The 284493-nt window shown below is 53.7% G+C and overlaps 4 protein-coding genes and 1 long non-coding RNA gene across 13 annotated transcripts; 2 read left to right on the forward strand and 3 right to left on the reverse strand.

Annotated features, from left to right (window-relative positions):
* The first annotated feature begins 12246 nt into the window (after positions 1–12246).
* Positions 12247–18596, forward strand: SELENOM (selenoprotein M). The gene is made up of 5 exons (XM_030582545.1): positions 12247–12398; positions 14446–14481; positions 14790–14824; positions 15552–15630; positions 17942–18596. The coding sequence occupies exons 1-5, from the start codon at positions 12297–12299 to the stop codon at positions 18179–18181; spliced, it is 492 nt and encodes a 163-aa protein (XP_030438405.1). The 5' UTR covers positions 12247–12296; the 3' UTR covers positions 18182–18596.
* Positions 18597–19909: 1313 nt separating this feature from the next.
* Positions 19910–72274, reverse strand: SMTN (smoothelin). 4 transcript variants are annotated; one of them, XM_030582540.1, is made up of 21 exons: positions 72188–72274; positions 70546–70803; positions 55102–55262; positions 54563–54656; positions 53104–53182; positions 52910–53007; positions 51769–51862; positions 50926–51263; positions 49364–49430; positions 45934–46590; positions 45035–45123; positions 37580–37738; positions 35291–35366; positions 34577–34741; positions 33126–33188; positions 32805–32865; positions 31989–32159; positions 31771–31894; positions 29592–29743; positions 27743–27912; positions 20961–21051 (listed from the first exon to the last, which is right to left on the reverse strand). In XM_030582540.1, the coding sequence occupies exons 2-20, from the start codon at positions 70594–70596 to the stop codon at positions 27768–27770; spliced, it is 2844 nt and encodes a 947-aa protein (XP_030438400.1). In that variant the 5' UTR covers positions 70597–70803; positions 72188–72274; the 3' UTR covers positions 20961–21051; positions 27743–27767. The 4 variants fall into 4 exon arrangements, with proteins under 4 accessions (XP_030438397.1, XP_030438399.1, XP_030438401.1 ...); XM_030582537.1 differs by lacking the exon at positions 27743–27912 and having other exon boundaries at positions 19910–21051; XM_030582539.1 differs by lacking the exon at positions 27743–27912 and having other exon boundaries at positions 19910–21051; positions 70546–70768; positions 72188–72273.
* Positions 72275–102165: 29891 nt separating this feature from the next.
* On the reverse strand, positions 102166–120231 carry LOC115661030. Its single transcript, XR_004003006.1, has 3 exons — positions 120117–120231; positions 108928–108966; positions 102166–107251 (listed from the first exon to the last, which is right to left on the reverse strand). It is a non-coding gene; the product is annotated as an uncharacterized LOC115661030 (long non-coding RNA).
* A 413-nt stretch (positions 120232–120644) lies between these two features.
* MORC2 (MORC family CW-type zinc finger 2) lies at positions 120645–224431 on the forward strand. Of its 6 annotated transcripts, none has more exons than XM_030583543.1 (26): positions 120647–120979; positions 129927–129980; positions 131077–131111; positions 133662–133730; positions 145404–145494; positions 152930–153038; positions 153432–153591; positions 153696–153807; positions 155906–156031; positions 175152–175231; positions 180007–180089; positions 181131–181216; positions 193689–193829; positions 194806–194960; positions 195114–195242; positions 197510–197615; positions 208003–208135; positions 209006–209080; positions 209185–209574; positions 210141–210287; positions 210385–210439; positions 212502–212643; positions 213153–213344; positions 213446–213539; positions 214454–214642; positions 224099–224431. In XM_030583543.1, the coding sequence occupies exons 1-26, from the start codon at positions 120912–120914 to the stop codon at positions 224165–224167; spliced, it is 3090 nt and encodes a 1029-aa protein (XP_030439403.1). In that variant the 5' UTR covers positions 120647–120911; the 3' UTR covers positions 224168–224431. The 6 variants fall into 6 exon arrangements, with proteins under 6 accessions (XP_030439409.1, XP_030439403.1, XP_030439405.1 ...); XM_030583545.1 differs by having other exon boundaries at positions 210144–210287; XM_030583549.1 differs by lacking the exons at positions 213446–213539; positions 214454–214642; positions 224099–224431 and having other exon boundaries at positions 120645–120979; positions 213203–213290.
* Positions 224432–238113: 13682 nt separating this feature from the next.
* Positions 238114–240024, reverse strand: LOC115660928 (apelin receptor-like). Its single transcript, XM_030582865.1, has one exon. It carries the CDS (start codon positions 240013–240015, stop codon positions 238930–238932), a length of 1086 nt encoding a protein of 361 aa, XP_030438725.1. The 5' UTR covers positions 240016–240024; the 3' UTR covers positions 238114–238929.
* Positions 240025–284493: the final 44469 nt, after the last annotated feature.

Raw genomic sequence — 284493 nt, forward strand, 5'->3', positions numbered from 1 at the left:
GCAGCCAGACACCGAGACTCCTGCAGGCTCCCGCCAGGGAGCAGCCTGGACCCTGGGCTTGTGGGCAATGGTGGTGGTGCTGGAACAATGTGTGCAGTGAGGAGGCTGAGAGCCATTGAACCAAACTGTAAACCCTGCATATGCTGGAAACCATTTCAAGCCAGGGGGAGCTGCAGCCCCCCCAATACCCCGAGTGCCAGCAGCTATGGTCATGGGGCCAGGGCTGTCAGCTCTGGGGCATGGGATGCTGCAGGCTCCTCTGTGCCTTTGGGGCTGCCACTGTGCAGCGACCTTGGCCTGTTCCCCAGGGTGCTGGGGGCTGTTAGTGGGGTGGCTGCTGGCTACCGAGGGCCTGATTGAGCCTTTCCTCCTTTAGCCTCCGGATCATGGAGCTGGGAAATGTACCAGTCTCCTCCCTTTGCCCACGACTGCCCACTGGCTCCCTCACACCCTTGGCCTCAGCTTTCCCTCGCTGCCACGGTCCCTCCCCACATCCTGCCATCTGAGTCTGCGCCCGTCCGAGCCAGCACCCCATCCTAATCCCTCCCCTGAGATGGGTGGAACGGTTCTCGGGGGCACCGTGAGATTCCCAGGCAGGAGCCCCAGGTTCTGTTAACAAGCTGCATTAAGAGCAGAAACGACACTCAGAGGACAAGGAGGGGCCCACAGTGCCCAGCCAGGCGGGCACACTGAGCGATCTGGCCAGGCAGGCGCGCTGTGGGGCGGTGAAAGGAATCCCCCTTTCTGCCATGTGCCGAGAGCACATTTCTCGTCTCCCCTCCTATGACCCACTTAGCCTCCCAATCCCAGCTGTGTGCCGACAGCTGCGCAGCCTCTGAGCGCCTCTCCGCTCCTTCCGCTCAGGTTCCTTTGCTGTGCCTGGCTCGGCTCAGCACAGACAGCCGCATCTCCCCCAGACTCATGCAGGAGGCAGGGCAGGTTCCACAGGGCTGGATCCTCTGCAGGTGGAAATCAGCAACACTCCTCTGAAACCTTTGCAGCAGTCATGGGTCTGGCCCCCAATCTCGTTAACTTCCTGTCAAATGTCACTGCTCCCGAGCCTGGACCCATGTGCGGTCCGGCTGTTCCAGAGAGTTCTCACGAGAATCCCTCCTCAGCAGCATTTCTCCTCGCTACGAAATACTAACCACCGAAAGCTGAACAAGCAACCACTCCCCCAACCTTTCAGCAGCTCTGCCCAGGGCCTAACGCTCCGCCAAGCCGCAGCCTGGTGGGGGTTAACGTTCACCTAAATCAGCACTTCTCAGACTGGGGGTCCCGACCCAAAAGGGGTCACAAGGCAATTGCATGGGGGTCATGAGATCACAAGAAATATTGCCAGGGTGATGGGGCACTTGAGGGGGAGAGAGGGTACAGCAGCTGCTCCCCGGCCACTCAGCTGTAAGGCAGCGCCGCCACCAGCCGCAGCACAGAAGTGAGGGTGGCAATACCATGGGTATGCTCCTAGGGGTATGTTCAGTAACTTGCTGTTTCTTCTGTGTGGGGCAGGGGCAGGACCCCACAGCCTTAAAGAGTTTCCAAAAAACTCGGGGGGAAAAAACATTCTGAGCCCCCCTGACCTAAACCATCATGTCCCTAACACAGGGATTGTTCTCAAACTACTAAAGTCTCCCCTGGAGTCACCCCTCCCCCAGCCCAGCACCTCTCACACCACACGGGGCACTGCAGTTAATAGTGGCCTGGGAGGAACCGCGCCCCGCACTGGGCCACTTCCTGCTGCCATCAGCACAGGGCTCCCTGGGACCGTCCGACGGCACTGGGCTCAGCATTGACTCAGAGAGGAGAGTGCCCCCTGCTGAGCCACTCACACCACTCCCTGCAGCACTCCCCTTAGTGCGGGCCTGGGTCACGGCAGTCAGCGCTAACACAGAGGGGAGAGTGCCCCCCCCCCGAGGACATGGGAATTTTTCATATTTTGGATGAACAGTGCGGGTGCCTCAGTTTCCCCAGGTGGTGCATGGTTAACTAGGCTGGGGGAAGGTTGCTTGCTCTTTGCAGAGACCCAGAGATACAGACACACCAGAGGCCTAGTCGCCTGGGGGCCCACACCCATGAAGAGAATGGCCACTCCAACAGCCCAGAGATTTGGCACCTAGCAACGAACGACAGCGCATGGCCCACTCTCCTTAGGAAGCCAGTGGGATGTGACTGGCTGGAGAACAAAGGGCTGGGGATGGGTTGCTAAGGCCTTGGCTACACTGGTGCTTTACAGCGCTGGAACTTTCTCGCTCAGGGGTGTGAAAAAACACACCCCTGAGCACAGCAAGTTACAGCGCTGCAAAGCGCCAGTGTAAACGGGGAGGTGGAGTACCTGCAGCTGGCACTGCGACCACACTCGCACTTCAAAGCGTAGTGTAGCCATACCCAATGTGTGGGCTGCTGGAAGCAGGAGAGAACTGAAGCTTCTGGACTGGGACTAAAGAGAGGGTCAGAGGGCTCTGGACGGACCCTGATGGCCCAGTCTGTAACTGTCTGTTCTCCATGTTAACTAAGGACTTTCCACGCCGTGTTCCAGACATCTACTAACCCCTCCTGCTGCTACACCGCTGGCTGAGAGGCCCTCCCCAGTCAGGAAGTTGGGGGCGGTATCCAAGTTGGGGGCAGGATCCCTCAGGTATCCAAGGCCAGTGGATTCGCTGAAGGGAGCTCACAGTGTGACACGGGGGTGCTGAGGGCTCTGAAGTTTGGTCCCAGGAGGTGGTGAAGCCAAGCGGCTTCCCATAGTGACCCTATGGGTGTGACCCTAAGGGGCTGACACACTGTTCTAGAGCCCATCCAGGGACGGTTTGAGAGCTGGTCAAGAGCACCGGACCTATGGCTCCATGACACCCCTGCTGAGCCACCCACGCAGGAGAGTCAAGAACAGCATTAGAACAGCCAGACTGGGTCAGACCAATGGTCCATCCAGCCCAGTCTCCTGTCTTCCAACAGTGGCCAATGCCAGGTGCCCCAGGGGGAATGAACTGAACAGGCAATCGAGTATTGTCCACTCCCAGGTTGTGACAAACAGAGGCCAAGGACACTCAGAGCATGGTTCTGCATCCCTGCCCATCCTGGCTAATAGCCATTGATGGACCTAACCTCCGTGAATGTATCATTCTTTTTTGAACCCTGTTATAGTCTTGGCTTCACAACATCCTCTGGCAAGGAGTTCCACAGGTTGACTGTGAAGAAATACTTCCTTTTGTGTGTTTTAAACCTACTGCCTATTAATTTCATTGGGTGACCCCTGGTTCTTGTGAAGGAATAAATAAAAGACGGTTACTCACCTTTGTAACTGTTGTTCTTCGAGATGTGTTGCTCACATCCATTCCAGTTAGGTGTGCGCGCCGCGCGTGCACGTTCGTCGGAAACTTTTTACCCTAGCAACTCCAGTGGGCCGGCAGGTCGCCCCCTGGAGTGGCGCCGCCATGGCGCCCAATATATATCCCTGCCGGCCCGCCCGCTCCTCAGTTCCTTCTTGCCGGCGACTCCGACAGTGGGGAAGGAGGGCGGGTGTGGAATGGATGTGAGCAACACATCTCGAAGAACAACAGTTACAAAGGTGAGTAACCGTCTTTTCTTCTTCGAGTGATTGCTCACATCCATTCCAGTTAGGTGACTCCCAAGCCATACCTAGGCGGTGGGGTCGGAGTGAGAAGTCGCGGCATGGAGCACTGCAGTTCCGAAGGCCGCATCCTCTCTCGACTGCTGGACCAGGGCGTAGTGGGAAGCAAAGGTGTGGACCGATGACCAGGTCGCTGCCCGACAGATTTCCTGGATGGGCACATTTTGGGGGCCGGAGCCTCCTGGCCGTGACGCTCCCTATCGTTCACCGATTGCACTACCAGTGAACCGGGAGTCGGGTGAACATGTAAATATTCGTACCCCTTAGAAGGGGCCATGTACTTCCTCTCGACTCCTTTCGCTGTCGGAGGGATGGAGGCCGGGGACTGCCAGATAGTATTGGCATTGGCCTGAATGGTCCGTATAAACGGCAGGGCGACCCTGGTGGGAGCATCGGAAGAGAGGATGGTGACAATTGGGTCCTCTATCTCCGAGACCTCCTCTGCCTGCAGACTCAGGTTTTGAGCCAATCGCCTGAGGAGGTCCTGGTGCGCCCTGAGATCCAGCGGGGGGGGACTGTTGGAGGAGGTACCCGCCACCGCCTCATCCGGGGAGGAGGATGATGAGACCCCAGGCACAATAGTGTCCAACTGAGGGTCTTCCTCAGCCCTCGCCTCTGTCTCCGGAGCCGCAGCGGAGTCCTGCTGTTTGGACCCTTCGTCCCCTTCCGGGGAGGGAGGGGGGCGAGACAAAGAGGCTTCAGGGGCCCTACGCTCCGCAGTCGCCGGCCTAGCAGGCAGCTGCTGGGGGCCCTGGGCCTGATGGTACGCCCAGGGTGTCCAGAATCCCCACTGTGGGGGGCCTTGGTCCTGCAGCGGCGGATCAGCAAACAGCGCCGCCTGCCGGTCGGTGCCCAGCGCATAGCCGCTGTCCGTCTGGGAGGACACGGACGGCTGCCTGGAGGGCCACGGCGGGGCCGACCCTGGATGGTACGGGTCTGCGCGGGCCGGCACGGAGGATCGTCTCGGTGCCGGGGACCGGTGCCGGGAGTCATAACGGTGCCGGGATCGGGACCGGGATCTGTCACGGTGCCGGGCGCTGCTTCGGGACCGGGATCTGTCACGGTGCCGGGCGCTGCTTCGGGACCGGGATCTGTCACGGTGCCGGGCGCCGCTTCGGTGCCGGGACCTACTACCAGCTCGGTGCCGGGAGATCGACCGGGACCGGGACCTGCCACCAGCTCAGTGCCGGGAGGTCGAGCGAGATCGGGACCGGGACCTGCCACCAGCTCGGTGCCGGGAGGTCGACCGGTGCGGCGAGTAGCGTCGGGACCTGCTCCTGGAGTCGCGGTGCCGGTGTCGACTGGAGCCTGACCGCGACCGTCTCGATGCCGACCGGTGCCGCGAGTGCGACCGGTACCGCTGAGGGGAGCGGTGCCGGGACTGCGAGCGGCGTCGGGATCTGGAGCGCCCAAGACGTCGGGGCCTGGATGGCGAACGACTGTCCGTGGGCGGTGCCGACATCATGGGCTTGCCTCTGGACGTGACCCGCACCGGAGGAACCGGGGGTGGCAGCCGAGTAGGCTCCGTCAGGGCAATAAGGTCCCGAGCCGAGGCGAAGGTCTCCGGTGTGGATGGGACCATTATCTCAACCCCAGATCTCATGGGGGAGCTCGGCGGCACCGGACTCAACAGACCCGCCGGGCCCGGAGTCAACGGTGCTGACGGTGCCGGCGGCGCCGCGGCCAATGTCGAGGCCGGGCGTTCAAGCCGGGTCTGCCTGGCCGGAGTATTAGACTTCGACGGCCTAGGCTCTGATTCCGGTGCCGGAGAAGGTCGGTGCCGAGGAGTCTTCTCGGTGCCGGAGCGATCCGGTGCCGGTGCCGAAACCACGGTCTGCGAAGTCGACGGGTCAAGTGCCGCCTCCATTAGGAGAGTTCGGAGCCTCTGATCCCTCTCCTTTTTTGTCCTCGGCTTAAAAGCCTTACAGATGCGGCACTTGTCAGATCTGTGCGATTCCCCGAGGCACTTCAGGCACGCTTCGTGGGGATCGCTGGTAGGCATGGGCTTCTTGCAGGCCGCACACTGCTTGAAGCCTGGCGAAACAGGCATGAGCCTGGCGCCCGGTGCCGGGAAGGGCTAAGCCCCCCGGCCAGGAACTACTTAACAGCTATTTACTAAACTATCTACTTAACAATACTAATTAACAACTATCTATAGAACTAGAGATAAGCGATAAACAAGCGATAGAAACTAGGAGAGCTAGGGACGTGGAGGACAGCTATGCCGCGCTCCACAGTTCCAACGACCGACACGGCGGTAAGAAGGAACTGAGGAGCGGGCGGGCCGGCAGGGATATATATTGGGCGCCATGGCGGCGCCACTCCAGGGGGCGACCTGCCGGCCCACTGGAGTTGCTAGGGTAAAAAGTTTCCGACGAACGTGCACGCGCGGCGCGCACACCTAACTGGAATGGATGTGAGCAATCACTCGAAGAAGAACATTTCTTTATTCACTTTCGCCACGCCAGTCAAGATTTTATCCCACTGTAGTCGTCTCTTTTCCAGGCTGAAAAGTCTCAGTCTTTTTAATCTCTCCTCATATGGAAACTGTTCCATCCCCCTAATCATTTTAGTTGCCCTTCTGTGCACCTTTTCCAATTCTAATGTATCTTTTTTGAGCTGGAGCGACCGGATCTCCACGCAGTATTCAAGCTGTGGGCGTACCATGGATTTATATAGCAGCATTATAATATTTGCGGTCTTATTCTCTATCCTTTTCTTAATGATGCCCAACATTCTGTTCGCTTTTTTGATGCCGCTGCGCACCGAGTGGATGTTTTCAGAGAACTAACCACGATGACGCCGAGATCTCTCTGTGAGTGGTAACAGCTAATCAGCACTGAGCAGTTTGCAAACCTTCCCTCCCCACTGAGTCACAAATCCCTGGTTTTACCCACGTTGGCCGTGACTCATCCATTCTTTGCAGCATTGCTCACGACAAGCATAAGTGTTATATTAGTAGCAGTGCTGTTACCAGGGGGCTGTCTCCAGCTCACCTGCAACCAAGCACACTGCTTCCTGCTGCCACACTCGCTTGGCTCGCTTACTCAGGCGGCTCCCACTGGATTCCCAACCCTGCAGCCAGGGAGCAGAGACTAGCCACCGTCCCTGCCCAGGGGCACAGACACTCTCAGATGCCATCACTGGGGCTTGGCATGAGCTCCAGTTTTTTCACTGACTCCAGCCCACCTGTGCAGGCGGTGGGGCCACAGGGGCAATACAGGGGGAGGGATGTGCCTGGGTGCCAGTAGCTCTGGGCAGCAGGTGTGTATTCTGCAGCCATTGGGCTGAATTTGCCAGCAGGGTCCCAGGATTCCTCCCATTTCAGAACCCAGCTTGGGCATCTGCAGCCGCTTCCTTTACATCCATTTGCGGCTGTTGGCAATGGATTCAGCATGCACCCAAGTGACCCATTCCTCCTGGCACCACTTCTGTTTCCTCTGCTATTAAATGCCATTGATTTTATGCAGTGCCCACATGCTCCATGGCATCAGTGCCAAAGAGGTTGCTTTGCCAGAGCAAAATCCTATTGCAGAAACCCTTGGGGGAGGCCGGAGGTGGGGGTCGGGGTGGCTCGACTTTTGTGACAGCCAGGCCTTTCCACACCAGGGGTGAATGCCTCACCTGGCTTTGCCCGCTGAAATGATCAGCAGTGAAGAAGTTAATGCTGGTGCCAATGAAATGGTCTCTGTGTGGGCACTGGAGCTGACCCCACCCCTGCAGAGCTGCAGGAGGCCACTCTCCCCCTCGGAGCTATGGTTGCAGGCTCTCTGCTGACTCAGGCCAGGGTCGCATGCTCATGACGGGTTTGTTTTTCTCTCCCAGCCAGAAGGGCCCAACATGTGTTGCCAACCCCAAGCGCTCAAAAATCATGAGCTAGGCTCACAAAAAATAATGATATTGACTTTAAAATCATGAAATCAATACTAGATTTGGGGTTCTTTTTATTTGCCTTCTGCTTTGTGAGCCTTTAGGGTGAATTGGGTCACAGTTTTGAAGCTTTCTCCACAGCCATGAGGGCTAGAAACTTACTTTTTCTTTAAGAATGAAGGCTGAAATCATCACATCTCCACATGACTCCAGGAGCTGGGGCTTTAAGGAAAACAATAATTATCCTGAGACTCATGACAGAACATAAGAACAGCCAGACTGGGTCAGACCAAATGTCCATCTAGCCCAGTGTCCTGTCTGCTGACAGTGGCCAATGCCAGGTGCCCCAGAGGGAATGAACAGAACAGGGAATCATTAAGTGATCCGTCCCCTGTCACCCATTCCCAGCTTCTGGCAAACAGAGGCTAGGGACACCATCCCTGCCCATCCTGGCTAACAGCCATTGCTGGACCTATCCTCCATGAACTTATCTAGTTCTTTTTTGAAGCCTGTTATATCTTGGCCTTCACAACATCCTTAGGCAAAGAGGTCCACATGCTGACTGTGCGTTGTGGGGAAAAATACTTGCTTTTGTTTGTTTTAAATCTGCTGCCTATTAATTTAATTGAGTTACCCCTAGTTCTTATGTAATGAGGAGGAGTAAATAACATGTCCTTATTTATTTTCTCCACACCAGTCATGGTTTTATAGACCACAATCATATCCCCCCTTAGTCACCTCTTTTCCAAGCTGAAAAGTCCAAGTCTTATTAATCTCTCCTCACACGGAAGCTGTTCCATACCCCTAATCATTTTTGTTGCCCTTTTCTGAACCTTTTCCAATTCCAGTATATCTTTTTTGAGATGGGACGACCACATCTGCATGCAGTATTCAAGCTGTGGGCGTACCATGGATTTATATAGAGGCAATATGACATTTTCTGTCTTCTTATCTATCCCTTTCTTAATGATGCCCAACATTCTGTTCGCTTTTTTTTACTGCCGCTGCACATCGAGTGGATGTTTTCCACAATGACTCCAAGATCTTTCTTGAGTGGTAACAGCTAATTTAGACCCCATTATTTTATATTTATAATTGGGATTGTGACATTGCACTCCCCAGTCTTTATGAAAATATGCTTATTATATGAATATGATATAACTGAGATGTTAGATGGGTCTTGTGAGATATCATTGGAAAGGTTATGATTTACTGAATGTGATTATCCAGTTTGTGTGCCTGTATCATTTCTGTATCTGAATTTAGGAATATTGACTACGTATCTGTATATCAACTGTGCTACTTTGGGTGACACCCACTGCTCACACTTCAGGTACAACAATGGAAAAGCCAGACTGGGCGGATGGCCCATCAGGGAGGACAATGGACTGTGAAAAGCTTGGCCTTTCTGTGGACACTCCATACTGCCATGACTCATGGATGCTGTGACATTACAGAGTCAGGTGACCTGGGCACCTGATATAAATTTTTTTTATTAAAGCTAACGTTAAAAAAAGGTATGTAACACGTAGGTTGGGAAAAGAGTGTCTGTACATCTGGGCATAGTGCTTAGATTAGCCACAAATACAAAGTTAGTTTTTAAAAGTCACGTGATACATAGTGTACATAATCAGCAATAACCCAAATGTAGGTGAATAGATTTAACAATACAGTCTAGATATTAGAATCCGAATTTCGGGTACATCACTCATGAAAAGCTGGACTGCTGAACTTTTCCACTGAGAGTTGGGGGAATCAAACAAAGGATTCCTGCCATATGGAAATCCTATATAAGGTGGGGGAGGAAAACAATCAAGGTCTTCAGTTCATTTCTCCTTCACCTCTCTGGCCAAAGAGATACGTGAAAACAAAAGGTCTGGAACTGAGCGGCACGGGGAAGAACTGTGTGACCCAGGCTGGACAGATATCTGGTCTGTGAAGGAATCTACCTAAGACAATATCTAGGGTGAGGAATTACTACTTGTAACCAATTTCCATAGTGACTCAAGCTTAGTTTACACGCTTTGTTTTATTTGCTTGGGAATCTGCTTTGTTCTGTTTGCTACCTCTTAAAATTCACCTTTTGTAAGTAACAAACTTATTTCTTGTTGATAATATAACCCAGTTTGTGTCATCTCTAACTGGGGGGACAAGAAGTTGTGTACATCTTCCTCCACACCAAGGAAGGGGGCAAATTTCATAAAACCTGTGGGCCTGTCCCCCTTAAAGGGAATGTGCACCACAGTGCTGGGGGAGCCCCGAACGCTGAATCTTTCCAGAGCCAATCTCTGTCTCTCTGTGCAGCTGGGCATGGCCCTGCCTGCGTGCTTAGCTGGAAGAAGCTTGTGAGCATAACTCAGCAAGACCAGGTAAAGGGGACCCAGGCTGGCAGAATAGCCTGACTCAGTGGCACCCCAGCACATCTGGTGGCATTCAGAGGGGCAAATGGTCACAGGGATTATGTTTTCCAGTTGCATCACTTTGCATTTATCAACACTGAATTTCATCTGCCATTTTGTTGCCCAGTCACCCAGTTTTGAGAGATCCTTTTGTAGCTCTTTGCAGTCTGCCTGGGTCTTAACTATCTTAAGTAGTTTTGTATCATCTGCAAATGTTGCCACCTCACTGTTTACCCATTTTCCCAGATCGTTTATGAATATGTTGAATACAACTGGGCCCAGTACGGACCCCTGGGGGACACCACTACTTACCTCTCTCCATTCTGAAAACTGACCATTTATTCCTACCCTTTGTTTCCTGTCTTTTAATCAGTTACTGATCCATGGCAGGACCGTCCCTCTTATTCCATGATAACTTACTTTTCTTAAAAGCCTTTGGTGCGGGACCTTGTCAAAGGCTTTCTGAAAATCTAAGTACACTATATTCATTGGATCCCCCTTGTCCACACGTTTGTTGACCCCTCAAAGAATTCTAATAATGTGGTGAGGCATGATTTCCCTTTACAAAAAACATGTTGACTCTTCCCCAACAAATTATGTTCATCTATGTGTCTGACAATTCCATTCTTTACTATTGGGGATTGGTCCTGCTTTGAGCAGGGGGTTGGACTAGATACCTCCTGAGGTCTCTTCTAATCCTGAGATTCTATGATATAGTTTCAATCAGTTTGCTCGGTATTGAAGTCAGGCTTATCGCCCTGTAATTGCCAGGATCACCTCTGGAGCCTTTTTAAAAATTGGCATCACATTAGCTATCCTCCAGTCATTTGGTACAGAAGCTGATTTAAATGCTAGGTTACCGACTACAGTTAGTAGTTCTGCAATTTCACAGTTGAGGTCCTTCAGAACTATTGGGTGACACCGTCTGGTCCTGGTGACTTATTACTGTTTATCAATTTGTTCCAAAACCTCCTCTAACGACACCTCAATCTGGACAGTTCCTCAAATTGTCACCTAAAAAGAATGGCTCAGGTTTGGGAATCTCCCTAACATCCTCAGCTGTGAAGACTAATGCAAAAAATTCGTTTAGTTTCTCTACAATGGCCTTGTCGTCCTTGAGTGCTCCTCTAGCATGTTGATCGCCCAGTGCCCCCTCTGGTTGTTTAGCAGAATTCCTGCTTCTGATGTACTTAAAAAAATGTTTGCTATTGCCTTGTGAGCCTTTGGCAGGGCCAGCTCCAGGCACCAGCGCAGGAAGCAGGTGCTTGGGGCGGCCAATTTAAAGGGGCGGCATGTCTGGGTCTTCGGCGGCAATTCAGTGGCAGGTCCCTCATCCCCTCTCTTCCTCTTGGAGCTGCCGCCGAATTGCTGCCGAAGAGGAGGAGAGGGCGGACCCGCCACCACAGTGCCACTGAAGAAGCGTCGTGATTTAGCTGCCGCTTAACTGCCGCTGCTCATCATCTTCTTTTTTTTTTCTTCTCTGCTTGGAACAGCAGAAAAGTTGGAGCCGGCCCTGGTCCCTGGCCAGCTGTTCTTCAAATTCTTTTTTGACCTTCCTAATTGCAGTTTTACACTTCGTTTGCCCAAGTTTATGCTCCTTTCGATGTGCTTCACTAGCATTTAACTTCCACTGTTTAACCACTGCTTTTTTGCCTCTCACTGTTTCTTTTACATTGTTTAGCCACGGTGGCACTTTTTTGGCTCTCTTGCTATGTTTTTTTAACTTGGGGGATACATTTAAATTGAGCCTCTATTATGGTGTCTTTAAAAAGTTTCCATGCAGCTCGTTGTGGGTCCAGAAAGGAAGCAGCAGGTATCCCCTAGGGGCCTTGTCTACACACAACTGGTGCTGGCTTCATTAACTCCTGCGGGGACACGCTTACTTTGATGTAAAAGCAGCTCAGTTTGGTTTAGCTTAAACACAAACCTAAATGAAACAAGCCTGTTTACACTGAACTCGGAGCGTCCACATGGCCTTTCGCCCCAATTTAAGGTTTAAACTCAGGGTTTCTCTCCACGTACCAGTACAATTACCGCGCTGCAGCTGTCCTGGTGCAGGGCCCGTGTGCACGCTCTCACTCCGGAATGACCGTGGCGCCCCTAGGTTTCCCTTTGGAGCCAAGTCCCGAATTAACCAGTGCGGCTGGTGAAGCGAACCGCTGCGTCCCCCCAGCTCCAGCCGGGGGCTGTCAGTGGCTCGGGCCCGCTGGGCCCCCCAAGCCCTGGGACCGGAGCCTTCCGGGCGGCACCATGTGGGAGGGGCCGGACCCCCTCGCGGCCGGACAGGCGGGGGCGCAGCTCCCGGCTTGCACCGCCTCCCTCCCCTCCCACCGACGTGGCAGCGGCCCCAGCAGTAGCTCCGCTCCGAGGCCCCTGCACGCCCGGCCCGGTCCTGCCCCATGCGCCGCCTGCTCCTGCTGCTGGCCGGGCTGCTGGCGCCCCTGCGCGCCTACGAGCCGGACTGGGGGAAGCTGCAGGGGCTGGCCCGGGGCAAGGTGGAGGTAACAGCGAGGGGCGCGGGGAACCACCCGCTGCTTTGGGCTGGAGAGGTGGACGGGCACGGGGCGTGGGGGGATCGGGCCGGGCCGAGTGCTGGGGAACGAGGGGGCGGCCACGGGGCATGGGGGGATCGGGCCGAGCGGTGGGGAACGAGGCGCGGGACACGGGGCGTGGGGAGATCGGGCCGGGCCGAGCGAGGGGGCGGACACGGGGGGATCGGGCCGAGCGCTGGCGAGCGAGGGGGCGGACACAGGGCGTGGGGGGATCGGGCCGGGCCGAGTGCTGGGGAACGAGGGGGCGGCCACGGGGCATGGGGGGATCGGGCCGAGCGGTGGGGAACGAGGCGCGGGACACGGGGCGTGGGGAGATCGGGCCGGGCCGAGCGAGGGGGCGGACACGGGGGGATCGGGCCGAGCGCTGGCGAGCGAGGGGGCGGACACAGGGCGTGGGGGGATCGGGCCGGGACGAGCGCTGGGGAGCGAGGGGGCGGACATAAGGCGTGGGGGGATCGGGCCGGGACGAGCGCTGGGGAGCGAGGGGGCGGATCGGGGACTGGGGGCCAGGCCGAGCCCTGAGGATAAGGAGCGCTACGAGTGGGTCATGCGGGGACTTGGGGTGTCCAAGCAAGATGGGGGAAGGGGGGACGTCCTGCCTCCCCGGCCTGTGTCTTAGCGCGTCCCTCTTCCCCGAGCTCTCCCCGCCTCCGAGTGAGGGGAGCCCCGTGAGCAGGCTGCTGTGCCAGCGCTTGGAACCCAAGTAGCCAAACTGGGGGGAGGCTGATCCCGGGGGGCTGGAGCAGGACCGCCCGCAGCCGGTCGCTGGCTGCTGCCTGGGGAGAGGAGCCTCACCCGTTCCGTTCAGTCCCGGGAGCTAGAGCCTTCTCCTGTGCTGCGCCTTGGGGTACCCCTGCCACCTTGCGCCTCCAGAGCCCAGCTGGACCCAGTGCCTGCCCCTCCCCGTGTCGCGGGGGTCTGCCGAACCCCCTGGGCAGGGTACCCCAAATCCTTCTGGGGAGACCTGGGCTGGAACTAGAACTGAGATCTGAGTGCCCCAGACTACCTGGGAGACGAGCTACCAGCTGGGTCCTACGTCCACTCAGTGATTAACCAGGGGCAAGTGGCCATCTGCATCCACCCACCCCCCATCCCAGGGAGGGGTACTGGGGTCGCAGGGAATCTGGGGAGGGGCCAGGGTGCTGGGATGGGGGGTGGATGACCTGGGGGCAGGGGTCCCCTTTACCCCTGAGCACCAGTTAGTGCTATGGGGCAGCTGGATGGTAACCACACACCAGTGGAAGGTGGGGACAGGCACAGCCCTAGTGGGGATGAACCCCCAAACTCTGGTTGGGGAAGGGGGTGGAGCCTCCCGATGAGTTCCCCTGGAAACCATTAACATGACCTGTTACTAGGACAACCTGATGCGTGCTTCATTACCATGGCAACCAGGCATTCTGCTTCTCCTGGTAACCTGGCCCTGGAGACATGGAGGAGCCCAGTGTGGGGCCAGGGCAGGGGCAGGCAGGGAGGGGCTAGGTCCAGCTAGGAGCAGCCCACCCTGCCCAGGGGACGAGAGGAAGGGTGGCCCCGTGGCTGGGGCCTTGCTCTGCCACAGGCTCCTCGTGGGAGCCTGGCGACTCACTGCCTTTTTGGCCCTGCACAGCCCCAACCCATTACAGACTGGGAGGAACTCAGACACTCTGCTGATGGGGGCCATAGAAGGACCAGCTGGGTCTGGGTGGGGTCAGTGGGATGGAGCAGAGGGCAGGCTGGGGCCCTGGGATCTGGGGAGGTGCCCTACAGATGGGTGGGCGGGTGTCAGAGGGGTGGAGATGGAGGGGGTGCAAAGCCAGATTGAGGTGGTTATAAGTCGGATTGCAGGGGGCAAGAGGCGTGTGAGGCTGTGGAAGTGGGTTACAGGTGAGGCTGCAGGGCGATGGAGCGGGTTGTTGGTGGAATTGCAGGGGGGATAGTGGGGAGATTGCAGTGGGGTTGTGGGGGCTGTGGGGGGCTGTGGGCAGCTCTCACTCCCCGTGCACTCTCTTTCCCGCAGACCTGCGGAGGATGATGGCTGAACCGCCTGAAGGAGGTGAGTGCTGCTGCTCCCTGGGCTGGGGACACAGGGATCAAGCCCCACCCCCTCCACTGGGCTGCCATACAGGGGACAGAGGCACCCCCTTGGCCTCCTCCTTGGGTCCTTCCTCCCCCAGGCGCTGCTTGTGCCGGGGTCAGGCTCTCACAGTGCTTTGCCAAACCCCTCTGCCAGGGCAGCTCTGGCAGGATGGGCAGGTGCACAGGTCTCATGCAGCCTCCTGCTTTCCCTGGAGGTTCTGCAGTGTGAGGGAGTCCTCCTGGCCCTTTGTCTCGGGGGCAGCACTGATCTCTGCTCCCTTCCAGGTGAAGGCCTTTGTCACCGAGGACATCCCTCTGTAGTATCCTTTCCTGCTCTGGGGTGGGCCGGGCGGTGGATGGGGAGGGGGCTGGCAAACCTGGGATTTGGCTCCAAGATCCAAGCTCATATTTCTAGCCTGCAAGGCTGTGAACCCCCGTGCGTGTTAGTGGGTCTGTGTCGCCTGCCTGAGTCTGCAGACAGCCTGGGCCAAGAGCTCCCATTCATCCCAATTGGGTGTTGACTCTGGAGCCTGACGACCATTTACCACTAACTTGCCCAGCATGCCCAGAGCTGTGGGATGTGGTGGTGGCTCCTGGGGACAGCTGGCTGGTGTCCAGGGCTGCGGGGGATGGGGGCTATGAGATCAAGCGCCCTTTACCCTCAGAAATAGCATCAAGTCCCTGTGCCTTTGGGGAGGTGAAGCAGAGATGCTGCACCCCAGAGGCAGATGCTCAGCCACTTGCTGGAGGCTAAACCCCACACTGCCTCCCACCACATCTGGGGTCAGAGCCGCAGCCCTCTACTTCCCTAGACAGTGTGCTAGGGCCGGGGTCATCCCAGGAGTTAGCCCGGGGGTTGCTGGGATGCTCAGTGAATTGCACGTCAGCAAGGGGCCCATGCCCTGCTTTCCCAGACCAGGGGACACAGAGGACCCTGCAACTTCCAGGCCTGGAGCCCTGAGTCACCCAGGCCATGGTCAGTGGGATGCTGATGCCAGGCCAGGGCCCTGCCCCATCACTGCCAGGATCCTTAAGGGCACCTTCCAGCCACAACCTGGTGATGAAGCATCTCCCTGGAGCTGACCCTGAGCTTGTGCTGCTCAGCTTCAGATACGAGGAGCTGGAGGTAAGGGCTGGCTGGGTGGGGGGAGAGAGGGGTGCTCCTGGGTACTCTTAGAATCATAGAATCTCAGGGTTGGAAGGGACCTCAGGAGGTATCTAGTCCAACCCCCTGCTCAAAGCAGGACCAACGCCAATTAAATCATCCCAGCCAGGGCTTTGTCAAGCCTGACCTTAAAAACCTCTAAGGAAGGAGATTCCACCACCTCTCTAGGGAACCCATTCCAGTACTTCACCACCCTCCTAGTGAAATAGTGTTTCCTAATATCCAACCTAAACCTCCCCCACTGCAACTTGAGACTGTTACTCCTTGTTCTGTCATCTGCTACCACTGAGAACAGTCTGGATCCATCCTCTTTGGAACCCCCTTTCACGTAGTTGAAAGCAGCTATCAAATCCCGCCTCATTCTTCTCTTCTGCAAACTAAACAATCCCAGTTCCCTCAGCCTCTCCTCATAAGTCATGTGCTCCAGCCCCCTAATCATTTTCATTGCCCTTCGCTGGACTCTTTCCAATTTTTCCATATCCTTCTTGTAGTGCGGGGCCCAAAACTGGACACAGTACTCCAGATGAGGCCTCACCAATGTCAAATAGAGGGGAATGATCTGCTGGCAGTGCCCCTACTTATACAGCCCAAATGCTGATAGCCTTCTTGGCAACAAGGGCACACTGTTGATTCATATCCAACTTCTCATCCACTGTAACCCCTAGGTCCTTTTCTGCAGAACTGCTGCCTAGCCACTCGGTCCCTAGCCTGTAGCAGTGCATGGGATTCTTCTGTCCTAAATGCAGGACTCTGCACTTGTCCTTGTTGAACCTCATCAGGTTTCTTTTGGCCCAATCTTCTAATTTGTCTAGGTCCCTCTGTATCCTATCCCTCCCCTCCAGCGTATCTACCACTCCTCCCAGTTTAGTGTCACCTGCAAACTTGCTGAGGATGCAGTTGACACCATCCTCCAGATCATTGATGAAGATATTGAACAAAACCGACCCCAGGACTGACCCTTGGGGCACTCCGCTTGATACTGGCTGCCAACTAGACATGGAGCTGTTGATCACTACCCATTGAGCCCGACGATCTAGCCAGCTTTCTATCCACCTTAGAGTCCAATCATCCAGCCCATACTTCTTTAACTTGCCGGCAAGAATACTGTGGGAGACCGTATCAAAAGCTTTGCTAAAGTCAAGGAATAACACATCCACTACTTTCCCCTCATCCACAGACCCAGTTATCTCCTCATAGAAGGCAATTAGGTTAGTCAGGCATGACTTGCCCTTGGTGAATCCATGCTGACTGTTCCTGATCACTTTCCTCTCCTCTAAGTGCATCAGAATTGATTCCTTGAGGACCTGCTCCATGATTTTTCCAGGGACTGAGGTGAGACTGACTGGCCTGTAGTTCCCCGGATCCTCCTCCTTCCCTTTTTAAAGATGGGCACTACATTAGCCTTTTCCCAGTCATCCGGGACCTCCCCTGATCGCCATGAGTTTTCAAAGATAATGGCCAATGGCTCTGCCATCACATCCACCAACTCCTTTAGCACCCTTGGATGCAGTGCATCCGGCCCCACAGACTTGTGCTCGTCCAGTTTTTCTAAATAGTCCCGAACCACTTCTTTCTCCACAGAGGGCTGGTCACCTCCTCCCCATGCTGTGCTGCCCGGTGCAGAAGTCTGGGAGCTGACCTTGTTTGTGAAGACAGAGGCAAAAAAATCATTGAGTACATTAGCTTTTTCCACATCCTCTGTCACTAGGTTGACTCTCTCATTCAGTAAGGGGCCCACACTTTCCTTGACTTTCTTCTTGTTGCAAACATACCTGAAGAAACCCTTCTTGTTACTCTTAACATCTCTTGCTAGCTGCAACTCCAAGTGTGATTTGGCCTTCCTGATTTCACTCCTGCATGCCTGAGCAATATTTTTATACTCCTCCCTGGTCATTTGTCCAAGCTTCCACTTCTTGTATGCTTCTTTTTTGTGTTTAAGATCAGCAAGGATTTCACTGTAAGCCAAACTGGTTGTCTGCCATATTTACTATTGTTTATACACATCGGGATGTGGGGAGTAGGCTTGGGGCTCTTGGGGCTCTGGCTGTGGGGTCGCTCCCAGCTGCTTGTCCCAGCAGGGGATGTGTTCTGCAGTCATCCTGTGAAAGCCAGTGGGAGGCTGTCGGCAATGGTGCTGGACTGAGAGGAGCCCTGGTCCTAGCTGTGGGAGGGGGCTGAGCCTGCAGGGGACTGAGTTGCTGGCCCAGCTGTGACTAGGGCTGGGGCTGCTGGATGTCCGGCACTGCAATCCCTGTTTGTTTGTTTTTTGCAGAGAATTCCCCTGAGTGACATGAGCCGGGAAGAGATTAACCAGCTGGTGCAGGAGCTGGGATTTTACCGCAAGGAGGCACCTGATGCCCTGGTGCCTGAGAAGTTCCAGCTCGCCCCAGCCAGGCCTCTGCCCATCCTGCAAGCGAAGGAGCAGGGCGCTGGACCACCCTTCCCCCCAGCTCCTGCAGCCAAGGGCGAGCACCCCAGGATGCCTGGCAACCAGGAACATCCGGATCTATAGAAAGCAGCCAAACGTGTGCATGGGGAGGGGTGTGTGTGTACACACGGGGTGTATAGATTGGAGCTGTGCATCCACCCCACTGGTAGGTGTGACACAGCTTCTGCCCCCCAGGGGGCATTGTTTAGGGCACAAAATGTTCTATACCAGCCCTGGGTCAGCTGCCCTCCCCTGCCTGCTGCCCAGCCCCATGGCTGTTAACAGGCAGTCCCGTGGCACCCAGACCAGGCTGCTAGTGCTTCTGTGCTGTGCCAGTGCCCCCTGCCTGCAGGGACAGAATGAAGCCCTCAGCTGAAAGCTCTGGGTGCTGAGGGTGGATGAGCTGAGTCCCAGAGGGCACAGGGTTGCTGCCCCCTGCCATCTGCACTGTGGTCCACGGGCTTGTGTCCACAGCTGGAATAAAGGCCCCTTCACCCCACCTGTTGCAGTGTGTCATCTTCTTGCTGGGGGGGGTGGGTTGGGGAGCCCCCCCCAGCTGATTACAGCAAACACCACCCCGACTCCCCATCAGCACAAACAGGGGCCCTGGGTGGGGGATGCGGGGAACCAGCACTGTAGTCAGGCTGCAGCTGGTGGCTCCAGCGGGGGGCTCAGACCAGACCTGGGGCTTTTAGGGGCTAGTCCTGGCTGCTCTTTGTTGCTGGCTCCCCAGCTGCCGGGGAGGGAAGCCCCCTTGCTGGTCCTGGCTGATTGACAGAGCAAGAGCGGGCCCTGCAGAAGAGCCAGGGGCCGAGTCGGGGTCTGCCCTGTGTCCAGGAAATGGGTTGGTGGAGCCATGCAGGGGGCTCCTCACTGGGAACTGGACAGTGGCCTCGCTAACCACATGGCTCCACTCCCTCCCTGCTCCTGTGGTGGGAGCCGGAGCAGCACCCCCGTTCTCAACACCCGGTCTGGGCTTACGCCAGCCCAGCCGGTGCTGTATTAGCTAGCGGGGAGGGTAGGACGAGTGTCTGATCCTGGGAGCCTGAGCAGAGGGGATGTGGGTAGGGGGAGCAGATGTCCCAAGCTTTTAGGGACAGTCCTGATATATGGGGCTTTTTCTTATATAAGCTCCTGTTACCCCCCACCCCCTGCCCCGATTTTTCACACTTGCTGTCTGGTCATCCTAGATGTGGGTGCGGCTCAGCCAGGAATACACCTAGCATGGATGCCCCAGAAACAGTGCAGCCTCTTCAGGTGCAGCGTGGCTTCAGAAGTCCCCCATGCCCCACACTTGGCCCCTGCAGGAGCCTGGCACAGGGACACCAATAGGGCAGGGAGACAGACACATCTGCCTCCTGCCCTTAGGCTACAGCCCTGCTGGTGGTTCCAGGAGGCTCTCAGCCCACAGGGATCCACTTTGCAGCCATAACCACGGGGTAGGGGGTGGAAAATAGGGGGTAGGGCCTAGCTCTGCTCCATGAACCCACTGGCCTGGGGGCTGCAGCCATCACAGGTGAACTGGTGGTGGAGAGGGGAGCAGAGCAGAGGGACTGGAGCCACCCACAGTGCCTGCTGACAGGGAAAGGAGCTGGCCAGGCCAGAACTGGGCAGAGCAGCAGGTGAGAGAATGCAGGGCCCTTCCCCTAAAGGAGAGGGAGGCACTGTGTGCATGCCCCATGCCTCCCCCCCAACCCCAGGCAATGGGAGGGTAGCAGTGCTAACCAGGGCAGCCTGCAGAGCCAGGACAGTGGGAGCATTGCCACAGCCAGCCCTCTGCCCACCCAAAGGTGGCAAGGAGCAGAGGCCGGACCCTGTATAACAGAACTTTATTGTCAGGCTGGTGATACAAGTGTCTACGCAGGTGTAGAAATGGTTATACGGCTAGTGACACTGAGTGAAAGGGCCCAGGGCCAGGTCAGAGGGCTGGGAATTGACTGGGAGGTACCAAGCCAAGCCCTGGGGGGCTGTCCTACTGGGAAGGGCCTGTGCCCCAGGAGCCCACCCCCTCACCAGGTTCCAGTCCAGCTCCCCAGGGCAAGGGGGATGTGGGTCCCAGCACTGGCAGTGGCTCCTGGGGGTGGGTGTTAGCAGCAGCGTGCCAATGTGGGAGCTGCCCCCAGGCTTGGGCACTGCTGAACGTGGAAGTTCCCAAGGGAGAGGGCTGCAAGCAGGAGCGTGAGCAGCACCCTTCTGGGGTGCACCTCCCCCCAAGGGCCAAGAACTCCACCACGCACACGTGTGCTGCACCCAGACCCCAGCTACCCAGGCCACAAGCCCTGGGATGCTCCCTCACCTGCCCCCCTAATTCCAGCAACAACCCCCTGGGCCAGGTGTCTACAGTACCATGCCAGCCCATTGCCACCATGCGGCGCCCAGGGCCACAGCCAGACAGGGCAGGGCCTTGGCCCCACAGCCAGCCTGAGACGTACACAGGGCTCTCCCAGCCCAGCGGGGAGGGGGAGGTGTATTGCACAGCATAAAAACAATTCCTTTAACATGAATAACTTAAAACACTATAGAAAGCACAGGGCAGGGGGTGAGAGCCAAGCTGGCAGGGGGACCAGGCCAGGGACCATGGGGCAGAGCAGCAGCTGGAGGGAGCTTGTAGCATGGACAGAGGGGGCAGAGCACAGACAGTGCAGGACTAATCTCAGCCTCACTCAGGGCAGCCTGGTGGCTGGACAGGTCTGCTGGGGGCAGGTAGGCGCCCCCCCTGCACACCTGTGTCCATACGGGGGGCAGCGGGGGTCTATTCACACTGCAGCCGTGCCCAGGGCAGCGGGGGCAGGACGGGGGGGCTCTAGAACTCTTTCTGCCGCAAGCGTAACTCATGGCGCCGCAGGTGGTTGTAGAGGGATTGCACGTAGGTGAAGACACACTTGGAGTCTGGCCTCTTCCCCATGATCATCATGTCTTCCACCTCCACCAGGGGCATGCAGTCAACCAGCATCCTGCGGGGAGAGGGCAATGAGCCGTGGGCACGACTGTCTCCTGCAGGCCAGCCCCTGCCCTGCCGAGAGCCCCCACTGCTCAGCTCCCACCGCACACCTGCCGAAACCCCACACAGCCCCTCCCCGGTCCCAGCCCACAAGCACCAGGCCTTGCTCACATCCTGCATAGCCTCCCCACCCAGCAGCACTAGCCGCCACCCAGGGCTCCCTCCACAAACAGCAGCCCTCTGGGCCCAGCTGGCACAGCTAACCCTGGTGCATCAGCCTCTCCCTTCACTTAAACATCTCGGACAAACACACCCAGGCAGGTGGGGTGCCCATCAGCGCAGCTGCTCCCTAGTTCCTGCCCACACGACCCACTGCCCAGAGCCTTGGCTTTCACCAGCCAGCCAGTGATTTGGCCCCATGACCCCCAAAGCTGGCACCCACCACGTATCCCACTTTCTCCTCCCAGCCCCACCCCCACATCCCTGCCCCTGCTCCTCTCCCCGTGAGCTCTGAGGTGGCCCCAGGCCTGCTCACCTCAGCTGCCTGGCTCCAGGGCTAGTGCCCGTTGCCTTTAAATCTTGGTCCTGACTTGAGTGCAGCTTCCCTCAGAGCCCCAGGCCAACACATACACCCTGGCCTCTGCTCACCTCCAGCACCCGCAGGGGGCCATGCCCTCAGCCCATGTGTTAACCTGTTCCTGGGATGTGCCCATAGAAAGGACCACCCTCCAGCACCGCCCGGCTGGGGAGCTGAAGTGCCACCCTCCCCTGTCCTGTCTCCCTCCTAAGCCTCCCGCCCCTTGGGTCCCATGGCAGCCGCCTCCCTTGCCTGGCCCCTCTGACAGGAACAGGGCAGCCTACAGCTTTAGCTCCAGTGCCAACCATGGGGCAGCAGGTACCCAGAATAAGGGCAGATGTTTGCACGAGTCCCTGACCACACACCACAGGACTCACCCCTTCTCCCCACAAGAGCCTCCTCCGCAGTTTCTCTCTGTGCTCCTCCAATCCCCCATCCTCTCCCCCCCTGCAGCCAAGGGCATGCTGTGCCCAGCTGAGAACACAGCAGCAGGGCCCTGCCACCATGTCCCCTTCGCCCCAGGATGGGGGAGTTCCTTTCTGCACAGGCCCAGAAATCACAGTGCCCTCCCCCCAAATGTGCACAATCATCCCACTGGCACCATAACAGGTGCCCCAGGCAAAGGGCCTGATCCTGAACTCCCATCCTCATATCGGCAGCCTGAGGGCGTGGGCAGATTGCAGGGCCAGGCCCAGGGTGGCCCAAGGCCTCAAAGGCGGCAGGCACTGCTCACCCGCCCCAACACTTCCCAGCTCTGGCAGTCGACTGGCAGCGTCAGAGCAACCCAGGCAGGCCCCCGCTGGCTGAGGAGGCTGCCAGTCTGCTCCCTAACACTCCTGATTGCAAATTGCCCCATCAGGAACCAATGTGGGTGGCTGCCCCCAGAGCTGTGCACCAGGCAATCCGCAGCCTGGGCCTGAGGTGAATGGGTACGCTCCAGCCTTGGCAGATTCACCCTCCCCGCCCAGGCCCGAGAAACCAGTGTCTTTACAGGTCCCCAGGCAGAGGCTGCGACTCCATCAGCCCCGGGCTGAGGCTCTCCCCTGGCATCACAGCAGGATTTGAAGCCCGGCTGGGATACAAGCTAGGGGAGCGAGTGGGCACAGACAGGCAGTCTAGGTACTGCATGGGCAGAGGCACATCCCACACCTCCCCCAGCCAGGGCCCTCCAGGGCTGCTCACCCCCCCAAGCCCATTGTCCTTGGCCCCGGTGCCACGAGCCCCCTCGCCCCCCAAGCAGCTCAGCTGTGACCTGCTCTGGCTCATCTCCCACCAGGGGAAATACCCTTCCCTGCTCATCGAGCCAGCCCCAGGGCAGACACAGAGTGGAAGGAAGCAGGAGCCTGGTTTTGCAGCTTCTCCCAGGGACGACAGTGCCAACATGGCCTGGCACACAGCAGCTCCTGACACAGGCTGCTGCTGTAAATGTTCTGGTGCTGCAGGTTGCACCCCAGGCCTGCCCGGGCTCCACATGCCAACAGCTCCTGTGCCGTCCTTCCCAGAGCAGGAGGTACGGCCCTGCCAGCACACCCATGCCAACGGGGCAAGGGTGAGATATGCTACAGCAAACTGCCCAGGGCCCAGAGGGGCAGCCAATCAAGGCCCCAGCCTGCAGCTCAGCACCCTCTCAGCACCGGGGGTGGGCGGGGGCAATGCATGCTGGGAGCTGTAGTTCCTGTGCCACACCCCACCAAAGCAGAGGGGTCTTGCTGTATTAACTCCCTGCGAGCAGCCGGGGCAGAAACCACGCCTGGAGCAAAGAGAAGTGGGGCTGCAAGGGGAGTGGTAGCATAGCTACGCTGCAAAGAGCAGATGAACCAACCCGGCAGGCCCAGCCAAGCTGCACCTCACCTCCTTCCCCTGGACGGCTGCTCTGCAGGGGAGCTGGTGAAAGGCTCAGGGCTGAGCCTGTGAGGTGCCTGCCAGACCCACCCTTAGCAGTGTCATGGAAGCCCTGGGTGCAGCCCTGGGGGAGGAAGTGTTGCAGGTCTGGGCCACAGCTCAAGCAGGATTACTAGTTTAGTACCAGCCCCTCGCCTGCCCCAGGGGCACATAGTGCCCCCCCGCCACCTCCCCAGGAGAGGATGCAGGGGGAAGCTGCAGCAGAGGCAAAGGTTATTGGAGCGGGGGTGTGTGTGTGTGCATGGGTGGGCAGGCCAGGCTGGGCATGGCCCAGACTCTGCACCCAGAGCTCCAGCACAGGCTCCCAGAGGCAGATTCCACTGGGAGCCATAGTCACTAGCCCCAGGAACATAGCAGCGGTTGCAAAAACAATGCAGGAAAGGAGAGGTGGAGGCTCCCCCAAGGCCCCCGCTGGCTTGCCAGGCTCTGCCAGCAGCTCTGCTACCTGGGACTGGAATGAGGGGGAGTGGATTTTAATGGGGCACATGACTAAATCGTGGGGAAGCACTGGGGCTCTGCAGAGATGCCAAGCCCCACAGCAGAGAGCAGCAGCCCTGCCTGGAGCACAGAAGGGGCAGAGGGGTGAGCCTGAAGGAATGGAGTTGGTAACCCACTGCCAGGCCTTGCCCAGCTCGCGCCCAGGAAAGAGCCACGCATTCAGGCCCATCTGACATCCCAACTGCAGAGGGAGCAAGGGCTGGTGGGGCGAGCACAAGCCTAGAGCCAGTGTCCCCCTCCCCAGGGCTGGCACAGACCCCTGAGCAGCCGGCCCAGCGGGGGCCGGGCTGAGACTGGGGGCCCAGGGCTGAGATGGCTCGTGCCTGTAAAGCACTGAGAGATCACTGTGTGGAAGTGCTCGAGGGGGATGAAGGATCCCTCTGCCCCCAGACATCAGCCCCTTCTGTTGAACAGGCCCTGGCACCGGGTGCCCCAAGCACACGGTGCAGCAGGAAGGAACAGCCCCCAGCAGTGGCAGCTATGGGTACAGCAGCAGGCTGCTTTGTAGCCAGCACCCAGGACCCCTCAACTCACTGTGAAACAGCCCCATAATGCAGAAGACCCCTCCCCAGCCCCCATCTGTCCGGGCACTGGAGCCCCTTGGCACCGAGGCAGGGGCTCAGACAAAGCCCAGCTGCTCACAGCCCTGGTGCCTGACACAGGCTTCCTACCATCAAGTGGCTGATTTCCTAGGAGCCAGGGGCCAGGCGTTCCCTGCGCTGCTCAGGCCTGGGGCAGAGCCCAGAGCAGGAAATCCCCCCCAGCGAGGCCTGCGGGGGGGGCCTGTCCCCAGGGCATCAGAGAGCCCATGCCTGACTCCCCTCACAGAGGCGGAGGAGTTCCTCCTGCCAGCAGCAGAGTACCTCTCACCTGCAGCATTAAAACAACAGCACTAAGCCAGAGTAGGCACCCCCCCCCCCCCCCGCTGCCTTAGAGGAAGGAGTCTGTCCCCCACCCACTCCACTCTTTGCCTGCCTTGTGCAAGGCTGAGATCACTCAGCAACCTTCCAGCGAGGGCGCGCCATGTGCTGCCTCGCCACTCATTAGCCCCTTCAGCAGACTCCCACCACTGCAGGTGGGGAAACCGAGGCACCACTTGCCCAAGGATACACAGCGAGGCGTGGCAGAGCTCCATCCACCAGTCGTGTGCTGCTGCCAGGTCTGAGCGCGCACCCCTTGCAGTGTGTTATTCTCCCAGCTCAGGCCGCCTGGGCAGGGCGGGGCAGTAAGGCAGTTGTGGGCAGTTGAGATGGAAGTGAAGGGATGCTGGCTTGCGACAGAACAGCTGGGAGCTGCTGCTCACTACTGCACCCAGCTGCAGCAGCCCGGCTCCCCCTGAGCCAGGGTAACAGCAGAACCCAGCAGTCAGCTGGGGACCCACACGAGAACCTGTGCTGAGTGGGCTGCCCCATGGCCCTGCAGACGGAGCTTCCCACCCTGCCTCCCGCTCTCGCCAACACCTGCTGATCTGCACCAAGGGAGGGCACAGCCCTGCCCACCTGGACCAGCTGCTGTATGCCCTGAAGGGGGGGGTGGGGGGCTCAGTGCACACGCAGTACCCAGCCCTCCGCACACCCGGCTCAGCACTCCCTGCCTGGACCGCTGGCGCTGGGAGTGAAAGGGGCTCGCTGGCCCAGCGGCTTCCAGGCATTTGCCAAAAGTGCCAGTGTGATGAAGTGCGGCTGTTCTTAACGTTTCCTTTGAATACTGTGTGGGTGCCTCAGTTTCTGGCCAACACTCTGTCTCTTGGCACCTAACGGCCTGGGCCCATCCCCCCTGCAAGGGGATGCTAAAGGTGTGGGAGAACAAAGAGATCAGGTGACCTCCTGACCTGGGAAGAGACAAAGACCAGAAAGGAGGGGCTGGAGGGGGTTTCAGTTTGGAGCTGGCTGAGGACAGGAAGTGAGGGCAGATGGGGTTGTCTGGCTCGTTCGGCACCAGAATGGACCCAGCTGAGAGGTCCCCTTTTCTGTAGCTACAAGCTGTGTTTTAGACCATGTTCCTGTCATCAAATAAACCTCTGTTTTACTGGCTGGCTGAGAGTCACATCTGACTGCAAAGTGGGGGGTGCAGGACCCTGTGGCTTCCCCAGCACCTTGCCTGGGCAGACTTGCTGTGGGAAGCGCGTGGAGGCCCAGAGGATGCTGAAGGCTCCAAGGAGAGACCCAGGAGGTGAAGCCGGGTGAGTTTCTTGCCCTGAAGACAGTCTGCTCCGAGGGAGAGGAGGCTCCCCAGAGTCCTGACTTGCTTTGTGGGGAGCAGTTTCAGAGCATTGCCCATGGACTCCATGACAGCCAGGACAGGGCAGGCACCGCCCTGTGTCCCTCCCCCAACAGTGCCTCCTTGCTTCCACCAGCGTGGGCCTGGAGAGGGGCAGCACCAGCACTGTTCAGGCCATATAGCACTGGGGGGAAAGAGCTTCTGCCCCGCCCAGCCCTGCCCACTTAACTACCCGGAGGCCCTCTGCCCTGCAGCTCCCCTCCCATACAGATGGGCCGATGCCGACCCATCCTGCTCCAGTCCTAGGCCCCGAATGGTTCTTTCAATGTATTGAGTCTTGCACTGCAGCAGAGAGGGGGTGATCATTGCAGTGACATCTGCAGCCTGGGAGCCTTACTGGCCCTGGGGGGCTTGGAGCCCAGGTGCCCCTGGCTCGCAGCTGCAGCTCCCCTTGGTTCCAGCACCTCTGGAAATGTAGCCCCAGGCAGCTGGCCCTCTCCCCCTCCCACCCCCAGCACCGACCCAGCTGGGTTTGTGATGGAAAATCTTGAGGCAGCTTAAGGAGAATCCCTGCCCTTATAAAGGCATAGTTGAGTCTGCAGTGTGCGGAGCGCAGCGTGGGCCCCACGGGCTGGGGGAGGCTCCAGCGGAAGCAGAGATGCCCCCAGACAGGCCCAAACACAAACAAGGAGCAGCGTGATGGACGTGCCTGAGTCACACTTTCCAGGCTCCCTGCTCCCGTCGCCTGCCCATATATGACTAGGAGGCACCTTGGAGTGGGAGGGCTCACTCCCCTCGCCTGAACCCCGGCTCAGCCTCCCTGGCCTGTGGCAGAGGGCTGGGAGTGGGCACCGGGGACAAGAACGCTGCTCTTGCAGGACACAGATTGAGGAAGCACCAGGCCCAGTTCACTAGCCCCCTGGCCCTGCCGGAGGGGAGCCCACACAGCATGAGCAATGGGGCGGGGAGGGCTGCAGGAGTCACGCTGCCAGCCCTCCATCCAGCAGCAGGCTGCTCCAGCACAGGGGGAGGTGTAATTAAAGCAGCAGTTTGGAACAGCCACCCGTGCCCCACATCCTGGGCTCACAGAGCTGGGGAGGGAAATCTCGTCAAGGCACTCCTCCGTCTGGCGGGGTCCCAGCCCGAGTGCTGCGCTGGGGTGCAATGTCCTGTTCCTCTCCCCGGCCCTCATTCTAGACGCTGACACTCAGGCAGTGTTTCTGGACAACCCTGGCTGAGCTCAGAGTCAGTCTGGCTAACAGGGCTCACCCTTTGGTGCCCTGACATCTGGCCTGCTCTCTGGGAAGAGGAGTGTGTCCCCAAGACCCCCACCCCAAGGATGGCAGGACTCACCCCCCCTCCCCTGACCTACTGCACAGCTGCACCTGGACATTGCCCTGCCCACTAGCCCCCAACTCAGCACAGCGCAACCAGGCCCCTCGCTGCCCCCTCCTGCTGAGCACGGCCAAGCCGGGGCTGGGCGGTAGATTGAGAGGAAGATTCTCACCATCGCTCCCAGGGGTGTAAATAGGCTACGACTTTTTGGTTTTTACCAGCCCCTTCTGGACCAGGCAGCGATAGAACTCCTGAATGTATGTGTACACACACTTCCAATCCGGCTCGCGCATCCGGACCATGTCCTCCACGTCGAGCAACTGCGGACAGTCTGCGTGCTTCCTGGGGGCAGGGGGAAAGGGGGAGCGAGTGATCACAGCCCAGTCGGGGAGGGGGGTGGGGGAGAAGAGAGAGAGAGAAAGAGAAACGTATCAATCCAATTCACATTCCCCTGGGGCCATAACAACGCTCCAGTTCACACATGCTCTGGGGAGGGTGCGCATTCCCGGGTACCGCTGCACTACTGCCACGGTGAGACTACCAGGAATCGGGGCTACACGAGCACAGCCAGGGGGAGTCAGAGGTGCGGGAGTGTGAGGTCCAGCGTGAGGAGATCCAGAGCGGAAGAACAGAGCGAGACAGAGGAGGAGGAGGAGGAGAGGAAGGGAGTGAAGTGCTCTGGCGCCAACCAGTGGTTGAGGAGCGGATTCCAGAGCGGAGCGGCTCTCTATATAGCTGCGTATATAGATGGGGTGGCAGAGGGGAAGGCCCGGTTCCCTCCTTGCCTGGCTCCGCTTGGAATCGGTGCAAGAAAGCTCACCGAGGGCTGGAGGGGGAGGAAGGGGAAGGGCCACCTGGCTTCCAGGCCGGAGGGATCGATTGCTCTCATGGTCCACGCACCAGTCCCCGTTAAGGCAAAAGGCATAATTAATAGGAAGGCGGAAGTCCCAGGCACACGCACCCCGCACACCACCGCTCACTGTACCCTGTGCGGACTAGACAAAAGAGCGCGCGGGCCTGGAGAGCTGACACTCACGCACCATCTGGGGCCTCCTGGCCCCAAAACATCAACCCCGGCAAGGCAGCCTGCATGGGCCAAGGGAACTCAGAGATACCCTCCAACACACACACCCCAGCCTGTGGAGACACTGGAGGAACTAGCCTGCCTCTGGCTCTGCGAGGGTGCAGCCAGCCGCTGAAGGGAAGGAGGGATAGGTGGATGGATGGATGGAGAGACAGAAGGAAGGACAGGGGCTGACACTCAGCCTCCAGCTGGACCCGCTCCCCTTTTCTCAGCACCCCAGGATACCAGAAGCGAAAAGGGGGAGCTCAGGAAGCTGCATTAGCCCCCGAGACAGGACTCCGCCCCAAGCCCCCTGGGCTGCAGCACTGCACTGCACCAGGCCCCGCCAGCCCTGCCATCCCCTCCCCACTCGACGCCAGTCAAGCCCCAGGCAGCTTGAGAGGTCTTCACCTGCACAGGTTTTGCTCCAGCATTCAAGCGGTTAGAAGAGGAGGACAGTGGCAGGGGAAGGGGCTCCGTGCACCCAGGGTTAGCCAGGGAAGGCCAGCCACTGTCGGTGCTCAGTGGCATGGTGGGGTAGCAGCTGCTGGTTATGGGCAAAGAGCTCTCTGGGGAATCATTCAGTCCCTTGTGAAGGCTGCTCTGGGGCCGTCTCAGCGATGCTCAGGGCTATAGGGCGAGAGGGGTTTGACCCGACATCTCTGCACTGAGCATTGGGCTGCGCTGGCTTCCCATGCACCTGCACGGACGTCGCTTTGCCCAGGGTCAGGCCAGAGCAGCCACGCACGGCATGCTGGGAAGCAGCAGAGCCGGCCCGAGAGCCCCAAGCACATGGCAGGGCAGCAGGGAGCTGGCTCAGCCCGGAGGAGTGGCAGCCCTGGGGGCACTTGCTGCTTCCCTGAGCCAGCCTTAGCAGGGCAGCGCCATGCTCCTGAGCCAGTGGAGCGGGAAGGGCCCCTGCCTTGGCCTGCACGGTGCAACAGGGAGGGGTACGTACTCTGCCGAGGAGAAGGCCACCTCAAAGTTACGGCGGCGGTTCTGGGGCGTCAGCTGCGTGTAGTCAAAGGCCTGGGGAAAGAAGTTGTGGACGAGGGCGCAGAAGGCCATGCCGTCGCTCCAGCTGGAGGAGAAGTTCTGGATGTCCACGTGCTGCGGGGCAGAGGCAGGGTCAGGAGAGGGAGCAGGCCCAGAGGTGGGCAGGAGCCGGTTTGCTCCGGTTCACAAGAACCCGTTGTTAAATTTAGAAACCGGTGTAGAACCAGTTGCTAAAGGGGTGGGTGGGTGGACACACTCCGGCCCGCGGGACCGTCCAGTCCAGCCCACCTGAGCTCCCAGCTGGGGAGGCTCTCCCGGCCCCTTCCCCACTCCCTCCCCCCACAGAGCCACCGGCACCAGCGCTCTGAGCAGCTCTGCAGCTCCTGCCGCTTTGAGCAGCATGGTAAGGGGGCCAGGCCAGGACTGGGAGGAGGGGTTGGCAGGGCCGCCCAGAATGCGGGGGCAAGAGGGGCCCCCATGAGAATCTCTGAGACTCCCCCTGACCCTGCACCCCGCCTTCCTCCTCAACCTCCCCCACCATTCCCTGTCCCCAACCACCACCCCCACACACACTCCCTATCCCGGGGACTCCCTGCCCCTTTTCCAACCCCCCCAGCCCCTTACCACGCCACTTATCCCCGCCTCCCCCCTCTCCTGGATCCTCAGCGTGCTGGGTCCAGGAGTGGCCCTGGACAGCGCTGCAGCAGCGTGGCTCCAGGGGCAGCTCAGGTCCACATGGTAAGGGGGCAGGGCTGCGAGCTAGAGCAGGCCGAGCGGCACGAGCTCCTGGATGCGGCGCACTGAGGCTCCGGGAGAGGGGGATGGCGGGGGGTAAGCGGCACGGTAAGGGGCTGAGGGGGTTGGATAAGGGGCAGGGAGCAGGGAGGTGTTGGGTGGGGCAGAGGTTCAATGGGGGCAGTCAGAGGATGGAGAATAGGGGGGTTGGGTAGGCATGGGAATTCTGGGGGTCTGTCAGGGTGGTGGTGAATGGGGTCAGGGCAGTCAGGGGACAGGGAGCAGGGCGAGTTGGGTAGGGGGTGATCAGGGGACAAGGAGCAAGGGGGGTTGATGGGGGCAGTTGGAGGCAGGATGTGGGTTGGGGTTGAATGAGTTGGAGGGAGGGAGAGACAGGCACGTGGAGCTTGTACTCACCGCACTGTTCCCTACCGGGTCTTCGGTGGCACTTTGGTGGCGGGTCCTTCACTGGCTCCGGGTAACGGACCCACCGCTGAAAACCCGGAGCAAGTGAAGACCCCGTCGCTGCTGCCGAAGTGCTGCCAAGGACCCGCTAGGGAATCGGTTCTTAGGATTTTGGGAGCTCATCCCTGAGCAGCCCCTGGCCAAGAGGCCGAAGGGGATGGGGGAGCAGGGTAGGGACTAGGGGTGAAGGGGAGGGGAAAGGAGAGCCCAGCCTGGCCAGGAGCTGTAGCAGAAGGAGGGTGGGGCGAGCAGGACCTGCTGCTCGGAGCCCCCCTATGGGTGCTAACTTTCTAATTGCAGAAAACTGGATACCCTTGGCCCCACCCCCTTCCCCAAGGCTCTACCCCCCACTCACTCCATCCACCCTCTCTCCTGTCACTCGCTCTCACCCACTCTTGCTCACCTGCTCATTTTCACCGGGCAAGAGGTTGAGCTGTGGGAAGTGGTGCAGGCTCCAGCTGGGGGTGCGGCCAAGAATAAGGGGGCTTGGGGTGCAGGAGGGGACTCTGGGCTGGGGAAGGGGATCGCAGTGTGGGAGGTGGTGTGGGGTCCAGGAGGGGATTCCGGGTGTGGGCTCTGGGCAGCGGCCGGCACATCCCTCCTGCTCCTAGGCAGAGGGGCCAGGTGGCTCTGTGCCTCTGCAGCTCCCATTGGCCATGGTTCCCAGCCAAATGGGAGCTGCAGAGTGGGCATCTGCAGGTGGGGGCAGCGCACAGAGCGCCTCTGGCTGCCCCTCCGCCCAGGAGCAGGCAGGACATGCTGTCCACTTCCGGGAGCCAGGCAGGGAGCCTGCCAGCTCCACTGCAACGGCACCACTGCCAACCAGATTTTTAACAGCCTGGTCAGTGGTGTTCCAGATCTGGCAACCCTAGCCCCAAAGGATGGGGGGCAGGAAGTGGACCCAGCCTGGCCAGGAGCTGCACAGGAAGAGGGGCACTGACCTCGTAGCCCCGGGTCTTCGCTCTGCACCAGTCCAGCAACATCTGCTTGATGCTGTTGGCGTTGGGAACACCGAAGCTGGAGGAGCGCTGCACGGCCACCCGCGACATGGCCGGGCTCGAGGGGCTGCAGGGAACACATGCACAGCATGTTGGTCAACTGCCCACAGTACCGGCCCACCCCAGCCCAACCCTGCCCTGGCCGCACCCGGCGCCCTCACCTCCCGCTCTCCTTCTCCAGCTTCTCGATCATGGCCTTCCGCGCCTGTGTGGCCGACGTCTTGGGCAGGCTCTGAGCCTTCAGCAGCTCCTTCTTCTTCTCGGCCTGGCGCCGCTCCAGAGTGGCCAGACTGCCCTGGCGCGAGCTGCTCTCGTCCTCACGGTCAAAGATGCTGGGGGAGGGAGAGTGACAGACTCAGCATGGTAGGGGGTCTCTGTTCAGCCAGGTCCCAACAGCGCCCTGGGGAGGGAGCGCAGGGATCTTTTCAACTCCACCCGAGGGGGCCCCAAGGAGCAGCTGCAGCTCCCCAGACTCAGCTGCAGGCCCAAAGGTCTCAATGGGGCCCCCAAACCAGGGGAGAATCTGCCTTCGTGTAGCAAGGATGACACCACTCAGGGTCGTGGGAGCCTTAAATCATTGGGGTCTGCACAGTGCTCAGAGATCCCCGAGTGACAGGCCCCGGGTTCTCCAGGCCCTCCCACAGTGCACTGGGCACTCAGCCACGTGGGACATCACAAGACTCCCAAAAGGCTAACACCCTGTGGGGGCTGCTGGAAGGACACGTAGCAGGCAGCAGGCTGGGCGACAGCAGCTGCCCTGGGGCGGTGGAGGGTAGCCAAGGTCGCTGACTCTTGGGGACACCCAAATACGGTGAGTAGAGGCCTGTGCCACCCATGGACCCCAGCAGGTGGGGGCAAGCAGCCCAAGGAGCTCGGCAGCACACACTGAGCTGCCATGCCTTTCTCCACCTTCCCCTGGGCACGGGTGTGGGTGCTCTCTCCAGAGGGCACTGCCCATTCAGCAGGGTGTCACTCACCTGCCCACCTTCTTGGACGAGGAGCTGTAGGAGGATTTGGTCTGGACAAATGTGCTGCCATCTGCAGAGGCAAGGAGAAGAACCTCAGGTCACTGGTGAAGGAGGAAGTGGGAGCTGTCTTTTCTCTGTGCCTGGCGCTGCCCAGAGGCGCCACAGCCTGCTTCCGCCAGGACCCAGCGCCAACGGGCAAGTGGCTGCCCCTCCCCCCCCAGCCCAGGGCTGAATGCCCAGTGCCAATGGGCAAGCAGGTGCCCCCAGAGGAAGGGGGAATTGCCACCAGGTGGCAGGAGAGCGGGCCAGGAGGGGGCGAAGGGCCCTTACTCTCCGATCTCTTTGTGTAGCTCGACTCCACTGTCCTCATACGGGAGGTTTTGGTGCCATCATCTGCAAAGGGAGGAAAAGACAAAGAAGGATCAGCCAGGGTGGGGCAAGACCAACACCTACAGCACCCCCTGCCTCCAGAGAGGGCAGGGCCAGCGAGCCGCCATGGCTGCAGAGAGGCAGCTGAGTGGGGCCAGCGCGTCCCGCAAAGGCCAGGCCAATGGGTGTGTGTGCAGCAGGCTCCAAAGACAACAGAGAGTCCGGGGCAGGAGGAGGCAGGGAGGCTCGGCCTGAGGGCAGGAGATGCAGAGAAGGCTCTACCCCAGCCTGGAGACAGGAGAGAAGAGGCCAGTGGCAGCGAACGAAAGGGGCAGAGGCAGTATGAAGCCAAGGCAGGCTTGTCTGAGGAGAGAGCCACTCAGCTGGAGCTGGGCCAGGCCAAGTGCCAGAGCAGCTGGTGGAAGTGCCCACATGGCCAAGCTTCCTTGTATGCCGGAGAAGGCAGGTAGCAACAGGAAGGAACCGTAAGAGCCAGGACTCCTGGAGCCACAGGCGTAGGAAGCAGGGTGCAGCTGAGGGCAGGGCACACAGGCTGATGGGGTAGAGAAGAGTCCCTGCCCTGGGGGTGCTGTGCTGGACGGGAGCCCTCCCCTGCTGGCTGCTGGCAGAGCCCCCTAGGCAGGGCTTGCTGGAAGGCCTGGCTGCCTGAGCTCATGCCAATCTGGGCAGCAAAGGAAGGGACAGGCGAGGCCAGGAATGGCTCCTGCCAGCCAGTGGGAGGCCCAGCTTTAACAAGGGGCTTCAGGGGCCCTGTTACAGACCCTTGGCCACCCCAAAGGCTCCATGCCTGCCATGTCGGGGGCCGGGCTCACTGGGGGCTCCCCATGCAGGTCCCAAGGTGCGTGTAATCCTGTGCCCCAGGCCCAGCTCTCCCTGAGCCTGCCACAGCGTTGCTGGCATGTCCCTGGAGCCCCTTGGGAGCAGGGGATTCTTGGCACAGAGGCTGCACCTCCAGAGCCCAGCAGACTCTCGGCAAGGCAGAGCACATCAGCGCTGGTGCTCTCAGCGGCGTGGAGCCAGGCCCCATGGCTGCCAGCTGTCCTGGAGTGGATGGGCCCAGAGGCCCTTTTTCAGAGTGAAGCCCAGGCAGCCAAGCACTGTCTGCACAGGGGCGGTGAAGGACAGAGAGAAACAGAGAGAGACTCCAAGAGCAGGGGCTGCGCCTTGGGAGATGATAGAGAAAAGGTAAGCAGAGACTGGCAGGCACCCAGAGACAGCCCGTGCTAGGGTGGCAGAGATCAGCAGAGACGGCCCTGTGCCAGGGTGGCAGAGAAGAGATCAGCAGAGATGGCCCTGTGCCAGGGTGGCACAGAGCGGGCTGTGCTGGGCGTGAGCAGGACCACGCCGTGAGACCAAGCGGTAGCGCCCAGTGGCCTTGCAGGGCCCCTTACTGGACTGGACGAGGTGCTCGGTTTTGGTGAGCGTGTGGCGGGCCGAGCCATCAGCCGACTGGGCGCTCTGCCGAGTGGTGTTCTCGGTAGCACGGCCTGTCTTCCCCGCCGCGGCCTGGCTCTTCACCTCCTGCAGACGCTGGCCCCGCTCCTTGTCTCGCTGCTCTGCAAATGCACGCGGGGGATGGCGTTAACACGGAGATGAGGGCACCGGGGCGATGGATGCTGCCCGGCATGGAGCCACCACAACCTCTCTGGGGTGCTCAGCAGCCCTGCCCCGTCCATCCTCCGCGACACGTCCAGGAGTCAGGGCACTACGGGGAACTCCTTGGCCTGACAGAGCTGGAGACGCAGCAGGAGGGACAGGGCCATTTTCCAGCCAGGCCCCTGCTGCCCCTCGCCCATGATGCTGCCATGCCAGACGGCTCCAGGGCTATGGCACTGTGGAGACTAGCACACAAGGATCCGCAAAGGCTACAGAGCCTGCCTGCCTGCATCGCCGAGCCCCTCCCTGGGGGAGGGCCCAGACATCCCCAGGCCAGTTCAGGTTTCAGTAGCACGGCTCCTGGCTCCCTGACCCACCTCTGCTGCTTCCGTTCCACGGCCCTGCCAGCCCGCTGCCAGGGTCAAGGTGCCACCCCCAGGCCCACCCGGGCCCTTGGGTAAGCCCACAGCTCCTCCCCCACCAACCCCTGGGGAACCACGAGCAGCTACCTCTCTTCCTCTGGCGCAGCTCCCGCATGGCGGAGCGGATCAGCCGTCGCTCCTCAAAGTCCAACGTCTGGTCCAGCTGCCAAGGCAAGCGTGACACTAGCAACCTCAGCAACTGTGGCCTCACCCCCATCCTGCCCCATAGCTGCCCCCAAACTCCACCGCGGCCTCACCCTCCCACCATGCCCCACCACCGCCTCACCCCCATCCTGCCCCACAGCCGCCCCCAAACTCCACCGTGGCGTCACCCCCATTCTGCCTCACAGCCACCCCCAAACTCCACCGCGGCCTCACCCCCCCACCATGTCCCACCACAGCCTCACCCCCATCCTGCCCCACAGCCACCCCCAAACTCCACCGCGGCCTCACCTTCCCACCATGCCCCACCACCGCCTCACCCCCATCCTGCCCCACAGCTGCCCCCAAACTCCACCGTGGCCTCACCCTCCCACCATGCCCCACCACCGCCTCACTCCCATCCTGCCCGACAGCTGCCCCCAAACTCCACCGCGGCCTCACCTTCCCACCATGCCCCACCACCGCCTCACCCCCATCCTGCCCCACAGCTGCCCCCAAACTCCACCGCGGCCTCACCTTCCCACCATGCCCCACCACCGCCTCACCCCCATCCTGCCCCACAGCCACCACCAAACTCCACCGCGGCCTCACCTTCCCACCATGCCCCACCACCGCCTCACCCCCATCCTGCCCCACAGCCGCCCCCAAACTCCACTGTGGCCTCACCCTCCCACCATGCCCCACCACCGCCTCACCCCCATTCTGCCTCACAGCCACCCCCAAACTTCACCGCGGCCTCACCTTCCCACCATGCCCCACCACCGCCTCACCCCCATCCTGCCCCACAGCCGCCCCCAAACTCCACCATGGCGTCACCCCCATTCTGCCTCACAGCCACCCCCAAACTCCACCGCGGCCTCACCCTCCCACCATGTCCCACCACGGCCTCACCCCCATCCTGCCCCACAGCCACCCCCAAACTCCACCGTGGCCTCAGTTTTTCACCACGGCCTCACCCCCATCCTGCCCCACAGCCGCCCCCAAACTCCACCGCGGCCTCACCTTCCCACCATGCCCCACCACCGCCTCACCCCCATCCTGCCCCACAGCCGCCCCCAAACTCCACCGTGGCGTCACCCCCATTCTGCCTCACAGCCACCCCCAAACTCCACCGCGGCCTCACCCTCCCACCATGTCCCACCACAGCCTCACCCCCATCCTGCCCCACAACCACCCCCAAACTCCACCGTGGCCTCAGTTTCCCACCACGGCCTCACCCCCATCCTGCCCCACAGCCGCCCCCAAACTCCACTGCGGCCTCACCCTCCCACCATGCCCCACCATGTCCTCACCCCCATCCTGCCCCACAGCCGCCCCCAAACTCCACTGTGACCTCACCCTCCCATCACGGCCTCACTCCCATCCTGCCCCACCACGGCCTCACCCCCATCCTGCCCCACAGCCACCCCCAAACTCCACCACGGCCTCACCCCCATCCTGCCCCACAGCCGCCCCCAAACTCCACCGCGGCCTCAGTTTCCCACCACGGCCTCACCCCCATCCTGCCCCACAGCCGCCCCCAAACTCCACTGCGGCCTCACCCTCCCACCATGCCCTCACCCCCATCCTGCCCCACAGCCGCCCCTAAACTCCACTGTGACCTCACCCTCCCACCACGGCCTCACTCCCATCCTGCCCCACCACGGCCTCACCCCATCCTGCCCCACAGCCACCCCCAAACTCCACTGTGGCCTCACCCCCATTCTGCCCCACAGCCGCCCCCAAACTCCACCGCGGCCTCAGTTTCCCACCATGCCCCACCACGGCCTCACCCCTATCCTTCCCCACAGCCGCCCCCAAACTCCACTGCGGCCTCACCCTCCCACCATGCCCCACCATGTCCTCACCCCCATCCTGCCCCACAGCCACCCCCAAACTCCACTGCGACCTCACCCTCCCATCACGGCCTCACTCCCATCCTGCCCCACCACGGCCTCATCCCTATCCTGCCCCACAGCCGCCCCCAAACTCCACAGTGGCCTCACTCCCATTCTGCCCCACAGCCGCCCCCAAACTCCACTGTGGCCTCACTCCCATTCTGCCCCACAGCCACCCCCAAACTCCACCGTGGCCTCACCCCCATCCTGCCCCATCATGGCCTCACCCTCATCCTGCCCCACAGCCACCCCCAAAACCCCACCGCCCCCTCAAACCCAAGCCATAGCCCAGCTGGGGTAGCTCAGTAAAGGGCAGAGGGAGACAGGCCCAACGTACCATCTTATCCAGCACCTCCTCCTCCTCGATCCTGCTCAGCTCCTCAGCGCTCAGCTTGCTCCTCTTCTCCGGCTCCCTCGCCTGGGCCTTCTCCATCCCATTGGACAACTCCGGCTCCGGAACCGGCACCTGGGGCTGCTCCACCAGCTCCGCCTCCATCTGCAACAAGAGGGGCCCATGTAAAGAACCTCCCAGCTCCAGAGCGCCCTGCCCTGCTGAGGGCCCGGGCAAACCCCACACGCACAACCCCCGGTCCCGCAGGGAGAGCAGCTTTGGATGCTGCCCCCGGCCATCAGCCCCAGCTCCCAGCCCTGGGCAGATGAGCCAGGCGCATGCCCACGGGCAGCCAGCGACTTTTACACCCCTAGCAAAGGGCAGCTCCAGTACCACCATGCCCTCAGCGCCAGGCTGAGTATTAGCCATGGGCTGACGAGAGGGAGGAGCGCCACCTACTGAGCTGCCAATGCCACTGCCTGACCATCTGCCTGCTCCCGCTACCCATCACGCCAGGCCGTACCAGTGAGCCCAGCAGAGGCTCCATCTGCCAATCCTCTACGGCCACACGACAGGCTAAACAGTCCTGTTCTTCCCTAGCCCCCCCCCGACTAACCCCCCCAGCATTCCATAAGTAGAGCTCTGTTGGGGGGCAGCCCTGACCATCTCCACATGCAGAGGGGACGTGACTGACCTGAGGTCACCCAGCAGGCCAGGGCAGGAGCAGGGAATAGAACCCAGGAGTCCTGGGCTTCTGCCACTGAGCCACATGTGACAAAGAGGGAACTTTTTGTAATACTTTTAGGACATCAGTTTGTGCCTCAGTTTCCCCTGTGTGCTGGACCGTCACCAGCAGGTGGAAAAGGGCTGTTTGCACTCTGGGCAGGCCACTCTGTGGCCTAGCTGTCTGGCCCTTAGATCCAAGTTCAATGGTGCTCTGGGGAACACAACAGAAGATCCAATTACCCTGACACTGAGCAAGCAAGGACCCAGAGGCACACGGACTTCCCCACCTCTCAGCAAGGGGGCTGCCCAGCATTTCCCAGCTCAGAAACAGGGGTCCAGAGAGGTGTGAGCTGGGGGACAAGTGTTGGCTGCTAGTGGCAGTCGAGGGGCTCTGACCTGGTGTTTGGACCAAGGTCAGACAGACGGAGAGCAAGAGTTCACTACAGCTTGGCTGGGGCACAGGGTGACCCAGGACGGACGATGCTTTACCCCTCATTCCTCTTGGCTACCCTAAGGACATCCTGTGACTAAAACCCAACTGGCTCGACAATGCTGCGAGTGTCACCGCACAAGCTGGACGAGGTGCATGCATCCCCCAAGAGCGGACAAGTCCCCCTTGGCTGTCTCAGCGGGACTCGCTGACCAGAGCTCACGGGCGGAGCAGAGGGGCTGCAGACCCAGAGGTCCAGCCTAAGGAGGCGGTGAAGCAGCGTGGCTTCCCCTGGAGGAAGTGAGAGATGCCGGGGCTCTGGCCCATGGAAGGGTTCCTCCCAGACGCTGATCCAAAGCTGGCCCTAGCTTCGATCCTGTGGCTCGACACCATGGCCATCACCCCACACCACCAGAGCCCGGGGCAGACGTGCTGCTCCTGCAGGCGGGCGATTCCTTCCCTACCCTCCCAACTCCTGCTCTCCGCCTCGAAGGGTGTGCAGAACCCTGCAATGGGAATGGAAGAGCCGAGGACAGAGCTATGAGATTCATGGCAAGAGGGTCCATGCAGCCCATCCGAGCTCCCCAGCAGTGAGTATACACATCAGGCAGCCCAGTTACACCCAGCGAGCAATGGCTGCCCACAGCAGGCGGGCCCCACTGCCTAGTGAGCAGGGGGGCTGCCCAGGCAGCAGGCACCAGGGAGCGGGAGCGGTCAGGGCACGCCTCTAGCTCCAGCACAGGATTTCCAGGAGGATTAAGGGGCTTATCGGAAAGAGGATCCTGTGCTGGGGATCAGGAGCTGCCCTGGCAACTAGGCAAGTCCAGCCTCTTCTGAACAATCATATGGTGCCGGCTCCTTGTCAACACGACCCCTCAGCGAATGCAGCCTGGCCAGCCGGCCAGGCCCAAAATAGCACCACAAAGACCTGTGGATGGGGGCTGAGACCACATCTGCTTGGCTCCATTCGTGCCCCCTGGCAGAGCAGCAGGGCCTGGGCACCCCTGGCGCTGGCCAGCTGAGGGGCTGAGAGGGGACAGCTCACAGTAGTCCCGTTGGAGCAGGGTGCCCCCATGGCAGGAGCGCAATGCAGGCCAACATACACAGCCCAGCTGCCCTCTGGCTCTAGCGTGCTGAGCGTGACGGCTGGCAGCGCGGCCTCTCTCACTCTGCCAGCAGCTCGCTGGGGGTCTGTTCTCTCTGGCTAAAACACCAGGGGACCAAGGGTTGGGATCTCCCAGCAGCCCTTGGGGCAGGAGCCGACCCGATGCCCAGCGCCCTTGGCAGAAAGCTGGCCTCTGTGGCCACCAGGGCTGGTGGTAGGCAGGCAGCGATGGGAGGAACCAAGCCCAGGGCAGGCCCTGGCGCTCAGGCAGACTATCCCTGCAGGGCCACACCCAGATCCAGGCGGCCCACGCCCCCCTGCCCAGCAGCCAGGGGAGATCTGCCTCACAGTGACACAGCGAGGAGCTCTGACATGTCCATGGTGCCCCAGCACCCACGGGAGAGCGCAGCTCCCTGGCTGGGCTCGGAGCTGGGGTAAGGAGACCCCAGGCCAGCTGTCCTTGCAAACAAAAGCGGGCAGGCAGCAACGCCCAGCACAACAGGCTGCTCCAGACGGCACGTCAGCAATGCAAGGCAGGCGGCCTGGATTGGCTCCGGGTGATCAGAGCCTTGGCTGGCACAGGTCTCCCCCAGCAACCCCCAGCTGTAATCTCCTGCCCCAGTCCCAGCTAATCCCCCCTGAAAATGCGCCTGCCTGGCCCAGCAGCAGCTGACGCCAGCTCTGGGGCTCCCCCACTGCAGGAACAGCTTCCCTTTGCCCAAGGGCCAAGGCTTGGGGAAGGGCTGACAGGGGCCTTGCCCAGGGCCACCTCCCCTGGCCCCAACCCCAGCAGGGGGGAGGGTATGTGAGGTGCCGGCACTGGGCATCCAGAGTAGATTTTCAGCCAGCCAGCAGGGGCAGGCCAGGACTTCTGCCCAGAAACATCTGCCCACCCCTGCCTCCTTCCCCCTTGGAGGGAAGAAGGGACCCAAGACACAGCCAGCCAACGCTGCCCGTGGGATGAGCTCTCGGGGAAGCTGTCCACTGGATGGTGTGGGCCTGCCCCCCTGCCTTCCCCTGCCCGGAGCCTGCACACTCACGAAGCTGTTGCTCCTGGAGAGGTGCACAGACGACTGCCTGCGGGTGCTGGAGAAGGTGGGCGGATGGGCCACGGGGCTGCTTGGCTCCTCGGTGCCCGCAAAGTGGGCACAGGGATCTTGTGCCTCCAGGAAGAGGGTGCTGGGGTCCTTCTCCTCCAGATCCCGGGCTCCCAGCCAGAGCGTGAGCACCTCCAGCTGCCGGCCGAGGCGAGCCTGCTCACCCCGCAGCACCAGGTGCTCCTCCTTCAAGTCATTAAGGGCACTGGCCAGGGGCTGCAACTGCTGAAGCGCCTCCTCCAGGCGCCTTTCAGTGGCCAGCCGGAAGGCCTGGAGGTCCAGTTGGATCTCCTCCATCGTGGCCTCCCGGGCATTGTCCAGGCTGGGGAGGTGCACCCCTGGCATGGTGCTGGCTGGGGATGGACACGGGCACGACTGGGCCCTTCGCTGCCACGCCGCAGGCTTCTGGGGCGAGACGCCGTGTGGTCAAGCCCCTCTCATGCCAGCTCCGGGCGGTAGGCTCTGCAAACTCCCAGCCCTTTATAGGGGCTCTCGGGCGTTGCCCCTCCCCGGGGCGGGGACCACCAGCAAGCCTTTGTGTTCAGCCCAGCTATTCTTATCGTGAAGGCCGGGGCCTGGCAGAGGGGCTGACACAAGAGCCGGGTGGGGAGGTGCTGAACTTGGGACAGTTCCCAGCGCAGGCCGGGCAGTGATAGACTCGGGCCAGGTGGCCAAGCCAGGGGAGGGGAGGGGCGGGGGCACGCACTAGGATATGCTCCATGTGGAAGCCACCTGCCTCCCCACCCTCACACACAGCCTGGGCTCCCCCTGAGCTGCCCACCAGGGGCTCGCCCTCAGCAAATGGGGGAACGGGTCAGCCAAAGCACAGCTGGGTAGAAAGGGGCGTGGACAGAGCAGCCCAGCCCCTGCCAGGCCACCCCCCCAGCACGACACACACCCAACTCCCACCATGCTGCTCCCTCAGTACACCCCCCACCTCCCCCAGCCCAGCCCCCACCATGCAATCCCCACCACACACCCCCAGCCCCTGCCATGCTGCTCCCTCAGTACACCCCCCACCTCCCCCAGCCCAGCCCCTGCCATGCCACCCCCACCACACTTCCCCAGCCCCCGCCATGCTGCTCTCTCAGTACAACCCCCACCTCCCCTAGCCCAGCCCCTGCCATGCCACCCCAACCACACACCCCCAGCTCCCGCCATGCTGCCCCCTCAGTACATCCCCCACCTCCCCCAGCCCAGCCATGGCACTCCCCACTGCACCCCTTAACTCCCCCAGCCCAGTCCCCACAACCTGTCTGTGACTCCCCCAGACCAGCCCCAGCTGTGCCACCCCCTGCACCCCAGCTCCTACAGGCCAGCACTAGTGTCCCCTCCCCACAGCCTAAGGAGGGGGAGTCAGGGCCCTCAGCACACAGCCCTGCAGTTCCTTTGGGGAGGGGCAGCCTCCCAGCGCCACCCATGCCCATCCAGGCAGTGTACCCAGCTCCCATCCTGCACCCTGACAGTGCCAGCCCCTGACCCCTTCATCAGCGTCCCGTGCATGGATCTCACCCGCAGGAGGGAGGCCTCCACCTGGGCTCTGGGCCAGCACTGCCCAGCCTGGGGGCAGAAAGAGCACAATGCACAGACAGGAGGTGGCTGCCAGCCCAGGCCAGGCCCCCCTACGCTCCATGGGCCATAGGGGCAGGATTTCCTCTGGGGTGGGGCAACAGACACAGCCCACCCCAGCTTGGGGTCCTCAGGGGGTCCCCATCTTCACCCTGGGCCCTCCCTCCCCATGGCCTCGGTGCACACAGCCCAGTGCCAGCGTTGGCAGGGATGCTGCCCCCCCCGGCCCGCTCCACCCACCGGAGCCAAACCTCTCTGCCTCACAGACCACTCCCCGTCAGCTGCTGCCACGCCACGGGGGCTCCAAGCAGGCAGCTCCAGCCCCACTGGCTGACTCTGCTCTGACACCAGCTGTGCTCCCGTGAGCACCTGGCAGGGCTGGTAAATAAAGCATCAGCCAGGCAGATCAGGTTCCCAGGCAGCGAGCGGCAGCAGGAGTGAAGCGCCCACCCTCAGCCTGCCCCCTCTAGGGCCCAGGAGCTCGCAGTGCCCTCCGCAAGGGCCCCTGGAATAAATACCCCCCCAGCAGCCACACTGCTCACCCTCCGCATGGGCACCTGAGAGCATGGTCCCCTTGGACCCCCGCCCAAGCACCTGCCGGCCCCACAGCGTACTCCATGTCCTTGGCCACCCATACCTGGAAGGGGTCGTGGGCTGCTCCTCCTGCCCCTCTCCCCTGCGGACAGCCTCGGCACCCACCTGGCAGCTGCGCTCTCCCACCGCGTGCCCTTCATGCTAATACCTTAATGAGAGCTGACGGGCGAGCCCGCACTGCAGCCAGGCCACGGGGCCACGTTACCTCATTACTGCAGGAGAAGCCACCCCCCCTACACACACCCAGCAAGAACTGTCCTTGCCGAGAGCACGGCTCCTCCCCCAATCTGCCCTGCAGATGCCCCTCAATCCCGACCCACAGACCCCCCCTGCTCCCTCAGAGCAGGGCTCAGGAGCACCAGGGCTGTGGGGTGGCGGCTGGGCTGGAGCCCATGTGGCTGCTCCTACGGGGAGCACCCCCCCTCCCCCAACCGAGTGTGGCCCCCGCCGGACCTGGACACAGAGCGGCCGAGCTGCAGACTCAGCTACAGGTGCCTCATGTACCCTGCAGAGGGATGGGACAGCTCAGCCCCTCCTGCAGCTCCAGGAGCCGTGTGGGACATGACTCTGGTGCTGCATCTCCTGGGGAAGGGGAGATGCAGAGACCTGTGCCACAAGGGGGAGCCACCCACAGGGGTACGTGCCAGACCCAGTGCCATCCTGGGCCCCACGGCCGCTGGGTTCCTAACAACACTGCAGCCTGGCCCCGATGCCTTTGTTTTTCCTAAACACTGCAACACGCCTGAGTACTCTGCATTACCCTACATGGCCAAGAGTGCCAACCAGGCCAGCTCAGGTCCTGGCTGCATGCGCCCACCCTCTGTCTTCCCACTTGGGGGCACACACCTGGCCACACGCGCCTGCCCCCTGCCCTGGGGACATGTCCAGCTGCACACGCCTGCCTCCCCTGCAGGTTTCCCTTCACTGGCTCAGCTCCAAGGGCCACCACCCTCCCCCCAACACACACACCCCCCATCTCCTCCCCGGTACACACATCTCCCCCTGCAGCCAGCCCCCCGGTACACGCCTGACCACACGCAGGAATCCCAGCTCCAAGCAGCCGCCTAGAGGCTAGGTGGCCACTCCCCGACACCAGCCAGCTCTGACCCCCTAGGAGAAGGAAGGCAGCAGAGAAGGGTACATTCTCCAGTCCTCCCAAGAATCCCACTCTGGAGCCATGATGAGCAGGGTCTGGCCCAGCTGGCTCCATGCTGTGCCCAGCAGGGTCTAGGGCAGAGGTACCATCCCGCACTCTGGGAGGACTCTGGGGTCCTGTCCCGTGGCTCATGGGGTCACTCGGCCCCCAGAGTGAGGCCAGGATCCCCAGAGGGTGTGGAGGGATGGGGACACACTCCTCACGCTGGGCTGCCACCCTGACACAGAGCTCACCATCACAGAGCTCCTGGAGTAACACCGCTCGGACCTGGCCACCAGGGGGGGCAGCTGCGACAGCTCCCCACCATCGCCGCGCTCAGTTGTGAGCTCCCCCCCCCCACCCCCTCCCGGCCCACTTGGCAAACACCCTGGGGGGCTGCGGACAGGCCTGGCCCAATCCCAGCAGGGAGCCACGGGGCCCATAGCCAGGCCGGGGCTGGATCTGGTTTCACAGCAGAACCAGCTGAGGCCCAGGGACTTGCTTCCCTCCCCACCCGCTTCGCACAGCCTGAGCCCCGCAGTGCCTGGCACCTGCTCTGTGCCCCCCCAGACCCAGCCAGCCAGGGCTGGCAAAGTCCTGCACCTGCCGGCTCAAGGGCTGAAGCATCCTTCCGTTGTGCAGGGCAGGGCGATCACACTGGTAAAGAGCCCGCCCTCAGGGACAGCCTGCACCGGGCGCGAGGTGCCCAGGTGGGGGCATAGCGTGCAGCAGGGCAGGACTCAGACGCCTGCAGGGGCAGCAGAGCCCTTGTGTGCACCCAGGCCCGCGGTGGTGGGGGGCTCACCTTGCTGGCTGTGCTGACCCTGCTGGTGCCACTAGCGGTGCTGCTGTTGCTGATCCGGATGGGTGAGCTCCGCAGCCCCAGGGTCAGCTCTAGGAAGGGAGGGCACGAGAGGCTGAGAGCCAGCTGAGGCCAGCCAGCATCAGGCACGGCTAGCTCAGCACGTCCCCCCACCCCCAACACTCACACCAGCACCCCACGGAGCAACCCAGGGCTCAGACCCGACCCCCGTAACTGCGGAGCCCTAGAAGATATGGCCCCCCACCCTCTCAGAGCCCACTCCCCCAGCGCCAGGGCTCACCATGCAGAACAAAGCCCACTCCTGCTGATGGCACAGCTGGCCTCTGCACAGGGAGAGTCCAGAGACACAGGGATCCCCCGCCCTGGCAGGGGATTCCCCCTAGGAAACCCAGATTCCCCAGCAGGGGACCTGCCTGCTCCACAATGACAGACTGAGGCCCCCAGGCACCCACAGCGAGCTGAGGTGCTTCCCAGCTCTGGGGCAGGACTGGGAGGGATCCTTCCCTGGGCGTGAGGACCCAGTGCCCGGGAAGCTTCCCACAGCCCTTCGGCTGGAGTCAAGCCTCCCCTGGCTGGGAGAAGGGGCAGCCAGCCCTGGGGCCATATAGTCCAGCTCCAAGAGCAGGTGGAGGCTCTGCTGATTTCCCCGTGAACCCCACTGATCTACCCTGGGGATAGGGGGAACCATGGGACGGCTGCTCAAAGGCATCCTAGCATGGTAGTCAGGAGGGGGCCAGGGGTAGGCTGCACCCCCACACGGCTGCAGAGCCAGCCCCACCTGGGGACGCTCAGGAGAGGCTGCCCTTTGCTCCCAGGAGCAGAGGCGTGAGACCCGCACGTTGGCAGCTCAGCCCTGCCGCCATGGCAGCTGTGGAACCTACCTGTCCGCTGGCTGCCCGGCGCGCTCACAATGCGGCTGCTGTCAGGCTGGGCCCTGCCATCCTTGATCTCGATGGTGAAGAGCGTTTTCATGGCGTCCTCGTCCCTGGTGCTGGCCTTGGTGCCGCAGGCAGGAGGCTGGGGCCAGGCCGGGCTGCTGGGCAGAGAGGCAGCGTGCTGGGTGCCAGGCTCCTCTGTGCAGGACGAGCTCCCCACGGCGTTTTCAATGGGCCTCTTGGGGGACGTCAGCTGGCCGCTCTGCGATTGGCCAGCCTGGCTCCTCCCCACAGAGCTGCCCTCCTCTTTAGGACAGGCTGGGCCCCCAGCCATCGCAGCCTCTGCCTCCGAGGAGGAGGTGCGGCGCTCCGTACGGCTGCTGGCTGGGGGGCCCCCCGAGCCCTCCTTGGCTCCCCGGAGGGCAGCATGGCCTGGAGGCGCCGGGCTGAGTCCGCACCGGGGACCACTGGGTAAGTCTGCTGTGCGCTGGGCACCCTGGGGGCGCAGGAGCTGCTGCTGCAGGACCCAAGAGCCTTTGCCAGGGCTCTCCCACTTCTGGCTGCAGGACCTGGGACCAGGCTGGGCCAGGGAGTCCGAGGTGAACTTGCGGACGCGCTCCCGCACCGAGTTGGCTCTCTGGAAGGGCTGCTCCCGTGTGGGCTCTGGAAGGGGAGACAGGAGTTGAGTTAGGACTTGAGCCATTCGTCCGCCTGTGGGCACAGAGCCTGACTGGCACTGGTGTGCTTTGCCCGGGAGGGGCCACATGGCATCCCCACCCCCAGCTCAGTCAGGTTTCAGGAGGACCCTGCCAGCCCATTACCCCAGAAGAGGGAGCAGAGAAGCAGCCTTGCACCATCTCTCACGCCCCTGGGACAGGGGCCCTGCCCCAAAGGGTGGCTGGCATGCTCTCTGGAGAAGCCAGGGCCAGGACCCCTTCCCACCGCATCCCTGGAGCGGCAGCAGGCAGTGTCACAGAGAGCCCCTTCCGGGGCTCCTGTTGCATGAAGGATATGGGGCAGAGCACAGGCTAGGGGGCAAGGGGAGGGGGCGTTACCTGTGCTGCAGGGAAATCCCACCTGCAGCGGGGAGAACGGCGCAGACGGCATGTGGGCGTAGCGGCAGAGATCCTGGTGGGAAGGGGTTCCTGGCACATCATCACTGCCCGGGGAAAGCCCACCTGCAGCGGTAGCCATGAGCATCCGCCCTGGGAACCTGGCCCCAGGGGTTACACTTGGCCGAACCAGGACCCCGACTCTCCATGAGCACAGATAACAGTCCTGTGCCGCCAGGCACCAGCGCCCCCATGCTCTCCGCTATGACCAGCCCTGCCACACAGCCTGGGCCAGGGGCTAGTCCAGCAGGTGAGCTCCAGGCTCAGCCCAGCAGGCGATGCTGCCAGGGCCCAGCCCTGCAATGAGAGCTGAGGGGAGGGGCTGCCCTGGGGGCTGCCGGAGACGTCCCCTTGCCCAGAGGGGCGATCACAGCTGCCGCAGGGCGCACTGTGCAGCTCCTGCTCCACACGCAGCCCTGGCACTGTCATCCCCAGGACCCCCTGCTCTAGGGCAGGGACACGAGCACCACGCAAGAGCCAGGCTCTCACAGCGGGACGCTGAGCCCACCTCTGCCAGGCTCCGGCCCAGCCAAGCAGTCACCCTCTGACGGCTGTTGGGGAGCCTGGGGGCCTGACCCACTTCCACAGGGGGACTCTCTTGGCCATGGAGAGGGGCTTGAAGTGATGCATGGGGCGGTGCCTATCCCAATTCTGGGCAGACCCCAGAGCTCTAGGTATCCAGGCCTCCTCCCTGCCCCTCCTGCACCCTCCCACTGCCAATTCTCACCCGGCCTTGCTCAGTGCCTGGGGGCAGCACCTGCTGGGGCTTATTCCCCTGCCCAGTTGGTGAGGGCCCCTGCCTCACGCCCCCGCGCAGGAAGCTCAGGGGGGCTGTCACAGAGATGACACCCCCCGCAGGGGGGTACTGGAGAAGGGCTACGCACAACGAACCCTGCTCCGCCTGGGAGAGGGAACCCGAGAGCCTGTCCTGCAGGGAACTCCCGACTCAGCCCCTCCCCAGCCTAGCGGAGAGCCTGGCAGGTTGAGTCAGGGGAGCAGGGGGGGCTGCCCAGGACCTCAGCTATTTCCTCCAGCTCCCCAAGCTGCAGCAGACAGCAAGGGGGGGAGGCCCCGGAGCTGCCTGGCACGGCTGGCCCACGGTAAGAGTCGAAGCGTGGGGCAGTCCCCGAGCTGGAAGCCCAACTCCCCTGCTGAGATGCCTCCAGCCAGCAGAGAGGGGTGGAGGGCCAGGAGAGCCCAAAGCGGTGCCGAGCCGCCCGCCTTATTGGGCTAAAGAATGTAAAAGGCCAGAGTTTGCTGCACACACGGATTCCCTTTCATGGCTCTGCAGCAGTCCAGCGAGCAGGCAGGGGATGTCAGCAGCAGCAGCCCGGCCCTGCTCCCACATCAGCAGCTGATGAGCAGGGTCAAGGAGGGGTCACAGGCCTGGGTCACAGGGACGCCGGGGGCACCCCCTCCAGGACCCCACGCAGACCTGCACCAGTCTCCCAAGGCACCGCCATGTTTGTGCCCACTGCCATCGGTCTGGATTTTGCCTGGGAAGCTTGTCCCATCCCGGGGGGGAGGTAGGCGGTGGAGGGTGGGTGCACATCCCCCAGCTCGAGCACAGATCCAGCTGTGCCCAGGAGCCCAGAGGTTGGTCACAGAAGGCTCAACTCCTTCAGACAGCCAGACTGGAGCAACGAGGACACAGGCTGGCCAGGAGCCCCAGCAAGGCCACGCTGCCTCCCCTGGAGGGCAGCACTGAGCTCAGAGCCCACAGCGCCACCCACTGGCCTGCCTTGGAGAGTGGCACTGCTGCAAGAGAGCCCACAGCTCCACCCACCCGTCATCCACCACCCCAAGGAGCTCCAAGCCGTTTCTGCAGCCAGCCCAGAGGGAAGCACCCCTGCGGGGGAAGGGGTTGGGGGGGGGTGCAGCATCCCCAAACAAGGTGGTTCACAGCACAGTCACACTGGAAGGGGCACTGCTGTGGGGAAGCTCACAGCCCCAAGGAGGAGACTGACACAGGGGAGCTCCCAGAACTGCCCACACAAGCACCTCCAGCAGAAGCATTGCTGGACATCTGCAAAACACCTCCAGAAAGGGGTCCCGCCACTTGCACAAGTCAACGTGGCCAGCACGGAGCTACTGCGGAGAAGCTCGCAGCGTCACTGGAGAGGGGGCACTGCTGCGGAGAAGCTCGCAGCCTCGGTGCCCCAGCATACAAGGAAGCCCTCACTTGATGCAGGAAGGTCCTTATGCAGACAGCCCATGTAGGCAATGGGCACCAACTCCCGGCAGGGGCTCCCTGACCACAAGCCCCGGCCAGGCACAGCTGGGGATGGCTGGCGGGAGGGGCTGGCGCTGTGCCTGTGTCTTACCAGCTCGCGTCTTGTTGGCAGTGCTGGCCGGCTTCTCGGGCGCTTGGCTTTTGACACAGACGCTGACCTGGGGGAAGGGGGAGGTGGGGGGTTAGTCCCAGACACTCCTCAACCTGACAGGTGCCACCTGGCCCCCCTCCCCCAGCTCTACCCACCCCCCTCAATCCCACCACACAGCCCCTGATAACCCGGCCCCAGCTCGGGTGACCAGACGCCCCGATATGTAGCTGTTTGTCCCACGTCCCGACGGACCTTTGGTCAGGACGCAATTTGTCCTGATATTTCGTTCCACCAGCAGCACTCGGCTCCCCCCCCCGCCTGCCACTGCTCCGCAGCAGCACTCGCACCCCCCCCGTTGCTCCGCCGGCAGCACCCAGCTACCCCCCCGCCACTGCTCCGCCAGCAGCACTCGCACCCCCCCGCCACTGCTCCGCCAGCAGCACTCGCACCCCCCCGCCACTGCTCCACCAGCAGCACTCGCACCCCCCCGCCACTGCTCCACCAGCAGCACTCAGCTACCCCCCCGCCACTGCTCCGCGGGCAGCACTCGCACCCCCCCCGTTGCTCCACCGGCAGCACTCAGCTTCCCCCCTGCCCGCCACTGCTCCGCAGCAGCACTCAGCTACCCCCCCGCCACTGCTCCGCAGCAGCATTCGCACCTCCCCCCCCGGTGCTCCACCGGCAGCACTCAGCTTTCCCCCCGGCCACTGCTCCGCCAGCAGCACTCGCACCCCCCCCCGCCACTGCTCCGCCAGCAGCACTCAGCTTTCCCCCCGGCCACTGCTCCGCCAGCAGCACTCGCACCCCCCCCGCCACTGCTCCGCCAGCAGCACTCAGCTTCCCCCCCGCCACTGCTCCGCCAGCAGCACTCAGCTTCCCCCCCGCCACTGCTCCGCAGCAGCACTCGCACCCCCCCCGGTGCTCCACTGGCAGCACTCAGCTTGCCCCTCCCGCCACTGCTCTGCCAGCAGCACTCGCCCCCGCTCCTCCCCCCCGCTGCTCCGCCGCCAGCGCTCTGCTTCTGCCCCCCGCCACCCTCCCTCGCTGCTCCGCCAGCAGCACTCGGCTCCCCCCCCGCCCCCCACTGTTCCACCGGCAGCACTCTGCTCTCCCCCGCCCCCGCCGGCACCACTTGCCTTTTTTTTTTTTTTTTTGCACTCCACTGGCGGACCCCCCCCCCCCGCGGATGTGTCCTGACATTTTCTCCCTCTCACCTGGTCACCCTAGCGCCAGCCCCGCTGATGCGCCCCACTCCTGACCTGCAGCCCCCTGCCATGCCGCTCTGGGACCCTGGGGAGGCGAGGTGGGACCTTACAAGGCGCAGGGTAGTTCTGTGTCGCTGATAAAGGGGGACGTGTTAAGCCTCAGACTCATTTCGCTCATGTCCTGTTTCAGGCCTGGAAAGCGGGTCCTAGCGGCCAGCACTCGCAGTGCCCGGCTCAGCCCTGTCACATACAGCCCGTGGGCACCGCACTCCACCTGCCGGCCCAGCAGACAGGGCAGCCACAGCCCGTTCCTGCACCCCCCGTCACGCCCCCCAGGAGGGGCAGCTGTCCCGTTACCTGGCTGCTCCGGCTCCCGTTGCTGGGCAGCCTCTGGTGAGTCTCCTCCGCTGGGCAGCTGTCGCCCGTGGTTGCAGGTGCCTCTTGCTGCTCTGGCCCGCCCTGGCTGAGCCCCTCACTGCCCCCTGCCTCTGGCTGGCTGAGCCCCTCGTCATCTCCCTCCTGTGCACAGGGGCTGGTCGGGCTCACGCAGGGCTGTTCTGCCCCTGGGCCGGGCTCCGGGCTCTGGGAGCTGCGCTCCGGGGGCTCGGCTCTCTGCTGCGGCTCCAGCTCCGAGGATGAGGAGCAGCGCGGGGGATGCAGCGGGTCCAGGAGCAGCAGGGTCCCCGAGGCCAGGTCTGCAGGAGAAAGAACCAGCTTTTTATGCGGGAAGGTCACCCTAGAGTCCCCCCCCACACGCACACACAGCTAAACCGCCCCATCAGCCCCTCCCGAGTGAGATCCCCACTGGGGCAAACCCTCTCTCACCACTCCCTGCCGCACACCAACTGCCATGGTCCGGCCCTGCTTGGCAAGACCCCTGTTCAGGACCAGCAGCAAACAGCGTGCTGCCCTGACCACACACTGCGGTCTGGGAAAGGGGCGGCTGCCCCAGTCCGATGCTCCCTGCCAGGGACAGAGCAGGCAGACCCTACAGGCCACGACCCCATTGGGCAGGGCATGGCAGGGTCCCACCCACCCCATCCCACTGCCCCTGCATGACCAGCAGAGGAGAAGGCTCTGTGCCCTCCCCTCTGGGCCCCCAGGCTCTGCCCCGGTGTGGGACGGGACGGATGCAGCGCTCCGGGGCAGGACTTTGCCTATGGAAATCAAGCCCCGGTGGCAGGATTTACATGGACTCACCCTGGGCATCCGGTTTCTGGGGCTCTCCCCTCTGCTCACTGCGTAGCTCCCGGATCTGAGCCCGGATGCGCTCCTGCTCCTCCAGGTCCTCTAGCTGTGCCCAGGAGACAAGGGCGTGAGTGCCAGGTCAGCCCGCCCAGCTGCCAGCGCCCCCCCCCCCCGACAGGACTGAGATGTACAGGCCACCCCCTTACATATCTCCTCAGGAGCCTGGAGTAAGCCCACAGCAGCTTGCCATGCTCCTCTGGGGATGGGTTCAAATCCAGCCCAGGGAGGAAGTGGCTGGAAGACCCCAGGGTGACGGAAAAAGGGCTCAGGCAAGCTCCCACTCCCCAAGCCAGCCAGTCAGCCCTTCTCTCAAGGGGGCGGGAACTGAAGAGCCCCAGGAGGCTGATCTCGAGGGCTCTCTGAGGGCTGGCGGGGGGCCAGGTATGCAAGGCAGGGCCAACAGGGGTAGAGGGGTGGGTAGCTGGGCAGGGGAGGGTACATGGGCAGGCCACTTGGCAAGGCTGGCCCTGCCCCTGCTGCCTTTATCCTGCGGGAAAAGAACTCCCCCCCAAGCCGCAGTGCTCGGGTCACACAGACAGTGAGCGTGTGGGGCAGCTCTCAGGCTAATGCCCGCAGGCCCAGGCACCATCCCGCAGCGTCCCACAAGCCCTGGCCAGACAGAGGAGACTTCAGGCTCGGCTTGTCTCCCTCCTGCTTTCAGGAAGAAAGCCTCAAGGTCCCCTTGGCACAAATCCCCTGCCCACGTCACTGCCCAGAGCAGCTGTGGGAAACCCACTCCCCTGGGCTCAGGGATGGCAGGGTGGGACCGTGGTGATTACCCATGGGGCTGTGGGGTCCCAGGGTGCCCTGAGATACAAGAGGGAGGAATGGCACCCAGCGACAGTGGGCACCCTAGAGGGCACGGAGATGCATGGGGGGGAAGCCTGGGACACGATGGAGCCATCCCAATGCCCAGCATATTTGGCACATGGTGGGAGACTGCCCCCAAGTGCAGCGATAGCACGTGTGGGTGTGGGCACATCCCCGGCTCACTGCAGAGCCCTACACTAACCCTCTGCCCCAGGCCTCCCAGTTCCTGCAGGGCCCCCCCAGCCCCACACCTCACCGGCGAGCTCCCCCCTGCCCCACTCACCACAGAGCTGCCCCCATCCGCGCTCTCCTTCCCCTTGGAGGCCAGTGGCTCATTTTCCCCTTTCCAGCTGCTGTGGGCTCTCCCTGCCGAGGCTGCAGCTGGAAGGGAGGGAGGAAGGAGCCGGTTAACAGGTAGCTGGCCCGGGGCAGTGCCAGGCTAGGCCTGCGCAAGGAGCCAGGGGAGGGGGGGCGTACCCTCAATCTCATTGGCCCGCAGCTTGCGGATGGCGGCCCGGATCAGCTTGCGTTCCTCGTACTCGCCGGCTCCTCGCAGCTGTGGCAGAAAGGGACACGACATGGACTCTCAGCTCCACTGCCACCCCAGGCTCCTGGCACGATGGGGGAGGGAGTGCCCCCAGCGCCAGGTCCAGCCCACCCAGGCTCGGCTGCAGCCCATTCCCACATGAGCCAGGCCGGTTCTGCAGCCGCCAGAAACCTGTCACGGCCTACGATCCGCCAGGCACAGTGCAGGCTCCCAGACGACCCTCTGCCGCTGCTCCGTGCATGGGCACCAGGCTTGCCCTGCCATGCCAGGGCCAGGAAGGGAGGGAGCACAGAGCAGGGGTTACAATGGATGGTTGGGAGCCAGGACTCCTGGGTTCTAGTGACAGTTCTGCCACAAACTCCCCATGGTACCTGGGGAAGGCAAGTCCCTACCTTGCCTCAGTTTCCCCATGGCTAGGTGGTCAGGCGCTACCCCAGGGGGAACAGTGCTCCAGACGCTCTCACTGAATGCTGCCTACTGGGTGCAAGGGTGGGAGGTGCAGCACCTGCTGGGGAGGAGGTCACACACCAGGCAAACTAGCCGGCAGCCTCTTCCTCCCGCCCGCACCCCCATGCCAGCGGGAGACCAAGCCGCCTGCATCCTCCCCACCGCCCATCCACCAGAAACCTGCAGCCCTAGACTCAGGTCCCCTTGGCGGGACACCCTCCACTGCCCTGCTCCTTCAGCCCTAGGCCCCAAAAGGGAGAACCTAGAGCGTGCCAGTCGACAGCTGGCTCTGCCCCACGCTGCCATACATATGGCTCTGCCCCAGCCATACCCAGGTCGTGAGAGGTCCCAATCTCAACTGCTCCACTGGCACTACGGCAAGTACCCACCCTGCTCCTGGCACCAGGGGCTCTATGCCCGCCCATCTCTCTGTGCCTTGCCAGCAGCCTGACGGCACTGCTCAGACAGGGTAGCTGATGGGAGCAGAAGGTGACGGGACACGGCAGCTGGGTGAGCGGAGGAGAGCGAGCAGATGGGAGATGGTGCTGACGAGATCAGGGGACCCCCAACCAGAGTGTGCGAGCAGTAGCAAGGGTACAGCAATGGATCCGCACCCTGGCCTGTTTTATTGAGGGGAAACTGAGGCACGGAGAGGGTCAAGGACATGGCCTGCCCAAGGTCACACAGCAAGTAAGGGGCACAGCTGGCAACAGAACCCAGGAATCCTAGCTCTCCATCTTGTCCTTGGCTGCTCTGATCACAGGAAAGGAGAGGGAGTGGCGTGAGCCAAGCTGGAAGGCAGCAAGCACCCTGGCTGGCACCAGATCCTCCCACCCCACACCTAGGGCAGAGCGCAGACCTTGCTCCCGGAATGGAGCCAGAGCGGGGTCAATCCCTCCCCCAGAGGGCAGCCAGCAGCCCACGCCCTGGAGGGCAACTCACCAGAGCCGTCAGCTCCTCCACATCTGTGATGGAGTCAAGCTTCCCGGAGAGCAGTGCCAGGGATTTCTGCTGCTCCTCCTCCAGCCGCTGAGACCTGCAGAGAGACAGTCTGACCAGGGGCACGAGGCTGCTGGCAAGGGATAAGTGCCCCACCTGGTGCAGGCTGGGGAACAGGGCTGCCCCCCAATGCCAGAAATCCAAGTGCACGCTCAGCTTCCTGGGGGTGCAGGCAGGGAGGGGCCAAGACAGCATGATGCCAGGATAGGGGCACTTCCCCTAAGCCGAGCTGTAGCTTCTCCTCTGTGGGACCAGGGACACAGAGCAAGTCGGCATTCCAGGGGCTGCCATCCCAGCCTGCCTCAGCCCACACGGGCCCTAAGGCAGGAGGAACAGGCATCCAGGGAGCAGCGTGCAGCGATCACCGGCCTGCCTGCCAGAGCACTGCCATCCCTGCTGGGAGGGGCAAAGACTCTGCTCCATAAACCAGACCCATTGGGCCAGGGTGGGCAGCACACCCCATGCCCCCGCCCTGCACTCACCGTAGCCAGTTCTCCTTGTTCTCCTGCCGGTGGCTGCCGCGCTCCGAGCGGAAGCGCTTGGATGCCAGAGCCTCCTCGTCCCGCTCCAGCTCCTGGCGCCGCAGCTCCCGGATGGCCGAGCGGATCTGGCGCCGCTCAGCGAGGTCCAGCGTGGCCTCCAGCTGAGGAGCAGAGCAGAGCGGGGAGGTCACCCGGGACGAATAGAGCCTGCTATTTATCCAGCCCCTTCTCCCAAGGGAGCTGCGGTGAGTGCCACCCCTGCGGAGCGCCCCATCAGCCGCCCTCCCCCGCCTGCGCTCAGCACAAAGGGGCTGTTTGTGCCACTGCGCTAGCTGCATGGGAGCGTCACCGCACACACTGCAGGGCACTGTCCTCTCCTCGCCAGGCAGCGTGTGCCCTTGGCACACAGCCCGCCGGCCCCAGCACACAAAGCAGAGGGTGCCTACGCAGCAGGGGCACTGGCATGGCTGGCAGGGCTCTCAGAGGCAGCCTCACAGATGCACGTGCCAACAGGGACAGAGAGCAGGGACTGGGCAAGAGGAGGCCAACGGGCTTTTCCCGACACTGCAGCTAGCAGAGCCTGGGCAGGGAGCAGAACTCAGAGGCAAGACTTGGGCCCACACTGTCCAGCTTCAGATCATGCCGCATACTCTAGGAAGGAAGGAAGCTGGCAGCACACGCCAGGCCCCTCTGCAGAGACACAGATCTGTCCGGGGGGCACAGGGTGGTGGTTGGAGGGGAAAGAAAATGGCAGGCCCAAGGGCTGGGTCTGCTTGGGGCAAAGGGAGCCTGCAGAGATGGTGATGGGATGGGGTGGACAGGCACCCCGATGCAACAATACAATTCACTCTGACCACTGCAGCCCTGCCCCCCCATACCCCTCCCTTCTCTATCCTGAGAGTTTGCTCTGGTTCACTGCCTGCGGGGGGGCCCTATCCTGGGTGCTGCAGCAGCTGGAGGGAGACGCCAGAGTGGCGAGGGCAGTGTGCCAGGGCATGGGAGGCCCCGTTTCCTGACGTCCCATCTCGCAGTAAGCGCTGATCCCCACGTCCCTTCCTTTGGGAGGGCTCTGGCTGGAAGCAATGTCCAGCCATTTCCCCCCACACACACATACACACACACACAAAGCCAAGGCGGGGGAGCCACACTGGACCGCCCAGAGAATGGGGGAGCAAGGGGCACAGTGCAGTGACCAAGCACTGGGCACAGGTTCTCATCAGCAACTGGGCACCCCAAGGGAGAGCCCTGGGGAGAAACAGCTCCCCCATGCCTGGAGCAAACAGGGCCCCCTGCTCCATGAGCCAGAGGAGCCTGGTCAGCCACTGTTTGCAGCACCGAACTGACCTGCCCAGCAATGCCCAGCCCAGCACCAGTGAGCACTGGCACATGCCAGTCCAGCAGGTGGGCCCATGGGAGGGGAGGGGCAGCATCTTGGGTAGTAGGTGGGACAGGGAACACTGCAGATTCGGGAGTGGTTGGAGCTGCCGGGGGTGGCTGTGAAGAATCTAGGCTCCCAGCAGCACAGAGCATTCTGGGGGGCAGAGTGCCCAGCTCAGAGACCTCAGCTCCAGCAACCCTCCAAAACCCTGGGCAAAACAGGACATGTTTCCCCCCAACCCTCTCAGCCAGCCCACCACACGGGACACCCTGCTGCTGCTCAGGGGAAGGCTGCTCAGACAGGTCTGCAGAGTGCTGCCAGGGGCAGCGCCAGCCATGCAGGACGAAGGGCACCGTAGGTTCCACGTGGGCAGTGCCCTGGGCCTGGCCGAGGAGCCCAGGGTGGCTCCCTTGCTGTTGCTGCAGCAGTGCTCCTGCCTTGCTCTGCACAGGGACTCATCTCCAGGGACTAGCCAGGGACCCCACGGCTGGGCCAGGTGCAGGAAGCCAGGCCCAGGCCTAGCGGGAGAGGAGAGCCCAGAGACCCCCAGCCCCAAGGGGTGGGGACCCAGGAAACCCCAGGAAGCAAGGGCAGGAGCACAGCCAGCTGGGCCCTGCACAAGCCGGAGTGCCTCTCTGACTGCAGCACGTGAGTGCTGAAGGAGCCACTGGCTCCAGCAGCTACTTCTCATGGAATTTGTTAAAAATAAACGATTTGACCCAAACCAGCTGCTGTTCGAGATGGAGCCTTTGAGGGGTGGGAGCAGCGGTGCCAGCCCCAGCCTGGGCTCCTGCTTCCGCCTTCCCTCCCCCTGAGCACGTGGAGCCAAACCAACCCTGCAGCCCACTGACCAGGCCCAAGGGGAAAGACCCCCAGTGCAGGAAGTGAACCCACATTCCCCTCCACCCCCAGGGGCAGGCAGCTCCCACCCCGGCAGCCCCAGCCTGGGCTCCTGCTTCCGCCTCCCCTTCCCGAGCACGTGGAGCCAAACCAACCCTGCAGCCCACTGACCAGGCTCAAGGGGAAAGACCCCCAGTGCAGGAAGTGAACCCACATTCCCCCCCACCCCCAGGGGCAGGCAGCTCCCATCCCGGAAGCCCCAGCCTTTGTCTGTTTCTTGGGGAACTGGGCTAGGGTGGAATTAACATCTCCAACCATCTGTAGCCTGGGCCCATTCCCCATCAGCCCCCCAACAGCCAGCTAAGGACACCGCTCCATAAACCCCCCGGGGGGAAGCCCCACTCCAGATTCCTGGCCCCACACTGCAACCACTCAACAGAGGGTGAGTCCCCCAGGTGCCAGTCCAGGGGGCAATGGCCCCAGTCTCCCCACAGTCCCCACTTCCCTCCTGGCAGCTCCAGCCCTGGTTCCCACTTCCAGCCTGGACAAAGCAGCAGCAGGTTGGGCCCAGATTTCAGCAGCAAGCCGGATCCAGCCACATGCGACAAGGGGGAGCCCATGAAGCATGGTGTGGGTTGGGTCAGCCACCAGCTCCCCCGTTTCCACAGCCAGAGCTCACTGTGCCAACATGAAGCGTCATTCCGGGAGATGCCAGGCCAGCTGGACCCTCCTGCAAGAAGCCGGTGCCCTTTGGTGCCTCTGGAAGCTCAGGCACCCACAGTGGAATAAACACTGCCTGCCCCAGAGCCCCTTGTGATGAAGTGGGACTGTTCCTAATGTTTCCTCTGAATACTGGGTGGGTGCCTCAGTTTCCCCTATGCATTTCTTAAGTCTTCAGTGTGCATAAAGTGCTGGCTCTTCGTATCCTAGCAACAAACGGCCAGGGCCCTTCACCCTGCAAGGGGGTAGCTAAAGGTGAACAAAGAGATCAGGTGACCTCCTGGCCCGGGAAAGAGACAAAGGCCAGAAAGGAGGGGTTGGAGGGGGTTTCAGTTTAGAGCTGGCTGGGGACGGGAAGTGAGGGCACACGGATTGTCTGGTTCGCTGTGCCCTAGAATGGACCCAGCTGAGGGGTCCCGTTCTCTGTACCTACAAGCTCTGTTTTAGACCATGTTCCTGTCATCTAATAAACCTCTGTTTGACTGGCTGGCTGAGAGTCACGTCTGACTGTGAAGTGGAGGTGCAGGACCCTCTGGTTTCCCCAGGACCCCGCTGGGGTGGACTCGCTGTGGGAAGCACACGGAGGGGCAGAGGATGCTGAATGCTCCAAGGTCAGACCCAGGAGGTGAAGCCGTGTGAGCTTCTTGCCCTGGAGACAGTCTGCTCCAAGCGAAAGGAGGCTCTCCAGAGTCCTGACTGGCTTTGTGGGGAGCAGTTTCAGAGCATCGCCCAGGGACTCCATGACACCCCTCCCCACCACTAGGGTGCTCAATGGTGGAGTCCCTAGGGAGCGGCTCTGATGCACCAGGTTGGGGAGCTGGCAGGCACACCAGGGGGTGGGGAGACCAGCCAGCAGGGTAGCTCAGAGCTGCCCCACATTCTGCTTCTTAGACGCTGAAGCATGAGTTTGGAGCTGTTAGTCCTTGCCTGAATCCCAAACACCTGGCCCGGAACCGCTGCACAAACGGCCCACAGCTATCCAGAGCCCATAGCGCCCGGTAAGAGGGCAAGCGCGGGTCACCAATGCTCTGCGCCATGCTGCGTGGGGTGTGCTGGCCTGCCAGACACCTTGCCCCTGGATCCCCAGAGAATAGGAGGGATTCACCTCCCCGGAGCTCCCAGCTCATCCCCACGGTCTGATGGGGGTGGGGTCAGACAGGAGAGCAGGGGGAGGAAAAGACAGGATGGAAGGGATACCGAGCAGAGATTAACTGGTGTGACAGGGAGGGGAGATTGGCTGGTACCAGCCACGGGGCCTCTGGTGGGACCAGGTGGCAGAGTCCTGGGCATCCCTCTTCCCTTCACTCACAGGTTGCCACGTACGCCAGGGCAGGAGGTAGCATTTTGCAGGCTACAAGGCACCTCTTGGGAGAGCATCTGAGCCCCGGGGACGTGCCGGTGGGACCCCACTCTGAGACAGGGCCGTCAAAGACAGCAGGGCGCTGAGTGGCACAGGGCTCACACTGGGCTGCCCAATACTCCGAAGAGTGCAAGCATAGCAGCTCCTTTCTGGAGCCACGAGCATGGTCCCGTCTGGCTCTGAGTGGGGACCCCTCCCTCTTACACGCTGCCCATCAGCGCAGTTGGTATCAGCCACACTGCAGCTGGTTCTCACACTCTGCAGCAACTGGTGCCTCTTCACCACAGCTGAGAGCAGTCCCCATAGCAGGGGGGCTGCCAGCCAGGGGCCAGCTGGCTCTCTTCCACACAGCCCCAGGCAGGGCTCTACCATGGGGGGCTGCAAGCCAGGATCAGGCCCTGCCTCTGGCCCCTGGGGCAGGGAAGCAGCTTCACACTCTGTGGACCCTGGCAAGGAAAGCGAGTCAGTTCTGGAGAGAGGCGCAGGGAGAACAGCTGGGAAGAGACAGGGCCTCTCGCTGCTCCCCTTGGACGGGTGTGCGAGGGAGGGGCAGCTAATGCGGAAATTACCCTTTCCATTCCGGGCCTCCTCCCACCCCTTCTCAGCAGCTGCTCCAGTAAAGGGGGGGGTGGAGGGGGACTCCACACTGACTAGCCAGGCCGGTGGCTGCTATCCCCAGGAAGCAGCACCGCACACATTCCCCCCACAGCCCTAGGTCAGTTATGCAGTGCCACGCACTGCGCTGGCACACGGAGCAGGCAGGAGACACCACATGGAGACACCCACTCCACCCAGCCACAGACAGGAAACCCTGCCTGGCAGCGATACCCTTTCAATCTGCAGGCAGGCAGGCTGTGAGGGCTCACGCCTCCCATGAGTCAGCTCCACTGGGGTCTCTTAGATTCACAACCCAATGCCCCCAACCCCCATGCAGCCCGCCAAGGAAGGTACCTTGCCCCACTCTCCCCTGCGGACTCTCCCTTTTCCCCATCATCCTGGCCCCGAAGCCAAGTGCTCCTGCCTGCACTCAGCAATCCCACAGAGCCAGGATTCCACCACTGCCCACGCTTCCCCATGGCACTGCCAGGCCAGCTGTCCCAATGTCCCTTTTGGTTCAAAGCCACCCATACTCCATATGCAGGCCGGGGGCAATGAGAGACCTCAGCCCTGGGCTGCCACTGGGGCAGTCACCAGAGGCCCTGAGGGATGCGGGAGTCAGGCTCCCAGAGGACAGGAGCTCAAGGAGCTCTGGGGAGGAAGCTGAGCTCAGCATAGGGCCTAGAGCCCTTCCCCCTGCCAGGATGGGGGCACAAGCTCTGAGCTCCTCACGCCCTGCCCAGCCCAGCCAGGGATTGGTGCTCCCGCCTGTCCTCGCCCAGCAATGCTGAGCTGGACTCTTCACCTCAGGAGAGGCTATGGCGTACTGCACAGCATCCTGGGCCAGGGGGCCGCCTGCCCTCCCCTTGGCAGACCCAGGCATGCCCTGCCCCAAGGTGAACCCGTAATGGGCATACGGCAATCGTCAGCAGACCAAGGCCAAGCCACAGCTCCCCCTCGTGACACCCCACAGCCAGGGCAGGCCGTTCTGCTCCCCGCAATGCCTCTCCCCACCTGGGGCACCAGCATACTCAGCCTGGGACAGCACCTCCCTCTGCCCTTCCATGGCCCAGTCCTGCCTAGTGCTGTTGCCTGCTCTGCAGGGTGAGCGCACCACACTGGGCCCCCCAGGCTCCTCTCTGGAGCTTCTGCAGGACCAATAGCTTGTGGGGTGGGAAGCAGGTGCCCTGGCTCTGGGCTTCCTCCTGGGGAAGCCTGGGCCAGCCCCATGGCCATTCAGAGTCAGAACAGTGCTAGGCCTAGCAACGGCTGGCTTGGCAAACACGCAAACAGTAGCTATTCCACCCCAGGGCTGAGAGCTGGGCACATGCTGCCCCCCAGGAACCACTGCCCACAGGGGCGGGCTTGGGTGCTTCCCCCCTCAGCTGCCAGCCTGCAGGGTCAGCTGCCCCCAGCAGCAGGAGCAATTAGCACACAGACCAACTCCTTCAACCACCTGCTTCAGTGGGGCGGGGCGGGGCAGGTCACCCGTGGCAGCAGCGTACCTGGAGCCCTGGGGGGGGGGACGCTGCCAGCAGCACCCGTGAGAGCATAAAGGGAACCTAGACAGGGGCAGCCGCTTGGCTCTGGCTGCTCCCTGGCTGACGCCCAGCAGCAGATACTCACCCAGCGAGTCCTGGGCTCTCCTCACCGGGGCTGCTAACAACAGGGCATGTGGGGCTGTCACAAGCCCATGGCTGCCCCCCGAGCCAGAGCCCAGCCAGGCCCCCTAGGGACAGAGAGTGCAGCCCTGCCCCTTGTGCAGAGGAAAGGAGGGCCAGGCAGGCTGGACACGCAGAACGGAGCTGGCCAAGACAGCGGGTAGCTCGTTCAGAGCTCAGACATGCGGGGGACTCCAAAGCCTAGGCAGGGGCTTCCCTGTGCAGAATCAGCAAGGACATTCTGGGGGAGGGCAGGAGAGGTGGAACCCCCTGCATTTGCCATGCAGAGTGAGTGTGGGGGGACACCCCCCAACAGGTCCAACCCCTCCCCCTCCCATCCACCAAAGCAGCCTCCACCTGCAGCCTCTGGAAAGGCCCCGGTCGCTGAGCCGAACCAGCCTGGTGTCTGCCTGACCAGCCCTCTCCAAACGCTGCCTCAAGGTCCCCCCAGTCAGCACTCGGCCTTACCAGGTGCCACGCAGCACTCCAGCCCCCAAGCCTCCGGTGCAGGAAGAGGGGGCGCGTCCACACCAAACTCAAGGCTCCTACCACTACTCCAGCCAGTGCAGATGGGCCACCAGCCCAGTCACTGTGGTGTGCAGACCTGCTTGTGGCGTGGGGGCGGTCACTGCCCAGGGCCCTGTCTGCAGTGTCACTGCTGGGGAAGCCTGGTGTGGACGCAGCTCCGAGACACCCACCCCGAGGCAGCAAACCCACCCCCCCAGCCGGAAGAGCCGCAGCCCCATTGAAGGGCTCAGCTGCAGGATGCTGCTTCCCAGAAAGGAAATCCGGGGGTGGGGTGAGGGGAGACCTGAGGAAATCAGATGGACTCTCCCCAAGGCAAGGCAGGGGCATTGCCGGCTAGCCGTGGACGACAGGCCCAGCACCCCACTGTGTTGGGGCAGTTGGCTCAGATGAGCCGTCAGCCCTGCGGACTTTCCAGCTGGTCCCAATGAGACCCCCAGGCTGGGACCAGCTGCTGAGCGAGCCCCATGGCCCCCTCCCACCCTGTCCCACTGGATGCGGGTACAGGCCTGCCCATCCCCCAGCAAGGCAGCTCTCCGAAGGGAACCGGTATCACTGCACAGCAGCGCAGGGAGGGGGGGCAGAGTGGGAGGGGACATGGGGGGGTTTGGAGCCTTCCTCCTCATGGTGCAGACAGCAGGTGCCCCTCGTCCCCACCTTTTGGCACTGCAACTCCTCATTGGAGCAGGAAGGAGGGAACCCCTCCCCCGGCCTGCCCCTCGCAGCGTGCCTCTCTCCCTCCCCCATCCTGCTGACAGCGCTTGGCCCCGGCCCCATTTCCTGGACAATGGGTCACATTTACCTTTGTTGTCAGCTCTGTTTCCTGGCCGCCCCATGTCCCTCTGCAGCACACCCGGTCCCCAGGCATGCAGGAAGGGTAGAGGGCAGGTCGCACTGGCCTGCTAGGAGCAGGACCGCCTGAATCAACATGGCTGGCACACACGCTCCCAGAGCCAAGGGTCAGGAGCTCCTGCGCCCCTTTCCCTGCTGAGACACGGCCTGCAGCCAACACCACTGCCCACATGGCATCCTCGTCCAGCGTGTGGGCCAGGACCCCGGCCAACCGGGAGAACAGCACGCATCACGCTTGCCCAGCGTGTGGGCCAGGACCCCGGCCAACCGGGAGAACGGCATGCATCACGCTCGTCCAGCGTGCAGGCCAGGACCCCGGCCAGTCAGGAGAACAGCATGCATCACACTCGTCCAGAGCGCAGGCCAGGACCCCAGCCAGCCGGGAGAACGGCATGCATCACGCTCGCCCAGAGCGCGAGCAAGGACCCCGGCCAGCCAGGGAGAACGGCACGCATCATGCTTGCCCAAGGCACAACATGCTCACCCAGCACGCGGGCCAGGACCCCAGCCAGCCAGGGGGAATGGCAGGCATCATGTTCGGCCCAGCGCGTGGGCCAGGACCCCAGCCAGCCAGGGAGAACGGCACGCATCATGCTAGCCCAGCGCTGGCAGTTCTCTGGCCCCACAGCTGGCAGTTCCCCAGTCGCAGCTGCACCCCTCAGACTAATGTTTCTTGAGGGAGCAGCCCAGCCAGAGACCAGGCTTCTCTTCCATTATGGGGCCTCTGGAGCCCTCTCGCTCCCAGTCAGCCGGGGTGGGGGAGAGGTGGAGAAAGGGAGAGAAGCCAACCAGGGTCTCCAGCTCTGTGCTGGCTCTAGGGGGCACTGCTCTGCGCTTGATTCCCTGGACAGCATTCCCTCTGCGGAGGAGAGATTACAACAGAGCAGGAGAAGCATCACATCTCTAACCCACGTCAGCACCGAGCCCAAGGCAGGGAAAACAAACAGCCCTAGATGCTCTGCGGCCAGCAGCACAGGGGAAACAAATGTACTGGAAACCACAGCCTGAGCCGATCGGCAGGGAAAGGACTGAACATCCCACCCCGCTCAGCTCGGGTCGTGCCAGAGGCCCTTGTGCACACACACCCCCGCCAGGCAATAAATTAACGGTTACGAGCTAACGCCTGCCTAGCGAAACATGCTGGAGCCCTGTTTACAAGGCTGCATTGTAAGTCACGGGTGGGCGGCTTCCCTGGCAGTGCCAGAGCCCCCTGCCATTCACAGGCCTCTCCCCAGCACTGGGACGGGGCACGCTGTCCCATTTATAGGCAGCTGCAGCTAGGAAGCTATAATTACCTCCAAACCCACACGGCTTTGGGAGCAGGCAAAGGACTGGAGGGAGCCAGCACAGAATGGAGAGAGGGGCACCAAGGAGCCAGACACTGGGCACATGGACGGACTGACTGAGCAGACAGAGCTACAGACAGTAGTCGGGTGCACTTCTCTCATGGCCTGCACCTCTAAAGGCGCTCCGGATCACCTGTTTCTAGGAACATACACTCCAGCCCCAGGCAGCCATCTCTAGGGTGGGTCATGGCAGCTGTTTAACAGCACATAACACTGCACAACAGTTCAAAGGAAGGACTGCAGGTGGGTGGGGGAGGGGGATCAGTGGGAAAGCAAGAGCCAGGGTTGGGAGAGGGCTTGAGGGAAGGTAAAGCGAGGATCCAAAGTGGGCAGGGGGGTGGCATCAGTGAAGAAACAGGTGGACCCTGCACCTGCACCCCTCCAGCCCCGGCCCCCCCTTCGTCTGGCCCCAGCTGGGAGGGAATTTGCATTCTGCCTCTCTAATGAGCCAGACTGGAATGTGGAGAGGCCGGGAGGGGGGCGCATGCCCCAGCTTTGGGTCAACTGGGTCCAGAGGGGGCTCAGCATAGCTTAACAGGCTGAGCTGGAATCCATGGATGCACCCGGCTGCGCCCGAGAGGTGGCGGTATCCATGTGACAGCACGGGCCTCTGCCCCAGGCCTTGTGTGCCAGGGGTGCAAGTCTCCCCCTCTCTCTGGGAGAATTTTACTCCATGTTCCTCAGACACATTTACAATCCCCCTGATCGCACCGTAGCCCTGCCAGGGGGCTACCCAGATCCCGACAGCTGGGGCTGCCAGGGCAAGCTCTCAGGGCTGGTGCCACCCCATGCAGGCCGCAGGACCTGGGGGCTCTGTCTCCCCCATGATCAGGCTTGGCCACACTTCCCTTATTGCCACATGGGCTGAGTCAGCCCCAGGAGCCTGCCCGGCTCCCTTTCAGAAGAGGAGGCAGCAGTGTGAACATTCAAATCAGCCAATCAGCTGCCAGCTGGGCCAGGGCAGCGCCACCCTGGGCAGAGCTCAGCACCAGGGAGCCTGGCACACACCCAGTTCAGGGGCGGAAAGGTTCCCAGCGAGCCAGCCCGGTAAGCCTTGAGACAGGCAGCGCCTGCACAGGACAGGAGCTGACTCTGCAGAGATCATTAACCTCCCCACCCACACGGTGCCCCCTAAGAACTGGCCAGCCCCCCACCCCCTGGCAAACCCCTCAGGAAAGCATGGGGAGGAAAGCAGAAAGGGCAGGAGGGAGCAAGAACCCATTGGTTTAAAGGGAGCTAGGGCTGGGAAGGGGGAAGCAGAGGGGAGCAGAGGCGTCTGGGCGTGGAGAGGGGGAGGAAGTGCAGGGAGAGGCAGGCAGTTTCTCCTTATATGGGCTATTCCTCTTCCAGCACGGCAGAGCCAAAAGCCAGCAGAAAAATCCCTCCTCCCATGCCAGCTCTGAAGGAGCCTCTCCCAGCCGCCCAAGGCAGAGCACAGGGCTAGGGACAGCCCCTGGGCAGGGGGCTTCCCCACACAGCCAGGGATGGGGATAGCCCTCTCCAGCCCCACAGGGGAGACAGGGTGAGAGTGACATGCATCAGAGAAACGCATTCACCACAACGCCTGGGCCCAGCCTACATGCCCCATCCTGCATGCACAGCAGCCACCACCAGGCCAGACAAGAGCACAGGTGACAATCCGCATTGTGGGGGGAGCAGCTGGGCCAAGTAGCCTCTGGAGGGGCAGAGAGGACAGCCATCGCTGGATCCCAGCCATGCTTCTCCGCCTCCGAGCACACCCTCCAGCTGCTCCATCACTGACTGAGTCAAGCCCCTGGCTCTCCAGGGTATGAGGAGAATTCAAGGGGAAACTAAGGCACAGAGGGGTTTCTGGCACAGCTAGGGCACCTGTGGTCTACCCCAGGCAACAGAAATAAAGCCCCTCTCTGCTGTGGCCTCGGCGAGGGCTCCGCAGCTCCGCGCACTCAGAACAGATCGAGCTGGGTGCCCCGGCTCTTCTGTGCATCCTCCAAGCACACAGAAGGGCAGGGCCCGAGTGACAGCCCAGCACTGGGCCCTAGCAGGGCAGACGCTCTCCACTCAGCCAGACCGCAGAGTCCACATGAGACTCCAGGACCTTGGCCACAAGAACCAGGCGCCAGGACAGACGCACCTGGAGACCCGTCAACAAGCAACCCAAAGAAGAGCTCAGTGAGGGCCATGGGCCCCCGAGGGGGCAGTCAGGCACTGGGGAGGGGACGGTCACGGGACTGTGCTGGAGACAAGATAAGGCCTCCAAACAGCCATCCAGCACCAGCTGCTGTCGCTGGGGTGCGCCTGCCCCACAGCGGGGCCCCACACAGGGCAAGGGGCTCCCAAGCAAGCCAGGCCTCATATGCGGGTCTCTCTCATGCCCTGCCACCTCCCCACACTGCTGCCCTCCCCAGTAACCCTCCAATAGCTGCCACTGCCCTGACTCAACGCCCTCCCCTGCAGAGCTCCCTTCCTCCGGGCATCACCCGGAAAGCACCCTCCTCCATGGAGCCCGTGATGAGTGTCTGACTGCTATCGCTCTCCTGGCACGGGGCAGGCCTGCTGCTCTCCCGACAGCCATGTGAGCGTCCAGTGCCTTCCCAGCACAGCCCCGCTCCTACCTAGCAAACCGGGTGCCCCAGCTCGCTCAGGGCTGCTCCCTCCACCAAGACTCTGCTTCAGTGGAGTGTCACACAGCCCAGGCTGTGCCCCCGCCCCCTTCTCCCCCCAGCCCAGGCTGCGCCCCCGTGCCCATGTCCCCCTCCCCCTCTCAGCGCAGGCTGCAACACTGGCCTCGTCCTGCAGCCTGGCTCACCTTCTGCACCCAGGCTCACCTTCTGCACCCACACCTCCGCCTCGGCCACACTGCTCAGTATACCACAGCACCTGCTCCCCCTCCACCGAGGCCCATCTCCTCCAGCCTGGACTACTGAGCCCCCGCCAGCTCACCACACTGAGAGGATCAGTCTCACCCTCCAGCCACACCCGGGGCTCCCTGCGGGATCTCTCACTCCAGCTGGCTGCTCTATCTGCTGGCCAGTGCCTCCCCCTCTGCTGATCTAGTGCCAGCTTCCTCCATCCCTTCACATCAGCTCCCCGCCATGGGGGCGACAGCCTTCTTCTCTGCAGCTCCACATACTGCTGCTCTCGCTGCCCTCTCCCTACGCCAAGCCGGGGGGGGGGGGGGAAGTCAGTCCATTCTCCCCCGCCAAGCCCGTGGGGGGGAGGGGGGTCAGTCCACTCCCCGCTGCCAAGCATGGGGGGGGAAGGGGAGAATCAGTCCACTCTCCCCCGCCGAACCAGGAGGGAGGGGGTCAGCCCCCACACTTCCACCCAGAGCGCACTCCCAAGGGCTGGCTCCCAGACACGGCCAGGATGGACAGGCCAAACACCGGCCCCTCGAGCCCCAGAGGGTGCCAGGTCTCCAGTCCTCGCTGCCTGCTGAGACGGGATGTTCCTCCCAGGCTGACTCAGCTTCCTGCCGTTAACCATTTCCAAGGATTACTGACACGGCACCTCGGCCACCAGCAGTTTGGCCTTTGGAGCGCGAGAGCCAAACCTTCCTGCTAGGGGCCAGCAGCTGAGATGGGGGAGGGGGTGGTTAGCAGTCCAGCTGTGCCTGGCCCCACAGCAGAGAGGGCAGCATGGGGCCTTTGGGGCCTCCCCCAGAACCCAGGGCCCTAGCCGCAGGCCTTCGACCCCACGACAGCCCCAGTGTGTCACACTGGGTGATGGGGCCCGTGGCCAATTGGTGGCCTGTTAACCCCCCGCTGAGCTGCTCTGCGGGGCGGGGAGGGGGGTATGTGGCCAGGGTTGCTCACTGGAGGGTGCCTTGGTGGGGAGTAGGGGGGAAATCTAGCCTCCCTGCTGCGGATAGCACAGCCCAGCCACACAGGCTGCAGCCCCGCCTGCCTGACCTCAGCCCCAGCAGTGTACCCCGGAGCAGACCGCTGGCTGGCACCCACTCAGGAGTCTCCCCCGACTTCCTCATCCTGGGGTTGGGAGCTCTCTGACCACTCCAGCAGGCAGGACACCCTGAGCAGGGAGGGGGCCTAGGGTGGGGGTTATTACTGCGGGGGGACTGCAGATGCCTTGCCCCAGGACCCAGAGTCTGTCCAGCAGGCCGGGTGAGAACCAGGGCAGAGGAGGACGTGCTGCTGCCGAAGGAGCCAGTGGTCCTGGAGCGGCCTGCTGCTGGGCACAGCAAGTGGGTGCCGAAAGGAGGGGGATGGCAGGTTTCTGCCCCAGCCCGTGGGGTCCCTTCCACAGGCACACTAAGCAACACGACGCACGCCAGGGAGGGAGCTGGAGCAGATGGGGAGCGCTGGCTGCTCCAGGGCAGAGGCCCTGCAGAGAGGGGTCAGAGCACTTCCTGCTGTGACTGGATTCTAGCAGCAGAGAGCAGGTGTCAGGTGCAGGGAAGGGCCACCTGAGCGGGCAGGAGATAGAGACCTGAGCCAGACAAGCACAAGGCAGGTGACAAGCAACAGCATGAACACCTATCCCTGGCAGCAGGAGCCCAGAGCCCAGGCTCAGCTGAGCAGGGCAAGGCGATGGGGCAAGGGCAGAGTGCGTCTAGGACAGCGTGCGGAAGGAACTGATGCACGCCAAGGCCAGGGGTACGGTCAGCAGCAACAGAACAGTGAGCTTGCCAGAGCTATGACAGAGCCCTACTGTGCTAGGCACAGAGCTGGGGAGTGGCACCCCCTCTCCCCTTCCAGTGCCAGAACAAGGGGGTCAGGCCCCCACGGGGCCATCACTTAGGGCAAGGCAGAGCCCTGCTTCATCAGAGAGCGAGCACTAACCCTGCTGCTCACTGGGCACCCATCGCCCTCTCTGCCTATGGATGTGCCCCATCATCAGGCAGTGGTTGGGCGGGCTCAGCAGGGGCGGGAGCTGATCCCCCAGGGTCTCTGTGCCCCTCATGGGATCAAGCAGCAGCAGCAGCCACCTCAGAAGATTTGGGCCAACACGCTTCGGTGCTCCCCACCTCACTCAGCCCCATGGGGAGGAAAGCCGCAGAGAGCCCTCGTGAGAGCAGTGGCTGGAGCCCAATGCATCTGGCTCAGTGGGGAGCACTCGCAGTCCCAGACAGGGAAGGGACCCGAGCCTCCCTTAGCCAAGAGCTCAGCACGCAACCAGGGGTGCGGGGCAGGCACTCACATAGCGACTGACCCCTGGGAGCGCCCTGTTATCTCCAGGCACTGGTGTGATGGACAACAGGCCCTGCAGCCAGCGACTGGCTCCAAACACAGGGCCCGCAGGCACAGCTCGCTCAGGCCCCACAGTATGGAGCATCCCCAGGCTCAGGGACCTGGCCAGCCCAGGCCACTCCACTAGACTTGCCCCGTCTCATTGCCCCCACCCCACACAGCAGTGGGCCAGGACCACTCACCCTTCTGTTATGCTCAGGCCTGAGTACAAACTAGCACTGCTCAGCTTCAGCCACGTTCACGCCATTCCCAGGCCCAGAGGGTCTCTGGGGAGCAGGCAGAGATGTTTTACCTCCTGAGTTACAAACAAGCAGCCTCCCAGCCCCTCCAGCTGCGCCAGCCATGCTCACCCGAGTGCATGCCCATAGAGCACAGCAGCACCATCAGGCACCGAGCAAGCCAGCAGCTAGGAAACCAGTTTCAAAGGAAGTGTAGACAGGGCCTAACAGCCACAGCATTGCGCTGCCTCCACCATGGGAGAGAACTGGTCTCAACCAGATCCCAAACCGTGCCAGAGCCTAGGTGCACAAACATCCCATTTACACTGCAAGACCAAAGCACGGCAGGGCTGTACCTGAGTCCCCCCAGCCAGCAACAGTTACAGTGTAAACAGAAACAGAGCCACAACCACAGTGGGCAGGGCCTTCCTCTGGCAGCAGCAGGCTGTCCATATGTCCTCCCCAGGTTTTGCCTGGAGATTACAGGAATTGTTTCCATTTCTTTGTCCCATTCCGATTACAGCTGAACACCTGACACATACTCCCAGGCACCCAGAGAGCCCCAGCACTCAGCCAACCACCACAGGCTACAGCTTCCAGTGCCACGTTGCCTGGGGAAAGGCTCCAGCAGAAAGGTGAACTTGGCAGTGGTTTCTCTTTTCTTTCAGCAGGGAAGGTCTGAGCACTCTGCGGAGAGGACACCACCAAGGTCAGGATACACACACACATTCCCACAGGACTGCACCTCAGGAGGGACTCACCAGTTTCCGGAGGGCTCCCTCATCCATGCTCAGAAGGTTCTCTTCAGACATGCTTGCCTCCCTTCACTCCGAATGCAGGGAGGTAGGCCTGGTCTCAGTCACTGCACTGTTCTGGGCCGCTCTCAGGGCTGGATACTGCGTGGAAGTGAGCGGATGGGAGCGGGCCGTAGGGCTGGGGTCAGGCCCCGTGCTGTACTGGGACGGCCAGCTCACAGAAGGAATTCTGCAAAGGAACAGATTGCAGCTTTGCTGACATGCCTGCAAAGAGATTCCTGGATTAATTAAACCTCTACTGAAAGGCAAATGGGATCAACCTACAGCTGTTTCACTGGCTGCTAATCCCAGTGCTGGAAACAGAGTCACTCTGAAAGTGAACCACAGCCTACTTCAAGTTCATCACCCACATGCTATGCTCTGCCAGAGGCAGAACCTGAGCTAAATGCACCCATCCCACTCACACAAGGCTTCTGACTACTTCTCCAGCACTGCACTCCATGTTCATGCCTCCAGATCTGCCAGCATCCCTTAACCTCACTCCCTCCCTAGTTTGTTTATCCAGAGACATCATCCACCCACATCTCCCCACACACCCACCCACTTTTTGATCAGGAAGAGAGAGATTCCCCAAATGCAGTTTGATCTTATTAAAACCAAAATAAGAGCCATTCCACCTCAGAGAGGTACACTATTTGGGCATAAAGAATCACATCAGTCACCCCCCGTTTATTATTGTGGATTGGCTGGTCCGAGCATACCCACCCTTTTAGTACCGGCCAATTCCGCCAGCCCATTGTAGTTGTTGCCCTCAGAGTTTAGTGCTGGTGAAAGTCATCAGGCTACTAGACGAAGTGGAGGACTCTGCTCTGGGACGACAGGGAGCTCATCCCATCCCATCCCATCCATGGCCTCTCCGCCGAGCCAACTCAGGTCACCAGCTAGTCCCAGCTGTGAGGTGGGGATTTGGCCGAGCTCATTTCACATAAACCACCAAATAGCCATTAGCCACTTTCAGGCATGGCTTGTCTCAGGTCCAGATAAACTAGCCCTGTGTGAAAGGGCTACAGCCTACACCCCCACTCCTACCAGGTCCTAGGCTGGCACTGGCCGGGGTCCTAGATTTCCCTAATGCACATTGGCGCTAGGTTCAGCCCCCCAAATGGACTAAAGGAAGTAGGAACTGCCAACCCAGATCAGATGAGTCGCTCACCTCGGATAGTAGGCACTACCGGACGCTTGAAGGAAGGGAAGGAAAAAGCCCCAGGGCACAGCTCTGGAATAGTTTGCCCCAAGGAGCCAGGGCTTGGTTTAAATGAGACTTTCCCAACTTTGGGGTTTGTTTGGGTTGGGGGAAAGGGTTGGTCAGCGTCTTTCCCTCCCCTCTTTCACCTGGATTAGCGCACAGCAGCCCAAGACAGATTTGGCATCCTCCCCAACTGTACAATCCAGATTAGAGACCACTCGACCTCCCACCCTGGGATTAGCCAGATCCACTAATTCCTTTACCGGATCAGAGAGCACCGCCCCCCGCCTCCACTAGGAATGGCCCGTCCTTTAACCCACACTGGCCGCTGCCCCTCCAAACCCTCGATCCGGATTAGCCAGCGCCTGCCTCCCCTCTAATCCGGAGCGCTGCCCCGCGCACCTCACGTAACGTTGCTTCGACCAGGCCACGAGCCCCGGCCACGTCCCAGCTCCGCTCCCCTCCTGCCTCAGCTGGGACTGAGCGGCGCCCCCGGCGCCAGCCCGCAACCCCCGTCTGATAGCCCCGCCCACTCACCCACTCCCACCAGTCACCAGGCGCGGACCGCCCAGTCCGGCTCACCCTGCTTCTCCATTGGCTCGTTTCAATTCCTTGCCCTCCCCGCCCCGTGGCCAGAACCCCGCCTCGCCCGCGGCATTCTGGGGCGTGTAGTTCTGAGAGACTCGGGGAGGGGCGGGGCTAGGGAGATGCCAGTGCCTGGGGGTTGCGGGGCGGAGCACGCTGTACTGTACAGGGAATGGATGTGGGGGGGCTGAGCCCGGACTTCATTGTGCTGCACTGGCCATTTGAAATCACAGAACTACAGCCCGGTATAGAACTCTGCTCCTTCTAGCCCTTCTGTGTGAGCTAAAGGAGAATCTCCAGCAGCTGTTAGTAAAACAGGGATCATGACACACAGCTGGGGAGCTCTGATTCTACCAATAGAAGGCAGGGGGAGGGGAGGGGGCAGGTGCATGCCTTGGCTAACTGGGTAATTATAGCACTTTAGTAGCTCATCAGGTGTTCGGTGTGTTTAAAAACACTAATTAATGCAGTGAGGTCACAGTGTCAGAAGAGGAAGCGGAGGTCTGGGGATATCAGTGATTCACTAAGAGTCATGTGCTGAGCTGGGGGCATGAGGCAAGTACAGCTTATGCTTGGGCTACCCCATCCTGCTGCCGTTCCCATAGCAGCCCTGCCCTGAGGGCATTCCCAGATCCTGGGGGCCCAAAGGGAATGGCAGTAACAGCCAGCTGGTCTTTACATTCCCTCCTGCACCCCTCCATGCCTTGCTCTTGTGAGAGGGTGAACAAGCCCCAGCAGCCTCTCCAGTGCTAGGCTGGGGGGCCTGCCCTGCTAGGGAGTGGGGTGGAAACTGTCCCTGCCACAGTCAGGCTGAACAAGTTCTTGTTCTGGGCCAGGCAAGTAGTGGGGGGTAAGGAAGCAGACTGGCAGCAGAGTGGGGGCTAGTGCCTGTGACTGGGCAGGCATCTGAGCAGACCAGGCTGGGCCAGCTATGTATCTGGGGATTGGGGGGCTGTGAGAGGATGGGGAGATCTTTGGGAGGAAGACTGAGGTTACCCGCTGGGGTTAGGGGTGGGGAGCTTGGTCCAGGGCTGCTTCCATCCCCGTCTCTGTATCGAGGTCAGGCTGCGCAGAGAGGGCGGCTCCCTCGGTCCCTCAATGCCGTGGGAAGGGAATGTGCTCTGAGCTGCAGGTGTCACTGTCCCCGTGGCAACCTGCCAACTGCTCGCATGGCCTGGGAGGATGCTGCCCCCTCCTAGCAGCACTTGCCATCTCTCTTCCCCCTGCTCAGGGGCAGGGCAGGACCTGGTGCTCTGGGTCAGCAGAAGCTACCCAAGGGCAGCAGCTGGGATGAGCTGAGTGCTGGGCAGGGTCTCTTGGCTCAGCCTTGCCTCCCATGTGGGGACTGGGCTGGGCCTGCCCTGGAAGGCTCTAGCCTGGCAGCTCCCTGCTCCCAGCCTGGCCTGTGTTTATTTGGACTAAATATGGCAAGTCAGCCCTTTATTTTGAGCACCAGACACGCCCCAGATTCCAGACTTTGTTCTGAACTCCATCACCGTGACTTTCACCCCTTCGCTGCCCTCTCCCTCATCTGCACCTAGAGATCACAGCCCTGCCAGTATGTGGTGGGGGTTCGTACATCCGAGACCACAACCCACGAGCTGCCTGTGCTGGGAGCACAGTGCTCTTGGCTTCATTCACGCCTTCTTCTGGAGTGAGTGGCCTGGGAGAGGGAGCAGACAGAGGGTCTTGCTCTGTGCCCGCTTCTATGGCAATGGATGAAACTTGTATGAGAGAGGGGTCTGAAGCCACTGCTGCCAGAACCCCTTTGGACGGCTGCAGTGGCCTTGCCTGGGGAGTCATGTGCCAGGTGTCTGGTATCTGCCTGGGGCTGGGTAACTGCTTCTCCATCAGCTTTTCACCTTCATTCACCAGATCTAAGAGGTCTCTCCCCCGGTGGGCAGCATGGCCCTTTGGCAATAACAGGCTCCCCACAAGTAGGGTCTGATCTCCTAAAGGGGCACTGGGGGGAGACACAACAGGGGGGCTGCCTCAGGAAGAGCTGTCAAGTTCATTCCCCTGATGAATTCAGTGACTCATGACCTGAGGGCCTAGAGACCAGGTTAGGAGTCCACACGACGCATCAGCCGACAGCATCCCGCTCCCTCCCTGCCTGCTGGGGGGTGTGGCTCAGCATCCCTGTCCAGGGATGCTCCCAGGTTAAAAGCCAGGCCCAGGTTCTCCAGTGCATGGCAGTCACAGCACTGACCCACAGATCTGCCTTTGCACAATGGGACTCATCCATCTGCCCTCAGCGGAGGGGGCATGCCCTCTGCATATAACCACTGAGGCCCTTTGGCAGCTGGCCTAGAGTAGAGCTGCCTAGAGGCTGCCAGCACCAGGGTGGGGGCATCCACTGGGGTAGCTGAAATGCCCTGCAGCCCCTACACTAGAGCTGCACTTCGTATGCAGCCCTGGATCTGGCCCTCGCTTTAACGCTCCCAGAGATGAATAAACCTGGCTCTTTGCTGTCTAAAAAACTCCTCCTGGTTCATGAGATTCTGCTGCTTCGTGCCTCTCCCTCAACTCAGGTGCACAAACACGTTTGTCACTGTCCTTGCACTCTTCAGCATATTTCCCTTCCCGACTCGTTGTGTGCTGGCCCAGCCAATGCCACGGGGGATGACTGGTTTGTTTAAAAAGAAACACTTTCCAATGGAAAGAGAAACAAACACTGAACACATCATGGAAACTGTGCTGTCCCGCCCTGTGTTTGTGACAGCTTTTTGTGAAATCCCACATCTGGGTGTAAATTGGACCTGTGAGTGTCCCTTTAAGTGCTGTTATTGTTAACCATTACCCTGCTGCTCCCCAGCAGATGCAGCTCGCTTAATGCATCCTCTTGCATGGCCTCAGGCTGTCTATGCTAGATATGTTGTGGCTGTAGTGTAGACATTACCGTGGCTGGAGCGGTTCCTTCCTCGCTGTAGTAAACCCACGTCTCTGAGAGGCGATCACAGGGGCTGCTCTGTGGTTTTTGCCACTCCAAGCACGACAGTCAGGCGGCTTTTGGTGGTATGCCTGTGGAAGGTCCACCGGTCCTGTGCCTTCGGCGTACCTGCCACCGAATTACACCCAAAGCCGCGGGTCTGGGGACCTCCCACAGGCATTCCCCCGAAGGCAGCCTGACTGCCGCCCTCGCAGTGACCGGCCCGCGTCCCCTGCGGCTTGCCGCCCCAGGCACGCACTTGGTGCGCTGGTGCCTGCAGCCGCCCCTGAGCGATTGCTGCATTTAATGGTGTCAACAGCGGGGCTGAGGTCAGCTTAACTATCACCCAGGGCATGACATTTTTCATAGCCCTGAGCAACATAATTAAGCTGACCTAACTGGTCTACAGACCGGCCCAAAGAGACGTTAGAGACAGGAAAGATCCATGAAAACCCAAGTCCCTCTTCCTGCAACAGCATTCCTCATCTGTTCTCTAGTCACTTGTGCTAGGTAGTTTAATGTCCCAAGTAATGAGGATATGCCCCTCTGGCTCAGTGCCCAAACTCCCCCTTGTTCCTGGCTTTATCAAGAAACTGCAGCCCAAGTCATCTGCCCAGGCATGGCTGTTTCCTAGGGCTTCAGATCCAAGATAGACCCTTCCCTAGTGCCCACTTCCTTTGCTTAGCCAACAACTGCCATCTGTGGCCAGGAGCCAATTAGCAGCCCCTGCAGGGTTCCAGCACCTGCTCACAGGATGGGCCAGCTGCAGTATCCCCCTTACATGCTCCAGGTGCCCTATGGGGGTTACTGCATTACCTTAACCAGGACCATGTCCCAAGGGGCTCCTCACTCTGAGGAAATGTTCACTCCCTCCTATGTATCAGCTGACTCTCCTTTTGGCATTCCCCAACCAGGGTTCTAACCTTGCTAGCTCTCTTTGGATCATTTGTCTGTCCTCCTGGGTATTCACATCTCCTCCTTGCACGTTCACTCCTGGGTGAAGTTTGCCAAGCTGCTAACTCGCTCCTCCCAAGCCTGGCGAGGGTAACCTCAGGCTAAAGCTGCTGTGTGGGGACTCAGAGGAGACCTGGGTTCCAGACCTGGTACTGCCATGGGCCAGTTGGGTGACCGTGGACAAGTTATTTTCCCTCCCCTTGGCCTGTCTTGTCCTATAAGTCCTGGATATATTTAGCTTTAGGACCTCGAATGCACCGTGCTAAAGTGAAGCATGTACACCAGTGTTAGCAGCATCAGGACCCAAGACAGTAAGTTCTTTGGGCAGAGCTGTCCCTTGCTATGCACCCGTGCAGCCCCCTGCACATGGTCCCTTGGCAATGCTACGACCTTACTGACCCTTCAGGCCGGGTGGTGCACCCATACTCAGGGCCTTGCAGGGTTGTTTCTGTTAGGTGAGGAACAAATGATCCCAGTCAGTTCTAGCCTTCGTGCAATTCTATTTATTGACATAGAACGTCCACAAAGTCCTGTTTGATCACAGAAGAAACAAGCAGCGGGCAGTGTCCTTGCTCAGAAATCCCCACGCCTGCCTCTCCAGCAAGTTCTGTGCCCAAGGAGCCCAGTGCCTCTGCTTTGACGCAGGGTCACGCTTCTGCTGGCTTTCTGCCTCTAACACACACAGCCTGCAACCTAAATCCCAGCCCGTGTTTGCAGCCAAGGAAACCCCTGTTAATCTACGTGGAGTAGCTCTGACTGGCCATGCAGCCCATAGCCTTGGGCAGCCACCTCCCTTGTCTGCAGCTGTCTTTGTTACCTAAAGGGGCTTGCGTGTTCCTCCTGTTGAGCCTGAAGGAGGGGGACTTGGCCACATCCATTGGCTTTAAGGAGGTGTGTAGATCCAGGACTCCCCAGGTGGCCATTAGTGCCTTCCAGCATAACCACATTAATAATTAAACTGGTCCTCTCTCTGCTCCCCTTGCTCAGGGTGTTCTGGGCCACGTGGTGTGGCTTGCTCATATGGGGCTTGTTTCCCTATCACAACAACATCCAGCATGGCAAGGACCATCCATACACTTCACTGCTCTCTCTTTTCTGGACCAGGACTGCCGTTGAATAAGGCTGCATGTAATTTTGATCACTTAGTGCCCTGCAGACACAATGGGGTTCCTTGTTCCTGCCAGCCAGCGTTCGGCCCAGGTGGCTCTCTTCTGACCCACCACAATTGGAATTAGTTTTTTAATTAAGACTTCACGAGACACCATATCAAATGCTTCAGTGCAATCCGATGCACTCCATCTACTGCCTTCCCCCTCTTCTAGGGCTGTGATTCTACCAAAAAAAGCAATCCTCTTTATCTGGCAAGCATCCTCCTTTATAAATCCCTGTATAAGCGGCTAATGCAGCCAACGGTTCACAGTTCTGATCCCCTTGTGATGCTCAGCGACTCCCCTCGCTGGGAGGGGAGGGGGTTGGCCCTCCCCCTGGCAGCGAGTGTCAGTGGTTACTGAGTTCAGTTCAGACTTTCCGAAGGAGGCGGCGGCTGTCTTGCTAGCTAATTGTGCAGCTCTCCTTATTCTGGCACAGACTCAGCTGGGAGATATTTATGGGGGCCCCCCCCAGTTGGGTGAGGAGACGCACCGTACATTCTTGGCTCAGGAGAGCGCGGAGAAGGGCTTGGGGGCTGGTGATGGGAACATCTGAGCTGGGAACGTTGGTGGATGACCTCACTCTATAACAAGAAATAACAGGGCCCTCAGCGTCAACCCAGGTTGCCCCAGCAGATGGCACACATCTGCCTATCGGGAGCACATCAGGTTGGAGAGGTGCTGCTGGGTGGGGCAGTGGTGGGGGAAGGACGCTGGATGTGCCCCTGCACACAGGAGAGTGGGCTGGGAATAAGGATCCCGCCCCTGTGTGGGGTGAGGGGATTCCCCGCCCCCCACCACCGCAAATGCTGCAGAATAATCCGCAGTGCACTTTTATTCCTGGCCTGGGTTCAGCTGTTGCTAGCTTGGAATCTCCAAGGCCCATGGGGAGCCCCACCTGACCCTAGGCTGGCACACATGGGCAGCTGCAGCAGGCTAGGCGTCCTCACTCATCCTGGCCAGAGGGCTTCCCCAGTGTCCAGCTCAAGAGTTGAGAGGGAATTCAGTCCCTCTCCTCGTTCCTTGGCCTTTCTGCCAGTGGCATCCCAGGGTCAATGGGCAGCCAAAGCCTGGTGACATTGACCATGGCTCCAGCTCTAGCATAGATGGGTCCCTAGCGTCAAAAGGGATGTAGCTTGTGGCCACCTGGCCATTGGGGCTTAGACTGAACCTGAGCTCACGCAAAGCCATGAATGCCTTGGGTAAGATTTGAACCTATGATGCTGAGGGGGAAGTCAGCCCACTCCTGAGCTGGACAGTGAAATGCCCACAAAGACTGCATCCCGCCCTCCTGAGAAGTCACGGCATGTGGCACAGCCCCTCCCCCAGCCCAACTCTCACTCTTGTTTCAGGGGGCCCCAGGCCTGAGAGAAGCGTACCACGGTCCAGAGTTCACAGACTCAACATAGCCCAGCTGTGGGCACAGAAAGCCAGGGGCCGGGGAAGGAGAAACCCTCCCCACCCTTGGGGGCAGGTGGCACACAAGGAGCCAACTTCCTGGCTTCTTCACAGCCCTGCACTGTGCCCTGGGACTCGTTCAACCCGCTCACACCCAAACAAATCCACTGGCCCCTCAGTGCAATACACAGCCCTGCGGTCAGAGCTTCTGAGGCCAGAAGGGGCCACTGGAATGGTCTGGGCTGACCTGCAGCCCAGCATTGGCCAAAGAGCATCCTGCACTGCTGGGCTCTCTGATTTTCTCTGATGTGGAAAGGGGGGGTCCCTACAAGGCATTAGAGGGGCTTTCCCCTATGGAGCAGCATGGTCAGCTCCGGCTTTGCCAGAGGTCTCCTGGGAGGAGTAGGGCACTTTCTCCACCCTCACCTGAGCTGGAGGGACCGTGAGGATGCTGCACCTTCACCCAGGGCTCTCCCCTGCCCCCGGTGGGTGCTGAGGATGAAGGGGTGCAAGCAAAGCAAATGGAACCCAAAGCTGCCAACGACTGGAGTCAAAGTCCTGTGTCTGTGTGAGCACTTGGGTTCGCTCGCTTGAGTCTGGTTGGCTACAGAAACTTCCCAGCAAAGCGGGATAGACAAGACCCAAATGGCTGATGGGGGGGCAACTGAGACCAGGAAGTCCCCTGCTTCCACATTTCAAGCCTCATGTCTACCTCTTGGAGCAACACCGAGTCCCAGCCCCATGGCATTCCCTGTGGCAGATCCGGCCGCCAGCTCACCGGGGGACTGAGCACATGGGGGTGTCTGTGGGGCTTTCCAGCAGGCCATGTAGAAGGGACACTGGCTGGCACATCAGCTGGGCATGGAGGCTTTGGAGGTGTCTGTTCTCCTTCACGGTGGCCGTATGAAGCAGCCTCCCCAGCAGGATGAGCAGGAGAAGCGGGATGGGGCTTGTGATGGATATGCAGGTTCTGTCTGCTGTCCAGCAGGGAGAGGGTTAACGCTCCATGGGTTGGCAGCACCCCATCTGCGGCCCATGGAGCCTGTCCTGGGGGACGCGTGGCTTGGCCCAGGTCGTGCCCCAGGGAAGAGGGGGAGGCAGAGCTGGAGGTCAGAGCCGCTCCCTGGTGGGGTTGGAGGGTGGGTTCTGAGCGTATCCTCTGGCTCCACAGCATGCTGGCTCTCCTGTGCCCGGGGCCAGGGCAGTGCCCTGCCTGGCCTGTGGCAGCGAGCTCAGCTCAGTGGAGCTAGGAGCAGAGCTTGTCCCTGGGGTGCGGCCGGCGCCTGCTGCCTGTTCTGGGGGTGACCCAGCCTGGAGAAACTGGGGGAATTCCCACTGCGCTAGGCATTGTTGGGATGCAGCTCCACATACAGGACCCAGGGCTGGGTCTCCTCTCACTTCCCCACTGTGCTGCCCCATTGGTTTGAGAGCTGCCCCAGGGCGGAGAGGAGTCAGGGCCTGGAAGGGGATGGGTGAGATGGACCCTGTGCCCCTGCTTCACCCGTCCCCCCACAGCTGTCCTGGTGCTAGGCACTCAGGCCCCTCCTGCCCCTTCCAGCGGGGCTGCTCGGCGCTTTGCAAACGTGACAACTCTGAGCCCTCCTCAGGCGTCCTCCGCTGGCCAGGCAGGGCATGTCGGTGTGTGGAGAGAAGCAAGCCTCCACTCCTCTCTGAGCCGCCATTTCCCCAGGTCACACAGGAACAGAACTCAGGAGTCCAGCCCCTGTGTCCCACCTGTAACCACTAACACACACCCCCCCATCCTCTCCTAGCAGAGCCCACTCAGTCCACCCGCACTGCTGCTGAGATCTTCTGCCCCTGCTCCCCCATCACGGGCTCTCCCTCTCCTGCACAGAGGTCAGGTTCTTTGCACCCCTCAAAATCTTTGAGGACCTTCAGGATATGAGGCTCAGCCCCCTGGCTCTCTGCTCCTTTCCTGCTGCCTGCTTTGGCCTCCTCCCAGCCCTCCAGCTTTACACCCTTCTGGGACCAAACCCTGCCCTGGGCCAACAGGGATGCACCCACTGATGCTAGCTCTGTGCCTGGCCTTTGGGCTCCTTCCACACGCCCTCAGCATCTTCCTGTGGACTGCCTCCAGGCTGGGAACAGCTGCAGGCCTCTGCCCCAAGACCCTGCTCCCTGCTGCCGTCATATCACCACTCCCTGGGGCTGACACCCTAGGGGCTGGTGTTGCTATTGCAGGAGCTGGTACAGCTCTGAGTCCCCCAGGGGCAGGGCCAAGAGCTGCTCTGCACCTGCCCAGCCTGGAGATGGTGTGATGAATTGGGACTGGTTTTAATGTTTCCTCTGAATCCTGTGTTGGTACCTCAGCTCTGGACGACCCTCTGCCACCTAGCAACTAATGGCCAGGGCCTTTCCCCCGTGCAAGGAGATGCTAAAGGTGTGGGAGAACAAAGAGATCAGGTGACCTCCTGGCCAGGGAAAGAGACAAAGCCCAGAGAGGAGGGACTGGAGGGGGTTTGGTAGTTTTTGGAAGCTGGCTGGAAAATGGAGGGGAGCCTGAGGAGGCTCGGGCCTCCCAGCAGGGCAGTGGCCTCCATGGGGCCCCAGATGGCCCTAACTAAAGGGGGTCCTGTTGTCTGTACCGGCAAGACCTGTTTTGGACTGTGTCCCTGTCATCTAAATAAACCTCTGTTTTACTGGCTGGCTGAGAGTCATGTCTGACTGCAAAGTGGGGGTGCAGGACCCTCTGGCTTCCCCAGGACCCCGCCTGGGCAGACTCGCTGTGGGAAGCGCATGGAGGGGCACATGCTGAATGCTCCAAGGAGAGACCCAGGAGGTGAAGCCGTGTGAGCTTCTTGCCTTGAAGATAGTCTGCTCCATGGGAGAGGAGGCTCCCCAAAGTCCTGCCTGGCTTTGTGGGGAGCAGTTCCAGAGCATCGCCTGGGGATTCTGTGACAGATGGCTACAGCGCACTGCAGCACATGAGTGTGAGGAGAGGCTGAGGGAACTGAGATTGTTTAGTCTGCAGAAGAGAAGAATGAGGGGGGATTTGATAGCTGCTTTCAACTACCTGAAGGGGGGTTTCAAAGAGGATGTATCTCGACTGTTCTCAGTGGTAGCAGATGACAGAACAAGGAGTAATGGTCTCAAGTTGCAGTGGGAGAGGTCTAGGATGGATATTAGGAAAAACTATTTCACTAGGAGGGTGGTGAAGCACTGGAATGGGTTCCCTAGAGAGGTGGTGGAATCTCCATCCTTAGAGGTTTTTAAGGTCAGGCTTGACAAAGCCCTGGCTGGGATGATTTAGTTGGGGTTGGTCCTGCTTTGAGCAGGGGGTTGGACTAGATACCTCCTGAGGTCCCTTCTAACCCTGATATTCTATGATACACTGCTCTGAGCTGATCCAGTGGTGCACACAGTTTGGGCCAGTCTCAAGCCAGGGCCTGTCTGGCCTGGGGGAAGGACACGATCAGAAATGGCATCTGATGTGGGCACCATGCCTGGCTGTTCCTGACAAAATATTCAGTGCACTAGGTAATGATATTTCCATTACAGCTCTCATTAGGCTTCAGAGCCAACACCCCGGAGCTGGCTGAAGGCTGTTCCCAGGTCTCTGGGGCTCCGTTCTGGTCTGGCTGCATACAGGCAGCTGCCGAAGCACGTGCACAGTGGGAAGCTTTGCTGTGCAGCCACTATGTTGTTTTTAAAATGCATTTTGTAAAGGTTTAAATGCTGCAGCCAACACTGAGAGAGGAGCCTGGGACTAGAGGCCTCTCACCAGATCAGGGCCCAGCTCGAGTACCTGACCATGGCATAGATACGTTTCCGCTTGGTGCGGGCGACTCGCTGGGGGACTCAAGAGGAAATTCCTGAGTACAGGGGCAGCAGCAGCCAGGGACCCCCGTGAGAATGGCACAGCAGTGCAAAGATGGGGGGAGAGACTCAGACCCTTCGGAAGAGCCGTGGGGTCATCTGCTTAAAGTGCCACGTTGTTGGGTCTGCTTGCTGCACTGCACCCTCTTCTGCTGGGGTGGGGGAGCATTAATTAACTGTGATCACTGGGTCAATGAAATAACTTTACCCTCCTCCCCACCCCCAGCTCGGGAACAATCTCAGTAGATGCTGGGCGCTAGATCCCATAGGGGGGCATCTTGCCCCATTAAAGTTACTCTAGGCATCTGTGTGAGAGCTCCAGAAGGAGTTAACTCTCTCCTGGCTGGAAACCAATGTGAGCCTTTTCCCCTGGTACGCAGTGACACGCATGGGCGGCGTCTCCCATCTCGCTGACTCCGGCTGCCAGGCCTTGCGCTGAGCTGTGACACGGCCATCGGGGCCGGGCTCCGTCTCCACACAGGGAAGCTGTTCTGGGCACTGGCCACAAGGCTCTGACTCATGCCTGCCCAGAGTTAGCGTCTGACACCATTTCACAAGCTGAACTTCTCAGGCCCCTTGTCCGGCTCACACCCCGGCCAAAGGAAGTGGGGCCGAGATGCTGTTCCATGAGGGAGCTTCTCATTTCTTAGGCCTGAATCACGTCCTGCTTGCCAAGAGCCGGGGGGAACTATTACGTGAGGTTCATTTCCACGTCTCTGACTTGGCATGATGCTGTGCAGCGTCATGCTGGGGCTTGTGATGCTCTCCCAGGCGGTGAGCAAAGGAGCAACACTAGAGCGTGGGAGATTCTCACTGCCCACGTCTCTGGCCCCCATGTGGCACACAGGGAGTGCGGCTGCGATGCTGTTCCATGCCCTGAGGGTCCCAGGGCTCTAGCTGGCTCCCATCCTGCACACAGGGAGTGTCCAGCACAGGAGCTGTACATGTTAAAGGTGCCGACTGAGCTGAATGCTCTGCAGTTCCCTGGTCTCCACACAGTGATTTATCTGAGCCCAAGGCGCCTGTCCTAAGGTTCCCAGTTCCCTTGGCCTGGCCCACGTCCCACCCCGAGTGTGTACAGCTGGGACACAGCATGCAAGTGGCTCCCTCTAAATGCCATTCCATGAGCGGCTGCCATCTGTGCTCCTGCTGGACTCCTCTCCTGTGGATGAGCATGTGCTGAGCGCTGACACGGTGGGAGATCCAGTGGCTCATCCTGTTTTGCTGTTACCTGTGCTGAGTTTCTCCCTGGTCTTGTGTCTGGCTCTAACACGAGGTTTCTCAGAGGTGCGCGGTCCCCTTGTATACAGAGTGAATGACTCATGCTGGATTAGTCAGGGCCTGTCCTGAGCTGCTCTAATGACGTTGCTCTGTGGAGCACTCATAATATGGCCCGTGAGCCTTTCACACGGGCTGGCTCCCAGTGGGCAGGTCTGGCTCACATCCTGCAGGCTGGCAGCTTTGCTGTATCAGCTCCATCCCCACGTGCGGCTGCCACCTGTGCTGACCTGCTCCTTACTCACCACCGGCAGGGAGGGATTAGGACAGGCCATTGTTCCATGTGCCGGGCTCCTCAAGCCTCCAGTCTTACCCGGCCCCAGGTAAGCTGAGAGGAGCCCAATCTGTCCCAGTCACACCTCTGGCTCTTATCCTGTGCAGGCAGTGATGCTGGGACTCTGTGAAATATCCAGAGCCTCTCATTTTTCACATGCTGCCTGGGGGGATGGTGGCACACTGAGCTGGCTACGTGTATTTTCCCCAGAGAGCGCTGCATCCCTCACTGCTGGTGTGCCTTGGACCCTCCCTCCAAGAAGCAAGCAGCCTGTCACTGTAATCTGTCAGACTCCCAGAGCAGGCCAGGGATGCACTCAGAATGCCTCACAGCCATTAAGTCATCTTCCCAACATGCTTGCGAGCAGAAAAGAGACAAACACTGCTCACTTCCTGCAGCACTGGAATGCAGCCACCTCTGGGCTGGAATGTAACAGCTGTTAGCAGTGCACAGCAGCACTAGGCAATGGGCAGGAAGCAGAGAAGAACACATCATCCATTGGAAAGGGTGGGGAATTTAGGGAGGCGACTGGAATGGAGCTGGACTTTGCTCAGGACACAGTCACCAGGGTTTGGGCCCGTTCCCCTACAAAACACACCAGGGGCTCTTTAATGACCATGAGGGGGCAGGACCTTTGGTTTTACTGCTCATTGGGGAGATGGCATCTCTGACCCTTTTGGGGGTTACCCAAGGTGTCGGATGATTCACTACCACCTGCTTACAGCGGGAGGGAGCTCTGGCTGTGCCCACCAGGGGAAACACGCCCCAGCCATAGGCTACAAGCAACCCAGGCACTCGGCTCTGGGAGCCCCACTCTTTTCCAATGCAAGTTACACCCTCACTTTACATACAGCATGCATCTGAGGAAGTGGGTATTCACCCACGAAAGCTCATGCTCCAAAACGTCTGTTAGTCTATAAGGTGCCACAGGATTCTTTGCTGCTTTTACAGATCCAGACTAACACGGCTACCCTCTGATACTTGACCCTCACTTTGCTGCATGGCCGGTGCCCAGTGATAAGCTCTGCAAGAACTCCCCAGTGTGGGAGAAGCTTGTCAATAAGTACAGACAGTAGATTGCATCTTAGGTTTTACCTTTACTGTAACCTCATGTTTCCAAACCCTTCTCACTGCTGGTATTTGAATCTCTATCTCATGCTCTGTTAAATGAACTTCGCACTGGTTTTACTATAAAGCTGTCTGAACGCCTTGTGCTAAGGCATCTGTTGCCTGGAGGTGTACCCAGTGAACTGGGGTGCCCTGTTTCCATGGAGGCAGCAGACAGGTGTACATTGCGGGTGTCCGTGAGATCAGGCACTCGAGTGTAACAAAGTGGGGTGTACAGGTTACTAGCCTGCAGAGGGACAGGGTGGGGCTCGGGGAGCCTAGAGCAGTGCGCTTGCCTTCAGAGATCCCAAGGCCTGAAGGGACCATTGTGATCATGTCTGACCTACAGAGCTTTTAGAAACACATCCGACCTTGTTCTAAACATTGCCAGTGACGGAGAATCCACCACGACCCCTGGGAAATTGTTCCAGGGGCTAATGACTCTCCTCAGTTCCAGTGTGAATTTGTCTAGCTTCAACTTCCAGCCCTTGGATTGTGTTAGACCCTTCACTGTTATCCAGTATCTGTTCCGCATGTAGATAGTTCATGTAACCGGCAGCCAGCGGCTGCGGAGAGTTTCCTCGGGTGGGGCACAGACGGGGTCCCTCCCACAGTGAGCAGGCAGTACTGATTCACCCTCGACACCTCAGGTAACCCTGAAACAGCCTCCAGCATCTGCAACAGCCCAGAGACACCTACCACCATTGGGCCTTGCCGACGCAGAGGTCAGAGCGCCACCTACTGGCTAATGAACACCCCCATCCTCCAGTGCTGGCTGTTCATTGGCACTCTGGCATCCAAATACTGACACATACGCATGGACCAAATGCCCAGGGCTGTACAACTGCAGGTGACAGGGTGGGGGAGGTAATACCTTTTATTGCACAAGAGACAAGCTTACGCAGAGCTCTGCAGGGCTGGGTCAGGTATGCTGAGTGTTCTGAAGACCTGAAGAAGAGCTTTGTGCAAGCTCAAAAGCGTGTCTCTCTCTCACGTTCCAAGAAACGATCTTACCTCCCCCACCTTCTCCGCTCAGACCCTGGGACTGACATGGGTACAACACCACTGCCTCCAGGTCACAGTGTGGTCAGCTTAGATGCGCTGAGCTGCCCCACTCGCAGGCAGAGTTGTACTGTTGAGTTTCCGATGTATTGTGTCCAAGTCTTGTCCTTCGATGAGTTCTGGACCCTACGCTGCTCTTGCCTCACGTCCTACCTGCATGGCTCTGGCTTGCTCCCAGGAAGGCCCATCTCTTCCTCTGCCTTTCACTCCTTTCCATAGAGTCAGCCCAGCCCCCAGCCCCAGAAGAGGGGCAGGCAGTGGGGGCATGTACAGTCATTTCATAGGGGTGACTGGCTAGTAGAGGCCAATCCTGCAGTTGCTCAGCATTCAGATCTCCTATTGACCTCAAGGAGGAGGGAGGTACAGACCCAAGCTCCTTGGATCTGAATTGTGCCTTAGTACAGGGCTGTGCACACACAGTCACAGGGGTGTCATTCTCACCTTGTGCTCCAAGGAACTCACACTTCCCACAAGAGGTGGATGGAGCTGGGGCTTGGTGGTCCCACAATTTCTGTGGGAGACCCATGAGTTTCTATGGATTAGCACTCCCAATTGCAAGAAAACCTCCCACATGGGACCCAACGCAGGCCTGAGTCTGCAGACAGACTGGAACGATAGCTCTGAAAGGCAGGAGTTGCTCCATTCACAGCAGTGGCACGTTATCTCTGGAGCCTAGTGATGACGCAACGGCAACATGTTAACTATCACTTCTGGTCAGTTTCACCGAAACACCCAGTGGCTCTGGGATTGTGGACAGCGCTTGAGTAGAATAGTGTCGCTTTCCCCCTTGCCCTGCCCACTCCCCCTCTGAGCCCTAGCTCTCAACCCACTGGAATGGCCCACCCAGGGGTGGCTCTTGGTGCCTGAACTAAACCGGAGCGTGTCGTCCTTTCAGCCCAAGACCAGCTTCCAGCTTTCCCTTTAGTTCCAGCTGGGCTGCAGTCTCTGGCAGGGAAACTCCTCTTGTTCCCCCAAGTACTAACAAGACTTTAGCCTCAAATGCCTTTCGCTTTAGCTGCCAAGTTATTTTTCATAGACCTGATGTTCCTTATAGGAGACTCCCCCAACGTGTCCTTCGCCCTGGGGGGTGCACACAGTTAGTTCTCCTTTTCAGGTTACCTTTTGGCTCTCAACTTATCTCCTGGATCTCAGAGCACATCAATCCCAGAACTCTGCTATGCCCAAGGAAGGGCTGGAAGGGGAGTATGGGGGGGAGAGGGATTAAGGGAGGATAGAGTGCCTGACTGCTAATCTAGAAGGATCTCACATGTTCCCAGGCTTCTCCTCATTAGCCTGCGCTCTGCGGGTGACCTTTCCATAGGAAGCAGCCCTCTGTTAATGACGCAGAGGCTTCAGATTGCGTTTTCTGCTCTCAGGATGCTGCCAAGCAATAGGCTTGTTAGCCAGAGCGTGGCGTTTTGTAATAAATCTGGCTGAATTCAGAGGAGGGGAAAAGGCAGGGGGTCGAGGAGGGGAAATCGCCAGAGTCACATGGAGGGCAGATGAGAAAGAAAGGGGAAATAACTCTGCCATAGAAAAACCAAAGCAGTGTTCTACCACTGACGCACCTGGACTTCCACTGGAACGGCCTCAGCTGTGTATAGCAGCTGTTGGAGGGCCGGCAGCTAGTGGCAGACTTCCTGTCCCACCTGCAAGGCACAGGCAACACAGCCCCATGGCTTTGTCAGCTGGCCAAAGCCCTGCTCAGCCACAAGGACAGCCGCGGCCCTGACATGGCTCTGCTAATGGCTCCTATGCTGGGGCAGGCGAATCATCCAGTGATAAAAGACTGGGAGACTCACTCACCCCTGAACTGATTGGAGAGGCCATCTCTGCCAGCAGCACGGTGGCCAAGCAATAGGCTGGGTAGCTCCTCTCCGCTCTAGTATTAGAGCAGAGGTTCTCAAACTGGGGGGCAGGGGTGTGCCCCGTTGTGGGGGATGCAGAATGTATTTGGGGGTGGTGGGGCATGAGAAGCCTTAGGAATAAAAACATGTACTGTGCACCTTTTACTCACAGCAATGAATAACCAGCAAAGCTGATTCCTCCAGACACGTCAGTAGGGGTCGCCTTAAATTGAGAAATCCCACGTTTTTCATGGTTGGTCAGGGCATAAAGAGCAAATGTTGTGGATGCGTTCACAGGTGCCACCCTTCCTTCTGCGCTGTGCTGGCTGCGCTATGCTGGTGCCTGCAGAGGTGGGCGCCTGGCCAGCAGCTGCTGCTCTCCAGCTGCCAGATCTGAAGGCAGCACCGAAGTGAGGGTGGCAATACCATGAACCCCCCCCCCCACAATAGATTTGTGACCCCCTTTCAGGTTGGGCCCCCCAGTTTGAGAAATGCTGGTTTACATAAAAAACAACCAGTGATCTTGTCTTCAGGTACCAGGGGATCTCCGGATAGCTGTCTCAAGCATCCAACCCAGAATGGAATTACTCTACTTCAAAACACAGATGCACCCATCCCACTAGTAACTACAGTGTGATGGCAGGAAGCAGTTTCTCATTGAACATGGACATCGCTATATATTTAAATGGTGCTGTTTGACTCAATGCCTTAGTGTTTTTAATATTTACTGAGAGTTGCACGTTGACTATTTTTTTATCGGCATATCTACTTGTGTGGCAGGGGGCAGTAAGCTACTACAGACACAAGGGGGTCACGAGCAATACATTTGAGAACCATGAGGCAACGGGTGCGAGGGGGGTATTTGAAAGGTGGCTCATTGCGAAGACGCTCAGCCTCCAGATCTGCCCATAATCGTGATGCAAGAGCCTAGTCTCTGCAGGAAGCAGCTGCCCCTGTTCCCCTCCCGCCTTGGCTCACCAAACCTGGTGACAAACTGCTGTTCAGGGACATGGCTACCCTGCACCTGGTCTCAGCCCCCTCCTGCGCCCACTCGGCTGGCTCTCCCCAGCTGGGCTTGGAGATTCCTGGGGAAGGGTGATAGGCCCCCAGGTTCCTGTGTTGTCCCGTCAACATGCTGCACTCTGCACATGGGGGGGAGTGGGAGGGATGGGCAGGCCCAGAAATACTTGCTGCTTGGGAGGGTGAATGGAGATTTACTGTGGTTGGACTAAAGTCATCACATGCAGGCACTTCCCCAGTTGTCACCTTAGCCTGAGTGGGTAGGGCTCTCCTCTCTGCACAGAGCTCACCCACATCGCCTGTCAGCCCCTCTCCGCTGAACCACGGCAATGCCGTCCATCTGGGCACAAAGCCTTCAGCACTTAGGAAACTCCAGCGAGTTCAGAACACTGCAGTTTTTCTTCTGAGGAACCCAGGCTACCGCGAGCACACTGACCCCGTCCTCCCCCACACATGCGTCTGTCCCATAGAACAGAGTCAAGTTCATGGTCTCAGAATTATCTCCAAGCCTAGGCCCAGAGAATCAAGAAGACTGACCAAGGCTCCAGGAGGAAGGCTTTGGTGGACAACTTCGCTCCTCTGGCCCCATGGAATAAAGGCAAAGCTCATCTGTATGAGAAACAGAACTTCCTCTGGGGCCAGCCCCAGCCTGTGGAGCAAACTCCCCCGGGGACTAAGGACAATCCTACATGTCCTGCTCCACGTGCCGGAGGCATTCTTTGACTTTGTCTTCTCTAATATACATATAGGGTGTGTGTGTGTAAACAATCCAAACCCCAGCACTCCCCTGCATACACGTCTCTCCTCGGGGAGAGGCACAGAGAACAAGCCCACGACAGATGTTAAGTCATTTGTTTAATGCATGGCTGGGCAGTGCTCAGACACAGCGGTGGTAAGTGCAATATGAAGGTAGAACAAAGACACACACATACATCCCACCTTGCACTGGGCTCCTCTAACTCACCAACAGCTTCCAGGGAAAGGTTCAGTTGATTCCTTCACGCCCCGTCAAGTACTGGGGGGCTCTTGACCCAATGAGCAGCTCCCCACACGGCCCAGGTTGGAATGACACCTCCTGTTCTAACAAAGACACCACACTGCTTTTGCGTGGCCTCTGGGATCTGAAGATTTCCAGGCTCTGCATGAATAAATACCAGCATTGAATGTCTGACCTCACGCCTCCATGGCCCCACATCACTTCCTTGTGCAGCCAGGACCCTCAGCACTTCCCATGACAGTGCGTTCAGATACCTTTTTAAACCTGTGATTTTATGGAAAATCTCTAACATTTTGATTCTGGTCCTGGAATCTCAGCACTTGTGTGATTGCCATGGGGGCGGGGGGTGGGGGGGAGGGTTCCAGTCACAGGCAAAATTCCCATGTGCTATTGGAAAAAGCCCTGGCTTCAGGGTCCTGTCGCTACTGTCCGTGTTTGGGGAGTGGGTATGGGCAGTGGGCATGAGGGTTTCCCTTGGGCAGCTGCTCCCTGGGACTGTTGAATTGGCACAGGGGTTGGCATTTGTCTCTGGACCCCATTTCTTCCAGTGCTAACTCCTCACCAATAGCTGATTAGAGCCCGAGAAGTGTAATTCCATCTTTCAGGCACCGGCCTAGTGGCTGTGCTGCTCTCTGGTGGCCACTATCATTGATTTTCAGGCTAATACCCTAATAGCCATGTCTGTATCCAGCGACTGGCATCTCCATCTGATTCATCTTGTTGGATTCATAAAGCCCGAGATCTTCTTTGCCTCTGTGCTTCTTTGCCCCTGTGGGCTGGGATTCTGGCTTGGTTCCTAGCTGGGAGCACTCACAAAGAATTAGAAGATGCTGGTGAAGGACTTCACTTTAGTTTGCACCCGTTCATCTTTCAGGCTTCACCTTATAGACAGGATCCTCTCCCCTTCTCTCATCCACAACATAAATTGTGCCCTCCCGGCACGAGCTGAATTTCCCCAGGCCACCAGGGTCAGGCAGGTTTCTTAGAAGGCCTCTATCTCCTAGGGGCAAAAGAGCTTCCCGCTCCTAAGACACTTTTCTTCTTGATGCTGATTTCCTGCTATTTTCCCCTAGTCGTTTCCTAGGCTCTTGACAGGCGTTCTGGCCATCAGGCTGTGTAGCTGACATGCCTGTTCTCCTCCAAGTAAAACAGAGTTCTCGATGGAGACCTGCCATGCAGCCAGAGAAGTGGAGAATAATTTGCACCGCTTGGTTTAGATAGTTCTTCCACGGCGACTGCTGCTCCTCAGCGCCAGTCAGTTGCTTTGCTAACAGTGCCCGACTGTAGCTTTCAGCTGGATTGCCTTGTAGACAGTGGGTGACGGGGAGCTGTGTATGTCACCATACGCACACAGCCTCCTGGACAGCTAATCCTCAAATGCCTTCCCCTGGTCTCAGTGGGACTTTTTCATGTGAAGGAGAAAGCCTCAGTATGTTTTATAAGCAGCTGTTCTGCCTGATTTATTGGCTGTTGGGCAGGCCTTTGTTAGCTGAGTTGGGCTGTTATCACAGAAGTGGAGTCACTCCCCACCCGCATCCTGGCGACATGTAGATACTCAGTGTGGAAGAGCGGCAAGGGGGTCTGTGGGAATGCTTTGCATGGGCGCTTTTCTTGACCAGAGGGTGTTTTCCATTTAATGTGCACACACATTGCTAACATAACGATCTCCTTTTTCCTCCTCCCCCAGAGCCAAGAGACCCTCTCTCTTGTTGAATGCAATCCACGGTCACTCCTGAAGTAAGCCCTGTTCTCATGTAAACAGTGTCAGTCCAATGGCCCATGTGGTTCATGTAGCACACCCTGGGGTTTGAATCCTACCAGTCTGTATGGGAGTTCTCCCTTCCTAATCCTAACTCTGCCCTAGTCTTGTACCAGGTGTCTCATAGCCGGGTTCTCCTCATAGCTCAATGTCCTGTTCAGCTCCTCAGCTAAACTCCTCCCTCAGGTTAGGGCTTCTCCCACTGTATCCTACCAACTGGCTAATGGAGTGGGGGGAATAGAGTGAGAGGCATCATCCCTTCCTTCTTCCTTTTCAGGGACCCAGTGAATGTTCCCCTCTGGCTGGGCTTGTATATATCAGTCATGAGTATCCCCTGAACACTCCTGGGTGCTCTGCAAGATCTGTCCCTCTATATTCAGGAATGTCTAGGGAAGGAAGTCTGCACTGATGTTGGCTTTCCCAGGCCTCTTTCTGCAAACCAAAATGTGCTAGTTCTGGCACCCACTATTAGTCTGGGCCATTGACCTTTGCCATAGTGATGACATATGTAATGGGGCTGTTGTCTCTGTAGACAAAAGAGGGTAGAGAAACACACCCTAAATTGTCCAGAAACAGCCCATTTCAAAGGCAGGCTTCTAAGTCCCCTGACTGCTAGCTGTAGCATGGGTAACTGATCATCACCTGTAGACTGTTACAAGCTATCTCCTGGCCACTGACACAACATTGCACTAGCCCCTTGGAGGAAGCTCTGGTGTGCAAAATAAATGGCTGGTTGAAGTGGTGAAAGGCAGTGATGGGAAGTTGTGTGTGCATGTAAACTGTTCACCAGATGCCCCAAGGTCTCTTACTGGGTTTCTGTCCCATGGACATTCTGGACCACACGTAAGTGTAAATGTCTCCATTTCCTGTCTTCTGACTCTTCTTCTATTCATTAGGTCCTTTCAAAAGCTCACAAAAGGGTTTATCAATGCAATACATAGATGTCCTGGCATCATGGGCGTAGCCCAAGACATCTATTAGTGACTGTATCTCTTGGGCTCTTCCGCGTCTCTCACTGCACACTTTGAATGGCCATCATATCTCAAGGGTCAGCTCCAACTGCTCCACTCTATATAAACTCCCCAGCAGTCAGGGTCTGTGTGGAAGTTATCAGACGTACCAAAATTTCATTTGACCCCATAGCCTTGCAATCTCTCAAGTGCTTTTCTTACATCTTCCATGCATTGGTCCAACTCCTTGTTATGTACCAGAATGCTATTAAAAAATGAAAATCACATTTCATTCCAGCAAGCCCTCAGGCACTCATCCCAGCAACACTAGAAAACTGCTGGTGTTTCTGACAACCCAAAGGGAATGCAAGTGCACTCAGGTGTCCCCACAGTGTCACAAATGCAGTCAGCCTCTGGGCAGCCTCACTCATGAACCCTTGGGGATAAGCTTTACCTTGAGCAAGTCCACTGCCTCCCAAAATCCATCTGGTATTGGTTGGGTTCTGGGTAGAGGGTATCTGGTATAGATTTACGGTGTAATTCTCCATAACCAACACACAATCTCTTTGTCCCAGCCATTTCCCATGCACAAGCCCCACATCTCCACCACTCTCATTAGAAGGGATTGCCAGATGCAGAAACATTTCTGAGGATTAGCCAGGGACAAATTGTCTCCTCATTCTCTTGCCGCTTGCTTGTTTGGAGGTTGTTCATTTTAAGGCCTGAGTCATCAGTAAACACTGGCGAGTGCAGTGTGGGTGGGGGAACCTTGTGGAGTTCAGGGAGAGAGCTGTGCAATCAGCAAAGCATCAAATCTCTGAAAGCAGTGGCCGAAAGCAATGAGCTAAATATTTAGATTCAGTGGAGTATTGGCCAATTACAATATGTTTCTTTATAGAAAAAATTTACAAGCACATAAAAATAAATATTTGAAAATACAATATACCAATGCACTGAGTCACTTGCAGCTCTAAAGTTTTTGCTCATTTTCCATCCCCATCCACCAGGCAAGCAGCTTCCCCATTTACGGTTTGGAAAAGGGATCTGCAGTTAATGAGCTACTCGGTAATGATGCTGGATCCAAAGTACATTCACAGATCACAGGTTGCTTGAGTGACGTGCATCCAAGCTGCATGGCAACGCTGTGGCTCAACCCAGCAGGGAGCATCTCCTGCTTTGGGCAGCCAGAGCAGGGCTGCCGTGGAAATCCACAGGAAGTAGTCCAGGTGCTTTGTAACATTGTAAGCCTGGGAGACATTCTGGTGCACAAAGAGCCCTGCACAGATGCACAGAGCAGCCAGAGAAGCACCAGACTGATGAGGAGGTGGCCGGCTGGATTCTGGGGAGTCCTTCAGTGCAGCACATCACCACTGTGCAGCACATCACCACTGGAGATGGAGGAAATAAAAATAAGTGAAGTCTGTCTAAGCTGTTACCACAGATTCTTCTCCAGAGGTTGGCAACCTTTCAGAAGTGCTGTGCTGAGTCTTCATTTATTCACTCTCATTTAAGGTTTCATGTGCCAGTAATACATCTTAACGTTTTTAGAAGGGCTCTTTCTATGTCTATAATATATAACTAAACTATTGTTGTATGTAAAGTAAATAAGGTTTTTTAAATGGCTGCTGGCTGGTGAGTCTTGCCCACATGCTCAGGGTTTAACTGATGGCCATATCTGGGGTTGGGAAGGAATTTTCCTCCAGGGCAGATTGGCAGAGGCGCTGGAGGTGTTTCGCCTTCCTCTGCAGCACGGGGCACTTGCTGGAGGATTCTCTGCAGCTTGAGGTCTTCAAACCACAATCTGAGGACTTCAATAATTCAGTCATAGGTTAGGGGTTTGTTACAGGAGTGGGTGGGTGAGATCCTGTGGCCTGCATTGTGCAAGAGGTCAGACTAGGTGATCATAATGGTCTCTTCTGACCTTAAAGTCTAGGAGTCTATAAGTAAGAAGCTTCATTTAAAATTAAATTAAAATGCAGAGTCTCCTGGACCGGTGGCCAGGCTCCGGGCAGTGTGAGTGCCATTGAAAATCAGCTCACGTGCCGCCTTCGGCATACGTGCCATAGGTTGCCTACCCCTGTTCTTCTCTCTCCCTATGTCCTTGCCCAGTGTTCTCCTGTGATGGCCAGGAGACAGGGACCATCAATAAATAACAATAGTGCAGTTCCACTAGGGCTTGTGGGGAAGGGCTGTGGCTGCCTTCTTCTCCTGCTCTCAGTAGTCTAGTCTGTAATCTCAGCATGAGAGCGCCAGTCCCACCTGACTCCAGCCCTTCCTCTGCAAGACAGGCACTGCCACGCGTGCACATTCCCTCGGCCTAGCTCTGTGCATAGGCAGCAAGCGAAACACGGGGATTTCATGTTTTTCTGGGGAGCTTTGGTGGCTTTTACAGCATGTGGCCAATTTCCCGTTTTCTGTGAGCTCTGTGAAAGCAATACCGACTGCAGGGCTAACCAGTGAGCAGCACTGCCCAGTGATTTGCAGTTACAGAGCCGGCATCCTGGGCAGCGTTATTAGCACTGCCAATGAGCTCAACTCTGCACAAGTCACAGAAGATCTGTTCTCTGCTCTAAGAAGCTAAAGAGCCAGAATTTAGAGGGATTCAGCCAAGGGGGAAACAAGCACCAGCCTGCTCCTTGTATAAATGGGTAGTGGGGGGAAGGTCCCAGCAGGAGGGAACAGCTGGTGATGGGAAAGTAGGACTGCTGAGAATTCAAGAGAAAGAGGATGGGAGAAGATAGCAAAGGAGAGGCTGCCACCAGCAGAGAGACAGCCCACTCAGCTCCCACGGGGTGGATCCTAGCATAGAGATGCTGCCCTTGCAGCTGAGCAGGGAGAGAAAAGAGGCATTATGAAAAGCAGACAAACCGTTGAGACACAGACTTTCTTTCCAGGAAACAGATTTCAGTCGGGCATCCTCCTTCTGAAAGCAATTTGAGTGAAACCAGTGGGACTGAACACAAGCAGGAAGGCCCCTCAGTTCAAGGAGTGGAGTGGTGGCCTTCCTGCCCTGTTGGGGCTGCATATTTAAAGCCAGCTGGAGCCCTAGGGGGCACTTCCAGCAGCAGCTCGCAGCTGAAGGGCCAGTAGCTCCAGTGGGAATCTCTCTCCTGGAGTGAGGCCTCAAGGCAATTCATCGAAGGGCCAAAGGCAGGCTGGGTTTGTTACCCTCCAGAGGGTGAATGTATGGATCAGGAGAGCCCGAGACAGTGATTTAACCTGGACTTATTGGGGAAATACAGGGTCATTAGAATGGGTTTTTTCCTTCATATGTCAAATGATGCTGTGGTTAATCGGCAATACGGCCATGACTGCTGTAAGGTCTGAATGTATTGTGTGCCTTGGGCACCAGAGCTCCAGAATGAAACCCACTCTGCATTGCTGGGGGGGGGGGAAGGGGGGAATGCAGCAGGGGAAGGCTGCAGGGGGTCGGCCAACCTTTCAGTGGAAGTGTGTATATTTCTAATACTTAGGGTTATGCGCCTTAGGTTTATACACCCACCCCCCACCTCAGGGCAAAGTTAGGAGCAGTGGCGAGGCAGGGACTAGCTGTGGATAAGCTATTGCACCCTGTAATCCGCCCCCCCCCCCCGCTCCATGAGACTCAAAGGGCCCCCTCCACCATATGGCACCACCTGGGTTGGAGCACTTCTGGACACCAGCCGGATTAGCACCGGGCAGGACCAACCTTTCCTTAAGCCAGGGAAAGGGCTGGGGCACGTTTGCTTTGTTTTGCTGAGCCAGCTCTACCATGGCTTGGTCCAGCCCACATGAGGATCCCTGTGCCACGCTAGCCTGTCTCAGGGTTCTCACTCCTCCTGGCGGTTCTGGGGATTGACGCTTTTCCAGGTCCGACACCTCCCCTTGTGGTCTCTTCCCCTACTGTCCTCCCTCTCACTCTGCAGCCCTCCCTACTCCTCCAGGAGATGCAGCTTCCTCTTCCCGACTCAACCCCCTGGCCAGCTCACTATGGGGTTCCCCTTCCAGGGTAGAGTCACATTGGACCTGCTGACCAGGCAATGCCACTCCTTTAGCGGCTGGGAGAGGACCCTGCGCCCACCCATTTCTCTGGGTTCCAGCCCAGGGACCCTACAACATGCAGCCAAGGTCTGCTCACTCTCTGGGCTGTTTCCTACTCACCTCCGACAGGCCCTCTTTCTCCACCCTGCTCTTCAGGGTCCACCCTTCCCTCAGGGCCAGGCTCCCAGGGGCCTACTCTTTCCCTGGGTTCCCTCCTTCACTCTCTAATGCACAGAGGGTGGCTGCAGCCTTCCTCACTGCAGCCCTTTCTGTTGCCAGCTTCCCGGCTTTATACTAGCCCAGCCCACACCTGCTCAGCTGAGCTTCATCCTCCAATCAGGGGTCCTGCCTCCAGTCTAATCCCCACATGTGGGACCTAGCACATTGACCTGAGCTTCCTTAACCCTTTCAGGGTTGGTGTGTGTGTGGGGGGGTGAATGTCCCATCACATAGCCTCAGCAGTGCTTTAACACAGTCCTGAGGGGCCTGGAAGGAGCACATTCCCTCCAGGTGCAGATGCACAAAAAATCCTGCTCAAACAGCAATAGGAAGGGGGGCAGGGGGAAGAGAGGCCTTTTAACAGGCAGTGGGACGTAAGGTCATATGGGCTGCAATACTGGGTCAGACCATGGTCCACCCAGCCTGGTATCCTGTCTCTGAGCTTCAAGGGGAGTGTGCAGAAGAGGGCACTTGTGGAGTGAGCCCTCCCTGGCTTCCAGTCCCAGCTTCTGGCAGTCAGAGGTTTAGAGTCTCTTGGAGCATGGGGTTGCATCCTTGCTCATCTTGGCCCTTAAGGGACCTGTCCTCCATGAACTGATCCAGTCTTTCTTAAACCCTTTGTACTTTCAGCCATCACAACATCCTATGTCAGTGTGTTCCATTTTTGGGATGGGGCAATGTGGGGGGTGATGACTCACCAGCACAGCGCCTCCTGCTGGTCATCTCAGGAATTAGCTCCTTCCAGCCCAGAGTGCCCTCTGCAGGCCAGTATCTCACCTGCTGCTGGCCCCCATGTCCCTCCCAGACCCGGTGCCCTTCTATTTCTGAGTTCTAACCCCCTACAGTAATCTACAATTTGGGTCTCCCCACCTAGGGGAACCCCCAACCCTCTGTCCCCACCTTGCCTCAGTGGCTACTGCCAGTCATCGTCTAGCCAACTCTCCCTGGGGCAGACTGCAGTCTGTAAACCACTCATCATCGGCAAGGGGGGTTGGCAAGCTGCCTCTGCCTACCTCTGGGCTGCCCTCTGCAGCCCCAGTACCTTTGTGGGCCCTTAACTCGGTCTGCAGCCTGGTGGTTTGTCAGGCTGGAGCTCCCCAGCTCCCTCTGCCCTTCCCCAGCACTGCTCCCCCTCAGGTACTCTGCTCAGCTCACAGGCAGCCAGGTCCTTCTCTCTCAAGGAAGCTAGAGAGAGTGTCTGTCCTTTCCTTCTGGCCCACCATCCTCTTATAAGGGCCAGCTGGGCCCTGATAGCTCTGGCTACAGCTGTGGCTGCTTTGCCAATCAGCCCAGCCTCTCTCTGCCACAGCCCTCTCCAGGGCTGCTTTAACCCCCTCTGGGCTGGAGCGGGGAGACCACCCCGCTACAGGCAACCAGAGAAAGATATTGTATCTATTAGGCTTATAAGAAACAGATGGAATCTTTTTCAGGGGAAAAGGCATAGGCCATATTTATTGGAGATACAACAATTAGCATATGCATTCAATCGCACCACACACACACACACACACACACACACACACGTTATAGTTACCAGTCCAGAGTCTGGATCAATCTAGTGCCCAGCGAGCCAAGACAAATCCAAAGTTTCATGGCAAGGCCCCCTGTTCATATAGTGATTTTCCTTCACTGGGACCAATGAGTTTTGCACTGCTGTGCTGTAATCAATTGTCGTTTGACGAGTGCTTGTTTTCTTAAATTGTTCTTCTCATCCTTTTATCTTGTTATTTTATCAGTCTCTCAGGGAGAAACCCCATGCCGGTTTTGATCACAGCTATCTTGTCCCAGCCACATCTTTTAGAGTTATCAATCTGCCCTCCTCTGACATCTCAATAGGGGCGTGTTGCAATCTCCTGGTGCCTTTACGTCTGTCCTCGATTCCTCCCTAGAACATCTGTTCCGGTGATGGCCTTCACAATTATCTTCTAACACACACATTTCTCAGTCACACATAAAACAGGATTGATTTACACAAAGCATTTGAACAGGAACATCAAATTGCAATGCAGGAGAAAACAATCATGGCGTTCTTTTACTTATTTCAAAATGCTAAACCTACAACAAAGCGGTTACTGTCTTGAAATCAGCTTCAGACACAAGATTCTGGCACACTAGACCATTCCTTTCTGCTTTCAGAAAGGGTGGCTGGCAGAATATGGTCAAATCATATCATACATCAATACATTTAATACATGCTACATTATTATACTTTATACTTCATTCTAAATTATATAAAATACATAAAACATAAAATCCTAATACTACATATCCAAAGTGTGGGTCCACCATGGGTTCATATAGCAGCATTACGATATTTTTTATTTTCTATCCCTTTCCTAATAGTTTCTAACAAACTGCTAGCCTCTTTGACTGCTGCTGTGAACTGAGTGTTGCCCAGTGGTGAGGGTCTATGGCTGCACTGCTCAGTGGCAAAAGCCTGTGGGGCTGGTAATAGGGGAACCCGACCCTCCTTGCTCCAGGGGTTCAGACCCAGGGCCTATGAGTAGGAGGTTGCATATGTGGCCTGGGGTGGAAGCTAACATGCCTGCTTCTTGGGCACTTCCTACCGCAGCCTCTCCCCCTCCAAAGTCACAGCAGGAGCCAGTTTCTGGAGTCTTGGGCAGGTGTCCTCCTGGCCATCATCCAGAGGTTCTTCTCCTCCAATTGAGGCTCTCTATTCCCAGTCTCCACGGGGCCTCTGGTGGCTCAGCAGCAGAGTCCAGTCCAGGCAGTGTGGAGCTCCCACAGCCTCTCTGCAGCTTCAGCTTCTCTGAGGAGGCGCATTCTGGGCACAGAGCTGCTTATTAACTCTTGGTTCCCCAGTGTGGGGCTTACACACCTCATCAGAGGCATTGGTAGCAACTAACAACAGGCAGAATGTGGGAGAGAGAGAAACCAGACTACGTAATCCCACTGCCAAGGTGAGCTGGTGGCTCCTGAGCACCCTCTTTCCTCACCCAAAGGAGGGGGTGGCAGGGAGACCCCTACATTTCAAGAAAACAGACACATGGTAGGAGTGCGTGGTCATTCCTCCTCATCAGTCTCAGAGGGTGGCCACCTCCATTCATTCTCAGATCCCTCTCTAGGCAAAGATTAGAGAGAGGATGAGCAGTCTCTAAGGCCTTGGGCCCTCTACGCAGGGCCATGCAGCAGGTAGTCCAGGGCACTGACAGCAGGCAGGGCAGAGCAACAAACAGTATAGGGGGCTCAGGCCCTCAGGCAGGGCACAGCACCAGTCTGACGTCCTGACTCTCATAGGCTCATAGACTTTAAGGTCAGAAGGAACCATTATGATCATCTAGTCCGACCTCCTGCACAACGCAGGCCACAGAATCTCACCCACCCACTCCTGTAACAAACCCCTAACCTATGTCTGAGTTATCGAAGTCCTGATGGCAGACAAATGCAGGCCTCCTGGCCTAAGGGGTGGAGTTGGCAGCAGAAGGTAGGGGGCCCAACCTACTCCACTGGGTCCCGGACCAGGGCCCAAACAGTGGTGGAGTGTTCCACCACTGGCTCAGCAGGGATCTGCCCAAAACACGCTGACCTATATTCAGGCAACAACACAACCAGACTATCATCTGGTATCCCCGGGCTACTTCCTATGCTGCCCCTCAGGATGTGCCTGTATCTCAGGATTGTCCTCCGTCTCCTCGGGGTACACCGCCAGCAGCAGTCCCAGCAGCTACTAGCTTCTCTGGTGGCAGGCAGTTCAAGCAGCTCCGACCAGTCCTCAGCACTGCAGGCATCCTCCTCGGGCTCCAGCCCCAATGGTGGGTGGGAGGCATCTGTCACCTTTGGCAGCTCTGGCCTGACTGATCAGCTGGGCCTGACTTTTATACTTCCTGTCCCACTCCTCTGTTTTCGCAGGGGTGTCCTGGCTCTGCCCACCAATCCCTCCCGGTCAGTCTCAGAGGAGGGGACACCCCCTCACTACAGTATGAGGACTCTGAGGCAGGGTCTGTTTTTCAAGGACAATTCCCTGCACTGTTTTATTCCTGGTGCAAAACCCAACATGTGGATTATACCCCTTGGTCTGATCAGTGCTTGGGAAATGGACTTCCTATGTTAGTCAGTAGGTGCTAATTTCTGCAGGAGGATTAGCACACCTGTGGGACATGACATCACAAACGGGTTGGCAACCCCGCAGCTCAGCTTTCAAGTTACTGTGAGGTCATTATCCCACTTCACGTTGCCTGTCCTAACAGGCCTGATTCTCATTTACCCTGCTCAGTGTTAGGGCAAAAAGACCAAAAGGGAAGGGAGGAGGGGAAGTGACAATCAGGTTTGATGTTTTTAATTTAAAAAACTAGTAAAATAATCCCCCCTGCCCTTTTTTTTTTAAGGGAAAACAAAAAAAGGTTTGATGCCATCTTCACACACTAGAAAGAGGGGAGGGCTCTAGTAGAGAAAGGCAGAACAAATGGCTGGAATCTGAAGCCAGATCAATTCAAATTAGAACAAAGGTGCAAACTTGTGCCAGTGAGGGTGATCAACCAGTGGAACAAACTCTCTAGGGAAGTGGGACATTCCCCAGCTCTTGATGTTTCAAATCAAGACTGGCTGATGCCTCTCTGGGAGATATGCTCACGAATTATTGGGCTCAACACAGGAATAACTGGGTGAAATTAAAAAAAATTAATGGCCTGTGCTGTACCAGAGGTCAGACTAGTTGTTCTAATGGTGCTTTCTGGCCTTAAACTCTATGAATTTATTAATACTATGGGTGGTGCAGGTAGTGACACTACACTGAAGGTCATAGGCCTCGACTCCATGGGTGCTGCAGACCTGGAGCACCCATGGGGAAAAATTAGTGGGTGCTCCACACCCCACCAGCAGCCAAGATCCCCCCTGCCCCCCTTCCTTCCCTGAGCGTGCCGTGTCCCCGCTCCCAGTGCTTCCCACCCATCACCTAACAGGTGTTTGGCAGTGCTTAGGACTTTCTGGGATGGGGAGGAGGTGGTAAAGAGTTGGAGCAGGGGCAGGGACTTGGGAGGAGGGGGTGGAATTGGGGCAGGGTGACGGTGGTGCACGGGCAGGCAAGGGTAGGGCCAGGGTGGGGTCGAGCACACACAGGGCAGAGGGGGAAGTTGGCACCTATGCTGAAGGTTGCCCACCATTTTCTATTATAAGACTATGTTTCAGTTGCTTATAACTTTGCCAGAAGTAAACCATTTGGGCTGAAATCACCCGTACCAGGTCTGTGTCTCAGGCTAATTTAAAATTTCAGATAAAGTAGTTCAGACATTTCAGCTAATGAGGGGGGAAATGCATTGTTTTGTCCATGTTAATTGTTTTTTTACAATTATTTGGCCGAGAAACTTTAGTGCCACTATGCTTGGGAGAAGGGACATAAAATTGGCAGGAGGAAATACCCTGGTGGCAAGGGTGTGTCTTTTGCCGCTGCCGTCACAAACCACACAAATTTGGTCAAATTTTAAGTCTTTGAAAAATCTCAGTTTGCACATACTCAGTTGAGACCTGTTAGAGTTTTGCAGCTAAATTCTCCAAAGATTCAATCTGCACTGAGCATGCTCCATCCCCTCCCTGCTCCTATGTACACACACATTCCCACAAAGTGATGGAGTGTGCTCCACCCTGGCCTGCACAGGCTGAGCAGGGCTTCCTTGTGATTTCCTGTCCTGGTTTCCAGAGATTGTTGTGATGTCAGACACTGGACCAGAGGGAAATCAAGGAGACCATCTCTCCTGTGCTCTCAATGCCTCCCTGCTGGTGTCTAGACAGTGAGGAGGAAGAGGGGAAGGAAAGTCCCTTATTCAAATGAGGCGAGCTGAGGTGGGGGGTGTGTGATAAGGGTGGGAGCAGGAACCAGAATGGGGGATAGAGGCAAGAACAAGGGGGAAGAGTCAGAGACAGAGGAGGGAAGAAGACCAGAAGGGGGATAGAAGCAAGAGTGAGGAAAAGGGGAAGGAGAAGACTGGGGGAAAGATAGAGACAGGGGTTAGGGGAACCATGGGCAGGAGCTGGGGACAAAAAAGGGGTGGCTAGAGCTGGTCAGAGGTAAAGGCAGGAGCAGAATGGGACAGGAAAAAGTGAGGCGAGAGGCAGAATGGTCTGCCACCACTGCACATTACCCCCCCCCCCAAATCTAGAATTAAACCTGGATTCCTGAGCCTTGGCATTCCTTTGTTGTCAGCAAAGAGGCATGAAACCCATATGTGATGGCAGGTCCACACAGTAGATAGATAACAGCCTTCTACTGCTCCGTTACTCTGTTAGCTCAAATGGCAGAAGACTGGGCTGTGAATCTAAAGGTCTCACCCTTGCTCATGAGCCATGTGGGGGATTGTGACAGGGTGTGCCCCCCACACTCACCTTGAAGGGGTTAACAGAGGGGCCAATTCACTTATTAGGTTGAAAGGAAAGCTCTAATTAGGGGAAGCTCACCTGTGTAGAAACAGAAGAGGCATCTATAAAGCCCGGGAGCTGGTGGCAGAAAGAGGCTGCAGGGAAGTCGTCTGCAGTTACTCCCTGGGGGAAGGGAGGTATGTTTGGGGCTATAGAAATTAGTCTGCAGTTACTCCCTGAGAGGAGGGAGTTTGGCCTGGTAAACCCAGAGTGGGGGAGCTAGGTGTGTAGGAAAGGCTCAGGAAAAAGGCAGCAAGGTTCAGGATGGTGCAGGCCTTGTCTACTGATTAGAGAGTCCCTGAGCCAAAACCCAGAGTAGAGGGTGGGCCTGGATTCCTCTACCAGCCATTGGGGAAGCGGCACCATAGGGCAGCGAATGGGAAGACTGCCTGAAACTTCTGGTAAGGAAAGACTCCGATACCTGGAAGGAGGAAACATGCACAGTGACCTGGCTGGAGGGCCAAGTCATAGAGAGGGAGCACCCTGAGCCACAGAGAGTGAGAGAGGGAGCGGTAGCTGGGTGTGCAGTGAGCAGCAGAAGAGGGCCTTGGGTATGGGAAGAACTACTCCTCAGAGCAGCAAAGAGGCAGCACCACCTGTGACGAGTGGACCCCGTGGCAGCGATCAATCTGTTCCCATGTGATAATTTTTCTTATTTTAAATTTTAAAGTTTTGTTTTAGAAAGTTTTAGAAAACGGCATCCAAAAATTTACATTAAAAGAGCATTAAGGTTTCAAAGTCAAGCACTCAAAAGTTAGTTAATACCAGAATTAAGGTTGCTCATTCACATCCCTCCATCTTCCTTCCTTTTCCACCTCTCTCCCATCAAAAGAGTCTTCTAATAATCATTCCCTTTGGTCACAATCTGATTAGGGTTCCTGAATCTTTCAGTGATTTCAACTTCCCTTCCACCTTTCCTCCAGAACAAATACCACTTACATGTTGTATTTATGAAGCCCTCATGATCTTTGCTCATAAACAGGATACTACACATGTTCCACCCAATGAGATGGCCTTGGGTTTCTTCAGGAGTGTCACATTGTGAGCTCTTACGTACCCAAAATAAAGAGCTGCCCTTCCAGGAAACAAAGAAGCTCAAAATACCAAAAGGTCTTCTCAGTCTGAACAGCCCACTCTCCACTCTGGCCAGGGTAGCATCTTCCTCACTCTGCTGCTGTCTTCCTCTTCCTCCTTAGCACATGAAGCAGCTGGGCCTGGTAGACTGACATATTCCAGCTGCCTTGATTTTCCAGGCCTTTAACACTTTATTGCCTGGCCCATAAATTGGACAGATAGGCCCAGGAAAGGGAAAGGAGTGTGAGTCTGATTTGTCCCAGGTGACCTTAGCTCAAGGTCATCACAGAGGGTCGTTCCATATAGCACTTTGCAGAAGAGTGAACTCCCTGCTGGTGTGTCCACTTATGGCAGGATGTGGTGTAGCAGATTCATCTAGCACCCCCCTGACAACAGTGGTCTCTCTCTTCTTGTGACTCAGCCCTACCATCAGATCACTGGAAAATCTCAGCCCTTCTGATGTAACAATAGACTCCAATAAACAGAAATCCAACTAACAGTTTAATGACATTGTGTTAACGTCTCAGATACCCTTTTGTCTCAGGGCTTCATGACTATCCTCCCAGGGTCACCCTTCTTTCAGGGATCCTGTAATACCCCAATCAATCCCAAATGAAAATATAAATTTTAAACCATGACTACCCTCCTCAGTCTTGAACCTTCATCCCTCTTGAGTTTCCCCCATACTCTGTTCCTCGGATGAACCCCTCCCATGGGTTCCTGGCTGTAGGCCTGGTCTCTGCCCTTTTATCAGGGTTCACCACCAAAGGCTGCTTCATCTTAGTGGCTTCTCCATGTCTGCCCTGGCTCCACTCTCTACTGCCAAGAGAGGCATTGGAGAGTTCTTTCCCTCTCTCCCTGCAGCTCCTTTCTGTTCTGGGCTTCCTCTCTTTATAGTAACCACCCAGCTCCTCCCACAGCTGGGATTCATCTTTAATTGGGCCTTATCCTCTAGGTGTAGAGTTGCCAGTTTTGGCTGGACGTATTCCTGGAGGTTTCATCACATTGCATAATCTTTAAGTAAAGCTTAATCTTCAATTCCTGGAGACTCCAGGACAATCCTGGGGGGTTGGCAACCCTATCTAAGTGCCACCAGGTGTCCTAATGGCGCTCTCTCAGCCTTTTGGGCAACCCTCTCACTCTCTCAGACAGTTCAGATTAGCTGGAGATCAATGGTCACTGGCAAAGCTGAGCCTCATTCCCCTTAAAGAGCCAGCCAGTGACACACTTCTTGTCTCTTACTACATGATGCTGCTTTGCTTATTGGCCTCTATAAAGTGTATTAAGCTAACCTGTCTAAAGGCACTTTTACTGTGCAATAATGTCCACACAGGGACTTGTAACAGGGTGGCACTCACCTCTTGCAAGCCCCAACTGTCCGAGTGCGTGTGCCTGCATTCTCTCTCTCTGGGATTGCAGTAGGTCTTCAGTGACTCAGCCCTCCGGCCGAGTCTCACACAGTGTGCATGTGAAGCACAAACCAAAACACCCCTTCTGGGATAAACAGTCCAACAAGGGCCTATCCCAGTACCCTTTTTCCATTGGTGTCTTCCTGCAGCCCTCCCTTGTCTCAGTCCTTATTCAGTCCTGCAGCCCCTTCTGGGCTAGCCTTCCAGCAGTCCCTTGACTCTGGTATGAGGCCATACCTACAGGGCTTCCTCCTTGGAGACTCTTAACTCTTTCTGGCCCCAGCTCTCCAGGTAGGCCATTAAATAGTTTAGTTCCCCTTCCTCACAGCCCCAGCACCTTCACACACACTTCACCCTTACCGTAGGACTGACGTCTTGTACTGAGTCCCGGCAGCCAGCCAGGAGTTCCTTCTTGCTCCCCTGGTCCCTGCCAGCAACTGCTCTATTCACAGTCCTGCTGCTTCTTCAGCCAGCCAGCCAGGAACACCATCCTAGCTCCCCAGGCTCTAGGCAGCAACTCATTGTCTCTGGCTCGACAGCTCCTTTTATGTGAGCCTGCTGGGCCCTGACTGGCTGCTCCCTGCAGCCTCTCTCTGATTGGCTGCTTCTCCTGCAACCTCTCTATGCAGCTTGGAGGACTTATGTCCACTGCTACTTTCTGGGACAGGTGTGGTAGGAACACAAAGCTTTCAGCAGATGGCCTCAGAGGGCGTGGTTCACCCCATCACAAGACTTCATGCAGAGAAGCTAATGTGCTGTAAAGTCACGCCCTAGTCTGCTCTGCACTAACTCCCTTGTGAAGACAAGCCCTTAGTGTCCAGGTTCTACTCCACAGCAACAGCTCCTATTTGCATTCCCCTGTTGACTTCCATACGAACTTCAGAATATTCTGTATTTTCTAACATTTACTTTTGGCAGCCAGTATCTCAATTTTCCATTCCTAGACCAACATTTTCCAACATGGCTGAATAAAGTTAGGCACTTACATACATTTTTAGGTACCAAAATCAGTGACCTGACTTTCAGAGGAACTGAGCACCTCTAGCTCCCAACAAAGTCCACATTCAGCACTGTGGGAAAGGCCCCCAGGCTTTTATTTAGCTGCCCAGGTATGGATTTAGGCATCAAGTTTGTACATTTTGAGCTAAGTGCCTCATAGAGAGAGGTTCACCTACCTGTTTGTTACAGCAGGCTGTTCTAGAGAGGAGCAAAGCGCAGGAATGAAGCCTCCTAAGTAAGAGAAAAGAAGACATTTCCATAAAAAGGGGTTCATGGTATTTTCCCTTTGAACTAATCTGCAAATATAAACTGCTGCCTAGCGTGACCAGATGTCCCAATTTTATAGGGACAGTCCCAATTTTGGGGTCTTTTTCTTATATAGGCTCCTATTACCCCCACCTCGGACCCAATTTTTTCACATTTGCTGTCTGGTCATCCTACTGCTACCTGAGGCAGGTGAAGGCAGCAATGAGCAATGTTCTTTAGGAGTGGTTGGGCAGACATGGCTATAAATAAAAGGAATAGGCCCACATTCACCCAGCTGGCGCAAAACACCCGATTAGCAGCAATTAGGGGGAAAACACTTGGCTCTTCTAAATTTCTGAGCTCATATGCAGCAAATCAAACAAATCCTCAGAGATCCCACACACGTCATGTAAACTACAGAGTATTTTCACTGAATGCTGTTATTCATTTCTATGGGGAGGCGGGATGGGCACTGCCCATTTAAATACACCTCTACTTTGATATAATGCAAACCAATATAACACGAATTTGGATATAATGCGGTAAAGCAGTGCTCTGGGGTGGGGTGGGGCTGCATACTCCAGTGGATCAAAGCAAATTCAATATAATGCGGTTTCATCTATAATGTGGTAAGATTTTTTGGCCCCCGAGGACAGCATTATATCGAGGTAGAGGTGTAATACAAGGCAATCTGAGGTGCTTTGTGGAGTACACACAGCTGAGCTGCATGTTCCACTTTAGAGAAAAGTCAGATTCCAGGAGGAAAAGACCCGGAGGGGATCTTTCAGTGAAGAGCCTGGAGTGTGGCATGACATCACAGGAACAAGTACAGCCAGAGCGCTGTGAACCATCACAAGGCTCTCAGCCTTTAATTATGTTCGTTACGGGAGACCCTTTGAAGTTCCTTGTAAAAAATCAGGGCAATGGAAAAACTGAGGGCCCTACTACTGAGCTATTGAGTTGCCTGTGGCTGTGCTTTAATTTCTCATGGGAAGGACCTTGTAAATGAGGTCAGCACAAAAAAGGTATGGGACCGTAACTCTTGCAACACCTACCCAGGTTCTTCCAGGAGCTTTTACAACCAAAGCCAGAGGCAGAGCTTTAGCTCAACAATCACACTTGTGGAGAATGTTAGGTAATGTGTTTACCTAATGTTATTTTACACATGAGGTTGTGGGAGGTAAAACTTGTTGTTGGCTAGGAGATGCTGATTTAACACCGGGGGATTCTATAAAGGCCCATTTGGTTGATAGGCACCACCATGGAATGTTTGTTCAAATGCCAACAGCTGAGTGAGGAATGTTGGAGGGGAGAGTTGAAGCCAGCTGGCTGGAGGTGGGTTCTTCTGGCATCTCAGTGAAGGTGCCAGGAATGGAGTCTCAAGACACTGGAGATCATCCAGTGGTACTGGAGACTGTATGGGTCCAGGCTACTGGGAAAGTGACTTTGAGATGAATCCAGCGGAAGTAGGACTCAACGACTTCTGCAAAGGAAGTCTGAAGTGGGATCTGTAATAAGATGTTCCTGTGCTTGAGAGGGTAAAGAGGGCACCTCTAGATGAACAATAACTGAGGTCATTCATGGCTTATCTGTAAGTGACAAAGTAAGAGTTTGTTAACCAAGTCTTACTTTTCCTGCAGTGGCCTTTGAAGAGCACTTACCATATGTACTAGTGAACACTCACTTCTGGGGACCAGTTCCTTGGAAGAAGAACACAGAGTAAGCAGGGACATGATATAATTTCAAAATACGAAGTTTAGTGGTGGCAGCAGCTACCCAAGCCCGGGACATTGGATACCTGGGGCTGTGACCACACTGCGTTCTCTTTCCGGAGAAGTTGTGGGTCACTTGCCAGGGAGGTGTTCCAAAGCATTTTTACTTTCCGAATCATGCTGCAGGTTTTTTAGTGTTTTTCTGTGCACATATACAGCACAACAGCATTTGCAAGCAACTCAGGAAACATTGCACCAGGGTTGGACAGACTTTTCTCAGGATTAAATATGACTCTCTTAAGAGTGTCTGGTTACTCACTTGCAGGCTGAAACTTCTACCTCCATGGGATTCCCACTTGAAACAGTTCCTCTGGGAGATACCTAACAGCGGCTCAACTGACAGGTTCAACCCCCCATTGGTTTGACTCACAAGCCTACAAATAGTATAATAAGGTGTAAAACTAAAGTGCTGGTGGTGTCTCTGGTACCTGAAATTGCCTTTGTCCAGTGGCCAACCTTGCTTACTCCAATACTGGACCTTGGAATGAGGCCTCCATCACGCAACCAATCCCCTTGACTTCTTAGGCAAAGTCACTCATATCAGCGGCACTCAGAGTGCCCTGACGTTACCAAAGGCGAGGTGTGTCCTACCACGGGGACCCGGCAGACAATGAACACTGCAGGGCCAGGCAGTAGTGCTACTGTAATGCAGGCTAAGGCTGTGTAGTTCATTCCAGTCTCTTTCATGGTGATTCACAGCTTGGGGTTCGGTGAGTCTGCAAGGCTCAGCACATATCCTAAATCTTCTGTCCAAAAACTCCTGCCATGAAGAAGTAGGGAGCTATGGGCTGTCCTGTAACTGGCAGACAGAATTGATGGCAGTATTGTCATGGACTCATAGATTGTGCCCACTCCTGGTCCTGAGCGGTCCGTGGGGGGGTGCCCCTTTCAGTGAGATAGCCCTTCTCGGGGGTCCACTCTCTCTTGGGGTCAGGCCCTTCCTCCTCCTGGAGCCGCACCTCTCTGAGCCTTAGCACGTCTGTCTCTTGCCGTGGGCCCCCTCAGGGAGTCCCCTTGCTCTGGACCCCCCGGGCCTCCTCACCCGAAGAGGTTGATGCAACCCTGTTCTCTAGACTGGAGTGACTCAGCCAGCGTAAAACAGGAGGGTTTATTGAGAGTTGAACACAGCACAGGAAACTCTCAGGGCCTCAAGCCTGGCCTCCCTCAGCCCAGCACATTCCAGTCTCCCTGCATCCAGGTGGGCTCTGCTTGCTCTCCCCCTCCCCCCTGCTTCCCAGCTGGGCCTCCGATATCCCTAGCCCCAACCCTGCCTCTGTCCATTGTCTTCTCTCCAGGTAAACAGGGTTGTAAACAGGAAGGCCCACCTCTCCACTCAGCCCTCCTCTGGCCCCTCTGGCTGGAACCGGCTAGTCAGGTCACCGGGGTCCTCTCTTCGCAGCCCATTGTCTTCCCACTGGCCAGAACTGGCTGTGACTCCTGAGCAGCGTCTCTGGGTCACCAGGTCACCAGTCACTGGGGTCTCCATCCTCCAAGCCATCAGCCAGGGTCCCAAGTTCCCTCTCCAGTCCTCTGGAACAAGAAACTCCCTCTCCCCTCACCTTGTTAAAACCATAACACCCAGGGAAACTGAGTCCCACTCCCTCTGCATGCAACCCACTGGAAAACACAGATAAACCAAAAAAAAAAAAACCCACTTCATCACAAGTACCCAAAAAATTCCTCCTAGTGTCAGGAGAGGAACATGAGAAAAGGGCACAGCCAAAGGTTCTGGCGCATTTGCCTGATCATAACTGAGTGTGCCCCTTCTGTGGAGATCACATGGAAAGGCAGCTGCTCTGAACATCCACTTCAAAGTAAACACGGTAAGGAGGATGTGGAATATCAATGCTCCCTGATTGAGCTGACTAACAGAGATGTTCACATCACCCTCTATCACATCCCAAAACACCATGAGGTGACACCACAGGTGCCAGCCAGCAACTGGACCTGAGAGGTACGTGCAAACAATTTGGTACCAAACCTGGTCTTTCCCAACATAAAAGATGGCCCATCCAGAGGCAGAGCACATCGAAGCCAGTCATCCTGAACAAAACCTGCAATGTGGAATGCACAAAGTGGTCAGCTGAGGAAGTTCCCTGATCTGAACAAAAGGCTGCAGTGCCAGAGTAACATGAGTATCTTGATTTCAAAAGAAATCAAAGGCAAGATGCCAAAACAAGTTAGTGACAAATGAAGGGAGCTGAGCCTGGTGAACAAGGACGAATCGGAGCTCATCAACCTGGGATGCAGAGTAGCCAGTCCCACTGGTTTAAGGAGCCTGAGGGCTTGGACACACTCGAAACTCCAAAGCGCTGCCACGGGAGCACTCCCGCGGAAGCACTTTGAAGTGCGAGTGTGGTCGTGGCACCAGCGCTGGGAGAGAGCTCCCCCAGCGCTGTAGGTACTCCACCTCCCCGTGGGGTTTACACTGGTGCTTTGCAGCGCTGTAACTTGCTGAGCTCAGGGGTGTGAGAAAGTTGCAGCGCTGTAAAGTGCCAGCGTAGCCAAGGCCTATGTCCAACCAGGAACTCAGGAATGCTCTAAAGCGAAAAGGGAGATCACCTCTGAAGGACTGGAAGCATCTAGAGTTTGAAAATGAGGTCCTGCCCATGTGGGTTCAGGGAGAGCCCAATGTCAGAACCTTTGATGAAACTGCTTCCATTGATGTTCTCCCCTCCTTCTGCTCAGAAGATCCCAAGCCAGCTAAGAGACTGAATGAGAGAGCCAGCAGGGTCAAGGGTGGAAAGGAAATATCTTGGATGAGAAAAATAGCAACCAAGAGGGGCACTCATCAATGCTACTGTGAAGAGCACGGTCTCTCACTGGCCAGGAGGGAGGCTAACGAGCTCCTCTGGGCCTGTGCTGCACTAACGAAGTGCACTTCACAGCTTGTTCAGCCTGGAGGGGCGTAAAAAGGGAAGCTTACCATAGAAAGGGTGGTGACCTGGAAGACTGCTCCACACAGACTGCTAGTGACAGAGGTAGGCCAATCAAGCAGGAGACAGCCATGGAACATACTGCTTCCAGAGTTGCCCTGGCTGACAGCCAAGCAACACTTACCAGGAAGAGGGGTAGGAGGTAAACCCCACAAAGGAACTTAGATTTTCAGAGATGGAGCCCATGAAACCCTATCCAGGGGCTGTCTGAGAGCCTGACCCCTCCCTGTTCCAGCCAGACTCTCCGCTCTTGCCAGGATTCAATCGCTCCAGAGAACTCCCTCAAGTGCAGCCACTGGGGAAGTTGAGGGTAAAAGGCGGACAGTAGGACCTAGGGACAAGTGGCCATCTCTGTCTGTACAGTTAATGACAATTGTCACCAGACAAAACACTGAAGAGTGGACAAGATACATATGGGTCAGACAAGCCACCCAGCACATCTAGCCAAAAATAACTCAAAAAAGCAACTTGCAGAAATAGGGACTTGCTATCTATTATATCAGTTATTTCAACAGATCCACACGTCTTACTGTCCCACAGTCCACACATCTGGGAGGTTATTTTGCCTTAACGCTGCTGAGGACACTGTTAAGATTTTGTGTTCAGAGTGCAAGTTGGATGAAGCTGGGGTGCATATTTCTGTTGGGTATCTGTTGGAGGTGGATGCAAAAGCCCTGCAGAGCACTCAAGTGCAAAGTCAGTACATAAGAACCAACATAAGAACGGCCATACTGGGTCAGACCAAAGGTCCATCGAGTCCTGTATCCTGTCTTCTAACAGTGGCCAATGCCAGGTGGAGGGAATGAACAGAACAGGGAATTATCAAGTGATCCATTCTTTGTTGCCCATTTCCAGCTTCTGGCAAACAGTCTGCCGCAGTGAGTGGGGCTAGATAATGACCGGCAGTAGCCCACTCAGGCAGGGTGGGTTTAGAGGATTGGGGGGTTCCCCTGGGAGGGGAGACCCAGAGCAAGTGCGTACTGCTGGGGCAGAACCCCAAGGTAAAGGGCACCAGAGTCTGAAGGGAACACGGGGCCAGTGGCAGGCGAGACACCAGCCACCAGGAGGTGCTCTGAGGCTGAAGAGCTAATTCCTAAGAGGACCAGCTGGAGGTGCTGCGCCAGTGAGTCTCACCTCGCTTCAAGGCCATAGACCCAGTTCCAGTACAGCACCAGGGGAAGTGATTCTATTCCCAGTATTTTCTGTTCTTCCAAAAGAACAGGGGATAGAGACCGCTATTAGAGCTCAGATGCCTAAACACATTTGTGAGGTCACAGAAATTTAGGATGGTAACTCTTGCAGTTGTAATCCTACAGTATATTCTGGAAATTGGTTCATGACCCTCGCCCTTTGAGATGTGTATTTTCATGTTGCAATTTACCGGTCTTACAAAAGGTTTCTTCACTTTACTGTCAACCAAGATCACTTTCAGTATTGATGCCTTTTGGCATCTCCTCTGCCCCCTAAAAGTGTTCTCAAAGGTCACGGCAATGGTAGCACCTCACTTATACAAGCTATAATCATCTTCCCTTACCTCGACAACTGGCTGCTTCCACAGTAAAGACATCCATGTTCCTATTCTACAGATTAAGTCTTCAACTCAATATTGAAAAGTCCACTTTGACGTTAGCATAATGGATAGATTTCATAGGGGCTTCTCTGGAATCAAGGCTTACGTACCTGTGGACAGGTTTATGATCCTAACAAACTTCATTTCTAAGGTTCAAGTAAGCTCCCAGATGTTGGCAATAAATTGTCTTCAACTCCTAGGACATATAGCAGCTTGTACTTTCATAACACAACATACAAGGTTACACCTTTGCTGCTTCCAGGTAGGGCTCAGAACCGTCTATCACAAACACAGAGTAGACAAGCTGTTATCTGTCTCAGGCTAAGTGCTGGACTCACTCAAGTAGTGGACAGACTTGTCTAAAGTCTGTGCCTTTCATAGACACCCCAGCCCCATTCCTTTCAGCCAACCTCTTCCTACCATTACTATAACATGGGATGGGGAGCACACCTAGCCATGCACACTGTTCAGGGCAAGTTGTCTGTCCAAGAGCCTGTTCTGCAGTCTGGAACTAAGAGCAGTCAGGAACACATGTATCTTTCTTCCATTAATCAGGGGCAAATCTGTCAAAGTCATGACAGACAATATAGCCTGCATGTTCTATATAAATCATTTAGGGAGGGAGAGGGCAGGCAAGATCCTCCTCCATTTATACTGAAGCAATACAACTATGGAATTTGTGTACAGCCCATTGCAGCCTCATCTCAGTTTCTTACCTTCCAGGCATACAAAACACCATAGCTGACGATGTAAGCAGATACTTCTCCCAAGATTACACGTGGAAGCTGGACTCTTGAATTCTCAAACCTATTTCCCTGACCTGGGGGCTTCCAGAAGGTAAGCTCTTTGCCACCACCACCAATAGGAAATGCAGGAAATTCTACTTGAGAGGAGAGCTGGATCATCAGTCCATAGAGGCTGCCTTCCTCATTTTGTGGACAGTCTTCTTTAATTCATATCCACTGACATCATTGGTTACAGAGTTGAACAAGATCAAATAAGACAAAGCCAGGGTCATTCTAGTTGTACCAACTTCATCAAGACGTACGATATCCTTACCTGATTCATCTGCTTCTTGTCAACTATTGAGACTTCCACCCATTCCCCACCTCCTGTCTTAGGACTCTGGTCAGACTCTTCACCCCAACCTGAGAATTCTTCAGCTCAGAGGTTGGCTCCTCAGCGATTGTCAGGGATACAGATTTCGTATTCAGCAGAAGTGTAACAGGCACCGTTAAACATCAGGAATATATCTATACAAAATACCCTAAAAAATGGAAGCAATTCCACCACTGGTGTGTCCGGCAACAGTTTTTGCCTGTTCATTTCTCTCTCTCTCTCTCTGCTGCTCTTGATTACATGTTGGAATTTAAAAAGTCAGGTCTTTCCATGAGTGCCTTCGAGGTTCATCTGGCCACTATCAACGCTTTTCATTCACCAGTAGAAAGATTCTCAGTGTTTGCCCACACCACGACAGAAAGATTAGTCAAGGGAATGACAACTTTCTTTCCTCAAATTAACCCTCCCCCAGTACAGATGCTCCTCAACTTATGCAATTGTTCCCCATCCGGAAAGCCTTACATAACCTGAATTTTACGTAAGTTGGAATTGTATATTGTGCAAGCATAAAAAACAAAGAATTACAACATTTTCTGCTCTAAATCAATCTTCTTTCACTTACGAACTGGTCCTGAACTCTTGCTATCACTTGGTCACTTTCCAGGCATGATTTGAATGAAATAATAGGGTGAAATAACAGAAATACAGTATAATTGAAATAACATGAGACTGAGAAGCCGTGAGAATGCAAAGCCTTCCCTTGTAGGAGATGCTACTACTGTATTCCTCCGTATACTGCACTACGGTACAGTACTTTGTGTTTCCGTACGTTACACAATATTTTCCACAACTCAAAAATTTTATTTATGCCTTATGGAAATTTTTGTGTAAGGTCGAATTTGCATAAGTCGGGTCTTGCATAAACAGGGTAGTGTCTGTATAGAACTTAAACTTGGTTCTTAATTGCCTCCTTTTGAGCTATTGCTATGTATTCCCTACTTCACCTATCTATGACAACTTCCTGGATGTCCATGATTTCTGTACGGAGAAATGTGGGCTTTAATGGCATATCCTCCCTTTAGAGGCCTGGTCTACACTACGGGGTTAGTTTGAATTTAGCCGCATTAGGTCGATTTTAAAATGAATGCGTCCACACAACCAACCCCGTTCTGTTGACTTAAAGGGCTCTTAAAATTGATTTCTGTACTCCTTCCCTGACGAAGGGGTTAGCACTATATTCGACCTTGCTGGGTTAAATTTGGGGCAGTGCGGATGCAAATCGACGGTATTAGCCTCTGGGAACTATCCCAGAGTGCTCCAAAGTGACCGCTCTGGACAGCACTTTGAACTCCGATGCACTAGTCAGGTACATAGGGAAAGCTCTGGGAACTTCTGAATTTAATTTCCTGTTTGATCAGCGTGGCAAACTCAGCAGCACAGGTGACCATGCAGAGCCCCCAGAATCATAGAGTGTAGAATGTTTCTATGCTCCTACTATCATCTCAATCCCTGAGATTATTGCAGATTAGAAGGCAGAAAAAATGCACTCATGAAGACATTTTCTGAGCTCATGCAGTCCTCCCACACTGACAGGGCACAGCTTAATGCATGGAAGCATTCAGTGGCAGAGACCAAGAAAGAATTAAGTGAGCGCGAAGAGCGGAGGCAGGATGCGATGCTGAGGAAAGCCAGCAAGAGCACAGATCTCCATTGCATCCACTGTATAACCGCCTACCCTCCTCCCCACGTTCCATAGCCTCCTCACCCAGATGCCCCAGAACGCGGGGGGAGGATCCAGGCACCCAGCCAGTCCACTCCAGAGGATGGCCCAAGCAGCAGAAGGCTGTCATTCAAACAGTTTGATTTTTAGTGTGGCTACAATAAGCAATGTGGCCGTGTCCTTCCCTTCTCCCCTATCTCACCTGGGCTACCTTGTCTGTTATCTCATTTGTTTTTAATTAATAAAGAAAGAATGCATGGTTTCAAAACAATAGTTACTTTATTTCGGAGGAGGGAGGCTGGTTGGCTTACAGGGAATTAAAATCAACAAAGGGGGCGGGTTTGCATCAAGGAGAAACACACACAACTGTCACACTGTAGCCGGGCCAGTCATGAAACTGGTTTTCAAAGCCTCGTTGATGCGCGGCGCATCTTGCTGTGCTCTTCTAATCGCCCTGGTGTCTGGCTGCTCAGAATTGGATGCCAGGTGATTTGCCTCAACCTCCCAACCCGCCATAAATATCTCCCTTTTACTTTCACAGATATTATGGAGCACACAGCAAGCAGCAATAACAATGGGAATACTGGTTGCACTGAGGTCTGACCTAGTCAGCAAACAGCGCCAGCGAGCTTTTAAAGTGCGTGACAGGGAGCTGAGTGGGCTCCATGCTTGCCATGGTATGGCATCTGCATGGGTAACCCAGGAAAAAGGCGCAAAATGATTGACAGAGGTTGCTTTCATGGAGTGGGGGGCGCGACTGATTACATGTACCGAAAACCACCCACGACAATGTTTTTGCCCCATCAGGCACTGGGAGCTTGGGAATTCCAATGGGTGGTGGAGACTGTGGGATAGCTACCCACTGTGCACCGCTCCATAAATCAATGCTAGCCATGGTAGTGAGGACGAACTCCACCGAATTAATGTGCTTAGTGGGATCATACGCAATCGACTGTATAAATTTGATTTCTAAAAATCGACTTCTATAAAATCAATTTAATTTTGTAGTGTAGACATAGCCACAACAGTATGCTTCATGGAAGAAATTTCATTGCAGTCACATCCTAAATGTCTACCTGAAGTATCTTCTGAATTTCATATTAACCAGGTTATTCATCTTCCATTTCCACCCCCAAGCCACACCCAGATCTGGGAGGAAGCTGCTTGCCATACCCTGGATGTCAGAAGGACATTAGACTTTTGTGTGGCTATAACCAAATGCTTTAGAAAGTTTCCCAGACTGTTTCCTTTGTGGCCAGATCCAAAGGAGCTACAATTTCCACCCAAAGACTCTCAAGGTCGATCTCTAGTTGTATAACCTCTTATTATTAGGCTGACAATGTTCAGCCTCCTTCTAGAACACTAGCCCATTCTGCAAGGTCACAGTCTACTTCAATGACATTATTGAAAGATGTTCCAGTAGTTGAAAGTCGCAGAGCTGCAACCTGGACCTCAGTACATACTTTCTCTAAACATGATATCTTGATTCATACTTCCAGATCAGATTCAGTGGCTGGCAATTCAGTTCTCTCTTCTGTGTTAGATCCAACTCTGAAGCTCCCTCCTCCTCTTGGGGATACTGCTCAGGAGTCATCCAAATTGGAGCACCCACAGGAACACTACTTGAAGGACAAATTAATCATCTTGTGCAGTAACTGGCGTTCTTTGAAACACGTGTCTCTACGGGTGCTCCACTACCAGCCCTCACTCCCCTCAGCTTTGGAGTTTCATCCCATGCCTGTGCACCTGTACTGGGCACGAGGATATCTGGAGTACAGACGTGGGCTGAAAAGGCATTGCAACTGAAAATCTCTGAACAAAAGTACATGGGATGCACGCACACTTTTAGTGAGCCACACAACTCAAAACTCCAGTTACTGCACCAGGTTAGTAGCCTTTTCTTTTAAAAACTTATTATTTTTCTTGGAATCGGTTTATTTATCAAACCACCATGAAAAATTCAAACAGTGCTCAGCATATGGTATAATTTGCTTTTTGCCCTTTTGGTGAGATATTTACGAGATTGTTAAAACTGAACCTTGTGACAATCCTAACTATAGTTAGCAGAATCCAATTTTATTTTTTTTTACAATTTTGATGGATAAGATGTTTATTTTAAAGCTTTCCCCCCAATTTTTACCACTTTACATTTTCAGTTGCATAAAATTATGGGCTTTAAGCATTTTTAATTTTTAAATCTTTAGTTGTGAGAAATGATGGGTGGTCAGACAATTATTTAACAGCAGCAGACACGGAGATTCAAAAAGGTAAAGCTTTATAATCATTAAAACACAAATTGTCAACTCCATATCACATCAAAATATACAAAGTAAACATCTTTACATCAAATGCTAACAAGTTCTCAAGCAATGTTTTTCTTACTTTAAAATATGATTTATTGGTGGAAATATTTTTTCATCAGTTTGGTACATACAGTGAATTTGACATTTAGAGACCAAAAAATCTAACCCTTCCAAACCTTACTACAGTGCAGGTACCAATAAGGAGTCACCTTTGTCCAGCAAATTAGTTCTTTATACATCTGTGCTGGCCAGAGTTCCTTTATTCGCTCAAGGTTTATTGATTGTTTCTATGATTTTACTAGAAGTAAGCAGTTACAGGAAGATAATGGCCAGAATCACCCTGCCAAAGGTCAGTAAGTTTGACTTTCTTTTATCTTCTTGTCCCTTTCTAGTTTCCTACCACTTTTCAAAAAATTATTAGTGGGCAGTAGTGTTAATATCTTTAGATTCCTGTCATTGAGCTAGTCCACGTATGCTTAATTTATTCAATTATGTCATTACCATCTCTTTCTCAGCAGCTTTTTTTAATAAAAGGGATCTTTCACTTCCTAAATTATCCAAACTCTTCATTTTTTGTTGCAGACTGAATGACAGGCGCAATGAAGTAGGGAGTGATGCAAGGGAAAATGTTTTGTAGCAAAAGTTGATCTCTTCCATCAAAGATGACAAATAAAGCCCTGAAAACTTGGTTCCTTGATTAGTCTGGACCAAGCTCTTGTCTGTCCTTTGGCATCTCTCTCTTATTTGAATGACGATGTGAAAACGTGTTTTTAAGGCGGTAGGTTCATTAAACAATAAGGCCCGAACCTACCGCTATTAAATCCATGATAGCTTTGTCCTGGACTTCAACAGTGGGTAAGATCCATACAGAGAAGAGACACTGTTTTTAGGATCAAGTTTGCACATTGTAGCCTGCAGAAATTACTGTAGTCAGGGTGGCAGCATACCAGCAGGTGGGGGAGGCATTTGCACAAGCAGCAGCACACAGCCAGGCACATAGGGGTGTGTGTGGAGGGGCAGCAGCACATCGCCAAGCGTGTGTGTATGCGGGGGGGGGGTAAGGGGGGTAGCAAGGGCAGCAGCAAGTAGCGACACCTGTGTGGAGGGAGAGTGTTGCAGGATACCAGTATACAGCCAGCCTCGTCATCGGAGGTTGCAGGGGCAACACCCTAGCTAAGCATATGCAAACGGGGGTGCTGCAGAGTCAGCAGCAGGCAGCCAAACACGCGGGGGGGGGCCAGACCCGCGGAGAGGGGTGGGGGCAGGCTGCGGGGGCAGTCAGACCCGAGGGGAGGGGCTGCGGGGGGGGGGCGCTGCAGGGACAGCCAGACCTGGGGCGGAGGGCGGGCTGCGGGGGCAGTCAGACCCGAGGGGAGGGGAGGGGCTGCGGGAGGGGGGCGCTGCAGGGACAGCCAGACCCAGGGCGGGGCTGCAGGGGCACGTGCACGCGCTGGGGCTCAAGGCGGGAGACGTTGGGGCGGGGGGGGCACCTGCAGCGGCTGGCGCGTGATCCCAGCCAATCAAGGTGCGGGAGCGGTTACTCGCGCTCGCGGGCGGGGCCCAGCCGTCGTCCCACGCAGAGGCTCCGCTGCCGCTGCCCCGCAAAGCCCCGTGCGCGCGCCACGCCGCCAGCCCAGCCGCCGCGCCGTCTCAACAGGCCGGGTTCGTCACGTGACGAGAGCGAAGCCGTTGCAGCTGTCGCCATGCCTCACCTGTCACGTGTTTCCGGGCCCGGCCAATCATTGGCGAGCGGCGAGGCCCCGCCCTAGTGGGAGGCGGGGCCGGTGCGGGTGCAGCCTGCGAGCGCGGCGCGCGCGAGCGAGCTCAGCGCAGACAAAGCGGAAGCGGCGGCGGGGCCTGGCCGGCTCGGCGAGGAGCAGGCGGAGGCCGCGGGGCGGGGGGAGGGGCAGCAGGGGACTCCGGCCGGGGCGGCGAGCGGGGGCGGGGCTCCTACGCGGCGGCGGGAGGCGGGCGGCGCCTGCCGGGGCGTTGGCCCCAGTCGGCGGCGAGGCGCGGGCTCGGGGCCCGCTGTGGTGTTGGCGTGAGCGGCCCGTTCCCGCATGGCGGCTCTGCCCGGGGCAGGTGGCGCCTCCTGGGACGGGCCGTGACGGACGGCGGGGACTTCGAGGTTCCCCTGAGGCGTGGGGGGGCGGGGAGTGGCTCAGCGCCGCGGGGAAGCCCCGCAGATCGGACCTGACGGGAGGGGGGGCACAGGAGAGCCCGCCTGGCACTGCCCAGTGCCTGCCTGAGGCAGGGGGTTGGGGCTGGGGTGGCCAAGGCCAGCCATGGCCTTTACCAATTACAGCAGCCTGAACCGTGCCCAGCTGACCTTCGAGTACCTGCATACCAACTCGTGAGTATCCTGCCGAGCCCTGCCTGCGGTCCTCTAACCTGGGCCTGAACGTTTCTTTTCACCTCTGTCACCTGGTGGCAGCCCACCCACAGCCACTCGTGGCCAGTCTTGAACTTACAAAGAACCAACACCTAGTTGCCTTGCTAATCCAGAAAGGGTCCCCAGAGCCTTCCGTCTCCAAGCTACTCTACAGTGTTTGTTGAACAGAGGCTTCAGCGGCATGAGCATGGTTTGTATCTTCAATATAATTCAAGTCAGCTGCAGCCATTTATATCAAAACCAGATGAAACTCAACGGTGGATCTTCAGGAATCAATTATTTATGCTGCTGCCAGCTACTCTTCTTGATAAAACAATCCAAGAGCAACAGAGAGGCAGAATCCTTTAGAGATGTCTTCAAGAAAGAAAACAGAACAGTTGAAAGCAATTTGCAAGAAGGATGTTCTTTGTGTCTGATTCCTCTGTGTTTGATTTTTTCTCCCAAAAATAACTTGTCTGCTGAGGAAACTGATATTAGTCTTTTCTCTGAAGGTTCTGTAGATCACAGGGTAAGGAAGACATGGAATAATTTTTGCACGTACATTGTGCCTTTCACTCAAGGATCACAAAGCACCTATAAATATTAAGTATCACAACACCTCTAAGAGGTAGGTAGGTATTATACCCATTGCAAAGATGGGTATACAGAGACACACAGAGATGACATGACATGTATGAGGTCATACATCAGTAGCAAAACTGGGAATAGAATCCAAGAGTTTTAACACCTAGGGCCCTGCTTTAAATACGATATGTGCTCTCTCACTGGAGCATTAACAAAGGGACTCTTTTTGTGTATTTGCTTATATATGTATTGTTTTAGAAAAATATAGGCACTTTACCTAAATATCTGATATTGTAGAATAGCTGTTGGAAAATGCAGTACGTGTAGAGAGATGGAAAAAAGTGGACTTCCTATAGTTTATAGAATGTGCTTTTCTGTAGAGTGATTTGATATGAGAAATCATTCTCTTGTTGCCTCTTTCTTGGTAGTGGCCGTTTCTCCTTTATAATGTTTTGTTTGGCTAACACTGGCATGTTTTATTCAGTTGTATTTTTAAATATGTTTTCTTTCTGCTCCCAATTGGCTGTCGGGGATTGTTGTGTTTTAGTACAGTGTATTTGAAGTCCAGAAAAAGAAAATGTTCTGACAGAGCCGAAGAAGATTCAGCTGTTTTGAGTTTGGCTACTTTCATCTATTTACCATTGTGGGCTGCTTCCAGTACTACCTGTATAGCCTTGAGGATGTCACATGTGTTGCAGCTCTGTGCTAACTGGGCTGCAAGTTGAGAACCACTGGTCTAGAACATACCCAGTGTTGCTCCTGGAGTCAAAGTGACATTAGTATTTTAGAAAAATCAAATCTGGTATTCCGACACCTGTCGGAAACCTGCAGATTGCAGGTAATCAGCTGTATAATGCTGTCTAGGGGGAAGGGAATTTCATCATAAAGTATGAGATTTGTTATCCTTACAGTAATAAGTTTGAGGATAACAATGCAAACTAGTGATGGATTCTCTGCATTCTGGTCAGTTGGCCTTTGGAGGAACCGTACCTCTTTGTCTTTATGACCCCTTTGTAGAAGGGGGAACAAGTAGAAGAATTGGCTATGTCTGCTTGTGTTGCTAGGAGAAATATAGTGCAATGATTTTGATGGTGTCTCCCCTCTGGTACCTTTTTCAAATATTGAGGCAAAATGGGAGTGAGGGAACCTCAATAGTAGCATAGTCTGTCTCCTTTAGACTTCTCCAGATAGAGCCAGAGCACATAACTTTTGAGTTTTTCATTGTTTAGTTCTAAATTGTGACTTTTTTATTAATAGTACTGAAAGAGAGGTGGACTGCTTGGCAAAGTTTTGAGTATTTATAATGATTGCTCTTGGCAAATGAGAATTATTTTCAACCCATGGATGAAAAAAATAACAGTTATAGCTCTTGGGCACAGGAGAAGATAATAGTGACACTGTATCATCTGAGGGACAGTGGTGCTGTGATTCCATTCATTGCTTTGCCCTATAACTGGTTTAGTTACTTTAAATGTTGTGCTAGGTCTTCTGGTTAGTGTATGAGGACTGGGACTTAAGACTTCTGAGTTCAGTTCCTGGTGATGTCATGGTCACTTGGTCAGTCAATGACAGCAAGTCCCTCTACCTCTATGGCTCAAGTCTTACCAATCATGGAATGATTAAAATATCCAACTCCATGGCAAACTGGATCTAAATTGTGCTGTGAGGCCCCAAGATTTTGCAGTGCTCGAGTATAGCAGATTGGAAAGTCTGCAGCATCTGCATTTCAGCTACAAAATGGAGACTTCTAATAAATATGAGATTGACTAGTACAGTCATTACAGTGATACATGTTGATTTTTATATTAAAATAATTTTATGCCATCATCACAGTTTTAGTTCTTAAATATACCATGGATTTTGCAGTGCATAATTGCATCATGGAAGTTGTTAGGAGGGAAGATGGATGTTTTGGAAAATAGGTGAGGCACAATTAGGGCTTTTGACATCCAACAAGGGATGAGAAGCATGTTGATATTGTGGGATAAGTACCTTAGTTAGATGTTTCTCCTAAAATGATCAATAGTAAAATCATTTAAATAGAGACATTTTAAATTTTAATCTGTTTCAGAATTAATTCTTTGAGATGAATGAAGCATTCATCTTTCAGAACCATGGTCTCAGGCAGTTGCAGACTGAGGAAGACACTTGCATGTTTTCATGGTTGTTTTCACAGTCACAAGAGTTAGAAACTTTTAAAATGACAACTTAGATTTTGAAGCACAATCTCTGGCTGCGGAACTGAAAAATGCATAGTTCCTGATTATAGCTGTTTACTTTTTAAGTTTTGTCTACTAGGAAAATGAGTCGTTTTTAAAAAAAAACCATCAACCCGGCATGAACTAGTACGTTTTAATTAGCACGTTGCTAAACACTACTTACCATTTCAAGAAGATTCATGTTTTTTTAAAAGGGCTAGCTGGTCACCATTAGCCATGACCCTAAAGGTCAACCTTAGGGGTCATGGCTAATAGACTGACATGTTTTTAAACATCACCTGAAGTGTTTGACAGCTTGCAAATTAAAGCATTTTAATTTAAAAACGTAACTCATTTTTCCAGTGTAGACAAACCTAAGAGTTGTATTAAGGCTTGTAAAAGACCTTTGCAATCCTTTCATGAAACCATCAATGTAAGGGTAAAGTATGATTTTTATAATTGACAGTTAATTATGGATCCCTAATACAATAGATGCTTTAAAACTTTAATAAAATGGTGTGTTTTCCTTTTTTTTAAAAAAAAGTTTATAGATTAACTATTAAAAGCTATTGAGTAACTTGGTACAAAATTATATTTTAAAATGCTTAAACTTGCACATTGACCTGGTTAACTTGTCTATGTATGCTTGAATGTGTTTGTAATGCATAGTTGTTTGAAACAATTTGTTAAAATTTGTACCACTAAATTTATCTTCAGAAATAAATCTTCTAATGACAGCCTGCTGTCAAGAGTTAATATTTGTGGCCAAGTTAAAATGAAAGCTGGCCCTTTAACTAGAACTGACCAGTTAGACACAGTTAGAATGGCAGATGTATATTTAAGTGGAGCAAGTTTTATTTTTTTCTCCAACAGCTGCTCACTAAATTTGAGAAATTTTAAAAAAATGCGGTTTCTTTACCTATTAAAAATATTTTCTGCCTATAAGTGAAGGATACAATAAGCCGATGTATGAAGGTTTTCTTACAGTAATAACGAGAGAAGACAGCTCTGTTTGCTAACAGGATGCCAAACTCCGAAAATAGAATTTGGTGCATTGCTGGGACCACCTTTGCTACAGAGAAGTTGACTTATCAGTCTGTGGTATTAATTACGTTCCCATCGCTTCTGTGTACCTGTAGGATCAGGAATCAGATTGTTTGTTAGGGAGGATAGGGTACTCTTCCAAGCTCCACTCACAAAATAAGTCCCGTTCGCTTCAGATGTTGCTTTCAATAGACTGTGCAGATGTTCAGAATATGATCACACATGCTTTCCGGGTTCCTTGAATATGGCTTCCTTTCAGCGTGATCTGAATGCATCTCACCCATGGCATTGTTAGGTTCCTTAGGGCTTGGCTCCCTGTTGGTGGTGCTCATTTTTCCCAAGCCCACCCATTCGTACTCTCAAAATGAACCATTCCTCAGAGTAGATTTTGTAGTTCTTCACAATATATTATCTCTTCTTACATGATTTGATTGAGCAGTGAAATAGCTTAATAATGAAGACACTTAAAGTAGAGACATCTGAGCAAATATACACTGAGGTGAAAGGGATAGTTCACACCTCTCAGAGCTATTGTTTCAGACTCTTTGCAAACTTGGGCAGATATTACTGCATCAGTTAGGTTTGATTTCATGTTTTTTGACATGTTCTTTGCAACTGAAACAGTTCATGGGCTTATTTCTGTACAACAAGAGGGCATCTTGGGAGAGAACCATTACACTGCAATTACATGCAAGGATAGATGGAAGTTAAGTACTTATTTGTTGGGTAGTTTTGACATGGAGGAAGTAGGCATGTTGTTGCTATGAATTAAGAGATTCATTAATAACAATGCAGATCAGCCTCTTGGCTTGGTTTTAAAGTTAATGTTAGACTCTGGGGATCGTTAAGGTCATTTTGAGAAGATGCCTGTTCTGAGAGTAATAGTGTATATATATATATATTTTTATACATACGCCAAAGAAACCTACATGTTTATATGCCCTAGCTCAGGGGTCAGCAAACTTTCAGAAGTGGTGTGCCGAGTCTTCATTTATTCACTCTTAATTTACAGTTTAGCGTGCCAGTCATACATTTTAATGTTTTTAGAAGATCTATTTCTATAAGTCTATAATATATAACTAAACTATTGTTGTATGTAAAGTAAATAAGGTTTTTTAAATGTTTAAGAAGCTTCATTTAAAATTAAATTAAAATGCAGAGCCCTCCGGTCTGGTGGCCAGGCCCCAGGCAGTGTGAGTGCCACTGAAAATCAGCTCACGTGCTGCCTTCAGCACACGTGCCATAGGTTGCCTACCCCTGCCCTAGCTAGTAATAAATATTTCTGGATTTCATTTCTCTCAGTTTTACCAAGGTTTCGTCTCTTTGCCTCAGTTGGTATGAGAGAATTACATTGTTGGTAGGCATTCAGATACCACTGTGATGAGTGCAATGGGAAAAACATAGTTATTTAAAAGAGGGTTAATCATTCTGGTGCTCCTTAGATTATGGTGTGATCTGTTTTTTCAGCCCTTTCCTGTGATTTTTGTTTCTAAATCCATATTTACATCTTTTTAATTACACAGCAAAGCATATTCTTAAATATTTGATTCACTGAGTTGTAGTTTGAAGTGTTTTGGGATGTAGTGTCAAAGATGCAGAAGTATAATGTATATTAATTCTGACTTATCCATCTGTTTCTGGCTATCCACTGTATGGAATATTCTCCAGATATATTTTCAATGGACTATATTTGTGGGTTTTTGTAATTGTCCTTAAACTGATAGGAGTATTGGAAATCTGTGCATGAGGGAATTTCTGCCCTTCCTGTGGGTTTAGCGTTTCAGTGCTACTAGTATTTGTGTGTTCTGTGCAAATTTTAAGGTTTCATTCTAAAAGAAAATAAAAAGTTTCTAGCTCTTCTGATTATGAAGAGAACCTTCCAAATGTAAACTGATACAGAGCATCCTTAGCCTGCAGGCAAACTGAAACAGAGTCTGAAAGATATGAAGGGCTCCATTCATATAAATGTTGTGATTCCTGAAAGCTAATATCAGCTTCTTCATTGCTGATTGCTTTAACAGAAACATCCTATCCTTCGCCTGAATACTACTACTTTTATTCTAATCAGAGTTCAGCTGATGAGTTAGTTCTAAAGATTTTTGTAGTGGATATAAAAGTTTAATCATAGTTATGTCTGAGGGGCTTGTTTGGACGAAGTACCTTTATAATTATGTGTTAAGTCTTAGGGCTGTCGGTTAATTGCAGTTAACTCACATGACTAACTCAAAAAAAGTCACGATTAAAAAAATTAATTGTGATTAATGGCAGTTTTAATCACACTGTTGAACAATAGACTGCCAACTGAAATTTATTAAATTATTTTTGGCTTTTTCTACATTTTAAAATATGTTGATTTCAGTTACGACACAGAATACAAAGTGTACACTGCTTACTTTATATTATATTTTATTATAAATATTTGCACTGTTAAAATGATAAAGATATTGCACTACAGTACTTGTACGATGTGAATTAAAAATAGTATTTATTTTATCATGAAAGTGCAACGTACAAATGTAGATTTTTTTTTGTTACATAGCTGCACTCAAAAACAAAACAGTGCAAAAGTTTAGAGCCTACAAGTCCACTCAGTCCTACTTCTCATTCAACCAGTCACTAAGACAAACAAGAATCAGAGGGGTAGCCGTGTTAGTCTGGATCTGTAAAAGCAGCAAAGAGTCCTGTGACACCTTATAGTTTATAAGGTGCCACAGGACTCTCTGCTGTTAAGACAAACAAGTTTGTTTACATGTACAGGAGATAATGCTGCCCACTTCTTATTTACAATGTCACCAGAAAGTGAGAACAAGCATTCACATCGGACTTTTGTAACTGGCATTGCAAGGTATCCACATGCCAGGTATGCTAAACATTCATATGACCCTTCGTGCTTTGGCCACCATTCCAGAGGACATGCTTCCATGCTGATGACACTCATTTAAAAAAAAAATGTTAATTAAATTGGTGACTGAATTCCTTGAGGGAGAATTATATAGCTCACGCTCTATTTTACCTGCATTCTGCCATATATTTCATGTATTAGTAGTCTCGGATGATGACTCAGCACATGTTCATTTTAAGAACGCTTTCACTGCAGATTTGACAAGACGCATAGAAGGTACCAATGTGAGATTTCTAAAGATAGCTACAGCGCTTGACCCAAGTTTTAAGAAGCTGAAGTATCTTCCAAATTCTGAGAGGATGAAGTGTGGAGCATGCTTTCAGAAGTCTTAAAAGAGCAACACTCAAATAGAGAACTACAGAACCCGAACCACCAAAAAGGAAAATCAACCTTCTGCTGGTGGCATCTGACTCAGATGATGAAAATGAACATGCATCGCTCTGCACTGCTTTGGATTGTTATCAGGCAGAACCAGACATCAGCATGGACACGTCCTCTGGAATGGTGGTTGAAGCATGAAGGGACATATGAATGCTTAGCACATTTCGCATGTAAATATCTTGCGAGGCTGGCTACGAAGTGCTATGCAAACATCTGTTCTCACTTTCAGGTGACATTGTGAACAAGAAGCAGGCAGCATTATCTCTTGCAAATGTAAACAAACTTTTTGAACATTTGTTTGAACAAAAAATAGGACTGAGTGGACTTGTAGGCTCTAATGTTTTACGTTTTATTTTTGAGTGCAGTTATTTTTGTACATAATTCTACATCTGTAAATTTAACTTTCATGATGTAGATTGCACTACGGTACTTGTATGAGGGGAATTGAAATACTGTTTTTTATAGTGCAAATATTTGTAATAAAAAATAAATATGAAGTGAGCACTATATACTTCGTATTCTGTTATAATTCAAATCAAGATATTTAAATGGTATTCTATTATTGTTTAACAGTGTGATTAATCATATGATTGATTTTTTTTAATCACTTGACAGCCGTAGTAAAAGTTCTTGTAAAGTTCAAAGTCAGAGTCAATAAACATGCTCTACATGTGGCCCAATTTATACTGGTCATTTAATTTAATCCGGGGAGGAACACTATTTGTCCAGTTTCTGCGTTTCCCATAGTTTAGCTGAAGTTATCACAGGGTCATAGATAGTCTGCATTTGAAAACTGATTAGCTTTTGAAGATGCATCACCATGTTGGATGTACAGCGGAGATTTTACATCTGTTGGCCTTTAACAGAAAAATAATGAAGGCTTTAAAGAAAAGGGAACAAGAGCCAGGTAAAAGGTTTTGTGGGAAAAGACTGCAGTAGAGCAATGGCGTGGAATGTTACAGTTTTGGATTGGGAACTTCTTACAAATGATGACAGTTCAGAACTTTGGACTCAAATATTCTTGTCTTCAGGATTATAGTGAATTGGGATTTAGTCAGAGAAATTTTGACATTGAATTCCTCAGATCACATGATGAAACATACCATGCTGGTTCATGATCATCTTTTTCTGGATTAGCAACAGCTGCAGCCACTGATTTCTCTGGAAAATATCACCTGATTTCCGCAATAGTCGTAAGCATATGAATGCATACCAAGTTCATATTTATCAGAAATTTAAATCTTGGAATTTGAAGAGATGCTTTTAAGGAAAAGAGACCTCCAATCCTGTGCAGTTTAATCATTGCCATGTCATGTTTTATTAGTTAAAATGATTTAATTTAGTTGTCATTTAAAAAGAACCAGTCAGTATAGTATGTGCATCCTTGTTTACTTGTATTGATTACTTCTTGAGAGAAGAGTGCCAGTCAGTGATTCACTGTTTTGACACCTTGTAATAGGGGGAACTAATATAATTTTTCCCTTAGCTAATACTCTTAATGCCACTACACAAAGATCATAGTTTAGATTTTCTTGAGTCAAACTGCTAATATTATTTAATCATTAGCTGTTTTATTGGTCTCCTGTTTTTGACAGGACTAGATGACCTCTTGAGGTCTCTTCCAAGTCTAATTGTCTGTGATTCTATGAATAGTGCACCACTAATCTCTAGTTTTGTTACATTGATTGGCCGGGAAGTATGTTACAAATTAGTTAAAAAATTTTAATAAATCAGCTTGACATACATAATAAATTGAGAGAGAGACAGTTTCTTTCAATATTGCAGTAACTTTCCTGACTCTCAGTGTTTGACATTTCAGAACCACTCATGAGTTCTTGTTTGGTGCCCTTGCTGAGCTTGTAGATAATGCCAGGTATGTATTTGAGATTGTATTTGTATTAGGAGCCAATTAAGTTTCTGTGGTTTAATTAGCCCACATATTTAGGGTAAGCAGCTGAGTGACCTTCACTACCAGTAGATCTTAAGAAGAAAAATGTAATGCAGAAGCTTATATTATAGCTGAATGGTGATGGTGCACCTATATCCTACATAAGATACAGGCCCTCCCCAAGAGGAGGATGGGTCCAACCTTGAAAAATTGATAGTGTAAACAGCTAGACAACACACAGTGTGTTGGGAGACCAAGGTGGGTCAATTTTATATCCTTTTTTCCCTAGCCTTTTGATGTGGTTTTGCATTGTTGTGCTTTGCAAAAATGAATTTTATGGCTGTTTGAAGAGTAGCTAGGTCATCTGGTGCATTGGGATAGAGAGGGAGGTTCCAGACACGAAGGGGAGCACAGACTCTGAAGAACTTTTGCTTGAGGAGAAGGTAAGTAATGTAATGGAAGTATTGATGTCTTTCAAAAGCTGAAAGAAGCTTGAAGTTGGAGGCTTATTCCTTCGTGATGTACTATGATATTTTTCCTTCATGTACTCGTTTCTCTCCTGAAATGAGTGTCTGTGATGGAATAGGTATTTGCATTGTAATCAGGTTTAATTAGTATGCAGCATCAGTGTCTTGTGGTGGAGTTTGTATCCAAACAAGGGAAAGCCAAAAATGCAATGGTACACAAAAGCCTCTTGGATTTCTTTGAGGGGTGCTGACACTTAGCGCCTTAGAGAGACGTGGGTGAGATAATACCTTTTATTGAACCAATTTCTGTTGGTGAGAGACAAGCTTTCGAGCTTACACACAGCTCTCGAAGAAAAGTTTTGTGTACGCTCGTCTCTCACCAACAGAAGTTGGTCCAATAAAAGATACTACCTAATTTGCCTTGTCTCTCTTAATATCTTGGAACCGATGTGGCCACAACAACACTGTATACTTAGTGACTTATGCAGTTTTTGATCGATAATGATAGCTCCTGTTGAAATTTGCACTCATACGTGCAGAATCCTCTTGGGCTCCTAGCGTCTTTCACCTTCATTCGTGCTTTGGATGCTGATCGTGTTTTTGTTACTTTGTAGAGATGCTGATGCCACGAGAATAGATATTTATACAGGTAAGTCAGACTTGTCTTTTGCTTCAAAGCCAGCAATGTCAGGAGGATTGCAAATACACTCAGCAAATTATGGATTTACAAGTTGAAAAAATGGTACTGGACACAAACTCCCTAAGGTCAAGTGTCTCATTAGCAATGCCGTCAAATCTATTACGTTTCTAACATCAAAAAATCATTCAGAAGAAGAGGTGTAGGAGGGTGGTGAGGGGAATCTTGCATTGTCTTTAAGTGGGTCTTGAATTGAATCTACTAGAATCCTGTACCAGACTAAAGGAATCTTATAGCGTTTAAGGCCAGAAGGGACCAATAGATTATCCAGTCTGACCTCATGTAGCACAGTGCACCAGCACCCGTGCACTAACCCAACTACTGAATGAGACCAAAGTGTTACAACCCACAGGAGACCAGACTATTATGTGATATAGGCAGAGAATAGGAGACACCACGGTGTGCTAGTGCCAGAACCCTCTGCAGTGGCAGCGAAATGATTCCTTGAGATAAACCCAGATAATTCTGGCAAGTGACCCGCATCCACATACTGCAGAGGAAAGTGAATAACCTCCAAGGTCACTGCTGGTTCTGACATAGGGTAAAATTTCCTCCTGACCCTGCATGTGGTGATCAGTTATACTCTGAGCATATGAGCAAGAACCAGCCAGTCAAGCATCTGAGAGAGAGAATGCCGGGTGTCACTTCTGAGCCCAGGGCCTCCCTCAAGGTCTCATTTCCAGCTGTGACCATCTCTTAATGTTGTTTATCCCCATCATTCTGTTTGGAGACTGTTCCAGAACCTCATCCCTCTGATGGTTAGATACCTACTTCTAATTTCCAGCCTGGATTTGTTCATGGCCAGTTTATATACATTTGTTCTTCTCCCTGCATTGTCATGTAGCTTAAGTAGCTATTCACCCTTCCTGGTATTTATGCCCTTAATGTATTTACAGAGAGCAGAAACCCTCCTGCAGCCTTCTGTTTGCTTTACTAAACAAGCCAAGCTCTGGGCCCTTCATTCCCCTGATCATCCTAATAGATCTTCTTTGCACCTGTTTCAGTTTCTTTTTGGAACATAGGTGACCACAATTGTACACAGCTTGATTATTCTCAGTAATTTAAAATGTAAGCTTCCTCTGCTTGCTTTGATTTAGCAAGTGAGCTTAGACTACCTTCCTTTCCTGATGAAAGCTTTTGATACGGTGTCCCACAGTATTCTTGCCAGCAAGTTAAAGAAGTATGGATTGGATGAATGGACTATAAGGTGGATAGAAAGCTGGCTAGGTTTTCAGGCTCAATGAGTAGTGATCAATGGCTTGATGTCTAGTTGGCAGCCGGTATCAAGAGGAGTGCCCCAGGGGTTGGTCCTGGGATCAGTTTTGTTCAACATCTTTATTAATGATCTGGAAGATGGCGTGGACTGCACCCTCAGCAAGTTCGCAGATGACACTAAGCTGGGGGGAGAGGTAGATACGCTGGAGGGTAGGGATAGGGTCCAGAGTGATCTAGACAGATTGGAAGATTGGGCCAAAAGAAATCTGATGAGGTTCAAACAAGCACAAGTGCAGAGTCCTGCACTTAGGGAGGAAGAATCCCATCACTGCTACAGGCTGGGGACCGACTGGCTAAGCGGCAGTTCTGCAGAAAAGGACCTGGGGATTACAGTGGATGAGAAGCTGGATATGGGTCAGGAGTGTGCCCTTATTGCCAAGAAGGCCAATGGCATATTGGGCTTTATTAGTAGGAACATTGCCAGCAGATCAAGGGAAATGATTATTCCTCCCTGTTTGGCGCTGGTGAGGTCACACCTGGAGTTTTGTGTCCAATTTTGGTCCCCCCACTACAGAAGGGATTGGACAAATTGGAGAGAGTCCAGTGGAGGGCAACAAAAATGATGAAGGGGCTAGAGCGCATGACTTACAAGGAGAGGCTGAGGGAACTGGGGTTATTTAGTTTGCAGAAGAGAAGAGTGGAGGAGATTTGATAGTAGTGGTCAACTACGTGAAGGGGGACTCCAAAGGGGATGGAGCTCGGCTGTTCTCAGTGGTACCAGGTGACAGAACAAGGAGTAATGGTCTCAAGTTGCAGTGAGGGAGGTTTAGGTTGGATATTAGGAAACACAGTTTTGCTAGAAGTGTGGTGAAGCACTAGAATGGGTTACCTAGGGAGGTGGTGGAATCTCTATCCTTAGAGGTTTTTAAGCTCAGGCTTGACAAAGCCCTGGCTGGGATGATTTAGTTGGGGTTGGTTCTGCTTTGAATAGGGGGTTGGACTAGATACCTCCTGAGGTCCCTTCTAACCCTGATATTCTATGAAAGAGAATAATAATTTTTCGGTAATAACACCTGCAATTTCATCGGCTCCTGTTTTTCCTACTAAGAGTTCTTACTGATAGTGACTAATCATTTTGTAGTGGTACCACACACAAATCAGCTAGAAGTTTGAGTCCAGCCTGCTGTGTTACTCCAGTCATGAAAACTGTTTGGACACTTTCAAACAATTTTTAATTCCACTTCCTATTTGAGTGTAATGGTTCTGTTAATTCTTCTCTTGTTGTAGAACGGCGAGAGGACCTGCGAGGTCAATTCATGCTATGTTTTTTGGATGATGGAGCAGGAATGGATTCAAGTAAGTTACAGGAAGTTGTATTTGCAGCGTCACACTGAGAAAAATAACTTGAATCCTTGCAAGTATTCTATCAGTGTCACATCCCTATGGTTTTGATGGGCTTAATGGGTGATGCATGTGGTATAAAAACTTAAGACAAAACAATTAGAGCAGGAGTGGCACAAGACAGAAATTGAATCCTATTGTCGCAAGGAGTCCATGCAAATCCATGTCACATCTCAAGGGAGACTAAGAGCCACTTTTTCCTCTGCCATGGAATCGGCGAAACTGTGACGAGAATAATTAAACGAGACTTCCTTCATTCTGCCTTGGACCCAAATATGTCCTGCTGAGAGGAGTTCTCTGCTTGCTTTGCAAAAAAGTCTAGCTAAACTCAGAAGTTTTTCCAGGACCAAGCAAATGGACTCTGAAGACCTTCTTTTGCAAGTTTGACTCGGGCACATCACTACAGGACCTCTAAGTACTGTGGGAAGTCCATGCTACCACATAATTGAATCCTTTACTCTCATGATGAGTGACACCCATCCAGATCATCTGCTGATCCATCGCATATCAATACCACTCTTGGATAAGGTATTGGCTGCCATAAAACTTGCAATAGTTTAACATGGGCTGCAGAAGATCTTACCAATTAAAGCCCTGTCTTATTTCCCTTCTTTGGGTAAGGTTATTAAGAAAGTGGGGCAAAAAGATTCCAGGAGCACCTGATATATCAGTAACCTAGAAGTTTCTCAGTCATTTATTTGATTGAGGTTTGTGCTAACTACATAAGGGCGTCCATCCCAGGCTCTGGGTGCTCTTGGCAAACTATACAATTAACAGCAGACTCAGTAGTTGATTTAGTGAGAGCACAGTTACAGCAGCAACCTATCAGCAAAACTACCTCTGAAGTGCCCACCTCAGCCTTTCCATCAACTTCCTGTGGGCCAGGGAGACAATTTGGATCTTAGTGTGTCCTTAAGGTTAACACATGTTCGTCTTTTGGTCTTGGACAGAAGTCAGACATCCGTGTTAATATTTTAAGATTTACCAGCAACTTTTGACACTGCCTCTCTGTACTACCGCTTTGTCAGGGTGACCTGGCAGGATGAGTGGAGTCACACTAAGTTGGCTAAGCGTCATTTCTTGTGGGCATATCCGAGAGGATTATGGTGGTTGGTTGCTAGTCTTCCCTGAGCGCTCTCATCTGTGGAATCTTGCAGTATTGAGACCTGTCTGTATTTCAGCATGTATATTGAACTACTAGAAGATATTAGAGGATGATATGGGCTTCAGTAGTAACAGTTCGTGGCAACATTGTGCATCAGAAATGAATTATGTCCTTTGCCCACTGACTTAGTGCTTGAGTGAAAGTGTTGGTTCAACCTCAGTCTGGGAAGGATAAATACGATGCTTCTAGGAAGGGGGGAAGTGCTTTGAAGAATTGAATGGAGCCATGTCTTTTCCCTTTGAGAGCATCTGCCATTTAAATTGATATGCAGCTCTGACTCCACGCTGCCAGAAAATGCCTCTTCCTATCTTCAGCAGGCCAGAAGCGTGTGATTGTTTGTGATGCAGACCTAATCACAGTGATCTGTGTCTTCATTGCTTCCAGGCTGGATGATCACAATGGGTTCTGCCAGTAATGAAGGCTACGTAGGAGCCATGTGGAAGCTCTACCTCATTCATTATGCAGCAGCAAACTTGAACATAACTGCTGAAAAGAACATGTTGCTGTGCATGCTGCACTGCCTCCCCATCCAATTCCGGATCTACCTGAAGGTCTCAACTCTTATATGTGACGGTTTAGGGTCTAGCAATCTCAGAGATGATCTCTCTCTGACACCTGCTCAGGGCAGATGTTGCAGCCAGCTGACTTTAGGATGAAACTTGCAAGGGCCAGTAGAAGGTTGTCTACCAGACTTTCCTACCACCAGAAATCAGGCTGAGTCCTGTGTTCAGTGTAAAACACTTCTCTGTACAAGCCTTCCCTTTAAAAAGGTGGTCTTAGAATGGCTTGGCAATGTTTGCCCTGGAGACAGACCAGAACAATCTCATTTAAACATGGAACTCAAACAAAGGAAGGATGGAACGTACGACGTGTGGGAACAAATGTTTGGTTTCCCTGGCTGTTCACGTAGTTCGCTGGTAAAAAAGAGATGAGCATATTAAAAATACCTTCGTAACTCTCCATACTTACGGCATTGCAGCCCAGATAAACTCATAGTGTCCTAGTAGCTTCACGTACACATTGAACATTAGGGGGAACAGAACAGAACCCTGTGGTACTCTTGTTGTCAGCTTGAGCTCTGGCTTCAAGTGGCATTGTGGCAAAGCATTGGTATTGGAAAAAAGTTCTTGAATCCAGTGAGCTTGCATCATTGTAACACCTGGCAGATGATTACAAAACACACCACAACAGCTGATCCACATATTAACTGACAAGCTCTTCTACACAAAGAAGCTCATTTCCTCATAGTTTGGGTGGGAAAGTTGCCTATTCTTGAGTAGTCTCTGTCAGGGGTTCTCAAACTGGGGGTTTTGAGGTTATAACGTGGAGGGTTGCAAGCTGTCAGCTGCCACCCCCAAACCCTGTTTTGACTCCAGCATTTATAGTACTGTTGAGTTAAAAACACTTTTTTTTATATTTATAAGGGGGTGATGGGGTTGCAGTCAGAGGCTTGCTGTGTGACAGGGGTCATCAATACAAAAGTCTGAGAAACACTGCTCAGATTTCAGAGGAAATGGTTACAGAAAAGAATATTCTGATTCATTTCCATTCTTGTCAAGGAACGATTCTACCAATAGACAATACTTCTCTACATAGCTTGAAATTTAAACACTGAGGCAGAAATAAGCAAACCTTAATCTAATGTATGCCTCTCAAGTGACCTGAATTCCTCTATAGGCATATGACCTGAGAATTTGTAGACCAGGCAATATTTACTCCCATACAGTCATCCAGAAGATTTAGAATCATTCATACTTGAGTTTATTGTGGAGGTTTGTGACCAGCTTATCAAACTGTTAACTTTACCAAATGTCTGTTCTGTCATCTAAAGTTATGTTCATGTCTTATATGTTGAGGCTTTAGTCATAGAATACTGATAGCAATGCACTTGCGACACTAAAGAAGTGGTACTTTAAATTTTGAATGGATCTGATTTTTATTCAAACATTAAAGGAAGGGTTCAGACATCTAAATCCTTCATGAACACATGGCTATGGTGTTGTGTGTTGGAAGCATGTAAAGCAGAGAGAGTTCCCTTTGAAGACTAATTTGTTTATCTTTGATCTTATGATTCATGAGGTTGTATCACCTTTATGAAGAAATATGCAAGGTGACTACATGGTCTTGGGTTGTACCTTTGCTACACTTCAAATTAGACACACAAGTATGTTCCAGTTTGGTCTTTGGCAGGAAAGCGCTGGATGCCATAGCATCACCATGAACTCAAGCCTGTGTTGTGCATAGATCTTTTTTTCTGTTCATAGATACCAATGTGCCTTTGAAATACCATGGATCAATGGGTAAATTCTGGCTCCAAACTAATACCTTCCCTGTACAACTGCATTTCTGATTAAAATCCAATGATTGGGATCAGTGGACCTGAATATTAAGAACATGAAAAAGTGTCTATCTGAAAATTTTCCTTTCTTCAATAATGCAAGTCCACTAACTCAACCACTTGTTTTGTGGTTCTAGGTACTGGAATATTTGTTCAGTGGTTCTTTGCTCTGTGCCCTGTGGACATCAAACAACAACTAAGCTACAAATAATATGGCTAAAGTTATAGTATAAACAAGTTCCATCATTACTGCTCACTCCAACTGGTTTGTGCTTCATTGGCAAGGCTATAGCACTCACTCTGTGATGTGTAGGTCTCTCTTTTCCCTCAGAGCTTCATGGAATCAAGAAGCCTGTTGAGGATTAGTAGACAAAAAAAGGAGCCTTGTTAGGTTTTGCAGATGTGATTCAAACACTCTGTTTGTCTTGGCTAATGAGGACCAATTAGTGAACTGGTAGCTGGTCTCTAGAGGTACATCCTTGAGAAACTCCCTTTTAGAATACAGTGCAGTCAGAAAGCAATACAGCTATACCATTTATTTACCAAAAACTTATATGACAAGGAACATGAACATAAAGCTTAACTGAAGATATTGGTCATGCAGGCTGGAAACTGAATTTAAAAGGACAGGCAAAGAAACATACACATAGATAGGGTCTCTACTGCTACTACCACAATAAAGCATCAGTCTGTTTTCTTTGGACACAGATTTAGAAATTTCAGGGTTCCTGGCAGGTTGTTAGGGGCAGGGAGATGAAGGCACTCTTTAGCCCCCTCTCCTAGAGGAGATGAATCGCTGCAGCTCTTAAAAGCTGCTCTGAAGTGTCCTCATCTATTTAGTTTGACTTGACACAAGGTGGAATTTCTATGCGTAATTAGACCTGTAGAACCAGTCATATTGATCCCCCTGCCACTCCAATCTTCTTGTCTGAACTAAGGAATTTCACGTAGTCTTTGAATTTGTAGATGCAGTTTTTCCCCAATAGATTCTTTGAGATAAGTGTACTTCGAGTGGTGGTCCCTATATGTATTCCAAACATGGGCGCACATATACGCGGGAGCCGGAAGGTTTTTTCAGCAGTGTCGGTTGGCCCGCACGTGTGCTGTACATAGCCTCATGGTGCAGGCAAGCTTATATAAGACTGTGTGAGATGATGCTCCCTTAGTTCCCTGATACCGCTGCATGGTTGGAGTTGGAATCCTTGTTACTGCATGCTTGTAACTTGCCTGCAAGAATGCTTGTCCATTGTACATAGTATTTCTCTTCCTTTTTTATTATAATTAGTGTAGTTAGCGGTAACCCTCTCCATGTCTGGGCTGAGCTCTCCCCCTGTTTCTCCAGGGGACTATGCCCCACGTTCCGGAGTTCAAGAATCGTGCGTCATGTCCTCGCTCATTCTCCATGAGACATGAGTATCACCACTGCCTTTATTGCCTCGAGGAAGCTCATCTAGCTGCCCATTGCAAAATCTGCCAATCCCTTCTGCTGTGGAGCTGTGGGGCTCACCTATTCCGCCTCCATAGGTTCCTCATGGAAGAGGCTCCCTGGCTGCGTGCCTAGTCTGACCAGGAACTGTCAGTTCTGACAGTGCCTTTCACCAGCAGCGAGCCCCCCACCTAGCACTTCTTGCGCCTCAGATCCAAAGGTGCAGCCAGTGTCGGAGAAGTCCCGGTGTGAGTCACAAACACACTTATGGGCATCGTAGCAAGTCCCCATCATGGACAGTTGCAAAGCTCAGTGTTCCCTCCCCGAGCGGCATCCGGTCAGGTGAGATACTATGTGCAGACACTACCTTAGTTTTCCCCATTCTGAGGGCAAGTCTAAAAAGAAACGAAAGGTGGCAATAACATTGAATGCACTGGCTGGCCACCAGCACTGCTGTCTGGCACGCACACTGCCAGTGCAACAACTGTCTCTGCACTCCATACCGCAGATGCCATCATGCTGTGCTGATGATACATGCCCTGGATGCCTGGTGGCATTTACGCCCTCCTCCTGGTGGCACACATGGAACTGCCCTATCCATCTTTTCTGCTGCTTGGGGACCGGAACCCCCCTCTCCAGCAGAGGCATTGTTCCTACTGGGGAATAGACCTTGACTGGCCCTTGGCTGCAGACTGTCCATACCAACAGCTTCCCCGATAGTGAGTGTCTCCTCCAACTCTGAAGTCCTCTCTGGGGAAAACCTGTCCTTCTCTTCTGTGTCCCAGCACAGCTCAGACTCTCAGGCACAGCTGGTGCATGTGTCCGGGTATGCTCCCCTCCCCCGCCACTGATGCCGTGTTACTGCTATCTTTGGGTCCCACCATACCATGAGGACCCAACTTCTTGGTAGTATTGGCCATCCTGCGACCCTTATCACTGGCCTTATTCACCTCAGGCCACACACCCTTCAGTCCAGGCCCCTGTTCACTCAGAAGTGGAGCCAGTATCGATAGGTTCCGGCAGACCTTACCATCACTGCCTCCTTGCTGAATGATACCTTGATTTTCCCCCCACCCTCTCACCTCCTGACAATCATAAGTAGTACCAGGAGCTGCTGCAGACAGTTGCTAGTGACTTGGGCATACTCCTGGACGAAGTCCAGACTACTGCCACCACCAGTTGATGGATATCTTCCAGTCCCAAGGACCAGCTTGCGCTGTGTTGCCCATTAGTGATGTTGTCCTGTGGCCAGCATGGGTGGTCTGGCACATGCCCGCCTCCTGTGTCCCCTATGATCAGATAGGCAGATTGCGGGTACTTTGTTTTCTCAAAGGAAACAGATTTTCTTTTCTCCCTCCCACCCACCTGCCCGCTTCTCTGGTGGTTCACACGGTGACTGAATGCTTGAGGCAGCGTACGCATGGCCAGCACACAGGGTGGCCAGACTTCTGGGCTGGAAGCTCTACTTTTTTCCGTGGTATTGCAGTTTCGCATGGCCAATTACCAGGCTTTGCTAGCAAATGAGGACTTTAACAATTATGCCAGGCTAGCAGAGTTCCTGGATGACTTGCCGTTGGAAAAACGGCAAGCCTTCCAGGCCCTTGTGGAAGAAAGTCACTTGACTGACCAGATGAGCCACCAAGAGGTGGTTGGTTGATGTCACAGACCCATCCTGCTCCCTTACGACCGGCATAGTCATGCACAGGGAGTCGTTGCTGCCATCCTCTGGCTTCCAACGGGAGGTCAAGACCACCATTCAGGGCCTCCCCTTTGACGAAGACAAGCTGGTCTCATCAGTCTTTGCCAAGTCCCTTCACTCCGTGAAGGACTTGAGGGTGATGCTTTGGTCTCTAGGTATTTACATCCCAGCACCCTGGTGGAGACAGCAACGACAACCCTCCCGGCCCTGGTCCTGTGCGCCATACCAGACCGCTGTCTCTACTGTGAGGATGTCCCACCTTGGCGACACTGATCTCAAGAGCTCTGGGCCTCGGCCCCTTGCCACAGCCACCTCTTCCTCCTCGCCTCGTCAACCACCCAAAGCCCAGTTTTGATGCACAAGCTGAGAGTCCCCTGCATCAGCATCCTCGTCCTCCCCTCTTTGGGGCTGTCTTTCCCCTTTTGCCCACAACAGAGGCAAGATCACCATGGACCATTGGGTGCTGGGGATCGTATGGCACTGTTACTCTATCAAGTTTCTTACCTCCCCACTCCCCTGGTCTCCCACGGGGGATACCTCCCACCATGCGCTCCTACAAAATGAAGCATATGCCCTCCTCACTAAAGGCATGATAGAACAGGTGCTCGACCCCTTCATCGGCTAGGATTTCTACTCTCCATATTTCTCATCCCAAAGAAGGGCAGCGGGCTCTGCCCTATACTTGATGTCCTCATTCTCAACACCATCAGCTGCAAACCAAGTACTATATGGTCATGCTTGCCTTGATTATTTCCTTCCTTCTATGGGGAGTCTGGTTCACAGCTCTCAACATGAAAGATGCATACTTTCATATCGACATCCACCTGGCCCACCACAAGTTTCTTCGCTTCCGCATGGGCACTAACCACTACCAGTTCAGGGTCCTTCCCTTCAGCATTGTGATAACCCTCACCGTCTTCACAAAAGTGTTTGCAGTAGTGGCAGCACATCTCAGGCATCTGGGATACTCCCTGTATTTGGACAACTGGCTTCTTGTCATGCCTTCCTGCACCAAGCTAACATCTGCCACATCACAGTCTTCACTCTCTCCTTGCCATTTTGTGTCTGCATCAATGAGGAGAAATCAGTGCTCATCTTGACACAGACAATCCATTTCCTTGGTGCCCACCTTGATTCCATGGCTGCTCGGGCCTTTCTCCTGGGAGACTGCTTCGCCACCTGGATGGTTGTAGTGGTGGCCCTTCACCGCAACCCCCGCACCATGGTGCATCTGTGTAATGCTGTATACTCAATTACATGTGTGTTGTCTACAGCTGTGGCTCCTGTCAGTTGCCTGGCCCCATGCCACCCACTTGGATGACACACTGCTTGCTTTGGGCCTCCCTGCTCTGGTGGATCAACTCTCCAAGGTGCTCTTCAGCACCCCTTTCGCCACACCTGTCCCAACTGTCACCTTGACCATAGATGTCTCCCTCACTGGTTGGGGCGTTCATCTGAGTGAGCACCATTGCCCAGGGGTTTTGAGCTCAGCATGAGACCCACCAGTACATCAATGTCCAGCTCCGAGCAGTCCGCTTGTCTTGCTGCCTGTTCCTGCTGCTCATCTGTGCCAGTTCAAATCCTCTCTGACAATATCACGATGGTGGCTTACATAAACAGGCATGGGGGCGCCAAGTCTCTGTCTCTCTATACAGAATCAATCCACCTCTGGAACTGGTGCATCTGCCATCATGTCACGCAGCACACAGTATATCTCCCGGGCACGCAGAACTCCATGGCCAGTGTGCTCAGCTGGCACTGATACCTCAATCACAAGTGGGAACTCCACAACCCCCCTCTCCTCCATTCGCTCTGCCATGCCTGGGATACCCCTTGCTAGCATCTTTTTGCCATATGTGACAACCACAAGTTCCTCCTCTACTGTTCTTGGGGGGCCACGGAGCCCAACTTCCAAGGTGGTACTCCCTCCTCCCTTTGGGTGGCGAACTCCCCTATGTCTCCCGCCCCATTTCCCTCCTTCCTAAGGTGCTACAGAAAGTCTGCCAGGACACAAGCCACAATATTGCTGATCACTCCGTTCTGGCCCAGTCAGTTGTGGTTTCCCGACTTCCTCTGGCTTTCTGCCCACCTCCCGCCCCACCTCTGCCTGGTGCTGGACCTCACCCCGGACCGGGGCATTGTCCTCCACCCCACTCCTGGCCCTCTTCATCTCATAGCCTGTTTTTTGGATGAGGCTTATGCGTAGATAACACCTGCTTGGCACGAGTGTGCCTCATCCTTGCCCACAGCAGGCGGGCCTCCACCAGAGCGTGTTATACAGTGAAATAGGCCTGTTTCATCTTCTGAGCTCAGCGCCATAACCTTTCCCTGGACGCTGTCTCCATCCCTACTGTCCTGGACTACCTCCTTGAACCTAAGACCTCGGGCCTTTCCCTTAGTTCTGTCCTGGTCCACCTGGCAGTGCTCAGTGTCTTCCTCCTCTTCTCCCCCGTGGATGGATGCTCAATTTTTAACCATCTCACCACTACACGCTTCCTGAAGGGGCTGCTGAACACCTTCCCACTGGTGATCATTCCTGAATCATCCTGGGATCTCAACCTTGTCCTTTCCACCTCACTAGATCCCCCTCAACACACACACACTTGAGCTCCTGGCCATGTGCTCCCTCTCCCACTTCTCCATAAGGGTCATTTTTCTCATGGCCATCACTTCTGCTCAGTGGATCAGTGAATTGGCCGCCAAGATCGTTGACCCACTATATACAGTCTTCCATAAGGACAAGGTCTCCTTACGCCGTCACCACAAATTTCTCCTGAAGGTGGTGTCAGACTTCCACATCAGCTTGTCGATTTACCTCCCAGTATTACAATCTAAGCCACATGCCAATCTGGAAGACAGAACCTGCACTCACTGATGTTTGTTGCACCCTCACTGTCTACCTTGACAGGACCTGTGATTTCCGTGTTTCTCCACGCCTTTGCAGACAGATCCAGAGGTCAGGCCTTCTCCTCCCAGTGTGTCTCGAAGTGGGTCTTGGCCTGCATCCATACATGCTACGAGCTCTCTAATGCCATGCCACATGGCTGGATTATGGCACACTCCACACAGGCATAGGCAGCCACTTTCACCTCTTTGGCAGATGTATCCTGGCATAACATCTGCTGGGTAGTGACATGGCGTCTCGTCCATACCTTCATGACTCGCTATGCTATAGCCTAGGGGACAGTAGCCGATAGAGCCATGGGTTGTGCTGTCCTTCAGACTGTGATACCTCTTGCATCCTCGCAACCTTCTCCACACTGATCACTGCTTGGTACTTACCTGCGTTTGGCATATATATAGAGACCATCATTCGAAAAAGAAGAGGAGGTGGTTACTTAACTGTAACTGAAGGTCCTTCAAGATGTATAGTCCCTATTTTGTATTCCAGTTCTCACCCTCTTTCCTCTCTGTTGTGGTCCACTTTGCTCGGTGGTAAGAGGGTGACTGTGATGGGGTGTCGTCCCACACAGCCTCATATAACCTTGCCTGTGGCACAAGGCTACATACACTGCACGTGTGGGCCAGTGGATAAACCAGAGACAAGATTTTTATATCAGTATGCCGCACGTGCACACTCATGTTTGGAATACAAATAAGGACCATGCATCTCGAAGAATCTCCTGTTACAGGTAAGTAACCACCTCTTATCTCACTAAGGGTATGTTTACACTATGCGCCGGATCAGCAGGCAGCGATCAATCCCGCGGGGATTGATTTTATCACGTCTAGACGCAATAAATCGACCCCTGAGCCCTCTCCCATCAACTCCTGTACTCCAGCACCGCGAGAAGTACAGGCAGGATAGACGGGGGAGTGGCAGCTGTCAAGTCACAGCGGTGAAGACACCACGGTAAGTTGATTTAAGTACATCGACTTCAGCTACGTTATTCATGTAGCTGAAGTTGCGTAACTTAGATCGATTTCCCCCCATAATGTAGACCAAGGCTAAAGAATTTATTGGGGATTCAGTTACCTCACAAAAGAATCATTTGCTGTGCCATTATCCCTTGGATTTACAGAAGCTTAACACTTTGCTTGTAGTTTCAAATATTGGCTTCCCATCTCACATATAATGGAAGACCTGAATTAATGTGGTGGAAAGCAAATAAAAAGATAGTTCCCAAACTCTACAACCTCAGAATAGCCATATTCTGTGTTATCACGTCACATCCTTTCCATTGTGATTGCACCATGTGTCCAATGCTAACAGAGTATTAAACCTTACAATTGTGTTTACATATTGGAATGATACTACTTTAATATCATGCTCTAGAAACCTGCCAGTGAATTTACAATTGTTTTATTGGCATACTAGTTAGTAGTACTGTTTTGTTAAAATGATCATAGTTTCATGGAGGAAGGATTTGGAATTGGGTGCATGGACTTACGTAGAGTATTATCAAAATTTTGTAAAATACAAAAGCATATTATTGAATAATGTTTGCAGCAGAATCTGTGCTGTAGTTGTCTTGCTGGGTACTTGTAACCTGAAGGTATTTGGAATTGTTTTGGACCTAAGAGCAGAAGAAGGATTTCCCTATTTTGTGCGAGAGGATCAGTATCTTTGTGGAATTCTGAAGGGTCCTGGGTGTAGTCTACGCTAGAAAAGGTTTGCTGGTATAACTATATGAGCAAACCATTCTAAAATAAATGCAGCTTCAACTAGCAAAAGCGTTTATACTGTTTCCCCAAATGAAGTAAGCGTTACTCGCAAAGGTACTTTTTGCCATTATGATTGTGTCTATATTATTCCTTTTGCTGGTATAAAAATATCTTTTAAAAAAATCACACCCATAACCAACCTTTTTTTCTGGCCTTCAGTGTTTGGACTGTGTAATGTAATCTGCCACTATGTAATGTAATCATGATAATCTTGTAAAAAACGTGTGTGTGTCTGTGTGTGTGTCTGTGTGTGTGTGTATATATACGTGTAGATATAAAAAATATTTTTTACATGCTTCATAAGTAGATCTCACTTTTTCTGTCTGTTGTTCCAGGTGATGCTGCAAGTGTGATTCAGTTTGGTAAATCGGCCAAACGATCACCAGAGTCGACTCAAATTGGGCAGTATGGAAACGGCTTGAAATCGTAGGTATAACAGAAGCCAGCCTTCTGAGATCTTGGGGTCTGGCTGATAGCAGGCCAGCAAATGTTGAGCTTTGTATACTTCTATTAAAAAGAAACACTTTAAGTCACATTTAAAAAGCTACCAACCTTTAAGGGAGTTCTGGGTGGCTTTACTTGTCAGCTTTGGATACACTCTGTGTATGTCTGTCTCTCTTTCCTTGTAACTCTTCCTCAGGCAATGAAGCTGGTCCTAGTCCTATGACATCACAATAACTTGCACTCCATGGCAATATCATAATGATACTAGAGGCTTGAATGACCATTTGCAAATAGGAGGCTACGGTGACCTCTAAAGGTGAATTCTGTAGATACAATGTGGCTACCAGTGCTGGATTCCTAAAGAACCTTTTGGGATGACTGCGAATCTTTATTGGGAATGAAGTTCTGATTTGCTCAGAACTTGCTCTTTTGGTTTGGGGCACATACTACTCCTGGGAGAATTCTGTACCAAAAAATTAAAAATTCTGCATATTTTAGTTCTTTAAATAACACTATATAATAAAGCCAGTTTCAATTATTTTGGTAATTTATTTTAAAATATCTGTCAAGTATGTCTAATAATACAGACCCCAAAAAATGATTCTGGTGATTTTTTTTGACAAATAATGTTAATACGGAACTTTGAGTAATTCATTTAAATTACAATACTGAACTGTATTTCCTGCACCTGTCAGAAGCAATTCAAAGACTTGGGGATATCAAGGGTAACAGAGGAGCTGAGGGAGAGGGTAGGAGCCTGGGAGTAAATCTGGAGGGTATTGGATGTGGTTGAGAGAAGGTGGTGGTTTTTTGGGGTGTGGGTGGGGAGGAGGGATTGTTAGAGTTGGGAAGCCTCCCCCATGCAGACTCTGGCTAAACCCTAGCCTTTCCCATTCAGTCAGATGCATCTGCCCCTGTCCCCGCACCTCCCTGTCCCCATGGGTCTCTGCAGCCTCCTCCCCCATCCCCAAGTGTTCCTGCAGCCTCCCTCCCCAGGCTCAACAGTTCAACAGTTTTCTAATGCAAAGACAAGTTATAGAAATTCTAGTTTTCTTCAAGTGATGGTCCCTATGTATATTCCACACATGGGTACACAAGTGCACCATGCGTCTTGAGTCCAGAGATTTTTAGTAAAAAGTGTCCGTTGGTTCACACGTGCAGTTACTCTCCTCGTGTTCTGAACCAAGAGTACAATGGGCAGTGTGGACCAACCTGGCTCCAATTCCTTTTTACTATCACGTGGCCTGAGTCAGAATCTTCTGGGTCTACAGCTGCTTCTATTATTTTCTTTAATCTGTAGTTATATATTATAAATATTAATATTTTAGTATTTTCACTATTTGTTCCCTGCCTTGGGAAAATTCTCTGGAAGGCAAGGACTATGCCTTGTGTCCTGGGATTTAAGAACTGTTTCTGTGTTTCCTGACCCTACTACTTTTCAGTGAGTGACTAACACCAGCACTGCCTTTACTGTCTCAGTGAGGTTCACGTCTCTGCTAATTGCATCATCTGTCACTCCTTCCTCCTCAGAATTGGGGTGGAGAGCTCAGACTGAAAAAGCCATGAGACCCCAGTTGGATCTGGGCCAAGGAGCCCCCTCTGCACACTGATTTCAATAAATGGGCAGTGCCGCTTAAGAGCTAAGACTACAACTTCCAAGCCTAGAGAATGAATTAGAGTAAGGGGCACTGTCATAAGCATCAGGACAGATGCTCTGAAAAGATCCATCTCTGATTCCGTCCAAGTCAGGTGAGTCCTTGCACATGGATTATAAGGACTTAGGCCCAGGTAAACTGCCTCTACAGGAGAATGTGGTATGCAGGAGTAAAGATCCGTTGGTGCCAATCGTGGTGCTGATGTATAAACCAAAGGACAGGCATTCCATTACCTTCGACATCCAGATCAGACTCCAATGTCCACTATAACCAGAGAAGTCTCACATCTGTCGGCCCAACCATCCATACACCTAGCGCCCTGAGACTTGTGTCTCCCTGGAGTACATTTTTGCTCTCCCTGTCCTCAGTCGCCTCTCCTCTTATTTAGATATAACATCACACCTGGAAGAAACCACCTCGAGGACATTGGAGTGATCTCTACCATCCGTGAATCTGAGTACCCATCCGTCAGTACCGAAGGTTCTGCTTGTCAGTTGGGAACCTGTCTTCTGATCTGATGAGTCCGAGGTTCCAGATGAACCTCTACCCTTGCATAGGGAGATGAGTCTGGTCAGAAGCTCCAGTAGATCTGGGTCCTGTCTCTACCAAGATATGACTTCCCAGTGCCATGGGATTATTGGAGTCCCTGAGACCCTTAATCTAGGCACCCCAGATCTGTGCATGAACCTTTATCTACCCTCTCCTAGCTGACACCAGCCGGCTTCATCAGAGTGTGAAGAGGAGGAAGTTGTGCCAGATTCAGGAGTTTCGGCGACCATTTCATCATCCTTGCCAAATGAAGTAGTCACCCCATCTTCACCGTCTCTGCCTGATGATCACAGACAATATCATGAACTCTTACAAAGAATGGCATCTGAGCTGCAAATCCAGCTCAAGGAGGTTTCAAGAGCCTCATCATAGACTGACACATCTTACACCTGTCAAGTCCCAGTGAAGTGACCCTCCCAGTCAGTGAGGCCTGAGTGTGGCACACTCCTGCCTCATGCACAGGAGAAGTGCTACTTGAGAAGTGCTACTTCATTCTACCTACAGGTGTGGAGTTTTGAATGATGATCCCTACTGGATTCCACTAGATTCCACTGGAACCTTAGAATTTAAAAGTATTAGTGTCTGTTGGTCCGCACATGTGCCCTTGCTCCATCTCATGGTTTCATCTTGGGCAGCGAAGGATGGGGCAGACTGACTGCTCCCTCAATTTTCTCACCACCACATGATCCGAGTCAAAGCTGCTGGTGTCCTCTCATCTTTCTCTGGCGCACTTTAAAAAAACCACCACCACCACCTGTTTTTAGAATTGTACATAGTTTTGGTGGTGGTTTTTTCAGTAGTTTTAGTGTTAGTTTTCAGAAATTAAGAGACTTGAGGACTCCAGTTCTCCACCCCCCCAAAATCCATGCCTGGATTATGCTGATGACATCAGGATTCAAGATCTGTGCCTCCTGTCCATGTTCGTTCTCGATCATTGATGAGCAACGCTGCCCTGTACTGCTTGGGAGAAGCCCACATTTGATTCAAGTGCAGTGTCTGCTTGTCCTTCCCAAACTGCATCTGGGAAGACTGGGCTCTCCGCCTCAAGAAGCACCTCATAGAGGTTGTCTTGAGGCTGCAGTCGGATCCAGGCTGGGATCTTCCATCCTTCTGGGACATGAAGATCATCAGACTCATAATTTTCCAGATGGGGGCCCATGTGAGTGAGCGCATGACCCAGGGGACTTGGACCACTTGGGAATCCAGAGTGCATATCAACATTCTGGAGCTTTGAGTGGTACAGAGGGTGTGTCATGCATTTCTACCATCTGTTCAGTCCCATCATATTCTTGTTATGTTGGACAATAACGCTACCATTTATTATATCAACAAACGGGCATCTGGTCATTGGCACTTTGTGCAGAAGTGCTTCAGTTGTGCAATTAGTGCCTTGCCCACCAGATCTTGTTGTCGGCAGCCTATCTTCCAGAGGCTCAGAACGTGATGATTGGCGCTCTCAGCAGGAAATTCATGCCCGACCATGAATAGCATGACACCATAGGTCAGTGATGTTTTCAACCAGTGGGAGACTCCGACCAGGGATCTCTTTGCCTCCTACAGCAATAGCAGATGCATCACATACTGCTCCAGAGGGGATCTCAGCACCCATTTCCAAGGCGACGCCCTCGTCATCTGCTAGTCACATCAGATCAATTATGCCTTTCCCCTGCTAGTACTCTGCTATGCGTCCTCCGCAAGATCAGGTGGGAAAGCACCACGGTTATTCTGACAACCCCATTCTGGCCTTGCTAATTCTGGTTTCCCCATCTTCTCTGCATGTGAGCATCTCCTCCACAAGACCATTACCAATTCAGTCCTCCTGTTCAGACTCGTTATGGCACCTGGGGCCTTGACAAAAGTCTTTTTCAGTGGTGGCGACCTGGATGAGAAGAAACAGCTTTACTGTCTTTCTAGATCCAGCATGGAGATCCAGTCAGCAACCTCATTCCTAGTCTGCTTATTATCTCTCCCGGGAATGTGTATCAGCGAAGAAAAGTCAGCTTTGATTCCCACAAGGACCACAGATTTCATAGAAATGATTCTGGACTTGACTACAGCAAGAGCCTCTCTCTCCTCATGGAGAGATTCCACACCATGAGCAATTTGATAAAATGGGTCTGCCCTTCCCTTCTAGGCCATGTGGCCTCATGCACCTGTGTAACACTATTTGCCAGGCTCCACCTCCACTTTGGTCTGTCTACTCCCCAGACGACAGTGCCAGAATAACAGTCCCTTCCAAGGTGATGGCTTCTCCTGTCTGGTGGGCAAACCCAGAAAAAGTTTGAGGGTTCTTTTTCTCAGTCACCTCGGGTGAGGGTGTATCATCACGGATGCTTCCATCTTAGGTTGGGGGAGCTCACATGGACAATCACATTGCACAAGGCACCTGGACCCCTTGAAAAGCCAGGATGCATATCATCAACCCCTGCTGGAATTCAGTCTACCTCGAAGCAGTGAGCGCCTTTCATCCTCTGATTGATTGAAGGCCAAACTATCTTCACTCATCCAGCGGCAATTAGAATCCTGAAGGGACATGAGTGGTTAAACCAACACTACAATGGGATCTTAATCTCATCCTTTCAGTGCTTACCACATCTCCTTTAGAACCAATGGCCACTTGTTCCATGTCCCACCTGTTGATGACAGTTGCCTTTCTAGTTGCCATCACATCAGCCAGAATGGTGAGTGAGCAGGGAGCACTCATGGAAGATCCATTATATAGCGTTTTTCATAAAACATTCTTTCTTCGCCTCCATCAAAATTCATCCCTAGAGTAATTCCTGAGTTTCACATAAATCAAACCATCCACTTACTGCTATTTTCCCCCCAAAAATCTCCTGCTTCTGATGAGGAGAGAAGGCTTCACTCTCTCTAGATGCCCAATGGGATATTGACATTCTATCTGCAGAGAACAGAAGCAATTAAGAAAACACACAGACTATTTGTTGCCTCAACAAAGTGATCAAGGGTCAAGCATTATCCACCCAGAGACACTCTCTTAATGGAGTTCAGGCAGCATCATCCTTCTCTACCAACTAGCAGGTATCCTCCCTCCAACCCTGGGAGGGCATGAGAATCCAGTCCATTAGAGCACAACCAACCTCTACCGCATCTCTACGAGATGTACCTCTATTAGATATATGTAGGGTGGCTACCTGGAGCTCTGTCCGTACCTTCACAAAACATTATGCATTGGGCCAACCTTCTGCTGCAGACACAGCTGTAGAAATGGCAGTACTGCAAATATCCATACCATCTGCATCCTTGCATCCACCTCCTGTTTGACTCCTGTTTGCTAATCTCCTATGTATGCACATAGGGACCATCTCTCAAAGAAGAAATGGAGGTTACTTACCTGTAACTGGAGGTTCTTCAAGCTGTGTGGTCCCTATCTGTATTCCACTACCTGTCAGCCATCCCCTCTGTTGCATATCATGACTGGATTCATGGTAAGAGGAGGAACTGGAGCATCATCATTCCACACTTTCCCTTCTACCCGGTTCAGAGCACAAAGAGAGCAATTGTGCATGTGCGGACCACGGGACACTGCTTACTAAAAATCTCCAAACTCAGGTACATGACATGCATGCGTACCCAAAGAACCTCCAGTTTCAGGTAAGTAACTTCCATTTTCCCTTGTTGGGGGAGCGCTTGAGGGGATGGGAATGGTGGGAAGAGTGGGCGAGAGAGAAACTGACAAAGAGAGGTAGAAATGGGAAAGGATAGAAAAGCATAATGGACAGAGAGGGTAAGGTTGGGCAGGGCTGTTCGGGAGGCCACTGGGTCCAGTGCCCTGGAGCTAGTGCTGGCCACTGTGGGCAAGGAGCTCTGAAGGTTGTAGTGATTCCATAGTTTGTGCCCTGTGAGCTCTTCTGGCTGCTGCTGCTGCTCCCCATTTGGCTGGAGGAAGTGATGCCCACTGGGCCTTGCACTGTATATGGATCCAGCTGAGTCTGGAGCAGGTTTTCTGCAGAGCTAGACGATCCTACCGTTTGGCTATAGCTGGTGCTGGATGTTTTGGGGAACACGCCCAGAGGCCTTCATCTAATCCAGGGCAAACTTTCTGTACTGAGAGTCACGTTAGGGTTCCAAAACTGTATGGAGGGCCGGGTAGGGCAGGCTGTGCCTCTCCAAACAGCCTTGCCCCTGCCCCCTATCCACCCCCTCCCACTTTCCACCCTGACTGCCCCCCTCAGAACCTCTGAGCCATCCAAACCCCCTCCTCCTTGTCCCCTGACCCTCCCGGGACCCCCGAGCCCCTAATGGCCCCCCCAGGATCACACCCCCATCCAATCCCCTGCCCGTCCCCTGAGTGCCCCTCTCAGAACCTCTGACCTATCCAAGCCCCCTGCTCCTTGTCCCCTATCTGCCCCCCCCCACTTCCCATCCCTGACCCATCCAACCCCTCCTGCTCCTTGTCCCCGACCACCCCCTTCTGGGATCCTCCCCCCCCATCCAAATCCCCTCCCCCCCGGTCTCCTGACTGCCCTGCCCCCTGTCAGGCCCCCAGGACTCCCACGCCTCTCCAACCCCCCCATCTCCTGACACTCCCCCCTCAAACGTCCGCCCCATCTAACAGCTCCCTGCCCCCTGACTGCCCCTGGAACCCCCTGCCACTTATTCAAACTCACCCCCCTGTACCATGCTACTGAGAGCACCAGGACTGGCAGCCTTGCCGCCCGGCTGGAGCCAGCCACGCTGTCATACAGTCTAGAGCACTGGGGCAGGCCGGCGGTTCTCATAGCCACACTGCTTGGCAGGAGCTCGCCACCCAGAGTGCTGGCAGCATGGTGAGCTGAGTCTGCGGGGGAGGGGGAACAATAGGGAAGGGGCCCAGCAATAGCCTCCCCGACCGGGAGCTCAAGGGCCAGGCAGGAGGGTTCTGTGGGCTGGATGTGGCCCACGGGCCACAGTTTGCCTGCCTCTGATCTAATTCTACGAAAATATGTCCTTTTCTGGATTGTCATCGATGTGGAGTGAATAAGGATATTTAGGGCATGAGTGATTTGGGATTTTTGTTTGTACAGCATGACAAGATCTTTCTCTTAAACCATTTTGAGGTATTCGAATATTATCTTGTGTTCGTTGGCATTTCAAAATTAATTTAAAAAATATGGTTCTGGGGAAGGGACCCTGGTAGCCCAGGACTTGTAGTAGAAAGTGAGGTTTTTTTCAAACTGACTTTCCACGCACTCTCTAAAATCTGCCTCCAGGGGTTCCATGCGGATTGGGAAGGATTTTATCCTGTTCACTAAGAAAGACACTACCATGACCTGCCTCTTCCTGTCACGCACGTTTCATGAGGAAGAAGGCATCGATGAGGTTTGCATGCCCTTTGTCACTCTAAAATACAATGCTAGGTATTTGCTAAGATGAGCCTTCTGTTGTTCTCTGTACCTCATCCAAGAGGAAAAGAACCTGTTCTGAAGTTGATTTTTCTTGTGGTTTACAATGTACTTGGGGTAAAATATCTTGGTTTGAGAAAATAAACTGTATAAAAAGGTAACTCTGAGGGGATGGGAAGCCAGGGTTTTTAGGTGTTGGGCACTGAATTAATACTCAGCTGTTATTGGAGGGGGTAAGAAGGGGATCAATGCTGTATGTAGAGGCCATCGGAAGAAATAACTTAACCCAAGCATGGGAGCCAGTGAAGTGTTTTTCTCAAGAGAAAGGGTTGGAGCTTCGTCTTAATCCCCCATCCATTCCTTTCCACAGGTGATTGTCCCACTGCCTACCTGGAACACACGTACCCAGGAGCCCATGACAGACAATATGGAAAAATTTGTAATTGAGACTGAGCTCATTTACAAGTATTCCCCCTTCAAGTCAGAGCAACAGGTGATGGAGCAGTTTAAGAAAATCCCTGGGGAGAAGGGTAAGTGTCAACTGATGCTGGGCATGGGGCAATTGGAGATGAAACAGACGAAGGCATTTGGATGGCATTAGATGGAGCTAACCTCAAGTTTGTCACTTACTCAGGGACCTTAGTGATTATCTTTAATCTCAAACTGATGGATAATGGGGAACCAGAGCTGGATGTGACCTCCGACCCCCGAGATATCCAGATGGCAGAAACCCCCCCTGAAGGAACGTAAGTGCAACAGGTGCTGGGGTTGTCCCTATGAATGGCTTGTAGTGTTTGTTTGTAGGTTGATATGTCCTGTTCAGGCAGGTGAGTCGATGAGAATTCTGCATTCTGGAGTGCATCAGGTTGGGATTTTTGAAGTTCCTTGGCTCTCCTGCTCAGTGTTCCCTCTAATTTTTCCCATGCATGTGCAGAATGAATTTTGTATGTACCAATATGGAGCTGATCTGTGACACATGACCTTCATATTGGTTCATCTAACAAAATCCATGTGATGAGAGTGGGGCTGAAGGGTTCGGAGTGTGGGAGGGGCCTCAGAGCTGGAACAGAGGGTTGCTATGCAGGGGGATGAGGGCTCCAGCTGGGAGTGTGGGCTCTGGGGTGGGGCCAGGGATGAGGGGTTTGGGGTGCAGGCTAGCCCTGAGACTGCAGCGGGGAGAGAGGTCTACCCCCAGCTCTCTGCACAGCAGCACCTGGGCTGGGGCAGGAGAGGTGCTGTGGATGGGCTGGGTTGGGGCTGGGGGAGGAGCACCTCTCTCCCCTAGCCATGGCAGGTTAGGGCACGGGCCTCTCTCTCCGGCCAGGGCTGAGTTGGGGGAGGGATACCTCTGCCCTGGCTGCGGCAGGTCCAGGGCTGGTAGAAAGGCATCTTTCTCTGGCAGCCCTGAGCGCCTGCATGGCACTTAATAGGCTGCTGCGCGGCTATGCAGCTTAGAGGGAATTTACCTCCTGCTCCCTGACGTTGATGCACTTAACAGCTCATGGAAGTTCTTGTGCTCTGGATGCCCAAAGAGGACAATAGCACATTAGCAAACGTGGCACTGATACTTGATTAATTCAGATAGTGGGAGGGAGAGACCTGGGATATAGAGTGAGTTTATAATAATTTGAAAGAAGAGGTTACTGGGATGGAAGGCAAATCTCTAGGCTACCCCCTCAAACTGTGTTTGTGTGATTCAGTTGGGTGGCTACATCCACATTGTGACCAGACATGGAGTTCTGGTGAGGCTAGCTGCCTAGCCAAGGTGAGGGGGCAGTAGGACTGGATTTGAATGTTGGGATCTCTGTTCAAAGGATTGGATGTGGGGCCTTTTTCGGATAGGAACCCATCTGTTCAGTGTAGGGAAGCCTGGGGCACTGGTCAGACATGCACAGTTAGAATCCTTTGCTTAGTAAAGGGAAAACTGATATGGATGGGCAAAGGCTTTCTCAGTAAAGGGGAACTTGGGACAGTGCTCAGAGTGGCTCGTCATGGTGGAATGCAGACATGAGCAGGCTAGGAAGTTTTGTCCACCCCGCAAGCTGGTTTATAGCAAGAAAATAAACTGGTCCTAAACCAACCAAATAGATCCGAACCAAAAACCTCCAGCTGTGGCTCAAACCTTTGGCCTTTACTCAAACAGGCTGCATGCATCCTCCCTAGATTGCCCATCTCCCACAGAAGCCCACCTTCAAAGCCTGCTGAAGCCTTTTCTGGCTGCCTCAGCTTCCTCACAGTGTCATGCTGATTCATCCTGACTTCACCCTTTTTTCAAGTATATGAAAATTCTGTCTCTGGTGAAAGATTGGTGGAACCTCATAACTTCATTTGCCACAGTGAGTCCAGTGCTCAAGGGAAGACAGTGGTTGGGAACAGAGATGAGGGGATTTTCTGCTTCAGAAAGGAGAGTAGTGGACAGCGCATATGAAAAGAGGGGGTCTTCATTTTAATGAATGGGAATCTGGAGGCATTGGGACAGATAGAGAAAAAGATTCTTCGCTGAAGGGAGTATGCGGTGGTACTTGTGGACTGATTACATGCAAGGAAGCTGTCTCCTCAATGAAGGTGCTCAGTGTGAAAGAAAGATGGATGAAGGCAAGATCTCTGCTTGACTAAGGGGTTGTGGGACATTGCTTGGCAGATGAATTGGCATGGGATGCTTCCTGGACCATGGATATTAGTCAGGAATAGATTGGGGAAGGGAGGGACTTATGGTATGGAGAGTGTGTTGGGGTGCTGCTCAAGGTTGGATAGGATGTGCCGTCTTCTCTGGTAAGTGGAGTAGAGGGCACTGCTTGGGTTTGACTAGACTGTCTGGTTCCTGTAAGCTCCCTCCTCTTGCAGGAAGCCAGAGCGTCGCTCCTTCCGTGCCTATGCTGCTGTCCTTTATATTGATCCCAGAATGAGGATCTTCATCCACGGACACAAAGTGCAAACAAAGCGACTTTCCTGCTGCCTCTACAAGCCCAGGTAGGAGCCATGACTTAGGGGACCATGTTCAGCCACAAGGCCCCTGTGGTCCCGTTATACCCCTGGTAGCTTGCTGGGTGTGTTTGCCATGTATATGACTATGTAGAAGCCATAAAAATCAAGCAACAGTGTCTAATTTGAACTCATAGAGCAAGATTTTCAATAGCGATCAGCGTTTGCCTACCTCTGCTCTCATTAAAGTCAAGGAAAAGGCCAAGGCTTCTGAAAATCCTACTTGAAACCGATGGGGTTCAGTTCCCTTTCAGGTCATACAAAGGAGTGAAGGTCATGTTCTTGGCCATGTCACAACTTTGTTTCAGACAGCAATAACCAGTTGAGTATGGCTGGGAAATTCCCACCTGGGATATTATGAAAATTCCATCATGTGGAAATGAAAGTAGGCTGAGTGTCTAGAACACTAAGTGTGTGGTGGTGGTCTTTTTAGATACAGCAGTTTTAACTTTATATGATGTCTGGGCAAAGTTGGTTTTTCCTCATTTTAAACCTACTCAGACATCAACTTCCAAATCCATGGAGTCAGATTGTGGGGAAAAAAACAGGTCATGTTTATGGTAGGGGTCTACTATAGATCAGCAAATCAGAAGGAGGACATAGATGAGGCATTTCTAAAACAAACAAATATCAAAACTCAAGACATGGCAATAATAGGGAACTTTATCCTGACATCTGTTGAAAAAGTAAAACTCCAAAACACAAAATAGCCAATAAGTTCTTGGAGTGTATTGGGTACAACTTTTTGTTTGAGAACATAAGAATGGCCATATTGAGTCCTGTCTTCCGACAGTGGCTGATGCTAGATGCATCAGAAGGAACAAACAGAACAGGGCAATTTATCCATGGAACTAGAATAATTTTGGAAAATGCTATCGTGGCAGTCCTGGACTTTAATCTCTTATCTAGCAACCTAAATTTGGCCTCCTAGACTTTCCTTATGTCATTCCATATGCCATATGTCAGTGCTGTAAGCAAGACACAAGAAGTAATTCTTCCGCTCTACTCTGCACTGATTAGGACTCAGCTGGGGCATTGTGTCCATTTGTGGGTGCCACATTTCATGAAAGATGTGACAAATTGTAGAAAGTCCAGAAAAGAGCAACAGAAATTACTAAAGGTCTAGAAAACATGACCTATGCAGAAAGATTGAAGAAATTGGGTCTGTTTAGTCTGGAGAAGAGAAGATTGAGAGGGGACGTAACAATTTTCATAAAACTAGTACATAAAAGGTTGGTACAAGGAGGAGGGAGAAAAGTTGTTCTCCTTAACCTCAGGATAGGACAAGAAACAACATGCTTAAATTGCAGCAAGGGCCGTTTAGGTTGTACATTAGGAAAAACTTCCTGACTTCCTAACACTGGAGTAAATTGCCTAGGGAGGTTGTGAAATCTCCACTGGAGATTTTTAAGAGCAGGTTAGACATACACCTTTCAGGGGTAGTCTAGATAATATTTAGTCTTACCTTGAGTGCAGGGGACTGGATTGGATGACCTCTTGAGGTAACTTCTAGTTCTATGATTCTCTAATTACCATTACTTGTCTCTTCCTAATAAGAGGTGTTCCCTCCCCTGGAGAGAAATCCTCAGTGTGAGAGGATATCATGACATCATCTGGAAGGATGGTCCCAACTATAGGATCAATTCTCACTGCTGCTGCATGATGTTCCTCCTTCCCAGACACTTTCCTCCTCCTCAACAGCACAGAGGCTATCAGACTGTGGGTTGGATTGTTCTGCTGTGCTTGTCTCTGTATTTTTCTGTCTCTCTTAGGATATGTCTACACTACAAAATTAGGTTGAATTTATGGAAGTCTATTTTTTTTAGAAATCGATTTTATACAGTTGATTGTGTGTGTCCCAACTTAAGACCATTAACTCGGTGGAGTGCGTCCACAGTACCAAGGCTAGCATTGACTTCCGGAGTGTTGCACGGTGGTAGCTATCCCACAGTTCCCGCAGTCTCTGCCACCCATTGAAATTCTGGGTTGAGATACCAATGCCTGATGGGTTAAAAACATTGTCATGGGTGGTTCTGGGTACATGTCATCAGGCCCTCCCTTCCTCCCTCCGTGAAAGCAACTGCAGACAATTGTTTCGAGCCTTATTTCCTGGGTTACCCATGCAGACGCAATACTACGGCAAGCATGGAGCCCGCTCAGCTCATCATCACTGTACATCATGGGGGCTGGCAGATGTGGCACTGCATTGCTAGATAGCAGCAGCTCATCGCCTTTTGGCAGCAGGCGATGCATTATGAGTGGTAGCCATCGTCATCGTCTCCAGGGTGCTCTATTAGCCAGCCTCAGTGAGGTCGGTCAGGAGCGCCTGGTCAGACATGGGTGCTCCTGGCAGACCTTGGTGAGATCTGTCAGGGCGCCTGGACATAAATGGGAGTGACTTCAGGTCATTCTTTTTTTTTTTAAGTTTCATCTCATGGAGATTCAGTCCTGCCTGCAGTCGTACTGCGCCGTGTTCTGGTGAGCAGCCAGAAGACGACGATGCCTAGCAGTTATATTGCACCGTCTTCTGGCGAGTAGCCAGGAAATGACGATGGCTAGCAGTCGTACTGCACCATCTGCTGCCAGCCTAAGATGTATAAGAGAGATGGAGTGGATCAAAACAAGAAAGAGACCAGATTTGTTTTGTATTCATTTGCTCTCCCCTCCCTCTGTGAATAGTGGGGGAAGGGATAGCTCAGTGGTTTGAGCATTGGCCTGCTAAACCCAGGGTTTTGAGTTCAATCCTTGGGGGGTGGGGGGGCATTCTGTGTGACAGTTGTATATGTTTCTCCTTGATGCAAACCCACCCCCTTTGTTGATTTTAATTCCCTGTAAGCCAAGTCGCCCTTCCCTCTATCAGAGCAATGGCAGACAATCATTTTGCGCCTTTTTTCAACACAGACGCCATATCACAGCAAGCATGGAGCCTGCTCAGATCACTGCAGCAATTATGAGCACTGTAAATACCACATGCATTATCCTACAGTATATGCAGAATCAGAACCTGCAAAAGCAAAACCAGGTAAGGAAGTGACAGCAGCGCAGTGACGAGAGTGTTGAGGACATGGACACAGACTTCTCTAAAAGTACGGGCCCTGGCAACATGGACATCATGGTGTTAGTGGGACGGGTTCATGCTGTAGAACGCCGATTCTGGGCCTGGGGAACAAGCACAGACTGGTGGAACCGCATAGTGTTGCATGTCTTGGATGATTCCCAGTGGCTGCGAAACTTTTGCATGCATAGGGGCACTTTCATGGAACCTTGTGACTTGCTTTCCCCTGCACTGAAGCGCAAGAATACCAAGATGAGAGCAGCCTTCATAGTTCACAAGCGAGTGGCGATAGCCCCGTGGAAGCTTGCAACGCCAGACAGCTACCAGTCAGTTGGGCATAAATTTGGAGTGGGCAAATCTACTGTGGGGGCTGCTGTGATCCAAGTAGCCAACACAATCAAAGAGCTGCTGATATCAAGGATAGTGACTCTGGAAAATGTGCAGGTCATAGTGGATGGCTTTGCTGCAATGGGATTCCCTAACTGTGGTGGGGCAATAAACAAAACCTGTATCCCTATCTTGACACCAGAGTACCAAGGCAGCGAGTACGTAAACCGAAAGGGGTACTTTTCAGTAGTGCTGCAAGCACTGGTGAATCACAAGGGATGTTTCAGCAACAACAACGTGGGATGGCCGAGAAAGGTACCTGACGCTTGCATCTTCAGGAACTCTGGTCTTTTTCAAAAGCTGCAGGAAGGGACTTTCTTCCCAGACCAGAAAAATAACTGTTGGGGATGTTGAAATGCCTATAGTTCTCCCGTGGGACCTAGCCTATCCCTTATTGCCAAGTCTCATGAAGCCGTACACAGGCAGCCTGGACAGTAGTCAGGAGCTGTTCAACTATAGGCAGAGCGAGTGCACAGAGTGGTGGTAGAATGTGCATTTGGACATTTAAAAGCTCGCTGGTGCAGTTTACTGACTCGGGTAGACCTCAGTGAAACCAGTATTCCCATTATTATTACTGCTTGCTGTGTGCTCCACAATATCTGTGAGAGTAAGGGGTAGATGTTTATGGCGGGGTGGGAGGTTGAGGCAAATCGCCTGGCTGCTGATTATGCGCAGCCACATACCAAGGGGGTTAGCAGAGTACAGGAGAGCGCACTGCACATCAGAGAAGCTTTGAAAACCAGTTTCATGACTGGCCAGGCTATGGTGTGAAAGTTCTGTTTCTCTTTGATGAGCCCCCCAACCTCCCTTGGTTCATTCTACTTCCCTGTAAGCTAACCACCCCTCCCCCTTTGATCAGCACTTGCAGAGGCAATAAAGTCATTGTTGCTTCACATTCATGCATTCTTTATTAATTCATCACACAAAAGGGGGGATAACTGCCAAGGTAGCCCCGGGAGGCTTTCTGTTGCTTGAGCAGTCCTCTGGGATGGAGTTGTTGATTGCCCAGAGGCCCCCCCCCACTGCATTCTTGGGTGTCTGGGTGAGGAGACTATGGAACTTGGGGAGGAGGGCGGTTGGTTACACAGAGGCTGCAGCGGTGGTCTGTGCTCTTGCTGCCTTTCCTGAACCTCTTGCTGCCTTTCCTGAACCTCAGCCATATGCTGGCACATATCAGTTTGTTCCTCCAGTAGTCTCAGCATTGCCTCTTGCCTTCTGTCACCAAACTGATGTCACCAATCATCTTCAGCCTGCCACCTGTCCTCGTGTTCACTATGCTTTCCTGGACTCTGACATTGTCTGCCTGCACACATTCTGCTGGGCTCTTTCAGTGTGGGAGGACTGCATGAGCTCAGAGAATATTTCATCGCGATTGTGTTTTTTTTGCCTTGTAATCTTCACTAGCCTCTGGGAAGGAGAAGATACTGTGAGCATTGAAATGTTTGCAGCTGGTGGAGTTAAAAATAGGGAGAGTGGTAGTTAAAAAGACACATTTTAGAGAATGGGTAGACTCTTTCATGGTAAACCTTGCTGTTAACTTTACATAGCATATGTGTTTTCAGTACAAGGTTGCATTTTGCCTCTTATTGAGGATATGCTGGTTTGATGTGAGAGATCACTCACGCAGGGCTGGGCAACAAAATTCAACTTGCAGGCAACCATGGTAAGACACAATGTTTTGACTTCTTTAACCTTCATAACATGTGGGAATGGTTTCAAACAAGAGCACCCTCATTTCCCATACCAAGCAGCCATTGGCTTGGCCATTTAAAATGGGTTGACAATTTAAAAGGAGGAGCTGTGGTTTTTGGGTTAATGTGCAGCACAAGCCCAACTAACCTCCCCCCCCCCACACACACATGCACCCAATTCTCTGAGATGATCGCTTCACCCCTCACCCCACCACGTGGCTAACAGCGGGGAACATTTCTGTTCTGCCATAGGCAAACAGCCCAGCAGGAACGCGCACCTCTGAATGTCCCCTTAATAAAATCACCCTATTTCAACCGGGTGACCAGGAATGATGATATTCTCCTGAAAATAACAGAGATGAAAAAAACAGATGTTGTTTGAATGCCAGCAAACCCCAGGACCATACACTCTGTTATGCAATGATTCCAGACTACATGCTATTGGCCTGGCATGGTAAACTGTCCTACCATGGAGGAGTACATCCAGGAGAGCTTTATGGAGATGTCCCTGGAGAATTTCCATTCCATCCCCATACACATTAACAGACTTTTCAAGTAGGTGTACTGTCCGCGAATGCCAGGGCAAATTAAACATTAAACATGCTTGTTTTTAAGCCGTGTCTAATATTTACAGAGGTCCCTTCCCTGCCTGGTGGGTTCGGGAGGCAGCCTTGGGTGGGTTCGGGGGGTACTGACTCCAGGTCCAGGATGAGAAACAGTTCCTGGCTGTCAGGGAAAACGGTTTCTCTGCTTGCTTGCTGTGAGCCATCTTCAAACTTCTCATCATCTTCCTTGTCCCCAAACCCCGCATCCCTGTTGTGTGCTACTCCATTGACAAAGTCAAAGCACAGGGGTGGGGTTGTTGTAGGGGCATCTCCTAGAATGGCATGCAGCTCATCATAGAAGTGGCATGTCTGGGGCTCTGACCTGGAACGGCCGTTTGCCTCTCTGTTTTTTGGTAGGCTTGCCTCAGCTCCTTAAGTTTCATTGTAGCGGGTCCCTGTTATAGCTTCTGTCCTTCAGGCCCTTGGAGATTTTTTCAAATGTTTGGGCACGTCGTCTTTTGGAATGGAGTTCTGATAGCATGGATTCGTCTCCCCCTACAGCGATCAGATCCCGTACCTCCCGTTCGGTCTATGCTGGGACTCTTTTGTGATTCTAGGACTCCATCATGGTCACCTTTGCTGATGAGATCTGCACTCACCTGCAGATTGCCACACTGGCCAAACAGGAAGTGAGATTCTTCTTCGAATGATTGCTCATATCCATTCCAGTCAGGTGTGTGCGCACCGCGTGCACGTTTGTCGGAGAAACTTTTACCCTAGCAACACTCGGCGAGTTGGCTGGGCGCCCCCTGGAGTGGCACCACTATGGCACCGGATATATACTCCAGCCGACCCGGCCACCCTTCAGTTCCTTCTTACCGCCCGTGTCGGTCGTTGGAACAGTGGAGTGCGGCTTAGCTGACCTCCACCTTCCCTAGCTGCTCGTAGTTTTTCTTCTCGTTGTTATATCCATAGTTGTAGTTAATTGTTCTTCTATATAAAGTTCGTTAGATTTAGTTATAGTTCATAGTTATAGTTGTTAGTTAGTAATTGTTTGTGGGATTCCAGGGTAGCCCCTTCCCCGCACCCGGTGCTGGAGCTCATGCCTGGCTCACCGGGTTTCATGCAGTGCTCGGCCTGTCACAGGCCGATGCCAACAGGAGATCCCCATGACTCCTGTTTGAAGTGCCTCGGGGAATCGCACTTATCTGCTAAGTGCTCAATTTGCAAGGCTTTTAAGCCGAGAACTAAGAAGGAGCGGGACATCAGGTTAAAGCAGCTCCTCATGGAAGTGCCCCTGACACCTTCGGCATCGAGCACGAGCCAGTCGGTGAGCAGAGGCACCCCTACAGTACCGGGCATCGCCGGTACGCCTAAGGACTCTCGGCACCGGCCACCACCAGCACTGAAATTGACTCCGCGCCGCTCCCTCTCCCCGAGGTCGAAGACGGCGAAGGCTCGACGGCCCCGACAACACCCGCGTTGCAGCCAGAGACTGCGCCTAGGTCGGACCTCCCAGCACCAATATCTGCCGCGCCGCCGCCTAAACCGGCACCGTCGACTCCAGCCCCACGAGGGCCGTTGAGTCTGGCGCCTGACAGCTCCCTGGCACCTGCCATGGTAGAGCTTACTTTGCCGTCTACTCCGGAAACGTTTTCTGCGGCGAGAGACTTGATCGCCATTACCAGTGCCGGGCGGCACTGCCCCTACCCCCGGCACCACCGTGCGGGTACTACAATCCGTGGGCAAGCCAACCCTGACCAGACCGATGTCTGTCAGCATAGCGGACCAGCACTGCTCAAGGTCACGATCCCGCAGACGCTCTAGGTTGAGACGTCGCTCCCAGTCCCAGCACCGGTCGGACTCGCGGCACCGGTCGGATTCGCGGCACCGGTCAGTCTCTCGCTCCCCGACCTGCTATTCGCGGTATCACTCCAGTACTCCAGCACTGACCCAGGCACCGTACTTCCCGGAGCAGATCATGACGTAGAGACTCGAGATCCCGGTCGACCTCCCAGCACCAGTCCGGTCGCAGGTCCCGGTATCGTTCTCGGTACTGCTCTGTGTACCGGCACCGGTCCCCACAGTCGAGGGGTGCGAGATCCGTCGGAACTTCGGCTCCAGGCTTCTCTGCTCCTCCATGGCCGTCCAGACAGACGTCCATATCCTCCCATGCTGACAGCTGTTATGACCGGGACCGTGATATGGAGGTGCCTCCGGGGGGTTTTCAGGACTCACGGCCTCAGGATGTAGGACCTCGACGGTGGTCCTTTTGGACACCCTGGGCATACCATCAAGCCCTGGGTGCTCCCCTAGTCCAGACCCGCTCTGCTGCCTCAGAACATCGGGCACCAGAGGCCACCATTTCCCGCCCCCCCCCGCGGCTGAGTCAGAGGAGCACGCAACATCCTCCGGACTTCCCGGGACAGCTGGAGCAGGAACCATCCCAGAAGCAAGAGGCCATCCAGGACCCTCTCTTTCCCGGGGTATCATCATCCTCCTCCCCGGATGAGGCTGTGGCAGGGACCTCATCATCAGGGCCTCCGCCGATAGACCTCAGGGCCCATCAGGACCTCCTTCGCAGGGTGGCTCTCAATATCAACCTCCCAGTGGAGGAAGTCCCGGAAGTCGAAGACCCCATAGTGAGCATCCTCACCGCGTGCCACTGCCGTTTATTAAGACTATCCAGGCCACTGCCGACACCCTCTGGCAGTCTCCAGCCTCCTTTCCACCCACTGCAAAGGGAGTTGAGAGAAAGTACATGCTACCCTCTCAGGGGTATGAGTACTTGTACGTTCATCCTCCTCCCTCCTCCTTAGTTGTCCAGTTGTCAACGAAAGGGAACGCCATGGCCAGCAGGCGCCTGCCCCAAAGTCCAAGGAGGCCAGGCAGATGGATCTCCTGGGTCGTAAGGTGTACTCAGCGGGGGCCTTACAGCTCCGAGTGGCCAACTAGCAGGCTATACTGAGTCGATATAACTATAACACCTGGGCGGAGGTGGGTAGATTCACCGAACTGCTACCCCCGGACTCACGCCAGGAATTTAGCTCATTCCTGAAGGAAGGGAAGACAAGAAAGCGGCCAGGACCTCTCTGCAGGCCTCCCTAGATGCGGCCGACTCGGCGGCCAGAACTTTGGCCTCGGGCATCACCATGAGGCGTATCTCCTGGCTCCAGGTCTTAACCTGCCTCCTGAGCTTCAGTACACCATCCAGGACTTACCCTTTGATGGAAAGGGTTTGTTCTCAGAAAAGACCAATCCCAAGTTGCAGAGCCGGAAGGATAATAGGGTCATCATGCACTCGTTGGGCATGCATACCCCCGTAACCCAACGTAGACCTTTCAGACTCCAAACACACCGCCCATACTTTACACCTCGGCACAGACAGGACCTCAGTAGAAGGCGCGGGCGGGGTGGCCGTAGACGCCAATCCAGTCCCCAAGGGGACCAAAACCACGGGCCCTCCTAAGGCACCACCGGGGCGTAAGTCCAACTTTTGAGGGTGCGCCTGGGGACAGCATACCAGTCTCAAGACAGGATCCTTCCCCTCCTTTCTCCAACCGTCTCTCCTACTTCCTCCCGGCGTGGTCCCAACTGACTTCGGATCTTTGGGTTCTACGCACGGTGAAGCAAGGATACCACCTCCAATTTGCTTCATTCCCGCCCCCCATCCCGGTCCCTCTTCAGGGACCCCTCTCACGAGCAAGTCCTCTTACAAGAGGTACAGTCTCTTCTCGCAGCGGGAGCCATAGAGGAGGTACCATTAGACGAGAGGGGAAGGGGTTTTACTCCCGCTATTTTCTGATTCCCAAGTCCAAGGGAGGCCTCAGACCTATCCTAGACCTGCGAGGACTCAACAAATGGATGCTCAAGTTGAAGTTCCGCATGGTCTCCCTGGGAACTATTATCCCGTCCTTGGATCCTGGAGACTGGTATGCCGCCCTCGACATGAAGAACGCGTACTTCCACCTTGCCATCTTCCCACAGCACAGGAAGTACCTTCGCTTTATGGTCAACCACCAGCACTTCCAATTCACAGTCCTCCCCTTCGGCCTCTCCACGGCCCCGAGGGTGTTCACGAAGCATGTGGCCGTCGTCGCCGCCCACCTCACCAGCAACAGATACATGTGTTCCCGTATCTGGATGACTGGCTCATCAAGGGGACCTCTCAGACTCAGGTCCGACAGTATGTTGGCATAATCGCGGACGTATTCTCCTGGTTCGGCCTACTCCTCAACACCGAGAAATCCACCCTTGTCCCCACACAAAGGCTGGACTTCCTAGGGGCAACGCTGGATTCCACTCAAACCAGGGCCTGCTTGCCTCAGCCCTGCTTCCAGGCGATCATATCAATCATCTGAGGTTTGCAGGCCTCCCCAATCACCTCAGCTCGCACCTGCCTTGGCCTCCTGGGGCATATGGCCGCATGTACTTATGTGACCAAGTATGCCAGACTCCGCATATTACCCTTTCAAACATGGTTCCATTCGGTCTTCCGCCGGGGCAGGGACCCTATAGACATCCTGGTGACAGTTCCCCCGAGCCCTCTCCGCTCCCTCGATTGGTGGCTAACTCCATCCCTGGTATGCACAGGGATGCCATTCCATCCACAGCCGCCATCACTGGCCTTAACGACAGATGCGTCATCCCTCGGTTGGGGGGCCTATCTAGGTCACCTTCGTACCCAGGGCCTTTGGTCGTCCCAGGAGCTGACGCTCCACATAAGCGTCCGGGAGTTGAGAGCAGTCCACCTCGCGTGCCAGGCATTCTGTGTTCACGGACAACACAATGGCCATGTACTATATCAACAAACGGGGGGAGCTGCTTGTCTCCTCTGTGTCAAGAGGCCATTCGACTCTGGGACTTCTGTATAGCCCACTCGATAGACCTGGTGGCATCCTTTCTCCCGGGGGTTCAGAACGCTCTGGCGGATCTGCTCAGCCGGTCCTTCCTCTGTCACGAGTGGTCAATAAGGCCGGACGTCATCCATTCGATCTTCCGGAGGTGGGGATTTCCCCTCATAGATCTGTTCGCCTCCCGCTCGAACAGGAAGTGCCAAGAGTTTTGCTCCTTTCAGGGTCTCTCTCCAGGGTCGATCACAGATGCATTCCTCCTGTCGTGGAGGCACCACCTGCTGTATGCCTTCCCTCTGTTTCCTCTGGTGCACAAGGTCCTGTTAAAGCTCCGCAGGGACAAAGTGCATCTGATCCTGATTGCGCCTGTGTGGCCCAGACAGCACTGGTACACCACCCTGCTAGATCTGCCCATGGCCACCCCAGTTCCCCTCCCTCTCCTTCCAGACCTGATCACGCAAGACCACGGCAGGCTTCGCCACCCAGACCTGCGAGCCCTCCACCTCACGGCATGGCTCCTGCATGGCTAAACACAGCGGAGTTACGCTGTTCCGCTCCGGTACAGCATATTCTCCTCAGTAACAGGAAGCCTTCCACCCGCTCCACGTATTTGGCAAAGTGGAAACACTTCTCTTGCTGGTGCGCAACACAGGGCATTACTCCCTTGGAGGCCTCGATTCCCACGGTCCTAGACTACCTCTGGTACCTTAAGCAGCAGGGCCTGGCGACATCCTCTCTGAAGGTGCACTTAGCAGCTATATCCACTTTCTAGCCAGGCGAGGGTGGTCACTCCATGTTCTCCCACCCCTTGGTCTCTCGGTTCATTAAGGGCCTGGACCCGCTGTACACTGTCTTTCGTAGGGACAAGGTACAACTGCGACCTCATCCGGCGTTCCTCCCTAAGGTAGTGTCTGCCTTCCATACCAACCAAGACATCTTCCTCCCGGTCTTCTTTCTGAAGCCCCAATCTTCTCGGCGGGAGCAGCAGCTACACTCCTTAGATGTACGTAGAGTGCTCGCTTTCTGTATTGAGTGTATGAAGCCCTTCCGGAAGTCTCCCCAGCTGTTTGTGGCGGTCACGGAACGGATGAAAGGTCTGCCAGTCTCCTCCCAGAGAATCTCCTCCTGGGTGACAGCATGCATCTGCACATGCTATGACCTAGCTCATGTCCCTTCGGGCCATCTCACAGCGCATTCTACCAGAGCTCAAGCGTCATCAGCCGCCTTCCTGGCGCACGTGCCTGTTCAGGAGAGATGCTGTGCAGCGACCTGGTCATCAGTCCACACCTTCACATCGCACTACGCGCTAGTCCAGCAATCTAGAGATGATGCAGCCTTTGGCGCAGCGGTTCTGCATACTGCCACATCTCACTCTGACCCCTCCACCTAGGTAAGGCTTGGGAATCACCTAACTAGAATGGATATGAGCAATCACTCGAAGAAGAAAAGATGGTTACTCACCTTTGTAACTGTTGTTCTTCGAGATGTGTTGCTCATATCCATTCCAAACTCACCCTCCTTCCCCACTGTCGGAGTAGCCGGCAAGAAGGAACAGAAGGGTGGCCGGGTCGGCTGGGGTATATATCCGGCGCCATAGCGGCGCCACTCCAGGGGGCGCCCAGCCAACTCGCCGAGTGTTGCTAGGGTAAAAGTTTCTCCAACGAACGTGCACGCGGCGCCCACACACCTAACTGGAATGGATATGAGCAACACATCTCGAAGAACAACAGTTACAAAGGTGAGTAACCGTCTTTTTAAAAGTTCGCAGGCTTTTTCCTGTCTACCTGGCCAGTGCATCTGAATTGAGAGCGCTGTCTAGAGCAGTCACAATGGAGCACTCTGGGATAGCTCCCAGAGGCCAATACCATCAAATTATGACCACACTACTCCAAATTCGACCCGGCAAAGTCGATTTCAGCGCTAATCCCCTTGTCGGGGGAGAAGTACAGAAATCGATGTTGAGCCCTTTAAGTTGAAAAAACCGGCTTTGTTGTGTGGATGGGTACAGGGTTAAATCAGTGTAATGCTACTAAATTAGACCTAAACTCATAGTGTAGACCTGGACTTAGTTCCTCCAGTTCAGCCACTCTAGTCTCAAGATCCTGTAGTCTGTTTCTAAGGGCCATGAACCTCTTGCACCAAAGGCAGGGGAGAAAAGCCCCTTTGAAAGATGGAGGAAGTAGCCAGGTGGACAGCCATTTTAGACTTAATTCTGACCAAGAGGAATTGGTTGTAAATATGGAGGCTGAAGTCAGTTTATGTGAAAATGATCGTGAAATTATAGATTTCATAATTCTAAGGAAAGGGGAAGGAGTGAGAGAAGCAGAATAAGGACTTCAAAAAAGCAGACTCTAAGGGTACATCTACACTACGGGATAATTCCGATTTTACATAAACCGGTTTTATAAAACAGATTGTATAAAGTCGAGTGCACGCAGCCACACTAAGCACATTAATTCGGTGGTGTGTGTCCATGGTCCGAGGCTAGCATCGATTTCCAGAGCGTTGCACTGTGGGTAGCTATTCCGTAGCTATCCCATAGTTCCTGCAGTCTCCCCCGCCCCTTAGAATTCTGGATTGAGAGCCCAGTGGCTGATGGGGCAGAAATCATTGTCGCGGGTGGTTCTGGGTAAATGTCGTCACTCTTTCCTTTCTCCGGGAAAGCAACGTCAGACAATCGTTTTGTGCCCTTTTTCCCTGATTGTCCTGGCAGACGCCATAGCACGGCAACCATGGAGCCCGTTCAGCCTTTTTTTTTTTACAGTCACTGTATGTGTACTGAATGCCGCGGACAGAGGCGATACTCCAGCGCTACACAGCAGCATTCATTTGCTTTTGCATGATAGCAGAGATGGTTACCAGTTGTTCTGTACTGTCTGCTGCCAGTGTAATTTGGCAATGAGATGATGGTTATCTGTCCTTCTGTGCTGTCTGCTGCTACCATGGGTGCCCCTGGCTGAGATCGGCCTGGGGCACAAAAGCAAAACTGGGAATGACTCCCCGAGTCAATCCGTCCTTTATGGTTTCTAAAAATAGAGTCAGTCCTGGCTAGAATTTGGGACAAGTGTACTAGAGAAGCAGTGTATCGGAGAGCACAGCTGCTCAGTGTCAGATCCTGCAGAAATGATGAGCTACATGCCATTCACGGGGGATGCCCCTGCAACAACCCCACCCTTTGCTTCCCTCCTCCCCCAACCTTCCTGGGCTACTGTGCCAGTGTCCCCCCCATTTGTGTCATGAAGTTATAAAGAGTGCAGGAATAAGAAACAGTGACTTGTTAGTGAGATAAAATGAGGGGGGAGGCAGCCTCTCCGTGCTATGACAGTCCAGACAGGACATTAAGCAGTGCGGGGAAGAGGAGCCCAGCATCCCGCTGCTATGATAGTCCAGGCAGTACAGAATCTTTTCTTTACACCAGAAAGGAAGGGGGCTGATGGAGCTCAGCCCCCAGTGGCTATGATGAAGACGGTTACCAGCCGTTCTGTACCATCTACTGGGAATGACCAGGAATCATTCCTATTTTTACCCAGGCGCCCCTGAGGCCAGCCAGGGTATTCAGCAGTTATCAAGCATGTACCATCTGCCACCAGGGAGGGGAGAGGAGTGGATACTGCTCTTCACTGCTGTAGCATCGCGTCTACCAGCAGCATTGAGTAGACATAGGGTGACATTGAAAAAAGTCAAGAAACGATTTCTTTCCCTTTTCTTTCATGTCGGGGAGGCAGTAAATTGACGAGCTATTCCCTGAACCATGCCAGACAATGTGTTTGAACCTACAGGCATTGGGAGCTCAGCGAAGAATGCAAATACTTTTCGGAGACTGCTGGGGACTGTGGGATAGCTGGAGTCCTCAGTACCCACCCCCTCCCTCCATGAGCGTCCATTTGAGTCTCTGGCTTCCTGTTACACTTGTCACGCAGCACTGTGTAGCCTGTAGATTTTTTTTTTTCAAACACTTTGGCATTTCGTCTTCTGTAACGGAGCTCTGATAGAACAGATTTGTTTCCCCGTACAGCGATCAGGTTCAGTATCTCCCGTACGGTCCATGCTGGAGCTCTTTTTGGATTTGGGACTGCATTGCTACCCGTGCTGATCAGAGCTCCACGCTGGGCAAACAGGAAATGAAAATCAAAATTTCGCAGGGCTTTTCCTGTTTACCTGGCCACTGCATCTGAGTTGAGATTGCTGTCCAGAGCGGTCACAGTGGTGCACTGTGGGATACCGCCCGGAGGCCAATACCGTCGATTTGTGGCCACACTAACCCTAATCTGATATGGTAATACCGATTTTAGCGCTACTCCTCTCGTCGTATATGAAAGTAGGTCCAGAGCAGCAAACCAATCATTCTGAAACTGCGTGGGTAAGATCACTGATAGAGTGATCTTGTGGAATCTCACATACTTGATAGATTTGCTGAGGCTGCGAAGATCAAGAATGGATCTCTTCCCTCCCTTGGATTTCAGTATCAGGGAGCACCAGGAGTAAAAGCTGTGGCCAGAGTGTTCTGGCGGAACTTCCTCCACCGCTCCCAACATCAGAGAGCTGACCTGCTCAATGAGAGTTTTGTGAGAGGGGTCCCTGAAGAGGGACGGGGAGGGCTGTGGAAAGGAACTGGATTATGTAGCCCAATATGACAGCGTATAGTTCTCCTGTTCAGCTCCCACTCAAAAAATCAAGTTCATTGGAGCCCTGTTAAATTCCATGAGGTTGAGGCTTTCCTGCTGACCGACTGCTTCCAGGCAGTGCAACGGTTCTTCCTCAGTCTGCAGTCTCAGCCCTCCATGACAGTCCCCATGTGTCTGAACCTATTGGGTTGCATGTCCACTTGCACACAAGTGATCCAGTTCTGAAGAGGGAGAAGGCGCAACCTGGCTATGTGGTTCAGGACAGTCTACCCCTCTGCCCTGCATTTTCTGCACAGTTTGGTTCACCTGCGTCCACCAGTCCTAGATTCTTTGCCTTGGTGAGAGTCCCCACACAATGTGTGCCAAGGAGTCCCCTTCGCTTGGCCCTCTCCACCTGACACTTCCTTTCTGGGTAGGGGGTACATCTGGACTCGTTAAGGTTGCAGAACATCTAGTCAGAACAAGTATCAGAGGGGTAGCCGTGTTAGTCTGGATCTGTAAAAGCAGCAAAGAATCCCGTGGCACCTTATAGACTAACAGACGTTTTGGAACATGAGCTTTCGTGGTTGTGGCTGCTATCATGGGCCTGTCATTCAAGCCTTTTAAGTTCTGTCCACTGCTCCTTCTGTCTCAGAAAACTGTGTCCCTGATAGCTATCAGATGCACAAGAAGGGTGTGTGAGTTGCAAGCCCTCATGGCAAAGCCAGCTTACACTCAATTCTCCAAGGACAAAGTGACACTTCGACTGCACCCAAAGTTTTTGTTCAAGGTGGCATCTCAGTTACACTCCCTGATTCAGATGAATTTGCTACTTCGGGAAGAACACGGGTCCTCTTCCCCTTAAGATCGGCGTCTCCATAACTTGGATGTCAGGCATTTTATCTAGATAGGACTTAAACCATTTCGTGCTTTACCTTGCCTGTTTTGTCTCCTATGCGAACTGCATGAAGGGACAAGCGGTCTCTGCTCAGACCATCTCTAGACTGATCTTGTATCAAGACTGTGTATGAAATAGCTTTGGCTATGCCTACTCAGAGGATATGAGCTCACTCCATGAGGGCGCAAGCGACGTTGATAGGATTCCTCAATGACATTTCCCTACCGGACATTTGGAGGCTGGCCTCATATATGTTTACGGACCACTGTGTTATTACTGCATCGTCCAGAGTGGGCACAGGCCTCAGAGGGGTGATCCTGTGATCCTTATTCCAGCAGACTCCAAGCCCTGCCTCCAGATTGGGGTACTGCTTGTGAGTCATCTAAGTGGTATACATGTCTGCAAAGAAGAAGAAATGGTTACTTACTGTCATTGTGGTTCTTTGAGAAGTAATGCAGGCATGTATTCCACAACCCACCCTCCATCCCCTCTGCATCAGACTTTCGGTGCAAAGAAACTGATGGAGGTTGGGATGGCACTGCCTGATATAGCCAGGGGAAGAGCCACAGCCCCGACGCTTGAGTGCCATCCCTCTATGGGTATGGCTAGACAAAATGTTCCAACACGTTGGGCACACACACACACACAAGTGGAATACACATCTGGGACACATAAGGAACCAGCTGAAGCAATCTCAAAACTGTCAGCAGTTATCTTTGAGAACTCATGGGGGATGCATGAGGTCTCAGATGGCTGGAGAAGGATACATGAACACTCTGCCTTTAAAAAGGGGAATAAAAAGGACCTGGGGAATTCTAGACCAGACAGCCCAACTTTGATACCTGGAAAGATTATGGAACAAATTATAAGACCAATCATTTTGTAAGCACCTAGATGAAAATAGGGTTATAAAGAAATAACTGGTTCAGATTTGGCAAAGAACAAATCATGCCAAACCAGTTTAACTTCCTTCTTAGACAGGGTTACTGGCCTAGTGGCTGGGGAGAAAACTGTTGATGTGATATATCTTGATTTTAATAAAACTTGTCATACACTTCTAAGTGATATTCTCTTAAGTGACGTGCATCCGACAAAGTGGGTATTCACCCACGAAAGCTCATGCTCCAATACGTCTGTTAGTCTATAAAGTGCCACAGGACTCTTTGCTGCTTTTACAGATCCAGACTAACACGGCTACCCCTCTGATACTTGATTCTCATAAGGAAACTAGGGAAATAATGTCTACATAAACTTGCTATAAGGTGGGTGTAAAACTGTTGAAAGATTGTACTCCGTAGTTATCAATGGTTCACTGTCAAAATGGGGGGATATATCTAATGGGATTTCACAGGAGTCTGTTCTGGGTTCAGTACTATTCAATATTTTCATTAATGGTTTAGATAATAGAGTGGAGAGTGTTTGTTTTTATAAAATTTACAGATGACACCAAGCTGAGAGGGATTGCTTGCAATTGGAAGGGCATGATTAGAATTCAGAATGACATTGACAGTGAAGGCCACAAGATGAAATTCAGTGAAGTGCAAAGTACTGCAGTTAGGAAGAAAAAATCAGATGCACAAATACAACATGGGGAACAATGAAAAGGATCTGGGGGCTACAGTAGATGACAAATTGAATACGAGCCAACAATGTGATGCAATTGCGAAAAAGGCTCGTGTCCTTCTGGGGTATATTAACAGGAGTATCATATATAAGACACGGGAGGTAATTGTTCTACTCTACTTGACCCTGGTGAGGTCTCAGCTGGAGTAATGTGTCCAGTTCTGGACACCATACTTCAGGAAAGTCGTGGACAAATTGAAGAGAGTCCAGAGGACAGCAGCAAAAATGATAAAAGGCTTGCAAAACTTGCCCATTTTTTTTAAAATAATCTTTCCTCATAGGTCATGTTTAGTCTTGAAAGAAGAAGACTGAGGGAGGACCTGATAAATCTTCAGATATATTATGGTCTATTATAAAGAGAACAATGATCAATTCTCTGTCCACTGAAGAATGGACAAGAAATAGTTGACTTAATCTGCAGCAAGAGAGATTTGAGTTAGATATTATGGAAAACTTTGTAACTATAAGGATAGTTAAATACTGTAATAGGCTTCCAAGGGAGCTTCTGGAATCCCTGTTGTTGGAGGCTTCTAAAGGTATGTCTACACTACCCACTGGATCGGCGGGCAGCGATGGATCCAGCAGGGATCGATTTATCACGTCTAGTCTAGTCTAGATGCGATAAATTGACCCCCAAGCGCTGTCCCATCGACTCCTGTACTCCAGCACCGCAAGAGGCACAGGCAGAGTCGATGGGGGGGTGGCAGCAGTCGACTCACAGCGGTAAATTATTCATGTAGCTGAAGTTGTGTAACTTAGACCGATTTCCACCCATCCCCCTCCAGTGTAGACCAGGGCTAAGAATAAGGTGATCTTGGTGTCATCTGAGAAACCCTAGTTCCCATGGGCTTTGGAGTTGTGGGTTCTGTGCACCTCTTAAAAACCAGACCCAAGGGTTATCAAGTTAAAAGCCAAAAATCCGTGACTAATTTTGAAAATGGATTCCTAAGAGATTTTTGCAGCTCATAACGTGACTTGGTGGGAGAGCTAAGAATAGAACCCTTTTCCCAGTCCTGTGCCCAAATGAGATGGATTTAAATGACAAGAAATGATGCTCACAAATTCTGTTTTTGCCAAGTCAGAAATTTGTTTGAGGTTCCCAAACCTTCATCTTCACAACATTTGCCCAGTTCTACTTTAAATATATGATATGATAGCATATGCAATGCAGACTTTGGTGGGAGGACTGCTTGAGAGAGATCAGCATAACTTGGTCAGGAGGCTCTGGGTTGGGTGAAGGAATGGCTGCATGAAGAGTCTCCCTTTTGGTGAGGAGAATGGAATGTGGGGACCTTTAGTCTCTGGACAAGATAGTTATTAAGGCTCATGGTGGCCTCTGGCACATTGCATAATCTATGGACTGTTTTGCCATTCCTGCTACATGCAGCCTTTGTATAGTTGTGCCTGAGCTGGCTGCTGAAATCACTAATAAATACATTCTGTTCATCACAGGATGTATAAATATACTTCAAACCGCTTCAAGACCCGTGCGGAGCAGGAGGTGAAGAAAGCGGAGCACATGGCTCGGATAGGTGGGTCCCGAGTGTGTGCATGGGTCCTGCATTAGTGCAGGAATGGTGAAGCCAGGCTTGCCCCTCTGACTTGCCTTGTAATGGCAACAGTTGTGGTGAACGCCATGATTGCTCAGGTGCCCTGCTTATATGTGTCTGATGGTCATATGGATAAGCCTCGCCTTTTCCCTCTGTTGCGCAGAACTAGCTTCCCATACGATTCCTTCTGTGAGCATTCTATATGAAGCTCAGAGATCCAGAAAATAACACTTAAGCACACAAACATTCTTCTCTTTCTGACACTAACTGTCTAACCTGTGCATGTATTATCCCAAGGGACCATTATCCCCAACTGCCCACACAGAAATCATTACCTTAGTTTTCCTTACTTGCTTCTCCTTTCCCTGGAGCTGATTACTTTGTTCCCTTCTGGGAAGTTTGTCTCCATACAGGGGTAAATGTGCCCCCATATCTGGCAGAGATTGGGCGTGGGGCAGGGGGCTCTGACAATCAGTCACTAAGTCTAAGAGTAGGGGGAAATGGAGGTGGCGATGAATCAATCACGTTTCCATTGGAACTTTAGTTTGCTTTTCATCTTTCTTTCATTTTCTCTGGCACCATCTTTTGTTTTCTCTCCCTTTTCTGTATTGCCAAACATTTGTGTATATCTGCCCTCTCCTCCATTACTCCTTTTGGAGCCACGTAGCAGCTTCCTCCTTGTTTCCCCTATGCTGCTGCTCTCTTCTTTCAGTACCGTGGAACCTCTTGGTTCTGTTATTCCCTCACGTCCCCCACCTTAAAGGAGCAGTCACTCACAAGGAGACTTCTTTTTATTGTTTCAGCTAGTCTGGTTCTAGAAGTTACTCTGAAAGTGTCTGGAGAGGGGTCCCATTCTTACTTTACAGAGTGGGACTCTCATCTTAGTTCTCCCCAACTTGTCATGCTATACCAGTGGTCCCGATCCTTTTTCATCTGGTGAGCACCAGACAACAAGCCACAGAAGACTATGGCGGCAGACGAGCATCCGCCGAAATGCCGCCGACAAGTGGTAACGTCAATAGGCATCCCTGCCAAAATACCGCCAACAAGCAGAGTCATCCAGAGGCATCGCTGCTGAAATGCCATTGAAAATCAGCAGTATTTTGGCGGCGATGCCTTTGGATGACGCTGCTTGTCAGCAGCATTTCGGCAGATGCTCGTCCACTGGCCAGTACACGGGCATGCGTAGACGCCATGGCGGGCACCATGGTGCCCACAGGCAACAGGTTGGGGACCCCTGTTCTATACACTCTTCTCCGTCCTTCACGGAGAGCAAAACTAAATCTAGAAATAAGAATAAAGATTTCTTCCTCCTCTCTATGAAGAAGGTGAAATGTCCAGTGGAGGAATCTGCATTTGAATCTGACAGTACAGGATGAACTTAGGTTTGGTCAATTGAACAAATTCATAATGTTATGGTGAGAAGCATTTACCTCCCCTCTCTATATGTATGCAAAGATTCCTTTGAAAACTAACAGAAATGAATAAAGTGAGTTCTTCAGGTATGTGTCAGTGTAGATCCTACTGGCAGTGCCCATGTTTGTGAGATGAGGGTTTTTTTGATTAGCAGTGTCCATCAGAGCTGTATAGGTGCCCTGTACCACCTTATGCTCCCATGGAAGTGCATAAAGGGTGGGGTGGCGAAGATCCATCCTCAGTTCCCTCTTACCACCTGTGGCAGCAGGTCTTAATCTGGTGAGTGTCCAACCCGATGATTCCTAGTTTTGGCTAAATTGTCTCAAAAATCTTCTACAGAACTCTTCCGATTCTTTGACATGACCACTGTGATCTATGTTGACTCATCTAGACTGAGAAGTGATGGTTAGACCCTCTCATACAGTGCTTCTTAACATGATGGTCTCAAAATCTGCAGGCTTCAAGCCCTATCCAATCCGTGATGGACTCATACCTCTGAAAGATGGACACAGTAGATGTCTCTTATACAGATGTGTAGGAGAGTCTCATATACAGATATGTTTGGTGTGCTTATTCTCTGCAAGGACCGGTGAGATGCAAGGTTGAAGCACCTTGTCTTGTAGCAATCCATGGAAGTCTTTTCAGACCCAGAGGAGAAGAGCTCCAGAGTCATCCAGTCCCTATCCAGTGGTCATCCCCTCTCTGTTAGGAGGCCATCAGACTTTGGATGTGCTATCATGAACACAGGGAAGCCACATTGGCTGTACATATTCCAGGGATCAGCAGTGACCTAGCAGACTTCTGCTGCAACCACTCATGGCTGGTTACTGCAAATCTGCTCAAGAAGTCAGGCCTAGAGCCAGTATTCCATCAGTGGGGACTCCCATAATAGACATTTTTGTCACAGAGGAAAACACCAAATGCTCATACTTCTGCTCCAGGAGGGGTCTGAGCCCTGGGTCTTTACCAGATACCTTTCTCTTTGGTTGAACTCAGGGACTCATATCCTTGATCCCCACAGGTCTGACTGGATAAGGCTATGAACTTCTGTTACCCAATAACCTCTTACTGACTGAGACAGTTTGACTAACCAGACTATTGCAGATGTCCAGGCGGCTTCACTTACACCTCCCATTCTGCCCAGACATAATGTCTCAGAAGCAAGGTCATTTCTGCAGTCATTGCACCTGATGCCTTGAATGTTGGCTGGTTGAGCAATACTGATAGACTGCTCTCTGCAGGTTCAGGAAATTCTCGGACTAAACATAAAACCTTTTGCTAGACAGACCTATTCATCAAAATGGGTGGGTGGGAGGGAAATGTCCTTCTAGGCAGCCCAACACAATCTGGACCCAGTAGAGTTAGCCCAAAACAGTTTAACTATGGTGTACACAGATCAGAAGATGGGCTGTCTGCAGATCCCACCCTCTCCTGCATCTATCATCGAATGATTTATTAAGACAGAGGCAGAATAAGATGCAACATACAAATATTTATTATGTCACTAGTCAGTAAACTAAACGAGGACCCCTTCAGACAATAAACAACATAAGCAGGACACACTCGGTTGTTAACAGTTACCAGAGCGTGAAGCTCAGAGCCCTTAAACCCCCTTAACCTATGGATGTAAAACAGAGAAAAACCACAATGGGTATTACAATACCATATCCTGAAGACAGGGACACAATGACAAACACTCAGGGTACGGACAGAATGTGTGTGTTCTGACATCTGCATGGGCAACTTGGGTGTTGATTCACACATTCACAAAACATTCTGCACGAGATGAATCCTTCCAGGTCTGATATTGCCTTTGGTGAAGTAGTGGTGCAGTTCTTGTTTTATTGAAGACTCCAAACTCCGTGGCACAGGATCACTGCTTGGAAGTCACCATTAGTGGCAAGTGTATATGGGCAAGCACCTGAGAATGACAAGTTACTTACCTTGTTTAATTTGAGTTCTTCAGGATGTTTTGTTCATATGCATGTTCAACTGCCTGCCCTCCGTTCACTCTACCTCAGAGTCCTTACACCTGGATTCTGCAGCTGAGTGGCAGTTGGCTTGCTCTGCCCTTGAATGCCTTCGACATGAAGCATGAGATGACTTTTGGCACCATACAGACACTGCTGGCCAAAAGACTGCAAACTGCAGCACATGAAGTGCATGTGCATCCATTAGTGGAATATGCATATGGACAGCGCATCTTGAAGATCTCCTCCTATTGTACAAGGTAAGTAACTTCTCATTTTTCTAACTGAGGTATGCATAGAGACAGCTGTGGATGTGGTTGGAGTGTCACGTAGATAGACCAATGGGTGGTCTGAATTTTGATGCCACCAGCTAGAGTCAGGAACCATCCTGTCTCTTTCACTCATCTCGCAATTGAGTGTCTCAATCTACCAAATGGGCTTTTATGTAGATGTGAGTGTGCATGAAGACTCTGGCAATTAAGGACAAATATGCTTGGATTGCTATTTTAGATTAATCTTCATAATATTGGGTTCCTTGTGCGTTGTACATAACACAAATGTGAGTCTCTCCAGGCAAAATTCACTTAATTCCTCCAAGTTTCTCCCCTCTTCAGTCTCTTTAAGAAATTACTGTTACAGTAACCTTTTCCCACCCAATCATAGGTGGGAGGGATAGCTCAGTGGTTTGAGCATTGGCCTGCTAAATCCAGGGTTGTGAGTTCAACCCTTGAGGGGGCCATTTGGGGATTTAGTTGGGGATTGGTCCTGCACTGAGCAGGGGGTTGGACTAGATACCTTCTGAGGTCCCTTGCAACCCTAATATTCTCTGCCTTCCCACACACACAACTCAAGTCCCTTCACTAACTTCTTGCCTCTTTCCACATCAAGTTTAAACTCTGTCTTTGCTTTCATAGCATTGCACAGTTCTGCCTCTCAGCCCTTCTCTCTCCCTACTCACCTGCTCTCTGCCATCCTTCACACCTTGATGCTCCCTTTGACTGCTACTTGTGCTGTTGTGCCTTTTATTCTTTCTACTTCTTGCCCTCACCCCCAGTGCCCACAACGCCCTTGTGTCTGCTTAGAGATCTCCTTCTGACTCACTGATGGCTGGCTTTTCTCCACTCTCCTCAGTTGGAGCACTAGCTTCCCCTCATTTGCCCAACCTTAGGCTCACATTTGGTAGTCTGACCTCTCGTGTCCAAGATTTTATTGTGTACCTTTTTATGTCAGCTTGTCATCTCTTCCCTGCCTGTATTAGTCAGATGTAGAATGTAAGCTCTCTGGGATATAGATTTCTGGGAAGTGCCATGCATGCTGGTGGCGTATTCTTGAGTATTATGTATTAACATTACTTCTTTGTATATCTTCCAGCGGAGGAGAAGGCTCGAGAGGCAGAGAGTAAAGCCCGTGCACTTGAACTTCGCCTGGGCGGGGATCTCACACGAGACTCCAGGGTGAGACGTCTGCATTTCTCTGCCTGTTTGCTGAGGGTTCAGAGCCACCCCTCCCTGAGCTAAGTGGAGTTAGTAATACCAAGTACTAACCGGTGTTTCAGTGTGGACAGGTGGCCATTTCTGCTGGAGATGCTATTGTGTTGATTCTTTGCTCAGTCTTCCCGGGCATCCTTAATGTCTGTTTTCCTCAAGAGATGTGCCTACATTTTGCAGTGTTTGACAGTGTCTTGTTTCCACTCAGTTGAGGGAGCCATGTGAGCATTGCTTCTGCATGGTGTGAAGTACCCCAGGATGTATGTGCAGTGGACAGGCGAGACTCTGCCAGAGTATCAGTATAGGGTGCTGGTCAGCTTGATTGTAAAGGTGCTTTGTTCAATGCTGTTGCTCTAAAGAGAGTGGAGGAATGTGAACAAAGCCTGAATAGTGGTAAAATTCCAGATGTTTGTATGGTTTCCACTCTCCTGTTGGGCTTGCAGTTTGGTCCTAAATTTCCCCTCTTCGTAGCTAGAATTTTTGTTCTTTTCTCATAAGCAGTATTCCTCTGAAGCCGCACCTTGTGCCGCACTCATGCCAGCTCTGAAAACTAAGCTAAGCAAGGCTAGGCCAGTCAGTACTTGGATGGGAGACCTTCAAGGAAATACCAGGCGATCAGTAAGGTGGCACTCAGTATTAAAAATGCATCAACCTACTACTAGAGGTTGCTTTGATTTTTCGTGAGAAGTACTGTAAAACGAAATTCCTTAATCCACAGCACTGTGTTGGCGTATTAGTGTTAGCTAAATTCCATTTGCCTTTCTAAATTCCCCCTACTGTTTCAGTTGGATACAGGATTCTTTGTTTCCTCTTCTAATCTGTTGTGTAATGTTGCTGAAGGTGGTTAAATAATTGTGCTTCACCCCAGAGGTAGCTGTTTTCATTGTTTACTCTGGCTAGTGAGAAGATTTCTGTGTCTGTCTGTAAAATGCTACTGGATCCTTGGAAGGAGAGATGCTACAGAAATATTTAATTTTGGTTTTATTGTGAGATGTTTCATGTCTGCAGGTGACTCTACGGCAAGTCCAGAACACAGCCATAACCATGCGTAGAGAGGCTGATGTCAAGCTGCGGATCAAGGAGGCAAAGCAGCGGTGAGTGCAAAGCCACTTGGGGCTTCAGTTGTCCTGAGGTGTTACTCCGTAGCCCTTTCAGGCTGTAGCAGGTGTCCCTCTGTTATCTTGCCTCATCCCAAGGGACTACCCAATTGGCCTTGTTGGAGGAACATATCCAGTGCTACTCTGAAGCCCATGTAGGTGAGGATATTCAGAGCTTTGCACCTTTGAGCTTGTTGAGAGGAGTTTGCTGTTCTGATGGGCATGGGGAGCCCCAAGCTATCTTCGTTACTGAACTTGCTAAAATGTATTTGTTGTGGTTTGCGAGCCTAGTTTTATAGAAACCCACACTGTTCTGTAATCCAGATAGTAATCTCTTGGGATGGGCAATTTAATGTTGATACCAAGCAACTTAATTGTCCAGCAGTGAAAGGAGTAGTGGACTGTTTTTGTTTAGACAACACTGGCCTGCGTATCCCTATAGAATATCATTTCAAATGAATGCAAAGTCAGGACCTGAGGGGTCCATAAAGCCATTCTGGATAAGCACGTTAGCTGGACATTTTCAGTATTATGAGTACCGGAGAGGTCATCCTAAGTGTTCATAATCAAGTTCTCTCCCATTGAGGTAAATGGGGGGTTTCCTGCTCTCTTGGTGATATTGTGTGCTGGAAAATCACAAAGATGATACATCTATTATGTCCTGAAGATTTCCTTTACTACCAGAAAATGAGGTTAGGGCTCCACTAGCATGATCAGGGGGGTTGCAATCTAATGCAATAGCCACTGCACCATGATTTGGCTTTGCCTGAGTGCATGGGACCAAATCACACTATAACCACGCTACCCAGTGGTGGCACTAGGTTTGTAATAGAACTCAGGCTATCTCCACACTACAATGACACAGGTAAGGCACTGCAATTATGCCATCATAGCGCCATTGTGTAGAAGCTTCCTGCTTTGACTGAAAGCATTTTTCCATTAGTGTAGTTTATCCATTTTTTTGAGAGGCAGTAGCTAGGTTGACTGAAGAATTCTTTTGTCAAACTAACAGAATCTACAGTGGGAATTAGTGAACTAACTACAGTGTACTGTACATGAAATTTTTCACAGCTGTGAGCGATATAGCTATGTGCGTTTTAATTCACAGGTGTAGACCTGACCTCAGTAACATGTCACGGCAGGATTGGGTGACTGTTGGCTTATAACATGATTTATCTTGGTAGTTTTGCTACAGTAGATGAGCCCATAGAAGAAAACAGTAGTATGTCGGTGAGAGCTTTGTTGACCATTTTTTCCATTGCAAATTCATATGGCGAGATCAAAAGCTGAGCCTCCTTCAAGGAAATGGAATTCGCCCTGCGACTCCACAAGGTGGTGTTAGACTTAACCGACTTGCTTAATGTGTATACTTTCTGCGTGCACACATCCTGATAATTCCCTTTTCACTTTGGGAAATGCAGGTATAGATCTTAATATACCTTTCTTACATGCGTTCATGAGCAGTGAAATACTTCAGATGTCGTTGTTGTTAATGGTCATCCATTGTCATTGAGTAGGCACCCATATAAAATGACTGGGGTAGGCCGTGCCAGAATCTGTTGATTTCAGGCTTTCTGCAAACTCAGGCAATGTCTATGAATTGGTTATACTCACTCCACATTTTGAAGGTTTTTTTCATAACCATAACAGCTTAGAGACTCAGCGATTTAAAATGAAAGCTGAGACTTTAAAAACAGTTGAGAGGTCTGTCTGTCTGCTCCTTCTCCCAGACAGATTCCCTTGCACCCCCCAGGGTACTGCACGATGGGAAGCACTGACCTAAACTCTTTGCTAGATGTGGACCTAGATAGACTCTCCCGCAGTCAGCAGAAGGAGAGAAAATAGTTTGAATTTAAAATTGATCTTAGAAGAGTTATGACTTCAGGGATGCAGAAATCCCTGTGGGAGACCGTTTTCCTCCTGTTCCTATGTACATAACTTCTTCTCCCTTATTAATTAATTCTTGGTTCTGATGGAGGTGCTGCATAAAATAGAGCCCTGTGAATGGGGCCGAAGGGAATGTTCTAGTCTCCCTTATTAATAGATATAAAGCACCTAGTGCATCCCAGCAAACAACTCCTCTTGGAAATGCAGCATCCCACTATTAAACAGCAAATGTGAAACTATAAGAACAAAAATTAAAGAAAGCTTTAGGAATAGCACCACTGCACTTACCCCCGAGTGTAGCTGGGAAACCTTTAAAACTAACATACATGATCATACTTCCCTATATTACATTTTTTTAAAAGAAATATTGAAATCAACTGCAGAAATAAAAAATATATACCTAGTCTGTAAAACCTAAGCAGACATTAAAGCTCTCAATTGCAAAAACAAACTTAGCTCTAGTACATAGCCTAACCCTGGCTAAACATGTCCGAAAAGGTTTCACACGGTGGGGAAATGCACATGTGCAACAAAAACTGAGAACTCCCAGCCTGATTAACCAGACACACAGATTTGGCCAAATTTATTTCAGAGCTAGAATTAGTGAATTGTCAAATAACTTCAGGTCTGCAAATAATAGAGCATAAAACCCTATGTGCTGTTTCGCTCTCTTTCCTCCCCCAGGCTCCCATGTAAGCAAAGGCTTTTTGTCAGGACTCTCCCTAAATGAAGAACTATATAAGTCTAGAAAGCAAGATATTGAACAAGGTCCCGGGAGATAAAGGGAGCCCTTTTGTACAAAACAACACCTTTCCCAGACTCCCAATAAACTCTTCACTTAAAAAAAGAGAATTATAGGTGACTTCTGCAACACCTTCTAAATCATCTTTCTGCTGTGTTAACTTACATTGGTTCTGATTTCATTAATATAGTAGACCCAATGCACCTTCTCTAACGCAAGTCCTGACAGCCCCCGTAGCCTTATGAAATATCAACAGAAACGTACCAAATGGGACAGAATTGAAACCAACAATAATTAATAACAAGCTTTGCATTATGAACTCCACTGTCTGTCTGGCAAGATAAGTCAACCTACTCTGGCACCTTGTAACAGGTAAGGAGGAGAAGATCCATTGAGAGTTCACATTGAAAGAGGCTTCCATTAACTTTCCCTTAAATTTGTACAGTGACTATTGCATACCGTGTCCAGAAGCCTTTTAGAAACTGGAAATAACTCTCCTGCCTTTGAGCTCCAGAGGGGCACCAGGCAGTGGAGGTGCGCTGTCACCCTTCCTTTTGTCACAGAAGCTCACAGGTACATAAATTCTCAAGTCACAGGAGTCCAACTGGCAAAGTTTAACACCAAAACACTCTTTGTGTGAATTTCCTGTTTCTGTGTTGTCCTAACCCTGACTTCTCTGCCTGCAGTATTCAAAATGTTGGCTTCCTTCAGTAAATGCTGAGGATTAAAAATCAGTTGGGACAAAAATATTCCAGGTAGTCTGCCAGCAATTGGTTCAATCAAAACCTACACCACTAAAGAATGTTGTATCTCTTAAATATCTGGGCATGAATGTGGCGATGAGATCAATCTAATTTACAAAGTAAATGATCACCTAACACTAGATAGTCTGTCAACTGCTAGCCAAGTGGGCACTCCTTCTGATATTCCTTATCTCCAAAGTTAAGGTTGATAAACATGTTCATCCTAGTAATGTGCACTTATCTCTTTGAAAATGTTGCTGTTTCATTAACAAAGAATTCCTTTAAAAGGCTGCCATATCAGCTTTGCTCTGGGCCAGTGGAGTCCCAAGAGATGACTGCAACACACTAACGCAGCAGCTGAAGGAAGGAAGAGATTGCTGTCCCTAGCTTCTGCCTTTATTACTTAGGGTACGTCTACACAGCAAAACACCCCAAACCCTCAGCAGCAAGTCTCAGAGCCCAGGTCTGCAGATTCAGGTTCACCAGGCTTGTGCTACAGTGCTAAAAATAGATGTGTAGGTGTTGCAGCTCAGCCTGGAGCTTGGATTCTGAAGACCAGGAAAGGGTGGTTTCAGAACCCTAGCTCCAGCCTGAACCAGAGCATCTTCATGGCTATTCTTAGCACTGTAGCACAAGCCTCATGAGCCCCAGTCAGTGGACCCAAGCTCTGAGACTCCCCGCTGCAGATTTTGTTGTTGTTGTGTAGATGTACCCTTAGCCTCCCAACTGGGACATCTTGGTTCTAGGACAGGCCAGAAGTTCCAGAAAGTGAACTTAAAAAGTATTTAATGGATCAGCTTTTTTAGGAGATATTTTGTGTCTTTGATCTGTTTGGCCATGAAGCACAGCCCTGCAGTTAAAAATATCTCTGTATCTCCTAGTCTGGCTACACCGGGAGTATAGAATCACATTAATGCAAATAATTAGAGGATGGACATTGAATAAATCAACTTGTCAGGCAGTTATTCTAAAATATTTCAGCTGCATAGGATAGCCTTCCATCTAACAACTGCAAATCATCAGAACTGACACATACATGACACATTTCATAGTCTTAGAAAAAATGAGAACGTGAATTATGATTTTATGAATAGACATTTGAATAGCTCCAGAAAAGGCTTCCATCTTTTCACCAGATGAGTCATGAAATGATTCATCTGGGTGAAGTACATGAGGGCTACAAATCTTGATGTAAACTGGGAAGTTATGCTCTGTAACTATTACTGATGCAAGTGCTGATATAGCAGTCAGTGCTGTACAAGCTCCAAAGGAACTTTCAATCTCTTCCTGATCCTGGATCTAAAATATACAGGTGCTAAGTATGGCTTGCACAGGTGCTCATCACTCTGTGTCATTGGGCCCTAAGCAATTTACAATCTAATTTAGAGAACCATAGTTTATGTAAAATGTAGATGAGTACTTCTAAATATTTTGCACCAAATGTTCATCAGTGCAACCATGATTCTTCTTTGAGTCCATTCCAGTCAGGTGTGTGCATGCTGCATGCTGCATGCATGCCAGCCAGAAGATTTTCCCCTTAGCAGCATCTGTAGGGTTGGCCTGGACACCCCCTGCAGTCGCAACTTCATGGTTCCCAATATAGGGACCTGCCACCCCCTTAGATCCTTCTTACTGCTGGTGACGTCTAGCTGGAACAAACTATTGCTTTTACTTTGCAAGCGCGTTTGGGCAGTGTCCGCTCTTTCTGTTCATAGTTCGTAGTGTTAGTTAATAGTCTTAGTAGTTCTTAAGTTTCCTTTTGGGCCCCCCCCCCACAACTCTTCCCTGGTGCTGGAGTATGCCCTGGTCTCCAGGGTTCAAGCTCTGTGAGGAGTGCGGAAAGTTTATGACCTAAGAGCAACCTGCACTCTTCTGGTCTATGGTGTCTCAGGGAGAGGCACCAGAAGGAGAAGTGCAGAATTTTCAAAGGGTTCCTCCCTAAGACCTTAAAGGACCAAGATCAAAGACTCAAGATCCTTCTAATGGAGACAGCACTCCGGCCGCAGTCTGACTCAGAGTTAGCAGAATCCACACCCAGCACCTCCTCGTCGGTGCACAGTTCTCCAGTGTCGACAGTGCGCGAGCTGGTACGACGAAGGACCCCCAGGGAGTCAGGGCACCACCACAGCTCTGCCCATAGACAGTTTTCTGTGAGGCACCCGTCTCAATCGCCGGGACCGCAGAAAAAGAAGAGGCTGGAGCAGGGTTGCTCTCCTCCATCCAAGCCCAAGGAGCCTGCAGCAGGGAGATCCGATTTGGGCCATATTACCTTGGCTCCTCCACTTCCTAGGGTCTCATCGACTTCTGCACTCCCTGAGGTCCAGTTGAATCCGAACCCTCATTGCTTTCTGGACCGACACGGCAGGCAGCTACAGCTCCCCTCAATGCCAGAGGTGTTCAAGGCAACTCAGGATTTTATGCATCTCACGGCGCTGTCCTCCCCGCAGAGGAGAGACAAATTTCTGTTGACCGCCCAGCCCCCGTTCCCATCAAGGGGCAAGCCAGCAATGATGGTGCGCCAATCCCCATCTCCAGCATGCCTCTCTCCAGCACGGTCCACCCATGTGGAGGAGCCACACTGGTCCCTGTTTTTTGGCACTGTTCGCAGGCACAACGGAACACTACTCCTCTGTGGTCATCTTTCTCGGAGTCAGAGGCAGAATCCTACTGTTCCGATAGGACCGGGAACAGATGGTCCAGGTCCCACCGTGACGGCCAGCCTTATCCGGTGCCATGGCCACAGCAGTAGCAACCCTTGACTTGGCCCTTCTGGACGCCCTGGGTATATCATAAGAGCTAGGGACAGATCCAAGGGTCAAGATCCAGGTCCATCTCGGTGTCTTTGGCATCTTTCTCCCTCAGCAATCACCGCCAGCAGTGGTGCCACCAACACCCCTACCTTCGCCGGCAGCTGCAGTCTTGGCCCCACCGGCATCGGCACTGATGATCGTGGTTCCGGTGGCCCCAGCATCGCAGGCCACGAACCTGGCAGCACAGCAGTACCTGGGTGCTGAGGGGAGTGAGTAGAGCCCATTGCCAGGACTTTCCTCCTCATCCTCCCCAGATGAAACCATGGCAGGGACATTGATGGCACTGGCCTTGGAGGACAACAGGGTCCTGCAACAGCGGCTGCAACAGGTGGCCCAGAACCTGGGAATCCAGGCAGAGGAGGTGGTAGATGATGCTGACCAGATGGTTGACATCCTCACCCCCTCCAGACCCTCTTGTAGTGCCTTGCCATTAATAAAGACTATAGCTGAGATCGCAAAGACCTTGTGGCAGACCTTGGCCTATGTGTCCCCTACGGCCAAGAGAAATGAGAGGCAGTACTTTATCCCTTCAAAGGCATACAAGCACCTATATTTCCCCCCGCCCACCATTCCCTGGTGGTTGATGCAGCTAACCAGTATGAGTACCAGGGGCCCTCCTCTAAAAATAACAGTGCTAAAAGACTAGATCTTTTGGGGAGGAAGGTCTGCTCCACTGGCGGGTTGCAGCTCTACATTTCGAACCAGCAGGCCATCGTTAGCAGACAGTCGCGTAAGATCGGTGGCGTGGTGGCCATATTTACTGAGCTGCTGCCACAGGACTTGCATGCGCATTTCTCGGCACTGGTAGAGGCAGGGAAACTAATTTCCTGAGCTTTCCTAGAGGCCGCATTGGACGCGGCAGATATGGCCTCCCGCACAATGGCCATAGGGGTTGCAATGAGGAGGAGTTCCTGATTGCAGGTCTCTGGTCTCCCATATGAGGTTGTCATAACCTATTCCCAGATTTGGACCTTAGCGTCCAAAATAGGGGGGTTAGCATGAAAACCTCCAAGCTTAGTTACCAGCTTGGACCTGGTAAAGCTGCCACCACCCAAAAAATTAGAGTGTTTTGGGGCACTCTGGTCCCCCAAAAAACCTTCCCTGGGGACCCCAAAGACCTAAATTCCTTGAGTCTTACAACAAAGGGGAATAAACCATTTCCCTTCCCCCCTCCAGGTGTTCCCTCCCTGCGTTCCTGGAGAGAGACACAGAAGCAAGCTCCGTGAATTTAAACAGAGGAATTCCACCCTCCCTATTTCCAGTCCTGGAAACAGAAGTACTTCCCTCTTCACCCAGAGGGAATGCAAAGTCAGGCTAGTAAATCTAACACACACAGATTTCCCCCTGACTTCTTCCTCCCACCAATTCCCTGGTGAGCACAGACTCAATTCCCTGGAGTTCCCCACTAAAGAAAAACTCCAACAGGTCTTAAAACAAAGCTTTATGTAAAAAGAAAGAAAAATACCTAAAAATGGTCTCTCTGTATTAAGGTGACAAATACAGGGTCAGTTGCTTAAAAAAAAATGAATAAACAGCCTTATTCAAAAAGAATACAATTCAAAACATTCCAGCAACTACACACATGTAAATACAAAAGAAAACCAATCTCTTTGTACTTACAACTGGAAAACAGGAGATTAGAAAGGCAGGAAACAGAAATCCTCTCATAGCTGAGAGAGAGACAGGCACAAGACCAAGAACAAAGGACTCACACACAAGCTTCCCTCCACCCAGATTTGAAAAAGTCTTGTTTCCTGATTGGTCCTCTGGTCAAGTGTTTCAGGTTACTTCTTTCCAGGTGTAAAAGACATTAACCCTTAGCTATCTGTTTATGACAGAGGTACAACAAATCATCCAGGACCTCCCCTTTGAGGGTCCGGCCCTATTTTCTGATAAAATGGACGAAAGACTCCACAGTCTAAGGGACTCAAGGGCCCCCCTCAAGTCCTTGGGCATCCACACACCTGCCACTCAGTGCAGGCACTTCCAGCCTCAGCCTCCCTCATGGTTCTACAAACTGCAGAACCAGCAGGACTCTCCTTGGAGGAGGAATAGGAGCATCAGGAAAAGACAGCACCTGTCCTTGGGCCAGGGCTCCGGCCAGCCCAAGCCACCTCCTGGCCCTAGACCAGCCTTTTGAGGGTCCATTTGAGGGCGGTGCACCAGTGCAAGAACTGGATCTACCCCACCTTACTTTTTTGTCCCGACTATCTCCTTTCTACCATGCATGGTCCTGTAACACTTCGAACTGCTGGATACTCCACACGATAGAGGTGATACTCCATCCAATTCTATGCCCTCCCGTCCTTCCAACCCCCTTCCCCATCCCTCTTCAAGGACCCCTCTCATGAGTAAATTCTTATTCAGGAGATGCACTCACTCCTCTCTCTAGGGGCAGTGGAAGAGGTTCCTCAGAAGCGATGGGGCAAAGGTTTTTACTCCCAGTATTCCCTAATACCGAAAACCAAGGGTGGGCTCAGGCCCATCCTACACCTGCGAGAACTCAACAAGTTTGTGAAAAAACTCAAGTTTCTCATGGCTCTTTGGCATCCATTATCCCCTCACCGGATCCAGGAGACTGGTGTGCCACCTTTGACTTGAAGGTCGCATATTTCCACATACAAATAATTCCGCCCCACAGAAAATACCTCAGATTTGTGGTGAACAATGGCCACTATCAGTTCACAGTCCTCCCGTTCGCCTGTCAGCGGCTCCTTGAATGTTCACCAAGTGCCTGGCAGTCGTGGCCACGTTCCTGTACAAGCGGCAGGTACGGGTGTTCCTGTACCTCGACGACTGGCTGGTCAAGGGCTGCTCCAGGTCTCAAGTGGAGGCGCAGGTCGGCTTCATGAGAAGGACGTTCGGCAAACTGGGTCTCCTTCTAAATGAAGGGAAATGAACGCTGTCCCCTGTTCGGAGGATAGAGTTTATAGGGGCAGTATTGGACTCGACACAAGCCAGAAGCGAGGTTTCGGTTGCTGGGCAACATCATACAAGATCTCAGGCAGTTCCCCACTACAGCAAGGAATTGCCTGAAGCTCCTGGGACACATGTCGCCTTGTACCTGCGTAGTACAGACGCCAGATTCAGACTTCGACCTCTTCAGTCGTGGCTAGTGTCAGTGTATCGGCCAGTCCAGGACAGTTTGGACAGGATTATACCCTGCCTTGCCCAGTCCTCGACTCCCTACTGTGGTGGCTCAACCCACAGGTGGTAGGTGCAGGGGTCCCCTTCACCAGCCCTCAGCCATCCCTCTCACTAGTGACAGATGTGTCAGATTTGGGCTGGGGGGCATGTTTCGGAGACCTCAGAACACAAGGCCTTTGGTCTCAGGCAGATCTTGCCCTATACATCAATGTCAGGGACCTGAGAGCGGTGTGCCTGGCATGCTAGACTTTCAGAGCCCACCTAGCAGGGAGATGTGTATCAGTCCTGGCAGACAACACCACGGCAATGTTTTATATCAACAAATGAGGGTGCACATTCCTCTCCCCGTGCCAGGAAGCCTTCATGCTGTGGGTCTCCTGTGTAGAGCACTCAATACACCTCCAAGCATCATACCTCCCTGGAATAAAGAACAAGCTGGCAGACCATCTCAGCAGGTCATTTCACCACCACAACTGGTCCTTTTGCCTGGACGTAGTAAACTCAATCGTCCATCAGTGGGGCTTTCCCCAAATAGATCTGTTTGCTACACAACACAACAGGAAGTGTCAGTGATTCTGCTGCTTCCTGAGTCACAGCCTGGACTCCATCGTGGATATGTTTCTCTTCCCATGGGGAGGCAGTCTCCTATACGCATTCCTGCCTGTCCTCTCGTTCACAAGGTGCTCCTCAAGATACGGAGGGACTGAGCTCTGGTGATATTGATAGCTCCAGCCTGGCCCCGCCAGCACTGGTTCACATCACTCCTGGAAATGTCTGTGGAAGCCCTGGTCACGCTGCCGCTCTTCCCGGACTTCATAATGCAGGATCACAGCCGCATCCAACATCCGAACCTCGAGTCGCTCCACCTCACAGCTCCATGGCTGAACTCAGTGGAGCTCTCTGTCTCTAATGTCTCAAGTCAGACAAGTTCTCCCTGGCAGCAGGAAACGCTCCACGAGAGCTACTTACCTTGCGCGGAGGAGATTTTCAGTCTGGTCTTTGCAGCACCTTCCATACCCAACGCTTGCCTCAGTGCCACTTACCTATCTTCTCCCCCTCAAGCAGCAGGGACTGTCCATGTTGTTAATAGGGGTTCACTTGGCCACCATCTTCGCCTTCCACCCAGGAGCAGAGGGCTGCCCAGTCTTTGCTAACCCAATGGTCAGACATTTCCTTAAAGGTCTGGACAGGCTATTCCAGCAGGTCTAACAGTCTATCCCTGCTTGGGACCTCAATCTGGTCCTTTCCAGACTTATGGCATCACCATTTGAGCATTTGGCGATGTGCTCCCTGCTCTGTCTCTCAAAGAAGGTGACGTTTCTGATAGCGATAACCTCAGCTAGGAGGGTGTCTGATGTTAGGGCCCTGAGCTCAGAGCCCCCTTACACTATATTCCATAAGGACAAGGTTCAGCTCAGGCCTCACCCGGCTTTTCTCCCAAAGGTTGTCTTCCAATTTCATGTCAGTCAGGACATTTTCCTCCCTGTATTCTACCCTAAGCCACACTCCAGCGCCAGGGAGCAAAGGCTTTGCTCATTGGGTGTCCGCAGAGCGCTAGCCTTCTATATCGAGAGAATGAAGCCATTCAGAAAATCGGTGCATTTATTTGTGGTAGTGGCGGACAGAATGAAATGTCTTACTGTGTCCTCAACATATCTTGTCATGGATCATGTCATGCATGTAGGAGTGCTACCGCTTGGCAAAGGTGCCCGCTCCTTTGATCACTGCGCACTCCACCAGGGCCCAGCCCTCCTCAGCGGCATTCCTGGCGTAGGTTCCCACCCAGGAAATCTGCAGAGCAGAAATGTGGTCTTCCATACACACTTTCATCACGCAATCACTCCGCAAGCCAGAGACAATGCGGCCTTTGGGAGAGTGGTGCTCCAATCAGTGGATGAATCTGACCCCACCTCCTAAACTTGGGCTTGTGAGTCACCTGACTGGAATGGACATGAACAAGCACTGGAAGAAGAAAAAATGGTTACTCACCTTCTTGTAACTGTTGTTCTTCAAGATGTGGTGTTATGTCCATTCTAATACCCACCCTCCTACCTCTCTGTCGGAGTAGCCAGCAAGAAGGAACTAAAGGGGTGGTGGATCAGCAGGGCCCCATATTGGGCACCATGAAGACGCGACTCTAGGGGGTGCCCAGGCCGACCCTATTGATGCTGCTCAGGGAAAAATCTTCCGGCTGGTGTGCAGACGGCGCGCACGTACCTGATTGGAATGAACATGAACAACATGTCTCAAAGAGAAAGTTACAAGAAGGTGAGTAACGAGTTTTTTTTCTACATGCCAAGTATAATCCCCAGTAGTCAAAGATGTGTGGTCAGGTTTTCAAAAGTGCTCGGCAATTACAACTGGAGACAGATTTTCACTGAAGCTGCTTGGTGAAAATCCATGCACTTTATTTAGGTACCTATATGGAAGTGGAATTCTAAAAAATTGGCCCATAATGCCCAGAAAGGAGCTCTGCTGTATGTGCTGTGTGGGTATGTCTGCAGCTTGAAATGTGTTGGAACAGTATTGCAAAATAAGTATCCATAATAATATAAACCCTCATCCCCAGGAAATCCAAGGGTTATGTACTGAAATTGTCGGGCATAATGCTAGGTATGTATTGAAACCTTTGAGTCTGGTTTTGCTTTCAAAGCATAGTTAGCATGTTTTGCAACCCACAAATCATGAAACAATGAATGTGTTACCATTAAAGGGCGTAATCTGCTATAAAACGTGTACACAAGTGACAGACTTTGATCAACTCTAACTCCTTTTCCTTGACAGCTTAAAAAAAAAATACTTGGACCAAAAGCCAGAACCATGACGCCTTCTTAAAATGTCAAAAATTATGGAGTGCCAGATCTGTAGTTAGCTCAACAAATGTACATGTCAGTGTTGCAAAAATTAACTTGTAATTTGCATTCAGTAAATATTTTTTTAAAAATCTAAATACTCCTGTAAGTTCTGAATGGACAGAAATAGTGGGGGTTTTATGGCTGTTGGTTTCGTGTCTCTGGATGAGGCAAAGAGCTGGTCTAGGTCACTGTTTGTTTGTTTTGGGGGGTTTTTTATGGGAGGGTGGGGAGGCAGTTTCTCTGTATACCATGGAGGTTTCTGATTCTTGATGCCTTTTGTCCCAGGGCACTGAAGGAGCCTAAAGAATTGAACTTCATCTTCGGGGTGAATATTGAACAGCGAGATTTGGATGGCATGTTCATCTATAACTGCAGTCGGCTGATTAAGATGTATGAGAAGGTTGGCCCACAGTTGGAGGGTGGCATGTGAGTTCCTTTCAGAAATCTTCAGAGTTCCCTTTGCTTAGGACCAAAATTGTCATGTACAACAGAACTAGGGAGGCAGCGTGAACCATTCCCTCCATACAATCAGTACAGTCACTCAGTATCAGCCACAGTCATAGTCTGTTCTGTTTTATTATGTAATTTAAAGCTCCAGATTTCCCGATGAAGCTCTGCATCCAGAGACGGGAGTTTGCCCTGCAGTGACATAAGGTTTTTCTGCTGTGTGCCAGCATTTGGTACTGGGCCCTCCCCAGAGAAGCCTGCCAAATGAAAGTTGACAATTCCTCACTACTTACTAACCACTCCTGTGTCACAAACAAGACTAACCCTTGGGGCAAGGCAGGATTCTTGGGGCTAATTGAGCATTCAGAACTTGAAAGCAAAGTTCCCTTTTTGTGCACAATGAGGAAAACAAAGACTTTTACTCCTGCTGGAATTCCGTGCCACTGCGCAATGCAGAATTTGCACAGAATTAATGTTCCCCACATAATTTTATTTTTTCCTGTAGAATTTGTGATTTCTGTGTGGGGGGAAAAAAGAATGGCAACCCAGCTGTGCAGGAAACAGTAATGGCAGCCCAGCCATATTCCTGCTGTTAGCCCCATGGTGACTGGGACTCCCGATGATTATACTGCATTATTTTGACAAATAAAATATGCAGACATTTAAAATACTGTGTGCAGATTTTCTAACTTTTTGGTGCAGAATTCCCCCAGGAGTAGACATTTGACACTAGAAAACTTCCTTCAGAATACAGTCCTAAATCTGTGGTGTTAAGGGGTTGATACTACATTAATATGAGGAAAAAACAGCACCAGAGTTTCACTGTCTGAAATGCATATTGCTGCAGGATGTACTCAGTGAGCCAACTGGTTGCTGTTCAGTGCTGCTCCCTTGGACAAGTATCTTGGCGGATGTTAGCAGTGGACAGTGTGTTACGGTTGTTTCTCACCCCTAGGGCATGTGGTGGAGTGGTAGGAGTGGTGGACATACCCTACTTGGTTCTGGAGCCTACCCACAATAAACAGGACTTCGCGGATGCTAAAGAGTATCGACACTTGCTGAGGGCGATGGGGGAGCACTTGGCTCAGTACTGGAAGGATGTTGCCATTGGTAATGAGGCTTCACAACTTTACAGGGATGGGGAGGGGAGTCTGGGTGGCTGGTGGGACAGAGGGTTGAGCTTACCAGAGAAGGAAGACTTGGTATTCATGCTGCTTGATAGTGACAGCATGATGAATGTTCTTGTTTTGTTTTTTTGTGCAGCCCAGAGAGGTATAATCAAGTTTTGGGATGAATTTGGCTATTTATCAGCAAACTGGAACCAGCCTCCCTCCAGTGATCTGCGCTACAAACGCCGCCGAGCCATGGAGATCCCCACCACAATTCAGTGTGGTGCGTCTGACCAGTCAGAGGGAGCAGGGTGGCTGGGATTAGGAGATGGTTCTGCCATGTGTGCTAGGGAGTAGAAACTACTGTTCAGAGGGCAAAGCAGCTCATGAGCAGGAGATGGTTTTTAGTATCTTAGGGCTTGTCTACATCAGAAAGTTGCAGCGCTGGTGAGGGAGTTACAGCGCTGCAACTTTGAGAGTGTCCACATCTGCAGGGCATCACCAGCGCTGCAACTCCCTGTTTGCAGCGCTGGCCGTACTCCCGTTTTGTCTCGGGTGTAGAGGATCCAGCGCTGGTGATCCAGCGCTGGTAATGCAATGTAGACACTCACCAGCGCTTTTCTTGACCTCCGTGGAAGGAGGAAGCCTCTGGTAATCAAGCTGGTTTCCTTTCCCGGTTTGCTCTCTCGGTCCCGGAGCCACCCAGCAAACCGCAGGGAAGGAGACCTGCTTGCTCGGGGTTCCGGGACCGAGAGAGCAAACCGGGAAAGGAGACCAGCTTCGCCGCGGTTTGCTCTCGCGTTCCCGGAGCCAGCCAGCAAACCGCGGGGAAGGAGACCTGCTTGCTCGGGGTTCCGGGACCGAGAGAGCAAACCGGGAACGCCGCGGTTTGCTCTCTCGGTCCCGGAGCCAGCCAGCAAACCGCGGGGAAGGAGACCTGCTTGCTCGGGGTTCCGGGACCGAGAGAGCAAACCGGGAACCCCGCGGGTTGCTCTCTCGGTCCCGGAGCCAGCCAGCACACCGCGGGGAAGGAGACCTGCTTGCTCGGGGTTCCGGGACCGAGAGAGCAAACCGGGAACCCCGCGGTTTGCTCTCTCGGTCCCGGAGCCAGCCAGCAAACCGCGGGGAAGGAGACCTGCTTGCTCGGGGTTCCGGGACCGAGAGAGCAAACCGGGAACCCCGCGGTTTGCTCTCTCGGTCCCGGAACCCCGAGCAAGCAGGTCTCCTTCCCCGCGGTTTGCTGGCTGGCTCCGGGACCGAGAGAGCAAACCGCGGGGTTCCCGGTTTGCTCTCTCGGTCCCGGAACCCCGAGCAAGCAGGTCTCCTTCCCCGCGGTTTGCTGGCTGGCTCCGGGACCGAGAGAGCAAACCGCGGCGTTCCCGGTTTGCTCTCTCGGTCCCGGAACCCCGAGCAAGCAGGTCTCCTTCCCCGCGGTTGGCTGGCTGGCTCCGGGACCGAGAGAGCAAACCGCGGGGTTCCCGGTTTGCTCTCTCGGTCCCGGAACCCCGAGCAAGCAGGTCTCCTTCCCCGCGGTTTGCTGGCTGGCTCCGGGACCGAGAGAGCAAACCGCGGCGAAGCTGGTTTCCTTTCCCGGTTTGCTCTCTCGGTCCCGGAACCCCCCTTGAAGCCGCCCAACAGCGCTGCAGTGTGGCCACATCTAACACCACTTGCAGCGCTGGTTGCTGTAAGTGTGGCCACTCTGCAGCGCTGGCCCTATACAGCTGTACTAATACAGCTGTAACAACCAGCGCTGCAAAATTTTAGATGTAGACATGGCCTTAGTTTTTGTGCTACCTAGCTAAGCCAATACAGCTCTGGGAGCTGGATTCTTTTCTGACTCATGCTTCATCAACCAGATTGTTAAATTGTAATCTAAATTCTAATTGCCAAATACCTTACTGGTGACAATGCACAAGCCAGACATTCAGAGCCTAGAGAGAGGTTTGGGGGCTGATAGTTTATTTTAAAAAAATTAAAAAATAAAAACATAGTCTTATCTGTAAGCTGGGAATACTGAGTAATCATCCCTAAGGAGCTGAACATAAAGTCTCCAAGGGCCATTTTTACAATCCCTCACTAGGACAGAACTGCACTTCAGTCTCTCCCCAGTGTCCGTCCCTGTACCCCCCGGGCTGCATTTTCTAGGACTTTTGGGAGTGTTCCCTCCCTTTGGAACATTGAGCGGGAATAGCCTGAGTATCAAATGGGAACATCCCACACAATTGCCTTTCTTGCCACTAAAGGAGACCTTGGGTATTGACGGGTCTCAGCATTCCTGATCATCATTTCAATTATTTTTATGATTTTGTTTTTGTTTTTTAAAAGAGAACAAAACTTTTCAACACAGTGGAGTATCTTGGCGGGAGATGGAAGGTGGTCCCCGATAGCCAAGTGCTCCAGCAGCTGGAAAGGGTTGTTGTCACCAGACTAATGCCCTGGGAAGTTGTGAGGTCCTCAATGGCCAAATGGGCTTGCTGTGGACCCAGAGGACAGGCTATGTGTATGGCTTAGAATCTGTGTGCTGACTGTGTAGTGTGTTTTGTGTAACAGATATGTGTTTGAAATGGCGGACTCTCCCATTCCAGCTGAGCTCCGTGGAGAAGGAATACCCGGATACTTGGGTGTGCTCCATGAACCCTGACCCTGAGCAGGATAGGTGAGTATGAGTGAGGGCCATGGTAGGGAATTGGCATTAATGTGCCTTTGCCGTGCTGTTCTGGGCACTTGACTGGGTATGTGATGGCTTTCTGCCTGCATCACAAGATTCTGTCCACAATCCCAGTGAATGTTTCTACTGAAAATGAGCCCCAGTGAACTAGGTAACAATGTTGCCATTAAGTGACATCATTTGTTTGAGGCAACCCAAATGAGGGGATTATCTTCTTTGACACTCTTCCTCTGGGGGGACCTTCCTGCTTCCTCCTCTCTCTCACACTTTGTTGGTTTTAGTTTGGATGTCTAAAGCAAAGAGTGGTGGTGGGCTAATAACTGGGGGCACCCATAGAACAGAGATGAGGTACAAGCTAAGGGTTGCAAAATGCTGGATAAATACAATTAATTTTAACTACCTGGAAAGTTTGAAGTGTCTGCATAATTCTGTTAATATCCAGAAAAGAAAAGCCTGATATAGGTGCTAAATTTCTTAAAGGACTAGTTTTCAATTAATTCATTCTGTACTCAAAGTAAGCACTGTAAATTTGTGGAGGATAGGTTGTATTTTTTCAAAAAAACAAAAAGTCTGAATCCCTGCTTTAAGTGCAAAATGGAACTCAGCCTTAACTATGGAGTTGTTCAGCACCTCCATAAAAACACTGGCACACATGCAGTCTCAATGACAGATTCACCTTCCAAGGAGGGAGAAAATTCAGCATCCCTATTAGAGAAGGGTGGTGGGTAAGAGAATTCTGAGATGTCTTTAAAAGAAGGATAAATTACTTACCTGTAATTCTGTTTCCTTAAATATGTGATTATCATGGGATTCCCACTCTTGGAAAATACGTAGCTCAAGGGGTATTTCAAATGGAAACAAAGAACCACACAGGCAGTGATAAAGGCCATATTAAGTTAGCCAGAATTTAGCTTTGTTGATGATTTGTTTGGGGGAAGGAGAGAAACCTCCAGACAAGCATGAAGTGTAAAACCAGGAAGATTTGAGGATGAGTTGAACAAAATAGCCGTCTTGGCTAGCTCAGAACAAGAAAGTTTCTGAATTAAATAAAAACTTGAGGAAGTGGGAGAACTTGTGCTCCCTATTTTGAAAATAGGTTTTATGAAAACTTAAAATGGAGACCTATTCCTTTTCTGTAGGGGTGAATCATCGCTAGGGTGCATCCCTGGGGCTGACAGGAAAGGATGCTTATGATATGAGGCAAACCTGAGTTAGGTGATAATAGTGAGGAATGCGATAGAAGTCTTCATACGCTAAGAATTGGTATCCCGTAAACTAAGAGTTGCATGAACTCTGCTTCTAATCTGTTTCAAGTAGAATTCTTCAGACTTAACTGTGTCTGAGAGTGTGGAGGAGGGCCTCGCTGGGAGAGGCCTGTGGCATGAACAGTTTGTTGACAGGATGATAGGTTTATTAAAGTTGGAACACTAACACCACCTTGTGAATAAAACTTAAACGTTGTGATGAATCAGACTTATCCTTGTAAAATCTCATCTATTAGTACCTGAAACTTAGCAGCTCCTAGAGCTAAAGACACTGCCAATAGGAATAAGATCTGCCATGTAAGAAATTTGAACTTGCAGGTCCTGAGTGGCTCAGCAGTTGTCATTAGCTTTGTCAGATGATTTTTAACCTAGGCTGAAACAGTTACCATATAGACCAGGCGGAGTTGGGCTTTGAATTGTACTCAGAAGTGACGAAATAGCAAGGCGGCAGTCCTTTCGTGTAGAACAAGAAAAGACCTCGTGCACTTGTTTGCACCCCGCTGTAAACCTTTTACATGCACAGTGGAGGGACTTGTAGCTTGATCTCACTTATTTGGAGGTCTCTGCCTTTTCATGAGCTGAGTTCTCAGAGGCAGAGCTGCTAAGCTGGGGGCAGTGAGGTGCACTGGCTTTGATTGAGGATCTGAGGCTAGACTCTGCTTGAGAAATTCATCTTTGGATATCTGCCACAGAATTAGGAACCAGACTGCCTTGGCCCAGGTGAGGCTGTTGGGTTATCGGATCCTTCCGTTCTTCTTCGAGTGATTGCTCATATCCATTCCAGTTAGGTGTACGCGCCGCGCGTGCACATTCATCGGAAAACTTTTACCCTAGCAACTCAGTGGGCCGGCAGGTCGCCCCCTAGAGTGGCGCCACCATGGCGCTCCATATATACTCCTGCCGGCCCACCCGCTCCTCAGTTCCTTCTTACCGCCCGTGTCGGTCGTTGGAACAGTGGAGCGCGGCTTAGCTGACCTCCACTTCCCTAGCTACTCGTTTTCTCGTATATAATTATGCAGTTATAACATGGTTAGTTTAGTTAGCGGGGTTCAGGAAGTAGCCCTTCCATGAGCCCAGTGCCGGAGCCATGCATGGCTCACCCGGTTTTAAAAGGGGCCCGGCTTGCCAGAAGCCGCGGCCGAAGAGAGATCTACATGACTCCTGTTTGAAGTGCCTCAGGGAATCACACTTGACAGATAAGTGCCCCATTTGCAAGGCTTTTAAGCCGAGAACAAAAAGGTGCGGGACTTTCACTTATCCCTCCACCTTGGGCGCCGAGCGATGTTCAAGCGGCGGGCAGAAGCGCCTCCTCGGCACCGGACCCCGCCGGTACCACCAAGGCCTTTCGGCACCGACCGCCGCCGGCACCGATGTCGACTCGGCACCGCTCCCTTCTTCCGAGGTCGAGAGAGTCTACGATTCCTGCTGGTGCCTGGCAGCTCCCCGGCACGCGCCGTGGTTGAGCCCCCTGCTCCCGCTACTTCCGTGCCACCTGCATCGCAGCCAGAGAGCTCGCCTAAGTTGCGTTATCTGGCACCGTCACCTGCAGAGGCACCGATGACTTCGGCTCCGTCGATTCCAGTCCCCCAGGACCATGGAATCCGGTGCCTGGCAGCTCCCCGGCTCGCGCCGTGGTAGAGCTTACTGCTCCTGCTGCTTCTGTGCCAGCTGCACCACAGCTAGACAGCTCGTCTAAGATGGCTCGCCCGGCACCGCCGACGTCGGCACCGTCGATCCCGGTCCCACGAGGGCCGTAGAATCCGGTGCCTGACGGCTCCCCGGCACGCGCCGTGGTTGAGCGTATTGCTCCTGCTGCTTCCGTGCCAGCGGCACCGCAGCCAGAGAGCTCGTCTAAGTCGGATCGCCCGGCGCCGACACCTGCTACGGCACCGATGACGTCGTCACCGTCGATCCCGGTCCCACAAGGGCCGTAGAATCCGGTGCCTGACGGCTCCCCGGCACGCGCCGTGGTTGAGCGTATTGCTCCTGCTGCTTCCGTGCCAGCGGCACCGCAGCCAGAGGGCTCATCTACGTCGGATCGCCCGGCACCGACACCTGCTGCGGCACCGATGGCGTCGGCACCGTCGATCCCGGTCCCACAAGGGCTGTAGAATCCGGTGCCTGACGGCTCCCCGGCACGCGCCGTGGTTGAGCGTATTGCTCCTGCTGCTTCCGTGCCAGCGGCACCGCAGCCAGAGGGCTCGTCTACGTCGGATCGCCCGGCACCGACACCTGCTGCGGCACCGATGGCGTCGGCACCGTCGATCCCGGTCCCACAAGGGCCGTAGAATCCGGTGCCTGACGGCTCCCCGGCACGCGCCGTGGTTGAGCGTATTGCTCCTGCTGCTTCCGTGCCAACGGCACCGCAGCCAGAGAGCTCGTCTACGTCGGATCGCCCGGCACCGACACCTGCTGCGGCACCGATGACGTCGGCACCGTCGATCCCGGTCCCGCAAGGGCCGTAGTATCCGGTGCCTGACGGCTCCCCGGCACGCGCCGTGGTCGAGCTAATGCTCCGGCTGCTTCCGTGCCAACGGCACCGCGGCCAGAGGGCTAGTCTAAGTCGGATCGCCCGGCACCGACACCTGCTGCGGCACCGATGACGTCGGCACCGTCGATCCCGGTCCCGCAAGGGCCGTAGAATCCGGTGCCTGACGGCTCCCCGGCACGCGCCGTGGTTGAGCTCCTGCTCCGGCTGCTTCCATGCCAACCGAAGCCTCTGAGGCACCGACAACATCGGCACCGTCGATTCCAGTCCCACAAGGGCTATCGAATCCGGTGCCCGACGGCTCCCCGGCACGCGCCGTGGTTGAGCGTATTACTCCCGCTGCTTCAGTGCTGACGGCACCGCAGCCAGACAGCTTATCTAAATCGGTTCGCCCGGCACCGGCTCCTACCGAAGCTCTGATGACCTCGGTACCGTGGATCCCGGCCCCACGAGGGCCGTCGAATCCGGTGCCTGACAGCTCCCCAGTACGCACTGTGGTTGAGCCTGCTGTTCCCTGCACGCCGGAGATGTTACCAACGGCGAGGGCTCTCAGTGCCATGACAGAGTCAGTGCTGCCTGACCCGGGCACCGCCGGTACGGGTAATACAGTCTCTTCAAGGGACTGTCCCCTGTCAGTACAGCAGAGCGGCACCGTTCATGATCACGGTCCCGCAGACACTCCAAGTCCTGTCGGCACGCCGGACACCACTGGCAGTCCCGGTGCTGTTTTCCTCGGTACTGGTCACACTCGCTGCACCGGTCGGTATCCCGTTCGCCGACCCGCTATCGGCACCGTTCCGACATCTGGCACCGGGGCAGGTACCTTGACTCCTGTAGCTCTTCTCCGAGCCTCGAGATCTCGGTCGACCTCCCAACACCGTTCTGGTTGCGGGTCTGGATCTCGTTCCAGGTACCGATACGCCTCCCGATGCCGGTCCCCGGTGCCGAGTTGGGCAAGGTCCGAGTGAGTCAGAGGCTCTGCCCGTGCCTTCTTTTAGTACCTCCATGGCCGTCCGGACACGCATCCGTGTCAGCCCATATGCGCAGATTTTATGCTCAGGACCACGATCCTGATATGATGGCCAGCGGGCGCCAGCCCCGAAGCAGAAAGAGCCTTGGCGAATGCAAGGTGTACTCTGCAGGGGCCCTGCACCTCTGGGTAGCAAAGCAACAAGCCTTGCTTAGCTGCGATAATTATAGCACCTGGGTGGAGGAGTTTCTCCCTCGAACCTCCCACCTGGAGTTCGCTGCCGTCTTGGAGGACGGGGGAAAGAATTTACCCTTTGTTGGTAAAGGCATCTTCGCGGCAGAGACAGCCCCAGACTGCGAAGCCTGCTGGACAATAGGGTCCTAATGCGTCTCAGCATGTATACGCTAGCGACCAAACGCAGGCCTTTATGGCCCCAGCCGCCATACTCTGTGCCTAGCCAGAGGCAGAACTCTGGAAAACGGCAAGGCCAAGGTGGTTGCAGACAAACGTCAGGCCCCCTAAAAAGCCAAAGTCAAGGTCCCTCGCAATTACCACTGGGACCAAAGACGGACCTTCCAAGGTTCGCCGGAGGGCGGTGTACCAGTCGCAGGACGGGATCCCGATCCCGCTTTCTCCTGGCATGGCCCCAGTTACTTTCAGATCGCTGGGTCCTGCGCACGATGGAGCATAGGTACCACCTTTAATTTGCTCCAGCCCTGTCCCCCTTCAGCGGACGAAAGGGGCAAGGGGTTTTACTCCCGTTATGCCCTAGTCCCCCACTCGAACACAGGTCTCAGACCTCCCTGGTCCTGCATGGACTCAACCGGTTTAGGATAAGGTTGAAGTTCTACATGGTATCCCTGGGAACCATTATTCCATCCTTGCCTCCTGGGGGCTACTATGCCGCCCTGGATATGAAGGACGCGTACTTTCGCAGTGCCATCTTCCCTCCACACGGGAGATGCCTCCGCTTTATAGCCAGCGGTGAATACTCCCGGTTTACGGCCATAGTCGCCGCCTTCCGTCGCTGATGTCGGATATGCGTTTTTCCGTATCTGGACGATTCGCTTATCCGAGGAGACTCTGAGACACAAACCGCTCAGCCATGGGCATCGTCACGGTCTTATTCACAGATCAAGGCCTGATGATTACTATAGAGCAATCCACTCTGGTTCCCACGCAGAGGTTGGGCTTCCTAGGGGCTATCCTGGTCTCCTACCTAGCCGGAGCCTGCTTATCACAACTGCGGTTTTAGGCGAGGGCAACAATCATCTGAGGTCTGAAGGCTTTCCCAACGACCTCAGCTCGCTCTTGTCTCAGTCTCCTGGGTCCATGGTTGCCCGCAAGTTTGTAACCAAACACGCCAAGCTCCGCCTCCGTCCTCTCCAAGTCCGGCCCACCTCGGCGTACCGCTTGGTCAGGGAGCCAATGGTCATGGTAGTCACCGTTCCCTCGAACGTCTTAGGCTCCCTAGAGTGGTGGCTAACTCCCTCCTTGGTGTGGACAGGGATGCGGTTTCATCCGCCCCAGCCCTCACTGCCCCTGACGGCGGACGCATCATCTCTCTGCTCGAGTGCTCATGGTCGCCTCCGAGCTTAAGGCCTTTGGTCTTCTAAGAAGCTGGCATTCCTCGTTAATGCCCCAAAAATGAGAGTAGTCCGCCTGGCATGCCAGGGGTTCCAGCGGCAGCTGAGAGGCCGTTGTATCTCGGTGTTTACAGCCAACACAAGGGCCAGGTGCTTCATAAGTATTCAGGGGGGACATAGTCCTCCCCCCTTTTTTGTCAGGAGGCCATCCATTTCCGGGTCTTTTGCATGGCCCACTCGATGGAGCTGGCGACGTCCTTTCTCCCAAGCGTTCGGAACGTCTTAACTCTTTGACTCAGCAGGTTTTTCCTGTCTTACGAGTGATCACTCTGCCCCATGTGAGGCGTCCCGCTTTCCGGAAGTGGAGATGTTTCCTCACACAGACCTGTTCGCTCACCGCGAGAGCAGGAAATGCCAGGTGTTCTGCTCCTTCCAAGGTCTCTCCTCGGAATCGATCTTGGACGCATTCCTGATGCCGTGGAACGGCCAACTGCATTATGCCTCCCCACTGTTCCCACTGGTTCGTTACGTCCTGCTCAAACTCCGCAGGGGCAGAGCGTGCATCATCATGATCACTCCAGAGTGGTCCAGGCAGCACTGACATACCACGTTGCTCGGCCTGTCAGCCCAGACCTCATCACTCAGGGCAATGACAGGCTTCGTCACTCGGACCTGCAGCCTCTTCGCCTCACGGTGGCTCCTGCGTACCTGAGTCGGGGTGACAGGCAGCCTTCCACCTGGTCAACGTACCGAGCCAGGTGGAAGCGTTTCCTTTACAGCTGCAGTACGCTCGATCTTGCTCCTGCTGAGGTCTCGATCCCCTCTATTTGGCCTGCCTCTGGCCTTCAGCGGCAGGATCTGGCGGTATCATCGCTGAGGACACTCTCAGTGGCCATCCCTACCTTCCAGCAGGCTAAGATGGACGTTCAGTGTCCCACGCTCTATGGATTCGAGGTCCCTCAAGGGCTTGGAGCGCTTGCACCCTCGGGTGCGGCGCCCAGCCCCGCCCTGGGACCTCAACCTAGTCTTGGCCAGACGGGTCTCTGAGATCAGAGCTCTTACGAAGGTTCCACAAAGACAAGGTGCAGTTATGACCGCACCCGGCTTTCCTCCCTAAGGTGTTTTGGCCTTTCATGTTACCCACAGCTCAACGCAATGGGCATAACCGTTGCACTCCTTGGACATCTGTGGAGTGCTCGCATTATATTGTGCTGACAGAATCATTTCCTAAGGTGCCCCAGCTCTGCCCCGGTAGCAGGCCAAAGGGAGGGCTTGCTTGTTTTCCTCTCAGAGGATCTCATCTTGGGTGATGGCGGACATCCCCACTTGTTATGATTTGGCTCATATTTCCCCAAGCCACATCACCGTGCATTCTACCAGGGCTCAGGCTTCATCTGCCGCCTTGCTGGCTCGTGTTTCTACCCACGAGACCTGTCGCGAAGCTCCATTGGTCCTCGGTCCTTACCTTTGCTTCGCAGTATGCCCTGGTTCAGCAGTCAAGAGAGGCTGTAGCCTCTGGCTCGGCAGTTTTATTCTGCCACATTTCACTCCGACCCCACCGCCTTTGTAAGGCTTGGGATTCACCTAACTGGAATGGATATGAGCAATCACTCGAAGAAGAAAAGACGGTTACTCACCTTTGTAACTGTTGTTCTTCGAGATGTGTTGCTCATATCCATTCCGCACCCGCCCTCCTTCCCCACTGTCGGAGTAGCCGGCAAGAAGGAACTGAGGAGCGGGTGGGCCGGCAGGAGTATATATGGAGCGCCATGGTGGCGCCACTCTAGGGGGCGACCTGCCGGCCCACTGAGTTGCTAGGGTAAAAGTTTTCCGACGAATGTGCACGCGCGGCGCGTACACCTAACTGGAATGGATATGAGCAACACATCTCGAAGAACAACAGTTACAAAGGTGAGTAACCGTCTTTTCCTCCTGAATTCTTTCCAGGACCATTGCTATCTACGTCACAGGTGGAAAGGCAGCGAGGAGTCTCCTTCCCGAGTGGAGAGAAGTGTTCCATGCTAAAACAGTCTCTTCCTAAAGCCAAGAATAAAAAACTGCACAGACAGCCTAAGACAGTGGTCCCCAACCTTTCGTCTGGCATGTGCGAGACGATGAGTCACGGAGGACTGTGGCAGCAGACGAGCATCTGCCGAAATACCAGCAATGTCAGTAGGCATTGCCGCTGAAATACCACTGACAAGCAGCGTCATCCAGAGGCATCACCACTGAAATGCTGCCAAAAATCGGTGGCATTTCAGCGGTGACAGCTCTGGATGATGCTGCTTGTTGGCAGCATTTTGGCAGATGCTCGTCTGCCAGCCAGTACACGGGCACACTTAGATGCCCCAGTGGGTGCCATGTCACCCACGGGCACTGCATTGGAGACCCCTGGCCTAAGAGATCCACGTCTGGTATTTCCACTGGAGGAAGATTTGATCCAGTACTCTCTAATTAAGAATTTACTCATGAGATTATATCATTAATGGACTCCAACTGTCTGCAGCCATGTTCTCCTTATACACAGTGCAGTGGACTGATTGTCCATGTGAGTGAGGGCATCACTCTTTGGATTACCCAGTGTCTGAAAGTCCTTAGGGCACCGGGGACTGTCCTCCTCTCCAAAACATTGTGTGTTCTCGTTAGCAAAGCTGCCAGGATCCCTGAGTATAGCATGTGTCTGTGTGGGCTCTGCAGCACAGGTGGATACATCTGATCACTGTAATCTGAATGGGCAGCATTTGTAAACCCATTTCTAATTGGATATTTTCCCTGGACTGCCTAGGGGAACACCTTTTGCATCCGCTGGGGAAGAAGACTTCAATATGCTTTAAATACAGTACCTAAATTAGGAAGGGCCCTGGCAGAAGTTCAGGAAAGAGAAGGATCCAGTAAGCTATAATAGCTTCACCCTAGCCTGTTGATCAGAGAGGCCTAGACGTTGTCTGCAGAGGTCCCAGTGCTGCTTGCTTCCACAAGGATCTCTTGGATCAGAGATTTTCTAATGCATGTGTTGTCTAATTGTCTAATGCATTTGTGCCATGGGACAACATTCGTAGTGTGGTTCAAGCTACTCATCACCCTTCCCCTTTGTTTGTTAGCATGAGGGAGGACACTGATCTGTCCACCACGTCGACCACTTTCTACCACCCTCTCCTCAAGGGAGACTGCCTCAGCACACGTGTTTTCTTAAGGCTCTTCCTTCAGTATACAGCTGTAGGGAAGAGGAGTCCTCACTCTCCTCCCATGACAGCTGTTCTAAGGTGTTCTTGGTGAAGCTCGGTCTCCACAGCTTCTGAACTCCAGTACAAACCACGACACACACATCTACACCAGTCAGGTTGCAGTAAAAATTAAGCCACTGGAGTCTGGCATGTGCACAACAGGCCAAGTGTGGAGTCTAAAACCATCAGTGTAGGGTATGTTTGAGGACAGTCTGAGGTCAACAAGGCTGCCTGCCTCAAGAGGCTGCCAAGCAGAATCACCAGAGAGACCTTTCATGGAGTTTGTGGTAGCCATGGCAGTGTTTCTCTACAGAAAACAGGGCAATACCAGGTCATTAACCCACAACGTATCACCCTCTGCAGTAGAACTGATGGGCAAGAAAATTGGTGCCAGTCAGCTTAAAATTCAGGGAAAATTCAGGAACAGATGGAAAACCAGTTAAAAGGGACTCTGTGATGGTAGCCAAGGGATCTCCTCAGTTGTCAGCAGTAATGAAGGAACTGACAGTTGGAGGCACCATGGGCCGGAATAGCTGACTGTGGCATTTCCCTGTGTGGCCCCTGCTCTCTGAATGGGCGTCTCATGCCAGGGAGCTCCCAGCATAAATAGGTTTGTTTTTAATCCTTAAATTGTAAAGCAGGTAAGCTTCTGTGTTTGCATTTCTGCCTGGCTAAAATCTGTGAATCTTTCTGATTTGTTCTTGAGACTAGGGTATTGCAGTAGTAGGGAAACAACTAGGTTTCCTTGAGGCCAATATTGCTCTCCCTAACTGTAAAAGTTTGTTGTAAGTCACGTTTTGGTCTCTTGCTGAGTTTGTCTATTATCCTTTTCTCTACTGTAGGTGTGAAGCTTCAGAGCAGAAGCAAAAGGTACCCCTGGGAACACTGAAAAAGGACTTCAGATCACAAGAAGAGAAGCAGAAGCAGCTGACGGAGAAAATTCGCCAGCAGCAGGAGAAACTGGAGGCTCTGCAGGTGAATCTAGAGACCTAGAGCTGAGCGTAGTGGAGAGGAGCTAAGCAGCCTCCTTGGGCAAATGAATTTTGCTGAGTTAAATGTTTTTCTGAACCCTCTCTCATTTTGTTATTTGTATTACCGTAGTGCTTAGGATCCCTAGTCATGGATCAGGACCCCCATGTGCTAGGCTCTGTACAAACCAAACAAAAAGACATTCACTCTCCCAAGGAACTTCCCACCTAAGTGTAAGACAAGACATCAGATAGATGCAGATAGACCACAGAGTACAAGGAGACAAGGACAGTACTGGTCAGTGTGATAGGCAGTAGCCTCAGCATACCAGCAGACTAGCCACTGTAAAGTTTTTTTGTAGGCATAATGGAAAAAGAGAATGTTAAGGAGTGTTTTGAAGGAGGTTAGTGCATTCATTTTGTGGAGGTTTATGGGGAGCTCTTACCACATGTGAGGGTCAGCATTGGAGAAAGCATGAAGGTGCTTATTTGAAAATGTAATAATTGGACGATGGCGGCATCATGGACGAACTGGAGAACGTATCCCGTGTAGAGTCCAAATCCTGTTCCTCACACCTCCTGGGTTTTATTTTAGTAAAAAAATGACTATCAGTAAAACAAAGTTCAGCTCAGACTTCAGGCTTCACTTCTTTTTGGACTCCTCCCTGTGGACTGCTCAGCCCCCAACTTATGTCCTCTCTTCATTGGGCCACTCCCCATTTTTTTATGGTTAGATGAGGTGGTGAACCACCTCCCTTAGCGAGCCAGCAGTACCTGTTTAACGTTCCCCAGCACCATCACCATCTGCTAACAGGGTGGGTTTCGGGAAAACACTGACACCTTTTAAAATGACCTTGTTCCTGTTCTTTTACCACAGAAAACGACTCCAATCCGGTCCCAAGCTGACCTGAAGAAATTGCCTCTGGAAGTGACCACCCGGCCTGCTGTGGAAGTAAGTACCCCACCTCCTGTACACTCCAGTACCATCCTGAACCATTCTGTGAGCCATTCCTGACTTGTTCTTCTTCCTCTCTCCTGTGCACTCTCTTCTCCCAGGACTCCCAATCATTGAGCAGACCTCAACGCCCACGATCTCCTCCTTTACCCGATGTAATTAAAAATGCTCCCAGCAGGCCGCCGCCACCACCTCCCCCAAAGTCCATCAGCCAACTGCGAAAGGTCCCCCTGGCTCAGCCAGCCATCAACACCCCCAAACTGGCAAGTGTGCTATCTAGGGAGGAAGCTAGTACTTCCAGGACACAGCAGCATATTGTGACTGCGGGAAAGTCAAACAGCACAGTTGTCAGGACTCCTGCCAAACCCATCCATGTGGGGAGGCCACCCCCCATGCTTCTGCCGAACTCCATGAGCCAGCGCGAGACTCCTAGCCCCAAAATTATGAAGACGCCGATGCTGAAAAAACCTGTAGCGCTCAAACCTCCCCAGGTGAGTCCGTTATTTGGTATGATGGGAGATCATCAAAGCCCTACCCCTCAACCTGGACAAAACTCAGTGTTTACCCAACATCTTCCTCGCCTCCAGGTGTGAGAGACCCCTCCCCCCACACTATATTAATTGCATAGGATGGAAGAACCGTACTGTGCTAGGTGAGAGCTCAACAATATATCCTCAGTAGGATCACTTGCCCCAGCTGCTTCCTGTGAGACCCCAGTGATTGCCCTGCATGTGGTAGAAACATGGCAACAGGTGCATGGCAACAGGTGATGAAGGATACTGGTGGTGTTTGTGTCTATCCCTTGTGGCATGGGATGGATATATGTGTGATATGATGTGTGCTAGGACCTTCTGGAGAAAGTCTAGTGGTCAGATTTTAAAAATGGCTGGGCACCCAGCTGCTCCCACTGTTCTTAGACAGACCCGTTGGTTGCTGGAGCTCTTAGTTTAAGTGGCTGTAGAGGCACTGAGCTTGTCTGAAAGCCTGCCACCCTACCCCCTTGAAATGAATGGGTGCCACCAACCTTAAGATTCAGCCAGAAATCACTTGCTCTCAGCAGGCCTCCAGCATCCGCAAGAGGACATTTAACACCATGGAGGATGGAACTGAGGAGGAGGTGGAGCAGAAGAAGGAGAAAACAAAACGGGGCAAATTTGTGGTAGTGAAAGAGGAGAAGAAGGACTCAAACGAGGTGGTGGTTGAGGTGAGGATTGCAGTGAGTTCCCTCTGGCAGGAAAGGATGTAGTGAGCTCTCATGAGCTTCCTGGGAGATGGCTAACATGAGCTCTTTATGCTTACAGCTCACAGACAGTGCAGGGGAGGAGGAACTAGCAGATCTGAAAAGAGCCCAAAAAGGTGAGGAGCAAACCATTAAACTCAGTTACCATGTTTGTGCCAGAAGTGACCATGGTTTGCCCAACCCCAAGGAATTTACATACGGTTTAACCGATTGTGGCTAAGGTTTCTTTGACCATGCTGAAATGTGGCATGCTGGGACCTGTAATCTCTGGGCTGCACATTTATATTAATGGTGAAGGGGGATTTGGGCCTCATTGCATGAATCAGTGAGCTCTCCTGTTTGTAGCGTACTGCCACAAAGAGTCAGCAGGGCTGTCTGTGGAGTGTAGCCCCCTCACTCGTTCCCAGGCAGTTCCTCCATCCCTGTTGTGGGTTACAAGAAAAACTTCCACAAAGGGGAGTGACTTATGTCCCATTCCCAGGACACGTAAAGGGTGGTGAAAACTCTAGGTTCTTCTTCGAGTGATGGTCCCTGTATGTATTCCATATGTGGGTGTGCATGCATGCCGTGCACCTGAGCCTGGAAGCTTTCCTTAGCAGTGTCCGTTGCCCCGCACATGCGTCATGTGTCACCTTGGGCTCACAGCCAGGGATGGCAGGTTTATAGAAATTTTGGTGGTGACCAGAACCTGCCCCCCACCCCCAACTCCACCTCCCACCTGCCTAGGGCTCTGGGAGGGAGTTTGGGTTGGGGGAGGAGGTCTGGGCTGGGGCAGCAAATTAGGGTGCAGGCTCCGGGAGGGAGTTTAGGGGTGGGAGGGGGTGCAGGGGTGAAGGCTGGAGAGTGGGGCTGGGGATGAGTTTGGGATTGGCTCAGGGCTAGGGTAGAGGGTGGGGTGCAGGGGGATGAGGGCTCTGGCTGGGGATGAGGGGCTCAAGCTAGGGCAGGGGGGATGAGGGCTCTGGCTGGGGGTGTGGGCTCTGGGGTAGGGCAGGGCTGAGGATGAGTTTGGGGTGTAGGAAGCTGCTCCAGGGCTGGGGCCAGAGATGAGGACTCCCCCCAGCCCTCTCCCTGCTGGCAGCAGTGAGCTCTGGGGGAGAGACCCCCTTCTCCCTCCCAGCAGCACACTCACCCTGCACCATTGTCACCGCACCCCCTCTCAGGTACAGAAGCCTCCTCACCTCCCTTGTAGTGGTGGCAATGGGGAGGCTTCCATCACCTGTGCGCCTCCTCCCCTGCTGCTGCCCCTCACTGGGGTTGTGAGGGATGGGCTTTCCTCTTGCCCAGCATGGGGCAGGAGCAGTGACTGTGGGCAGGGGGGGCTGTGCTGGTGGAGGGTCCCGCTGGAAGAGGGAAGGGTCTGAGGCAGAAGGGCAGGGTAAGGGCAGCCTGCCCTGCCACTGGGGGATGGGGAGCACTAGGACACTGTGGCAGCAGTTGGTGCTGGGAGCCAGCAGATCAGAGTCAGTGTGGAGCTGCAGGGGAGAGACAGGGATGCTCTGGGACCTGGGGAGGTGTGCAGGGGCAACAAGTGGGAGCTGGGGGACACTTGGGGGAGGGCAGGGGGGCATCAGGCGGGGCTAGGGGAGAGTCCCAGCCTCAAAACATTGGTGGAGCCGAGCCCCCTGGGCCCTGAATATTGATGGCACCATGAGCCCATACAACTTGCCGCCCCTGCTCACAGCTGAGGGGATAATAGGTTGTGCAGATTGGCGCCTCTCCAATTCCCTCTTATCACCACATGGCCTGAGTAGGAACCCCTGCTCCTTTGCACTTTTAGCTTGACTAAGAGTGTGACCTTGTCCATTTGTGTATCTAGTAGTTATAGATTGATTAATTAGTAAATTAGCAAGCATTAGTTTCTCTCTGTTTGGGGACCTTTCTTCCCCTGGGCTATGCCCGCATTCTGGGGTTTAAGAACTGTTTCCTGCCCGTGCTCACTCTCTGTGAGCAACAAGCATCAGAGGTGCCTTTACAACCTCAGCGAGGCCCACATCATAGCTTGTTGCTCCATCTGTAGGTCTTTCCCACCCCACACCTGGGAAGAGCTTCACCTCTGTAAACTTAAGTTCATTCCCAGCAGAGGACTGAGGAAACATGAGCTTCCCTCCTGAAAAAGCTGTGACGTGCTTTCAGCATCTGTCCAAACCCCCTAACGCCTACCCTTCTGTGTCTCAGACAAAGGACTGCATGTGGAGGTACGAGTGAACAAGGAATGGTTCACAGGCCGTGTCACAGCTGTGGAGATGGGCAAGCATGCCATACGCTGGAAGGTGAAATTCGATTACGTACCTACAGATACCACACCAAGAGATCGCTGGTAATTAACCATTATCTTTGGCTGCAGAAGCTCTGGAGATGCTCCCCCTTCAACAGGGAGGAGAGGGGGGAACCCTGTTACATTTTCATAGGTGCTGAAGAGAGGAATAATCCATTCTTACGTTGGGAAGGTTGTGTACACAAGAATGTTTGGAGAAAGCTGCTCTGTGATTGTGAAGGGAACAGGCATAGAATCATAGATTATTAGGGTTGGAAGGGACCTCAGGAGATCATCCAGTCCAACCCCCCCCTGCTCAAAGCAGGACTAATCCCAAATCCCTAAATGGCCCCCTCAAGGATTGAACTCACAACCCTGGGTTTAGCAGGCCAATGCTCAAACCACTGAGCTATCTCTCCCCCCAAAGGAAGGAAAGCAACACTGTTTCTACCTGGCATCTGTATGTAGAGGGTGGCTCTGGAAGAAGCGGTGTAATTTAGGAGCTGTTGTCAGAGTGACAGGGTCTGGCTAGTCTGGAGAAGGCTGTATGTGACTCCCTGCTACCCCCCTAGGGTAGAGAAGGGCAGTGAGGATGTACGGTTGATGAAGCCTCCCTCTCCAGAGCATCAGAGTCCAGACACACAGCAGGAAGAAGAGGAGGTTGTAGCTGAGCCTTCTACCTCAGACTGTGCCCGAATTGAGCCAGACACCACCGGTCCCAGCAGCAACCAGGAAACTGTGGATTTGCTAGTCCAGACACTCCGGTGGGTTTATTTGTTGCTCACAGCCGGTACCATTTCTGAGCGTTTCGATCTCCAAACAAGACTTTAAACTCTACCTGTGGGTGCTTGTTTTCTCTTGGTAGGAATTGTTTGCGGTACTTCTTACCTCCAAATTTCCCCATCTCCAAGAAGGAACTGAGTTCCATGAGTTCAGAAGAATTGATGGCTTTTCCTCTGGTGAGTTCAGTGCTTCTCTTTCACACTAAACTTGGGCTGGGTCTACAAATGGAAAATGTTCAGATCCTGCGTTTCTCTGCTTTGGGAATAGAGGGCTCAAATGGATGTTTCTGGAGTGTTCATCCTCCTGAGGGAATGCGAATGCAACATTTATTTTACCAAATCATCGCTCGTCAGAGAAGATCTGTTGGGATGCCAAATGGTGAATGATCAGAGCTCTGCCGATTTCTCCCCCTCTTCATCCCTCTGTCCATGGATGCAGTGTGAGCCAGCAAATGCCTCTTTTGATCCACTGAGGGTCATACTGCTCAGGGTTAGAAATGCCAGGACTTTGTTGTCACAAGGCAACCTTAACTAGCCTGTGAAACAAAGCTTCTGGTTTTATTACTGGATTTTCTCAGGGTTTTTCCATCCATCTTCTTTTTTTAATCAGGCAAATGAGGGGACAGTTTTTTATAATGTAAAACAAATGGGATGGATGGTGATCAGATGCTGAAATAAAAGGAGTGATGTCCTTTGCTAGGCAAATAACTTCATATTAGCTCTGCCTGAATGCTTCTACCGGTAAATCAGGGAGGAAACTACAATGGAGTGGTGGGAGCAGGGTGTGTGGTACTTCTGTGGCCTCAGAGTGAGGAAGGATACATGTTAGAGTCCATTTCTGAGCTTTGGGCTCTGCTCTTGGAGGAACAGGGCAGCCTGTTTGCTAACTTTCTATGGTAAAATCCAGAAATGAACAGTGTAACTAGTGACTCTTTCTGTTGTTTCCCAGGCAGTATCAGAGGTTGGCATCTGGAGTCCCCTTCATTACTATGGGCAGATTGCAGCTGCTGGGGGAATTCTGCTGCGGGTGGGGCTTTGGTGTTGCTTGATCTTGTCACAGCGTATTGACTCACTTTTTTGTCTACCTACAGAAAGAATATTTCAAACAGTACGAGATGGGTCTGCAGAACTTATGCAATTCCTATCAGACTCGTGCTGATGCCCGGGCCAAAGTCTGTGAGGAAAACCTCCGCAGCTCAGAGAGAAAACTTAAAGAGACAGAGGAGAAACTGCAGAAGCTGAGGACTAATATTGTGGCACTTCTGCAGAAAGTGCAGGAGGTGGGTGAGACCCCAGGTGCAGAATTACTGAGTGCCACTGGATTGGGCCCAGCTGAGATACTGGGGAAAGTTAGGACTTCACTTAGCCCACAACTTGATTACATTCCAGCTTTGTCTTTGGTCCTCAGTAACTCAGTGTTCTGTGTTGCAGGTGGGGTTAAATTCCCAGAGCCTGATTTTTCAGTGTGGGTTTGTGGTGCTGCCCCTCGCGTGAGTGAGTGGGGAGTTCTGGTTTACACCACACTGTCCTCAGATTTCAATGACTACACCAACAGCCAGGCATAGGAGAAACATCCCTTGGCTTTGGCCTTCTCTGCCACCAGGGGCCACGTGTGCAGAAGAAGCTAGCTCTGTGCTCTGCTCCTGGGGAGAGGGAGTACTGCATATGTCTCAGTAGCAATCCCTGGGACTGGTTAAGAAGTGGTGATGTGCTCTGGTGGGAATTTCTGCCCAGTTCTAAAGCAGGATGGTGTCTAATGTGGAAACTTGAATGTAGGATTGTAAGATGGGAGCGGAGCATCAGGGCTTCAATAGGGTTTGGGGCGTAGTTGGCTATTAATGAGGCCACAGCTAGGAAAGCTGGCAGCGCTACTGGTAACTATTCATCTGCAGTGTAAATGTGTGAAGTTCTTCACTCTTGGAATAGCAATCCCCCAGGCTTAAGGGAGATTGACAGGAATGTTATGGCAAGGGTTGTTGCAGAGTTGTCTGAAGAGAAGTCACAGCATTTCTCTCCCTGCTTCCCATCCCCTGCCTCGATGTATCTGCCGTAACATCTCTTCTTCGTCAAGTGATGGTCCCGAGTGTATTCCACTGAGGGTTTACGTGTGTGCCATGCGTCCAGAGCTAGAGAATTTGAAAGTGGTGGTGTCAGTTGGCCCACACATGCGTCCTTGCTTTGCCTTATGGTTTTGTCTGAAGTGACAAAGGGCAAGGCAGACTGACTGCATCTCCAGTTCCTTACCACCACCACTTGGTCTGAGTCATACCTGCTTAAAAAAGGAAAGTCAGAATTTTACGTAGTTTGTTTTAGTCTAGTTTTTGCTGTTTTTACCGTAGTTTAGTGTCTAGTAGAAGTTTTTAGGCAATAAGAGACTTTGGGGAATCCATTTACCTGTCCCTCCATCCCAACCCAGCACCCATACCTGTTCTGGATTATACTGACGATGCCAGGGTTTAAGGTCTGCGCCTCCTGAACATGATTGTTTTCAGTCAGCAGCGAGCAACAGCGCTGCCTCTACTGCTTGGGAGAAGCCCACGTTTCATCCAGGTGTAGTATCTGCTTGTCCTTCCCAAGCCGTAACCAGGAAGGCAGGCTCTCTGCCTCAAGCAGCACCTCATGGAGGTCTCTATGTGGCTGCAGTGAGATCCAGACCAGGGCACCCCCACTGTACATCAGCCTGAGAAACCCAGGAATGCATCTCCAACCACGGAGATCGAGTCCAGTTCTGCTGGTACCAGTACTACGGACCCCATGCTGGGGCCTACTCAAGAGGCAAGGAAGCATATGCCGTGTGCATGGCAGTAAATCTTCCTCCAGGCCCAAGGACGATGATTCACCCTCCACGAGTTCCAGCCACGGAGAAGCAGTATGTTCCCAAGCACGACAAGAAATCACGAAGGCCAGTGGATCAGCCAGTACCGAGCACCGAGACGCACACACCTTCTGAGTCAGCCTGCCCTAAGTCAAGGGAACTAGCAGCTTTGAAACAGTCCTCTGCTTCAGCTCCGCTTCCAGCTACAGAGCACATGCCACTGACTCTGGAGAGGTTGGAGATGATGCTTGGGCCTCATGTACTCTTTGCCATAGGGGAAGCAAGGTCCCTAAGCCTTCCTCTACAGTCTGCCTAGGGAGGTACAATCTCCAACCCAGGACTCACCTCAGTCGAATTGTGCTTCTATCCTTTCCCCTGTGCTTTATAGTGGGGGTTCTCAACCTTTCTTTCTGGTGCCCCCACAACATGCTACAAAATCTCCACGGGCCACTTGTACCACAACTATGTTTCTCCTTATAAAATCTATGGCTGGCATTAAGGGGTAGGAAGCAGGATAATTGCCCAGTGGCCCATGCCACAAGCAGCACCACAAAACTAAGTTGCTCAGGCTTCAGCTTCAGCCCCAGGTGCTGGAGCTCAGGGCCCTGGGCTGCGGTCCTCCATAGTGGGACTTCAGCTTTCTGCCCTGGGCCCTAACAAGTCTAATGCCAGCCATGCTTGTTGGACCCCCTCAAACCAGCTTGTGGCCCCTCAGGGGGCCCCGGACCTTGGTTGAAAACCACTGGTTTATAGGGTTCCAACAGTACCACTTTTGGAACCGAAATCCTAGTTTTCGTCATCAGAGGATTTGGATGGAGCACAAGGGCCACCCATCCGCTACTGCCACTGTGAGTTACTCAAAAGGGCTTGCAGCTTCATAGCAATACCCTCCTCTCCCCCAGCAGAGAAGCCACTGGTAACCCACAGCATGGGGCCCTCTGCAGCATGTGCTGGATCGATCCTGTTGGCCATACTGGGGGTCCTGGCCTCAATATCCACCTTCAGAATCTTCCTGTTCAGCAGGAGAGGGGTTGACCCTATCCCCACTTAAGGCATCCTCGAGTAGGTGATCAGAACTGGTTTTGCAGGATGAGCCGCTCCGTCTGGTTCCACAGCAGGAACAATTTCCATCATCTTCTCCAGACACAGCAGTGATCTTGGCTTCTCCCTTGCATCCAAATGGCTTTCGCCAGTTCTAAGACCTCCTGCACGGGTGGCTGAGGACCTTCATATTCCATTGGAGGAAGTACAGGACAAACAGCACCCATTTCTGAACATCCTTCAGGCCTCAGTATCGACCAGGGTGGCTCTACCAATCAATGATGCCATTCTTCAGCTGGCTGGAACGGGCAGTTCAGATGTCCCTCCCCCCCCTGCCGTGTGCTACTCCTGCCCTCAGCCTCTGAGCTGCTCCCGAGAGCCTCCTGCTTGCTGTGCAGAGGGTGAGTGGGGAAGAGGGGTACTGATGTCAGGGGATCGCTTTTCCCCCTGCTCCTGTACCCCACCTCCACAGAGCAGGGGAGACACACGACAGGGCTCAGGACAGAGGGAGCTTGCTGGCGGCTGCTGCTGTCTCAGCGTTCTGATTTACTTAAAAAGGCAGTGTACTTGGAGTGGGGTCAGCGTACTTAAAGGGGCAATGTGTCTCTCTCTCTCTCTGTGTAAACCTAGAACCTAACCTCTCACTCCCCTTTACATTAATTCATATGGGGAAATTAGATTTGCTTAACATCGTTTTGCTTAAAGTAGCATTTTTCAGGAACATAACTACAACGTTAAGCGAGGAGTTACTATACGTATAGCAACGGGGTCTGCATTTCTATTTTCCCACTCCTCACCCAATTCCTCATGATCCAAGCGGCAATGGAATAGGCCAGGCCGCAGTACCCACATTACACCCTGGCAGACAAGGGGGGAAGCAACTGGATCTTCTGGGTTGCAAGGTCTTCTCATCAGCTAGCCTCCAATTTCAGATCTCGAACTACAAATACGACTTTCTCAACTTTACTGACAAACTCCACCAGCAAGGTCAAACCCATTTCCAGGCTATCCTGGAGGAGGGCAAACTGGTCATGAGAATGGCGCTGTGGACGCAGCAGATATCTCTTTGCACATGATGGCTTATGGGAATCGTCATGCAGGGAAAATCACAGCTACGTTCATCTGGTTTCCCCAGGGAGGTACAGAATACCGTAGATCACCTCCCTTTCGATTAGTCTCGCCTGATTAACTGGAAGACCGACAATTCCCTCCATTCCCTCAAGGATTCCAGACCCATGCTACAATCTCTGGGTAACTACACACCTGCACCTGGCTAGCTGCTAACAGCACAGTCCAGGGACAAGCTTTGAGCCTCAACCTCCAAGTTACTCAGATTACTTTCCTTCCCTGGGGGTGAGTGTAAATGTCAAAAAATCAACTCTGGTTCCTGCACAGTCCCCGGATTTCATAGGGGCCTCCATCAGCATGGTCTCAACATGAACCTACTTACTGAGGGACAGGTTCCATACTGTGCAGGAACTCGTCGCCTGAGTAGTCAATGGTCCTTCTGTTCCGGACAGGAATTGCCTATCCCCCTGGCCACATGGCAGCTTGCACATATGTGAGCTTCACTCACCTTCGACTTGGCCGTCTTTAGCTGTGGCTCCAGAGGGTCTATTCACCCATGCGACATACTATGGGCTTTCTGCTATCAGTCCCCACAGAGGTGCTTTCCTCCCTCTGGTGGTGGATGGACCTGAGCCAGGTCAGCACCGGGATGCCTTTCCTCCCATCCTTCCTGGACACAACGATCATCCCGAACACATCACTCGCCAGATGGGGTGCCCACATGGGCGAGCACATGATGCAAAGGTATCGAACCCCTTGGGAATCTAGAATGCACATCAATATTCTAGGCTTCAGCTGGTATAGAAAGAGTCTCGCATTTTTCCATCCATTCACTCTCATCATGTCTGACTACACCACCACCGTTTATTACATCATCTAACAAGGGGGCATGAGGTCAACTACACTCTGAGTGGAAGCAGTTCATCTGTGGGATTGGTGCATTGCCCATAAGATCCTGTTGTCAGCAGCCTATCTTCTGGGGACTCGGAACGTGACTGTTGACTCTCTCTGCAGAAAATACATAGTTGATCACGATTGGGAGCTTCACAACACTGTAGTTAACGACATTTTCAGCCTGTGGGGGACTCCAGCCAGGGACCTCCTTGCCTCCCACACCGGTAGCATGTTCAGTACATACTGCTCTGCGGGGGAAAGCTCTGAACCCATTCCCAAGGTGATGCCCTTGTCCTCCACTGGTCAGACCAGATCAATTACACTTTTCCCCTTCTGCTGCTGCTGCCACAAGTCCTCCCACAAGATCAGAAGGGAGAAGACCACAATTATTCTGATCTCCCCTTTCTGGCCAGGCCTGTTCTGGTTTCCCCACCTTCTTTACCTGTCAGCTTCTCCCCTGCATCCTCTGCAAACTTTCCTGGAGCTGCTCACGCAACACAGCAGCAGGATCAGGCATCCTGATCCACAGATGCTTCACCTCAGAGCTTGGTTTTTGGATGGGCATCTTTGCTACAATCGGAATGTTCGTTGGCAGTACATCATTGGAGATTTTTAAGAGCAGGTTAGACAAACACCTGTCAGGGGTGGTCTAGATCAGTGCTTCTCAAAGTGGTGGTCCACAGGCCGGCACATCGGCTGCCGGTCTGCAGCAAATGTCCTCATAAGAGCATCGAATAGGATAATAATATGCCACCGGTCCCTGGCACATTAGGGAAAAAAATTGCTGGTCCCCCACATCAGATATCTAGACCAGTGCTTCTCAAGCTAATACTTATTCCTGCTGTGAGTGCTGGGGACTGGACTAGATCTCTCAAGGCCCTTCCAGTCCTGTAATTCTAAGATATCCTCTCAAGCAGTAGGACAGAAAAGGTAGGGGAGTTGCATTGTATGTAAGAGCAGTATGACTGCCCAGAGTTCTGGTATGAAACTGCAGAAAAACCTAAGTGTCTCTGGATTAAATTTAGAAGTGTGAGCAACAAGAGTGATGTCGTGATGGGAGTTTGCTGTAGACAACCAGACCAGCGGGGTGAGGTGGACAAGACTTTCTTCCGGCAACTAGCCAAAGTTACAAGATCACAGGCCCTGGTTCTCATGGGAGACTTTAATCACCCTGATATCTGCTGAGAGAGCAATAGAGCGGTGCACAGACAATCCAGGAAGTTTTTGGAAAGTGTAGGGGACAATTTCCTGGTTCAAGTGCTGGAGAAACCAACTAGGGGCATAGCTCTTCTTGAGCTGCTGCTCACAAACGGAGAAGAGTTAGTAGGGGAAGCAAAAGTGGATGGGAACCTGGGAGGCAGTGACCATGAGATGGTTGAGTTCAGGATCCTGACACAAGGAAGAAAGGAGAGCAGCAGAATACGGACCCTGGACTTCAGAAAAGCAGACTTGGACTCCCTCAGGGAACTGATGGGTGGGATTCCCTGGGAGAATAACATGAGGGGGAAAGGAGTCCAGGAGAGCTGACTGTATTTTAAAGAATCCTTATTGAGGTTGCAGGAACAAACCATTCCAATGTGTAGAAATAATAGTAAATATGGCAGGTGACCAGCTTGGCTTAACAGTGAAATCCTTGCTGATCTTAAACACAAAAAAGAAGCGTACAAGAAGTGGAAGCTTGGACAAATGACCAGGGAGGAGTATAAAAATATTGCTCAGGCATGCAGGAGTGAAATCAGGAAGGCCAAATCACACTTGGAGTTGCAGCTAGCAAGAGATGTTAAGAGTAACAAGAAGGGTTTCTTCAGGTATGTTAGCAACAAGAAGAAAGTCAAGGAAAGTGTGGGTCCCTGACTGATAGTGGTGACAGAGTGACAGAGGATATGGAAAAAGCTAATGTACTCAATGAATTTTGTTGCCTCTGTCTTCACGAACAAGGTCAGCTCCCAGACTGCTGCACTGGGCAGCACAGCATGGGGAGGAGGTGACCAGCCCTCTGTGGAGAAAGAAGTGGTTCAGGACTATTTAGAAAAACTGGATGAGCCCAAATCCATGGGGCCGGATGCGCTTCATCTGAGGGTACTAAAGGTGTTGGCGGATGTGATTGCAGAGCCATTGGCCATTATCTTTGAAAATTCATGGCGATCGGGGGAGGTCCTGGATAACTGGGAAAAGGCTAATGTAGTGCCCATCTTTAAAAAGAGAAGGAGGAGGATCTGGGAAACTACAGGCCAGTCAGCCTCACCTCAGTCCCTGGAAAAATCATGGAGCAAGTCCTCGAATCAATTCTGAAGCACTTAGAGGAGAGCAAAGTGATCAGGAACAGTCAGCATGGATTCATCAAAGGCAAGTCATGCCTGACTAACCTAATTGCCTTCTATGAGGAGATAACTGAGTCTGTGGATGAGGGAAAAGTAGTGGATGTGTTATTCCTTGACTTTAGCGAAGCTTTTGATATGGTCTCCCACGGATTCTTGATGGCAAGTTAAAGTAGTATGGACTGGATGAATAGACTATAAGGTGTATAGAAAACTGGCTAGATCGTCGGGCTTAATGGGTAATGATCAATGACTCCATGTCTAGTTGGCAGCCGGTGTCAAGTGGAGTGCCCCAAGGGTCGGTCCTGGGGTCGGTTTTGTTCAATATCTTCATTAATGATCTGGAGGATGGTGTGGACTGCACCCTCAGCAAGTTTGCAAATGACACTAAACTGGAAGGAGTGGTAGATACGCTGGAGGGTAGGGATAGAGGGACAGAGGGACCTAGACAAATTAGAAGATTGGGCCAAAAGAAATCTGATGAGGTTCAACAAGGACAAGTGCAGAATCCTGCACTTAGGATGGAAGAATCCCATGCACTGTTACAGAGTAGGGACCGAATGGCTAGGCAGCAGTTCTGCAGAAAAGGACCTAGGGGTTACAGTGGACAAGAAGCCGGATATGAGTCAACAGTGTGCCCTTGTTGCCAGGAAGGCTAATGGCATTTTGGGCTGTATAAGTAGGGGCATTGCCAGCAGATCGAGGGACATGATCGTTCCCCTCTATTCGACATTGGTGAGGCCTCATCTGGAGTACTGTGTCCAGTTTTGGGCCCCACACTACAAGAAGAATGTGGAAAAATTGGAAAGAGTTCAGCGGAGGGCAACAAACATGATTAGAGAGCTGGAGTACATGACTTATGAGGAGAGGCTGAGGGAACTGGGATTGTTCAGTTTGCAGAAGAGAAGAATGCAGGGGGATTTGATAGCTACTTTCAACTACCTGAAAGGGGGTTCCAAAGAGGAGGGATTTAGACTGTTCTCAGAGGTAGCAGATGACAGAACAAGGAGTAATGGTCTCAAGTTGCAGTGGGGAAGGTTTAGGTTGGATATTAAGAAAAACTTTTTCACTAGGAGGGTGGTGAAGCACTGGAATGGGTTCCCTAGGGAAGTAGTGGAATCTCCTTCCTTAGAGATTTTTAAGGTCAGGCTTGACAAAGCCCTGGCTGGGATGATATAGTTGGGGATTGGTCCTGCTTTGAGCCGCGGGTTGGACTAGATACCTCCTGAGGTCCCTTCCAACCCTGATACTCTGTGATTCTATGAAAGAGCCCACAAGATATTCCTAGTGGGCCACATGGAAGCGCTACGCCTCCTGGGTCCAATAGAGGGGCCTTGTCCCTGAGGACTTCCCTGTCTTTTGGACTACCTCCTCTTCTTAGTGCCTTCCATCCCCCCCGACTTCCCCCTGTGGAAGAACACTCCCTATTTACTCATCCATTGACTACCAGGTTTTGAAAGGGTCTCCTCAGAACCTTCCCCACCCATTTAACTTATTGCTCCCCAATGGGACCTCTACCTTGTTCTCTTGAAATTTAATGAAATTGCCATTCGAGCTTCATGTTACCTGTCCCTCCTTTCCGTGAAGGTTGCCTTCCTGGGGCAATTACTTCCCATGAGACGGATAAGTGAACTGGGGCAATGATGGCGGACCCCCCTTTCACTGTGTTCCGTAGTGACAAAGTTGCCCAGTGTCAGCATCCCAAGTTTCTACAAAGGTTGTTTCTTGCCTTTCATCTCAACCAACCTATGCACTTACCCGCTTTCTTGCCAAAGCCTTATGCCTCAGCAGCGGAGCAGCGTCTTCACTCCCTCAACCTCCTCAGGGCCTTGTCTTCTACCTGCAGAGGACGAGACCATTCAGGAAGTCCCCTAGACTGTTTGTTGCTGTTACTGAAAGGATTATGGGGGCAGGCAATCTCCACACAGAGGATGTCTAAGTGGATTTCAGGGTGCATTATGCTCTGTTGTTGGTTATTGGGACAGCCTCCACTCCTTGTGGGGAGAGCCCATTCCACAAGAGCTCAAGCATCTACTACAGTCACCCTTCACAATGTACCACTTTCAGATATATGCAGGGCAGCTATGTGGAGGTCAGTACGAACCTTCCTTGCTCATTACACCTTGGTGCAAAACTCTGGGAGGGATGCCTTGTTCAGCGCAGCTGTCTTCCAGTCCACCATTCCATCCTCCTCCAAATTAGGTACTACTTGTTAATCACTCAGTGGAATACAGTAGGGACCATCGCTCAAAGAAGAGGAGGAGATTACTTACCTGCAGCTGGAGGTTCTTCGAGATGTGGGCTCCCTATCTGTATTCCACTTCCCACCCTCCTTTCCCTCTGCTGCACATCTGTTCAGTTTGTGGTAGGGAAGGAACTGAGGCTGTGATCGGTCTGCCCTGCCTTTTATTGCCTTGGACAAAACCATGAGGCGAAGCAAGAGCACATGTGCATTCTAGCAAATACTACTACTTTCAAATTCTTGGCTCCGGACACATGGCGCATGTGTAAACCCTCAGTGGAGTACAGATAAGAGACCATACGTCTCGAAGAACCTCCCATTACAAGTAAGTAACCTCCTCTTGCGCCTTTGGTTTCAGGACATCGATATTAATACTGATGATGAGCTGGATGCATATATTGAGGACCTGATCACCAAGGGAGACTGAGCACTCCAGACCCAGCACTGGCGAGCAGCATGGAGGAGTTGGTCCCTGTGTTCTGAAATGTGGATTCCTGCAGTGGAGGGGACCCGAGCAGCGCATGAAAGGGGAGGGCCATTAGACTGTTTACTATATTGATGTGTTGGTGTACAACCTGTTCTTGTGATTTTACATGCAAAAGACATTGGTGCTGTTGGCAGGACAATTTTTAACATTGTAGTTCTTCAGATCTCTTTCCTTTGTTTATAAATATTTATTTTTTAAAAGAAACAGGACCTGTGCCTGGTATGACGGGAGGTCAGCTGTGTTGTGAGGTTTGGGAGTTTTTTAGTACAGTAAAAATGCAAGAACCTTTTTCCTTTTGGAGTATGCTGGAGATCTATGCCTAGTTCTTGGCACCAGAACATCCTATCCAGCACCTTGTAGCTGATGCCTCTTCAGATAAAGAAGGGAAAAATCTAGCAACCACTTAATGGAAAAGCCTATGCTGAGGCCTTGAGGGACTGAGCAGAAGCTGGATGGGACTTGGACCTCAGGACTATGGTAACTGGGCCAAAGGAGGCTCAGAGCCAGGGCTTCTAACTACACCAAGGGATCAGTGTACACATTCTCCATTGAGGGGGTGGGGTTTGAACCTTAAGGATGTTGTAGCTGAGGGTAGATGTGAAATTTTCAGAGCCCTTATTGCACAGCCATAGCATCAAACATGGGGAATGGGGCTCTGTTAGCAGACCCAGGAAGCTTAGACCTGCTGATGCTTTAATGCGTGTAGGTGTGAGTGGAAGAGGCTCACAGTGATGGGACTGAGCCTGCTGGGGTTCTGGTACCTTGTGATTTCTCAGGGCAGGGAAGTGTGAGGGTTGAAGTGCAAGGTTCCTACCAGTTCTACAGCCCCCTATTGCACGTTCGTCACCAGTACTGCCATTTTGTGAGATGTGAGTTGCAAGGGGCAGGTGGACTCCCTGACCAGCTCAAAATAAAACTGACCCTGTGTTCTAAGTGCCACTCCCTCTGCTCTTTCTTGCTTTGCTCCACTTGGCCTCTTCCAGTTGTTTTTAAATAGAGCACTGGAAATGGAGCTGTTCCCCTTTTAGTCACTGGATGGCACCCAGCCCCAGCTCAGCAGCAAGGAAGAGCGCTAGCCTCTCTAATGTGGGGTTTGGAGGCTGTATTTAAAAGTGGTAGGGGAGTGGTTCTCAACCAGAGGTCTGATCCCCCCTGGGCGACCACAAGAAGGTTTCAGGGGCTCTGCCAAGCAGGGCCAGTGTTAGCCACGCTGAAACCTGGGACAGAAAGCTATAACCCCATCTCATAGGGCTGAAGCCCTGAGCCCTGCCAACTGGGGCTGAAGCCTTAGCATCTTACCTTCATGGGGCCCAGGTGGGCCCTGGAGCTTTTATAGCATGTTCTCGGGGGCCTCAGGAAGGAAAAGGTTGAGAAGCCCTGTGCTACGGGCCACGGTCTGTCGCAGAGGGGGCATCCCAGGCACGCTGGTAGTGTGTTTATGCAATAGCCATCAGTGCTCACCAGCAGCGCTCACTAAACCTCATCACTCCCCTTCTCGCTGTGCCAAAACTGCTCTGAGAAATGCAAAAATTGTTAACAGAAAAAGCTCTCTGCAAAGGCACTAACATTCTAGCAAGAGTGGCATGCTCAAGGTGACTTTTTCCTGCATGCAGAAACTCAAGAAGGGAGCTTGTATTATAACCCTCAGGTCACTGGGAAGTGTGTCCACTCCCAACACATTCAGCTTCCCTTCCTCTCCTGCACCCTCACTCTACTCCAAAAGCCTCAGGCACCCTGCCCAGCCTCCTAGCTGACGAGCATGTCTGCCTCTGACCTGCTGCTGCTTTCAGGAGCATCATGGGCAAGACACCTTGCTGCAGCCTTGCCTCCCTTGGCCAGAAACCCTGCCTCTTCCTTAGCACAGTGTGGCCAGTAGACTCCTGTCCCTTAGCCATTCCCAAGATGGTGTCCTTCTTAGTGGAGAGATGCTACTTTCTGCCTCCCCTAGTTAACCAGAGGGCAGCTGGTTTCCAAAGGCTTCAATTAAGTGCCCAGTCTTCAAAAGCTTGTTTGGCCTCAGTAGGCACTGCTGCACTACAAATAAGTGGAGGGCCATAACTTTCCTAACTACCAGTTACTTCCTGCCAAGCAAACTACTGTTCTAATGGCCTCGTGTCCTGTAGCAAACAGGAGCAGGATGTGCTGCCCTGTTCGGACTCTCCACTGCGATTCCAGTAATAAAGCCTACAGGCCCCTCATCCAGCAGTTCCAACAGCTGGACAGTAGGATGTCAGCAACCGAAACCTCCCCAGGGAAAGTACTCAAAGCCAGCAGATATTAACAAGGCCTGTAAATAATATGAGACTAACAGTGTGGCTCTGTGAATCTGAGGGCTCCCTTCCATTAGGAAAAAATTAAAGCTTTTGTTTGGTGGGGGGAGGAATTGGACACACAACAAAACACAGCCTGATTTGCTGAGGAATGCACAGAGAAATGTCCAAGAGATCCAGAGCCCTCTAACCCCACAGCTGTTAGAAGTGTCCAAGCAAATACTAGGAAAAATGTTTTCCCCTGATGTAGAGGAGGTTCTGCCAAGCTGATGGCAAACCAGAAAGGGAACAAAAGATCCATCCATACGGTCGGCTACTCAAACCCCACTAGAACCTGAACACTCACCAACCCGTTTCTAAAGAGTTGTAGAGTTAAACTCATGTAAACTGATGACCCATGGTGAAAGGAAGAAACATCTGAGTGCTGCTTTGGTCTCCTGGGTCCATAACCATTGCTTTCACTGTTGGTGGCCTGGATCCTCTGCCCTTCGGATAGGTGAAAAACTAGCTCAGAGGTCAAAGCTGAGTGAATGTGCTGCATGCTGGCTAGCCGGGAAGCTCTGGAGTAGGGGAACTAGTGCTGCTACTGGCAAAGATAGGGGAACCTTCAAACCCTGATGGCTCTTAGAGAGCAGTCACTAGTGTGGGGCCTCTACTAACCGTGGGGGTGCTCTAGACAAGTACTCACCCTGGACATTCTGCACTATGCCTGTGAGGGTGGGTGAGCTCCCGAGGGCATCTCAGCTCCCTGCACTGTAACCTCCAGCCTCCCTCCTATACAGGTTCTTCTACCGCCTTCAGCCTCATCTCCCCACGCCTTCCAGTCGTGCATGGAGCAATCTGACTGACATCTGTCAGGTTTGCCCCCTCCCTGTCGCACAGGGAACACACACACACTCCTCTCTGGTCACTGTCCTCAGCTCCTGGACATACCAGCAATGCGCTGAGCCCCCTGGCTTACCGAAGGCCTAACATTACAGTAGGACCTCAGCGTTAGGAACTGACTGGTCCACCACACACCTCATTTGGAACCAGAAGTGCAGAGTCAGACAGCAGCAGAGCCAAAGAAAGCAAGGACAGCGCAGTAATGTGTGACCTGTAAACTACTGAAAAATAAAGGGAAAGTTATAAATAGGATTTGACAAGCTGAGGAAACTACTTGTTTCATTTAAATTAAGATGATTAAAAGCATTTTTCCGCATAGTGAAGTTTCAAAGCTGTATTAAGTCATTGTTCAGTTGCGAACTTTTGAAAGTGTATTTTGTTCAGAGTTACAAACAACTTCCACTCCCTCAGGGTTCCTAACAGGGGTTCTACTGTACCCAAAACACCAAGCAGCTGGTGTGAGAAAGCGGCCAGCAGGTGGCGCCCAAGGCAAGAAGTAGCATTACTCCACCCCCTGACCAGGGAGTTACTGAAGGTGCAGGACTGAGAGCTTTTACCCAGAGCGCTTCTGCACTAGCCGTTTTCACAGAGACTCAGATTTTAAGTCCAGAAGGGACCATCACGATCATCTAGTCTGACCCCCTGCACCTGGCAGGCCACAGAATCTCACCCACCTGCTCCTATAATAGACCCCTGAGCTCTGCCGGAGTTACCGAAGGCCTCAAATCCTGATTTAAAGAGTTCATGTTACAGAGAATCTGTCATTTACACTAAACCTGCAAGTGACCTGGGCCCCATGCTCCAGGGGAAGGCAAAAAACCAGTATCTGTGCCAGTCTGACCTAGGAGAAGATTCCTTCCTGACCCCAAATATGGCCCTCAGTTAAACCCTGAGCATAGAGGCAAGACACGGGCAGGTGGTCTAGAGGGCTCAGTGGAAGGGACCGGCAGGTGGGTGAGGATCCAATGCCTCTGGCTGGGGGTGGGAGTTTTCAGGTAAATATAGTGCTGAGGACATTTCAGCCTAGCAGCCCTGGTGACTGGACGCTTAGCCAGAGGAACCACCCCGGGAAGCAGGAGTGCTGTGAGTTTCCCCATCCTCCCTCAAGAGTCAGAGAGCAATGGACCATCCAGTCTGACCTGTGTAGCAGAGGACACCAGCCTCAGCCAGCACCCGCACACTGCCCCAGCATCCAAATCGAGACCAAGGTATTCCAGCCCACAGGAGACTGGGTAGGTGCCACGGGCTGAGACTAGAGGGGTCCGAGGTGCACTAGGTCCCGAGGCCCCCGCACTGACAGGGAAATGATTAAGTGAGGGATACCCAGATAATCCTGGCAAATGCCCCACATGCTGCAGGGGGAGGGGAAAAAAAATCTGACCTGGGAGGAAATTCCTGCCTGACCCCACATATGGTGATCAGTGGGACCCTGAGCATGAACCAGCCACCAGGCACCTGAGAGAGAGAATGCTCATGCCAGCTCGGAGCCCTGGCCCACCCGCCATCCCTGATGCAGCAGAATACACTGAGGTGGGAATCGCTTCCTGACCCTTGTTGGTGACTTGAAGCATGAGCTTTTAGGGTCATAAATCATAAACCAAGACTCAGCCCTGCCCCCCACTATCACAAGCTATCGGGGGCTGAGGGGCAGTGCAGTCTCCATGGCCCGCTGAGTTCTTGCAGTGGAGCTAAATAGTGACAGCTGGGGCTTGCATGCAGCAAACACCGCCCTGCTGGGAGCTGTGCTGAGACCAGGTAAACTCATTGCACAGTGACACAGGCCACTGAGCCATCAGCAGCTGGAGACCATGGGTGGCTATTACTGGCCTGCGCGATGTTTGACTTGGTGCCCTAGAGATTAAAGGCCCCTCGTTCCCAATCAGGGCTCTGTACTAGGGGAATGATAGAACAAGGCACAGGAGCCTGGAGAGTCCAGCCCAAGGTCTCTCCCTTCCCACCCACCCCCGAACCAGCCAGTGTCTTTGGAAACTGTCCTAACCTTGACACGGTCACTGTCCCCATTCGGCCTCCTCTGTGCCCTGGTGTGTGACTGCTGCTGCCAGGGAGGGAGGGGGGCGAGGCGCAGTACAGCTGCAAGGATCAGGGCTGAGCGGAGCAGAGAAGCCCCCTCTGAAGGAGCCAGGGAGCAGGCCAATGAAGAGCCCCATTGTCCCGGCAGTGGGACCGTCAGCTGCATGGGTGGAGGTGTTGGCCCCCACGTGCTGCCCCATCACCGGGGAAACCCTGCAGAGGGAGAGGCATCCCCAGCCCCTGCCAGGGCAGCCTGGTGCTGACCCTGCCTTTGTTGGCTCCGCTGGGTTTGTTTGGGGAGATAAGCAGAGCCTCTTCCTCTTCCTGCCAGCCAACAGCTCGCTGCTGCAGCTGCCTGGAAGCACCCGCTTCCCCTGCAATGAAAAGGGTCAGCTGGTGCTGCCCCCAGGAAGGGAGCAAGCCAGGCCCAGCGCACAGCCCAAGGTGCAGCAGACCAGGCGCTGCCAAGCCACACACACTGGGCCCTTGTCGTGCTGCTGCGAGCTGCTGGCATCCTCTCTCCGCTCTCAGGGCCCTGCCTGGGGGGCCAGCACTGAGGGAAGAGGAGTGAGCCCCTATCTCAGGCTCTATCTGAGGGCTGAGAGCAGAGAGCTCTGCTCTATGCTGGGCAGTCACCTGCCTAGTCCAGAGAGCATCTCCCTGGCCCACCTACGCAACCTGCTGGGGTCACCTGCCTCCCATCACGGCCTCCCTTGGCTCTGGGCCAGTGTGTGAGGAGCTCCTCCTGCCTCCACATCACCACCATCATGCCTCCCCCCTTGGTCCTGAGCCAGCATGTGAGGAGCTCCTCCTGCCCCCAATTACCCCCCATCACGGCCCCCTTGGGTCCTGGGCCAGTGTGTGAGGGGCTGTCATAAACCTGTGACTGACCTTTGAAGGTGCCAAGTGTGGGGCACAGTGGCAACCTGACAGAGTGGGGAGCTGGAGGGCAGGGGCGTCCTCACGTTAACATGGCCTGCGTTTCCCAGCCAGAGTGCCAGAAATATTTTGTTAATGATAAGTTTCTGAAGGTGAACCATGACTCAGTTTCCCCACAAGCTGTGATGGAGTAGGGACTGTCTGTGTGGGGGATGGGAGAGCAGGGGATGACTTTAGGTGAGGGACAAGTGCTCAGCCTGTAACCTGAGCTAGGCAGGGGGGAGGGTGTCAGCACCTTTGCCCGGGAAGCTGGACAAAGAAAGGGGCCAGCTGGAGGAAGTTGGGTGAGTTCAGTTTCGGTTTTGGGCTGGGTGGTTGGAATTCAGGGAATCCCAAGCTGGGGTCTAAGCTTCCTGAACCCCAGAAGGACTTGATTAAGGGGTCCTGGTTGTGCCTACAAGCTCTGCTGTATCCTTCGTTCCTGTTGTCCAATAAACCTTCTGTTTTACTGGCTGGCTGAGAGTCACTGTGAGTCCCAGGAAGAGGGGTGCAGGACCAGATTCCCCATACTCCCTGACACAAGCATTCCTGTAGTAGTCCCAAGGCCACGTGGTGCTGGTCACATCCAAACCCCACCATAAGCCTATACACCCTTCGATTCTGTATCTTAGCAACAATATACTTATAAGCATTGGCCAAAATATTTATGCCAGGATCAGGTCCAGGAGGTACCTTCTCACTATGGTCTGACTCCAGAGGGGAAAGGAAAAGCTCTGACAAAGAAACCCCTAGAAAGCCTGTAACAAGAGGTGCCATTGCTGGTTATTGGACCTTAACCAGAGCCAGATGAAGCAGTTTAGGGCTGAACTTTGTGTCACGCTGCCTGGGGTGGCTCACGACTGTATGTGCCAACCTTGGGGCAGACTGACAAGGAGCTGGGCAGAGACCCAAAACTGGCTGTATGTTCTATAGTTAGATTTCACCAACCCACTAACAAGTGTGAACATCCAAAGCACTGTAACAGCCTTACCCCGGAGTCACAGACAGTCCTAGTGGGCGTTCCTGGTCGGGGAAGATGCATGATGCTCATATCTTTAAGAACACAGGACTGTTCAGGAAACAGTCAACAGGGACTTTCTTTCCTGATTGGCAGATTACTATTTGTGATATTGAAATGCAGATAACGATCGGGGGGCTGGCTTACGAAGCTATACATTGGCCACCTTAACAGCACCAAGAAAAGATTCACCTGCCAGCTGAATGTGCTTTCATCAGACTGAAGGGGCGCTGGTGCTATTTACTCACTAGATTGTATCTCAGTGAGAAACATTTCCCAGTGGTTACAGCTGCCTGTTATGTCCTGCACAAAATCTGTGAGGCAAAGTTGCCGCTGGGTTGGAGGGCAGTGGTAAGGCCACTGTCTGCTGACTTTGAACAGCCAGACACAGGGGCCATTAGAAGAGCTCAACATGGAGCGATGCAGCTGATGTAGGTGTTGGAAGGGCACATTAACCATCAGCCACAGAGGCGTGCTGTGTGGGACAGTGCCATACCTGACCCTGAAGCGTTGGGGGTTGTTAGGAATTGTGTAGTGCTTGGTGTATGTTTATGAATGTCGCATTGACTTTTAATGAACCTAGGAATTATGCAGTGCTTCATGTGCATTTCTAATTATTGCACAGTGTGTTTGTAACTGAACCGGAGAGCTCTGTGGTCCTACTCCATTACAAGCTGGGTGTGCTTTTGGCGCCATGAGGCATTCTGTTGGATATGTTATGAAGTAATAAAGAGGAATTTATTTCCAAAATCTAAAAATGTATTCCATACCAGAAACAGTGCAAAACGTGCATGTGACATTAAAACCCAGTACAGTGAAAACGTATAAATTAACAGAACTTTAACGTGAGCTTGCTAGAAAACATCTGTGCCCATTTCTGCCAAACACACACCAGCCACGGCTCTCTCAGGTCAATGCATGTGACGCTCCATTTTTCCTTACTGTCCCCTGGCACAGAATGGCAGAGGCAGGGATGTGGCCCTTGACACAACGTGGAATGTATGTGGGCGGGGGGTAGGGAGCTGCTGAAATTGAGTTCTTCATTAACTGCAAAGGGATGCCAGCCTAGGACTGTTGGACTGGTCAACAAAAGTCAGCAGCACTTGTGTTTTCTGCCTGAGAAGCCCCATTATGTCCTGGTGCATCTCCATCTCCTTTTCCTGCTGGGACTCCTGGGTCTTTCTCCTGTCTGCTCCTTCCTGCTCCAGGCAGTCTGCTCTGTTCACATCCCAGGCCGCCTGTCCACAGTCCAATGCATCACTGGCTTGCAGAGTCTCACTGAACAATTCCTCCCTAATCTGCTTTCTTCACCTTCTCATGGGGGCCAGGTGATCTGTGGGTGTGGAGGGGACACCCACACCCCTCAATTCCCGAAAGCAGCAGCTCCAGCTAAAATAGTCAAACAGATGGACCACTGCAGTAGAAGGGAAGAGGGGAACAGTCACATTTCAGCCTCTTTCTCCATGAGTGCAGGTACAGGCCAATGGCACTGAGGGCTGGCACTGATTTCCCACGGAGTGAGTTTGGCTTATATCTCATTCCCTCGGAGTTAGAAAGGCAGAGCTGTCGCTGGTGTCCTGAAGCAGTGAGTGGAGACCGAGAGAGGGCCGAGTGTGAGGAGAAGCTGGGATCAAAGGTGCTCTGCTAGGCCTGGGCACAATTCCTCTGGCATATGCAGGAGTCCTTCGGGCCCCCAAGAAGGGCAGAGGTGTGACAAATGGAGGGGGAGGCCCTGCTGACTGGGCAGTGGTTAGATGGAGGCAGATGCTGATCCAAGGCCAGGGGAGGGGGAAAGGCTGTCAAGAGACTGTGAAAGCTTACCTTCTGTACAGCTGGCTGGTGAGACAGGCCCAGCAGGGAGCACCAATCCCCAGCCATACACTCTGGGCCAGGATTTCCTGCAGAGGCCTGTGATGTTGGGCACCCAACTGGAGATGCCTTGAAGGGGGCCTGATATCCAGGGGGCAGGTGCCAAGCTCTTCCTCGAAACCAGGGCCTAAAATCTCTGCTCCCTTGAAGTATTGGGAGTGGCCAGGTTAGTCTGTATCCACAAAACCAAGAAGGAGTCCTGTGGCACCTTAAAGACTAACAGATTTATTTGGGCATAAGCTTTCGTGGGTAAAAAACCCACTTCTTCAGGTGCATGGAGTGAAAGTTACAGATGCAGGCAGTTAGTCTTTAAGGTGCCACTGGACGCCTTCTTGTTTTTGCTCCCTTGAAAAGTCTCAGCCAGGCCCTGGGGCTGGAGTGCCCCCGAGGGGCAGGGGATGTAGAGGGGAAAGCCTGGCACCGCCACCTTCCTTCCTCTGGGCTTTCCACAATGCAGTGGAGCCGCAGGATTTTTCTCTGCTGCCCTGATTGCAGTGTTCCCCCACCCTGGCTCTGTTAGCTTTGCCCAGCATGCTGGGAGGAGACTGTGAAAGGCCGGGATGTGGGGACTCCTGCCGGCTCCCAGCCCCCCGCAGCAGCTGCTTCAATTCCTCTTTGAGGTCCCCTGCTAATGGAGTTCCAACGCTCTGTTAAATGGTCACAAATGGCTCCTGTTGGCCTGCTCCAGCCATTCCCAGGCTGCCCCCCTTTGAGGCGAGCAGGGAGGTGCGAGGGGCACCCTGCCTTGGAGGTGTTGGTGCTCGGTCCCATGTGTGAAAAGCCCCAGGGCTGCGAGGGAACAGGCCAGTAACCAGGCAGCGCAGGGAGCAGGCGGGGAGCGACTGGGCCGCGAATACACCCACAATGATGATACTCTTTGCTAGCCTTTCCTTGGCAAGCTGTCTGCTGGCTCTCACTCTCAGCAAGCAGCGAGGCAATGGGCAGCCTGGCTGAGCGATAGGTATGGGTGGGGGGCAGGAGTCTGCAGGTCCAGGGGAGGGGTGACCTTGCAAGGGGAAAGGAGGTTTTTTGGCATGAGACACAAGGCACAGCTGGGAAGTGTGGGTTGGACCGAAGCCATGGGATGCTCAGGCTGGGCTCTCTGGCAGCGAGGTGCATCAGGCTGTGGGATGAGACAGTGCACTGGGTCCAAGCTGCAGAGGGACACTGCCGGAGGCCTCACCCCCAACTCTCCCTGCTTTAACCCCTTACATCCCACTCACCTCCTAGAGTCGAGGGTGGAAACCAGGCGTCTTGGCTCACAGACATCCTACTGTGGTGGTTGAGGTGAGGATTGCAGTGAGTTCCCTGGGGCTAGTGAGCTCTCATGAGCTTCCTGGGAGATGGCTAACATGCAGGGTCGGCGCTACTATTTAGGCAGCCTAGGCAATCCCCTACAGCGCCAGGATTATTGGGGGGGTGGCATTTTGCCAGGGGGGCGGCAGGTGGCTCCAGTGGACCTCCCACAGGCATGCCTGCGGCAGCTCCACCAGAGCCACGGACCAACAGACCCTCCGCAGGAATACCCGCGGCAGGTCAGCCGGAGCCGCGGGATCAGCGCGGGGGGCAGCGAAATGGCCGAGCACCTAGGGCGCGAGAAACCCTGGCGCCGGTCCTGCTAACACGAGCTCATTCTGCTTACAGCTCACAGATACTGCAGGGGAGGAGGAACTAGCAGATCTGACCTCTAACCTACTAGCCCCCTTCTCTGCCCCGCCCCCCACAGACACCCTGAGCTCACTGCTCCTAGAGGTTCAGTCCAGCCTCAAAAACAAATTCCTTGGTTCTGAAAGCCTGGGTCCTGAGGCCCAATTCAGCCCCCAGGACTGATCCGGGACAACATGCCAAGTAAGGCCTGAGACCAGGGTAGATGGGCCTATGGATCTGATCTGGAGCCACAGATACCACTGGTTGTGTCCCTTGATCTGATCTGGAGGGAAGTAGGAGGGATACTGGGCTGCCTGATGGGGAGGGACAAGGGGGTTGATACTGGTCAGACTGGGGCCTGAGGACACTAGCCTGGTTGGGCCCTGGCTTTGACCCTGGCACCCCTGGCAGGCCCCAAGGTATTTTGGTACAATACATTCTTAGAGGGGAAGATGTAGGAGAAGCAGCACGATCACTCCCACCGCAGCCTCATGAAGTGAATCACCACGCAGCCTTCGCCCAGGACTATTCCAGTCCAAAAGGCGTCCAGGTCTGTGCCTAGTGCCGCACAGGTACAGGTCAGGTGGCCCCAGGAGCAGCCAGGCTGCAGAGCAGAGTTAGCCTGAAGGCACAAGCAGAGAAATGGGAGCTGAGAACAGAAGTCACTGCAGCAAAGTGGCAGAACTGGAACTTCCCAGAGCTCCAGGGAAGTCACACGTGGGAGCCTGAGCATGAGGGGGCTTCCTGGGAACATGAAAGACAAGGATCTTCCCCTTCGCAAGGAACGGGGCCTGGTGAAAAGATAACCCCTAGCACTGGCTGAAAATGCAGTGGTAGCCGTTCCTGGGAAAGCAGGGGCTGGGCAAGCCAAGAGTCAGTGGCTAAGGCACTCAGCTCTGTCAAGGCCCCTCACAGAGACCCTGCCTTCGTGTGGCCAGAAACCTCCCGCCAGAGTCAGCGATCAGGCTGAGAACTGGCCTCGGCGTCACACACTGGGGTAGCAGCCCCAGCCCTCCTGAAAAGCAGTTACAGGCAGCGCTGGTGTATGACAGCCAAAGAGTAAGTCCCTTCATCACAACTCCCCCTGCCCTGCGCTGGGCCTGCCCCCCCCCTTGTGTCGTCATTCGTGCCAGGCCAAGCCCCACAGAGGAGAAGCATAAAAGGAGAGTGAGCTGGGCTTTGTGACTGGCCCTGCCCGTTACTGCATGCTGAGGACCATGTTCCCGTGAGTGGGCACCGGCACCGAGAGAGTTTGTAGGGACTCACTGGCAGAGGGGTGTTGGTTATGTGAAAGAATTGCTGCCCTCTACACCCATGTGTGTGCCTTGGCCTGAGCTTGGCCCCTCCCAGCCCTAGCTGAGGGTTAATTCCCCCGGGGAGAGGGGTGGAGAGGAAGCCCTGCTGAATCCTCCCCCGTCTGCTGTCTGAGCTAGCGCAGTGCTCGGCCTGCAGGTTGCCTGGCAAGGTACGTTCCTTGCCATGGGTCTGTGACGCGCTCTGGTTTGCAAAGGGGAGCTTGCGCCTGGTGTGCCACAGAAAATGAATAATAATGTCATTCTTCCGGGGGGGGGGGGGTTAGCCTGTGCTCCATCCCCCACACAGCTCTTCTCTTAACCCTAGAGCTGCATTGCATCCATCAGTGTCAGAAGCACACACTGTTCCCACCTTTGGGTGGCCCTTCCTCCATCCCCAGGTGCTCTGCCACATCTTCCCCTGCCACACCGCTCCATCCCTGGGCTAGAACCACCAACTCCCAGGCCTCTCTCTTGCCTTACCTAGGTCACCAGCCCTCTCCCCCTCAACCCTTCCCCCGGCCACCTTCCCCCAGGCTGTCCTCTGCCCAGCCTCAGGCACGCATGGCTGGTCCCCCAGCGAGCACCCACCCGCACGCTCAGCCCTGCCCATGCCGGTGCTGCTGCCCTCTCCCCTGAGGATGGGCTCTGAGCAAATGCAGGGCAGGGCCCCCTGCCACCCTCAAGATGGGTTTGTGTAAGCTGCCTGCTGCCTGCCCCGTCCCCTACCCCCAACTCCTCCTGCAGTGGGAACACAGTGGCATGCAAAGGAAGCTGGTTTACGGTGAATCCTGGCACTAGTGTCCAAGGGGGCCAGATTTCTGTGTGTGTGTGTGTGTGTGTGTGTGTGTGTGTGTGTGTGTGTGTGTGTGTGTGTGTGTGTGAACACATTAGCAGGGGCACACCCATACTGATGTAAATCCAGTTACTGCCATCAGCAGAGTTACTCCGGATTTACACCAGCCCTGCGAAGGGTGGAATCTGGCCATGTGTTTGAGCTTCTCTTCTCTGTGCATTTACCAGCAGCGAGCTCCCGCCGGCCCCCAGCAGCTCAGCAGAGCAGCCTCTCTAGCGGGGCGCCCCTGGGTGCTGTTATAACCCAGGTGTCTGTCACCAGCAGCGGCTAGTTTGGCCCAGGATTTGTGGTGGTTCCCACTCGAGGACCAGGGAATTTATACAGTGAAGATCCCAGCGCCGGTGCTCGCTGCAGCCTGGAGATGCGGTGTTTGAATGGCACCTACTGGTACCGGCAGGCAGCACATCACAGAGACACCGTGTCTCTGACACTGCCCGGCACCTCCTGCTTCTGCGGATGGTTCATGTCACCGTTCATTCTTCCAGCCCCAGGCAGGCAGGAGTCGGCTCATGTCTCCACAGGTGGGGGGTTTGCTCTGGTGTAAGTGCAGACCCCGCAGAGCCCCCGGACCCCGCACCGTTCCCGGACCCACCATTCAAACCCTGAACCGGACCCCGCACAGCCCCCGGACCCACCATTCACAGCCCGAACCGGACCCCGCACAGCACCCGGACCTACCATTCACACCCCGGACCGGACCCCGCACAGCCCCCGGACCCACCATTCACAGCCCGAACCGGACCCCGCACAGCTCCCGGACCCACCATTCACACCCCGGACCGGACCCCGCACAGCCCCCGGACCTACCATTCACACCCTGAACCGGACCCCGCACAGCCCCCGGACCCACCATTCACAGCCCGAACCGGACCCCGCACAGCTCCCGGACCCACCATTCACACCCTGGACCGGACCCCGCACAGCCCCCGGACCTACCATTCACACCCTTAACCGGACTCCGCACAGCCCCCGGACCACTACTCACACCCCCAACAGCTCCCGGACCCCGCACAGTTCCCGGACCCACCCGCACAACTCCCGGACCCACCATTCACACCCTGAACCGGACCCCGCACAGCCCCGGGACCCACCATTCACAGCCCGAACCGGACCTCGCACAGTCCCCGGACCCACCATTCACAGCCCGAACAGGACCCAGCACAGCTCCCGGACTCACCATTCACACCCTGAACCGGACTCCGCACAGCCCCCGGACCCACCATTCACAGCCCGAACCGGACCTCGCACAGTCCCCGGACCCACCATTCACAGCCCGAACAGGACCCAGCACAGCTCCCGGACTCACCATTCACACCCTGAACCGGACTCCGCACAGCCCCCGGACCCACCATTCACAGCCCGAACCGGACCTCGCACAGTCCCCGGACCCATCATTCACAGCCCAAAGCGGACCCTGCAAAGCCCCCAGACCCGGCACAGCCCGAAGCGGACCCCGCCCAGGCCCCGGACCCACCATTCACAGCCGGAACCGGACTCAGCATCCGCCGGCGCTCCCGACCGGACCCAGGGCTCTCGCTGTCCCCACCAAGAATCCGACCAGCGCTGCGGAGTTCCTGAAAAACTATTTTATTGGTTTACAGGGAGGGAGCCGCCCGCAGGGACCAGCCCAGCTCCGGGGGCTCCCGGCCTGCGGAGCCGAGCCCGCCCGGGCGCTAATCGGGCCGAGCGGGCGGGGAACCCGGACCCCCTGAGCAGGGCCCAAGGCTGGGACTGAGCGGGCGCAGAGGCAGCTCTCTCGCACTGCGCAGCCGAAGCCAGAGCCGGGGCTGCTGCTGCGGACCCCGGAGCAGGAGCGATCCAGCGCCGCCGAACCGCGCCGAGCCCGGGCGGCGCCTGTCCAGCGTCCGCGGGCTCCGAGCCCATCAGTGCGTCCGGCCGCGGCTCCCCGGGCGCCCCTACACCTTGGTGGCCAGCGAGTGCAGCTCGGATTTCTGGGTCTGCGCGCTGAGCGTGGAGGAGCCCGAGCCGGCCGGGCCGCGCAGCGCCGGGCGCAGCCCCAGCAGCAGGCGGCACTGCGCGCGGAAGCGCAGGTCGAAGAAGGCGTAGAGGAAGGGGTTGAGGCAGCTGTTGATGTAGGCCAGGCAGGTGGCGTAGGGGTGCAGCAGCACGACGAGGCCGAGGAAGGCGCAGGGCAGGTCCAGCAGCCCCAGCTCGCTGAGCACGTAGAGGCTTTTGAGCAGGTGGAAGGGCAGCCAGCAGAGCGCGAACACGGCCACCAGCGTGGCGATGATGCGCAGCAGCCGCCGCTTCTCCTGCTCCTTGCGCAGGTGCTGGAAGTGGCGGCTGAGGCTGGCGCCGATGCAGCAGTAGAAGAGGGTCATGAGCAGCAGCGGCAGCAGGAAGCCCAGCGCCGTGGTGCCCAGGCTGAGCGCGCCCCACCAGTAGCGCTCGCTCTGCGCGCTGGCCACGCCGCTGAAGTCCATGTCGCAGACCGTGAGGTTGTCGGCCGGGCCGGGCTGCGTGTCGCGCAGCAGCAGGGCGGGCAGGGCCAGCAGGCCGGCCAGCAGCCAGAGCGCAGCCAGCGGGAGCAGCGCCGAGGCGCGGGGGCGCACGGGCCGGGAGCGCGGCAGGGAGCGCACGATGGCCAGGTAGCGCTGGAAGCTGAGGCAGCCCAGGCAGAAGGCGGAGGCGAACATGTTGAGCAGCACCAGGTAGCTGCTGAGCTTGCACAGCGCCGAGCCGAAGGGCCAGTGGAAGCGCAGCGCCGTGTACGCGGCCCACAGCGGCAGGGTCACCACGAAGGCCAGGTCGGCCAGCGCCAGGTTGCCGATGTAGGTGTCGGCGGAGCGGCGCTTGGCCCGCGGGCCGCGCCACACGGTGAAGATCACCAGCCCGTTGCCCGACAGCCCCAGCACGAAGACCAGCATGTAGAGCACGGGCAGCAGCAAGAAGGACACTTCCCAGTCCGCCGGCCACTCGCACTGCGCGCCCGGGCCGCTCTCGTTCCCCTCCCCGTAGTAATAGTAGGGCTCGTCCTCCATGGCCCCGCACTGCGCCCCGCCGCTCTCCCGCTGCCTATAAGGGGGCTCCCGCCACTGCCCCCCGCCCCCTGCGGCGCGGCCGGAGACCCACCCCCGGCTGCCGCTCTGCCGGCCCGGCCCAGCCCGCCGGGGGCCGGGCGTCCCGGGCCAGCGTCCTGCGCCCGCCCCAGGCACATGCCGGGCCAGAATCCTTCCGCCACCGCACACCCCGGGCCAGAATCCCTGCCCCCCCATGTCACACCCCGGGCCAGAATCCCTGCCCCCCAACGGCACATCCCAGGCCAGAATCCTTATCCTTCCCCCCCCCGCACGCCCCAGGCCAGCGTCCTGCGCACCCACCCCACCCCAGGCACACCCCGGGCCAGAATCCTTCCCCCACCGCACACCCTGGGCCAGAATCTCTGCCCCCCCATGGCACACCCCGGGCCAGAATCCCTGCCCCCCAACGGCACATCCCAGGCCAGAATCCTTATCCTTCCCCCCACACACACACCCCAGGCCAGCATCCTGCGCACCCACCCCACCCCAGGCACACCCCGGGCCAGAATCCTTCCCCCACCGCACACCCCGGGCCAGAATCCCTGCCCCCTAATGGCACACCCCGGGCCAGAATCCTTCCCCCACCGCACACCCCGGGCCAGAATCCCTGCCCCCCAACGGCACATCCCAGGCCAGAATCCTTATCCTTCCCCCCCCACACACACCCCAGGCCAGCGTCCTGCGCACCCACCCCACCCCAGGCACACCCCGGGCCAGAATCCTTCCCCCACCGCACACCCCGGGCCAGAATCTCTGCCCCCCCATGTCACACCCCGGGCCAGAATCCCTGCCCCCCAACGGCACATCCCAGGCCAGAATCCTTATCCTTCCCCCCACACACACACCCCAGGCCAGCGTCCTGCGCACCCACCCCACCCCAGGCACACCCCGGGCCAGAATCCTTCCCCCACCGCACACCCCGGGCCAGAATCCCTGCCCCCTAATGGCACACCCCGGGCCAGAATCCTTCCCCCACCGCACACCCCGGGCCAGAATCCCTGCCCCCCCATGTCACACCCCGAGCCAGAATCCCTGCCCCCCAAGGGCACATCCCAGGCCAGAATACTTATCCTTCCCCCCCCCCCGCACACCCCAGGCCAGTGTCCTGCGCACCCACCCCACCCCAGGCACACCCCGGGCCAGAATCCTTCCCCCACCGCACACCCCGGGCCAGAATCCCTGCCCCCTAATGGCACACCCCGGGCCAGAATCCTTCCCCCACCGCACACCCCGGGCCAGAATCCCTGCCCCACCCCAGGCACATCATGGGCCAGAATCCTTCCCCCACTGCACACCCTAGGCCAGCGTTCTGCTCCCACCCTCTGCCCACCCTGGGCCAGAATCCTTCCCCCCGCACACCCCAGGCCAGCATCCTGCCCCCGCCCCTCACATACCCCGGGCCAGAATACCTGCCCCCCCCAGGCACACCCCGGGCCAGAATCCTTCCCCCCACCCCCACACATCCCGGGCCAGTGTCATGCCCCCCACCCCCGGCACATCCCGGAGCAGCGTCCTGTACCCGCCCTCCACACACCCTGGGCCAGAATACCTGCCCCCCCACTGGCACACCCCGGGCCAAAATCCTGCCCCCGCCAGGCCCAGAATCCTTCCCCCCCACCACACACCTGGCCAGAATCCCTGCCCCCCCCCGACACACCCCAGGCCAGAATCCTTCCCCACCCCCACACACTCCGGTCCAGCATCATGCCCACCCCTCCAGGCACATCCCAGGGCAATGTCCTGCCCCCGCCCTCCACACACCCCGGGCCAGAGTCCTGCCCCCGCATTCCCGCCCCGAGCCAGAATCCCTGCCCCCCCCAGCACACCGCGGGCCAGAATCCCTGCCCTGCCCCCCGCACACCCCGGGCCAGAATCCTTCCCCCTCCGGCACACCCGGGCCAGAATCCTTCCCCACCCCCGCACACCCCGGGCCAGCGTCATGCCCACCTCCCCCTTCACGCGCATCCCGGGCCAGCGTCCTGCCCCACCCCCCACACACCCTGGGCCAGAATCCTGCCCCTGCCCAGGCCCACCCCGAGCCAGAATCCTGCCCCCGCACCAGGCACATCCCGGGCCAGCGTTCTGCCCCTGCCCCCCCAGGCACATTCTTGGCCAGAGTCCTGCCCCTCCTCCCCCTGGCCCACCCTAAGACAGAGTCCTGGCCCTGCCCCAGGCACCTCACTTCTCACCCCCACAGATCCCCCACCCCATGCCTCCCAGCACAGAGCGAAGCTTGAAGAGACACAGAAAGGGAACAAGGGAGGCTCTTGTTTGCTTGGGTTGGGTTGGGGGGCAAGTGGAATCACTCCAGACCCCACACCGGGCAGCCGGGGGCCAGTGACAGAGGGAGGGAGACAGCGTGCAGATGGAACTGCACACCCCTGCAATAACAGCGCACATCCATAGACACAGACTAACACCAGTGCATGTACCCACACCAGCAATAATGGCATGCTATGCTCACACACACACATCCCCCAGCAACAACAGCACACAGGTACACATGCCCCAAGGACGACAGCACATACACACGCACACAAGCAACAACACACACTCCTTCCCTCCACAGACAACACACAGCCACATGCACTCACCCTCAACACACTGTCACCCCCCAAAACCTTACTCCCTGTGCTCAGACACCCCACATACCCGGCTCCCCTAGGCCCCCGTGAGGTGCTGGAGGGGGCTCCAGGAGCCCCAGGTTAAAATTCCACTGGCAGAGGAGGGGAGCTTTGGGATGATCTGCTGGCATTGGTAGGAGCCACCTCATGGGCCCAGCCACCCCTGCTGTGGGGGTCAGGGGGTGGGGAACCTTTATCTCTGAGTCTCATAATAACAGGGTGCCTTTGGAATCCACACACAACACACGCACACATTGCCATCACACACACACACACACACACCCCTTTAGACTGACTCTCTTTCACACACACATACACACACACACTGCCATGGGAGTCACACACACATACACACACACACACACACACAGAGTCCTTTAGATTGACTCTCTCTCACACAAACACATACACACACACACACACTACCATAGGAGTCTCTCACACACACACACACTCCTTTAGACTGACTCTCTTTCACACATACTCACACACACACCGCCATGGGAGTCACACACACACAGAATCTTTTAGACTGACTCACTTTCTCTCTCTCTTTCTCACACACACACATTCTGCCACGGGGAGGTCTTACATACACAAACTTGGGAAATCACACACCTACACACAACACAAATGGAGATAACACACTCACACCCACCACATACCCTCATATCCCCCCCACATACTCACATGCAGCACATACCCTGATATCCCTGCACAATATAACACACACACACAGATCATAACACACACATTCATCTCCCAACACAACCAAACAAATCCATCCTTCACAGCACACCCACGCATTCCCACACACGCACTCCAAGGTGCACCCATTCTCCCCTCTCCCACAACACATACATTCACACAACCTACTCCCCCCCCAAATCACACAGGTGCATTCAACCTCCCCTCCACACACGTTTTCATTCCGGTTGTTGATTCCCCCCCCATCCCTCCCCAGCAGGTAGCATACACCCTCCCACCACACACACACTCTCTGGCTCCCCATACGCACACATACAGTGTACACCCACCCAAAGCACACCACGTAGGCTCCAACACCCTCCATCTCACACATACACTACATCTGTACATACGGCACAGACACCCAGATATGCGCCCCTCCCACCATTCTGTTCCACATGTACATTCCCCCAATCACACACACAGACTGTATCTAAACTAGCCTTTGGCCCCGCAGGTTCCCCTCTTTGGCACCACTCTGAGCTCTGCCAGGAGCAGAGCCGGCGAGAATTACTGCAGACAGGGCTGTGGTTCCAGCCACTTTCCCGTTCAACCCTGCTCCCATCTGACTCAAGGCAGCAGTGCACAGGGGTTTGAGAGGGAAAAGGTTCATGACAGCAAGGCCATAACCCTGCACACACAGCGCACCCACATCTTAGTGCATCCACACACAACCCACGCCCAGCCCTTTCCCGTACACTCCTCACACCCACACGCTTGCTTTCCGAGTGCCCGCTGACTGAGCAGATAGTCTAGCCCCTCCTCGGCCGGCTGCTGCGGGGACCTGAGGCCTTAATGTGTTTTCTCAGTGCTGGGAGAAGCACGTTTGTTTTTCCTTCCTGGGTCAGTGTTTTGCTAGGGCCTGCAGCCCCGGATCCGGGTGATAAGGGGAAGATGGCTGGCGAGAAGATAAATCTCTTTCTGGAGCCTTTCTCCTGAGGATTAGAGCCAATGGTTAGTGAAGGCTGGGTGGAGCCTTCTCCTTGTTACTGTGCTATGTAGTCCTAGGGGGCGCTCTGCAAGGCGTGGCCCCAGAGCAGAGGAATCTGGTATGCCTTGTGCCTGGCTGCTGGAGTTCAAATGGCTAGGTTGGCTTGGGACACTGGGGGGAGGGGCAGGAGGCGGATTGGTGGTTGACCTGGCTGTGGATATAATTGCCTTTGCAGTCAAGATTTGAGTTAGTCGTAAATTTTAAATTGTGAGGTTTGCAGTGGGTCGAGAATTAGTCTTGAAGGCACTCGTGCAAAATGTGACCTGATGCGCAGCACCGCTGTCTTTCCTGTACTTCTAAGGGCAGCCGCCAGAGCTCAGCCCCTGTGAAACTCAGCCCCGATCCTGCCATCGGATTCACGTAGGATGATCCTGCCAGCCATGTGTCTCTGCTGGCAGGACCGGGGCCTGTATGTGCTGCCTTGTCTGAGAACAGGGTACGGCCTGGAGTCATTTAGTGTTATCACTGCCCCCCCCCCCAAGCAATTCTTAGCATCCCGTTTCCTCCAGCGCAGTGTGGCTGTCACACTCCATGTATTAATTGTCCTGGGGGAACGTTTCACATCTAGTTTTGAATTCAGAGAATGCATTGCTGTGTAAAAGCAGACGCTCGTGTTTTTTCACCCCAGCTGTAGGGAGCAATGAAAATACAGACTCCAGCCCAGGCCTGCAGCAAGCCTGGAGTGAAAGCCACGTGCTCCTACTGCCTTTGAGCCGACCGGAACAGCGTGGGGTTATTATGGCCCCTTTATTCCTGCTCAGAGGAGCTTTGCTAACCTTCTCTAAACAAGTTGACTTCACTGACACATTCGCCCTGAAAGGCTGAGAGCCCCTTCCCTCCCTCCTGGACCCCTGCCCATCATGGGCATCTCAGGGTGGTTTGCCATCTGTCCTGGATTAGGAGCTTCTGGGGGCAGGAGCTTTTGAGTCCGTGCAGCGCCGTGCACATCCTAGCTATGGGAGCAGAGCTCAGTACCCGACATCCTTAGTTCCTTGTAGTTTCTCTCTCTTTCCTTAAACCCATCTCTCCTCCTCTATCCAGTGGAGGCCCTGAGCTCTTGGATAAGCAGCACAGGCCACTTATTGAGATGCCCACACGGGAGCTGAGCTCTTTAGAAAACCTGCCCCCCGCCCAGCAATGGCTGCTGAGTGCTGAGCATTGTAGCCAGCATCATTCTGATGGACATGAAGCCCTGGGCATTATAGTCTGGGACCCCAAAGCCAGCAGGATCTCGGAGGCCTCCGGAAGCAGCGTCTCCCTCCCTTGGGCTTGTTTCACACACATGATGGGCTCAGTGGCTTTTTTCCCATACACCCAACAAAACCAGGCTTGTTCAAAGACAGCCCTGAAAAAGATGCTTCCCTTCCTGAGTCTCCAGGTGGCGCGTCCCCAGCTGCAGCTCCTCAGTGAGGGCCCGGGGGAGAGGGCCGGGCTCTTGGCAGGATTCTAGCTATTTGCTGAGATGTTCCCTGCTCTCATGGCTGGGAGCGGTTTATTTTATCACGTGTTGCCCTTCGGAGGAAGCCCTGCTGCGCTCCTGCTGAGCCTGCACTTTTTATCCAGGTCTGAAGGGGAAAGATAACCCGGGCCCCGAATCAATCACAGCCCTGGCTCCCCCGAGTCAGCAGGACCCTCAGTGAACAGTGCCTCCCTGGGGCCAGCTGTCACTCCTGGGGCCATGTCCTCTGGCTTCCCCTGAGACCATGACACGGATCAGGGATGCTGGGCTGCAGGCCAGTGGCAACTCCCCATGGAAGCCTGGGCCTGGCTGGAACAGTGACCTCCCAACCCTGTGGGGGAAGTGGGCTGACACTGATCCTGCTTCCTGGGCAGCAGGATCAGGCCTGTCTGCAGGAAGATGGTCCTTTCCTATCCTTTCGTGCCCAGAGGGGAAGGCGTGGGCTGTTTGCAGAGTCTATTCCATTGTGCTGGCTCTGCAGCCCATCCCAGGTGGAGGGGGGGACATATGACTCCCCAGCTGCCTGAGGACTTGTTCCCATATGCAGGCTGCAGGGCCTGGCCGTCTTTTGGGCAAGGGACTCAGACATGGGGGTGGCAAGAGAGCGCTGTAGCTTATTGTTTAATCTCAGCTCTTTCCGCTGTCCCTCACCGTCCATGGATCTGTTGGGGGGAGAGGAGGTGTCACCCGCTGCTAAGGGCTTGTTCTCCATCTCATGTGACAATCCTTGGCTGCTGATCGCGTGGTCATCTACAGAGCAACTCGCTGGGACATCTCCAGGAGAGGATGATGTCAGTGCAACGTGCTGTCAAGCAGGGAGCAAGCAGAGGCTTTTGGGAACCTCTTAATGGCCAATGACACTATTTTCATGCAAATGTGATTAGCAATGAAGCACATGGTGTGAAAGGGTGGGAAACATAGTAAATAAGGAGATGTTGGTATTTATCTAAACGGAGGCCTGATTCTCTACTCACGCTGGGGTAAATCAGGAGTAACTGCACTGAAGGGATGAGGTAAAACCAGAGAGCAGAGTCTGGGCTGGAAGGTTTGCCTTGAAACGTCAGCTGCTCTGTAACAACCACTGTAAATCTGTGCTGTGCTGTGGCATGGAAAGTTCTGCTGTCCCTGAAGCAGCTTAGGCCCACTGGCTGGGTGCTTCATTGGTGTAAACTCAATTACGAGCAAATGAGGATGCCACAGCTGGCGGTGGTATAGGAACTGCCCAGGGGCTGAGCCAGGCTGCCATTGGCTGGGGGGAGGGAGAGGGGGCAGAGCAAAGGGCTCTGCGGGCAGAAAGGGGAAATTCCATCTTAATAAAAGGTCCAGGAAGAAGAAATAAAAAGCCCAGGCACAGGCGGGGGAGCCAAGCAGCCATGCCTCAGGGAAGGGGGCAGAGTACCAGAGCAGCTATGTTTAAATCCAGAATACAGGCCTTAGGGAGAATGGGGGGTGGGGATCACCCATGGGCACATGGCTCACAGGGGAGTCAGCCCAGGAGCAAGGAGGACACCACATTTGTATCATGGGAGCTGCTCACCCCTGGCCACACAATGGCCTTGCCGACACCAGGACAAAGCTGCACTTACCTCCAAATAGCCAAGATTGTTACAGCCTATGGTGCAGCCTCGCATTCCCCCGGACCTGCTAACACGCGAACACTGCACATGGCTATGTCCTCATGGTGCACCGTGGGCCGTGGCTTTAACTCACTCTAGATGCTCAGCGTCAGCAAGGCTCTGGAGCGTGTGCCCATTCAGGCTGGGGGTGCTAGGGGGCTTCCTCCCCCAGCTCTAGCCTTTGGGTGTTGCTGAGGGGTTTAGGGAGAGGAAGGACACAGACGGGGGTCAATGGGACAATGGAAGTTGCTCCAGTCACCACCTCCAAGTAAGCCTATGCTAGGGGGAGGGGAGACGCAGAGTCATGAGAACGAGGATGGATTCCTGCTCCGGCCCCTTCCCTTAGGGGCCCCACTGGGTGTGAGCTGGGCTCCTGGGTCCCCTCCAGGGTAGGGACTGTTCTGCCACCAGGGCACCATGCTCTGCAGAAGGAGAACGACATCAAACCGAGTCACCCGCCAAAGGCACTTCCCCCCCCCTCGCCCTAACAGTACAGTCCCAGCCCACAATGGGAGAGCGTTTGAGTTGGGAGGCGCTCGCTAGGAGAGGCACAGCCCAGGGACGTGCCTCCCGCCCAGCGCAGGAGAGCTCAGGGATCATTCATAACACAAGGCACCATAGGCGCTGACTCCATGGGTGCTCCGGGGCTCAAGCACCCACTGAAAAAAAATAGTGGGTGTTTAGCACCCGTCAGCCACAGCTGTTCGGCCACAGGTGGGAGCCCCTGAGAGTGAGGGTGGAGAACAGTGAGTGGTGGATGGGAAGGGCATTGGGGGAGGAGTGGAGCAGGGGCAGGGCCTGGAGAGGGGGCAGGACCTCAGGACAGAGTGGGAGTGGGACACCCATAGGGAAAAATAAAAGTCAGCCCCTATGCAAGGCACTGTAGGCCTTCCCCTCCAGCCCCGGGGGCGCATCGCCCCCTTTTCCCAGCTGAAGAAGGTGGGGTAGCCAAGGCCACACGCTAAGCGAGTGGCAGACATGGGACTACACTCAGGCGCACATGGGCCAGTAGCCTGTCAGCTTCTCCAGCTGCTGCGCCCAGGCAGGGGGCCTCTGGGGCTCTCCGTGAAGGTCTGAGACTGTCCTGGAGAGAAAGACCCAGGCCTCACGGGATGTGAGTGCACTGGGCTTGCTGCTGGGCCAGGCCAGCGGCTGCCTCTGGAGATTAGGACAATGAAGTGAGAGGGCTGGCTGCTCACCAAGGAGGCTGCAACCCGGCTCCTTGGAGCAAACCTCCCGTCTTGCTTCTATAAAAGGTGCTGGCGTTGGCTGGGGCGAAGGGCTCGCCCATGTGTCTGTGCAGCGCTAGCCTCACCCGACCCTCCTGCAGCACAATGGCAGGAAGCACTGAACTCCAGAGGGGATGTTTTCCCCAAGTTATTATTTTGTATCTAATCTGTGTCTTGCCCTTTTTTTGGTTTTAATGACATCCCTTTCCCGCCGCCGAAGTTTTTGCAATTAGATGTCACTATAATCCCATCCCCCGCTGTCCATGGGCAGCAATGGCTGTGTGCTCTGGTCCCAGAATCCGTTAGCTGGGACTCCCCTGGCCATGGGCTTACAAGGCCTCCCTCTCATGCACTGACCAGGAAGGGCCAGGTGGGAGGAAAGGGCATTCGTGGGAAGAGAAGAGCTGATTGGTTTGACATGGACAAAGCAGCCATTCTAGGCACCAGCTCTGGCTGAGCATGGTGCCACGCCCCAGCTGTGTATAGAAACACCGGGTCCTGCCTCTGGGGTACTGGTGGGGGAGGGGGGTGTCTGTCATGAAAGGTTCCTCTGCATTTTTCCGTGAAGCAAGGGGGCTCTGGGCACTGCTCCACACGAAGGCTTGTGCGCAGCCAGAGTAACACTCCAGTGCAAAACTTCCAGCAGCTCCACAGGGGTCATGCACCACCCCTGAGCTACAGAGAAATCGCTTTGCTAGCTTGTGATTGTGGGGTGTGTGTTAGGGCAGAGCCATGGTCCCATCTCGGGCTGCCTCTCTCCCTGCCCCCTATAGGTGGCTAGAACCGCGCCCACTAGCAATCCTAGCTTCACAGCCTTGGTGCTCAGCCCGGTGCGAGGACTGTGGCTGTGCCTGACCTCCGAATAGGGAGAGCAAAGGAGGGCGAGAGATCTGCATTATGACCCTGTATCCACCTGCCCAGGGGCAGGACACAATCTACTCTCCAGCATCTTCCCAGGCAGCCGGCACTGCGGAACAGTTCTCATTTGCAAACGATTAGGACACACCCGGCCAAATAACTGGGTTTAGTGCCCAGTAAGGTTGCTATGGGACCGTGCCATGACAAAACCCGCCTGCATGTGATGTTACCTTTGAGGTTACAAAGTGGAAATGGGATGACGGGCAAAGCCTGGATCTTTAAAAGGGTCTTGAAAAGTCAGCTGCCATGGAAGCAAGTCTAGGCACTGAAATAACTCTGCGGAAGGGAGGCCCAAGGGAGAAGCAGCCCCTGCTCTCTCCATTACCAACGGCACTTGTCTGGGAACAGAAATGAAAGCTGGAAGGTGCACAGATAGTGCTGGGATGGGAGCCACAGAAGCGATGCTGCTGCCGAAGTACAAAAACCCAGGACAGCTGGGCTGATCCTGAGCCCGTAACACCAGCCAGCTGGCAGAGTGCACTGAGCAGTCACCTCAAAGTAGGGACAGTCCTGGGAAAACCCGGCCAGGTGGCAGCCCTACGCTAAGTACCCCCGAGAAGCGCCATTAGCTCCCCTGGCTGGCCCGTGCAGGACTGTTCTCTGCTGTGTAAGTGACGGCCGCCATCTTGTCTCTACACCAGCGACTGACGGGGCAGCCCCAAAGCCAGAAGTGTGAGCTGCATGGCTTGAGCTAACACCCTGCACCAGAGTATGCAACAGACTCACATTCTGCGCAGATCCAGCCCAGAGAGGACCTGTCACACACACGCACCAGGGGCCAACATCTCATCTCCAGGGCTTTGGCCAAATGTCCCACACAAGGGAGCTTTTCTTGGACACTGCTTGGAACTTCGTAGATCTGGCTGCCAGAGCATTGCCCCATTGCTCCTGGTCCCTAAGGGCCACCCTATGCAGCTCATCTCCCTCCTTGGCACTGACGGCCGCAGACATGCGTCGATGGTTGTCATGCCCTGCGTCAGCCATTGTTTACGCTTCCTCATCAGTCAGCCCGTCAACCCTTTTTCCCCACGTACTGCTCTTCTCCAATGCCGGTGACTGTGCTTGGGCACCCCTTGCGCTGCACACAGGAGGGATGTGTCTTCACTGCGGCTTCATCAGAGCTGCTCCACGTCTGCCCTGGAATCTGATGCCTCTGCGTTGGCAGCCCCAAACCACATCTGCTTTCCCAGGCCCAGCTTGCACAGTACCTGCTCACCCCGAGGTCTTCTCCAGCATGGCACCTTCCCAGAAAGCTGCTCTGCATTAGTGCCAAGGAGCCATGCTAGCAGGTCTCATTGCAGGAGCAGGGTTGAGTCAGTTCAGGCTCAGCCCTGATGGACTCCAACGCACCCTATTCCCTGCCCAAAAGCACATGCCCCAGGCACATCACCACCCGCTATCACGCACCCGCATGCCTCACTCAAAGCCCAGAGCTGGCTGGGGGCTCACTGGTGCCTGCTGAAGGCTGGGATGTCTCTTGTGAAGAAGGGAAAGCCGGTTCTCTTTGCTGATGAGTCCATCAGAGGGGAAAAATCCTCCACAGCTTTCAGAGTGTGAGTAAATCCAAGGCCTGGCCCCCCATGACCCTGGCACTTCTCAGAGGTGTAGCAGTATTAACCCTGGCCAGGTGCTAACTTGGGCAATTACTTTGTACCTTCCCAGCTGTTTCAACTGGACGCAATAGCACCCGTCAGAGAAGATCCTGGGTGACCTTTCCGTAGCAGAGTTAATACAGTTAAGAGAATGCTCCAAAATAAGGAACTTTATTCCACTCCCCTTGGTAACCTCAAGCAGCTCTTTGCTGGGATGGGGGTGAATGGACATGCATTAATTCCCCAAGGGGAATGCACAGGGCCTGTTTAGGAGAAAGCTGGAATTTAGAGATCCATCATGTATCACCTGCTAAAAGTGGCAAAACTCTGGCTCTGCCATATCTCTGTGGAAAGCGAATTCCTTTAACACATGCTTCACTCATTTCCCCAAACTGCTCTGGGACTGCTTTCTTTTGAGCAGCTGCCATGTTTCACCCCAGAGGTGGCTGCATTTTAGTGCCAAAGTGTGGGGAGGGAGAGATAGCTCAGTGGTTTAAGCCTTTGGCCTACTATACCCAGCATTGTGAGTTTAATCCTTGAGGGGGCCATTTAGGGAAATAGGGTGAAAATCTGTCTGGGGATTGGTCTTGCTTTGAGTGCGGGGGTTAGACTAGATACTTTCTGACCCTAGTCTTCTATAAATGAACTATCCCTTGTGTATTGACCTGTTGGGCTTTTAAAGTGTCTTGGGTGGTCTTCTTTGGAAATAACAGCTTTAAGGGGGAGGTTTTCAAAGCTGCTGAGGGATTTGGATTCCTGGTTCCCATTCATTTTAATGGCAACTAGGCATTCAAATCCCTTAGTCCACCTGAAAATCTCAGCCTGGAAATGTACCAGTAAGGCTGCTACTGGTGGGAAAACAGGTTTGAATAAAATAAGCATCACCCACCCCCAAACCTTCCTATGACCCCCAGACTGACCCTTACCTGAGTTCTGACTGTTTCAGTTCTGAATAGTTCCGTTCACTTTCTCTTGTCCCCTCCTCCCCCCATTCTGTTCCACTGGGAGAGGAAAAGCCAAAATACCATGAGAAAGGCCATTCGCATGGAGCTTCTGTCCCAGCTAGTGGCAGCCAAGAACTGCAGCTCTCAACCTGTTCTCACGACATTCCTGCCGACCCAAGGAGCTTGACTAAGATCCAGATAAATAGCCAGACTTCTGGGTCCTTATTCAGACAGAATCGCTGAACTTTTTGTGGGTCATCCAGCACTGCTCTTTTCTCAGACCCGCGTTCCTGCTCACATCTGCTCCCCAGCCCAATGCACTTGGGGGTAAGGGGCAACAGAACAGCACAAAAAATTATCAGTAAAAATAGCCTCTGCAAAGCAAACTCGCTCAACTAATGAAGCCCCAGATTCAGCTGAATAGATTGTTCTTTATTAATGTCCCAACACCTCCGATCCAAACACCCTTTGAATTATGAGAACATTTCCCACCCAGATCTGGATCCAAGTGTCATGGCTTGGGATTATTTCCATTCTTTATTTATAGAGAGAGAATTTGTACAGCTCCTAGCACTGTAAGGTCCTGGGCCATGGAAAGGTCTCCTAGGCCCTATTGCAATTAAAATGCATAATAATAGTGTGACCCAACATTCATTCTTGCTATTGAAGTCCCTGGTCTAACCATTCCCTACTGCCAGAGGGTATAGGGGTTTGAAAATCAACAAACAAAATAGGTGACTTCTCTTTTAGGCCAGGTTAGTGCAGTGTCTCCTGATAAAAGCATTTCTCCTCCACTAGAGGTGGCTGGGCTAAATCTGAGCAGTCTTGCAACAACAGGGCTGGGAGCCAGGCTCAGCCCTGCAGGACAGGAGCCGCCCTTGCTGAATGAGTATGGGGCACCGAGCTAGATATTGGTTTCTATCCCCGCTCCACCCAATGCATCCCAAAAGGAATCACAAGCATCCCTCCATGATGCACTCTGCCACCATCCAGGAGGCCCGTGTCCCAGGCACTGTGGTCTGATAGGAGAAGCCTCAGGGACCTGGCAGCTCTGTGGTAGCCCCTCGGCTCCCCATATTGTTCTGGGCTCATGTGACAGTCATGATCACCCCAGGGCTGGCTGTTCAGACCCAGGAATTGGGAACCCCCCTGTTTGCCCATGTGGGCTTGGGTTTATTTTAGGTTTTGAGACAAAAGGAAAATTGCATCTGAGGAGCGGCAGTTCTACGAGCAGGAAGGCGATGGCTCTGCACCACGCCTGGGGCGGTGAGGGGTGTCCAGAGATCTGCCGCTTCCGCCAGACACCGGGGCACTTCCCTCTCGGCTCCTGCCTGAAAGGTCCAGAGCCTGAAGCAGGAGTCAGATGTTCAGCAAAGAAAGAGGCTCTGGCTCAAGTGGTGAACGAAAGGGCTTTTCTGGCCAGTAAAATCTGTGACTCTCCAGCTTCATCTCTGTCCAGCCTCTCCAGCCACAGGGCAATCCAGTGAGCTAAGCACCAGGCAGGCAGGAAATACCCAGAACCCCCTGCGTCACTGGTTTAGGGAGCCCCTCATCCTCCCAAGGGAAATAAATTGTGCTCCAGGCAGGACGAGCTCTTAAAAACCCAGCTCCCACTTGCTCTCCACCTCAAACGCTCTCCCGGCATTTCAGAGTGGGGTTTGCTCCAATGTCCTTGGCCAGAATTTCTCCTCCCCCTCATTCGAGTGCTGCGTACTGGCTGCTGCCCTCCCTCTACCCACTTCATGAGATGCTGAGAAGCCCTTGCCTTGCTGTGGCTCCAGCAGGAAATGGGGGATCAGCATCTCAGGATCATGCCCTTTCTCTGAGCATGGATGACCGGGTAGCTCCCCAAAAGTGATGCTTTGCTTCTTTTCAAACACTCCCTGGGCTGGCTCCTCACCTACGGGCACACCGAGCATGGGCATTGCCGCAGCAGGCACCCGGGGACATGGGGGGAGCAATCAACATATTTCAAAACTCCATTTTTGAACGTTACTGTTGTTTGCAATAATTCTCGATGACTGATGTCCAGAGGTAAATGCCGTTCTGTCCAGCAGCACTGCCTGGGGAAAAAGGGAAAACGCACATGACTGGAGGTCAAAGAAAAGGTGTGGTTTGTAAAAATAACGGGCTTCTTGTGCTATGAAGAGTGTCCCTGATCTGCCATGGGGAGCAGTGTGTGGGGAAGGAAAGGATGTGCCAGCAGCTGCTGGGAGGCTGCAAAGGGCAGTTTTGCATTTTGTTGTGAGAACTGGTAAGGCAAAATCTGCGCAAAGCTGGGTAGTTGTTGACTAATATTTGCTGGCTAGTATTTGCACATATCGTATTAATACGATGCATTATCCACCCATGCATTAAGCAGAAATAGCATTGTTATGGGATGTCCACCACACCCCAGGCCCTGGAGGGGTGAAGGTAGCTAGGTTGGTCAGTTAACTGCCTAGGCTGCTCCTGGAGGAGAAGCCAGGGAGCACTGAGGACTAAATAAGGGTTGAGGTTCACCTGGACAGGAACAGGTGGGGCTTGTCTAAAGCCCAGTAGCTGAGAGCAGAATGGGGCTGCAGTGGGGAGGTCCAGGGTCCCTCTCTCCAAGGCTGTGGAGAAAAGGGAGCTGGCTCAGAGGGAAGGGCACATACCCGGTGGAGAAGGAGCCTGATAGCAGCAACATAGGAAACAGCCCAGAGAAGCAGCAGCGAGGTGTGGGACAGTGCAGAGCTTAGCTGCTGGTCACAGCGTCCCTGGGCTGGAACCCGGAGTAGAGGGCAGGCCTGGGTTCCCCTACCAGCCACTGAGGGGAGGTGCATTGGAAGAGTGGGTACGGAGAGACTTTTGTAACCACACAGACCCCACCCCCGGAAGGGGAATACTCAGTGACTGGCCAGGAGACCATACCACAGAGGGAGCACACGAGTCCTGAGAGAGACAGAGCGAGCACCCGCAGCCAGGGCTGGTGCAAGGATGTTTTGCGCCCTAGGCGAAACTTCTACCTTGCGCCCTCCCCCGTCCCCGAGCCCTGTGGCAGCTCCCTGCCCCCCCTACTGCTCTGAAGTGCCCCCTTTGCAGCAGCTCCCCACTCCACCCTGAGGCACCACCCCATGGCAGCTCACCCCTCCAGGGAGCTGTGCAGCAGCTCCCCACCCCAGCTCATCTCTGCTCCACCCCCTCCCCGAGCCCTGCGGCAGCTCCCACCCCCCCTCCGCCCTGAGGCACTCCCGCCCCCCCGTAGCAGCTCCGCCCCAGCTCACCCCTGCTCTGTCTCCTCCCGGAGCACGCCATCGCCGCTTCACTTCTCACGCCTCCAAGGCTTGCGGCTCCAATCAGCGTAGGTACCGCAAGCCTGAGAGGCGGAAGAAGTGAAGCAGCCACGGCGTGCTCGGGGAGGAGGCGGGGCCAGGGTGAGCTGGGGTGGGGAGTTCCCCTGCGTGCCACCTCCGCCTCCTCACTTGCTGCAGGCGTGCCACCTCCGCCTCCCCGTGCTCTTCTGCCCCAGCTTAAATGCCGGCAGTGACTGGGGCGGCCGAAGATCCGGCCGTCGCAGTTGCCACCAAAGAAAATGCTGCCCCCCCCAAATTCCAGTGCCCTAGGTGACCACCTAAGTCGCCTAATATGTTGCAACGGCCCTGCCCACAGGAAAAAGTGTCAGACGTGCAGAGCTAATCCCCAGATGCTACCAAAAGGAGGCGCTCCAGTGGTGAGCACAGCACCCTGTTGCAAACACTAAACACAAATATTATAGCAGTTAAAAGGCCTATGGTTTTTATATACTTCAGCTCACGTGTGCTAAGTATCCCAGACCCCCTGATGTAAGTTTGGGCTTGAGCAAATAGGGAAGTTGTCATGCTCTGGCCAGATGAGAGCTAGCAGCAGAAGGGGAGCTGCTCTCACAGGCCAGCACTGGAAAGTCCCAGAGGAAAATGACAAGACGTAGGATTGTTCTATCCTAGTGCAAACCTAGGAGGTGCCATCATGGACCTGGAATGCCTGTGTCCAGAGCGAAGGGGGAAGGGGTGTACCATGGTACCAGAAATACAAGGCAGAAAGATGAGTGGTTTCAGATGACGTACCCAGTACCTGGTACTTGTAAGCAGGCAGGGGATATAAAGCTGGCTTATGGGGTGGAGCTTAGCAGGGACCCAGCTTCTGCATAAGGTCAATGTAACGACGCTGCACGAGACGGCTTCCCGGAAACTGCTACCAGATAGAACCTGTGTCCTGTGCTACAGCGTTATTGGCTTAGAGCAATCGACCTGACTGACCCTGGTTAGTTGGACTCTTGGGTATATTTCATAATGAATCAAAGTGTTGGCAGGCAACACACTGTACAACTGCCCAACAGTAGTAATTTTAGGTGAGGATAAATTCCACTTTAGTGAATCCCGTTGTAGCTATTTTCCTCTCCACTTGGCTTCAACTGTCGTACGGACTGAAAACCGAATTGCTCCGTTTCTGGCGCTCTGTGGCGATCTCGTGATCGCCTTCCTCTATTGGTGCTTGTGTGGGGCCGAAGGTATCTCGTGTCTGAGCTGACGGGTGGTATTGAGCAGACAGTGCCATTAGCTGTAAATACTAATTGCTAGCTCAACCTAAGCCGGATGGTCTGGCTGTGATGTGGATATTGTTCCCTTATTGAGTTAGTTCTTCAAACGACATGGTTCTTTTCAATCATCTCAGGAAAGTTTAGGTAAGCTTTCACTGGAGCCCCTCACTTGCCCTTGGATCAGGTAACTTAAGAGAGGAAGGCGAGTGTCTTTTTGGCAGCTGGATCCCTTCACGGGTGCCCCTGATAACTGCGTTGCTGCATATTATCTGAAACGGGAGCGTTTGGCAGGCAGACGCCACTGCCCCTTGGCTGAGCCCCAGGGTGAGTCATCAGAGCAGGCAGCACATTGTGACTCCCGGATCAGATTAAGAAATCCTCCAATTTGCTACAACAATGGGGCAGGGGGCAATAAAGGGGAGGGAAAGAGCTGCCTGTGTGGCTGCATGGGGCCACGTGAGAAGGGGCAGACAGCGGAGATCTCAGAGGCAGGGCAGGGCACAGCGAAGACAATGGGGGGCAATAAAGCATTTCATCACAAAATCAAAGGTTAGGCAACAATCCGGCTGGCACCTAGGTTCTCTGCTGGCTGGGGCTGAAGACACCGGGAGCCCTGATTTTCCTACGGCCCTTGGAGAAGAAAGCCCAGAGCTGAACTAGGTCATGTTTTGAGTCCGTTTTCAACATGTGAACTAGGGGCAAATGTTTCTGGAACAGTTGGTGGTGAAAACCCCTTTGGACACTGGTCCTGGGAGGTGGGACTTCGGGTACCTCTACACTGCAATAAAACACCTGTGGCCAGCCAGTGCCAGCAGATTTGGGCTTGTTGGGCCTATAATACCACAGTGTAGACCTCTGGCCACTGGCTGGAGCCTGGGCTCTGGGACTCCACACAGGGCCAGACTGGACGGTCTCATGATCCCTTGTGAGCTTAAAATCTGCAAATGGTACAGGAAGAAAGTGTCACTGAGTGGAAGACGGGCCTGACCGTGCTAACACAAGGGTGGGAAGAGACTTCCAGTGTGTGGGGTTCACCCCTGGTCTGAGGGATCACACATGTGACCCTTAGTGGGCCAGCTCTTTGGGGGCCAGCTCTTTGGGGCAGGGCCCATCTTTCTGTTCTGAGTTGGCAGCTAGTACCATGGGGTCCTGGCCCGCGACCGCACTTCAGAGAAATAACAAGCCAGTAGTGCAAAGGCCTTGTGCTGTCCCTCTTTGGGGGGCTAAAATCTGCAGGCCTCTCTGCTACTCCCTCACCCCAGCAACAGCACTTGCATATCAGGGAGCTCTATCTCCTGCCATTGCCTGGCTGCAGGAGCCCACCTGAGCCAGGAAACCAAAGTTGAATGGAGCACCCTGAATGGCAAATGTGGGGGAAGCATCTGGTTAAAAAGCCTGTGAGCCCCTGCACACTGGGGGGTGGAGGGGGAACTGCCTTCTCAGTGACCCCAGCCTGGGATCTCACCCTCTGGGTACAATACAGATCCAGTTTATAAGGGGCACTTCCACAAGGCCTAGGCACCACTTCATCCCGCTTGCGCCCTGCGGGTGTCCAGGCCCAGTGCAGTCTTTGTCACCACGCACCAACCAGCCGCCATCTACGCAGGGCAGCGGGAGCCCTGACTCCCAGCGTGTGGCTGTTTGTCCCCAAATCAGTCATATTGGCCAGTAGCAAATATCTCCTATGACCAGAGGTGGGACACTAGATGAGGAGAGCTCTGAGTTACTACAGAGAATTAATTCTCTCCCACGTATCTGCCTGGTGGATCTTGCCCACATGCTCAGAGTCTAACTGACTGGGAAGGAATTTTCCTCTGGGTCAGATTGGCAGAGATCCTGGGTTTTTTTGCTTCCTCTGCAGCATGGGGTAGGGGTCACTTGCAGGTTAACTACGTAAATGAATTCTCTGTAACTTGAAGTTTTTAAACCAGGACTTCAGTGACTCAGCCAGAGCTCAGGGGTCTAGTACAGGAGTGGGTAGGGGAGGTTCTGTGGCCTGTGGTGTGCAGGAGGTCAGACTAGATGATCATGATGGTCCCTTCTGGCCTATGAGTCTATGGCCCCTGCTGGCCTCACAGCAGTGATCCACCAGAACCTGGGGTTCAAATGCCGAACTGGCCTCTATGAATTGGTAGGTGATTTCTGCTCCGGAAGCAGGTGGGAGGTAGATGGCAAGGTGGGATGGCCCCTGGGGAGCTGAGGGAAGGCCCGGGAGGACTAACGGCTCTCGAGGACTGTGACATGGTACTAGGCTGCGTCCCCACGACAGGATGGTCATGTTAGCAGCTGACAAGTTGTGCTTATGGAGCCCACTGGTGAGTGTGTTACAGCCCCCTCCACAGCAGCTATGGCTTGTTACAGTGGCTAACTAGACAGCTTTAGCAGATCACGCTTTAGCTCTGGAGACCTCCTGTTCAATCCCTGCTGTGGCGGCCAAGATGGCAGCTGGGCCTTGGCTGGCCCCAGCTGACTTGTGTTCCTATCACTGCTGCACACATTGGGGGGTTTTCCCTGTGGCAGGGTCTGAGCTATATCAAAGCAGCCCAGCTCGTGAGAGGTTTCTGAGGCGGCTGTTGTCTGTGCACTAGCAGACACCGTCCTGTGATACCAGATTCCAGGATTTTTTTAGCTCCAGAGACTCCCAAGTTGAATTCCTGCAATTGACCCAACCTAGGGCTTTGTTACCCAGTATTGGCCTCACTTCATTCCATGGGCAGCGGCACTGGCTCAACGGCAGCGGATGGATGGAAAAAGCCAGCCGGGCAGGAGATGGAAGGATGACCCTGTGGTTAGGACAGTAGCCTAGGGTTAGCAGACCCAGATTTGCTCCTCTTCACCCCCAACTCCCATTGACTTCATGTGCGACCATGGGCAAATCACTTAGCTTCTCCGTGCCAGGGCTCTCTGTCTGTACAATGGGTGTAAGGGCACTGCTCTGCCTCACAAGGGGCTTCTGACTGAGGCTAGTTATGCTAAAGACTGTGAGGCACTCACGGTAAGTCTTCACAGCAAACAGAAACCCATGGCTGGCCCACGCCAGCTGCCTTGGGCTCACAGGGCTCAGGCTGCGGGGCTGTTTCACTGCCATGTACGTGTCTGGGCTCTGGGATCCTCTCACCTTGCAGGGTTATAGAAACTGGGCCTCAGCTCGAGTCCAGACATCTACACAGCAGAGTCGGCTGGCGTGGGCCGGGCCAGTAATGGGTGTCTGGTTGCTGTGTGGACATACCCTCGGTGCCCCAGAGACGTGGGCCAAATAGGTACCATAGATAGCTGGTAAGAGCTCTTTCTCCAGTCGGTGTCAGGGCAGGACACTGTGAGTCAGTGGAAAGCATCTCCGGTTTGCTGTGGATGTTTCGCAGCGCAGGGGACTGTTCTGGGACCTGTGGTGGAGCCATCCCAGGGGCTGCCCATAGTCCTGGAGCACAGAGGTCACGGCTGCAGCCAGCAAACAGGAACCTGCTCTGTTACCTTGCCTTCCGCAGGCTGTCTTCAGGAAGACGCCCTCGTAAAGGCGCAATCAGGGTAGGAAAGGGGAGCACTCAGGCAGAGGAAGACTTGGCAATTACTGTACTCTCTGTGGAGGTGGAGGAGGAAACGCAGACTATAAACTGACCCCGGCTACTAGGAAAACACAGCATGTGTGTGACCTTCAGCCTCTGGAGGGCTTGGGCAGCTTTATTTTGAGGCTTAGAGAGCAGCATTGGGTCCATCCTCCTGGTCTGCATTCCCCAGGGTCTTGCCCGTCGTTGTAATGGTGCCTTTGCCGTCAGCCCAGCAAAGTAGCAGCCTGGCTACAGCCCTCAAGCGCTTTCTGGGGCAGGCACAGCCACTTTGTTCTGTGTTTGTGCAGCACCTAGCACAGTGGGGGTCTGGTCCAGAACGGGGGTTCCTGGGTGCTCCAGTAGTTGCCATCAATGATATCAGCAATGCAGACGGGCAGATCCCCTGTGCAGGCAGGGCCCTGAGTCTGACTGTGATCTCGCTTACCCAGGATTGACACCATCGAAAGCTATTGCCTGCAGTGGCATCAGGCCGGATTTACACCAGACTGAGCCCCAGAGTTCTCCCATGGGTGGGCTGGCTGGCTCAAAGCTGCCCTGATCCTGGCAGTGCAGGCTGCTCTCCTGCAGAGCCCTGCAGGGGAGGGGAAGGGCCCGCCAGGCTCAGCTCGCACCTCTGATTAGATCCCAAATGAGGGGCTATTTCAACACAGCTCCAGTTGCAGGGCAGCCTGGGCCTAATGACCCCCTGCTCCCATTCCCACCTGTGTAACACCAGTCAGCACCAGATCAGTCTGAGCCCCCTTTGATCTGCAGCCCCACTCCCCTGGGATACTCTGCTCCCACTGACTGACGCTGCCCAGCTGCTGCTGCTGCTGGCTTATGTTGTAGCCCCTAGGAGAACTCTCACCTCCCTCTCCTGGGGTGCAGCATTCCTGCTTTGCTTTCATGCTGGCTTCCCTAAACCAAATCCCATCATAATGGCAAAGCCCCAGGAGCTGGGGATTTCCCTTCCATGGCTGGCTCTAATCCCAATCTACCCCAACTGAATACACCTCTCATGGCTCTGACTCCTTTAGCCGGCAGCCTGCAGTTCCCTAAACCCATCCCTGCATTCAAGGAAGGCCCCTGCTCCTAACCCCACCACAATTCCTCCTTTGGGCTATGTCCCAGGTATGGTGACCAGACAGCAAGTGTGAAAAATCAGGATGGGGGTGGGGAGTAATAGGCGCCTTTATAAGAAAACAACACAAAAATCGGGATTGTCCCTATAAAATCAGGACATCTGGTCACCCTAGTCCCAGGGACAGCTCCCAGGCCAGAGACAGGAAGGGATGCCAGCCAGAGGTGGGCAGCCATGGCAGGCTCTATTTGGAATTAGATCCTGCAACAAAAACAAATTGTCTGCAGGTCTCTCCCCTGCCAAGCAAACTTCCCGAATATGTGTGGATCCCACTTCAAAGACAGCCCAACTGGAGATGCCTTTTAAGGGAAAACATCAGGCCAGATCTCACTTCCTCCTCCTGTGAAACTGAAATCCAGCAGCTTTTCCCCCAGTGCCTGGGCTGGCCTCAGAAAAGGGTCCAGCAGACACCGCCCTGTCTTGTTTCCACCTTTTAAAAAAACTCAGCCTTTCCGCTTGTCCCCCTTTCTTCATCCATCTGTCCGTCACACTCTATTTCTGTCTTGTCTCCAGAGCAGACGGCGTCTGCTTCCTTTTGTTAAACACTTAGATCCTTCTTGTTCAATCATGTTTCCGTCCTAATTTTAAACCTGGGTTTCAGTTAATCAGCAGAAAAAGGGTTGAGATGTTCTCAAAAATCATTAGTCACATAACTTTGCCAGGCAGGTCCCGAACAAGAGGCCAGGCCTATTCACCAGGGCTTTGTGTAGATGGGACGGTTTCATTCCCAGAGCAGATCTCAACTTGCAGAAGAGATTTTTCAAACACGTTTCCATTCTAGCGTTAGTGGTCACACAATTCTTGTTTGTGTTAGCTTAGTGAAATCAGGGCCCTGCACAGACCCAGAAGGAGCCAGCCCCTACCCTGCAGAGCTTCCAGTCTAAACAGATAAGGCAGACAAAGGAGATGTAGCACACCAGGCATAGAACTCAGGGGTCCTGCATGCCTGTGCCTCAATCCGTCTGGACTAGCAGTTGCTCTTAGATCAATATTGTTGTTAAGCAGTTATGGGTGGGCTCTTCTCCCCTTCCCTTTTTTTTTTTAAAGAGGCACCCAAATGATTTGAATGCCCCGCTTCTCCGTTGAGAGTTCAAATCCCCTGGGTGGCAAATACACTGCAATACACTAGGCCCTAACATTCGGGAAAAGCCACATGGTCATTACTGGGAGGGCTGGGATGAGTCCTCAGGCACCAGAGGGTTAATCTGGCAGATTGTGGGCTGTTTCCAGCGTGATAAATGTGGGCACGCCCTGTGATCTAGGGCCATTGCGAGTCTCGGGCCTGCAGCAGAGCTGCCTCGTGTGTGAGACGCGAGCCTTAGGGTCCGTTCATTGGTGTCTGGATTTGCTGCTCAGATGCAGCACCTATGGATCTGCTCCTCCTCTCCTTACATCAGGTCAGGATCTGGCCCACTGTGACCAAGGCGCCCATATCGCCTGCTTGGTGTGACCTGCGGGCAGCAAGGAGGGTTTTTCCATCTCCATGAGGCAGGGAGGAAGCTGGGCTCTGGCTCCCCACACTCCATCTTGTATCACGTCAGGCCTGGCCCTACACGGTGGGCTGACCACATTAAACTCAGAGCTGGAAGCACTGCTACCCACACTGGGGGGGCTGGGGTCTGCCCAGCTCTGCCAGAGGCGAGTGAATGTTGTGGAGTTGGTCACAATGCTGCTAACTGCAGTGAAATTTCAGGTTTGTACCAGAACATCAGGACAGGTTTTAAACGCCTGTCAATTTCCCTGTGCCCAGCTCTAGTGGCTGCCATCTGGTGTCCAGCACGGTCTCTGTGCAAGGAATTGGGGCACTTTGCATAATTCCCACTGGGCAACAAGCGCATCACACTTGGCATGGATTTGTCCTCTTATTGGCCTTGAGACAGGGACAAGCCTGCAGGGTTCTGGCATGGGGGGAGGCTGGCATCTCCATGGGTAGCAGACATGGGGCAGAGGGCCCCCGAGTCAGTGTGGACAAAGTCCTCTCCGCACCTACCAATGCTCTGCTCCTGACTCACCTCAGCTGGGCACAAGATTCTGGGCTACTCACAGTAGCTGCCACGAACGTGCCAGGCACTGGACACTCCACTGGAGTCACACCGGAGTGACTCTGGAGTAGCACAGCCGTGGATCAGCCTGTGTGATGTATGGCTCCGTTGCTGCGTTGAGGTTGTTGTCAGACACTACCGGTATGGTGCTCTGCTCTGTTCAATGTTGCTCACAGTTGGCTGCGTGCGTGTGTTCCCTCTGAATGCTGCCCTGGCTCTGTGCAGCTCACTGACGCAGCAGACCCCGAGAGAACCCCCAGTGACCACACACTCTAGTAAGGTACGAAGGCACGTCGGCCAGGTTTATTGTCAAAGAGAAACACAGTCTCCAGCTCCCTGGCAAACAAAGTCCAAGGTGCTGCTGAGGTGCGGCTAGCTAGTACTTATGTGCTCCCTGACAATGGACTCAGCTCAGTCATTGGCGGGACTTTCCACTGCCCCCTAGGCCGGACAAAGACATCACTCAGAGGTGCAGTCTTATATAGAGGTACAAACACATTACACATCACTCCTGACGTATAACCCCTCTACGTAGCAAGGTACAACCCCTCTACATAGCAAGGTGCTGCCTCTCACCTTGTACATGTTGGTTCAAACAAAACAACTCCATCCATCATATTACCCTTTTGGCTCCGTCATTGGGATGGGTCAGCCTGTTCCTTGTTATCCATGGGGAGTGTATGAGTATGTGACTGTTCTGATATCTGGTGTCCAGTACCTCTTAGGTACGTCTCTTTTCGCAGCATCAGCCCTTTCCTTGCCAACTCCTGTGAGCAGGTCCTGCCTCTGGCTCACAGCTTCACTTTACTTTATGTTAGCAAAGTCTTGACCATTACTTTAGTTCAGGCCTTAGGCCTCATACCAGGCCTCTGATACCAAGGTTTATATCTCAAGGCCTCCTCTTCCTACAGAGGTCACTGTCTAAGTGGCTCGAGTTCACTTCACCCTGCAGACACCTGCGTGCCCCTTGCAGCAAGAAACAGCTTCCCTGTCCCCTGAAGGTGATGCATCCTCATCTTGACCTGAGAGACCCATCAGCAGTGCTCCAGCAGGGGAAATGACAAAATCACTGCCTTCCCCTGGCCTTGTTTTAATTAAAACCCCTCAACAACATGCAGCTATTCTGGAGAGATCCCAGGCTTCAAAGGGACCCATCCCAGATGTAAACAGACCATTTCAAAGGCAGCAGAAGAGGTTTCACACCTGGTAACCCTCAGTCCTGGGAGATCTTTATCATGTTAATTGCTCTGCATGCCCAGCAGGCAGTTGAGAATGGACAGTCTGCTGGTGTGAATGGCACTCGATGGGGCAATGAGCATTATGGACAAGGTAATAAGGCAGCAGAGAATGCAAGCCCAGACTTGCACTGGGCCAGACCCGATGGGTGAAGGTTGAGCAGGCGACTTGTGTCATGAACTAGAGAGGGAAGGTTGGACCTGGGCAGGAGACCTATGCCGAGTCCAGGCCTGGGGAGACTAGTTCCCTAACTGGTAATGCTCATATGGGGAGTGTCTTGGGACCCAGGGTCCCAGAGTGGGTTAGTGCTGGGCCCAAGAGTTCTCTGTGACGTCAGTTACACATTCAAGAAGACAGAAGGGTCAGAGATCTGTGTGATGGGGATGGAACAAGACCTGTAGCTTTCATGTTTGATGGTGCTCAGCGTCTAACGGCTCCACTGCCAGCATCTCTTGCTCTTTGTGCAGAGATCTAGGGATCTCGCTAGGATTCCACACAAGAGAAACTGTGGCCTCTGTGAATGGAGTTCACAGATCTCAGAGAGGAAGTCAACAACTTCCGAAACCCACCATTGCCCCTGGGGGCCATCTCAGCCGCGAGGCTGGAGAGTGAGTGGGCCCTGGAGGCAGAGCCGTCTCTCTTGCCCCTAAAGGCGGCCTGTCCAGGCTATCCAGATCCAGAGATGCAACCACTGCCCATGTTGCCTCTGGGCTGTGGAGGACTCCAGCATGTGGAACGCTGGGCAGGGCAGGAGCTCTAGGCCCAGCTGCTGGAATAAAGCCCAGCACCATGAGTTGCAGGCTGCCTGAGGTCCAAGCCATGATGAAGAGAAAGAGGCTCCTAGCAGGGAGGGAGCATCTTCGTGGAGCTCCTACTGGGTCAGCCAGGCTGAGGTTGCCCTCAGTGAGTCCCCAGCCAGGCGGGGGAGAGGGGCCCTCTGCTAACGCTTAAGGGAGAACAACCCCTCATTTTGGCCATCTCAGAAGCGTGATACCTCATCACCAAGACCAGCCTTAGAGATGTGGTGGGGATAGCTTGGGGTATCACCCTAAATTAAAATTAATGGAGATACACCTATCTTCTAAAAGGGACCTTGCATCCAACCCCCTGCTTTCACTAGCAGGACCAAGTACTGATTTTGCCCCAGCTCCCTAAGTGGCCCCTCCAAGGATTGAACTCACAATCCTGGGTTTAGCAGGCCAATGCTCAAACCACTGAGCTATCCCTCCCCCTAACTTTACTGCACTGTAGAGTTCAACCAAATTTGTCCGGATCTCTCCATCACTAGCCCCACTTGGACTGCCAATATTTTGCTGACATGGTTCTTGAAACTGGAGATTCAAGTTAGGAAAATGCTAGAGGGAGGAGAAGGGGAAGCTGGCTTTTCTGAGGAAAGCAATGGTGTATTTATCTGGCTCAGAGGCTCCAAGTCAGCAAATCAGCAGGATGTGCTGCATGCTCAGGGGAAAACCAGGCAGGAGGGAGGGATGGACTTGGGACCCCAGACCTTGCTGACCCCCAAACTGGCCTGACATTGAGCTGTTGGGGAGCCATTCTCCTGCTCTGGTCAACATGCAGCAGGCCTGTTTGCTCAGGTTCCCCAGGGTCGGTCTCCGTGTTGCTTTGGGAGATGGGGCAGGGCATGGGAACTGAAATCCAGTCGCAACAGGGCAGTGATGCCAAGGCAGGTGCAGAAAAGGAACTGTTCTGGCATTGCAGCCTGCTGGAGCTGGACAAACGGGAGAGGCATGTATGGAATAGGCGCTGACTCCGTGGGTGCTCCGGGGCTGGAGCACCCCCAGGGAAAAATTGGTTGGTGCTCTGCACTCACCGGCAGCCCCCCACCCCCCTGTCCAGCTCACCTCTGCCTCTGTGCCGCCTCCTCCCCTGAGCGTGCCGCGTGCCCCCCTTTCCCCCTGGCTCCCAGCGCTTGCACTGCGAAACAGCTGTTTCATGGCGGCAAGCCCTAGAAGCACTCGGGGGAAGAGGCAGGGCCAGGGAGGGGATTTGGGGGGGCATCCAATAGAGGCTGAGAGGGGGTGGAGTTGGGCTGGGGACTTTGGGGAAGGGGTTGGAATGGGGGCAGAGCTGGGGTGGAGTCAGGGCAGGGCTGGGGGCAGGAGGATGCGAGCACCCACCAGTGCCAGGAAAAGTTGGTGCCTATGTGTGTGCCCTGTGTCACTGGTCACATTTCAGAAAGGCTCAGCCCAGCCCAGCACACCCTTACTGGCTAGTTCATGGACGGGCAGAGTGCCTCCTAGTGCCGCACAGGGCAGGAAGTCATGGGGACCTGGCTTCTTTGTGGCGTGCTTCAGTTTCACTGCCTAAATAGCCTACAGATGCTAACTTGACAAACATCAATTCACTAGCATCACATCCCTGCTCGTTGTGATTGTCTTTTGCAGATGGGGAAACTAAGGCACAGAGTGGTGACATTAGTTGCCCAATGACATGGTCACAGGAAGTCTGTGCCAGAGATGGGACGGGACTCAGAACTCTGGACCCCCAGTATATGCTGGAATTAAACATAATGTAATTTATTCTAGTGGTTTCTGAGACGACCAAGCACCATCTAAAAGCAGTGCATTAGCCAATAGACAGTTCTCTCTCTGCCAGTGTTGTGGAGGCTGCTGGATCACAATAGTACGAGATAGGAGAGATTAGTTACCTTCGAGGCTAAGGAGCCACCCCTTGCTCAGGGCAGAATACGAACCCTGTGGGAGATGCAGCTGGTATCAGACTGACACAGGCTCGCTCTGGCGTTGGCCTGGTTCTTTTCAGGCGCTTTGCCATTGTAAATGGCTTTGAAGCTCAACACCTCTAACCATGGCCTGATCAGGATGGATTTTGTGATAACCCATATGGCTCTGCACAGGATGCTCTTCTCCCATCAGCAGCTCTGCTGCTCAGCTGGGCCCCAGGGTTACCTGCTTTTACACTGCCTGAGCTCAGAGACACAGTGCGCTGCCCTGGGACTGCTGCTGTGGGCACTCGAGGGCCTTGTGCAGCAATTAATAACCATTTATTTTAATTAAAATACACACACACACACGGGGAGTTCTGCAACAACTTAAGGTCTAACACGATGACACTCTTATAATACTAATTAACAACACCACACGGGGCTTGCTTAAAATCGATCCACAACGTTAAAGGTAGGGCATGCACATTGTGACCATAGCGGCTGCTGCTCTATCCTGGGAACAAACATGCGGTGTCCTGAACATGACCAGCAAGGGAGCAATATGCCGATAGCCCCATTGCCAGGGGATGGCCCTGGATGATTATGGCTGCCAGGGCACGTGTTGCTGTTGGGCTGTGGTGATCGCTGCCCAGGGCGCGCAAACTGCCTGGCTGAAAATATTGTCTTGATCCAGGGGATCAGAAACAACACTATGGTTCTTAGCCTGGCTCGCTCTTTCCAAATGTGCCAGTGAGTGGGGAGAGGCCTACTCCATTTCTGCCTCCCCAGTGCTGGGACGAGACTGCTCGGAGGCCTCGGGACAGCCATCTCATGCCAGCACCCTCCTGGGAAAAGAGTGAGCTAGCAGGGTGTGCTGGCCAGACCTGCCCAATCACATCCCATCAGCGCAGCAATGATACGCTGTGGCACACCCATCCCTTGAACAATATGGCCAGTAGGCTCCATCCCTCAGGGATGCTGGCTTGCCTGTCCCCCAGTGAGGGGTTAAATCAAATCCTGTCTTCTAGGCATGCATGGAGCCACGGGCAGGTATTTCCAGAGCCGGCACACTGGCTGTCAAACCCACAGCCCCTGCTGAGTCACTGAGCATGGCCAGCGGACCCCATCTAACAATACCTGGTGCTGTCCCACCTCAGGCCCTAACCCAAAAGAAAACCCAGATCCAGAGTGGAGCTGCCCAGGCTGTGGTTGGTGCCCATATGCTTTGGAGCTGCAGAGCCACCACTTCTCCTAGCAGCTGAAGGTTGGGCTCATGGCGAGGACTCTGGCACCCGAGAATGCGCAGGCCTCAGCATGTGAGAGGACGGCTGGAACCATCCTTAGAAAAGCAAGGCACTGCTAATGCCTGCCAATAATGGCCCAAATGTCGTGCCACCGGCTCTCGCCAGCTGGGGCAGCTAGGGTACCCAGAAGCCTATGGGCATTATGATGAGACATCACAGTGAGTTCAGCCAGGAGTCCATTCTCACATGTAAAAGACTGGAAAGACCAGGCCAGAGCCACTCGTTTGAAGGAACTACTAATGTAGCGAGGCAGCCCATGCTAATCAGACGGGGCACTGCCCTGATGAGTTCTGCTGGACAGTTTCTGTGGCCTCTCTCCCTCTGCACATCTCCAAGAATAACATCATCCCAAGACAAAACCCATAGGCTTGTGCACGAAGCATTTCCAGGGAAAGATTCCTAGCTATGGAACTCCCTGCCTCAGGATGAGCTCATGTCTTTTAGAGTATAATGCAAGATCTACCTGGTCCCACAGTAGTGGCAAAGCAGCATGTCAACTGGGGAGCTTTCTTCCTCCTATACACACATCCCCTCACAGGAGGACCCTGTAAGAACCCTCACCAAGGGGGAATGGAGAAGATGGTCCTACTGGGGCAATGCTGAGACATCACTGTTGTATCTTCCCCGGGATGTTTTGGTGATTAGATCGATATATCTGCAATGGATGGATAACAGGCAGTTAGATCATATAGAAACAAAGCTCTCAGGCTGCATGGAGACCTTGTGCAGAAGACAATGAAAGTTCAGATGACTCCCTTGACATCTCCAGTCTCCACTGCCAGCTTCCCTGACCCTTAAGGATCTTCCTTAAGCGAAGATGATCTGTGGGCACAAGAGACGGCCAAGTTATGGCAAGGAGAATGGGAGCCTCCTCTAAGAGCTGCTAGTGTGGCAGGCAGCAGCCCAGCTGCATGGGGAAGCCAAGTGCAGCTCAGAATGCACAAGAAGATCACAGAAACCCACTGGCTCCCTAAGCTTCTGTGGCTGGATGGAGATAGGTCTTTCCCAGATCAGGACCAGGCTAGTCTATCTTCTGTTAGCTTATCTGGCTCTTTTTTGAACTCCATTGTACTTTTGGCCATCACAACATCCCATGACAATGAGTTCCACAGGTTGACTCTGTGTTGTATGAAAAAGTACTTCCTCTTGTTTGCATTAAACCTGCTGCCTCTTAATTTCATTGGGTGACCCCTGGTTTTTGTACTGTGGGAAAGGGCAAATAACATGTCCCTAGCCACGTTTTCCACACCATTCCTGATTGATTGCATAGACCTCTATCAGATTCCCCATAGTCAGTTCTTTTCTAAGGGCTTGTCTACATCAGAAAGTTGCAGCGCTGGTGAGGGAGTTACAGCGCTGCAACTTTGAAGGTGTACACATCTGCAGGGCATCACCAGCGCTGCAACTCCCTGTTTGCAGCACTGGCCGTACTCCCGTTTTGTCTCGGGTGTAGACGATCCAGCGCTGGTGATCCAGCGCGGGTAATCCAATGTAGACACTTACCAGCGCTTTTCTTGACCTCCGTGGAAGGAGGAAGCCTCTGGTAATCAAGCTGGTCTCCTTTCCCGGTTTGCTCTCTCGTTCCCGGAACCCCGAGCAAGCAGGTCTCCTTCTCTGCGGTTTGCTGGGTGGCTCCGGGAACGCGAGAGCAAACCGCGGCGAAGCTGGTCTCCTTTCCCGGTTTGCTCTCTCGTTCCCGGAACCCCGAGCAAGCAGGTCTCCTTCTCTGCGGTTTGCTGGGTGGCTCCGGGAACGTGAGAGCAAACCGCGGCGAAGCTGGTCTCCTTCCCCGGTTTGCTCTCTCGTTCCCGGAACCCCGAGCAAGCAGGTCTCCTTCCCTGCGGTTTGCTGGGTGGCTCCGGGAACGCGAGAGCAAACCGCGGCGAAGCTGGTCTCCTTCCCCGGTTTGCTCTCTCGTTCCCGGAACCCCGAGCAAGCAGGTCTCCTTCCCTGCGGTTTGCTGGGTGGCTCCGGGAACGCGAGAGCAAACCGCGGCGAAGCTGGTCTCCTTCCCCGGTTTGCTCTCTCGTTCCCGGAACCCCGAGCAAGCAGGTCTCCTTCCCCGGTTTGCTCTCTCGTTCCCGGAACCCCGAGCAAGCAGGTCTCCTTCCCTGCGGTTTGCTGGGTGGCTCCGGGAACGCGAGAGCAAACCGCGGCGAAGCTGGTCTCCTTCCCCGGTTTGCTCTCTCGTTCCCGGAACCCCGAGCAAGCAGGTCTCCTTCCCTGCGGTTTGCTGGGTGGCTCCGGGAACGCGAGAGCAAACCGCGGCGAAGCTGGTCTCCTTCCCCGGTTTGCTCTCTCGTTCCCGGAACCCCGAGCAAGCAGGTCTCCTTCCCTGCGGTTTGCGGGGTGGCTCCGGGAACGCGAGAGCAAACCGCGGCGAAGCTGGTCTCCTTCCCCGGTTTGCTCTCTCGTTCCCGGAACCCCGAGCAAGCTGGTCTCCTTCCCCGGTTTGCTCTCTCGTTCCCGGAACCCCGAGCAAGCAGGTCTCCTTCCCTGCGGTTTGCTGGGTGGCTCCGGGAACGCGAGAGCAAACCGCGGCGAAGCTGGTCTCCTTCCCCGGTTTGCTCTCTCGTTCCCGGAACCCCGAGCAAGCAGGTCTCCTTCCCTGCGGTTTGCTGGGTGGCTCCGGGAACGCGAGAGCAAACCGCGGCGAAGCTGGTCTCCTTTCCCGGTTTGCTCTCTCGTTCCCGGAACCCCGAGCAAGCAGGTCTCCTTCCCTGCGGTTTGCTGGGTGGCTCCGGGAACGCGAGAGCAAACCGCGGCGAAGCTGGTCTCCTTCCCCGGTTTGCTCTCTCGTTCCCGGAACCCCGAGCAAGCAGGTCTCCTTCCCTGCGGTTTGCTGGGTGGCTCCGGGAACGCGAGAGCAAACCGCGGCGAAGCTGGTCTCCTTCCCCGGTTTGCTCTCTCGTTCCCGGAACCCCGAGCAAGCAGGTCTCCTTCCCCGGTTTGCTCTCTCGTTCCCGGAACCCCGAGCAAGCAGGTCTCCTTCCCTGCGGTTTGCTGGGGGGCTCCGGGAACGCGAGAGCAAACCGCGGCGAAGCTGGTCTCCTTCCCCGGTTTGCTCTCTCGTTCCCGGAACCCCGAGCAAGCAGGTCTCCTTCCCTGCGGTTTGCTGGGTGGCTCCGGGAACGCGAGAGCAAACCGCGGCGAAGCTGGTCGCCTTTCCCGGTTTGCTCTTGCGTTCCCGGAACCCCCCTTGAAGCCGCCCAACAGCGCTGCAGTGTGGCCACATCTAACACCACTTGCAGCGCTGGTTGCTGTAAGTGTGGCCACTCTGCAGCGCTGGCCCTATACAGCTGTACTAATACAGCTGTAACAACCAGCGCTGCAAAATTTTAGATGTAGACATGGCCTAAGATGAACAATCCTCACCTTTCTAGTCTCTCCTCCTAGGGAAGCTGTTCCAGACCCTTGATTATCTTTGTAATTCTCGGAAGCTTTTTCAGTTCCACCACATCTTTTTTGAGATGGGGCGACCAGAAGAGTGTCCAGATAGTTAGACATGGAACAACCCAGGGTGAGGCCCTAGATTGGCTCAACGACCAGAGTAACCAGCTTCTGCCACAAGGACACAGCACAATGGGAAGGAAGTGACACCCCGAGCCAAGGGAGGTTACTAGTATATCTGTGAATTGAGGCCAAGGCTCAGGGGTGGGGAGGGACCATATGTTTTTCTGATAAGCACATGCAGATGGAGGTTGGTGTGTGCTCTGCAATTATCTTATCTGGCTTTGCTAAATCAAGGAAATTGCAGCACAACTGATTTGTTGATTTTCATCTCTAAAGGTGCTAGTGTGTCTTTCCGTATCACAGCCCTACCAGTGCCCCTGGTGTAACTTCCTGGCAGAGCCAGTGGCCCTGGTTTAACTTCCTGGCAGTGGCAGCCACACTTTCCTTGGTTTAATGTCCGTGACATGTGGCTTGCAGCGCCAGGGCCCCTCTATTTTAACACCGCTAGCCATGCTACGGTCTCTGTGGTTTAACATCTCTGCATTCCCCCCCATCCACCAGTCCTCTTCAGCCTTCCCCAGGTCCCCCATTTGCAGCCCTTCCCCTGCCCATGCCTGCTCCCTCATTCAGCCCCCATCCCTATGTGCTCCACCCACTCTCCCAGACCTATGGAGCTGGCCAGCTTGATGACGGTCTGGCGGGTGCACGTTCCTGGTGGAACAGAGGGAGGAAAGTGTCAGTTAAACAGAGGATGAGGAATAAACCTGGCTCCCAGGGCCCACCGTTGCTATTTAAGGGAACCAGAAAGAAGCTTTCCCCTGCTCCGCTCAGAGAGAGTGGGGGCTGGGAAGCTGGCTGTTTATAAACAGGGGCTGGAGGAGCCTTGGCTCTGGGAGGGGGAGCTCGAGGGGGCAAAAAACAATTCCTGGAAGAGAAGGTTTATTTACTGAAGATAAACCAAGGGATCGCTGCATCCCAGGCCACCCCCTGGCAGAGGGCTTAGCGGGATCTGGCCTGCGGGCTCTGCTCAGCCAGGCCAGGGAGCTGCCACATGCAATCAGGCCAGGAGCTAGAACGATACAGGCCAGCAGCACCTGGCCAGAGTCCCTGGGACGGCAGCTCCCCCCAGGTTTCTATTTTCTGGGCTTTCAGGTTTATCTAATGCTGGGGGACAGGGCCCTGGAGATGGAGGTACAGAGCAGGGACAGCACGGTACAAGCTTCCCACCCCGACTGCTCCCTGCCCATGTCTCAGCCCTGGTGAAACGGACGCCCTCAGGGCTCAGAGAGGAATCTGGGCCCCATGGCTCAGACTGTCTGCGGTTTCTCTGATGAGCTCCCAGTTAGCCCCTGGGGAGATGGAGGATTCTGTAATGGAAGCACTTTCCCGCTGTGTAGGTAAATCCTTCTGCCTCAGTTTTCTCAGCTGGAACCTGTAAAGTGATTTGGGATCAGGGAGGACTGTTGTTCTTCAGGGAGCCCCTGGGTCCTGGGAGACGCGTAAGCCACAGGGGACCCCTCCCATTGCAAAGGGCGAAGAGCCCCTCCCAGGGGGCCGCATTCCAAAGCCGAGCTGAGCCCACTCCAGCAGATTAAGGAGCAGAGCGGCACATTCTTGGGATTCCCAGGGGAGGCTCTTGGCTAGTCAGTGCAGAGCCAGCTGGGTGGGAACACGCCTTTGGAGAGGTGTGAGCGCTGGGCTGGGTGACCGCTGGGGCAGGCTGGAGCCTGAAACCCCCTTGTGCCTCTGAAAAGCCCACAGCTTCAGCTTCCCACAAAGGGCCAAAAAGCACAGAGAGCTTGTTACTGTGTCTGCCCACATCCTTCATCCCACTGCTGCGGGCAGGAGATGGCTGCAGTGCCCTGCCAATTAGGGAGAAGGATGGGGGGAGGAGAATTCCCTGATAACAACCCCCGCCCCCTCCCTGGAGCTTGCTATCTCATGCCTGCCAGAGCTGACCTATCCTCAGGGCTTGTAAAAATACCTCTGAAGAGCAACATCTGTGCCCCTAGAACTGCCCAGGCAGCAACGTGTCCCAGAGAAGTGCCCCAACCCCCCACAGCGGAGCCTGCATTCCCCCATCCCATCTCCAGTGACACCAGGTGAATCCCAGGCTGTGATCACATCTGCTCAGCCTGGCGTCCAGGGCAATACAGACAGATCCCCAGCAAGTGCAGGCCACGGAGGAGTGCGAACATTGTGAATTATATGAGAAAATGCCTCACCGAATCCATACATGTGCGGATACCACATGGACCGGGGCAGCCGCATAGGAGTCGGAAAATGATGATCTGTCGTTCAGTAGCACCTAGAGGCATCGGGGCAGACCAGGGGCCCGTTGTGCTGGGTGCAGTGTAGATGTACATTGACACTTCCGGTCTGTCTACATGGCAACTGGGAGGCGTGGGAGGCGTGGTTCCCGGCTTGGGCAGACAGATGTGCACTAGCTCTGTTCAAGGCAGTGTGGCCATGGTGAGGCGGGCAGCAGGTGGCTAATGTCTGAGGACGCACCCCTGGCGGGGCGGGGGAAGGTTTGCCCCTGGGGAGTTAGCCAGAGCTGCCACCTGTGATGCCACAGCCACATTGCTATTTTTAGCCCATTACCCCAAGCAGAGCTAGCCTGTGACTGGCTGCCAGAGCTGGGCATTACACCTCCCAGCTGTGTAGCCAGGGATGGTCTCTGCCCCAGAAAGCCTGCAGTGCAAAGAGACCAGAGGAGGAGGGATAGCTCAGTGGTTTGAGCATTAGCCTGCTAAACCCAGGGTTGTGAGCTCAATCCTTGAGGGGGCCATTTAGGGAACTTGGGTAAGATTCTGTTTGGGGATTGGTCCTGCTTTGAGCAGGGGGTTGGACTAGATATCTCCTGAGGTCCCTTCCAATTCTTTGAAGGCCAGCAGCCAAGCAGGAAGAGAATACAGGGATCCAGCATGCTAGGACCCTGTGCACTGGTCTACTGCATGTCCCTCAAAGGGGCTAGCCCCAAAGCAGGCCAAGGGGCTCAAGTTCCTCCCCACACAGTTGTGGTTCTGCTCCCCTACTCATTCTTGCTTTCTGGTGGGGGCTGCTCAGGTGAAAAGGTGCCCTCTCCATCTGGGGTCCCTGCCCCTCCTGCATGCCAGCACCATGTCCCAGGGCTAATCCCAAGGGAAGGGGGGATTCCCTGCTAGTCAGAAAGCAGCACAGTCCCCATGCGCAATCACAGTGGAAAACAACCTCAGCCCCAGTGAGTTGGCTGGGCGGGTGCCAGTTGGCTGTGGGGGGAGCACCCTGACTGCGGGATTGCGTTATGCCATGTGGGAGATTCAGCTGTTGTGTGCCTTGTGTGTCCTTATCAGCTGGCAGCAGAGCGCAGGGCCGCGTGATGATGTAAGGCCTGTCGCTGACGGGGGGAAATGGGCTGTGACAGCATCCCATCACTTGGCCTTTTCTTGCTTTGTAAGATTTGCACTAGGGGATGTCACTTAGCCAGCCCAGAACTCTTTGGAACATAGGATATATGGATAGAATGTGATGGACATAGAAAAGAAGGTCTTCATGGTAGATGTCACGGTGCCCTTTGAAAACAGGTCACCAGCCTTCCACAAGGCCCGAGCCCAGAAGGAGTCAAGCACACCCCCCGCTGGCCAAGACCCTGAGAGCCCAAGGCTACGAGGTCCAGATACACACCTTGATCGTGGGAGCCGTGGGCTTGTGGGACCCCCCCACAATGACCTGGTTCTGAGAGCGTGTGGAGTTGGTTGACGCTACGCCCAGCTCATGCGACAGCTCATGGTGTCTGACACCATCAGGTGGTCCAGAGACATTTATACGGAACACATCACAGGACACCGTCAATACCACACTGAGTAATCGAGACCACCGACCAGGGAAATAACCCACTTCCTTCCCTGACGAACCAAGGGACGCACCCGCCCCCATGTACTCATTCGCTCCACCGATACTGACTTGGACTCCTTATACATTGCATGGGTGGGTACCCAAGCTCACTTATCCACTGACAGTGGATAAGTCATGCCAGTCACTTTAAAAACTCCCGCACCTCAATCTGGGTCTATGCCAGTTATGTGATATGTATGTATCTTTTTATCCTTGCAACTGATACCCGTATGCCCTCAGAACTCAAGCCTGACCCCAGATGTACAGTACTTTCCCTCTTAACTTGTGTCTATTTAATTTTAAACATTAATTTTAATAACATTTATAATTATTGTTGGTGCTCCCTGACCCCATCGTAACACAAAGGATTCCCTGCCTGCCTCAAGCACTGGCCCTTCCTTCTGACACAAGCCTACTACCCTCTGCGGCTGATTCAGCATCAATGGAAAGATTCCCATTGACTCCAATGAGGTTTGGATCAGCCCTATATGAAGCCTATGGGCCTGCTGCTGTGAGTTTCCCTCACTCCCAAGTGACGCAATGAGAGTGGAGGAGTGCTCAGTATGTCTCAGGATTGGGACCTATAATTCTGCGGATCTTGGCATTTCACGCTGCCAATAGCCAGCAAAGTGTCTTATCAGAGCAGCTCTCTGGCCCAGAACTTGCTGTTGACCCGGCCTCGTGTTTTGTTTTGTAACAAATGATTTCTGAGTTCAGCGAACTGTTTGGGTTATAAATGGCCCCATTGTTCTGGGGGCTGCCCAGCCTTGAGGGGTCACACGCTGAAGGAAATTCATTTTGAGCTGAAACTGAAGGGGGCGGAGGGGGGAGGAACACGTTAATCAAGAGAATAAAAAATAATAAATGGCTGTAAAGCAAGAACCTCTCAGTAAGAAACTGGGATGTTTACAGGGAACTCGCAGGTGTTAAAATCCTAGTGTGGACGAGACTAACTGTAGTTTAAGCAAGCGTGAGCTGACCGAGGTGACCCTGAGGTTCCCCACTAGGGTTTATACCTCTGCTAGTTCACATGTGTTAAAACGACATCTCCACGAGGAGGTTCATCTGTGTTAGTTATCGTCGCTTAGCAAATACATAGGCAAAATACAGCTCCTGTGGCCATGGAACAGGTGCTGCTGCTGGCATTCTTGTTGGCCTGCAGGTATGGAGCCCACTTCAGGCAGGTTCAAATCCCGCCCAAGCCTTCAGTGCACTTGTGAAAACTGGAGGGAGGCAGCTGGACCTGTGGGTGTGGCCAGGTCTGGGGACAGCTGAGAGCTGGCCCTGGGTTACTCATTGATCTGCTGTGCGACTGTGGGCAAGATGCTTCATCCCTGTGTGTCTCAATTGCCTTATCTGTACAATGGGGCTAATGAGACAGTCCATCAGCCAGCTGAAGCAGATGCTCCAGGCATGGTGCTCCAGGCTGAGTGAGCTCCTCTGGCACAGAAACATGGGAACTGCCAGGCAGAGTCAAGGCCCACATAGCCCAGCATCCTGTCTCTGACACTAACCAAGGAAAGGGGAAGAACCCTGCAGCAGCAGATGTAGGACAATCTACAGCCGTTTTAGTTCTCAGCCTGACCTCGATTAGTCAGAGATTGGCTGGAGCCCTGAAACAGAAGGTTTAATATCCCTTCTGAAATTGTTATCAGTAATTATGGCAACTTTGGATATTCTTGATAGCTATATAAATGTTCAGTCCCTCTGTGAACCATGTTATGCTCTTGGTCTCAATGACTTCCTGTGGCAATGAGTTCCATGGGCTAATTACCCATTGTGTGACAAAGTATTTCCTTTATCTAGTTTGAATCTTACACAGTTTAACTTCATTGACTGTCCCTTTGTTCTTGTGGTATGAGACAGGAAAAACAGAAGCTCCCGATCTATCATCTCTATTCAATTCATTACTTCATAGATTTTTCATCACCTCCCTTCTTATCTGTCTCCTCTCCAGGGTAAACAACCCAGGCTTGGCAATCTCTCTTCAGAGGAGAGTTTTTCCAGGCCTTTGATCATTTTCATCGCTTTTCTCTGAACTCCCTCCAGACCTGCGCTATCCTTCTCGAGCTGGGGTGGCTAGTACTGCACACAGCATCCAGCAGTGTTTTTTCTTAAGGCATGGCAATATTCTCCAGATTTTCTCCATCCCATTCCTTGTATGGCTTCATTAGCTTTTTCAACAGCAGCTGGGTATTGAGCAGAGGTTTGCATGGAGCTGTGTACAAGTTAGAACTCTGTACAGTGCACAAGCAGTTTACAGCTTTCCCTCGTTTTCCAATGTGCGTGGCTTTGTTTTGTTGGTATTAAATTTAGCTTGTGTCCTGTGTCTTGTCAGGCTGATCGTGCCAGTCCCTTCCTGCCTTAACATCCACGAGCTGGTACATCTCAAGAACTCATCGATTCCACAATGAAAACCATCTGCAAGTGATGTTCTCCACTGCCGGTCAAACTGGTTCAGTTAGAAACTAAAGGGGACTTTGAAATCCAAGCCCTGCAAGCTAACCTGGGATCTGCAAATCTAGCTGGATTCTTCCGCTTTACTCTGCGCTGGTTAGGCCTCAACTGGAGTATTGTGTCCAGTTCTGGGCACTGCATTTCAAGAAAGATGTGGAGAAATTGGAGAGGGTCCAGAGAAGAGCAACAAGAATGATTAAAGGTCTTGAGAACATGACCTATGAAGGAAGGCTGAAGGAATTGGGTTTGTTTAATTTGGAAAAGAGAAGACTGAGAGGGGACCTGATAGCAGTTTTCAGGTATCTAAAAAGGTGTCATCAGGAGGAGGGAGAAAACTTGTTCGCCTTAGCCTCCAATGATAGAACAAGAAGCAATGGGCTTAAACTGCAGCAAGGGAGATTTAGGTTGGACATTAGGAAAAAGTTCCTAACTGTCAGGGTAGTTAAACACTGGAATAGATTGCCTAGGGAAGTTGTGGAATCTCCATCTCTGGAGATATTTAAGAGTAGGTTAGATAAATGTCTGTTAGGGATGGTCTAGACAGTATTTGGTCCTGCCCTGAAGGCAGGGGACTGGACTCGACGACCTCTCGAGGTCCCTTCCAGTCCTAGAGTCTATGAGTCTAACTACGCCATCTTCAGGCACAGGGTCTGCAAACAGGATCCAGTGAACAATTTCATTGCTACTGGGCCAAAAAGAACAGATTTCTGCTCCCTTTTCCGTCACTGTATGAACACTGCAGGGCAGAAAGACTAGAATTTTGGGTTTGTCAGTACCACAAACAACTAGATTTGCAGTTGGATAAAGCCAAGTGTTCGGAAATCATGAGTCGGCACCCCTGCCCCAAATTATGAGATTGCCTTTAAAATCATGAGATTTTAAGACAATGATCAGTGTAATTGTTTTCTGAGCCATTAAGGGTCATATTTTCAGGCTTTTCTCCATAATTATAAGGGCTAGAAATGTATTTCCTTAACAAAAGCTGAGATTCTCAGCTATTCACATGACTCCAGGAGCTGGGGTTTGAAGAGAAACACCAAATATTGTGAGCCTTGCAATCATGACAAGAGAGTTGACAACCCTGTATTGACACTGGGGCAGGGACTGGCTTTGTTCTGTTTGTCCAGCCCCTACCCATAGGTGCCAATTTTCCCAGCGCTGGTGGGTGCCCATGCCTCCCCGCCCCTGGCCCCACCCCGACTCCACCCATCCCCACCCCTGACCCTACCCCCATTCCAACCCCATCCCCAAAGTCCCCGCCCTAACTCCACCCCTCCCTGCCCCTATTGGACCCCTTCCCCAAATCCCTGCCCCGGCCCAGCCTCTTCCCCCAGCCGCATCCCCCTTCTCCCCACCCCCCTCCCACCCTGCCCCGTGAATCAGCTGTGTAGTGGAGCAAGCTGGGAGGGAGGGGGGAGAAGTAGGACGCAGCGGCGCTCGCAGAGGAGGCAGTGGCAGCAGAGGTAAGCAGGGGCAGGGGAGGAGGGCCGGGGCCACAGGGAGCTGCTAGCACCCACCAATTTTTTCCTGTGGGTGCTCCCAGTACCCACAGTAGTGCCAAGGAGCCCCGGTCATGACCTATGCCCCTAGCACAAGGGGGTTGTGGGCCATGACTGGGGCTCCTCGACACTACCATAATGAACCTAATCAATAATGTACAGCGTCTAGCACTACAGAGTCCTGGGCCATGACTGAAGCTACTGCAGTAAGAGTCAGATACTCGGGTTTTTAGTGCGCTGGGTTTGTTTTTAAGGCATTTCTTTTCTGATTAGAACCAAGTGCCTGGGTAACAGAATTGTACTGCAGTATCATTAGCTCGCGTTACCATGAGCCTGCCTGGCCAAGTAACACTCTCAATGCTGGCAGACCAGCTGCTGTCAGCAAAGCCAGGAGCCCAGCGGTAGCAGCAAAATGCAAGACCGAAGAGGAAGTATTCTGGGTCCTGCCCTAGCGTTTTAATAGCACTGATAAAGTTGCTAGTTAATTGGGCAAATAAACAATCCTGGGAACAGCTGTTGTATTTTCTTTTTGATTAACACATTTTCTTCAGCATGAGGTGACCCCCCCGTCCCCCGATAGCCACTGCAGATGTGTTATGATTAGTTAAGTGCCAGCCATGCACTCAACACTGCACACACCAGAGGCTGCCCCTGCCCGAGGGCCTGGGATTGGGACCCTGTGTATTCAGCAATTTCGGATCTGGGGTGTGCTCCTGGAGCTAAGCAGGCCCTAGAAAAACCTAGCCCTTATGGTAGCAAGGAGAGCTTTCAAAATGGGACCCGACTGCTAATCGATAAATTGGTGTCTACATGAGTCTGTGGACAGCTGAGACAATAGCTAAGAGCTGGGACCCGCCCATTCATCTCAATGGGTAGTCAACTCTGAAACCTAATTTCAGTGGCAACACTGAGAACTACACGTCTATCCTGATAGAACGTGACCCGCTATAACACGAATTCAGATATAACGCGGTAAAGCAGTGGGGAGCCCCAGGCCCTTTAAAGTGCCACCCAAGCCCTGCTGCTTTACTGCGTTATATCCGAATGCGTGTGGAGCCCCGGGCCCTTTAAATCAGTGCCCAAGCCCTGCTGCCAGAGCTCCAGCGGTGATTTAAAGGGCCTGGGGCTCCCCACAGCGGCCGAAGCGCTGTGCTCTTTAAATCACCTCCGGGGAAGCTGGTCCAGTCCGTACGGCGTACCGGACCAAACCCGATATAACGGTCTCACTTATAAGGCAGCGAGATTTTTTGGCTCCCGAGCACTGTGTTATATCGGGGTAGAGGTGTATTTCCACTATCCAGCAAAAAAAAAATCCAGCAACGATGCTTCAGACTCCTCAGTCCCCATGGACAACTATGGTTTGGAGTATTCACTATCATTTTAATTAAATGTTTTAGACAGAATTTTAAGCAGACTGGCCAGAATCCCCACAGGGAGCACGGCAGAAGCCAAGGACCAAACAGCAGAATTTCGGTACAAGTAACTGCGGAAATTACAGAGCTTTGCTTTGAACTACATGGCCCTACCAGAGTCATGGGTAGCTGGGGAGAGAAAACATGGGCTTAGTCCATGTGGCTGTGGCTCCCCCTAGTGGCTGGCTGTGGCAAAATGAGGTGGCTTGGCTTGACCAGATTGCATCCACCAAATAGATACCAGCCTGCTGCTGGTTCGGAAGGGTTGTGCCTTTAGCTCAGGCAGTGGAGGGCTGTGGTTTTGGTACCAGCTGCATGTCTGTAGTCACAGCTCTTTTCAGTGAGGCCGCCAGATGGGGAGACCAAGTGTGGCCACCCCCTGGCAAAGAGAACAATCGTCATCTCTCCACTAACATCCACCAGCCTCCCCTGGAGCCCCGTAAGGTGACACAAATGAGGGGAAGGTGCTATGTGGTTTATTAGCTTCATGTTTAGCCACCCACCAGCCCTGAGAAGACCATGAGCCTTTAGTCCCCAAACCAAGAACAGCTGTTCTCTTCCAGCTTTTGGCTGCTCTCTTCCTCTGGGAACGGAGGAGATCAAAGGGCCTCGCAAGCTGTGGGGTGAGGCTTTCCCGGCCCCCCAGGATCGGGTGGCCAGATAGCAAGTGTGAAAAATCGGGACAGGGGTGGGGGGTAATAGGAGCCTATATAAGAAAAAGCCCCAAATATCTGGACTGTCCCTATAAAATCAGGACATCTGATCATCCTACCCCAGGAAGCAGCTGCTGCTGCCACTTCAGAAGTTGAAACCAAGGCCTGGTTGTTAAATTGTGAAGAAGCAGATATGTAAAGGAGCCGATTCTGCAGTCTGAGAGTGTTTGGCCACCATCTACTGGTGGGACCTGAGAGCTGCGGGAAATTAAATTCCAATTATACTGGTGCATGCAAATGTGTGTAGCTGATTTCCCCCAGCTGGTTGTATTGATCTACTAGATGTGCAAATACACACAGATATGCTCAAAGTGCAAGAAAAAATGGAGGCCTAACGCTAGGCTCCTAAGTTCATATATAGGCACTGAAATAAGATTTTGAAAAGTCCTGAACAACTCAACCTTATCTAGCTCCAAACCTTCCATCGCGACTGAAATCTGACCCACCAAGATCACGGTGATCTATCAGTGCTACAGGGCCCATATTTCTCCCTCAGATGGGGATAGAGGGAAATGGACCAGGAGATAACCGGCAATCAAGGAGTTTTCCTGGAAAGCCGGCCCGGGAGGGTTGGGAGAGTGCCAGGATTATTTTTTGAACACTGCAGGCATGTTGCTGTAGTTTGGTTTATGCATTTTTTTATACTCACATGTGTCCAGAGCACCTGGCAGGTGGACCGATATGAAGTGAAATGAACAAAGAAATCACCATAGGTTCAGCCCTCAGCTCTCCTTTAGGGTCACAGCAATTCAACGGGAGATGGGCAGCTAACTTCCTGAGGCTCTTATGACAATCCCGTCCAATATGTATCATACTAAGCATCAAACACAGATGTGCATCTTTTTGCCCCACTGTAGCATTTGAAACTTGCACTTGACCAGAGTCCCTGGAACTTTGCCAATTGATTTTGCTTTTTTCTTCCTGGGAACTGGCTGGAAATGGCACGTTAAGAGTTTTCCTGCTGGACTTTTCCAAGTTCTTTCTTTGCTGCTGCAACTTCCTAGTTACAGTTTAGGGAATAATCTCCTGTCCTCTTTCTTTAAACGTCTCTCTTTGATCTGGCTTTTCCGATCACTCACTCTGCACTCCTACTGCTGTATTTATACAGGGCCTGATCTCACCTGGGTTGGAACTGATGAGAGGCTTGTAACTGACTCTAAGAGAAGTTGGAGCTGGTAGATCAGGTAAAATGGTAGATGTCTGAATTGCAGCAGTGAAACAATGTATTCATGATGGATCTATCTTGTTCCAAGAGAACAGTTCTGTAAGTATCTTGCAATACTTACAAGATTAAAGGAAAATGTGTAGATAAGGTGAGTGCCACTACTTCTCCCAATGTGATTATTTCTGGCTGTAGAATGCCTTACCACATGAAATCAGGAGGAAACCATGTCTTGCCTTCTTAAGAACATATCTTTGCCTCAATGAAGGCAATGGCATTTTGGCTTCGGAGCCCTCCTTCCCCCTTGAACTTCTAATGAAGAAAGTCGCTTATGACATGCAACCTCACATAGGGGAGAGCAGAGTCTACAATCCTGCCAAAACTAAACTAGAGTTAACGTTCCTGTGCTTGGCACCTAAACACCACAGTCACTAGCTAATGAGAGGGGGAAGCCAATAGATTAGATAGATTTTAAGGCCAGAAGGCGCCATTATGATCATCTTTCTAGTCTGACTTTCTGTATACACAAGCCGGAGACTCTTACCCAAGGACTCTGGCAGTTAAAGCAACTCTTTTTCCCCACTCTGTAAGTGACTGGATAGCACCCAATGATTGATGGTCAAACCACAGCACATCTCTTAGAGTCATGCAGTCTTGATTTAAAGTCTCCAAGTGATGGAGAACTTTACCACCTTCCAGGTTAAGCAGTTCCAAAGGTTAATTCCCCTCACTGTCAAAAAGTTGCATCTTACTTCCAGTTTGAAGTTTTCTATCCTGACAGGATCAGGCCAGATGGCTATAGGAGAGTGTTAGAAGGCAGATATATTAGTCCCAGTTTAAGTAGATCCCTTTTCCCTGGGTAGGATGACGGGGCAGTTCCAGAACAAGCAGGAACTTGCTGGAACCAATTAAGACAGGCAGGCTAATTAGGACACCTGGAGCCAATTAAGAAGAAACTGCTAGAATCAATTAAGACAAGCTGGCTAATCAGGGCACTTGAGTTTAAAAAGAATCTCACTTCAGTTTGTCATGTGCCTGCAAAGAGCTGGGAGCAAGAGGCACGGGGAGCTGAGAGTGGGAAGGCGTATTGCTGGAGGATTGAGAAGTACAAGCGTTATCAGACACCAAGAGGAAGGTCTGGTGATGAGGATAAAGAAGGTGTTGGGAGGAGGCCATGGGGAAGTAGTGTAGAACTGATGTGAATGAAATTGTTTTTAGTTATTCACTGTATCATTGTAACTTCTGTTCACCATTTCATT

The sequence above is a fragment of the Gopherus evgoodei genome, chromosome 13, assembly GCF_007399415.2.
Source record: "Gopherus evgoodei ecotype Sinaloan lineage chromosome 13, rGopEvg1_v1.p, whole genome shotgun sequence".
In the NCBI taxonomy this organism is placed as follows: Eukaryota; Metazoa; Chordata; order Testudines; family Testudinidae; genus Gopherus; species Gopherus evgoodei.

Coding starts and splice junctions, on each gene's coding strand:
- SMTN (XM_030582537.1), bottom strand. CDS start 70,596: ATGTCTGAAGAGAACCTTCTGAGCATGGATGAGGGAGCCCTCCGGAAA. Junction 54,657..55,101: donor AACAAGGAGAACTGGCTACG/GTGAGTGCAGGG, acceptor GTCTCTCTGCAG/GTCTCAGCGGCTGGAGGAGG. Junction 35,367..37,579: donor AGGAGGTGCTGGATAAGATG/GTACGTTGGGCC, acceptor TTGCCTTGGCAG/CTGGACCAGACGTTGGACTT.
- MORC2 (XM_030583543.1), top strand. CDS start 120,912: ATGGCCTTTACCAATTACAGCAGCCTGAACCGTGCCCAGCTGACCTTC. Junction 193,830..194,805: donor CCACAGTTGGAGGGTGGCAT/GTGAGTTCCTTT, acceptor TCTCACCCCTAG/GGCATGTGGTGGAGTGGTAG. Junction 209,575..210,140: donor TAGCGCTCAAACCTCCCCAG/GTGAGTCCGTTA, acceptor ACTTGCTCTCAG/CAGGCCTCCAGCATCCGCAA.
- LOC115660928 (XM_030582865.1), bottom strand. CDS start 240,015: ATGGAGGACGAGCCCTACTATTACTACGGGGAGGGGAACGAGAGCGGC.